This window comes from Mustelus asterias, chromosome 22 (genome assembly GCF_964213995.1).
Source record: "Mustelus asterias chromosome 22, sMusAst1.hap1.1, whole genome shotgun sequence".
NCBI classification, from domain to species: Eukaryota; Metazoa; Chordata; class Chondrichthyes; order Carcharhiniformes; family Triakidae; genus Mustelus; species Mustelus asterias.
This window is the reverse complement of record NC_135822.1, coordinates 19,496,594-19,757,487: the sequence shown is the minus strand read 5'-3', so window position 1 is coordinate 19,757,487 and position 260,894 is coordinate 19,496,594. Positions and strand designations below refer to the sequence as shown.

General features: G+C 43.3%; 2 protein-coding genes across 2 annotated transcripts; one reads left to right on the top strand and one right to left on the bottom strand.

The window, feature by feature from the left end:
- Positions 1–8,314: 8,314 nt before the first annotated feature.
- On the bottom strand, positions 8,315–12,865 carry LOC144509885 (uncharacterized). Its single transcript, XM_078238829.1, has 5 exons — positions 12,674–12,865; positions 10,789–10,857; positions 10,016–10,088; positions 9,641–9,741; positions 8,315–9,172 (listed from the first exon to the last, which is right to left on the bottom strand). Exons 1-5 carry the CDS (start codon positions 12,716–12,718, stop codon positions 9,098–9,100), a joined length of 363 nt encoding a protein of 120 aa, XP_078094955.1. The 5' UTR covers positions 12,719–12,865; the 3' UTR covers positions 8,315–9,097.
- A 31,755-nt stretch (positions 12,866–44,620) lies between these two features.
- Positions 44,621–254,168, top strand: LOC144509884 (alpha-N-acetylgalactosaminidase). The gene is made up of 14 exons (XM_078238828.1): positions 44,621–44,913; positions 54,550–54,659; positions 77,510–77,594; positions 81,541–81,614; positions 86,011–86,070; positions 94,822–94,929; positions 149,087–149,143; positions 153,818–153,948; positions 156,524–156,578; positions 160,203–160,295; positions 173,676–173,810; positions 174,393–174,494; positions 240,563–240,727; positions 251,944–254,168. Exons 2-14 carry the CDS (start codon positions 54,567–54,569, stop codon positions 252,064–252,066), a joined length of 1,281 nt encoding a protein of 426 aa, XP_078094954.1. The 5' UTR covers positions 44,621–44,913; positions 54,550–54,566; the 3' UTR covers positions 252,067–254,168.
- Positions 254,169–260,894: the final 6,726 nt, after the last annotated feature.

The following is a 260,894-nucleotide window of genomic DNA, read 5'->3' as shown; positions in this document are numbered from 1 at the left end:
TGGTGCTGGGATTCTGGTAGAGTTTAAAAGTGGTGGTATGAAATGTTTTCAGCGGAAACAGTTCAGTGAGTCTTCATATCAGATGGTAGTGCACCTTAGAAATTTCCAATACTTGGCTATGGTATGCAAGATTTTTCAGCCTGTGCAAGGACTCAAAATTTTTTCCTTACTGTGTCCACCGAACTATGAGAAAAACCCACATAGGTGCTGAATTTGGAATAACAATTAAGCAGTGCCCAAAGTTTATCCAGTTTGACTCACTGAACACCCAGAAGAGGAACAACCCCAGACTTCATCTCAACTGAGTGGCAACAGCAGTTGCTATTGGCCTCAATCAGTGCCCTGGGTCAGAGAAGGCTCCCACTTAATGATTGCTATCCATTGACTAGAACTGGACAATGGGACATTGGGTGAGGGCAGGATCAGTGGTGCTCTCTGTGACCAGGTAGACTGTCAACATTTCAGCTATTTCAAAGTTGCTCAGTACCATAAACAGTGACTATTTGAGTAGATGTGTGGGAGAATATCCAGAGAACATATCTAGGAGGGGGAGGGGAATGTTCATGGTGGTTTATCCCCACACTGTTAATGCTAAAGAAATCTAACGTTTAAACAAGCTGCAATCGTTTTTAAAATAAGCAGCACTGCAAATACATTGACATACATGTGTACTGTCAGTATGTATCTACAGGTAATGACTTCATGCATATGTACCTTAGCTACCAGGGCAAGTGCAACATGAATTAAACAGAGTAAATGTCCATTCATACTGCCCCATCAGACACTCACAAAGAGCAGATACAGCACACGTTCCTGCTGATGCTACAAATAATAAACTGAGTTGAGCTTACCTATACTCAGCCACTTTTTGTGAGCATAGTTTCATAGTTTCCCCTCTTGGGGCAGGGGTGGGGGTCGGTCACAGAGTGTACTTCCCTATTACTGGTGCAGGGAGTAGAATGTGAACTCCTTGAATTAGAGAGTGTGCCAATATTCATTGCCTCCCAGTACAACTTTCTTGGGATGATAAGGCCAGAGGAGAATGAGGGACACACAGGGAACCTGATTGGATTGCTTTGGGGATTGATTGACCCCCCCCCCCGTTGTGTTGATGTATTAAAGTTATTGCACAGGGTAGGAGCAGCTAACATTGTCCTTTACATTTACCATATGACTCCATATCAACTCTTATGGTTTTAATAAGAAAAACAAAAGATTGTCCATAAATGTACGATTGCGCTACCTGTTAGATTGGAGCCAACTGCACTTGTAAAAGGTATTTGACTTGAATATGAATGACACAGTAAGTACCTTGGTTAAAAAAATGAAATTAAAAAAGACCTTATACAAGCTGTTGTTCTCTAATTCATTTCTTTTTACAGAGCCATATGAACCATGCACTCCCCAGATTCAATCCTTGGTCTGTGTTGAGTGAGTTGACCTCTGTAGCACTACAATTTTTCTTAGTGCTTTTAGAGGTGGCACAGTGGTTAGCACTGCAGCCTCACAGCTCCAGGGATCTGGGTTCAATTCCTGGCTTGGGTCACTGTATGTATGACGTTTGCACATTCTCCCTGTGTCTGCGTGGGTTTCTTCCAGGTGCTCTGGTTTCCTCCCACAGTCCAAAGATATGCAGGTTAGGTTGATTAGCCATGTTAAATTGTCTCTTAGGGATGCGTATGTTAGAGGGATTAGCGAGGTAAATATGTGGGGTTATGGGGATAGGGCCTGGTTGGAATTATTGTTGGTGCAGACTTGATTGGCCAAATGGCCTCCTCCTGCACTGCAGGGATTTTATGATTAATTATGTAATCAGCCAGGGTTCTTGCCCCTGATTATTAACCAGTTAGGATAGAGATATTGGGTTGAGAATCTGATCTTGGATGTGATGCCCACTGAGGATGATTTGCCCACTAAAGTGATTTGCACTGATTTCTTATACTGGCCCAACGCAAATCTTCTGCTTCACACCACAGCCTGAATCACTGTCAATTCACCCTAGGATCAGACAAAGGAGCTTTGCTCTCTTTATGCTGAGATTTGTGCTTACAGATTATTGAGGTCAGGTTGCACACTTTGAAACTCTTCCTCAATGCAGCACTTGGACACCAGAGGGTGCTGGAGATACACCTCTCTAGTGATCAACCTCACGTTCAGTTGACATCAACCAGTTTGCTTTGACGATGATCCCAGGTAGCTCCAGAGTTTTGGTTGCATTTTACAAGACCGTAAATGGGATAATTCGCCAATTTCCCAAAAGAAAAATAGGAAAAGGGGAAGGGGCCAATGGCTCTGACATCCATCATTATGAAGTGCTGTGAAAGGTTAGTCATGGCACGAATCAATTCTGGCCTCCTGGACTACCCGGATCCACTACAGTTTGCCTACCGCCGCAACAGGTCCACAGCAGACGCTATTTCCCTGGCCCTGCACTCAACCCTGGAACACCTAGATAACAAGGACACCTATGTCAGACTCCTATTTATTGACTACAGCTCAGCTTTCAACACTATTATTCCCATGAAACTCATCTCCAAACTCTGTGGCCTGGGCCTCGGCACCTCCCTCTGCAACTGGATCCTGAACTTCCTAACTCACAGATCACAATCAGTAAGGATTCACTTCCTCCATGATCATCCTCAACACCGGTGCCCCACAAGGTTGTGTCCTCAGCCCCCTACCATATACACCTATGACTGTGTGGCCAAATTCCCCTCCAATTCGATTTTCAAGTTTGCTGATGACACCACCGTAGTGGGTTGGATCTCAAACAATACCGAGACAGAGTACAGGAATGAGATAGAGAATCTGGTGAACTGATGCGGCAACAATAATCTCTCCCTGAATGTCAACAAAATGAAGGAGATCGTCATCGACTTCAGGAAGTGTAAAGGAGAATATGCCGTCTACATCAACGGGGACGAAGTAGAAAGGGTCGAGAGCTTCATGTTTTTAGGTGTCCAGATCACCAACAATCTGTCCTGGTCCCCCCATGCCGATACTATAGTTAAGAAAGCCCACCAACGCCTCTACTTTCTCAGAAGACTAAGGAAATTTGGCATGTCAGCTACAACTCTCACCAACTTTTACAGATGCACCATAGAAAGCATTTTTTCTGGTTGTATCACAGCTTGGTATGGCTCCTGCTCTGCCCAAGACTGCAAGGAACTACAAAAGGTCATGAATGTAGCCCAATCTATCACGCAAACCAGCCTCCCATCCATTGACTGTCTACACTTCCCGCTGCCTCGGCAAAGCAGCCAGCATAATTAAGGACCCCATGCACCCCAGATATTCTCTTCCACCTTCTTCCTTCGGGAAAAAGATACAAAGGTCTGAGGTCACGTACCAACCGTCTCAAGAACAGCTTCTTCCCTGCTGCTGTCAGACTTTTGAATGGACTTACCTTGCATTAAGTTGATCTTTCTCTACACCCTAGCTATGACTGTAATACTAAAGAACAAAGAACAGTACAGCACAGGAAACAGGCCCTTCGGCCCTCCAAGCCTGTGCCGCTCCTTGGTCCAACTAGACCAATCATTTGTATCCCTCCATTCCCAGGCTGCTCATGTGACTATCCAGGTAAGTCTTAAACGATGTCAGCGTGCCTGCCTCCACCACCCTACTTGGCAGCGCATTCCAGGCCCCCACCACCCTCTGTGTAAAAAACGTCCCTCTGATATCTGAGTTATACTTCGCCCCTCTCACCTTGAGCCCGTGACCCCTCGTGATCGTCACCTCCAACCTGGGAAAAAGCTTCCCACTGTTCACCCTATCTATACCCTTCATAATCTTGTACACCTCTATTAGATCTCCCCTCATTCTCCGTCTTTCTAGGGAGAACAACCCCAGTTACCCAATCTCTCCTCATAGCTAAGACCCTCCATACCAGGCAACATCCTGGTAAACCTTCTCTGCACTCTAACGCCTCCACGTCCTTCTGGTAGTGCGGCGACCAGAACTGGACACAGTACTCCAAATGTGGCCTAACCAGCGTTCTATACAGCTGCATCATCAGACTCCAGCTTTTATACATCTGAGGATCGTGGGATTATATTCATTGGAGTTTAGGAGGTTGAGGGGAGATCTAATAGAAACTTACAAGATAATGAACGGCTTAGATAGGATGGACGGAGGGAAGTTGTTTCCATTAGCAGGGGAGACTAGGACGCGGGGGCACAGCCTTAGAATAAAAGGGAGTCGCTTTAGAACAGAGATGAGGAGAAATTTCTTCAGCCAGAGAGTGGTAGGTCTGTGGAATTCATTGCCACAGAGGGCTGTGGAGGCCGAGACGTTGAGCGTCTTCAAGACAGAAATTGATAAATTCTTGATTTCTCGAGGAATTAAGGGCTATGGGGAGAGAGCGGGTAAATGGAGTTGAAATCAACCATGATTGAATGGTGGAGTGGACTCGATGGGCCGAATGGCCTTACTTCCGCTCCTATGTCTTATGGTCTTATACTCTATACCCCGTCCTATAAAGGCAAGCATACCATATGCCTTCTTCAACACCTTCTCCGCCTGTGTTGCCACCTTCAATGATTTGTGGACTTGCACACCTAGGTCCCTCTGTGTTTCTATACTCCTGATGACTCTGCCATTTATTGTATAGCTCCTCCCTACATTATTTCTTCCAAAATGCATCACTTCGCATTTATCCGGATTAAACTCCATCTGCCACCTCTCCGCCCAATTTTCCAGCCTATTTATATCAGGCTGTATTGCCCGACAATGCTCTTCGCTATCCGCAAGTCCAGCCATCTTCGTGTCATCCGCAACTTGCTGATTACACCAGTTACACCTTCTTCCAAATCATTTATATATATCACAAATAGCAGAGGCCCCAGTACGGAGCCCTGCGGAACACCACTGGTCACAGACCTCCAGCCGGAAAAAGACCCTTCGACCACTACCCTCTGTCTCCTATGGCCAAGCCAGTTCTCCACCCATCTAGCCACTTCTCCTTGTATCCCATGAGCCTTCACCTTCTTAACCAACCCGCCATGTGGGACTTTGTCAAATGCCTTACTGAAATCCATATAGACGACATCCATTCTGCACTCTCGTTTCCTTTTCTATGAACGGTACGTTTTTGTCTGTGTAGCATGCAAGAAACAATACTTTTCATTGTATACTAATACATGTGACAATAAATAAATCAAAATAAAATCATGGTGCTTTCTGTCATTTTTATTAGTTCTGACAGCATTACTTTAATCCTAATTCCCTGACATTTCTCCATATTTCATAATACACTTATAGCTTGAGGACAATGTACCCCATCTCCTTTCTTACTTGATTAGTTGTGTAAAGATGGTGGAGAACTGCCATGTTACAGGCCACTGTCATCACCGTTCTAATGCCTGAGAACCTGGTGATAATGCCCTCAGTGTGATAGTCCATGATCTAGATAACAGGCAGGGAGGGGACAGATTCTGACCAACTTCGTTATTTTTCTCAATGATAGACCTAGGTTGGTGGAGAGAAATAAAAGGCTAAATAATATCAGAATCATATTATAGATGACAGACTTCAGTCAGTTGAATGACGAGGAAATCTGGGGATATTCACCTCAGAGCAAAGAAGGGGGATTTAATAGAGGTATTCAAAATTATCAGGATTTCAGGAGTGCAAGGGGTCTTGACGTTGGTGAGATTCAGCAATATCAGGAGAGGAGCTGAACCCCAGTGAGAGTCAGCACCTTCAGGAGAGGAGCTGAACCCCAGTGAGAGTCAGCACCTTCAGGAGGGGAGCTGAACCCCAGTGAGAGTCAGCACCTTCAGGAGAGGGGCTGAACCCCAATGAGAGTCAGCACCTTCAGGAGGGGAGCTGAACCCCAGTGAGAGTCAGCACCTTCAGGAGGGGAGCTGAACCCCAGTGAGAGTCAGCACCTTCAGGAGAGGGGCTGAACCCCAATGAGAGTCAGCACCTTCAGGAGGGGAGCTGAACCTCAGTGAGAGTCAGCACCTTCAGGAGAGGAGCTGAACCCCAGTGAGAGTCAGCACCTTCAGGAAAGTAGGGTGAAAATAAAATATTAATGTATTGACTTAAAATTACTGTCAATTCATGGTGGTTGTTTGGTGAATATTTAGATGTCATCATTTGTTCAGTTTCTGACAGACCTTTCCACGACATCAGAGTTTAACTGCGAGGATTTCCTATTCAGCCAGATCAAGCTTGTTTTCAAATTTGTGCCATCACGATTGCCTATTTTCACTTGCGTTAACACCACCCTACTTCACCCCTGTCTCAGCTCATCTGCTGCTGAAACCTTTATCCATGTCTTCATTTGCTCTAGGATTGACTATTTCAATGTACTCCCAGCTGAACTCCCATTCTCCCCTCTGTAAACCTGATATCATCCAAAACTCTGCTGTCTTTTAACTCGCACTAAGATTTGTTCACCTCTCATCCCTACTGCCTGCAACATCTTGTTTTTAAATTCTCATCCTTGTTTTCAAATTCTTCCATGGCCTTGCTTCGCCTATCTCTATAATCTTCTCCTGGCCCGTAACTCCCTGAGATATTTGAACTCCTCTAATTCTGGTCTCTTAAAAATGTCCAATTTTGTTTGCTTCACCGTGGGTGGTCAAACCTTCAAGTTACTCAGATTCCAAGCTCTGGCATTCCCTCACTGCACCTCTTTTCCTCAACAATGTTTTTCTTATTTAAGACATTCCTTAAACCTGCCTCTTGATCAAGCTTTTGGTCATCTCAAATATCTGCTTACGTGGCTCAGTCATATTTTATTTTATAATGCTTTGAGAAGCACCTTAGGACATTTTATGTTAAACGTACAATATTAATGCCAAGATGAAAGCACCTTTAGTCATGGAGAATCAGTGTTGTTAATTGGCAATCTCCTGTGTGATCGACCACAACCGAGGATAATTAGATGCAGTTGTAAATTTAGCACTTGATAGAAAAACACATTCTTATTTTTCCAAAGGGACCCACCCAAAAAGCAGGTTTACTCTTAGTGTTTAGGTTGCTTCTGATAGCAGATTCCCCTGAAGGCACTGACTCTCACTGGGGTTCAGCTCCCCTCCTCTTCTGAAGTTGCTGACTCTCACTGGGGTTCAGTTCTCCTCCTGAAGGTGCTGACTCTCACTGGGGTTCAACTCTTCTCCTCTCCTGATGCTGACTCTCACTGATGTTCATGTCCAGGGCACCAACAGCAGCAGCAAGTGTTTGATCTGTTGCTAATTTTTAACAGCAACTACCAAACTGTGCACATCTATGGCCCACATAGGAGGGCAAGTATCAAATTGAGCTGGGATCCAGGTCAGAAGACAAATGGAAAGTGGGGTGGGACAGGAATTTGAAAAGCAAAAACTGCAAATACTACAGGAGCTAAATAAAACTGTAGATTGGTAAAATGGGAGTTGTAGTTTACTCCAAATATAAGGCACTTCGTTTGGGAAAAACAGGAACCAGCAAACCAGATAATGCAGAACTCGGGAATGAATCATAGAATCTCAACATGCAGGCCAATGTGGCTGCACCAACTCTCCCTAGGGCATTTTGCCCAGATCCACCCACTGCCATGATGGGCTAACACCAGAGAGCTACAAAGAAAATAATGGGCCTACTGTCCAGTTTAGTCACCAAGACAGGGGAAATTTAATATCAGCCCCAAAGTAAATAACACCCATTCCAATCTTCCGAAAATTGGGTGAATCCATTGTCACTTTGCTAAACCTGGATGTGTAATTATCTCTCCATTTAACATATAGCGGTCAAATGATCCCATTCTTAATCAGAAGAGGATGTTTGCACCAGGGTCTTAGCTCTGAGGATTAATGACATTTTACTTATCCACTTCCCTTTCAAAAGTAACATGCAACATTATCGCACCTTAGAATGAGGTTCAATGTTTCCTGAACACACTAGTTCTTTACTTATTCTCAGTCTGCATTGTCAAATTATTGAAATCCTAATAGGTGCATTTCAGACTTTGTCCAGAGCTAGTGGTCTAACACCAAAATCTGAACTCACCCATCACCCCACCCTCAACCCTCCAAATTCTGAATTTTTGTGCATCCTTGTGCCTGTTTAAACCTAGTCACTAACCCTCAATATATTTTTCCCTTGTCCAAGCCATATGAACCCCCTTAAAAACCCAATTGGCTGAGCCAGTAAAACCACTAAAATTAGAGACAAGGCAAGCTTGCTGTAGTCTCTAGTCTGCAGATGGAAGACTGAATAAAGTAAGCACTGCACAATGAGATCATAGGGAAAGCAGCAAAGTACAGAGGCAATAACTTGTATAGTAAATGAAATTCCTTGCCCTACATACAAATTACTCAGACACTTAAAAAACCCAAAGATTTATTTATAGTACTTAACCAGAATATACAAAGTAGTGGTCAAGCATGAACTAATGAGGTATACAAATTTAACCTTGTTCAATATGGAAAAAATGATACTACTCAATCAAATTACTTTTTTAAAACCACATACAGGGTTTTTAAGCATAGGTTACAATGAGTTCAAAAAGAAATTTACAAATTGAACCTGTCAATTTTTGCTGGAAGTTGTTTTCTGCACCACAAACAATATCAAACGGTGACAAATTGTGGAGCTTGACGAATGTTAAATTTTTTTTGTTACATTTTTGTATTTTTGTACAGAATAGAAGACCAGGTTTATCTCCCCCCCACCCCACCCCGTTAACAAGACCTATATCTTTGGTCTTCATTGCATAAGAAGCTCTACCCTAAACACAATTTACAAAAAGAAAAAAGGGCAGTTATTTATTTTCTTTTCTTGAAATAAGAACATGGTCAGTCAACTGTAAAGCATGTGCTTCTAAAATGTACAAATCCAAGTTCTAAACCCATTTCAAAACAGACCACAAAACATTTATTACAGCATTCAAACCCATTACAAATGTGGTTGTACAAAGACCATATAATAAATAACTTCATAAAAAACAAATATTCCCCAGAGCAATGCCTTGGACAGGTGTTACAGGAACCAGTTGTACAGTACAATATAAAACCCACACTCTGCAAATGTACATTTAAAGAAAAGCACAATCTCTACAATGTGAACCTGACCACACCATCAAGATATAAAAATTCAAAAGGAATGCTTAAGCTTCTGCCTTTGCCTTGGGTTCTGTCGACTCTCCATTTTCTGACTTTGGCCTCTTCTTTTCAACGTCATCCTGAAAGATAGAAAATCAAAATCAGAGGGCAGAAAATGAAAGTTTGGAAAATCATTGAGGGCTAGTTTACTGCTCTGGGGCTGCAGGAGCAAGTTCTTGCCACCAAAAGGTAACAAAGAAAGGCTCCCCAAGTGGCAGACAGTGGTATGGCAGCATTTCAGTTTCTCTAGTCAACAGTCTCAACTTCAAGATTCAGCCTGTGGAGCTTGCAACTTCATTTTCCTTTTAATTTAAACTGTTTTTAAAATGCAATTAAAAGGGGGGTATTTTGTACCCAATCCTATATCTCACTTTATATGACTAAGAATAAGTTTGGAATGTCCATGGACAAAGCTTTAAGTCCATCTAAAGATATTTGGTACATCCCTGGATCGCACTGCCTTGGGAAATCACAGGCTGACTCTCCCATGATTGCATGCCACTGAAGAAATACATTAGCACATGTAAATGAGACTTATTGGCACATACCTGCTCCTCAGCTGGACGCTTCACTGCATGTCCACCTGCATCATCATCTTCCTCAGCACCCTCTTCCTCTTCACCATCTTCCTCTTCACCTTCACCCTCAGCTGAAGATAAAAGTTTCTATTTACCATAATCTTCAGACAAAACTCAATGTGACCTTCTGGTTCATCAGCATAGGATTAAAAGCAAAATAGCTCCATCGCTATCCAAGATATTTCCAGTATGTTGAAGAATTTCTCTTATTTGAGAGCAGATAGATTGATCAAAGTCTTATTTAGAAGCATTTCCCTTTGCAATACGAGTGAGGACTCTACATGGACAAATATTCTTAAGTCTTACTGCAACATTAGCAATTGTCTGGATATTCTTCCTACTTACCATCTTCTTCCTCCTCCTCCTCTTCTACTTCTTCTGCATTTTCATCCGTGTGCTCGGCCCCATTCTCCTCCTCCTGAAACAAACTAATCATTAGGGAGGGAAAAACACAGTAAACCTGAACTTTCAGGTGCGTGCTTGATTACAGGTTATGTGCAACTACATACATTTCCCACAATTCAAAATATTAATGTCAGCTGTCACTGGAACCCCCCTCCCCATTATGCTAATATTTACATAGACATGGTACCGCTGCATTTAGGGTTTATCACATTTCCCAGTTTGTGTTTACTTAAGGGGATTATAAATTTACTCATTTACAGTTTACTTTTAGGTGTTTGCCTAGAATGCATCGGAAGAATGAAAGGCCAGTTAGGACACGTGTATAAGTGTTAGTAACACAAGGCTAGGAATCTATCCATACACAACCCTGCTAAAGATTACTGTGGCTGTACTTTCAGAGCAGGCAGCAACTAGCGAACAAAGTCGATACAGAAATACCACAAAGCCAAATTGGTAAAAATGTTTGCTGGGTGTGGAATTCTTTGACACCCGAGGTGATAAACATTACCTGACGATCCACTCAAAATGCCTCGGTGGGGTGGGTGGGGGAGGTTTTGGTTCTTGAAATTCAAACTAATTTGTTAAACCCGGCTAGATCTTTTCTTGTAAAAACTAAACAGATACACATTTGAAAGGAGTTTCGATCCCGCTCGGCAATCAGCAAAGCTATTTAAAATCCTGTTGCCCTCCTCCACATAACGTTCACTACTTACTGTTCCATTTGGTGCATCTCCGCTGCCGTTTTCCTTCTTCTCAGTTTCTACAACCTTTTCTTTCAGGTCCTACAAGCACAAGATAAAAACAACCAGCTCAAAAAACAGGCCGTGCAAATCGCGAGCTATTTCAGTGACCACCAAAGCATTGAGAATCTTGTACAAATAAAAAGACTCATTTATTTCCCCCTCCCTCACTGAGGAGTGAAACAATACACTGAGGACGGGCAGCAGCGCACGTAGCAAAGCGGAGCCCGAGCTCTGGATCCCTCAGACTGGACACCGCGGCCAGACGGCGGTTCAAACTCAGCAACAAAATACACCGGGAACAGCCAAACTCCCAGATGGTTATAACCCCCCCCCCCGGCAAAGGTGGGATTAAAATAAGCAAGACCAACTTGCCGGATCAATGGCAATAAAAAGTCACCGACTACTGACGCTAACCAGACAATGTTTGTTTAAACTTTGCATCAATTTTACATGCCGGGCTGCTGTTTCCCCTCCCCCGCGTGGCAGCAAACACATTGTCCGCTTCCCCCAATGGATTAAACCGGTGTCTCTAGATGCACCATCTGCCTCCCCACCACCCGGCTCTGGTCTCCCCTCCCAACTGACTGGCCGCAACGGGGGGGGGGGGTGGGTGGAGTTGCAATGGTGCAATTGCACACAGATGGGGGGGTTGCAATGCTGCAGCTGCACGGCTCCCGCTGCTCCTTCCCCTTTCAGCCCATCCTCTCTCCACCCCCCCGTCCCAGGTGGAGGCGCGCCTGCGCACTGGTGCCGCCCCCGCGGAACAGAAGCCCCGCCCCCTCCGGCCGCGCGCTCCGCGCACGCGCGCCTCTCCCGCCGTTTTCGCCTCGAGCTGAAAAATCCGGCGGGAAGCGGGAGCGCGCGGCCGCGGCGGTAGTTTGACTTTTAAACGGAGCCGAGAGGCGGCGCCGGGTGAGTGTTTGCCCCCCCACCACCACACACGCAGCCGGCTCCCGGGGGAGGGCTAGAGCCGGGGATGGAGAGGTGGAGACGGGGGTCCGGACCCGGGGGAGAAATGAGGGCGAGCTGCCGGCTCCGACGGAGAGAGAGAGAGGACCTCCCCAGAGTGGGGAAAGCAGCCGGGGGTCTGGAGGGGGGATGAGCCGGGGTGCCGGAGATGAAGGTGCGGAACCGGCGGAGTCCGAGGAGCGGACCACTCCCCTGGGGGGGGGGGAGAGGGGAAGATGAGAAGCGGGGTCCAGAGAGTGTTGGGAGGAAGGGGGGTGGGGAGAAGATGGGGATGAGGAGAGTGAGAGCGCGCGGGTCCCCGGCGGGCGAACAGAGAGCGATGCTGAGGAGAGTGAGAGCGCGGGAAGCTGGCGGTCCATTTAATCCCACAGCAACTTCAAAAGAACCGCTTGCGGCACACGGAGCACCCCGCTCCCCCCCCCAGCGCAGACCCCCCAAACCCAGACATCAATCAGGTCCGGAGACCCGAGTCCCGGGGGGGGGGGGAAGAAAAGGGATTTGTTATTTTAATCCCCACGTTGAGGATCAATCCGAGCGGCTCCGGCAGCCCCTGGACTGCTCCACTCCCCCAGCCTCACATTCCGCCAGCAATAACTTTCCAACTTCAACAAAAAAAACTTAAACCTCAACAAGCCCGGGGTGGGGGAGGAGAAAGAGACACAAACTCCGCAACCTCTGCCCCCAAAACACCCCCATCCCCAAATCCGCCCCCACTCTAGGAAACACATTAACCCACATTTAGATACCATTACTTGTACCTGCGCTTCACACAGAGAAATTTGAGATAACAAAGGGAACACGAGGAAGATAAAACATCACCAAAAACCAAGAGGAAATTTATTGTCAAATTACATTCTTTTTTGTTGAATCAAATCAAACCGCTCACCTTGGATGTGACCTCTTTGGTGGTGTCCACTACGGTATCAGCCATTCTCAATAAGTTTAAGAGTATGTATAAATAAATTATATATTTTTTAAAATGGACCTGAAAGTAGGCAAAGGCTGATTTATCCCTGGTGGCTACAAATAATTTCCACTGTATCTCCCTTCAACTCTCACACGCTGTGAGGAGAAATGAGGCGCCGTGTGCCGCGCTCACACTCTTAATACCTCCGCTCCCAGCCACCTGACCCCGCCCTCCCCTCCTCCAATTGGTTAAAGCAGTTGCCCATCAACTACCAGGTACGGCCTCCCCCTCCGGCTGATTGGCCCTATGCAAATCTGCTGCGCCGTGATTGGCGCAACTGCTTATTATGCCGGCCACGCCCCCGTCACGCCGATTGGCTATATGCTAATCAGTATTTTCCTCTGTTCTTTTGTAGTTGGCCCCGCCTCCCTGGCGTTGTCAATCATCCGGACCAGGTAATTCCTATTGGGCCATCTGGATCTGCCCCGCCCTCTGTCAGTGACACCACCTCCTGGGGTGTCACCCATCCGGACCAGGTAATTCCTATTGGGCCATCTGGAATCCGCCCCGCCCCTGTCAGTGACCTCACCCCCTGGAGTGCCAATCATCCCGACCAGGTAATTCCTATTGGACTATCTGGAATCGCCCCGCCCCCTGTCATTTGACACCACCTCCTGGGATGTCAATCACCATTAGAGGGAAGCTGTCATTGGTCAATCTGCTTCACCCTGTGTACTGATTGGCTGCTGATGTAGCCGCTCCGCCTGTAGGTGGCTGTCATTGGTCAATATGCTTCATCCTGTGTACTGATTGGCTGCTGATGTAGCAGCGCCGCCTACAAATTGAATCCCCCCACGCGTCCTGACATGAGGCTGCCTCCTAGTGGAGCCTCACCTGTCACTTATTGACCATCTTCACCATCATTGGCAGTAATATATAAAGTCTCGCCTTCCTTTTCGTTCGCATTATCCCAGTTTGATGATTAATCTGATTGGTGCCTTTTTAAAGGTCATCTTCTCTAATTGCCACTGTCCAGAAGACTGTCGTGTCGGAGCTTTTTTTAAACAGTTTGATTGGCGTTTGCATTTTTTTCCCCCTTCGACCCACTAATAAGATCCATTTCGTGATGTACATATACCGTTATGGCAAACTGAGTCAATTGTTGTTGCATGTTTGCAAACGAGTAGCCAAAACACTAGTGACTTGACCTAACCATGTGTAAATATTATGTACATTATAATCGCGCGTTTGCATCATAAAAACAATCGTTTAGAATTGACTTTTGTCAAGAATATAAAAGAAATTTCAACAAGTGAATTATTAACATTTACAAAATATTTTGATTCTAAATGGCGAGGTATAAAAACACCATGATGCCGGAACTTGTATCCAACTTATAAATGCCAGACTATTTAACAGTCACTATTCGTGGTGATTTGCAACGATATTTACAGACGGATCATAATTGTTGCAGTTGGATTTTACAACTAGTTTAAAATTTAATGTGTAAAATTGTTGTGGCCTGGTTACTTGTTTCCTGCTTGGAGTGAATTTCGACGGTATATTATATTTACGCCACATTTAGTCAGGTGCAACTCTCACCTTTCCCACTCACCGCTGGAGATGAATTCACTTTAATGCAACAAACTGTAACACAATTGAGGGTGGCGGTTAGAACGGACAGTTTTTATTCTTAGCAAATCTTAACTTGAATCGCAGTCAAGTGGCCGTTTTAAAAATCCATGGCGACACTCTCTTCATTCTTTAAAAATTAAATTTGAATAAAAAAACCGTTTCTAACCGATGTGGAGTTCAGCAAGAACACGGTCATGGTTTGGGCAATCGGAGCACGCTGAGACAAGTAACTTTTTACACGACACACTACGCTGGATAGTTTGGTGTTTCAAAGGGTCAGTCTTACAATTGGTTTCACTTTTCTTCATCTTCGAATTCTTTTCAAAGGATGCGCTCGCATTAAGTTTATTCCCTTTTTCACATTTCCTGTGGTGCAGGATACATTTCGAAGTTTATGATCTTTCGGTAACTAATTAACCGACAGGAAGTCCTCGTTACCTGTTGCACCAACAGGTTTTACCTGGCAATGGCCACAGTCTGAGCACAGCGATTTGGATCACTTTTTTTCCCGCCTTTGGCAGTCTGCCCCCTATTTACTCGTGTGGAGAAGTTCCTTTTGTTTGATTATGAACATAGTTTCCAACAGTCACGCAATTCGAAACTGTTGCAACACTGTCTTGAGCACATTGGTAGTACTCGTTACTTGCCACTTTAGTATTGTATGTAAGAAAATGATAAACTCCAAAACACACAGCTTGTGCTTTAATATTAATAATTAAAATGTATTTACAGCAAAGTACTTGTTAACTTACTTTCCTTCACAAGCCAGACAACAATATCACTGGGTGAGTTTGGTAAATATTTTAAAATATAGTCATCGTGAAGTTTCTAGCTTAAAATGTTTCTCAATGCGCACGTTTTTCACCTGGACTCTTGTCACTTAATTTGATAGCGTTTAACAATCCCATATAATTTGATTCCAATCAGTTCATTGAAATCCATTCTCCCCTACTCTTAATTCATCCTTTCCCGAGATTTCAAACCTGCTAAATTCCTCTCCTTCATCCTTCCTTTCCACAATCTACTGATTTAAACGAAACAAGCCTAACGTCATCAACTACCACCTACCGATTAACGTGGACTCCTCTCGCTCTTTAGCCTGGGTGGTGTCTTGACCTTTCACCTCAGCCTTTTGATTAGACGTAATTTTTCCAAAAGCAGATCTGAGTCAAACCAGAGATTCGAATCAAAATAAGTAGAAATCAAACATGCTTTAGATCCAGTTTTGTTTGATATAACCAGTCTATTGAAGGGCTACCTAGCTGTTCTGCAGAACCACAGACACCAAGAAGATTCCAGTTTCACTCCCCGGTCTGTGTATCATTAACTGATTTCATATGAGGCAATAGTACAGAAAGCTTAAATTGGCCTCAGAGTAACTTGTGAAGAGAGAATGTGTGTGGGTAAGGACATGGTCAGGTTTGGCAATGATTTCAATTTGCCATCCACCCTCAAATAGCTTGTTGACTCACTTTTTAAGTTGGCATATGAAGAATGGTCACTTGGGTAAAATCCAGGAGTGTTGGCAGTTCCTTTTGGAGAGGAAAACATAAAATGTAGACTGATGAATTATTGTACTGAAAAATCCTATTGGATCCTATGTAGAACATATAAATTAAACATATTAAACTTTATCTTCCATCACAGAAGAGGAACTACTGAGCCAAAATGATTCAGTTAACTCTGCTCTCTCTCCTTAGAGATGCTGCCAGACTTGCCGAGTTTTTCCAGCATTCGCTGTTTTGTTCCACAAACCATATCTTGTGCACATTTATTTTACTATTTGTTAAATAAATAGTCCATATAACTTAACAGCAATGGTTAGAAAGAGCTATTTCCTACAGAGTGTGTAGTACATAACCCTGAATATGGTAAATAGCCATCATTGCTTATTTCTTTTTGTCCCACTAGAACTGCCCCAGTTATCGTTTGCTGTATATTCCCAGCCTATATCTCTCCATTTTTGAAGCAATGCTTTGACCTAATGCAATTCATGAATAATAACCAATTCTGCTACACACAGACCAAGTTTGGTGTTTCATCTTTATGCACCACAAGGGAAATAGTGTCACTCACTGACTTGCCTTTAAAACAGGAAAATGGTCCCTGTGTGAAAAAGTCTGCACGCTACCAGTCCAATTCCTAGTAAGCCATGGGCAGCACAAAACTGTTCCTTATTTAAAGGGCAACACAGTGGCACAAAGGGAAACATGATGGCAGAGTGGTTAGCACTGTTGCCCCACAGGGACTCTGGTTCGATTCCAGCCTTGAGTGATCCTGTGTGGAGATTGCATGGAGTTCCTCTGGGTGCTCCAGTTTCCTTCCACAGTACAAAGATGTGCAGGTTAGGTGGATTGGCCATGCTAAATTGCCCCTTAGCGTCCAAGATGTGTAGGTTAGGTAGATTAGCTGTGGTAAATGTGTGGGATTACGGGGCTAGGATGGGGGTAGGTAAAAGACAAAATTGAGAGGATAAGAACATAAGAAATAGGAGCAGGAGTAGGCCATCTGGCCCTTCGAGTCTGCCCCGCCATTCAACAGGATCATGGCTGATCTGAAGTGAATCTGCTCCCCATATCCCCTAATTCCCTTATCGATCAGAAAACTATCTACCCGTGATTTAAACATATTCAACGAGGAAGCCTCCACCACTTCAATGGGCAGAGAATTCCAGAGATTCACTACCCTCTGAGAGAAGAAGTTCCCCCTCAACTCTGTTCTGAACCGGCCCCCCCTTATTTTGAGGCTGTGCCCTCTAGTTCTGGTTTCCCTTCTAACTGGAAAGAATCTCTCCACCTCTACCCTATCCAGCCCCTTCATTATCTTATATGTCTCTATAAGATCACCCCTCATCCTTCTAAACTCCAACGAGTACAGACCCAATCTGTTTAATCTCTCCTCATAAGCTACACCCCTCATCTCCGGTATCAACCTGGTGAACCTTCTCTGCACTCCCTCCAAGGCCAATATATCCTTTCGCAAATAAGGGTACCAAAACTGCACACAGTACTCCAGTTGCGGCTTCACCAGTGCCTTGTACAGTTGCAGCAAGACCTCCCTGCTTTTATATTCTATCCCCCTCGCGATAAAGGCCAACATTCCATTCGCCTTCTTGATCACCTGCTGCACCTGCAGACTGAGTTTTTGCGATTCGTGCACAAGGACCCCCAGGTCCCTCTGCACAGTCGCACGATGTAAGGAATGGGATCTAGCACTAAGTAAATAACCCTTTCAAAGACCTGGCACAGATGTGATGGGCTGAATAGTCTTCTATACTGTCAGTTTCTATGGCTTGGAAGCACTTGATGCCGATATTAGCTGCCTGAAATGAGAAATGTTTCACCTCCTAACACTAACATCTCTTATCATTATAAGTATTAAACAGGTACATGAGCTTCGCCAAAGCCAGCAAGTCACACAGCAGAAGGTTACAGGTTTGATTATTCACCTGGTGACTTGTAAAAAGTTAGAACTCTACAGTTAACCTCAGCATCCTGGCTGGGGAGTAGGAAAGTCATCCTATCTTGAATGTCATCCAGTAACCCTTGTTGAACTGCGCATATCTGTATTTGAGGACTGATTTGAGTTTAACTTTGATGCCCTCTATGGTTAAATAGTCTGTCAATCAGAAGGCTATTGACAACAGTGGGATTGTAACTCAGTAGGAGTTAGTACGTTCAGAAGAGAAGGGGCAAAAAAATTAGTGCAATATTTGAAAAATATCCAATAATTCAAAAATATGAATGCTGTCATTGTTGAACCCCCGATTAGTAAGGAGCTATATGCAGCATGTGGTAAAGTGATCAGTTTACGGGTGGAGACTAGTTAAACCAAATTACAACATGGCCAAATCCAAATAGTCACTGCAGCAAGGTGGAAACAAGTATGTATTTTAATAGATTGTTGTTTTATATGGAGACTGCGCTAAACTGAATCTGGGGAAAATGTTTATTCTGATACATACTGTACAAAAACTACATGGCACAGTTCCATTTTCAGAATATGTGGACTTTGGTTGATTGCAGACTTAGTTGTGTGTGAATTAATATTGGGGTGACCTTCCATTGTTTTACCTTCCTCATGCTCACTATTATTATGCTGTTTTAAATCTGTAAAATCCTAGTTGTCTTCACTAGATGATAAACAGTCCATCATGGATATGGCACTTGTTTCCCTGTTTTGTCTTACATACTTACAGTGGTTGCAGTGCTAAGGATTGTACAAATATAGTCCAGCCAAGCTTCTCCAGAAGCCAAACCCATGAGAGCATGGACAAAGCACACACAGACCAAGAACAGGAGGATTAAAATGCAGTTCAAGTCCAGGCCACACACTTCAGTTCTGTGTTTCTTGGTTGGTTTTGGGTTTTTTCCTCCAGTAGGAAGGGTGTAAAATAACTGCTTTATTGCCCGATTTTGCATCCTGACTTAATAATAATTTATATGTACCTTTTTTTGTTTATTCTCTGTAGCGAACTGTAGTATAGATTCTCTAAATATGCAGAAAATTATATAATTTTCTCTTGCTAATATTATTCCCCGCTCAAGACATTGGCCTCTCTGTGGTTCCTACATAAATGGCCATATTTTGTGTATGAACTAAGATAGAAAATGTTGGAAAGCTGATTAATTGTGGCGGTTGTCACAACTAAACTTTGTTGGATAACTCTCTGGAGTTGTAATCGTGGGTGATTTTTCTTCAACTCCCAAGGCCAATTATAGTTGAGATCAACTAACTCAACTTAGACTGAAAATTAAACAGCCAGTACTGATATTCTTGTGGGGCATTTGCCAGTGCCATTGGCGAGGGTTTAAACTAACTTGACAGGGGTATGGGAATTAGGAAATATTAGCAAGGAAAAACAAGGTACACAGAGAATGGGAGTGGAAGATTGCACTAGAGTAAGAAATAGTATGGTACAGTATTAGGTGGGGTCAGAGTAAGAGGGAATGAAATTAGGAATACTGTGCATGTAAGTGAATGCGCGGAGTGTGTTAAGTAAGGTTGATGAGCTGCAGGGACAGGTGGTCAAATGGAAATATAACGGAGACTGACTCAGAAAAGGACAGTAGTGAGTACAAAATAATCTTAGATATGTGTTCAGGGAAGTTATGGAAAGAAAGAAAGGCAGTGGGTAGCGGTGCTGAGTAAGGAGAACATTACAGTGCTGGAGAGAGAGGATGTCAAGGGTAGAATCTATTTGGTTAGAGCTAAGAATCAATAGAGGTACCATTACATTGTTGGGTGCATTCAGTAGTCCACTGTCTAGAGGAAAAGATATAGAAGAAGACATAGAATCATAGAATTCCTACAGTGCAGAAGGAGGCCATTCGGCCCATCGATCCTGCACCAACAACAGCTCCACCCAGGCCCTATCCCTGTAACCCCAAGTATTTGCCCTGCTAATCCCCTTGACACTAAGGGGCAGTTTACCATAGCCAATCCACCTAACCCACACATTTGCAAGGAAATTACTGAAAGATGCAAGAACTGTAGAGTAGTTATAATGGGACACTTTAATTACTATAGCCTTGCTAGTAATCATGTAAAGGGCAGAGAGAGGAAAGAACTTTGTGGGATGTGTTCAGGAGAATTTTCTAGTCAGTATGTTTATGGTCCAATGAGGAAGGAGACACTGCTCAGCTGTTTCTGGGGAATTAGGTGGATTAAGTAGAGGAACATTTAGGGGACAGTGATGATAGTATTGAAAGGTTTAGGTTGACTATGAAAAATAACAAGGAGCAATCTAGAGTAAAAATGTGTAAATGGGAGACGGCCAACTTCAGTGAGATGAGAATAAACTTGGCCTAAGTAAACTGGAATCAAACATTGGGTTGCAAAATTGTAATGGAACAATATGCTGCCTTCAATGAGGGAATAGTTTGAGTATAGTCCTGGTACAATCTCACAAGAGGGAATGTAGGACAAACATATCCAGAACTCCCTGGATGATGACAGTGATAGATAGTGTGACAAATTTTGACGTGACAACAGTAAGGAAAATTTGTTACTTCTTTAAAATGTTTTTAAGAATGTTTGAAAAGTATTTTTAAGACTTTGCATCAATTGTAACGGGATCATAGAAGAATTTCATATAATTTTTTTGAATCCCTACAGTGCAGAAGAAACCATTCAGCCCATTGAGCCTGCAGCGGCTCTCCGATAGAGCATTCCACCAAGGCCCTATCCCCATAACACTATATATTTACCCCGTTAAGCCCCCTAATCTATACATCTTGGGACACTAAGAGGCAATTTACCATGGCTAATCCCCCTAATCTGCACATCTTTGGACACTAAGGGGCAATTTAGCATGGCCAATCCACCTAACCTGCACATTTTTGGACTGTGGGAGGAAACCGGAGCACCTGGAGGAAACTCATGCAGACATGGGGAGAACATGCAAATGCCACACAGTCATAGAATCCTACAGTGCAGTCACCCAAGGTTGGAATTTAACCCAGGTCCCTGGCGCTGTGAAGCAGCAGTGCTAACCACTGTGCTACTCTGCCACCCTGTAATTTTCTTGAAAAGTAAGAAATACTGCTCAATATGACTTGATGATCCTTGACCTGGAAGTAGTAGCATCAGGAAAGCGGTTAAAAATGTTGTGTGGCTGGAGAGCTGTAAAGACAAAGAAGAACTGCAAGCGGAGAGGCTCGAGGGTGGAGGTGATCAGCACACAGCTGCAGACACAATGAGGAGGCAGAAAGAGGAACAAATAACTTGTGTGAGGGGAAGTCAGCAGAGCTATAGCAAAAGGTCAGTTTTCTGTTTGGCTGTAAGAAGAAAAATAGAATTCCAGGAGCTCTTGGGGAAGCAATGTGCAAGGAAACTAAAAGGGACTAAATTCTAAAAAGTGGTACCAATACCTCAGGCATGCAAAAGAGCTGAGGATTTGTCTCAGAGACCAGATCATGAACTGAGGTGTTATTGGTTGGCCAATTGAAAAGGAACTCGGGAAAGCTACACCATCAGGACTGTCGTGACCCCAGGGGAAAGCATTTCATAGAAGTATGCCTTCCTGATGATAATTGTATCCATGAAACTTGGATGTGAAAGCTGCTGTCAGATAGAACTCCTGACCTACCCTGTGCGATTATAGAACAGTGTATTGTGGAACTGTGTAGCTACTTCGTGTCATATGTCTGCAGGAGTGATGCAGGTACTTGTGATTGTGTAAGATGTATCTTTGTTTTATTGACTATTTGAAGTATCATTTGCCTGTTCATTCATGTTTAATTTATTTTGGTTCTGATTCATATTAAAGTAAGAGTTACAAAAAGTGAAATCTTGTTCATAATTTCTTCATTTTCTTCAAGGTTTGTAGTGGAGTCAGTGTTAGAACCCATGTTCTTCTTGATATATATTAATGACCTAGACTGCGGTGTTCAGGGCATCATTTCAAAATTTCAGTTGATGTGAAGATTAGAAACATTGCCAACTCTGATGTGGATACTCTTGAACTTCAAAAGGACATAGACATGTTGGTGGATTGAGCAGAAGAAGTTCAATACAAAGAAATGTGAGGTAATTCATTTTGGCAGGAAGAATATGTGCAAGGTTACGGGGATTGGGACTTAGTAGAAAACAGTGCAGAAGTGACCGGACAAATGGCCTCCTTCTGCACTATAAAGGTGATTTGGGGAGGGAGGGGTCATTCAGTAAATTTGGTTATTTTAGCTTATGGTTTCCCCATGGTGAACACAACAAGAGTAAGATAAAGTAGAAAAAACATGCATATGTCAGGTGGATAATGCAACTGAGAACCAGGCTGAATATAGAAAATTCAGATGGGGAAGTGAAATAAGAAAAGCAAAGAGAGACTATGAGAAGAGACTGGCAACTAACATAAAATGGATTGTAAAAGTCTTCTATAGGCACATAAATAGTAAAGGATGACACACAGGAACACAAGAAATAGGAGCAGAAATATACCATGAGACCCACAGAGTCTGCTCTGTTATTCAATCTTCGGCTTCAACTCCGTGTTCCACCTCAATCCCCAAATCCCTTTAATTCCCTGAGACACCTGACTTAAATGTATTCAATGATGGAACATCCACAACCCTCTGGGGTATAGAATTCCAAAGATTCACAACCCTTTGAGAAAAGTAATTTCTCCTTATTCTGACACTGTGCCTGACCAGCGGAAACAATCTCTCTGTGTCTATGCTATCAAGCCTCTTCAGAATCTTGTATGTTTCAATGAGATCACCTCTTATTTAAACTGCAGAGAATAGAGAATCCCGACTGCAGAAGAAGGCCATTTGGTCCATCAAGTCTGCACCGACCACAATCCCACCCAGCCCCTATTCCCGTACATTCACCCTAGCTAGTCCTTCTGACACTAAGGGACAATTTAGCATGGCCAATCCACCTAACCTGCACATCTTTGGACTGTGGGAGGAAACCGGAGCACCCGGAGGAAACCTACGCAAACATGGGGAGAATGTGCAAACTCCACGCAGTGACCCGAGCTGGGAATCGAACCCAGGTCCCTGGCGCTGTGAGGCAGCAGTGCTAACACAGTCTCTTGTCATAGGAAAACCTTCTCATCCCAGGAACCAATTTAGCGACATTCACTGCTGTCTCCAATGCAAGTATATTCCCCCCTTAAATGTGGAGACCAAAACTGCGCTCAGTATTCCAGTTGTGGTCTCACCAAACCCTGTACAACAATCACAAGATCTCTTTACTCCTGTACTCCAATCCCCTTGCAAGAAAGGCCAACATGTCATTTGCCTTCCAAATTGCTTGCTGTACCTGCATGCTAACCTTCTGCATTCCTTGTACAAACATGGCCAAGTCTCTTTGAACATTAACACTTACAACTTCACACCTTTTAAGTAAAAGGAGGAGTGCGGCTGATTAGGGACCAGAAAGCAAATTTATGCATGGAAACGGGCATGGCTGAGAGACTGAATTAGCACTTTGCATTTGAGTTTATCAATGAGGAAGATGCTGTCCAACTCATAGTTAAAGAGGCAATATTTGAGACACTAGGTGAGCGAAAAATTGATAAATAGAACATATTGGATAGGTTGGCTGTCCTTAAATTTGAAGAGTCACCAGGCCGGGATAAAATGCATTCAAGGATACTGAGGGAGGTAAGGATGGAAATTTCAGAGGAATTGGCTATTTACTTACAATCCTCTTTAGTTACAGTGGTGATGCCAGAAGACTGGAGAATTGCAAATGTTGCACCATTGTTCTAAAATGGGTGCAAGGATAAGCTCAGCAACTATGGGCCAGTCAATTTAACATTGGTGGTGAGAAAGATTTCAGAAATGATAATTTGGGACAAAATTAACAGTCACTTGAACAAATGTGAATTAATCAAGGAATGCCAGCATAGATTTTTAAGGGCAAACCATACTTACTGTCTGATAAGGTAACAGAGGGTTGATGAGGGACATGTGGTATACATGAACTTCCAAAAGTTTTTTGATAAAGTGCCACACCACAGCTTTGACAAAGGCTTATCTGGACTCGAAACGTCAGCTCTTTTCTCCTTACAGATGCTGCCAGACCTGCTGAGATTTTCCAGCGTTTTCTCATTTGGTGCCACACCACAGACTTGCCAGCAAAGTTAAAGCCCATAGAGTAAAAGGACAGTGGCAGCATGATTACATAGTTGGTTGACAGACAGGACAGTAAGACGTCTCACAACACCAGGTTAAAGTCCAACAGGTTTATTTGGCACCAGCTTTCAGAGTCTCAGGCTCCTTCATCAGGTTCACTCACCTGATGAAGTAGCCTGAGACTCCGAAAGCTAGTGCCAAATAAATCTGTTGGACTTTAACCTGGTGTTGTGAGACTTCTTACTGTGCTTACCCTAGTCCAACGCTGGCATCTCCACATCATGACAGACAGAAACCAGAGAGTGGTGGTGAACTGTTGTTTTCCAGACTGGAGGAAGATATATAGTGAGGTCCCTAAGACCACAGTTTTTCTTGATCTATATTAATGATCTAGCCTTTGGTGTACAGGGCACAATTTGAAAATGCGTGGATGATGCAAAACTTGAAAGTATTGTGAACTGTGAGGAGGATAGTGATAAAATTCAAGAGCTCAGGCTGGTGGAATGGGAGGACAAGTGCAGATGAAACGTAATGCAAAGAAGTGTGAAGTAATTCATTGAAAGAATGAGGAGAGACAATATAAAATGAAGGTTACAATTTTAAAGGGGGTGCAGGAGCAGAGGGACCTGGGGGTCTATGTCCACAAATCATTGAAGGGTAGTAGGACAGGTTGAGAAAGCAGTAAATAAAGCATACAGACTTTTGTCTTTATAAATAGAGTACAAAGTAAGGAAGTCATGATAAACCTGTATAAACTCTTGTTCAACTCAAATGAAGTACTGTGTCCAACTCTGGGCACCACACTTTAAGAAGTATGTGAAGGCATTTATCACAAGGAGGATGAAGAATAAAAGTAGGGGAGCCTTGCTACAATTCTACAGGACATTGCTGAGGCTGTACCAGTATTGTGTACACTTTTGGTTTCTTTACTGAAGGAGGGATATACTTATGTTGGAAGCAGTTCAGAGAAAATTAATTAGGTTGATTCCCAAGGTGAAGCAGTTATCTTATGAGGAAAGGTTGAACAGGTTGGGCCTATACTCATTGGAGTTTAAAAGAATGAGAGAGGTGACCTTAGTGAAACATAATAGCTGAGGCTATTTCCACTGATGGGGGAAATGGGGGGGCACAGTTTAAAAATGACAGGTCCCCTATCTGAGACGGAGATGAGGAAGAATTTATTCTCTCAGGGGGTCTTTAGTCTTTGGAAATCTCTCCCACAGAAAGCAGTGGAGGTTTGGTTATTGAATGTATTCAAGGCCGAGCTAGATAGATGTTTGATTGGCAAGGGAATTAAGTGGAACAGAAAAGTGAAGTTAAGCTCACAATCAGATCAACATGATCTTATTGGATGGCAGAGCAGGCTCAAAAGATCTAATGGCTTACTTCTGCTCCTATTTCAAATGAGCTTATCAGAGAGGGTACAGAAAAAAATCATGAGAATGGTTCCAGGGATGAGGAATTTCAGCTAATTGGATAGATTGGAGATGCTGAGACTGTTCTTGAAGAAGAGAACATTAAGAGATTCGGTAGAGGTTTTCAAAATCATGAAGAGTCTGGATAGGGTAGCCAGGGAGGAACTGTTCCCATTGCCAGAAAGGGCAAGAATCAAAGGACACCAATTTAAGGTGATTGTTAAGATTTGAAATGCACAGTCTGAGAGTGGTGGAGGCAGTGTCAATTCGAATCTTGAAAATAGAATTGGATAATTATCTGAAGTGAAAAAAATGCAGGGCTACAGGGTAAAGCTGGGAAATGGGGATTAGCTGAATTGCTCTTCCAGAGAGCCAGCACAGACACAATGGGCTGAATAGCTTCCTTCTGTTTCGTAATCATTCTATGATTCTGTGCAGCAGTTACATGCTCCTTTTACCCACAGAGCAAATAGGGAACCTCATTATATTCCAGTGTTTAAACATTCACTAATTACGTGGCCACGTGTAGATCGTACAGAGCATCTTGTGGCCACCAAGGGTATGGCATGCTTTTCTGTCTTGGCTAAATTACTGGACTAATAATCCAAAAAGTGTGATTTCAAACCCACTAGGCTGTTTGAGAATTTGAATTAAGTTTTTAAACAATGTGGAAATAAAAAGGTGGTATCAACAGTGCCATTAGACTGTTAACAACCCTACTCAGTTCATCAACCTCCTTTATGAAGAAACCCTTAACCCTTACCTGGACTAAGAAGGACATACAAACAGGAGCAGGGGTAGGTTATATGAAAGAAAGACAGAAATACTTGCATTTACAGAGCACTTTTCACAACCACCAGATGTCTCAAAGCACTTTACAGCTATTGAAGTACTTTTGAAGTGTAGTCACTGTTGTAATGTAGCAAATGTGGGCTGAGCAGCCAATTTGGCACACAGCAAACTTCCACAAACAGCAATATGATAATTGAAACAAAAAATGCTGGAAGTACTCAGCCAGTCTGGCAGCATCTGCGGAGAATTGGAAGCAATATCCTTGACCTGAAATGTTAATTCTGTTTCTCTCTTCACAGATGCTGCCAGACCTGTTGAGTATTTCCAGAATTATCTGTTTTTATTTCAGATGTCCAGCTTCCACAGTACTTTGCTTTTGTTTTAGCAATGTGATAATGACCAGATAATATGTTCTTTCGTGATGTTGATTGAGAGATAAATATTATCTAGGACACCAAAGATAACTTCACTGCTTTTCTTTGAGGTAGTGTCATGGGATCTTTTGCAGCCCCCTGAGCAGGCAGATGGGGGTCTCAGTTTAACATCTCAACCAAAAGACAGCACCTCTGACGGTGACGAACTGGAGTATCAGCCTTGCCTTTGTGTTCAAGTCCTGGAGTGGGCCTTGTGACTGAGCCATGGCTGACACACCATCAAGCTTCATCCACCATTGAACATGATCATGGCTGCTTCAACTCTACTTTCCCACCCATCCCATATCCCTTAATTCCCTAAATAACTACTGCTATCTATTTATTATTTCAGGACAGCAAACCATCCAACTTTTCCTTTCATAGTTGGATGTCATTGAATATATTGTAAATTATGTTAGGAATGTATTGACCAAATAGCCATAATTTTCTGAATAAATCGTACTTCAATTACAACAATTTAATGGCTGTTGTATTTGTTAACCTATAAGACTGACAATTATGTACATGGTGAGGCAAAGGCTTCCAGGTTCAATCTGATTGCAGCTTATGATCTGATAGTTACACTTACATATTTGATAAAAGGTAATTTCATAACTAATGAGTACTGAGAATTTGTCACCATTTCTCTTTATGAATTTAATTAATAAAAAAAATCTTCCACTAAAGAAGATTTCTCACATTATTGATAAGATTCCATTGTTGTCAGTAATTTTACCACGGCACTCCCAGGTACTTCATGGGCTCCCTGTGCAGTGTCATAACATAGTTCTCCCTTATTAGCCCATCAAGCCTGCTCCACTATTCAATACGATCATGGCTGCTCATCCACTTCAATGCCTTTTTCCCCACACTATCCTCATATCCCTTTATGTCATTGGTATTTAGAAATCTCTCAATCTCTGCTTTAAACATACCCAACGACTCACAACAAAAATATTTATTCTCATCTCAGTCCTAAGTGACATTATTTTGAAATTGTGTCCTCTGGTTCTAGACTCCCCAACCAGGGGAAACATCTGACCTGCATCTACCCTGTCTAACCCTTTAAATATTTTGCAGGTTTCAATGAGATCACCTTTCATTCTTCGAAACTCTAGAGAATACAGCCCTGTTTCCCAAATCTCTGTTTATGGGACAGTCCTGTCTTCTTGGTGAGCCTTTGTTGCTCTTCTTCGATGGCAATAATATACTTCCTAAAGTAAGGGGACTAAAATTGCACACACTACTACAGTTTAACCAAAGCTCTATACAACTGAAGCAAAACGTTACTATGCGTACTCAAATTCTCTTGCAATAAAGGCTAACATACCTGCTGCCCCTGCATGCTATATTTCAGTGACTTATTGACAAGGACACCCAGGTCCGTTTTGTACATCTGCACTTTCCAATCTCTCACCATTTAAGAAGTACTTTGCACATTTCTTCCTCCCATCAAAGTGGATAACTTGAACATTTTCCTCATTATATTCTATCTGTCATGTTCTTGCCTACTCACCAAATGTGTCCAAATCCCCTTGAAGCTGCTTTGCATCTTCCTCACAACACACATTCCCACTTAGCTTTGTGTCATCCACAAACTTGGAAATATTACATTTGGTCCCCACATCCAAATCATTGACATATGTTATGTACAGCTGGAGCCCTGCTACTGATTCTTGTAGTACCTATTAGTCACAGCCTGCCAACATGAGACTGACCCATTTCAAAAAATCATAGAATCCCTACAGTGCAGAAGGAGGTTATTCAGCCCTTTGAGTCTGCAACGACTCTCTGACAGAGTATCTTGCCCAGATCCTCTCCCCCACCCTATCCCTTTACTTTGTCCATGTATTTACCCTGCTAATCCCCCTAAACTACACATCTTGAGACACTAAAGGGCAATTTAGCATGGCCAATCCACCTAATCTGCATATCTTTGGACTGTGGGAGGAACCCGGACCACCAAAAGGAAACCCACGCAGACACAGGGAGAACGTGCAAACTCCGTACAGTCACCCTCGGCTGGAATTGAACCCGGGTCTATGGTGCTGTGAGGCAGCAGTGCTAACCATTGTGCTAAACTGCCTCACATTCTCTCTCCTACTCTCAGTTTTCTGCCTGTAACCAACGCTTCTCAAATAGTGGAGCGACATTTGCTACCTTCCAATCTGCAGGAACCATTCCAGAATCTACAGAATTTTGGAAGATGATCACCAATGTATCACTATCTCAATAGCGCTACCTCTTTCAACACTCTAGGATGTAGAATATCAGGTTCTGGGGATTTACCAACATTCGGTTCTTTACTTTGTCCAATACAGCCTCCTTAATAATACTAATTTCCTTCAGTCCTAGTCCTTTCCATCTCTAATTCTGGTTGATTTCTTGTATCTTCCTCGGTGAAGACAGACATAAAGTAATTATTTAGCTTCTCTGCCTTTTCTCTATTCCCATTATAAATTCTCCAGACTCCGCCTGCAATGGACCCACATTTGTCTCAGCCAAGCATTTCCTTTTTACATACCTATAGAAGTTTTTACAGTCCATTTTTATGTTTTTTGCTAGATTACATTCATATTATATTCTCCCTTTCTTTATCAGATTCTTGGTCCTTCTTTGTTGTATTCTAAAATGCTCCCAATCCTCAAGTTTACTAATATTTCTGGCAACTTATATAGGCCTTTTCTTTTAATCTTATGAGTGGCCTCTCCCAGTATCTCTATTTTTGGGTTTATTTAATATGTTGTTGGTAAGTAAACAGTAAAAGACTTTATTGGTGTATGCTTCCACATTTATATGCAGGATAATTTTTGTCCTAACGTTTTGTAAAATCCATTCATGGAGTGTGAGCATTGCTGGTGAGACAACCATTTATTATCATCCCTATGTGAGGTGAGAGAATGTGCTGGTGAGCTATCTTCTTGAACTGCTGCGGTCCTTGTAGTGTAGGTACACCCACAATGCTGTTATGGAGGGAGTATCAGGATTTTGATCCAACAACAGTGAAGGAATGACAATATATTTCCGAGTCGGGATGGTTTGTTACTTGGACAGAACTTGCAGTAGCATTCCCATGTGACTGCTGCCCTTGTTCTTCTAAGTGGGAGAGGTTGCAGTTTGGAAGGGGCTGTCCAAGGAGCCTTGGTGAGTTGCTGTAGTGTACCATGTAGATGGTATACACAGCTGCCACTGTGTGTTGTTGATATAGGGACTGAATGTTCAAGATAGTAGATAGAGTGCCAATCAAGCGGGCTTCTTTGATCTGGATAGTAATGAACTTCTCGATGTTGTTGGAGCTGCACTTATCCAGATAAGTGGAGAATATTCCACCACACTCCTGACTTGTGCTTTGTAGATGTGTGGACACTTATGAGGAGTCAGGAGTTATTTACCATAACATTCCCAGCCACTGACCTACACTTGTAGCCACAATATTTATGTGGCTGGTTCAGTTACATCTTTAGTCAATGGTAACCCCCAGGATGTGGACTTCATAGTAATGTGAGAGGCTTGCTTTATTTATGGACTTATCTCATTGCTGCTATTCCAATTCACCAAAAGCAGGTTCCATACATATGCTGACAATACCCAGCTGTTCCTCACCACTACTTTATTCAACCCCTCTACTGTCTCTATTTATCACACTGCTTGTCCAACATCCGGTATCAGAGGCCCAGAAATTTCCTCCAATTAATTATTGTGAAGACCAAAACCATTATATTTCCTAGTCACCAAATGAATCCGACTGTAGAGAAGGTGGACGCCGTGGAGGGATTGACTACGGAGTCTCTGTGGGTGGAGGTTAGGAACAGGAAGGGGTCGGTAACTTTGCTGGGTGTTTTCTATAGGCCGCCCAATAGTAACAGAGATGTTGAGGAGCAGATGGGGAAACAGATCCTGGAGAGATGTAGGAATAACAGAGTTGTCGTGATGGGAGATTTTAATTTCCCAAACATAGATTGGAATATCCCTAGGGCTAGGGGTTTGGATGGAGAGAAGTTTGTTAGGTGTGTCCAGGAGAGTTTCCTGACACAGTATGTGGATAAGCCTACTAGAGGAGAGGCTGTACTTGATCTGGTGCTGGCTAATGAACCTGGACAGGTGGAGGATCTCTCGGTGGGTGAGCATCTTGGGGATAGCGATCATAATTCTATCTCCTTCACGATAGCATTGGAAAGAGATAGGATCAGGCAGGCTAGGAAAGTGTTTCTCTGGAGTAAAGGGAAATACAGTGTCATCAGGGAGGAAATTAGACGGGTAAATTGGAAGGAGGCATTCTTGGGGAAAAGTACCGAAGGAAAGTGGAGGATTTTCAAGGAATGTTTGTCTGGAGCTCTGCATGACAACGTTCCGATGAGACAGGGGGGTGTTGGTAGGGTACGGGAACCGTGGTGCACGAAGGTTGTGATGAACCTGGTGAATAAGAAAAGAGAGGCGTACAGAAGGTTCAGAGAGCTAGGAGGTGTTAAGGATTTAGAGGAGTATACGGGATGTAGGAAGGAGCTTAAGAAGGAAATTAGGAGAGCGAGAAGGGGTCATGAGAAGACCTTGGTGGGTAAGATTAAGGAGAATCCCAAGGCTTTCTACAAATATGTCAAGAGTAAAAGGATGAGATGTGAAGGCATAGGACCCTTAAAAGGTGAAGGGGGAAAAGTTTGTGCGGAACCGTTAGAAATGGCGGAGGTGCTTAATGAATACTTTACCTCGGTATTCACGGTGGAAAGGGATCTGGGTGGTTGTACTGCTGGTTTGTGGTGGACAGAAAGGATCGAGCATGTGGACATAAAGAAAGAGGATGTGTTGGAACTATTGAATGGCATCAAGGTTGGTAAGTCGCCGGGACCGGATGGGATGTACCCCAGGTTACTGTGGGAGGCGAGGGAGGAGATTGTGGAGCCTTTGGCGATGATCTTTGCATCGTCGATGGAGACGGGAGAGGTTCCGGAGGATTGGAGGATTGCAGATGTGGTCCCTATATTCAAGAAAGGGAACAGGGACAGCCCGGGAAATTACCGACCGGTGAGTCTAACCTCAGTGGTTGGTAAGTTGATGGAGAGGATCCTGAGAGACAGGATTTATGATCATCTAGAGAAGTTTAGTATGATCAAAAGTAGTCAGCACGGCTTTGTCAAGGGCAGGTCGTGCCTTACGAGCCTGGTTGAGTTCTTTGAAAATGTGACCAAACACATTGACGAAGAAAGAGCGGTGGATGTGGTCTATATGGACTTCAGCAAGGCGTTCGATAAGGTCCCCCATGCAAGACTTCTTGAGAAAGTGAGAGGGCATGGGATCCAAGGGGCTGTTGCCTTGTGGATCCAGAACTGGCTTGCCTGCAGAAGGCAGAGAGTGGCTGTGGAGGGGTCTTTCTCTGCGTGGAGGTCAGTGACCAGTGGAGTGCTCCAGGGATCTGTTCTGGGACCCTTGCTGTTTGTCATTTTCATAAATGACCTGGATGAGGAAGTGGAGGGATGGGTTGGTAAGTTTGCTGACGACACCAAGGTAGGTGGTGTTGTGGATAGTTTGGAGGGATGTCAGAAGTTGCAGCGAGACATAGATAGAATGCAAGACTGGGCGGAGAAGTGGCAGATGGACTTCAACCCGGATAAGTGTGTAGTGATCCATTTTGGCAGATCCAATGGGATGAAGCAGCAGTATAATATGAAGGGTACCATTCTTAGCAGTGTAGAGGATCAGAAGGACCTTGGGGTCCGGGTCCATAGGACTCTTAAATCGGCCTCGTAGGTGGAGGATGCGGTCAAGAAGGCGTACGGCGTACTAGCTTTCATTAATCGAGGGATTGAGTTTAGGAGTCGGGAGATAATGCTGCAGCTTTATAGGACCCTGGTTAGACCCCACTTGGAGTACTGCGCGCAGTTCTGGTCACCTCATTACAGGAAAGATGTTGAAGCCATTGAAAGGGTGCAGAGGAGATTTACAAGGATGTTGCCTGGATTGGGGGGCATGCCTTATGAGGATAGGTTGAGGGAGCTTGGTCTCTTCTCCCTGGAGAGACGAAGGATGAGAGGTGACCTGATAGAGGTTTACAAGATGTTGAGAGGTCTGGATAGGGTAGACTCTCAGAGGCTATTTCCAAGGGCTGAAATGGTTGCTACGAGAGGACACCGGTTTAAGGTGCTGGGGGGTAGGTACAGAGGAGATGTCAGGGGTAAGTTTTTCACTCAGAGGGTGGTGGGTGAGTGGAATCGGCTGACGTCGGTGGTGGTGGAGGCAAACTCGTTGGGGTCTTTTAAGAGACTTCTGGATGAGTACATGGGATTTAATGGGATTGAGGGCTATAGATAGGCCTAGAGGTAGGGATATGATCGGCGCAACTTGTGGGCCGAAGGGCCTGTTTGTGCTGTGGCTTTCTATGTTCTATGGAGGGACAGAACCAGACCATTCATGATTACCTCTGCCGCTGAAGGTGGGTCGGAGGTATAATAATGTTTTTGCCCATTTGTTAGTCTCTTCACCTGTAAACAATATATCTCAAAAACTAATAGATGGATTTGAACAAAACTTTACACAGACAGGAAATGGCTCAATGAAAAACTGATATTTGGTGAAGACAGAGATCCAGATCCAGAATCTGGAATTCTTTGAAGGGATCTGTTAACATTGGGATTTGAGCAAATTAACTTTTTTTTGTTCTATTTAGAATGTTGCTGGGTTGTTTTAGAATGTAGTGGGTTGTCTCAGCTGTTATGATGGAATTTGTTGCAGCTGTCAAAATGTGAGTAGAGTTTTCAGAACAGGTTGTTGGATGTAGATTGGCCTGAGGTCTCCTCAGTGAATTGGAAGCAATTAATAAAAAAAATTATGTTTTCAGCTTTTGAGTTACTGAGCATCATCTAGGCAGGGAAATACCTCAAGGAAGAGCTGCATAATCATAATAACATTGAGTTAACACAGTCTGCTGGAGATATGGGCTCCAATGAGTGTCCTCCTCATTTATCTTGGCATTGTTTTTGAACCCATGATGAGCTTCTGACCACATATCAGCAAAAGGGCCTACTTCCAGCTCCATAACATTGCTGAACCCTGACCTTGCATCAGCTCACTTGGTGGAATTCTCATCCATGTCCATTACCTCTAGACTTGACTAGTCCAAAGCCTCCTATCTCCCACCATTCATTTGCTTCAGCTCATCTAAATCTCTGCTTCTCATACCAAATCCCATTTAGCCTTCACCCCTAGGCTCACTGACCTTTAACGTAATAAAACATCCCAAGGTACCCGACAGGAGCATTATCAAACAAAATTTGATACCAAGCCACATTAAAACAGATGATCAAAAACTTGGTCAAATAGATTTTAAGCAACAATTTAAAAGAGGAACATAAGAAATAGGAGCAGGAGTAGGCCATCTAGCCCCTTGGGCCTGCCCCGCCATTCAACAAGATCATGGCTGATCTGAGGCAAATCAGTTCCACTTACCCGCCTGCTCCCCATATCCCTTAATTCCCTTATCGATCAGAAATCTATCTACCCGTGATTTAAACATATTCAACGAGGTAGCCTCCACCACTTCAATGGGCAGAGAATTCCAGAAATTCACTACCCTCTGAGAGAAGAAGTTCCCCCTCAACTGTGTTCTGAATCGGCCCCCACTTATTTTGAGGCTAGTTCTGGTTTCCCTTCTAAGTGGAAAGAATCTCTCTACCTCTACCCAATCCAGCCCCTTCATTATCTTATATGTCTCTATAAGATCACCCCTCAGCCTTCTAAACTCCAACGAGTACAGACACAATCTGTTCAATCTCTCCTCATAAGCTACACCCCTCATCTCCGGTATCAACCTGGTGAACTTTCTCTGCACTCCCTCCAAGGCCAATATATCCTTTCGCAAATAAGGGGACCAAAACTGCACACAGTACTCCAGTTGCGCCCTCACCAGTGCCTTGTATAGTTGCAGCAAGACCTCCCTGCTTTTATATTCCATCCCTCTCGCGATAAAGGCCAACATTCCATTCGCCTTCTTGATCACCTGCTGCACCTGCAGACTGAGTTTTTGCGATTCGTGCACAAGGACCCCCAGGTCCCTCTGCACAGTAGCATGATTTAATTTTTCTCCATTTAAATAATATTCCAATTTACTATTATTTCTTCCGAAGTGGATAACCTCACATTTGCCAACGTTATATTCCATCTGCCAGATCCTCGCCCACTCGCTCAGCCTACCCAAATCTCTCTGCAGACTTTCCGCATCCTCCACGCAATTCGCTTTCCCACTCATCTTCGTGTCATCAGCAAACTTTGATACCCTACACTCAGTCCCCTCCTCCAGATCATCTATGTAAATGGTAAACAGTTGAGGCCCCAGCACCGATCCCTGCGGCACGCCACTGGTCACCAACTGCCAACCAGAAAAGCACCCATTTATTCCAACTCTCTGCTTCCTGTTAGATAGCCAATCCCCAATCCACACCAACACCTTACCCCCAACTCCGTGTACCCCAATCTTCTGCAGTAACCTTTTGTGAGGCACCTTATCGAATGCCTTCTGGAAATCTAAAAACACCACATCCACCGGTTCCCCTCTGTCAACCGCACTAGTCACATCTTCATAAAAATCCAGTAAATTCGTCAAACACGACTTTCCCTTCATGAATCCATGCTGCGTCTGCTTGATCGAACCATTCTTATCCAGGTGCTCTGCTATTTCCTCTTTAATGATGGACTCCAGCATCTTCCCAACTACGGACGTTAAGCTAACCGGCCTGTAGTTACCCGCCTTTTGTCTACTTCCTTTTTTAAACAGCGGCGTAACAGTAGCTGTTTTCCAATCAGCCGGCACTACCCCAGAGTCCAGCGAATTTTGATAAATAACTACTAACGCATCTGCTATTACCTCAGCCATTTCTTTCAGTACCCTGGGATGCATTCCATCCGGGCCCAGGGACTTGTCTACCTTCAATCCCATTAGTCTACCAAGACTCAAGGAAACTTGAGTCTTAACTATCTCAATGCACCCTTCACCTGCCTCCCACCGTCTACCCTCTGTAAACTTCAGGTCATTCGAAACCTCTGCTGCACCAAAACATTAACTCACACCAGCCCATCACCCCAGTGCTTACTGACCTACATTGGTTCTTAGTCTGACAATATCACAATTTTAGAATTCCCATCCTTGTTTTCAATCCCTCCGTAAGTCTTATAACCTTCTCCAGCCCACAACTCTTCGTAACTTTGTAACCTGATCCAGCTCTACAATCTCCCAGGATATCTGCATTCTTCCAATTCTGGCTTTATGAGGATCCTACATTTTAATTGCTCCATCACTGGTAGCTATGCCTTCAGCTACCAATGTCCTAAGCTCTGGAATTCCCTAACTAAATTTCTGCATCGCTCTTTCCTTGTTCAACATGCTTTCTATCTCTTTGATTATGCCTTTGGGTCATCTGCCCCAATGTCTCCTTCTATGGTTTGGTATCAAATTTTGTTTGATAATGTTCCTGCAAGAGGTCTTAGGATATATTACTTTTTTAAAAGCATCATATAAATACAATTTTGTTTCTGTATAATTTAGCACCGGCCACATTTCTTCTGTAGATATCATTTGTTGTCATCCTTAAATGTAGATGTCTTAGTCAATACATTTTCTATCTAATCATTTGTAAAATTGTAACAACAGCAATCCTAAGACTGACCCCTGTGGGTCTTCAATGGCAACCAATTTCCACACTGTGACATGTCCCCACTTCCAAATTCAGCAGAAACTGGGAATCAAACCCAGCAAATTTTGTTGTGAATAGCCTCTGCTTCATGATGTGATGCACATCAAAGGCCACTTTGGAAAGTGCTTTAATGTAGAAGTAAAAAATAAATTATGGAATACTTCATTCAATACAGCCATAACATTATTTCATACCAAAAATTGTATTATTAATGCAGGTCTTGTAAACTGTTTAAACCTTTCACCTGTAAGAATTTTAATATCTTGCATCTTTCTATATATTACTCTTCACCTCAAGTATTCATTTCATAGACAGGGAGCACATCTAACCTGAGGCTGAGTGTTATCAGCCTTGATTTTAAATGCAAACACAAGAAAATATTCAATAAGTGAGTGACTTCACACAGAATTGCAAATCTCTATGTAACACATCAGCAATATACACCTGTGCTTATCAATTAAGAGTTGAAAAGCTTTCATAGTTTGACAAGAAGCCCCTTGCTGAGCCAGTGCTTGGAATCTAGACTCATGGAATTATCAACAGCTCACAGAAACCCATTTCAAGCATCTGCTTATACCAAGGTCCATTTCCCAGTCATGGATTTGGGGAGCAAATTTATATTGTGGGTTTATGTTAACTTGGTTACTAGTCCTCAAAGGCCTGATAGGTGAAGACATTACCCTGATATTGTCCTAACTTTGTAGTTCTTCTTTAAGTTCTCTGCCCGATCATTCGCCAAAAAAGACAAAGTGCTGTGATTTTATTACTACAGATGTCTGCCTCAGCTTGAATTGGGGTTTGAACCCTATGCTGTTGATGTTAATCTGATCCACACACACACGCCATCTAGCCAAGGGAGCTAACTGCCCCCCCAGTACTAACCTATATAGTTTCAAAGATCCTGATTTTGATCTGTGCTGAATGGCTGATGTCAGGCTAGTAGTTTGGGAATATGTGCAGATGTTGAGTCAGAGCAGAATTGGATTTGGTCAGATAATCTCTACAGCCAAAAAGCTGTAATCACTGTCCAGGCTGCACATGAAAGATGGTCTTTTGGGCAGGGTAATGGAGCAAGCTGACCCTTGGAACCATACACTAACAAGAGGTAGTCCTTCAAGAGAGGAAGAAATGAAAATTATAGGGAAAGAAACTTATGGTGAGTATTCTGCTTACTTTTGCTACTTAATTAAATTTTGTTGGAAGGAATTCCATTTTGAGTTATTACCCTCTTGATGAAATACACTAAAAATAATTTCCATTTTTATTAAAGTAGGTTCACCTAATTACCTTGACTAGTGTGAGACAGATGTCGGGTATTATCTAGAATAATTGTATTACTTTTTGCATTGGAAACCCAAGACAATTAAATCCTCTGACCAATTTAGGTTTAAATTGAATCTTGTTCCTTTTGTATCTCTTAATACTCTGGTTGCTGTAAACTATCTGGCATAGCTTTGTTGGCCTATATAGCCTAAATTTTAAAAGTAGCTACATTCAAACAAGTATCAATTTGTTTTTTTCCAACACCTCTTCTCTGATTAAAAAAGTGTGTGGAATTTTAAGCAGTGAGTGGAACTTCATGAATAACCAAAGCAATGGCAGGTGCAGATTATTGTTTGAAATGTAGGGCAGTGTTGTCTCAAGCAATGTTAAGGATGCCTGTACATCTGCAATAACCCTAATCATTTGTGTGTTTTATGTGTAGGTCGTTTAGAGTAAGATTTTAGTTTAGTGGCTGATTTTCTGATATTCTGTGACCAATACTTTTGTCCTATATCTCCCGTTTGTCAATGAAAATTTTGACTTCACCATTTACTGGGTGTACACAGTCCATTTCCTCTGTGACCTTGGTTCCAATCTAGTTCAGACAAATAGGATGAACAAAAATCTGCCAGCTGTCAAGAATCCTGAATGATGAATTTGGCCATTCACAATTTGGTTTACAGATCCAACTCCATGAGGGTGAAAACATGACTGTTTGGACAAAGAAATGTCTTACGTAGGCACAATAAGTCAGTGTTTTTTCTACCAAGATTTATGGTGAAGCTTACATAGTACACAGTACCCCAACTACTGGATCACAAGCTTAATGAATTCTTCCTCTTTTGCGACCTCATTGAAGTGATGTTTGCAGGGAGGTATTAAATCAGAGGCAATAAGGGTGATTGTGTGATTAATTGAAAAGGAAAAGTTGCAAATGCTGGAAATGCAGGTCAGTCAGCATCTGTAGAGAGAAAAGATAAGGCATTTTGAGTGCATACCCTTAATTAGAAAATTTGTGATACAATGCTGACTTTTTGAGCTGTCATCATCAGAATCAAATACATTGGCAATCACTGTATCGCGTAAATGAAGTTCAGTTTTCCTGATTTTAAAGATGACATGGATGGGAGTAAGGGGATGAAGATGAATTCTAATAAAAACTCTTCCCACTGTACAAGTATATCCTTCTATTCCTTTCTCCTGCATGTTTTCACCTAATTGCCCCTTGAATGCATATACATTACTGACTTCAAGCACACCCTGTGGTAGAAAAACCTTGAATTCCCTTTTGGATTTACAAATGACTATCTTATATTTATAACCCCTAGTTTTGGTCTCTCCTGCAAAATCCAAAACACAGTTTAAATTGCACAGAAGAGTCAATATTGAGGAAAATAGCAATACATTACAGAAGGACATTAGTAAAATTGCAGAATGGGCAAATAATAGGCAAATGAAGTTCAGCACAGTTAAACACAGTAAACTTTGGTAGGAAGATGAAGAATAAAATTATTTGGAAGCTGCAAGTCCAAGTTGGATAGAGGAATAAAGGGATCTTGAAGTATAAATACACCAATCAATGCAAGCTGAGCCACAGGTTAGCAAGGCCATAAAAAAAAACAATCAAGCACTAGGCTTTATACCTACAGGGACATACTGGAAAAGTCAGGAAGTTATGTGAAATCTGTATCAAAGCTTGGTTAGACTACATGTAATGTGCTGTGTGCAGTTCTGCTTGCCATATTATTAAACGATAGAGAAGTCACTGGAGAAAGTGTAGAGAAGATTTACAAGGATGATACCAGAAATGTTTGCGTATACGTATCTGGAAAAGATGAACAGGCTGGGTCTCTGTTCTCTTGAAAAAAGGCTAAGGGGTGACCTAATTGATCTTTAAAATCATGAAAGGCTTTGATAGAGTGGACCCAGAGAGAATGTTTGCACTTGTGGGAGAAACATAACCAGAGGCCAGCAATATAAGATAGTCATCAAGGAATCCAATAGGGAATTCAGAATAAATTTCTTTACCCACAGAGTGGTGAGATTGTGGAACTTGTGACCACAGGGAATGATCAAAGCAAACAGTATAGATGCATTTAAGGGAAGACTAGACTAGTAAATGAGGGAATAGAGTTCCGATGAGAAATTTAGAGGAGGAAAAATGGAAGGAAACCTGTGGAGCATGAATATCAGCTTGGACTAGTTGGGCTCGGTGGCCTATTTCTGTGCAATGTATCTGATGTTGCTGAATTTGCTCCATAGTGTAAATGGGGTGATTCAGTAGCAATGGAGTATATTTTGGAACTACTTTCATTGGAAATCAAGATAAATGAGATATCAGTTATTTTAATAAAAAGGGGAAGACTGGTTCATTGCCTCTTTATTTGGAAGAAATAATTGAATGGAAGTTAAAAGTCCTGTTTACTTGAGTTTTGCCATATCTTGTTCCATAATAGATTGCAGCTTCCTGCTTGTATTGCTGCTGAAATGCTCATTATGTATTACTGTAGAATAAATGCATCATTTAATAGTTGGCCTACACTTTAGGTCAAAACTGATCCTTTATCTGATTTGAGACAGAATAAACAGAGGAGGGCAGGAGTGTTCAGTGTGTATCTGAACTGTTTAACTTGCAGTTTGAGCATTGAACTCTAGGTGCAGCAGTCACTGTACAGAGGAAAAATATACCAGACAAACTTTCCTTAAAAAAACCTATTCCAGGCATTACTCTGTGTACTAACAGTCCATTACAGCTTTGTAACAATCATTTTTGACTTTTCACACAATTCTTTTTCCTCCCCCTCTCTTGAAGGTGATCATTCGTGCTTGGTTACAATTCCATGGACAGCAGGACAGGTGGGTATGTTAGAGGCCAGTCACCTGAGGTCCACTTGATGGAAAAGTCCATCCCTTTAGATGCCAGGATTTGCCAAGATTAACAGATATATGTTATGTTCAGCTAGGGATTTCTGAAAGATTGGGGAATGAGTACTGCAACTGGGAAGAAGTTTTTGAATATTTGGGGCCTTGAGCTGGGACTTAATATGGACTGCCTATGGTACCCTTACATGTGGTGTCTACGGCACAGTATATCATAGACAATATCACAGAGGGAGAGGAGCAGAAATGGAGAGTGAGGCAGCATTTAAGAAAGATGCAGCCATAATATATATCCCCAAGCACCTTAGAACATGCGGGTAATAAAGGTCCTTTATTGGCCTCAGTGTGGATATGCAATAGAAAGATGTGGTTTACTAAACAGGCAATAAGGGAGCTATGCCAGTTACTACACGGGAGAGTGTATCCAATGATCACCTGACTGCACAGCTGTCTGTGGCCAAGAAAGTCATAGGAGCAATCAACTTTTATGGCACTGGCTCATTCCGAGCAAGATCTGCAATCTGTCAGGGTTTCTGGGCATACATTCATTACTTTAGAATAGTTGTTTTTCTATCTTCACTATCTTCCCTGAGAGAATGCTATGAAATAGTGGAAGAATTCGCAGACTAATTAACAGTAGAATAGGTCACAACAAACACTCCTTCCATGGATGTATTCATCTCCTTTCCAGCAAATAATGTAATATATGGAAGAAGAGTTTTATCAGTTCCCACAACCCAAACGATAAGTGGTGGGCCACCAACACACACCTGGCAAATTTTCTGCTGGACGTCAACTGTGAATTCAGAGCCAAAACTCTGTCCGAAGTAGGCGACTCAGATGGGAATGCTACTACTAAGCCAAATGCTTGCTCCATTCATCAGCTGATTGGGAAGTTTGGCAACACAGTAAGAAGTCTCACAACACCAGGTTAAAGTCCAACAGGTTTATTTTGTAGCACAAGCTTCCGGAGTCTCGCTCCCTCTTCAGGTGAGTGAGGAGTGCACTTTACACCAACATCCCCCACGACGACGGCATTGCTGCAACTGCTTCAGTACTCAACGCCGACAACTGCCTATCTACAGATGCAATTTTACAACTCATCCGCTTTATCCTGGACCACAACGTCTTCACCTTCAACAACCAGTTCTTCATCCAGACACACGGAACAGCCATGGGGACCAAATTCGCACCTCAATATGCCAACATCTGCATGCACAGGTTTGAACAAGACCTCTTCACCATACAGGACCTTCAACCAACACTATACATTAGATACATCGATGACATTTTCTTCCTTTGGACTCATGGCAAACAATCACTGGAACAATTATATGACGACATCAACAAGTTCCATCCCACCATCAGACTCACCATGGACTACTCTCCAGAATCGGTTGCATTCTTGGACACACGCATCTCCATCAAGGATGGTCACCTCAGCACTTCACTGTACCGCAAGCCCACGGACAACCTCACGATGCTCCACTTCTCCAACTTCCACCCTAAACATGTTAAAGAAGCCATCCATATACACAGGAGCTGCTCAGATGAGGAGGATCGCAACAGACACCTACAGATGCTGAAAGACACCCTCATAAGAACAGGATATGGCACTCGATTCATCGATCAACAGTTCCGATACGCCACAGCGAAAAACCGCACCAACCTCCTCAGAAGACAAACACGGGACACGGCAGACAGAGTACCCTTCGTTGACCAGTACTTCCCTGGAGTGGAGAAGCTACGACATCTTCTCCGGCGCCTTCACCATGTCATCAATAAAGACGAACATCTCGCCAAGGCCATCCCCACACCCCCACTTCTTGCCTTCAAACAACCGCACAACCTCAAACAGACCATTGTCTGCAGCAAACTACCCAGTCTTCAGAACTGTGACCACGACACCCCACAACCCTGCCACAGCAACCTCTGCAAGACATGCCAGATCACCGACATGGTGCCATCATCTCATGAGAACACCATCCACCAGGTACACGGTATATACTCCTGCGACTCGGCCAACATTATCTACCTGATACGCTGAGGAAAGGATGTCCCGAGGCATCAGGGAGACCATGCAGATGCTACGACAGCGGATGAATGAACACCACTTGACAATCATCAGGCAGGAGTGTTCTCTTCCAGTCGGGGAACACTTCAGCAGTCACGGGCTTTCAGCCTCTGATCTTCGGGTAAGCGTTCTCCAAGGCGGCCTTCACGACACACAACAAAGCAGAATCGCTGAGCAGAAACGGATCGCCAAATTCCGCACACGAGGACGGCCTCAACTGTGATCTTGAGTTAATGTCACACTATCTGTAACCCCCACGACCTGCCTGGGCTTGCAAAATCTCACTAACTGTCCTGGCTGGAGACAATACACACCTCTTTAACCTGTGCTTGGCGCCCTCTCCACTCACATTGTCTGTACCTTTAAGACTGATTACCTGTAAAGACTCGCATTCCAACCATTATCTTGTAAATTGAGTTTGTGTCTGTATATATGCCCTGTTTGTGAATACAACTCCTCACTCACCTGAAGGAGCGAGAGTCCGAAAGCTTGTGCTACCAGATAAACCTGTTGGACTTTAACCTGGTGTTGTGAGACTTCTTACTGTGCTCATCCCAGTCCAACACCGGCATCTCCACATCAACACAGTAAAACAGCAGTGAAACAGAGCCATCTAGTTTTATTGGTTGAGGTCCAGGGGAAATAAGATCTCCAATCCTTGTAGTTTTGCAAACGTCTACTGTTAACCTCCTCAGCCTTTTCACTCCATACTTCCTGTATTTCCAGATTGTGTGTGACAACATAAAAGGATCCAACACATCAACATAAGAAATGCTGGAAGTTGCCACTGTGTGTTAATCCTTTAGAATTCAGTCTTTCCTGTGCACTTCAAAGAAGAAAATCATGCCAATTAATGACTTAAGTGACAAAGTTTATCCCCTGCTTGCCTGAATAAGGACTTCACCAAGTAGGGTGACTGTAATTACTGCACTCTGGCTAACAATTCTTCTTCCCTCCCCTCACCCACCTCCAATCGTCCTATCCCAGGTTTCTATCTGTCCCCTGGACCCCCTCTCACTTACCCACCTGTTGCTGGCTTCCTACTCCTTGACATCACTTGTCCCCCAACCACCCAGGTCTCCTATCTGTTTACCTCTGTCCAAATTTGCTATTGCTTAACCTTGGCCTTGTATCTTTTAACCAACCCCATCCCCTGTACACTCCCCACCACAGATTCCCTCCTCCTTATCATTTCCCAATCTCTGATTCTCCCCTCACCATCCCCCACATTTTAATGTGGTCTCACAGACAGGCTAATTGAATAAAATGGCAGCAAAAAGAAATTGGGATCAGGCAAGGTCACACTAACTCCATTTCCCCAAATGCTCTCATCCTTGTTCAGAATGGGAGTTAAAAATCAAGACTCTAATACCTCTTGCCATAAAATAAGTAATGCATCAGCTTTTTTTAAAGTAAAAGGTGTTGTTTTTAATTTCTTACAAGCTTGAATCACGAACTTTTGCACATTATCCAGTTTCCTCAAAGTATAATTATTTCATTTTTTTAAAAAACCAAACTGTGTGCCACCTCACTTGCTAATATTGAATCTCACCTGACACTTAATTTCCTATTCCGTCACCTTATAAATATTCTCTTACAGATTCCTTGGTAATTAGAATTATCCACCAACCCTACAAGTTCAGTATTTTCTGCAAAACTGGGCAGTATTTCCTCTTGCCTTGTATCCAAATGATGTTGGAATGCCCCCTCTCTTGTTACTCTGTGGATTCTCCGCCTGCTCTCCTGCAGGAAGATTGAAATGAAGTAATAATGAGCAACTTGGGGCTGTGACAGAAAGTGGCACGATCAGAGATCTAATGCTACGAATTTGTTAAAATACAGGAAGGGAGTTTAGCAATCCATGTTAATAGAATTTCCCTCTTAGCGACAGCACTTCAGCGACATAGATCTGACCTCCGAGACCTTCATGATCTGTATGTTATCACTCAGAGCATTGGAATAGCTCAGTCACCATGCAAGGTCCTTGTGGTTTTGAGGTATTTGCAACTGTAGTGTTAGAATATTCTATCTGACAACCTGAAAAACTACCCCGAATCGCCTCTTGCAATTTGAGGAGAAATCTGCACTGTGGAGATGTTGCCGCTAGTTGGCTCTGTTGCGCATATTTGCTTTATTGTGCACATTTGCTTAGAGTCAACAGTTACTCCCGATGGTCATAAATATTTCCTCTGCTCTATTGAATAAAATTTTCTGTCTGCTACTTTCCCTTCCTCAGAGTTATGTGTTGGTGTACAATTTCTCGCTTGGTGGATATCCTCCAGTAAATAACCCAAATTGTCATAATTCATATCTGAACATTGTCCCTTTCCTATCGGTTGTTCCGGGTAGCAGATACAAATAAGGTCGGGCCAGAGGTAGACTTTGACACTGCTCTGGTCCAGTATCACGCAAGTAACCTCTACAAAACTTCAAGCGTTGCTGCACCTGAAGAAGTCGAGGCCACAAGAGCCTGATGCTTTGAGTAGGTAAGCCATCAGTCAGGACAAATTGGTAGGCGGGGAGACTTCTACTCGGTTCCGTCTTCAATCTGTCGTCTTTAGACATTTTCTTCGACACCGACGCACAGCACCAACTTTCACAATGCAGTTCGGAGTGGCAATAATAAAACGACGGGAGGCTGAGCACCATTCCCCCACGTTGCAGCGGGAGGCATTCCAGGCGGTGTGGAATGGAAGGCGGTTGTCCAGCTGACTGCCCGATTTCCTTCACTGTCTCGGCAGATTTGATGTGGAGATGCCGGCGTTGGACTGGGGTAAACACGGTAAGAGTTTTAACAACACCAGGTTAAAGTCCAACAGGTTTATTTGGTAGCAAATACCATTAGCTTTCGAAGCGCTGCTCCTTCGTCAGATGGAGTGGAAATCTGCTCTCAAACAGGGCACAGAGACACCTGTGCCCTGACTCTCTGTGCCCTGTTTGAGAGCAGATTTTCACTCCATCTGACAAAGGAGCAGCGCTCCCGAAAGCTAATGGTATTTGCTACGAAATAAACCCGTTGGACTTTAACCTAGTGTTATTAAAACTCTTACTCGGCAGATTTGAGACAGGAGAATCCAAGCCTGGTTGTTCGCAAGTGATTTAATCGCAGCTCTTAATACATCTGAACCTTGAAGCTAATCATTCAATCTCCACCAGGGGATAGCAATCAGCAGCAGGAACCCTTGCTGATCATCTTGGTTCTGAGGCCAATTATAGCACCCATTCTATCTTACCAGGTTAACATCAGTTAATTTAACATCGAGCAGAGAGAATCTGATTCCTCGCTGGATGAACTAAATGAACCTAACTGGGGAGCCTTCTTCTTTAGATTCCACATTAGATCTCAGTCACTGAGTGGTAGATAATCTAAGATGAGGTGTTACAGTTTGCCTCAATTGAGTGGGGAAATTCCCAGAGTTCCTTTTAATCATTACCCAGTGACCGAAACTGAAAAGGACACCATCAGATTAAATCAAGTTGTGAAGTATATGGTTAAAACGCTTGTTCACATTTAATAGCCATGCTAATGGCTCGCTGTGTGAATTTGCAAAGAGGGCTGCCACCCCTCATTTATCTCAGAACCCAGTAAGGAGCAAGGGTACCATTCAAGTGAGTTGAATTTTTTGAGTGTTATGGCTGCACTTATCCACACAAGGGCGAGTGAGCCACCACATTGATTCGAGTCCTGTGGATGACGACAAGCATTTTGAGGGGAGGGGAGGGGCGAGTCAGAAGAGGAGTCACATAAAAACAAAAAAATGCTGAATAAACTCAGGTCTGGCATTTTGGGGGCAAGCAAAGAGATGGATTTGGGCTTGCCTGGTCCCTCTACACATCGGCTTTGTAGCCTTAAGAATGGAGTAAAAAAAAATTAAAATCAAACTCCAGATCAGGTGCAGTGCTGTTTCTTGTCAGCTTGGATCTTGTTTGTCTCTCCTGTGGTGACCATGAATTGATTCAACTTGAATTTGGTTTTTGGAGCAAGCAAGGAGGTGGATTCCGGTCTGCCCGCTCCACTCTGCACATTGGCTTTGTAACTTTAAGAATGGAGCATCTGTGAAGAGAAACAGAATTAATATTTTGAGTTCAAGTGACCCTTCTACAGAACTGTCCTACAGAAAGGTCATTTGGACTTAAAACATTAACTCTTTTTCTCTTTCCATAGATATTGTCAGACCTGCTGTGTTTATCTAGCATTTTCTGTTTTTATTTCAGATTTCCAGCACCCACAATACTTCTTTTTAGAGGAGTCACATGTTGCAAAGTATCCCGTTACTGCACTGCTTTTGTAGTCATGTAGATCTGGCCGTACCCATTGAATTTCTGGTTAAGCTGACCATCAAGATTTTGGTAGTGGGGCTCTTGGTGATAGTGATGTCACAGAAAGTCAGGCTTCCTTTTATTTGGGATACATGTTTCAGAGAATGCTATGACACAGTTGAGAAAATTGGTTTGCTTCCTCTTCTGCACAGATGGTCAACATTTCTGAATCCACCCAGATTTTTGCCCCTCAGGGTCCCACAAGGTCTCTTGTGCACATTTTAACCCCCATTGTGCTGCAGATTCCAAGGAAATGGACCAAACACTTGTTTATGTAGAGGCTTTGTTTGCTTCACCTAAATGTCTTTTTTTAAAAACTATTCTGAAGATTTCACCTCCTTGCTAATAAGTATATAGTTTTGTAAGGGACTGGATATGCTGATTTCCTTTCCAGGTGACCACTGACATATTTTTGACAAAGTGTTGGCAAGGTATGGACAGCATCACTGCCAAGTACTAGCCTTGTCCCTATATCTGTACATGTGAGAACTCTTGCTGATTTTTCTTCATAACCTGGGAGCACTATTAGGCATTTGTTATGGCCCACCTAATGCCCTAGCTGTCCTCCGCTAACTCAGGTCAGACCAGCGATTGAACATGGAACTCTCTTGGTCTGTGTGACTTACTTGGATGGAGAGTTGGTGCAAACTCCTAACATATGTATATGAAGTAGGCCATTCAGCCCGTTCCGCCATTCAATAGGATCATGGCTGATTTATGTTTTGAATTTTACATTCCCATCTCTCCCAATAACCTTTATTCCCTTGCCTGCCCATTTGTCTCCGCCTTAAAAATGTTCAATTACCCAACAGCATGTTGGCCTTCATTACAAGAGGATTTGAGTCCAGGAGCAAGGATGTCTTACTATAGCCACACACAGCCTTGGCAAGACCACACCTGGAGCACTGTGTGCAATCTCAGCCTCCCCATCCAAGAAACAATATACCTGCCATAGAGGGAGAGCAGCAAAGATTCACCAGACTGATTCCCAGGATGGCATGATCATGATATGAGGAGAGATTGGGTCGAATGGGCTTGCATTCACTGGAATTTAGAAGAGTGAGAGGGGATCTCATGGAAACATATGCAAATATGAGCGGGCTGGACGTATGGAAGCAGCGATGTTGCTTCCTCTGGCTGGCAGTCAGAACAATGGCCTACCCCATACCCTCAGGATATGGGGTAGGCCATTTAGAACTAAGATGAGGAGAAACTCATTCATTCAGATGGGGAATTCTCTACCACATAACGCTTTGGAGGGCAAGTTACTGAATATATTTAAGAAGGAAATAGATATATTTCTAGACTCTTAAAGGTGTCAAGTGGTGTGGGGAGAGGTGTGGGAGTATGGTGTTAAGTTGAAGAAGCAGCCATGATCCTGTTGAATGGTGGAGCAGGCTGAAATGGTCCAAATGGCCCACTCCATTTTCTATGTTTCTATGACCCTACCTCCACTGCATTCTGAGACATTTTTGCCTCCATTTTAGTTTACCGAAGTGCAGTTATTCACTCGTTGAAATATTTTGATATTTTGATCAAATGTAGTCAGCTGCTTCTTTTTATTTTAAAAAGGAAGCAAAATGATTTGAAATTGATGATCATAGTGTGGATGGAGCTTTTGTTGCCTCTTGGTGTTCCATGCTGAAAATCACTGAAATGCTTCTGGTGAGAGTAAATAAAAGTGAAGGTTGAATGAACAAACTTGTGATTAGTCATCTCCCCAATATTACTGCATACAATATCTATAATTTATGCTCTTGCTTACAATAAGCCAGAGTGCTTGTTTCAGTTTCATAGAATCATAGAATTCCTACAGTGCAGAAGGAGGCCATTCAGCCCATCGAGTCAGCATTGACTCTCCAACACAGCATCCCACCCAATCCTTATTCTCATAGCCCTACATATTTATGCTGCTATTCCCCCGACACTAAGGAACAATTTAGCATGGCCAATCCACCTAACCTGCACATTTTTGATTTGATTTATTATTGTTACATGTATTAGTATACAGTGAAAAATATTGTTTCTTGCGTGCTGCAGACAAAGCATACCATTCATAGAGAAGAAAAGGAGAAAGTGGAGAATGTAGTGTTAGTTATAGCTAGGCTGTAGAGAAAGATCAACTTAATGCGAGGTCAGACTTTTAAAAGTCTGATAGCAGTGAAGAAGCTGTTTTTGAGTCGATTGGTACGTGTCTTCAGACTTTTGTATCTTTTCCCTGACGGAAGAAGGTGGAAGAGAGTATGTCTGGGGCATGTGGAGTCCTTAATTATGCTGGCTGTTTTTCCAAGGCAGCGGGAAGTGTAGACGAAGTCAATGGGTGGGAGACTGGTTTGACTGATGGACTGGGCTTCATAAGTTCATAAGGAGCACAATTAGGCCATTCGGCCCATCGAGTCTGCTCCGCCATTCGATCATGGCTGATATGCTCCTCATCCCTATTTTCCTGCCTTCTTCCCATAACCCTTCAACCCATTACCAATTAAAAGTCTGTCTAACTCTTCCTTAAATTTACTCACTGTCCCAGCATCCACCGCACTTTAGGGTAGTGAATTCCAGATTCACAAACCTTTGGGAGAAGTAGTTTCTCCTCAACTCTGTTTTTTCAAATTTGCTACCCCTTATCCTAAGACTGTGACCTCTTGTCCTAGAATGCCCCACAAGAGGACGCATCTATTCCACATCACCTTTATCCATACCTTTTATCATGTATACCTCAATTTGATCTCCCCTCATTCTTCTAAATTCCAGAGAGTATAGGCCTAAACTGTTCAATCTCTTTTCATACAGCAAACCCCTCATGTCTGGAATCAATCTAGTGAACCTCCTCTGAACTGCCTCCAATGCCAATACATCTTTTCTCAAATAAAGGAACCAAAACTGTGCACGACCCTTTGTAGTTTCTTGCGGTGTTGGACAGAGTAGGAACCATACCAAGCTGTGACACAACCAGAAAATATTTTCTGTGGTGCATCTGTAAACGTTGGTGAGATCTGTACTGGACAAGTCAAATTCCCTTAGTCTCTGAGAAAGTACAGGCGTTGCTGGGCTTTCTTAACGATAGTGTTGGCATGGAGGGACCAGGACAGGTTGTTGGTGATCTGGACACCTAAAAACATGAAGCTCTCGACCATTTTTACGTCGTCCCATTGATGTAGACAGGAGCATGTCTTCCACTACACTTCCTGAAGTTGATGACGATCTCCTTCGTTTTGTTGACATTGAGGGAGAGATTATTGTCATTGCACCAGTTCACCAGATTCTCTATCTTTTTCCTGTACAGTGTCTCGTCATTGTTTAAGATCTGACCCACAATGCTGGTGTCATTTGCAAACTTGAAAATCAAGTTGGAGGGGAATTTGGCCACATAGTCATAGGTGGATAAGGAGTATAGTATCTTTGAACTGTGGGAGGAAACCAGAGTACCTGGAGGAAACCCATACCGACACGGGAAGAACATGCAAACTCCAGTCACCCAAGACTGGAATTGAGCCCAGGCTCCTGGCACTGTGAGGCAGCAGTGTTAACCACTGTGTCACCGTGCTGGCCAGTTTGTTTAATTTTATTGGCAAATAATCACAAGTACGTGCTTAAATTTATAGAATCATAGAATCCTACTGTGCAGAATTGGATGACAATATCTTATTTGAATAGGATCTTAAGACCATAAGACCATAAGACATAGGAGCGGAAGTAAGGCCATTCGGCCCATCGAGTCCACTCCACCATTCAATCATGGTTGATTTCAACTCCATTTACCCGCTCTCTCCCCATAGCCCTTAATTCCTCTTGCAGTATTAATGAGTATTTTGATAAGTTCCTTAAAGCTCTTGATACAATCATTCAGCTCTTCCTAGAACAGTTGCTACTGTTACTCTCATGGTTCAGGGGTAACTTCTTACTGCTTGTTCCAGAAGTCAAAAGTTTTTCTGTTGTTCAATGTGGCTTAATGCCACATTTGGGCATCTCAAGTCTGTGCGAAGGTGTTGCCTTTTCCACTGCAGTACTGCATTCCTTAAACTTTAAAGAAAAGTTTGTTTTATCGTTTTGTCAAGGACAATGTTTTTGTAAATTCTTGGTTTTGTTAATTGCATCATTGGCTGTTCTTTTGATTCGCTTGTTACCTGCAAATTGATAGAATTAGCAATTACTTCTCAACTTGCCTTAGTTCCTTTGTTCGAATGTATCAGATTACGAGTGCTACATTTTAGCATGTTCATTGAAGAGAGGCTGTGGAGTACACATTAGCTCCCTACACTGGGTACTTTTTGGGGTGGGCTAACAATTTTTATGGCCACCTAAACAAGTTGATTTGCAGTTCTAAAGCAGATTTACATACTTTGATTTAATATACGGGTTTGGGCTTACATAGAAACATAGAAAAACTACAGCACAATACAGGCCCTTCAGCCCACAAAGTTGTGCCAAACATGTCCCTACCTTAGCGATTACTAGGCTTACCTATAACCCTCTATGTTACTAAGTTCCATGTACTTATCTAAAAGTCTCTTAAAAGGCCCTATCGAATCCGCCTCCACCACCGTTGCTGGCAGCCCCATTCCATGCACCCACCACCCTCTGAGTGAAAAACTTACCCCGACATCTCCTCTGTACCTACTCCCCAGCACCTTAAACCTGTGTCCTCTTGTGGCAACCATTTCAGCCCTAGGGAAAAGCCTCTGACTGTCCACTCGATCAATACCTCTCAACATCTTGTACACCTCTATCAGGTCACCCCTCATCCTTCGTCTTTCCAAGGAGAAAAGGCCGAGCTCACTCAACCTATCCTCATAAAGCATGCTCCCCAACCCAGGCAGCATCCTTGTAAATCTCCTCTGCACCCTTTCTATGGCTTCCACATCCTTCCTGTAATGAGGCGACCAGAACTGAGCACAGTACTCCAAGTGGGGTCTGACCAGGGTCCTATATAGCTGCAACATTATCTCATGACTCCTAAACTCAATTCCTCGATTGATGAAGGCCAGTACACCATACGCCTTCTTAACCACAGCCTCAACCTGCACAGCTGCTTTGAGCGTCCTATGAACTCGGACCCCAAGATCCTTTTGATCTTCCATACTGCCAAGAGTCCTACCATTAATATTATATTCCGCCATCCTATTTGACCTGCCAAAATGAACCACCTAACACTTATCTGGGTTGAACTCCATCTGCCACTTCTCCGCCCAGTCTTGCATCCTATCAATGTCTCGCTGCAACTTCTGACATCCCTCCACACTATCCACAACACCTCCAACCTTTGTGTCATCAGAAAACTTACCAACCCATCCCTCCACTTCCTCATCCAGGTCATTTATAAAAATCACAAAGAGTAAGGGTCCCAGAACAGATCCCTGGGGCACTCCACTGGTGACCGACCTCCATGCAGAATATGACCCATCGATAACCACTCTTTGCCTTCTGTGGGCAAGCCAGCTCTGGATCCACAAAGCAATGTCCCCTTGGATCCCATGCCCCCTCACTTTCTCAATAAACCTTACATGGGGCACCTTATCAAATGCCTTGCTGAAGTCCATATATACTACATCTACTGCTCTTCCTTCATCAATGTGTTTAGTCACAGCCTCAAAAAATTCAATCAGGCTCGTAAGGCATGATCTGCCTTTGACAAAGCGATGCTGACTATTCTTAATCATATTATACCTCTCCAAATGTTCATAAATCCTGCCTCTCAGGATCTTCTCCATCAACTTACCAACCACTGAGGTTAGACTCACTGGTCTATAATTTCCAGGGCTATCTCTACTCCCTTTCTTGAATAAAGGAACAACATCCGCAATCCTCCAATCCTCCGGAACCTCTCCCGTCTCCATTGATGATGCAAAGATCATCGCCAGAGGCTCAGCAATCTCCTCCTTCGCCTCCCACAGTAGCCTGGGGTACATCTCATCCGGTCCCGGCGACTTATCTAACTTGATGCTTTTCAAAAGCTCCAACACATCCTCTTTCTTAATATCTACATGCTCAAGTTTTTCAGTCCGCTGCAAGTCTGCACTACAACCACCAAGATCCTTTTCCATAGTGAATACTGAAGTAAAGTATTCATTAAGTACCTCTGCTATTTCTTCCGGTTCCATACAAACTTTCCCACCGTCACACTTGATAGGTCCTATTCTTTCACGTCTTATCCTCTTGCTCTTCACATACTTGTAGAATGCCTTGGGGTTTTCCTTAATCCTGCCTGCCAAGGCCTTCTTATGACCCCTTCTGGCTCTCCTAATTTCCTTCTTAAGATCCTTCCTATTAGCCGTATACTCTTCTAGATCTCTAACGTTACCTAGCTCCCTGAAACGTTTGTAAGCTTTTCTTTTCTTCTTGACTAGATTCATTACAGCCTTTGTATACCACAGTTCTTGTAACCTACCATAACTTCCCTGTCTCATTGGAACGTTGCTATGCAGAACTCCAGACAAATATTCCCTGAAACTTTGCCACATTTCTTCCGTACATTTCCCTGAGAAAACCTCTTTCCAATTTAAGCCTCTAATTTCCTGACTGATAGCCTCATAATTCCGTTTACTCCAATTAAACACTTTTCTAACTTGTCTGATCCTATCTCTCTCCAATGCTATTGTAAAGGAGATAGAATTATGATCACTATCTCCAAAATGCTCTCCCACTGAGAGATCTGACACCTGACCAGGTTCATTTCCCAATACCAAATCAAGTACAGCCTCTCCTCTTGTAGGCTTAGCTACATACTGTGTCAAAAAACCCTCCTGAACACACCTAACAAACTCCGCCCCATCTACACCCCTTACTCTCGGGAGATTCCAATCAATATTTGGGAAATTAAAATCTCCCATCACGACAATTCTGTTATTATTACACCTTTCCAGGATCTGTTTCCCTATCTGCTCCTCAACATCCCTGTTACTATTGGGCGGCCTATAGAAAACACCCAGTAAAGTTATTGACCCCTTCCTGTTCCTAACCTCCACCCACAGAGACAACCCCTCCATGGTGTCCATCTTTTCTGCAGCCGTGACACTATCTCTGATCAACAGTGCCACTCCCTGACCTCTTTTGCCTCCCTCCCTGTCCCTTCTGAAACATCTGAAACCCGGCACTTGAAGTAACCAGTCCTGTCCCTGAGTCATCCAAGTGTCTGTAATGGCCACCACATCATATTTCCAAGTAGTGATCCACGCTCTAAGCTCATCCACTTTGTTCACAACACTCCTTGCGTTAAAATAGACACATCTCAAACCTTCGGTCTGAGTGCTCCCCTTCTCTATCACCTGCCTATCCTCCCTCTCACACTGTCGGCAAACTTTCTCTATTTGTGAGCTAACCTCCTCTCTCCCAGTCACTTCAATTTGATTCCCACCCCCCAACCATACTAGTTTAAACTCTTCCCCAGTAGGCTTAGCAAACCTTCCCGCCAGGATATTGGTCCCCCTGGGACTTGATAAATATATATATTAAACACAGATGAGTGTTATATAACTTGCACTGGACTGTAACTATGAAATACTTCAGCTAAGATCAAGATTACTTTATGGTCTTTGAATTTCACACCAGGTTTGCAATCTTGACCATGACATTGGGGACAAATGCAAAGTGAATGCCAGATGGTTCACCACAAGGAAATAAACATTAGAGGGGGAGGTGCTCCAGGAAATCAGTGAAGCTTTGGGTACAAGCCACCTGCCCACACTCTTAATTGAAGGGTTTAGGGTGGGTAGCAATTACACAGATGCCTAATATTATAGAATTTCACTGTTTGAAAAATATTCTTTATTTACCTCCTATTAAATGCTTATTCTGTTTGTATTTAGACTGTACTGCAGCAGCCATGCCTCGTTGTGTGGAGGTGCTTATAATTGGGGCTGGGAACCGGGGACAAACTTATGCATCTTTCTCAAAGGAATTTCCAGAGCGAATGAAGGTAGGTCTTGGGAATCTTTAAATGTCTGTCTGCTGTGGTTTCTTCTCTGTTTTAGTTTCCTCCCTCATTTAAGCAATATGGGACAAAATTTTAAGCAACTGTCTCATAAATCTTTGCTTGTCCTAGCAAACTGACCTGTCTGCACAGACAATGACTATAACCACGAGTTAAAATTTGTTATGGCCCAATTGCAGGGACATGACCAAAGGTACATCCAACTGGAAGGTCCAATGCCTGACCCAAATTGGGCCTCGGGTCTCATTTCACTAATTTAGATGAACTGTTGCCCAAAGACAGGTTGCCTGTTACCAGCCTTCCAATTTTTGGACACCTGTCTCACTAACAATGCACCACATGTTAGTCGGCTATGTAAATTCTACAGATGGAGGAGTGGTGTGAGGCCAATGGGAGGGCCCATTTTTGAATATTTATCCATTAACCTAAAAAGTTTCAATATTATGTCTCCCGAGTCTCTTTTCTAAACTAGGCAATACCAGGCTCTTCAACCTCCCTTCATACCTTGGATGGCTTAACTAGGTGGCAATTTGGCTGCTTAGTACTGCTTCCGATAGCCCAGGTGCACTGAGACCAGTTTTAATGCCACATTTGTTGCCTCAACCAAGATTAGCTAATTCAACACATCATATAGCGCATTTACCCACTAAGTCATCAAATGAATAAGCACCGTAAATTGATATAGTTATATACTAGTAAATTGAATCTGCAAACAACTCCAATGCATTTGATCCTTTAAAATATTGAAAAATATTGTCCTTTGCATCATCGAATACTTTGTAATGCATATATGTCATCTATAAAATTAATTGCTATAAATCTTTAATGATCAATTTACTGTATTTCTGCCTCGCTCTATTTCTTTTTTTATCATTAGATGGTCTGTGGGCTCTCAAACCTGTATAAAAACCTACAAATTTTAATCATACAGAAAAATATATGGAATTATATATTTAATATATTTGCAAGATTTAGAGGGTGAAATTGGTCTCAGAAGGTAGCCCAGAATGAATGGGAATGAATCACCAACTCCTTTCACAGTCCTGTTAACTTCAATGGAAAATAATTTTAGGCAAGGTGCATAACTGTCTGCTGATTCACTATCAACATCAACAACTTGTATTTGCGAAGCACAATTAACATAACAGTGCTTCAGGAGCATTATAAAGCAAAATTTGATGTGGAGAATTTGGACAGATGGCCAAAAGTTTGGTAGAAACCAGCGCTCGGGACCTGCGTTCAATCCCAGCCTCGGGTCACTGTCTGTGTGGAGTTTGCACGTTCTCCCTGTGTCTGTGTGGGTTTCCTCCGCGTGCTCCGGTTTCCTCCCACAGTCCAAAGATGTGCAGGTTAGGTTGATTGGCCGTACTAAATTAACCCTAGTGTCAGGGGGATTAGCAGGGTAAATATGAGGGGTTATGGGAATAGGGCCTGGATGCGATTGTGGTCGGTGCAGACTCGATGGGTCAAATGGACTCCTTCTGCACTGTAGGGATTCTGTGAAAAGAGGTAGATTTTAAGCAGTGTCAAAGAAAGAGAAGCAAAGAGGGAATTCCAGAGCTTAGGACTTTGACAGCGAATATATGGCCACTAAAAGTGCAACTTTTAGAATTGGGCTTGCTAAAGAGGCCAAAATTAGATGAGCATATGTTTTGAAGTGTTGTGGGGCTAAGGGAGATTTCAGAGAGAGGGTGGGGCAGGGCCATGGAGGAATTTGAAGACGAGAATCTTAAAATTGTTGTGTTGTTTAACCAGGAGCTAGTGTTGGACAACAAATATGGGTGATGGGACAACAGGACATGGTGCACATTAGCACATGGGCAGTAGAGTTTTGGATGATCTCAGGTTTACAAAGGGAAGAACGTAGCAGACTGGCCAGGATTGCATTGAAATGATGATATCTCAAGTGAAAAATGGCATATACCAGGGTTTCAGCAAGTCACTGATGCAGGGATTAAGTCTGGCAATGTAATGAAGGTAGAAGGTCTTAGTGATATGAATTCAGGGTCAGATATGATACTGAGGTTGTGAATAGTTTGGCGCACAGTGGAGGGTTTGAGAGAGTTTCCATGTGGAAACTAACACTATTATCAGATGATGTTGCTGAGGGGGGTGGGGGGGGGGTGGGCGGCAGGTAAATGAGATATTGGAAGTGCCATGGATAGATCCTTTGGAGTCACCAGAGAGAATAGTAGAGGAACAGGAAGAAAAGTCATTGCGGGTGATTCTCTGGCTCAGATCAAACAATGGACCCACCTAATTGTGGTGTGAAGTTTGCATTGTCCCCATCCTGCTCACTGCCTGACCAATTTCATCTCCCAAATTATTTTAATCCCCCTGTCATCACTATGCCTTCTGTGCTCAATGTTCTCAGATGGGACATGCTAAAATCTGGCCTAGCTTTGTGGATGTGATTAAGCTCTGTCCTAGACCATAAGACATAGGAGCAGAATTAGGCCACTTAGCCTATCGAGTCTGCTCCGCCATTCAATCATGGCTGATATTTTTCTCATCCCCATTCTCCTGACTTTTCTCCATAACCCCTGATCCCCTTATTAATCAAGAACCTATCTATCTCTGTCTTAAAGACACTCAATGACTTGGCCTCAACAACCTTCTGCAGCAAAGAGTTCCACAGATTTGCCACTTTCTGGCTGAAGAAATTCCTCCTTATCTCTGTTTTAAAGGATTGTCCCTCTAGCCTGAGGTTGTGCCTTCTGGTTCTAGTTTTTCCTACTAGTGGAAACATCCTCTCCACATCCACTCTATCCAGGCCTCGCAGTATCCTGTAAGTTTCAATAAGATTCCCCCCTCATCCTTCTAAACTCCAACAAGTACAGACCCAGAGTCCTCAACTGTTCCTCATATGACAAGCTCTTCATTCCAGGGATCATTCTTGTGAACCCCCTCTGGACCCTTTCCAAGGCCAGCACATTCTTCCTTAGATATGGGGTCCAAAACTGCTCACAATACTCCAAATGGGATCTGACCAGCCTCAGAAGTACATCCCTGCTCTTATATTCTAGCCCTCTCGACATGAATGCTAACATTGTATTTGCCTTCCTAACTGCTGACTGAACCTGCACGTTAACCTTAAGAGAATCTTGAACAAGGACTCCCAAGTCCCTTTATGCTTCTGATTTCCTAAGCATTTCCCCATTTAGAAAATAGTCTATGCCTCCATTCCTCCTTCCAAAGTGCATAACCTTTTCCATATTGTATTCCATCTGCCACTTCTTCGCTCACTTTCCTAGCCTGTCCAAGTCCTTCTGCAGCCCCCACCCCCCACTTCCTCAATGCTACCTGTCCCTTTACATATCTTTGTATCATCTGCAAACTTAGCAACAGTGCCTTCAGTTCCTCCTTCCAAAGCGTATGTTGTGAGAAGTTGTGGTTCCAGCACCGACCCTGGTCTTGGTTTGGTCAGTAGAAGATGCTTTTTCTGCCTTTTCCTATTTCTCCTTTCTCCCTTTATAAATTGCCATCTTCAAGTCCAGTTTCTTTGCTTAGTAACAGGCTGAGATTGATATTGTCCTAATCCAAGTGTGAATTCTCATAGAGGTGGGCATTCAATCTGAGTTACCCAGTTGGTCTATTGGCACAATGAATACATTTCCTGCTCCAGAAGGTCACAATAAACTGTTATTTTAAATAATGCATTAACAAAGGCAGTACTATGAAACATGTAAAACAAGCTTATGGACTGTATTACAGTCTGCTTGTGTTAAAGAATATAAAGTTCTGTCTGAGTCTTTCTGAAACTAATGTAACTTTTTTTCATTAAATAAAAGAAGCTAATCTGTAATTAAAATTTGGGAATTTACTGTTCAATTTTGCTCCATTCAGTCAAACAATGTTACAACAAAATGGCCTTGAAATTAGACAGTGAATGATAGAACATGACTGCTTAACACTTTAGAACACTTTTACTTAGCATTTTAAGATTCCGGAGCAAGACATTTTATATCAATGATAATAGTAATTCAAGCAAAATGTTGTAGTACCTCACACCACAATTTCAAGACCTATGCTTTTGCATAGGCGATCATTGTATTTACAGACAATTCATTGACAGCATGTTTAAAAAAAGGCACTTCGCTATGTGCTGTTTATTTAGTTGTTGCTTGGAGTATTGATAAGTGTTGGTTGCCTGTTAATTGTAATATACAACATCCTGTTCTGTTAAATATTCTATTGTCCAGGTAAACAAGTAACATGCAATGAGTGTAATTGTGATGAAACTTGAATTATTCAGAAACTCCTGAGTGTAACTAATGAAGTGTGAATAATTCAGAGATTACTGAGTTTAATTGTTTTGTGTGATGCAGGAATGTTTCAACCACAGACAATGGGGAGAATTTTAACCCCTTTTGCCTGGTATAAATCGGCATATAGACGGTTAAACTACCCAATCTTTCAAATTTTCAGACAATAGTGCACAAATGCCTACTTCTCATCTATACAAATGCCTGCTTCTCATCTGTACCAATAGTGTTAAAATCATGGGAGGAATTTTTCCCAAACATTTCTCAGTGTCATAACAGCAAATAAATGGGGTGAACCGCGCCAGTCTCTCAGGCGCACCTCCCCTGCCGCGAGCCCCTCTCACGATCCATCCCTGCATCCCCCCCCGTAGAGCCCCACGCCATCATTGCCCCCACCCAGACCCCACTCCCCTGACACACCAGTGGTGTCTGGTGGGCACTGCCCAGCCATGCCCCTGACCAGGTCATCAAATTTTCACAAATTATTTAAACATCTTTTTAACTTCTGAAAAACAGTCCTACAGTTTTTAATGGCTCTGATTTATAATTAGAAAATAAATATTTCTCATCCTTATTGTTTTTGTGGAAGAAATGAAGATGTGTTTAATCTCATTAGTATAACAACTAGTCGCCATCCAAGCACATATTGTTAGTGCAAAGCAGTGTCACTTTGCATCGATGCTACAGTTATCAGGGCTAATTCTCAATTGTGCATTCCTGCAGGAGAATCATCGGTCCACAGTGTCTTAATTTTCCATACTTTTAAATTAATGGATGTCCGAGCACTTTTGATTTCTTAACCAGTATCACCTATCAGTGCCAGGAATGTCCAATTGAGAAATCACTCGCAACAGGAACACTTAATTCGAGAATATGTCCTCTTGTGTAAATCCAGTTTAAATCCAAATCAGGGCTCAATGTGACATTGGAGTGAAGTGGAATTCTCTGGATGAAGTTGTTAACTCACCATTTACATTACGCAGAAAACTGCTCCTCACTGATGTAAAACTTATAAATACATGCCATGAGATACTCTGCAGTCTTTTATTGAATACACTTTTTGTCAGCACCAGAGCACTCTTGCTCATTTGAAAAAAACAATTAAAATCAATGAGCTGGGTCACTTCTGGCACTGGATTCTGTTGCCAGCCTTTTCCTGGCAGCTTCAGCACTGGGTATTACATCATATTTCCAACTAAAATCAGGTGGGAGTCAGAATGACATCATTGGACCTCTACATTTTATTGTTAGCAGGGTCCTTGCCTGCTTGTTGTAGTCAGCCAGTTAATTGAAGTTAAATTTGGTCCTGGGCATCAGTGAGTCTGTAGCCCCAGACCACTATTTTAAACCCCTTGCCGATCCTGTTTCCACTGGGCAGGTAGTTTTAAAATTGGGGTTACAATGTTGAACTCCCACTAAATACACCCAATTGAAGTACCAGAGTTTGATCTGGACTTGTGGAAGCATGAGGGGAAGAAACACATCAAGAATGGTGGGAAGCCCCTGTATAAAGCTGAACTTCCTCTATAATTTAAACTGAGTCAAACTGTAAGTTTTCTTGATTGCATTTCACTAAAAAAGGTCTTTGTCTTGCAGTATTTCCTGTTGTCTCTCTGCTAAAGTCTCCTCCTACTTCAGACATTATGGAAATCCCCTGCTGGTGATAATACTTTCTAAATGTTTCACATCCCTTTTGTCAAAATGATATTCTAAAAGTATCATTTACCAAAAATCGCACTAGTTCTTGAGAGTTTTCATCTTAAAAGACTTTCAATTACAGTATTAACTTTTTAAATAAAAATTAATCATAAGTATGAATTACCTATTGCTCATGAAAGCAAGGACACATAGTCAGCCTGTAACTAATTCCACCTGGTGTGCTGCTGGGAAGGGGAGTAATTTGTTTTGTAGGCTTTCTCTTCAATGTAACTCTAAACATAGTTTATTCCTCAATCTGCGCTGAGTTTATTGAATTCAGGTGGTGTAGCAGTTGGGCGTGCTACAATTTGCCTGGATTAAGTAGGGTAAAAAGCCAAAACAAAAACAGCCAGCCAGGCTTCCAGTTTCTGATTAGCATTTATCAACGCCTGCTGGGAAGTGAGTACATATCAGGTCATGTGAGTACAGGAGAGGACAGCTGTGGTTACCCTCTCCACAGTGCATTTGCCTGTCAACACCTACAGTCTGAGTTCACACATCATAACTAATTGGATGGGGTTCAGGATAATAAGTGGCTAGCTCCAATGGAACAATAACCCAATAGGATTCATATCTTCACATGAGGGGGGTGATTAATGAGAAAATTGGCAAAAAGAGGGATGGATTGGAGGTTGAGCATGGGAAAATGATGGGGAAAAGATAGGAGGCCTGGTGTCTGGAGCAGTGGAGATTAGTGGGGATATGTGTCGGAGAGGGCCATGGTCAAGAGCAGTTGTGATTGGAATGGCAATTGGGAGCAATGGTGATTAATGGTGAGGGGGATGTCAGGAATGACTGCAGTCAAGGTGGAGGGAATCTGGAGAAGTGGTCATCAGGGCTGATAACGATTGTGGGCAGTGAAGCGATGACAATTGGCAGGAAGGGTGGAGTCATAAGCGGCAATTGGCAGGAAAAGGGATCAGGAGAAATAGTGATAGTAGGAAGAGGGGTGTTGGGAGCAACAGCAACAGCAATAGGTTGGGAGCAGGAGCCGGAACAATGCTGATCAATATTGGGGGACATGTTTGAGTGCAGTGATAGCTTTCTTTAAACATGTGGTCAGGAAGAGCAATCTTCTCTTTCAGCCTCCATATTCAGGTAAGTAAATTTGAAAACTTTATCTTGTAACTTGTGAACAGGCATCAGCTGCCTCAAAACAAACATGGGGATTTCATACAGACATTAGACCCCTTACTTATATTTGTAAAAAGTTTAAAGTCTGTGTCAGAAGAATTTCCTGTGTTTTCCCCCCACCAGAATGGCTTGTGGTGCACTTTTAATTTGAAATGTGTGCATTATTCCCATCCACCATATTGGGGAGTTAGTAGGACATTTAACAGCCTAAGTATATAGACCACTGATGCTTGGGTGAGGTGGAAGTGCAAGTTTGAAAGCATCAAAGATTTTAGTACTGTGGTGCTTCTTGCACTGAACCAGCAATCTGTTGAGTTTAAATTCCAAAGAGAAATTATGAAACTGTATCTGATAAATTTAGGAGGTTGTGGACTCATACTGGGGGAAAAAATGACCATATAAAATGCTGAAAAAAACTTCCATAGAGTTGTAGAAAAAATTGCCAACACCTTCACATGGTCATCAGACCTTGCAAATATTACCCATATCCATAGAACAATTAACATAATATACAGGTTTTCCTCTACGCTGCTGTGATCCTGGGAAGTATGGAGGAACGGTCTTTCCGATAGGCAGTTCTTATGCACCTGGAAATTCGACAGGACAGAGCAGCATTGATGGAAGTTGAGGAGCTTCCTCTGCGTAGTTTGACATGTGTCCTTGAGGAAGGGGAGAAAATCGTGAAAATTGAAACTCCCAATTTAAATCTTTAAAAATAACGTGTAACATTTTTATTTTAAGTTTTATCTTGGGTAGCAGATTGTTTCTGCTAATTACTTCCTTCCATTAAAGTCTGTTTCTTTCCCCCCAAAAACTAGATCTCTTCTAAAAGCAGAGGAAGAGTAGGCTGCTACACCCTGTATGGTGATTGATAGTGAAACTATTAGAAACATACATCTTAACACGTTTTAGCAAGGTTAGTGCAGTCAAGCAAACAACTATTGTAGTAACTATACTCGCAGTTAATTGGTAAGCAAAGCAATATGGATGGTATGGAGACAGCAAGGAAGGGAATTCACTCCAGGAAAAGATTTTCATGTTGGCATTTCTGGCACATTGCCGGAGATATACATCAGGAAATTGTGTTCCCCGCCCAGGACTTGCGTTAAAATTAATAGACAGAAAATTACAGATTAGGGATGCACACTTTCCTGATATACCCAGTGTCACCGTGGAATGCTCCAGTGGAAAATTTCTCTTTCGCTGCATGGGAAATCGCAGCATGTTAGCTTCAATAAACAACATCTAAAAGAAGTTAAAGGTGCATTGAGTCACATAACTATCTCTCTCCAGTTGTCTGAATGGTTAAATTAGCTGAAAAGATTATTAAATTGCGATGTACTTCTCTTCATTTTCAATGTAATTTGTCACTTTCCCCATTCTTAGCCTTTTGCCCTGCCAGGCCTTTGCCAGCTTTAAAACTGACCTCCACAATGAACGCAAAGTTACTTTCTCTTTGATTTCTTTCCATCTTATCCCCCACTATGGCAGAGTAGCTTTCAGAAATAAAAAAACAGAAAATGCTTGGTAAACTCAGCAGGTCTGGTAGCATCTGTGGAGAGAGAGTAAAACACAGTTAACGTTTTGAATCCACATGATCCTTCTATAGAACAGCTCTCAAAAGTTTGGATGGTAGATTCCCAGCTCGTTTTGTTGTGTACAGAACTTCCTCCATTGTCTTACCTGAGCTGTCAAAAGGAAACTTTCTTGCTTCTGCTTCCGTTACATTATTGGTCAACCAAGAAGTATTGCTTACTCGGAGTAAATGATTTTGACTTGTGCGTTACACATGGGACTTAAGCCACATGTTTGCAGGTGTTGAACCATTTGAGTAAACTTGCATCGCAGACCCCGCCTACAAAATCTAATTTTTGTGAGATTATGATTCTAGAGAGAGGTGTACTCTGACTATCTTGCTCTAAATAATATACAGCAGTCTCATTTGAATGCATATATTCTTCTGATATAGGAACAAATGCACAATAACTTCCGGATTCACTGCTATAATGACCACAAAATCATGACATTAACAATGAAACAAACTATAGTGCATCTGTTTCAAAATGGTATTCTAAAAGAGGAAGAAATTTTCACTGTCCTTTGATAATTTATAATGCTGTATATGTAGTGAATTTCAAACTTCTGAAGACTAAACTTAAATGCTCAGCTTAGTGTCGCTAACTTAATCCCATTTTTTAACTGCAGCAGTTATATTTTTACTGTTACTTTTGAGTCTCAGTTCAGAATATTTTAATGCCTGCGTCTCATTATTATTCTTTCAGAGACTATAAATACCATTGGGAATTCTGACCAATGAGTAGGGTTTTTTTACATTGTGAAACCAAGATCGGTTGGAGACGTGAGAAGGGTCAGTGCTGTCTGATCAGTGACCATGTCATGGTCTCCAAAAGTGTGCTCATTCTTAGTTTAATTTTACAATATTGGTTTGAAATCTATCTAAACAGCACTGAGGTGAAAATGCATGGCACACTGATACTGTTTACCTACCTTCCAGATGCACAGGCATGCACAATGTTTAGCAATGCTGTAGACTTGGGCCCAGGACATGCAAGGGTTTATTAGATCAGGAAAGGCATACTGCTCTATGACATGGATCTCTGACACACCACTTGTTGAATGCCAAGTTGTGGATTCATATGCATGTTGCATGACAGAGTAATCACAACAGAAAACACAAAAAACAGCCATCGGTTCCAGAGAGGGAAATGGGAGGCTAAGCCACTCTGGTAATAGGGTAGCATTAGTTTGGGTCGAGAAGTGAGATCCATGCCAGTCTTTCAGCTTTTCCTTTGGTGTGCTATGAGGGACACATATATAATTGGAAAAATAAACTTACAAAGAACAAAATTGAATTTATTGTTTTTGTGTTCCATTTTTCTCTCCTTCTGTCTTAAAGGTAATGATCAGCCAGGGTAGGCTTTTCACAGGTACCAACTATTCTCTGGTACATCATTTAATTTGTCATTCTTCATGGGTGAAGCTGGAAGTGAATTGGCAGGCTATTCAGAATGGAAGGCATCAAGTTCCTATTCTCTCTTCTATTTACAAATGTAGACTGATTTTTTGGCTGATTTTTTTCCTTTTTCTACTTCAATAGTACTTAGAACTGAGGCTAATTGTATTGTAGTCCTTGATGTAGATCAGAACAAATAACTCAACAGGGAATGGGACATTCTTTATCTGAAAATCTCAATAACATACCAGACAAAATGTTTTCAATTGAGCTAAAACCAGATTTGTAATAAGAGACCCTCTTATTAAATATTGTAATATTTCAACATAATAGTTGTGGCGAAAATCAGTCTACCTGTGGCAGTAATTGGCTGATGGCTCTGTATGCTGAATTGTCAGTGTTTGTAATAATTGGAGGTGACTGATTCCAGTGATGCAGCCTTTTTAAACTTCAAATCATGTCTCTATGCCAATGGCCTGACAAAGTTTTGTAATTTTACAGTGAAACCTTGAGCAGACTCTGAGTTAAAAGCCTCGATTCAGTATTTGAGTGAATAAATCTCTGTGGTGTACAGTTAACAGTAATGCACTGTACCCAGAGCAAACACCTCATGATGTTACATCCTTTATTTACCAGGAAAGTGATCAAATAGCTTGGTAATAGTCCAAAGTAGTCGGTGTATTTCTGCATTAGTGAAACAGAAATGTCACAGCTTGTTGCTGTCTTCGGCAGCCAGCTAATCTGCTTTTGGGACTTTCAGATGTTTCTAAAAGGCATAGCTAATTTACTGCATAACAGAATCACATCAGGAAAAGAAACAAAAAGCAAGTATTTGGGCAAGACCGCTCCCCAGACGCAAGATAAACATGAGCTAACCTTTTATTTATGTCAGGCACACATTTTATTTATACAACATCTAACATGGTTTCTCTGAAACTGACTCTGCTTCCCACCCTGAAGTAGTCATAGTATTACTGTATGTGGTGCTAACTAATCTGTGTTTCACTTGATCACCAGATTGGTCACTTTTTTAAAAATTCTGAGTTCCCCCACTGGTATTGTGGGTTTTGAATTACTGAGGAATACAGAGCACACAACATTAGGTTTGAGCTGTTGTTTGTTCTGAGTTAACTGACATCAGCTGAGGCAGTGGTTGGAACAAACCAATTGCTTCAACACATTGGGAAAAGGAGGGAAGAAAAATATTAATATTTCAGCATTGTCTTGATCACCATCCATGGATGTTTGATGGAACATGCTGGTTGGACAGGATTGGATCGACTATGATATCCTCCACAGTGGAAAAACCTGTCAGACTGCACCTATGAAAAATTATCATTTGTATGAGCCACTGAAGTGTAAGAATAGTCAGCACCTTCAGGAACTTAAAACAAATTTTTAAAAAATACTTTTCCAATTCAATCAAATCCAGTCCAATTCAGAGTCTCAACAAGTTGAGACATTTCCGATCCAGGCTGACAAGACAGGGCATGCAATCCTCTACCCTGTCTTGGGCCTGATCTGCATGAGCCAAGCTGATTGGAGTAGGAGGAATTCCTCCTCCAAGGCTTGATCTCATTTGCATCTTAGCCAGAAGGCCGAGATACTGCTTTTAAAAATTGCTTCATATGAAACATATGAAGCTTAAATGCAACCCAATGACCTCAACCAAGTGCAGCAGGAACTTAAAACAAATACTTGAAACTTCAGTTGAGTCTTGGAGTGGAACTCTCAATCGCAGGCACAATGGGCAGACTAAAAATTGGCCGAAGACCATTTCTATCGGGGTGTCCACCAAAATCAAGCAGCAACAGTGTATTCCAGATGGGACGGGGGAGGGGAGATGAGTGGAGCAAATGCTTCTGCCTGCCACAACTATCTTGACTTTAGCTTGCGTCTGAGGGTGTTTCTGGGTCCCTGGAGAAAAAAAATAGCTGATACATCACTATAATGTGCAATGATGCCAGTCACTGCAGAGAGCAAGTCTAAAAATTTGCCTTGAAAGAAAAATTCACATAGACCAATTGCCAATTGAATAAGGGCCTATTGTCGCTTCTCGGCCTTTTGGCTAAGATCAAGTGTAGTATGGTCGGCAGCCCATGGTCGGCCGCACTTGGTTGAGGTCATTAAGTTACACTGAAGCTTCATATGTTTCATATGAAGCAATTTTTTAAAGCGGCATCTCGGCCTTTTGGCTAAGATGCAAATGAGCTCAAGTCTTGGAGGAGGAACCTCCCCCTTCTCCAATCAGCTTGGCTCATGTACATCAGGCCCAGGACAGGGTGGTTTGGTCGCTCGCCCTGTCTTGTCAGCCTGGATCTGAAATGTCTCAACTTGTTGAGACTCTGAATTGGATTTGATTTGATTGAATTGGAAAAGTATTTTAAAAAAGGGCCTATTGTCAAGAAAAGGGAAGATGTAGGAGGGCAAGAGTGTTTAAATTACAAAAGAAATAATAGTGCAGAACAAAATGGGTAGTAATGGAACAAGTAAAGAAACAAAAGATGGGTCTAAAGGAACTGATAACTGACAACAACAGCACTATTACCAACATTTGCTGTCCAACAAAATGCAAGCAATAGTTATTTAAATAGTTGAAATCAGTGTTGAGTCCCGGAAGGTGTAAAGTACCCACTTGAAGGATGGAGTGGTGTTCCTCAAGCTTCTGTTGCGGTTCATGAGAAGAATGAAAGAAACTAAGGACATATGTATGTACAAAGCATACAAAATCTGTAAGAACAGATGCTATGATGTGGAGATGCTGGCGTTGGACTGGGGTAAGTACAGTAAGAAGTCTCACAACATGGTTGGAATGCGAGTCTTTACAGGTAATCAAGTTTTAAAGGTACAGACAATGTGAGTGGAGAGAGGGTTAAGCACAGGTTAAAGAGATGTGTATTGTCTCCAACCAGGACAGTTAGTCAGATTTTGCAAGCCCAGGCAAGTCATGGGAGTAACAGATAGTGTGATGAACCATCCACCAGGTACACGGTACGTACTCTTGCAACTCGGCCAACGTTGTCTACCTGATACGCTGCAGGAAAGGATGTCCCGAGGCATGGTACATAGGGGAGACCATGCAGACGGCAACGGATGAATGAACACACCTCGACGATCACTAGGCAGGAGTGTTGTCTTCCTGTTGGGGAACACTTCAGCAGTCATGGGCATTCAGCCTCTGATCTTCAGGTAAGCGTTCTCCAAGGCAGCCTTCATGACACATGACAATGTGGAATCGCTGAGCAGAAACTGATAGCCAGGTTCCGCACACGAGGACGGCCTCAACCGGGATCTTGGGGTCATGTCACCCCCACGACTTGCCTGGGCTTGCAAAATCTCACTAACTGTCCTGGCTGAAGACAATACACATCTCTTTAACCTGTGTTTAACCCTCTCTCCACTCACATTGTCTGTACCTTTAAGACTTGATTACCTGTAAAGACTCGCATTCCAACCATTATCTTGTAAATTGCGTTTGTGTCTTTATATACCCTGTTTGTGAACACGACTCTCACTCACCTGATGAAGGAGCAGCGCTCTGAAAGCTTGTGGCTTGTGCTATCAAATAAACCTGTTGGACTTTAACCTGGTGTTGTGAGACTTCTTACAGAACAGATGCTGCCAGACCTGCTGCGATTTTCCAGCATTTTCTCTTTTGGTTTCAAATCCATGAGAGACATGTTCGGCCACAAGTACCACATATAAAGTGGTTATCCGGTGTCGTCGTAGGTTGTTTTCGGAGTTGATGCCTGTTGCTAAACTGCTGTAGTGACTGATCATCATCATAATAGTGCATGCCAGCCCAGAGGTAATGTCACTATTGTCCTGTCATCAGCTGGTGTCTTGCAGGTGCATAAGTCGATGTTTAGAACCTATATGTCACACTTGCAAGCATCCTGAAGCACAGCTTTCGGCATCCTGCTGGTTTTGTGGTTCCTGCTACCCCGCCATACAGAAAATGCTTGGGTATGTGACTGTCTTCCATCCTGTGAATATTCCTCATCCAGTGAAGGTGCCTCTGTTTGATGAGTGTCATCATAATTTGTCTTTGAGACAAATTCCACAATCATGATTTTGTCCTTTCATGAAAGGCCCAGAATGTACCACACTCACAGCGACGATGAAAGTTGTTCAGCTTCGTTTCTTGATAGCTGTAAATCGTCCATGTTTCACAGGCACACAACATGGCGCTGAGAACGCAGGCCTTTTATACTAGTATCCTGGCCCTGAGAATCAGCTTGATGTTATTCCATGCATGTTTCATGAGTCAGCCAAATATGCTTGTTTCCTTCTTTGTGTGTACCAGTTTCTGTATCAAGAGATGGATTGTCTGTCACTGTAGATCCAAGATAGCAGAATTTGCTACCACTTTCAGCAGGGTATTATTTTAGTGTGATCAAGAGGAGAGATGTGACACCCTGTTTGATAACCATGGTTTTTTTTTGGTGCTTAAGTCAGGGAGAACAAGTCACAAGGCATAATAGAGACAATCCATGAGTTTTTGTAGCTGGGTTTCAATGTGAGCAACTAGCATGGCATCATCAGTCTAGATGAGTTCTCTGACCATGATGTGCTGTATATGCTTTCAGTCAGGATAGATTGTAGAGCGTGCAGCCTGACCTGTTATGCAAGTGAACGCCTTCAATGGCTGCTGAGAAGGCAAAGATCAGAAGTATGGTGAAGAAAATACAAGTAGGGACTAGAGTATGACCTGTTTCATTCCATTCTTCACCCTAAAACTGTCAGAAGTGGTGCCTTCAAACTGCATATTTCTGTGCATGATGACATGAAAGGATCGGATGAGACCAAGGAGCTTGGCGTTGCCAATTTTCCCAAAGTCTTGTAGTGCCCTGTTCTGCTGACAGTGACGAATGCTTTGGTGAGTTCTATAAAAGTTAAGAAATATACTAGCTGGAATTCACCGACCTCACCCGTGGCTGGGATTCTCCAGTTCTGCTTGAGTGAATAGAATTTTGGCTGAGTGCCAAGTTCTCCGTTTTCACTGGCAGGGTACAGGGCAGATGGGACCAGAGAATTCTGACCATTCTGTTCCCTACACTTCTCTTGTAATTGGTGTCTGGAGAAGATCATGTCCACTGTATATCTGCCAGCACAGAAACTGTGCTTCTGGCTATACTCAGTCTGCATGTGGTCAAAGTATTTTAAGCATATCCTGAGCAAAGACCTTCACATCCAGTTTGGATTTGAGACATTAGCCTTAACACACAGTGTTGAATAATGTAGTAGCGAAAAGCTACATTAAAAAAATATTGCAAGCAGACATGTTTAGACCTAAGGCAAATGCATAACAGCATAATATATCTGTAATAACAGTGAGGAACTGATGAACAAAGTAGATACATGAAAAAGAGCTTTATTTTAGAAAAACAACTATATACATAGTACAGCTTTAAGAACGCTTGTAAACTCAACGACTCCCAGACTCCAACTGTCAATCAATTGCCTCTCTGCGATTGGTCCAATGGGTCATGTGACCTCAGAGAACTGCCTCCCCCCCCCCCCCCCCCAAAAGGGGAGTACCACCACAATATTTATAGTTTCACCTGGATGACAATCAAAACCAGATCCTGTAATTAATACGATTAGTCTGGTTTAGTTTTAGCGTTGGGTATATGTATGTAGTGGAGCCCCCAGCAGCGGGTGGTGCTGACGGGGGAGAGAAGCCAATGGGGAACTAGTTGGCTCCTGTGGCCCCTCTGTGCAGGGAGCAGTGTCTTTAGCAAGCTGAGGGGCAGAACCATTGCCATGAGCTAAAGGAGAAAGCAGCAAGGACGAGTCTAGCACTTGAGTTGCAGTGTGGTCCAAGCCAAGGCTATGAATAGGGCAGCTTGAGGCCTCTGGTAAGGTTGGGAGACAGGAAAAGGAGAGCAGGGCAGCGGCAAAGAGCTGGAGTAGCAGTTCAAGACTGGTGAGTCACTGCATTGAAGAGCTGGAGCATCGGCCATTAATATTCATTCTAAGTAGTTTATTCCTTTGAATTTAAGTTTTCTCTTGAGACTTTATGCAGCTTGGATGCTGGTGGAATAAAGGGAATTTATTTTATAAACTTCTGCGCAGTCCATGTGTTAAATCCCTAATTACATCTTGGTGTCAGAAGTGGGATTCCATAACACAGGCATTGAATCATGTAGATGAAATGGAAAGGTGCTTGGCTGAGATTGAGTGGATGGTGAAAGAACTGAGACTGGACTCTTATCAGTGAGGGAGGCTGAAGTAGCTGCAGCTCTAGCAGAGGTACAGGGATGAAGCTGAGCGCTGAGACCCCAAAGCAGCTTCCAGTGTGCCCTCCTTGAACATGATGTGGAGATGCCGGCGTTGGACTGGGGTAAGCACAATAAGAAGTCTCACAACACCAGGTTAAAGTCCAACAGGTTTATTTGGTAGCAAATACCATAAGCTTTCGGAGCGCTGCTCCTTCGTCAGACTGTTGACGAAGGAGCTGACGAAGGAGCAGCGCTCCGAAAGCTTATGGTATTTGCTACCAAATAAACCTGTTGGACTTTAACCTGGTGTTGTGAGACTTCTTATTGTGCTCCTTGAACATAGCAGAAGGAAGGAATATCCCATCGTGGATACTCTACCTGCCAACGGGTAGGGAGCTGGACAGATAGGGAATGCAAGGGGGCAAAATGGGTCCCCAGGAACGAGGTCTGTAGCATGGGGTGGGGAGGGGATCCAGAGGTGACTGAGCCTTAAATGGAGGTGGGTGCGATCAGAAGGGGGTCAGTCAGAATGAAGCTTGTGGTGAAGACGACCCGCCTGCCCCAGATCTAACTTAGATTATTTCCAGATTTCCCCCAGCCTAAAAGTTGTGGCTGAGTGGGAGGCAGCGCATAAGTAGCTATCAGTTGGGGCAAGGGCGAACTTCCCATCCAAAGCCTTACCCACCGCAGCATAGTTACTGTGAGGTTGGGAACCCTGAGAGAATCCCGTCCCTACAATTTCCCACTGCGCCCCACCCCCCGCCTAAAAACCTGCTGGTTGGGGCCGCGTAAAATTCAGGCCTTCGTCTGTGTTGTACCCCCAGCCAGCCTGGCGCAGGCAGGATCCCAGGCTTAGCTTTAAGTCCGGGTTCCATCACTGAATGCCTTCCTTGATCGTTCTTGCAGTCCCAGCAGTGACCATTGCTCTCGGTGACATTGCTTGGACTGCCGGCCATTTGCTTGGCAGCTCTCGGAGATGGAACTTCCTCCCTAATGGGGGTAGACAGCGTGCCTCAAACTAATTGATGGCACAGCAGGCGTTTGGTAGGCGCGCTCTTGATATTTACATTCGGGAGGGGGATGAATTTCAACCCCAAGTCTTTTTTAAAATTTTTGTGCCTGTACAATATTTCAGTATTTTGTTTTATGTTCCTTGATAAAGTAATTTCAGTTCATTTTTGCTTCCTATTTGTTTATTGTCTGCTCTCCTAGTCTCTTTGTATTCTGTAAGATACAAATAAAATTTGCAGATACTGGAAATCTGCAATGAAAACATCAAAAACGGAAATCCCCGCTGAAGGTCAGGAGGCATCTATGGAGAGAAACAGTAGTGTTTCAGGTTGAATGATCTTTCATCAGAACAGGCTCTTTGTATTCTCTCTTGTCCTGCTGTGCCCTTCTGGCGATGTACTTGTATTATTCCCATTCCTGGGGTGGCATGGTGGAAGTTTAACAACACCAGGTTAAAGTCCAACAGGTTTATTTGGTAGCAAAAGCCACACAAGCTTTCGGAGCTCTAAGCCCCTTCTTCAGGTGAGAAGGGGCTTAGAGCTCCGAAAGCTTGTGTGGCTTTTGCTACCAAATAAACCTGTTGGACTTTAACCTGGTGTTGTTAAACTTCTTACTGTGTTTACCCCAGTCCAACGCCGGCATCTCCACATCGTGGCATGGTGGCACAGTGGTTAGCACTGTTGCCTCACAGCGCCAGGGACCTGGTTCGATTCCCGGCTTGAGTCATTGTCTGTGTGGAGTTTGCACACTTGGCCCGTGTCTGCGTGAGTTTCTTCCGGGTGCTCCAGTTTCTTCCCACAGTCCAAAGATGTGCGGGTTAGGTAGGTTGGCCATGCTAAATTGCCCCTTAGTGTCAGGGGGACTAGCTAGGGTAAATGCATGGGGTTATGGGGGTAGGGCCTGGGTGGGGTTGTGGTCGGTGCAGACTCGATGGGCCGAATGGCCTCTTTCTGCACTATAGGATTCTATGATCCTCAGTTTTTCCTTATTTTATTCATCAACGGTGACTCATTAATGGTGACTCCCAAACCCTATCCACCGTCTCTAAGGCACAAGTCAGGAGTGTGATGGAATATTCTTGACTTGCCTGGATGAGTGCAGCTCCAACAACACCTAAGAAGCTTGGCACCATCCAGGTGCCCCATCTTCCACCTTAAATATTCACTCCTTCTACCACTGACAAACAGCAGCAGCAGTGTGTACCATCCACAAGATGGTACACACCATCAACTTCAACAACTTACCAAGGCTCCTTCAACAACACCTTCCAAACCTGTAACCTCTACTACCTCGATGGACAAGGACAGCAAATGCATGAGAACACCACTATCTATAAGTTCTCCTGCAAGCCACACACTAACCTCACTTAAAACTATATCACCATTCCTTCATTGTCACTGGGTCAAAATCCTGGAATTCCCTTTCTAATAGCACTGTGAGGGCTCCTATGCCAGATGAACTTCAGTGGTTCAAGAAAGCGGCTCATCATCACCTTCTCATGGGCGATTAAGGGTAGCACGGTAGCACAACGGTTAGCACTGCTGCCTCACAGCTCCAGGGACTGGGTTCAATTCCCGGCTTAGGTCACTGTCTGTGTGGAGTTTGCACGTTCTCCCTGTGTCTGCGTGGGTTTCCTCCGGGTGCTCAGGTTTCCTCCCAAGTCTAAAGATGTGCAGGTTAGGTGAATTGACCATGCTAAATTGCCCCTTAGTGTCCTGGGATGCGTAGGTTAGGGGGGATTGGTGGGGTAAATATGTAGGGTTGTGGGAATGGTGCCTGGGTGGGATTGTTATTGGTGTAGACTCGATGGGCCAAATGGCCTCCTTGTGCACTGTAGGGTTTCTATGGTAATAAGGGATTTGCAATAAATACTGCCCTCGCCAGTGCCACCTGAACCGCATGAAAAAATAAATTTTAATAAATGTATTTTTAGCATGGAAAAAAGCCAGGGCTCTGGATATTATTTTAAGTATTTTCATTAATGTTCTATATCATTGTTTGCCAATATTATTGTCCATTTTATTTTTCAATGTTCAATACTCAGTCCTTGCAAAAAACAGTTCTCTAATCTGTCACTCTGGTCTTTGTCATACATATGTCCTTTTCAATTATTTACCCTAAACCATGTTATTTTATGGTCACTATTTTCTAGACGTTCCTCTTCTTTTATTACTTATCTGCTCCGTTTCATTCCCCATTACTAGATTTAAAAGTGAGTTTTATCAATTTCTGTCTTGAAGACGCTCAACGTCTCGGCCTCCACAGCCCTCTGTGGCAATGAATTCCACAGACCCACCACTCTCTGGCTGAAGAAATTTCTCCTCATCTCTGTTCTAAAGTGACTCCCTTTTATTCTAAGGCTGTGCCCCCGCGTCCTAGTCTCCCCTGTTAATGGAAACAACTTCCCTACGTCCATCCTATCTAAGCCGTTCATTATCTTGTAAGTTTCTATCAGATCTCCCCTCAACCTCCTAAACTCCAATGAATATAATCCCACGATCCTCAGACGTTCATCGTATGTCAGGCCTACCATTCCTGGGATCATCCGTGTGAATCTCCGCTGGACCCGCTCCAGTGCCAGTATGTCCTTCCTGAGGTGTGGGGCCCAAAATTGCTCACAGTACTCCAAATGGGGCCTAACCAGTGCTTTATAAAGCCTCAGAAGTACATCCCTGCTTTTGTATTCCAAGCCTCTTGAGATAAATGACAACATTACATTTGCTTTCTTAATTACGGACTCAACCTGCAAGTTTACCTTTAGAGAATCCTGGACTAGGACTCCCAAGTCCCTTTGCACTTTAGCATTATGAATTTTGTCACCGTTTAGAAAATAGTCCATGCCTCTATTCTTTTTTCCAAAGTGTACGACCTCGCACTTGCCCACGTTGAATTTCATCAGCCACTTCTTGGACCACTCTCCTAAACTGTCTAAATCTTTCTGCAGCCTCCCCACCTCCTCAATACTACCTGCCCCTCCACCTATCTTTGTATCATCGGCAAACTTGGCCAGAATGCTCCCAGTCCCGTCATCTAGATCGTTAATATATAAAGAGAACAGCTGTGGCCCCAACACTGAACCCTGCGGGACACCACTTGTCACCGGTTGCCATTCTGAGAAAGAACCTTTTATCCCAACTCTCTGCCTTCTGTCTGACAGCCAATCGTCAATCCATGTTAGTACCTTGCCTCGAATACCATGGGCCCTTATTTTACTCAGCAGTCTCCCGTGAGGCACCTTGTCAAAGGCCTTTTGGAAGTCAAGATAGATAACATCCATTGGCTCTCCTTGGTCTAACCTATTTGTTATCTCTTCAAAGAACTCTAACAGGTTTGTCAGGCACGACCTCCCCTTACTAAATCCATGCTGACTTGTCTTAATCCGACCCTGCACTTCCAAGAATTTAGAAATCTCATCCTTAACGATGGATTCTAGAATTTTGCCAACAACTGAGGTTAGGCTAATTGGCCTATAATTTTCCATCTTTTTTCTTGTTCCCTTCTTGAACAGTGGGGTTACAACAGCGATTTTCCAATCCTCTGGGACTTTCCCTGACTCCAGTGACTTTTGAAAGATCATAACTAATGCCTCCACTATTTCTTCAGCTATCTCCTTTAGAACTCTAGGATGTAGCCCATCTGGGCCCGGAGATTTATCAATTTTCAGATCTTTTAGTTTCTCTAGCACTTTCTCTTTAGCTTCCATCTACCTTAGAAATGAGTCCTGTGCACTTTGTCCCCTTTATTAACCTCTTCTGGACAATGATATTCAGGGTAGTTGAAATCTCCCATGACTATCATTCTTTGTCTTTTACTTCCTAGTTTGTTTACATATTTTTTCTCCACCTGCTTTCCACTATTCGGTGGTGTGTACAATTCCTATATTAATGTGTGTTAGGAAAACTAAATTAAGGAATTTATATTTGTGTTGACAAACATTAGAAATAAGGTATAGTTTCAAGTGGGTTTAATTTAATGTTTCTGTGCTTGGGAAGGTTAAAACCTATAATTGGATTCAAGCTGGACAAAGGTGTGGAGGTTGGTTTCAGTTTCAACTGTGTTTCTATTGTGCTTAGAGAAGGTTATGGTGTGAAGAGTAAAAAGGCTGGCAAAAGTAACAGTAGCAATTGGGGGCCTTTTAAGATAGGTTTTTTTGAGTTTAGCTAGATATATTGCAGTTGAACACTGGGGAGTGAACATCTGCCCTGACATATGCCCTGTTTGTGAACACAACTCCCACTCACCTGATGAAGGGGCAGTGCTCCGAAAGCTTGTGCTACTAAATAAACTTTAACCTGGTGTTGTGAGACTTCTTACTGAGTGAACATCTGCCAGAAGAATTCTGGACAGAGGGCAGTGCAAAGAGGCAGGCTACCCAAAGAACCAGATAACCAGGGAATTGGGACAAAACGTCCGTCTTATTCAGACATTCTTTTAAGAGAACAGAGACCAAGGTATTATCCAGAAGAATTCAAGGAAGAGTAAACAAAATATTGAGTAAAGAGACAATTGCAGTAACCAGATTTAGAGGTAAATCAAAGTTTGACACCATTTTAACAGAGTCTGGGAATCAAGAGTTTAAAGCAATTGCAAACTATCTATACAACAGTCAAGACAAAGAAATTGTGGGTATAATTTTGTCTAGTATAAAGCATTTAGACAGTTACAAGGGCAAGATGGGTATAGAGGGATATGGGCCAAATGTGGGCAATTGGGATAATTTAGGGGTTTTAAAAAGAAAAGGGGCGGCATGGACAAGTTGGGCCGAAGGGCCTGTTTCCATACTGTAAACCTCTATGACTCTAAGAAATCCTATAGGGGTAGTATAAAACCTGGATACTGGACTTACTGTTAAAAGTGGAGCATAAGCTTTGTTTAAAAGAGTAATTTGGAAAACATGAACTGGATTTCAGAATGCAAACCACAAAGGGAAAGCACTATTTTGAAAGAAGATTTTGAAGCATGTTTTTGGGAGTGGAATTTGGAAACTCTCACGTGGCAATCATCTGGGGGAATTCTGAGGAGAAATTCACAGACACTAACTTGGGTTCAGAATGGTATGTGTGTATTTGACACGGCCAATTTGTGTGCTTAAAGGGATGTTTGTGTTACTGAAACCGTTATAGCTTAAGATATCATTTGTAATCTGTGGTGATCTTAAAATCTGTGTCAATTTGTTAAGCTAAGGGGTAAGTAAAGGAGTATTGTATCATCCAATTTTTTCATATTTAATATTTTTTTCTTAAATGTAATTAGTGGTCCTGTGACTCTGTTCCTCCATGTTTTACAAAAAAAGTACAAGTTACAATCTTCTGAGCCAGGGCTCCATTCTGGATCTTCCCATCCAGTTATAACATATTCTGAGATCGCAACATGTGATCTTTCTTTACCACATCAATTCTATTCTGTCTCCCTGATGATGGCTGTGTTACTGTTTTTTTTTAATTGTAATTATGTTATCTCTAACATTTGTTGCTCCAACATTTTTGTTATTATCTGAACTAATCTATTGTTATATTATCTATGTTCCAGGTTGTGGGAGTAGCAGATTGTCGCCTAATTGCCAGACAGAATTTGCAGATTAATTACTCGGTGCAAGATCGCAATGTCTTCAATCGTGAGTAGCTTTGGTTGGCTGCTTACATTACTATATGGCTGTTAATGTTGAATCAAAGTGGCTAATTGTATTAAACTTTAAGTATATAGAACAAAACTTGAGTTAATTTGAATTTAGAAATATACCAGTGCTGCTTTTTTTTATCTTATCAAAATAAATATACTGTTTACAGGTGTAAATGCTTGAAGTACTGTTCATCTGGAGCAGAAGATAAATGTTCTGAACGTAGAGCAAGGATCAGGCAGAGAATCAGCTGATTTCTCTGCCTTCTAGCTGCAGTACCACCAACCACATTACGACCGGTATAGAATCAAAGAATCCCTATGATCATAGAAGGAGGCCATTCAGCCCATCGAGTCTGCACCGACCACAATCCCACCCAGGCCCTATTCCCATAACCCCTCATATTTACTCTGCTAATCCTCCTGACACTAGGGTTAATTTAACATGGCCAATCCACCTAACCCACACATCTTTGGACTGTGGGGAGAAACCGGAGCATCCGGAGGAAACCCACGGGGAGAGCATGCAAACTCCACACAGACAGTGACCCAGAATTGAATCCGAGTCCCTGGTGCTGTGAGGCAGCAGTGCTAAGCACTGTGCCACCGTGCCGTGATAGTATTGAGACTGTAGCAACAAGAATAACAAGAATTGGGTGGCACGGTAGTACAGTGGTTAGCACTGCTGCTTCACATTCGATTCCCGGCTTGGGTCACTGTCTGGGTGGAATTTGCACATTCTCCTCGTGTCTGCGTGGGTTTCCTCCGGGTGCTCCGGTTTCCTCCCACAGTCCAAAGATGTGCGAATTAGGTTGATTGGCCATGCTAAAATTGCCCCTTAGTGTCCTGGGATGTGTAGATTAGAGGGATTAGTGGGTAAAATATGTAGGGATATGGGGGTAGGGCCTGGGTGGGATTGTGGTTGGTGCAGACTCGATGGGCCGAATGGCCTCTTTCTGTACTGTAGGGTTTCTATGATGATTTCTATGAAGAAGAGTGTATCCTGCTGAAAAGAAGGGGAAGAACCTAGTTTTGGCCAGCTCTGATCTTCATCCACACTCTTTTTACTAGCTCATCAGTGTGGATTCACTTACGGCAGGTTTTTATGAATTGTTTTGAAATCTTCAAGGAGCTTATGTCTGATTTAACGCTAGCATCCCACCAACCCAGCAGTAATATAGTCCCCAGACAGAACTCCTTGTATCTGAGTCAACAAGTTGTGGATCAACTTCACTTGATGTTATGAAGATGCATCATATAAAATGTTAATTTATAATGACAGCTGGACATATATAACTTTATGTCATCAGCTGAATATACATATGTATTGAACATTTTTGGAAAAGTCACTTCTTGCTAGGCAAAGAACACTGGCCATCGCAGTTATGTTATATTTGCCAAGGATATAAGCTGCTTTTATGGAGACACAGAGACGACGGAGGTCTGAGAGGTCATGTGTTCCAGCTGTTGGGTGTTTTTAAAAAAAATACTGGATTTGAATGGTCAAGAGAGAAACTGCCACAGGGGCAACAGCCTTGCCTCATCTCTTTCTTCTGAAACCCCTCTCATCAAAGTTGAGCTGTTTGTGATTCAAATCACCCACCAAAAGACCTAATTGCTGCAAACTAAGAGTCCATAAAGCAGAATTCTGAATCAACGCCAATGTTTCCATTGAGAAACGCCAACTACCAACAACTACTGTGGAAAGGTAACCTTCAGTTCCAAGCAACTCATAGACAATCCTTGAATAATTGTTTTCCTGACTTTACTTATTACTTGGCCAAGTTTTTTAGGTCTGATATTCTGCAGAGCTTTATTTGTTTTTTTGCATGCTTGAGGGGAATTGTGTGTGCTGTTTCTCCATTCATGGGTAGTTGAACGTATTTGTACATTTTAATTCTTTTGTTAATTTCTGCATCTTCACTTGAGCTATTAATTTAAAGAACCTGGCTGGCTTATTTCATGCACCGAGCTGCACACAGTTAAATATATATATTAAATAGGCAATATAATCTCCATTATAAATTCAAACTCTTTTAAAACCAACTCAGGAATGGACAAAGAGAAGAGTAGTTCACCCTTGCTGACCTGGTCTGAACAGTCCATACCTGGGTACGGCTGTGAATTACCCGCTAACCGAGAGCAGGAAGATAGCATGTACACTCACACCTAGTCTATGCTGAGTTAGACCTCAAGGAGAAAGAAACAGCCAAATTATTGCCCATGATGGCTATCCAGTTCCACTTACTGGAAAATACATTTGTGGCTGAAGACAGAATCAGGCTTGGCAGTAACGTGAACATGGTTAAAAAGCCTGTCAAAAGTCTTTTAGTCTTGAGTGCAAGGAGTTACTGGAAGGCATTTGGTGTGTGTGGAACTATATCAAAGAAGAAACAGCAGCTTCCAAAGAAGAAAAATAGAAGCAAAGAAAATTAGTAAAATAAGAGTAAAGGAAATACAAAACCTTAATTTTTTTCAAGGGTTGTGGGTTAGGCCCATCCCTAATTGCCCTTTAGAAGGTGATGTTGAGTAGCCGTCTTGAACCGCTGTAGTCCCTGTGGTTAGGCACAACCACATTGCTGTTCGGTAGGGAGTTCTGCAATTTTGACCTGGTGACAGTGAAGGAACGGCGATATACTTCCAAGTCATGGTTGTGTGCACTATGGAGGTGAACTTGCAGGTAGAGGTGTTACCACGCATCTGTTTCTCTTGTCCTTCTAGGTAGAACCATAGAACCATAGAAAATTACAGCTCAGAAACAGGCCTTTTGGCCCTTCTTGTCTGTGCCGAACCATTTTATGCCTAGTCCCACTGACCTGCACTTGGACCATATCCCTCCACACCCCTCTCATCCATGAACTCTAGGTGTTAGAGATTATGGGTGGAATTTTACCGCCCCGCCCACCACAGGAATCAGAGTGGGCGAGGGGCGGATAACGGAAAGGTCTGTTGACCTTAGGTGGGATTTTACGGTTTCTGGACAAGCGAGGCTGTAAAATCCCAACACACGTGTTTTGAAGGTGCCGGTGAATGAGGCTTATTGAGTTACTACAGTGCACCTTGCATGTGATACACACTACTGCCAGTGTGCGTCTGTGGTGGCTGGTGTACCAATCAAGTGGGCAGTTTTGTCCTGGATGGTGGTAGGTGTCTTGAATGTTGTTGGAGTTGCACTCATCCAGGCAAATGGAGAGTGTTCCATCACACTCTTGACTCATGTCCTGTAGATGGTGTACAGACTTTGGGGAATCAGGAGGTGAGTTACTCGCTGCAGAATTCCCGTCGTCTGACGTACTCTTGTAGCCACAGTGTTAACCAAGCTGGTCCAGTTCAGTTTCTGAACAATGGTAACTCCAAGGATGATGATGATGGGGATTCAGAGATGGTAATGATATTGACTATCGAGGCATAATGGTTGAATTCTCTCTTGTTGGAGATGGCCATTGTCTGACACTTGTCTGGCATGAATGTTACTTGCCACTTATCAGTCCAAACTTGAATGTTGTCCAGGACTTGCTGCATATGAACACGGACTGCTTCATTATCTGCGGATGCATGAATGGTACTGACCATTGTGCAATCATCAGCAAGCAGCCCCAATTCTGACCTTACAGAAGGAAGGTCATTGATGAAGCAACTGAAGGTGGTTGGGTCTGAAGAACTCCTGTAGTGATATTCTGAGACTGAGGTGATTGACCTGCAACACTCACAACCATCTTCATTGTGCTATGTATGACTCCAACTAGTTGTAATTCAAAATATAGAGAGTGAAATCGGACAAAGTTGATTTATAGTCGTTTGGTAGTTCAGAACTTCAATATTGCTGAAAAAAGAACTGTTGAAATGTTGATTTACTATTTCTTGAAGCCAAAGGACAGTTAATTAGACATGTTTTTCATCAATACTTTTTGATTAATAACTTTCGCCTGTTTTGTTTTTGGCAGATTGGAAAGATGCTGCAGAACGGGAGAAATTTGCCGATGCTGTTATCATAACAACTCCAGACAGACAGCATAAGGTACACAGACAAAGTCATTTCCATGTTTAATGTAAATTAGTCATGACGTAACCTGGTGTTGTGAGACTTCTTATAATGTAAATTAGCACAGACCACAGACAAAAACGAACAAATAACAGGAGACCTAAGCATCAGCTTAAAGCAGCTATGCAAAACCAATGTTAGGTACACAAATATTCCAATCTTAACCAACAATCTGAGGATGCATGAAATTGGATCAGGAAGAAGTGATGCTAAAATAATGCTGCAAGTTGAATTTATCTGAATAATTATGAGAATATAACGGCAACGTATGAATTTTTAAATATGTATTCTATGTATGAAAATAATGGAGAATCGGGAATGAATTGTTATTTGAACAAATTCCAATGAGAGAAAAATTCCAAGGAGAGGGCCCACCAACCGGGGTTAACTAAAACAGTTAAAGACAGGATCAAAATTTTTTTTAAAAGCATGTAATTGCACAAAGGCCGGTGGCAGGTCTGAAGATTGGAAAGAATTATAAAGGAGAGAATGTCAAAAGGGTTAATAAGAAGGGAAAAATTAGAGTACGAGAGAAAGCTAGCTAGTAATATAAATATGGATGGTAAGAGTTTCTATTAATGTTTAAATAAGAAAAGAGTTAGTGAGCAACGCTCCAGTAGAAAGTGCGTCTAGGGAATTGATGGAAAGTAGGGATGAAATAAACAGGTATTTTGCATCAATCTTCACTAGAAGACTCATTTTACAGGCAGAGATTTTAAGGCAGAGACGAGGAGAATTTTTTGTTGAGGGTCAGAGTCTTTGTAACTCTCTTCTTCAAAAGGCAATGGAAGCAAAGTTTGAATATTTTTATGGCAGAGGTAGATAGATTGTTGATTAAAGGTTATTGGGAATTGGCAAGAATGTGGGGTTGAAGTTCCAATCTGATCAGTCAAGATCTAATTGAATGGCGGAGAAGGATTGAGAAGCTGAGTGGCCTACTCTGTTTCTAATTTGTATGTTCGCATGTATACAACGTTCAAAACAGATCAGAACTACTTAGTGTGGTACAAACCCAAATGGATTAGAAAACCCCAGGGTGCAATCCCCAGCCTATGCTGAGTTAGCTGATCTGAGCCAGTGTTTAATGAGGATGATAATATTACCAATGCTTTTCTGGGTGAGGGATAGCAGAAATAACCAATGAATCTAGCCTCTATATGTGTTATTCAGTGACACCTACAGAGAAATATGTGTGCCTACACTTTGGGTGATGATCGAATAGATTGTTGACATTCATTATCTCAGTTTCATTAAAGACTGCATTTGTTGCCAACGCCATGCATGCACAGTTCCAGTTCTCCAACTGGTCAACCTTTCTGCTTCCAATTCAATCCCAGGTTCTCTTCCATTCCAAACCATTTCCCTCCCAGACACATTAGGAATTTTACTAATACCTCCTCTTGCTGAATTAGAGAGTATAATGTGCATCCTGCTTCCGAAGAGACGAGGACATCTCTGTTTTATTGCGGGGGGGGGGGGGGAAATGTATTGTATGTGGGTGCAGGTAGCAACTGACCGGGAATTCTGGATTTATGGGGGGAAAAGTTCCATCTGAAATCTGGTCTCAGCACTGGGACAGGGATCAGTTGATCAGGGAGCAACTATTTCCTGAAAGATGTGAATGACTCTCTGAGAAGAGCCTGTGTGTTTGGGTTGTTTCACTTCTTGCCTGGTGCTGATTTCCTAGCCTTTGTTTTTATTTTAAGTTTGGCCTTCAATTTATCCACTTATTTTATGCCCATAACATTTTGGAAGATTGGGTACAGCGAAGTGACATCATTAGATTTCTGTGCACGTGTGGACCAGTGCACAGTGCTCTTCCATATTGGTGGCCATCTTGCAAGGCCATGTTACTTTGGCAGGAGATGGTATTTGATGAGAAGAATTTGATATTTGTATTAAGGTTTGATATTACCAGTACTTTTAGATTTTTAAAATATTATTTCATGGGGCGTGGGCATCGCTGGCTAGGCAACCTTCATGTTGCCAAACCCTAATTGCCCTTAAGTGGTCCTAAGCTACCTTCTTGATTTGCTGCAGTCCATGTGGTGTAAGTACACCAACAATGCTATTTGGGAGGGAGTTCCAGAATTTTGACCCAGTGATAGTTAAGGAATGGTTATATAGCTCCAAGTCAGGATGGTGCGTGGCTTGGAGGGAAACTTGCAGGTGGTGGTGTTCCTATGCATCTGCTGCCTTTGTCCTTCTAGGTGGTATGGTACGGTAGCACAGTGGTTAGCACTGCTGCTTCACAGCTCCAGGGTCCCGGGTTCGATTCCCGGCTCGGGTCACTGTCTGTGTGGAGTTTGCACATTCTCCTCGTGTCTGCGTGGGTTTCCTCCGGGTGCTCCGGTTTCCTCCCACAGTCCAAAGATGTGCGGGTTAGGTTGATTGGCCAGGTTAAAATTGCCCTGAGATTCGTAGGTTAGCGGGATTAGTGGGTAAATATGTGGGGGTAGGGCCTGGGTGGGATGGTGGTCGGTGCAGACTCGATGGGCCGAATGGCCTCCTTCTGCACTGTAGGGTTTATATTATTCTATGATTCTATGGTAGAGGTTGCCGGCTTGGAAGGTGCTGTCGAAGGAGCCTTGGTGAGATGGTGCAGTGCATCATGTGGATGGTACACACTGCTGTCACTGTGCATCAGTGTTGGAGGGAGTGAAAGTTGAATGTGGTGGATGGGGTGCCAATCAAGTAAGCTGCTTTGTCCTGGATATTGTTGAGCTTCTGGAGTGTTATTGGAGCTGCACTTATCCAGGCAAGTGGAGAATATTCCATCACACTCCCAACTTGTGCCTTGTAGATGATGGACAGGTTTTGGGGGGGGGGGGGGTGGGCGTCAGGACATGAGATATTCTGCACATAATTCCAAGTTTCTGATTCACTGTTGTAACCACAGCATTTATATGGCTGATCTAAGAACAAAGAACAATACAGCACAGGAACAGGCCCTTCGGCCCTCCAGGCCTGCGCCGCTCATGTGCCCAACTAGACCATGTGTTTGTATCCCTCTATTCCCAGTCTGTTCAAAGAAAGAACAAAGTTCAGTTTCTGGTCAATGGTAACTCCCAGGATGTTGGTAGTGGGAGATTCAGTGATGGTAATGCTATTCAGTGTCAAGGGGAGATGCTGGATCCTCTGTTATTGGAGAGGGTCATTGCCTGACACTTGTGTCAGGCAATGACACAATGTTACTTCCACTGATCAGCCCAAACCTGGATGTTATTCAGGTCTTGCTTTGAATTGGCGCATACTGGTTCAGTATCTGAGGAGTCGCGAATGGTGCTGAACATTGTGTAATCATCAACGAACATCTCCACTTCTGACCTTATGATAGAAGGAAGGATATTGATGATCCAGATGAAGATTGTTGGGCTTCGGACACTACCCTGAGGAACCCCTGCAGTGATGTCCTGGAACTGAGATGATTGATCTATAATCATTACAACCATCCTCCTTTGTGCCTGGTATATGACTCCAACCAGCGGAGCATTTTACCCCCGATTCCCATTGACTCCAGTTTTACTAGGGCTCCTTGACACCACACTTGGTCAAGTGCTGTTTGGATGTCAAGGACAGTCACTCTCACCTCCCCTCTGGATATCAGCTCTTAGGCCCATGTGAATAATACACACAAATCAGGCTGTTCTACTGGTTCCTTTGCATCCAACACAAATTCCTGTAGTGAGTAGTCCATAGAATCCCTGGAATGGAGAAGGGGGCCATTCAGCCCATCCAGTCTACACCGACTCTCCAAATGAGCATTCTACGTTGGCCCACCCCCAGCCCTCTCCCCATAATCCCATGCATTGATCATGGCAAATCCACCTATCCTGCACATCGTTGGACTGTGGGAGGAAACCAGAGCACCCGGAGGAAACCCACACAGACAATCGCCCAAGGCCAGAATTGAACACAGGTCCATGGTGGGTAGAGATCTCCTGGTAGATATTCTCCTTCCAACCTTTAAATATTGAGGTCATTTGTATCATGGGTACTGGAACCCTGCCAGAGATCAGATAATTACATTCTGACCAGGACTCCTACCAAGCCTGTTTGGTTCAGTTACTCATAGTTTTAAACCACTTGAGCCATCCACACAATTAAATGTCTGTGCATTAACTGCAACTTGACTGGAATGTCTGTGCATATGTCAGGAATAGGTTGAATTCTGTGTTGATGACATGGTGAGATTTGATTTTGTTTTTAATTTCCTGGATGGAACTCATTTTCCCAAACATTTAATGACAAAACAGTTTATATTTAATACTTAATACAGTCTTATAAATTATAATTAATTATGTGCAACCTATTAATGCCATTAACAGCCAGTTTCTTAATTGCTGAAATATTGTTTCATTTAAATCTGCAGGACCCAGCAGTGGCATTTGCAAAGAAGGGCTACCACATCCTTCTGGAGAAACCCATGGCAGTAGGTCATCAACATATTATTACTGCAAGTGAGAGGTTATGGTGCAGCAAAATATGGTTGCACCAGATACAGAGAGCATATTTTGCTGTTTTATATGGCCAAACTCAAAACAAATCTTAATTTATATAAGTGGGGAATTTCAAAGTGATGTGGTTGTGTCAGTAATTGATGTTGTTGCAAGCATTAGCTGAATCTAAATACCTTCCTGCAGTTTTCACATGGTGAATCCCTAATCTCAGCCAAATGGAAGTCATCCACACGGAGAAAAGAGAAACATTTAAGTCGGCTGAAGCCATGACTGTAGCTCCCCATAGACAGCTGAAGGTCAGTTTTGGAGAAAACAGGGCAGGTTTTACCCATTACTTCATAACTGGGATATAATACATGTGATATAGAAATCCAACGTAGAAATAAGAATGAATAAAAGTTAGTAAATTAAAATGTTAAAATGTATTAATTCTTTTATTGGTGGAGTGGATTATATAGAAAAATTATTTTGGGGTTGATTTTGAAAATTGGATGAACATAATTCACTGATCCCACCTCATCTCCCAAATGACTCTCCTGACCTCAACCGCTTGCTCTGAAGTCTATCCTTACAGCAACATTCCAAAGAGATTATTCCAAAGAGACTTCAAGAATCACTTTAAATGTCCTCTTGTGCCCCATCCAGTAATTTAAACTGGAATTCTGCCTAGTGGATGAGTAGCGAGCAGGGTCAAGATTGACTTTCTCTATGATTTCAGCTGTAGGGGCAGGAAAATCACTGCCTGCATCATTTGCCATCAGGTCCACCCTACCGGCTGTCAGACCTAGGCACAGACATTACAGTCAGCAGTATCCTGGCAGCTGAGTACCTTGACCCAATTATTCATCTCACAATGACTATTAACCACACAGTTCCTTATTTTTGAAGTGCCGGAGGAGTCAGATTGTTGGGATGTGATACTAAATGAAATAGCACAGAACTGAATAGTGGAAATCCCCATAAAAGGAGGCATATTTATTTGTGGAGTCAAAGCCTGATGGATGAAGCCCACTCCAGACCACCTACATACCTGAGCACAGCCCGAGTCCTCACAGTTTTTATGTACACACTACTCCGTTTTCATAACTCAGATAGTTGTTCAATTTGGGCCCTCCAAAACACCACAAGCTATGACTGTGACACTTTATTCTGCACCCTCTCCTTTTCTTCTCCCTTATGTACTCTATGAACGGTATGTTTTGTTTGTACAGCGCGCAAGTAACAATAAATCAAATCTATAAAATATTCTGTTTCGGTCTAATGCAAAATGAACTATATTATTATACTTTGTTGCAATTAATTTGGCAGTTCAGTACAGAACGTTTGCTTCCAGTGAAATTTTCTTTGAAGATATTGTGCTGTATGGTTTTGTTTTTATTGCTAAATGAATTCTAACTTGATGAAACAAAACAGAACTCTGTTTCTATTGAATTGGATGAGTGGGTGGGTGGGGTACCTTGGTTGTCATGTGCTTCTTTCGCGTCAACACTTGGCTTCGACTTTCTCTCAACGATGAAACTCGAAGTGTTCAGCTCCTTCCCAGGTGCTTTTCCTCCACTTCACGCAGTTTTCGGCCAGGTGTTCTCAGGTGTCAATAGGATTGTTGCAATTTTTAAAGGAGGCTTTGAGCATGTCCTTGAAGTATTTCCTCTGCCCTTTTGGGGTTATTTGCCATGTTGAAGCTCTGAGTAGAGCGCTTGTTTTGGGAGTCTCATGTCAGGCATGGTCAATGCTTTGATGCTGGGGATGTTGCCCTGAGCAAGACATACCTATCCTGCCTTTGGATTTACTGGTGGTACTTCTCAAGGGTTTTGAGATGCTTGCTGTAGTCCAAGTCTCTGAGCCATCTGGGAGGGTAGGTTACTGCCCCGTTGATCATGAGCTTGGCGCTGGATCGGAGGACAAATGGGAATTGGGGGTGTGGTGAAGTCTGAGAAAGCAGTCGAGGATTGCAAAACCTGGATTCAAATACTCTGTTCCTCGTGCAACCGAAGGCTGCACTGACATACAGAAGGCAGTGTTGAAGCTTGTTGTTGATCTCTGACCTTGTTGACAGTAGGCTACCAAGGTATGGAAAGTGGTTCACATTGTCCAAGGCCTCCTCATGGATTTTGATAACTAGAGGGAAGTGCTGTGTAGTGGGGCAGGTTGGTAGAAGACTTTTGTTTAAACAATGATCAGTGTAAGGCCCTTGCACTCGTATGCCTCAGTGAAGGTGTTGATGATGGCTTAGAGCTTGGCCTCAATGCACAGTGATGAGCATTGATGCATACTGTAGTTCAAAGACAGAGGATGAGGTGACCTTGGATCTGGTCTGCGATCGGCAGAGATTGAACATATTCCCCCATTTGTCCTGTAGCTTAGCTCCATTCCAGCAGGGTGAGATGGGCCATTGCAGCATGAAAGCTCGAGTAGAGTATCGGTGCAAAGACACGGCCTTGCTTGACTCCAATCTGAATGTGAATTGGGTCTGTGGTGGATCTGTGGTCAGGATCACAGCTTGCATGCTGTCTTGGAACAGACAGAGGATGGTGACAAACTTTTAGGGGCAGCCAAAATGGAGGAGAATGTGCCATAATCCCTCACAGTTGACAGTGTCAAAGTCCTTTGTGAGGTCAAAGAAGCCATGTACAAGGGTTGGTGTTGTTCCTGCAATTCTCTTCTAGTTGCCATGTGGTGAAGATCATGTCCATTGTGCCCCTTAGAGGGTGGAATCCGCATTGAGACACTAGGAGGAATTCTTCAGCCACAGGGAGAAGGCAATTAAGGAGAACTCTTACAATGACCTTCCCTGTAGCCAACACCTGTAGGTTACTGGACTAGTCACCTTTCTTGAAGATGTTCACAATGATGGTGTCTTTAGATCTTCTGGCATGTTCTCCTTCCAGATAAGGAAATGTGGTCAATTATTCGAGGCTAGTTTCTCCGCCATGTTTTGGTGCTTCGGAAGGTATACCAGCTGCTCCTGATGCCTTATTGTTCTCCAGCTGTTGGGTGGCCTTTCCCACCTTGTGCTGGGCTGGGGTTGTGCTAGGATGGTGGCGAGTAGCATGCTGCAGGATGGAGTTGAGGACACTTGTGTTGAAGAAAGAGTCTCTGTTAAGGAGGTCTTCAAAGTGCTCCTTCCAGCGGGTGCTGACTGCCTCTCTGTTCTTGATGAACACCTCTCCATTCTTGGCCAATAGTGGGGTGGGGCCTTTGATGCTTGAGCCGCAGGTGGTCTTGACTGTGCTAAAGAAACCTTGCATGTCATGGTTGTTGGCTAACTGCTGGATCTCCTGCACTTTTTTCTCCACCTGTCAACTGTTCTTTAGGTCATGGGTTTTTTGCTTTTCGTAGAGCTGCTTTCTTGCCCTCCATTTGGGTTGCTGTTTCAAGTTTTAAAAAAAACTTGTGCTTTTGGCTTATTAGCTCCTGGATGTCCTGCCTAGAGGGCAGACCAGGCTCTTGTGAACACTTGGCGTCTCTAGGCCACCATGAATCATCAGGTTGGCAGTGAGATGCTAGCTGAATAGGGTTCTTTTATCAGAGACTTTTGAGTGCCTCAACATTGATTTTCCTGCGGTATTGTTTCTGTTGCCATCATTGCTTTAGGGCTATATTGATAATCACAGAGCGCATTAGACAATGGTCCAGCAATCGTTGGCTCTTGTAATGATACGAGTGATACTCTTGTCCTTGCAGTCTCTTGCTCGGACGATGACGTAACCGAGCAGGTGGCAGTGCTTGAAACAAGGGTGTTGCCATGAGACCTTGTACTTGTCTGTCTGATGGATGAAGCAAGGTGTTGGTTATGACAAGGCTGTGTTCTAAGGATTTTACTAGGAGCAGAGTGCTTTTGGTGTTGGATTTTCCCATCCCACTGTCTGCTGATTACATTTCTCCAGAGGTCTGTGTCTTTTCCAGCTCAGTTGTTCAAAGACGATCAGCTTTTTGCCCATTGGGATTTGGGCCAAGGATTGTTTGAGGCTGGAGCAAAATTCCTCTTTGGATGTCTGTAGCTTCCACTGTTGAGATGTATGTGCTGAGGATTGTAGTGCACTAGGGTGAGCTGAAGTGTCAAGAGGCATTCATTTATCCTGCAAGGGGAGACTCTGAGACGGCCAACTAGTTTGTTTTTAATGGCGAAGCCAATCCCGTGGAGGCAGTGGTGATCTTCTGGCTTACCGTTCCGGAAGAACGGGTCGGCATGGTGGCACACTGGTTAGCACTGCTGCCTCACAGCGCCAGGAACTTGGGTTCAATTCTGGCCTTGGGTCACTGTCTGTGCGGAGTTTGCACATTTTCCCCATGTCTGCGTAGGTTTTCTCTGGGTGCTTCGCTTTCCTCCCACAGTCCAAAGATGTGTAGGTTAGGTTGATTGGCCATGCTAAATTGTCCCTTCGTGTCAGGGGATTAGCAGGGTAAATATGTGGGGTTATGGGAATAGAGTCGGGTGGGATTGTGGTCAGTGCAGACTCGATGGGCCGAATGGCCTCCTTCTGCACTGTAGGGATTCTATGATTCTAAGAAGGTGTAGTCACCACCTTTATTTTTTGAGCTGGCCTTTCCCTGCTGCCAGATCTTGCTTAGGACGGTGATGTCAGTGTTCATGCCTGACCTCCTGGGAAATGATAGCAGTACACCATTCTGGGGTCTCGCTGTTGGGGTTGTCCATGAGGGTCCTGATATTCTGGATCCTGGACATAATGTTAAGGAATGGAAGATGCTTGTGTGTGTGCTCTATTAACATGGTGGCTGTTGAACACCAGCTACCACACATGCTTGACAGAGCAAAGACTTGGTCCAGTAGCAAGGGGGTCCAAGCTGACTGGAGACCAGGTTTGGCTGTATGGGCCTAGAACATTATTGGGCACACATTCCTGCTGTTCTCCTTTCTCCTTCCCTGGGATTTATAAAATGCATTGGAGGGCTCATCATGGTGGTATTGGCCTCTAACTGTCAATGACTGTGTTTCTCCTCTCATTGTGAATGGCTCCACTACTCCCCTCTTGTTGTGAATGTTCCATTGCTCCTCTCACTGCTGATGGCCCTGATGCTCCTCTCTCATTCTTCAACGAGGGGAGATCAAATTGAGGTATACAAGATGATAAAAGGTATGAATAAAGTAGACGTGGCGCGGATGCTTCCGCTGGTGGGGATTGTAGGACGAGAGGTCATAGTCTTAGGATAAGGGGTAGCAAATTTAAAACAGAGTTGAGGAGAAACCTTCTCCCAAAGAGTTGTGAATCTGTGGAATTCACTACCCCAAAGTGTGGTGGATGCTGGGACAGTGAGTAAATTTGAGGAGTTAGACAGATTTTTAATTGGTTATGGGGAGAAAGCAGGAAAATGGGGATGAGGAGCATATCGGCCATGATCGAATGGCGGAGCAGACTCGATGGGCTGAATGGCCTAATTCTGCATCTATATCTTATGAACTTCTCGGTGGTGGCTACCACCTCGGTCCTCTTCACACCCTCTTCTTGGTGGTGGTTACTACCTCTGAGTCCTCTTTTCACCCACATCACTACAGTAGTACTAAAGATTTATGCACCAGAACCAGCTTTTGTGCCGAGCAGATCCTGAAATGGGATTGAGCCGACCTTGGGGATTATCAGTTAGATGGCCAGACTAAGTCTAGTAAAAAGTCTCACAACACCAGGTTAAAGTCCAACAGGTTTATTTGGTAGCAAACGCCACTAGCTTTCGGAGCGCTGCCCCTTCGTCAGGTGAGTGGGAGATCTGTTCACAAACAGCAAACGGCATATAAAGACACAAACTCAATTTACAGAATAATGATTGGAATGCGAGTCTTTACAGCTAATCAAGTCTTAAAGGTACAGACAATGTGAGTGGAGAGAGCATTAAACACAGGTTAAAGAGATGTGTATTGTCTCCACACAGGACAGCCAGTGAGATTCTGCAAGTTGTGGGGGTTACTGATAGTGTGACATGAACCCAAGATCCCGGTTGAGGCCGTCCTCGTGTGCGGAACTGGGCTATCAGTTTCTGCTCAGCGACTCTGCACCGTCGTGTGTCGTGAAGGCCGCCTTGGAGAACGCTTACCCGAAGATCAGAGGCCGAATGCCTGTAACTGCTGAAGTGTTCCCCAACAGGAAGAGAACACTCTTGCCTGGTGATTGTCAGGCGGTGTTCATTCATCCGTTGTCATAGCGTCTGCATGGTTTCCCCAATGTACCATGCCTCAGGACATCCTTTCCTACAGCGTATCAGGTAGACAACGTTGGCCGAGTTGCAAGAGTATGTACCGTGTACCTGGTGGATCCTGTTCTCACGTGAGATGATGGCATCTGTGTCGATGATCCGGCACGTCTTGCAGAGGTTGCTGTGGCAGGGTTGTGTGGTGTCATGGTCACTGTTCTCCTGAAGGCTGGGTAGTTTGCTGCGGACAATGGTCTGTTTGAGGTTGTGCGGTTGTTTGAAGGCAAGAAGTGGGGTTGTGGGGATGGCCTTGGCGAGATGTTCGTCTTCATCAATGACATGTTGAAGGCTCCGGAGGAGATGCCGTAGCTTTTCCGCTCCGGGGAAGTACTGGACGACGAAGGGTACTCTGTCCATCGTGTCCCATGTTTGTCGTCTTAGGAGGTTGGTGCGGTTTTTCGCTGTGGCACGTCAGAACTGTCAATCAATGAGTCGAGCGCCATATCCTGTTCTTATGAGGGCATCTTTCAGCGTCTGAAGGTGTCTGTTGCGATCCTCCTCATCTGAGCAGATCCTGTGTATATGGAGGGCTTGTCCGTAAGGAATGGCTTCTTTAACGTGTTTAGGGTGGAAGCGGGAGAAGTGGAGCATTGTGAGGTTATCCGTGGGCTTGCGGTACAGTGAGGTGCTGAGGTGACCGTCCTTAATGGAGATGCGTGTGTCCAAGAATGCAACCGATTCCCGACAGTAGTCCATGGTGAGTGATGGTGGGATGGAACTTGTTGATGTCATCATATAGTTGTTTCAGTGATTGTCCACCATGAGTCCAAAGGAAGAAAATGTAATCGATGTATCTAGTGTATAGCATTGGTTGAAGGTCCTGTGCAGTGAAGAAGTCTTGTTCGAACCTGTGCATGAAGATGTTGGCATATTGAGGTGCGAATTTGGTTCCCATGGCTGTTCCGTGTGTCTGGATAAAGAACTGGCTGTTGAAGGTGAAGACATTGTGGTCTCGGCCAACGTCGTGGCAACTCTGCCAACGTTGTCTACCTGATACGCTGTAGGAAAGGATGTCCTGAGGCATGGTACATTGGGGAAACCATGCAGACGCTACGATGAATGAACACCGCCCGACAATCACCAGGCAAGAATGTTCTCTTCCTGTTGGGGAACACTTCAGCGGTCACGGGCATTCGGCCTCTGATCTTCGGGTAAGCGGCCTTCACGACACACGACAACGCAGAATCGCTGAGCAGAAACTGATAGCCAAGTTCTGCACACATGAGGACGGCCTCAACCGGGATCTTGGGTTCATGTCACACTATCTGTAACCCCCACGACTTGCCTGGACTTGCAAAATCTCACTAACTGTCCTGTTTGGAGACAATACACATCTCTTTAACCTGTGCTTAATGCTCTCTCCACTCACATTGTCTGTACCTTTAAGACTTGATTCGCTGTAAAGACTCGCATTCCAATCATTATTCTGTAAATTGAGTTTGTGTCTTTATGTGCCCTGTTTGCTGTTTGTGAACAGATCTCCCACTCACCTGACCGAAGGAGCATTGCTCCGAAAGCTAGTAGCGTTTGCTACCAAATAAACCTGTTGGACTTTAACCTGGTGTTGTGAGACTTCTTACTGTGTTTACCCCCGTCCAACGCCGCCATCTCCACATCAGACTAAGTCTGCTCAGGATGAAAAACTACCTGTTTTTAAATTTGAATTCTATTCAATTTTATCAACCAGCATGTAACAAGTAAACTTTGAACCTAGAATTGTCAATTATTATTGTTTCTATGTTAGATATAACAATTCCGTCTTAAATAGCACTTCGGATGCTTGAGTCTGAAAAGCACTGCAGACTAGAGTGAAAAATTGCCTCCAATGTCTTTCCCCTTAAATCATCAAAGTAGTCCTTAAATGAGACAGGTGGCATGACAACAACTATCCTTTCTGGCACCTTGTTCTGGTTATTATTCACTGTAAAAACTACTTCCTGAAGTCTGACCCGGTGACTTTTCAGACCCCTGAACCTATGCCCTCTTGTCCTGCTTCTCTGGTGGATTGACAAGTGTTATTTCAGGCTTGCGTTCTATATTGCACTATGCTATCCTTCTCTTTGCCATATGGTATATTCTTAAACACTATTCTTATTTTTTTGCTGTGAGATTACATGCAATTCTCAAAGTAATGCATTCAAACTTTGACAGCTGTTCACTTTGATCTAGAAAGTGCAAGTGCAGAAAAAGCAACAAATGTTCTCTTAGTAACCTTGCTACTGCCAACAGGAAACATAAAGCATTTAAAACAAGCCCAGACTATATTCAAAGATATGATCAGTTATAGAGTCAATGGTTCTTTGCTATTTTAAGATAACAGGATAGTATATATAGTAGCATGTCCGGCACTTAACCACATTAATCTCCAGTAAATTCACCTCTCATCATTTCTCAGTTTTTTCGTGCAACCCAACCATGCCCCACCGCCCCCTCCCTCCAACTGTTCTGAAGGTGTTAACTCTTATTGTAGTTAAATTTTTCAAATGATTTAAGTTAATCTTTTTTGCTTTGTTAACCAGGTGACTGTGGCTGATTGTAAAGAGATTGTTGCTGTGTGCAAGGAGAACAATGTGATACTTTCAGTTGGCCATGTCCTGCGATACTCCCCACCGATTTTAAAAGTACAGGTATGTTTACCTGAAAGCTGAGTTCTGATATGCTTTATGTGCAGGAATATCAAAGATCAGATCTTATCACAATTGACAACCAGAAAAAAGTCTTAACATTTGGGTGGCATGGTGGCACAGTGGTTAGCAATGTTGCCTCACAGCACCAGGGGCCCGGGTACAATTCCGGCCTTGGGTGACTGTGTGGAGTTTGCACGTTCTCATCGTGTCTGTGTGAGTTTCCTCCGGGTGCTCCGGTTCTAAAGATGTGTGGGTGAGGTTGATTGACCATGCTAAATTGCTACTTTGTGGCAGGGGGATTAGCAGGGTAAATATGTAGGGTTGCGGGAATAGGGCCTGGGCAGGATTGTTGTTGGTACAGGCTCCTCCTGTATTGTGGGGATTCTATGATTTGATTTTCCTCTTTCGCTTGTTGGTGCAAAATCAATTGTAAATGCATTCAATGTCCGTTCATGCATTAAAATGGAAAGTGGTGAACTTTGTTCATTGGGTTCAGAGGCTTTTAAGGTTGAATAGTTGTGTTTATTGGTAACACCTAACTATATACATATGTAAAAGATATAGCCCAGACAATGAGCTTACTTCATACATCTACACAGGTCTCTGCATATTTTTCGACTGACTCAGGTCTCTTGTCATCACCAGTGAGTGGTACGGTTCTTTAGTCCCACATTAACCCTGGCTATGCCAAACACCCTTGTACTATAGAAAGTCTAAATTTCTTCTACAAAAGCAAAATGCTGAAGATACTGAAAATCTGAAATTAAAAGCAGAAAGTGCTGGAAATATTGAGCAGATCTGGCGGCATCTGTGGAGGGAGAAACAGGGTTAACATTTAAGGCTTGTGAGCTTTCATCAGAATTAGGATAAAGTAAGAAATGTAATAGATTTAAATGAAAGGGGGAAGAGTGGGAGCAAGAAAAAAGGGGAAGTGATGGAATCAAACGCAGGTGAGATTATGGGCAGGATTCTCTGATCTCATCCATATCTGCCCCACTGCCAGCAAGAACAAAGAATTTGGTGCTCAGCTAAAACTCCATTCACTGCAGCAGCACTGGAGGATGAAGTCGGGGGTTTCAACGTAAATTACAAAAGGTTTCATGTTGTAAGGCCAAAGAGAATGGTAATGGGACAAGCAAAGAAACAAAAGGTGTGTCTAGAGGAGGTATGAATTATAGGAAATACGAAATGAAGGAAGCAAAGGAGAATCGAGATGGGGAGAAAAACAAAGCATCAAAGAAACGTAAAACAAAAGTGGGCAGAGATAAAGTGTTGAGTGCGGAAGCCGACAAAGTGCTCGGTCAAAAGTTCCTCAAGCTTTGGTCTTGGAACATGAAACCTTTTGTATTTCAGTCTCTCCTACCTTCCACCCTATCAAAGACTTTCCCATTGATCTTCCTCCCACGCTTCCCCCTTTTACTTACTGAAAACTTATTATGTTTCTATCTTCTTCCAGTTCTGATTAAATTTCACATACCTGCAACATTAGCTCAATTTCTCTCTCCACGGATGCTGCATGACCTGCTGAGTATTTCCAGCATTTTTGTTTTTAGTTCTATTTTTCCGACTGGATGCAGTGTAGCAAGAGAATTTAGATGGTGGAGAGGGGTGAGGGTCATAGTACCTTCCACCTTTCTCACTAGGGTATAAATTAAACCCAGATGGGATCAGAGTGCTCTCTGTCCACTGGTTATAAAGGTCATATTTGATAAGTTTTGGTGTCTAGTTGTTCAACAGCGACCTTAGTGAAATTATAGGATGAGATGTTAAACCTAGGCCCTGGGTGTTCTTTAAGGTGAGTGTAAAAGATCCAAGCTGTTATACAATGCAGAGCAGAGGAATTATCCTATGTGTCTTAGACAATACTTATCTCTCAACCAACATCACTAGAGCAAGATTATTGAGTTACAGTACAAGTGCTTTGCTCTGCATTCAATTAGTCATGTACCTGACTTAGGCGTACCAATTTTGACTTGGCTAAATTGGCGGTAGTGTCTATAACAATCTCAGAATGTGGTTGATATGAGTTCCATGTCGGCTGGCGGCTGGTTGATAGACTTGCCACTCTTTTTGCACAGAATACTGTGGTTACCACCATTTTATCAGCTCAGAATATTTGCCTGTTTTTGGTAGTAGGCCCTTTTTATGTGCAGATTATGTCCTATGATGGGCAAAGGACCCCTGATTGCCATTTTGGAACAGAACTGAACAGAACGTTTGCTGGGCATGATCTGACCAATTTTATATGCAGTTCAGCCAAAAAGGAATAAAATGTTAAGTTTAATATTACTTTCGTGGAGCAAATAGGAGCAGGAATGTTCTGCCAGGCCCCTTAAAGATAATGCGAACCACTGTTGCCTCAGGTTCCATATGCCACAATCTCTTTTTCCAACCTTTTCCACACCAGCACTCAATTTGTTGATGGCTGGATGGCCTCCAAGCCTATGGATGTTGCTTTAAGAGACACATTTGGAGTGGGCAGCATGCCAGTTCTATTTGAAGACAAAAAAAATACAGCAAGACTTGCATTCGTTTCGCATCATTCTTAATCTCAGAGCCTCCTAATGCTTTACTGCCACTGAAGTACTTTTTGAAATGTATTCAGAATTGTAATGTAGGAAACAAACTAGCCAATTTGCGCGCGCACATCTCCCACAAACAACAATGAAATAATAACTCAATAATCTTGTTCTAGTGATGTTGGTTGAGAGATAAGTATTGTCGAAGACACATAGGATAATTCCTCTGCTCTGCATCGTATAATACCTGGGATCTTTTACACTCACCTTAAAGAACACCCAAGGCCTAGGTTTAACAACTCGTCCAAAAGAGGGATTTAATGGAAATCAAGGCCTCGGATGGCTCTATTCTTTTCACTACTGGCACAAGCTGATGGTATCGACTGGCTGTCTGACCAACAATTTACTTCTGGGTGTACAAAAAGAGCAAGTGTTTCATTCTCCTGCTTAACATCTCTCACTTTGATAAGTATTTATAGTCAGTTATTTACTTCCTTATCTGGGAGAATATTATAACAACAACAATGACGGTGTGTATTGTATAGAGCCTTTAATGTACATAATGTCCCAAAGATTTTACACAGTAACAATGCAAGAAACAAGGAGAAAGTTTAGGAGGAATAATTTGGAACTTTTGTTTTAAATGCTTAAAAGAAATTAATTGAAAACATGAATTGGTTTTAAAAACAATTTTCTCAGCAGAGCTTGGGTGACTGAAAACTCCGCCACCAATAGGTTTTTATTTATTTGTTCTGGCGATCTGGGCAAGAAAGGGAGCATGTTTTTGTTAGTTGAGATAATGGTGATGGGCTTCTTCATATCTGCTGCAGTCCCCATTGTGATTGTTCATCTATGATGATACATAAAGAATTAAAAGATTTTGGCATGGTTTCCATCAAGGAACAGCAATATATTTTAAGTAAGTCGGGGAGGGGAACTTTGAGGTTATACTTTTCCTGGGTCATTGCTGTTCTTGTTCTTCTCAGTGGTGAAGATTGGAGGGCTAGGAGTGCTGTCAACGTAAGCTCGTTCTGTTGTGGAGTGTTTCCTGTCGATCATACATGGAGCATCATAATGCATTGTTAGTGGAGGAAGTGGATATTGAGTTTTGTAATGGGATAAAAGAAAAAGGGAATACAGGAGATCAGTGTCATCGGACTAAAGGGTGCAGAACAGGAAGGAAAATCGGGAAGAGATTGAGGAGGTTAGTTTGCCAAGAGCCATAAACACCGGGTCAAAGATTTTAAATTTAATGCTATAGAAGTCAATAAACCAGCATATACTGTGGTGATATGAGTGATAGGTGAGCAGAGTTTGATGCAAAACAGGAAACTGGCAGCTGTGTATTGGACATGTTGGAGATTATGCAGGATTAACAAAGGGAAGAGCCCCGAATCTGGATTTGAATGGAGTATGGATAAGGGTTTTTCCAGTAGTAGTCAGAGTAGAGGGGAGTGGTTTTTTGGGGGTGGAACTAAGAAGTTTGGTGCTGATAAGATTGTATGATGTGGAGTTGCCGGCGTTGGATTGGGGTAGGCACAGTAAGTAGTCTCACAACACGAGGTTAAAGTCTAACAGGTTTATTTGGTAGCACAAGCTTTCGGAGCGTTGCCCCTTCATCAGTGAGTGAAGAGTTCAGTTCACAAACAGGACATATAAAGACACAAACTCAATTACAAGATAATGGTTGGAATGCGAGTCTTAGCAGATAATCAAGTCTTTACAGATGCAGACAATGTGAGTGGAGAGAGGGTTAAGCACAGGTTAAAGAGGTGTGAATTGTCTCCAGTCAGGACAGTTAGTGAGATTTTGCAAACCCAGGCAAGTCGTGGGGGTTATAGATAGTGTGACATGAAACCAAGATCCCGACCTTTTGGCTAAGATCAAGTGTAGTATGGTCGGCAGCCCATGGTTGGCCGCACTTGGTTGAGGTCATTAGGTTACACTGAAGCTTCATATGTTTCATATGAAGCAATTTTTTAAAGCGGCATCTCGGCCTTTTGGCTAAGATGCAAATGAGTTCAAGTCTTGGAGGAGGAACCTCCCCCTTCTCCAATCAGCTTGGCTCATATAGATCAGGCCCAGGACAGGGTGGTTTGGTCGCTCGCCCTGCCTTGTCAGCCTGGATCTGAAATGTCTCAACTTGTTGAGACTCTGAATTGGATTTGATTTGGTTGAATTGGAAAAGTATAAAAAAAACATGAACCCAAGATCCCGGTTGAGGCCATCCTCATGTGTGCGGAACTTGGCTATCAGTTTTTGCTCAGCGATTCTGCATTGTTGTGTCGTGAAGGCCGTCTTGGAGAACACTTACCTGAAGATCAGAGGCTGAATGCCCTTGACTGCTGAAGTGTTCCCCGACAGGAAGGGAACACTCCTGCGTGGTGATTGTTGAGCAGTGTCCGTTCTTCCGTTGTCGTAGTGTCTGCATGGTCTTGTCAATGTACCATGCCTCAGGACATCCTTTCCCTCAAGCGTATCAGGTAGACAATGTTGGCAGAGTCACAAGAATATGTACCATGTACCTGGTGGATGGTGTTCTCACGTGAGATGATGGCATCCGTGTCGATGATCCGGCATGTCTTGCAGAGGTTGCTGTGGCAGGGTTGTGTGGTGTCATGATCACTGTTCTCCTGAAGGCTGGGTAGTTTGCTGCGTACAATGGTCTGTTTGAGGTTGCGCGGTTGTTTGAAGGTAAGTAGTGGAGATGTGGGGATGGCCTTGATGAGATGTTCGTCTTCATAAGATAAGGCTGTAGTGTTTGAAACTCAGTTTCAGGTCAAATTAATCTTTTATTATTCAAAAGCTCCATAACAGATTTAATATCCATCAGAATATTTGACAATTATACAATTAATTTCTATACATGGAGATTGGAAGTTGATTTTACACTATGTATTTCTGCTATGAAAATGTTGCTTTGTGCCACTTCTTTTTCTTAGCTTTCTTACGTGGCTCTGTTTATTTTTCCCCTCTTCCTCTAGTGTAATATGTCAGTACTGTACCCTGTGTAAACACATTGTTTAATCCATGCTGTTCTCCCTGTGTCATTTATTTTTCACTCTGACAGTTCCCCTGCATGTGACACTGTTCAAACCAATGCAGTAATAATCTACCATTCATTGCACAAAAGCTGTCCTTTGTAACATTGTTTTGACTATGGCACCCTTCTATTCATTAGATTTGTATTAATGCACAGATTAAACATTTATTCTCATTACCATGTCATTTTGAACAATTTATATTGTAGTTTCAGGAGGGGAAAAAACAGGATTTGACCAGCTTTGGTAAACATATTTCACAAAACTCTTCAGAATGGAGACCCTTGTAAGATAATTATTTTCTGCTAGATAAGAAACTATTACTAAACTGATTTCAAAGTTTTACCTGTAAAAGTGTGCTGAACAGAATGTAATTGATGTAATAGACTATGAGCAGCACTTTCCCTCCAGTATAAAGAAACAGATGCCATCAGGTGAAGAAGGAAGATGAAAGTAGTTACAGACTGCAACTTTTACAGAAGTGGGGAGCTAATTGGATGGCCAGTTAGCGGGTATGGGGACAGGAATGGAGGTGGGACTAAAGAAGTGCAGGCTAATTTAAACACACCACATCAGTCAGTACCGTTTGCTGGAGAAAATGAAAGCTCTCGCTGGTCAGTGGCACTGATGGCATAGAGATGTTTGGAGTGGATGCCACTTGCATCTCACTGCTACACCATTCCATTCATCCATAGCACAAGTCTAGGTCTCAGGCAGTTACCAAACAGAATGACGGTCTCACCCCTTTTGGGAGGCCAACATCATCTTCAGCTTCCTTGACCCAACGAGTGAGGGACCATCTATTCAGAAGGGCTTAATGACTCAGGCTGCCCCTGCACTAACGGCAGTGCAGCAATCTCTGGAGGAGGAGTACAACTACCTTGTGCATTTCAGCTGCAATCAGACTGGAGGAGGCCACAAGGGGAGCAACGTGTAGATATGTCTGAGAGCGGCGGCCACTCTGTCAGGCAGGTCACTTTGTGGATCACCAGGTTATGCCTCATCTGTAACTATGCGGTTATGCACATTTTGGACAAAATTAAATATGGACACCTGACTTCAGATGTGTGAGCCTCTATTCTTTCATGGCAAAATTTGAAAAATTGTTTGTGAGGTAAACAAAGGTCTTTGAATGGGGACAGTGATACTGTTATGACCAAGTGATGAGGAAGTTGGATGACTCCCCTCTTTGTCCTTCCCTCATTTGACCCCAACAGGTTATTTTGTTTGAAAAGCATATACTTGCAAATTCAGTGAGTGCTTCACTGTTTACGTGGTGTGATTTATAAAGAACGAATAGGACCGGTTTTCTTGAGTTTTAACGAAGAATGAAGTTATCTTTATTAAACTTAAACTGACCTAAGTAAAATAATCTCACACACACACACACACACACACACACACTCTCAAACGCACACCTATCTGCACAGACACAAATAAATGCAGATCACAGAGTGGGGAAAGGATAGGTTGGCCAAATTTGAATCCATTCAAAATAAGAGTACACATTCTGTAGTCTGGTGACTCAGCTGGCTTCAAGCTGAATTTGATAGTTTTAATGCTTCCGGTTTAAAGATGCAGATGACTGAGTTGTTTGTTCTTCAGGAAATGGTTGTGTGGGGTTGGATTCCTTTAAGAAATCTCGGTCTGCCTCCCTGGATGTTCACAGTTAGCAAACAGGGCTTAAAGCTGGGTTGGGAAATAAAGGAGGCAGGAGGGGCACTGCTTAGATCTTCCCCTCAGTTGCTTGTGCTCAGTCCTGCTGAGAAAAGATGTACTTAAAACATAGCGGGTTGGTTTATCATGTGACTTTCCTCTCCCAACCGCCACGAGGAATAAAATAAAAAATATTGGCTGGAACTTTTTGGTGTTCATGCCGGTGGAATCTTCCAGTCCTGTCAACGCGCACCCCTGCTGCAGGTTTCTCAGCAGTGAGGGGTGCATTCAACAGGAAACCTCATTGACAACGGCGGGACCAGGAGATCTCACCGCTGGCCAATGGCAGGCTGCCTCCAGGAGGTTGCTTGCTAAATTCCACCCATTGTTAATATATCCCAAAGGTTACTTGATTAGCTCACATCTGCAAGCTAACCAAGCCAGGCTCCGTTGCCCAGATGATTAGGCTCCAACAGTTGAAAACTTCAGCTGATTACTGTAGATACTTTGCAAATGAGACAGGAAATGTGACCCTGTCGCACTCCTCTGAAGCCATCACCTTTGATGGGTTTTCAGGCAGACTGACCACTCCAATGATTTGGAATGTATGGTAATGCAAACTGGGATTAGCCATCTTGGGCTGTGAGTTCAAGTCACTTTGATCTCTGTTTCTTAAAATGTCTGTTTCTAAAAGTTCTGTTCAGGTTTCCAATTGTAGATTAAAAATCATGATTTAGCATGAATATATCTTCATGATAGATCTTTGGACAGATCTGCAACATTCATCCATTCAAGACTGGACTCCCACTGGAAGTGTTCTCACAAGCAGCTCAACATGAGTCCCTGAGCATGTTATCCCCCTGGATTAGAAGGACTCAGCTGAAATGTGCCTAGATCAGATCACCCCTGACGCTGACAACATCATGATGAGACCATCAAGCCCATTTACCTCCCTGTGCAGTTTGGGAATCCATTTGTTCTGCATCGTCTTCCTCCAAAAAGCTGTTGTTCCAGTGTTTCACCCTCTTCAAGGTCCACTCCCCTCTGGAAGACTATGGTATAAAGAGCTCAGGAAGCCATCAAAATGTGTGAAACCCTTGCAGAAATGTATTTCAGGGTGTTACCCAAACAGTCCAAGCACTGGAATTGCATCTTAAGAAGGCCTGCGGCCTACTTGGTGGTGGTCCTTTTGAAAAGACAACTTCAGTTCTAGAAGCTCTGTGACTCTGTTTTAGGATCAAATAGAGGGTTGAGTAGCCATCTCTTCCTGGATTAACCCTTGTTCACTCGAAGCCATCCATATAGTATGGGGGATGAAATGAAGAACTATGGCACCCTGGATTGCCAGAGAATGAAAGAAACATAGCAGCTGCCAGGAAAGTAAGTGCACAAATCGGTTGTGGTCACAGACCAGCTGAACATTGAGAGGGCGGAAGTCTTTCTCATTGATGAACCTCACTGACCAATCACTCAGTGTCTTGATGGCTACATGGGTGCAATCAATGATGTCCTACACTTGGGGGAATCCAGCGATGGATAGAACATCCACTGACCTCTGACTCTGCAAGGCCCCATCTGTCTTTTGTGAAGTGAACACAAATTTCTGTAACTATTTACCTGGATAGGCACACACCACTGTGCCCTGCTCTCCGACTTGCCCAGGTAGCTTTGTCTTCAATAGTAGATTCCATTCTGAAAATATGATCTTGCCGCTCTAGCAGCACTACGGGCCGGGAGACTCTAGCAGAGGCCATGTAGCGGGCTTCCCACTGGGCGCCATGGCTTCCGCAAGTTTCCGGCCACCAGATATCTGCCGCTATCAGCTCCGTGCCAAAAAACAACACAGAGCTGTATAAAATATTAAAATAATCATTTCAATCTAATTAGCGGGCCCGGGACTGAAGTCTCCTGGCCCGCTAGAGTGCCCCCCCCCATCCCAGCTAGGAGTGCAGTGGGGTGTACAATAGCTTCACACTTGCGGAGTGCTGGCGGCTCGACCTGCTGGAGTGAAGGGGGTCCATGGAGAGCCCCCAGAGGATCGGTGGTAAGGGAGGGGTGGTCCCTGGGCATTGCCAGGTTGGCCCTCTGGCACTGCCCAGGGGCACCTTGGCACTGCCCACCAGGCACGGGCAGTGCCAAGGGGTGGGGCCCCTGATTGGGAGGGGTTGATCGGTGAGGGGACAAGCTGTAACTCTACACTTTGGGCTTGGTGACAGAGGGAAGGTGACAGAGGGAAGGAGGCCAGCAATCGGGGCTGGCCATCAGGATCGGAGGTTGGCCTGCCAGGGGGGTCAGGCTGCAGGGGGATGCGGTGGGGGGGGGGGGGGGGGGGGGGGGGGTTGAAGCTGGCTTGGACACTTCCAGTAGGCCAGTGATCGGGTAGTGGGAAGGGTCCCACAGCCAGCGACCGGAGCGTGGGGGGATCGGTGGGGCAGCGATGCGGGGTCGCAGGGCTGGCCAGTAATCAGGAGGCCGGCAGTGTGGGGCCACTGCACGTGTGCTGATCTTTGCTATGACAGATCGGCGCATGCGCAGTGGCCACCTCAGCGCTATGCTGCTGGTCTTTCCAGCAGGAATAGGCCCCACCCCCTGATTTTTATACAAATCATTCATCACATTCTCCTTACTGTCTTTATTGCTAACAGTCCACAATTGTTTCCAGCTTCCAATAGGTTCCCATACTCCCATTTCACTGAGTAAAAATTTCAAGCAAGCATCTCCAGGTGCTTTCCTTAGTTTTTGGAGAAAAATTCTTTAAATCTACTATGAGTCGTAAAACTTGTTTCTGTTATTCTTTTCCTCCCGGCCATGTAGGGACAAATATTCTGAAGTCCAGGTAGAAGTGATGAATAGATATTCTTAATCCCAATTTCCTTTCATTTTAGAAGTAAATGGGCAGTTTTCAGCACAACTGTTTATAACCCGATACCTACAACACCTTTCTGGGTGTTTGGGAGACTCAGAGTCCACCCACTAGCAGTAGTCTCAGTGAGTTTACTTTGTCTCCAAGTGTAAATACCTGCAGCAGCTTCTCAGTGAAGGAATCAACCCTTTTATATCTAACAATCAAACCACCCAGGCTTACTGTCAATCAGACTGCAGTAAAGGTTGCCATGACCCCCCTCATTCACCCTAAATTTGAAGCTACAGTCCCAAAATATCAGCATTTTATAGAGCTCACAATTGGGACATCTCTTTAACCTTAATTGGCCTCATGCCTGAATCAGGTGGGTTTCTGGGCACTGCCTTCTCCAATCCTGAGTAACAGTGACAGGAAACTGGCTGCTATTTTTAATGTCCATTCTCTTCAGTTTCTGTCTTTACCAGGATCTAAAACTCCTGCCCTTTATATCAATCAAATAAAAGCTGATGTCCCTATTGATCAAATTATATGATTTGATTGAGAGCCTGCTGTCCATTAGAATCTGCCATGATAGCCTAACTGGCAAAGAAATCATTACAATTCTACAACTGGAAGAACTTTACTGGAACTGCTTGTAGTAAATAGCTGATATGGAGATGAATATTATGTAATGGAGTATTGAATCTATTTCTCTGCTGCTAAGGTGAAGCTGTGCCTCTTTAAGGCTGCAATGTTTAATTGGTCTTAATTAAACTTGTTCCCCCTTGCAATTGTCATTTCTGCCCTGGGAAAAAGCTTGTTCACCTTATCGGTACATCTCATTTTATAAACTTCTATCCGGTCGCCCCTCAGCCTCCGTCTTTCCAGGGAGAACAATCCCAGTTTATTCAATCTCTCTGCATAGCTAATACCCTCTGTGGTGAACCATTGTTGGTTCCCACCAGGTAGTGCTGAGCCATGGTCTGGCCAGTACTATGAGTCTGTATATATGTTACTGTTGGGGTTAGGGTTGGGCTGTTCTACCTGTTAATATAGTCTTTTGGGCTGTTCTACCTGTTAATATAGTCCTATGGTACACCCCAGTTGGCTCCACCTCCTGGGAGAGGTATAAAGGTCACTGCTCTGCCTGGTGACCCTTTAGTCTGGGATCGTGTACTGTATATAGTAGCTCTGTTATTGTTGGCAATAAAAGCCTTTATTTCCCGAGTACATCACGCCTCTCGTGTGTTATGTCGCGCATCAATTTTATTGCCAACAAGTAAATTCTTTTTTTTAAAAAATAAAAACAACAAAGAAAACATGGAGCAAATGCTTAAACCCGAACGGCTTACGTTGGACCCACGTGCGGCGGGAGCACCGAACACTTTCGACCACTGGTTGAAGTGTTTCCAGGATTACCTCGACGCCTCCACAGCGGTCAACAACGACGCCGACAGACTCCGGGTGCTCCACGCGAGCGACGCTGTATACCTAGCGATCCGTGGGGCCACCGACTACAAAGGGGCCCTCGAGCTTCTCAAGAAGCGATACAACAAACCGCCGAATGAGATGCATGCTCGATACCTTCTAGCCACTCGACGGCGGCAGCCCGGCGAAACGACGGAACAGTACGCGTGCGAGCTTCAACAGCTAGCCAGAGCCTGCAACTGCAAGGCAGTGTTGGCAGACCAGTACATGAACGACCTAGCTCGAGATGCGTTCGTGACGGGAATCGGCTCGTCGTACATCCGCCTTCGGCTGTTGGAGCAAGGTAACCTCGATCTCACTAAATCCATAGAGTTAGCTGACGCTCTAGAAACGGCCTCCAAAAGTCTGGCGATGTACCCCGACGACCACGTGGAGACAGCGTGGCAGGGGCAGTCACAGACCCGACTTCATTCAGCGGGACCGAAAAACTGCGCGATTGCGTTCCCAGCCTCGGACCTGACGACGGCAGCAGCTCCAGGTGGCCCGTGGTGTTACTTCTGTGGGGGGGTGAAACACCCTCGGCAGCGATGTCCAGCTAAAGCGGTGTTGTGCTCCGCCTGCAGCAAGAAGGGGCACTATTCCAAGGTATGCCGGTCCAAACTTCCATCCAAGAACAGCAGTGCGGCGTGTGACTCCCTGGAGCCGGCCTCCTTGTCTTCTGCATCTTCAAGGTCTTCTGCCACGTGCGATTCCAGGACGTCGCCATTCCGAACGACGGAGTCACAAGACATGTGCGACCTGCAGGGGCCGCAGGTTTTGGCGCCATCGTCCACGTGCGACCTATGGGGGCAGCCATTTTGGTCGGCACCAACCGCGAATGACCAGCAGGGGTCGTCATCAACCATCTCAGCTGCCTGCAGTTGCGCCCACGAACCAACGGTGGCGTCGATCATCCTGGACCAGGCCAAGCCTCACAGACTCGACAAGTCCATGATGGACATACAGGTAAACAAACGCCCGATTTATTGTTTGTTTGACAGCGGGAGCACGGAAAGCTTCATTCACCCAGACACCGTGAAGCGGTGTGGTCTCCAGATTCGAACTGTCAAGCAGACAATTTCGATGGCGTCAAGGTCCCGGTCTGTCACCATGCTAGGGAGTTGCGTGGTCAATCTGACGGTGCAGGACACAGTCTACGAGAACTTCAAGCTCCTTGTGTTACCGCACCTTTGCACGCCAATACTCCTAGGACTAGGTTTTATGGTCCACTTGAAGAGTGTAACCCTGCAGTACGGTGGGCCACTCCCTCCGCTTTCAGTGGGAGACCCGCAGCCTCTAAATTGCCCAACGCGCTCCACATGTAGTCTGTCAACGCTTAGGATTACCACACCCTCCCTATTCCAGAATCTCATGCCAGGCTGCAAGCCCATCGCAACAAAGAGCAGGCGTTACAGCGCTGAGGATCGGATCTTCATTCGATCTGAAGTTCAGCGGCTCCTCAAGGAAGGGATCATCCAACCTAGCGCTAGTCCTTGGAGAGCGCAAGTCGTGGTGGTTAAGAATAGGAACAAAACCCGGATGGTCATAGACTATAGTCAGACCATTAACAGATACACGCAGCTGGATGCGTATCCCCTCCCGCGCATATCTGACATGGTCAATCAGATTGCGCAGTACCGGGTGTTCTCCACCATCGACTTAAAATCTGCTTACCACCAGCTCCCCATTCGCCCAGAGGACCGACAATACACGGCCTTTGAGGCAGATGGTCGCCTGTACCATTTTTTAAGGGTTCCTTTTGGTGTCACGAATGGGGTCTCGATCTTCCAGCGTGCTATGGACCGAATGGTGGACCAGAACGGGCTGCGGGCTACCTTCCCGTACCTGGATAACGTCACCATCTGCGGCCATGACCAGCAGGACCACGATGCCAACCTTCTTAGATTCTTACGCACTGCATCTCGCCTGAATCTGACCTACAACAGGGAGAAGTGTGTATTTCGCACGCGCCGCCTAGCTATCCTCAGATACGTGGTGGAAAACGGGGTTCTTGGCCCTGATCCAGACCGTATGCGTCCTCTCCTCGAACTTCCCCTGCCCACTAGCGTCAAAGCACTGAGAAGATGCTTAGGCTTCTTCTCATACTATGCTCAGTGGGTTCCCAATTACGCGGACAAAGCCCGTCCGCTCATCAAGTCTACCTCTTTTCCCCTAGCACCAGAGGCTCGCTTAGCCTTTGCAAGAATAAAAGCCGACATCGCGAAAGCCACGATGCACGCTATCGATGAGTCCATCTCCTTCCAGGTGGAGAGTGATGCATCTGATTTCGCCCTGGCTGCCACACTTAACCAGGCGGGCAGGCCCGTCGCCTTTTTTTCTCGCACCCTCCAAGGCCCCGAAATTCGACATTCGGCGGTGGAAAAGGAGGCCCAGGCCATTGTGGAGGCCGTCCGGCATTGGCGCCATTACTTGGCGGGAAAACGGTTCACTCTGCTCACGGACCAGCGGTCCGTGGCGTTCATGTTCAACAACACGTTACGGGGTAGGATCAAGAATGATAAAATCTTGAGGTGGAGAATCGAACTCTCCACCTACAATTATGATATCATGTATCGTCCAGGGAAGCTCAACGAGCCCTCAGATGCCCTGTCGCGTGGAACATGCGCTAGTATGCAGGAGAATCGATTGCAGGCTCTCCACAATGACCTCTGCCATCCGGGGGTCACTCGGCTCTTCCACTTCATAAAAGCCCGGAATCTACCCTACTCGGTGGAGGATGTCAGATCCATAACCAGAAGCTGCCGGGTATGCGCGGAATGCAAACCGCACTTCTACCGACCTGAAAGGGCACAACACGTTAAGGCCACTCGTCCATTCGAAAGATTGAGTGTGGACTTTAAGGGCCCCCTTCCCTCGACAGATCGGAACGCGTACTTCCTCAATGTGGTTCATGAGTACTCACGATTCCCCTTTGTCATTCCCTGTTCTGATATGACCCCTGCCACGGTTATCAAGGCATTTCGTGATCTTTTCACCCTGTTCGGTTACCCCTGTTATATCCACAGCGATAGGGGCTCGTCGTTCATGAGCGATGACTTGAGGCAATACCTGCTCTCATATGGGATTGCCTCTAGTCGAACCACGAGCTACAACCCAAGGGGTAATGGACAGGTCGAACGAGAGAATGCTACAGTCTGGAAGGCTGTCTTACTGGCGTTGAGGTCTAAAGGTCTTCCAGTCTCCCGTTGGCAAGAGGTACTCCCTGATGCGCTCCACTCCATACGCTCACTCCTGTGTACGGCAACCAACGCTACTCCTCATGAGAATGTTTTCATTCCCTAGGAAGTCTTCCTCTGGGACCTCATTACCGTCTTGGTTGACGTACTCAGGACCTGTCCTCCTGCGGCGACATGTTAGGACCCGCAAGTCCGACCCTTTGGTTGAACAGGTCCATCTCCTCCACGCCAACCCTCAGTATGCCTACGTGGCATATCCTGACGGGCGAGAGGACATGGTCTCGATTCGAGATCTGGTGCCAGCAGGGGGCTTGGAAACCCCTGTCGCTCCCACACCTACTGTTAGGGACCCCCCAACCATTATTTCCCCTCCTGACACGGCGCGGGCAGTATCGGGACCACCACTTAACCCTCTTACTCCCATGTACAGCTTGCCTGAGTCCAGGAGATGGTCGCCACTTCAAGGCGTGCCCGAGTTCAGCGGATTGTCACCACCTCGGGGTCTACCGGCCCGTGAGGCACTGGAGGAGTCGCTGGACACCGCCTTGGAGAGAACGTCACCGCGATTGCCTGAACCGGTGTCATCGCCGGTGTTGAGGAGGTCACAACGACGGTGCGGTCCCCCAGACCGTTTGAACTTATAGACAAATGAACAATTGTTCTGTGTTTTGGACCCCGCCGGCCTTTGTTTTCAAAGGAGGGGTGAATGTGGTGAACCATTGTTGGTTCCCACCAGGTAGTGCTGAGCCATGGTCTGGCCAGTACTATGAGTCTGTATATATGTTACTGTTGGGGTTAGGGTTGGGCTGTTCTACCTGTTAATATAGTTGTTATGGTACACCCCAGTTGGCTCCGCCTCCTGGGAGAGGTATAAAGGTCACTGCTCTGCCTGGTGACCCTTTAGTCTGGGATCGTATATTGTATATGGTAGCTCTGTTATTGTTGGCAATAAAAGCCTTTATTTCCCGAGTACATCACGCCTCTCGTGTGTTATATCGCGCATCACCCTCCATACCAGGCAACATCCTAGTAAACCTTTTCTGTACTCCCTCCAAAGTTTCCACATCCTCCTGGTCGTGTGTTGACCAGAATTGGACACAGTATTCCAAATGTGGCCTAACCAACGTTTTATGCAATTGTAACATAATTTGCCAACTTTTATACTCGATGCCCCGTCAGATGAAGGCAAGCATGTCGTATGCTTTCTTCACCACCTTTTCCATCTGTGCTGCCACTTGTAAGGATCTGTGGACCTGTACTCCCAGATCTCTCTGTGTGTCTATGCTCCTGATGGTTATAATATGATATAAAATAATTTATTTTATAGGTCCCACCTGAATTGGATCTACCAAAATGCATCATCTTGTATTTGTTCAGATGAAGTTCCATCTGCCATTTCTCCGCCCAATTTTCCAGCCTATCTATATCCTGCTGTATTCTCTGACTATCTTCATCACTATCCGCAACTCTGCCAATCTTGGTTTCATTAGAAATTGAACTGTATTGTACTTTATTCATTAAATTTGTAAAAGTACATATGTAAAGAACATTTTTGGAAACAAATTTAAGTGGGAGCAACAACATTTCGGGGGCTTCCATTGAAATGTGTTGTCTGCTCAGGACAGCACATGGCTCAGTTATATTACTTTCTGGTTGGATGGCCTGCCACCCTCACCTGTCGGTAATACATATGTGCAGAATAGCTACTTGAGCACAGATGCTATTGGAACTGCGCCTCAGTAAAAGTCAAAAGACAGTTTGAAATATGACATTAAGAATGCATAAATTAAAAATGTGTCTACATTGCACATATAATTAACTGATAGAACTCTGCACTTTTAGTTTGAGGGATTGAGATGATTTCACAATGTTTTACTGTTAAAACATACTACAAATTATACTTTATATACTTATTTGAACCCAAACCATTTGGTATAGCAATAAAAAATTTAAGTGTAAAGCTGCATGATATCAACAAGGCTTTTTCAAACCTAATTATCTGTTCAGCCCTTTTTGTCACAGCAAAAGTTCACAAACTGACCCTGGTTGTCACTTCATATTCTTCTGTTCTTGTAACATGTCAATTCCATGGTAATTTATGAAGGAATTTCCAAAGCCTTTGATGGAAGTGTGTGTGATATTTAAGGTTTCCTTTGATGTGCTGAGTTAAGGATAAGATGTGCGTCTGTCTGTACTCTCATATCTCTCACATCTCTCACATGGGATAAAATTATAGGGAAATGTAAACAGAATGACTTGGCGCTGCAGGAAACATTTTGGGACTACTTTTGTTTTTGTCCTGATTTTTTTTTTCCCTTTCTTTCAACCACTTTCAGTTCAAAGACGAGCTGTAGCTTGATAAGAGTTAATAATATTCTGGTCTCTGTGTACCACCAGCAAGATGGATGTGCACTATGGGATTACAATGAATGCATGTGAAAATGGCACTTCCATTGTCTTTGATTAGACATTTGAACTAGGTTCTGCTCCTCAGATTAAAATTTGAGTGCTGAGATTGTGGAGGGACCAGAATTTGGCTTAGCAAGCTTTCTGAACCTTGCAGCTGCAGAAATTTATATTTGTGTTACTTTGCTTTCCTACCTGAGATTAACCTCCAAAAAACCCCATGGTACCTACATCAGAAATCATTCTGGTGACGTAGGTGATGTTCCAGGGCCTACATGGGCCTCATCAGCAAGAATTTGAAGGGGCTGGTTGCTATCTGATTCTCGGCTTACAGTTGAGGGAGCAGTGTTCTGGAGAAAAGTAAGGTTCTATTGTCTTTGGGTCAATTTGTTTTCACATATACAGCAATTCCTTTCTTAATGTCAAGAGTTGCATTCTTAAAGTATGACTTTAAGTGAAACAAAGTTAAGCAAATCAGATTTTCCCATAGGAATTAATGTACAAATATAGTTGGGTGCTTTTGGGCATTTGGAAATGTTTAAATTTGGACACAAAGTATTATAAATAATTCCAGCAATAGATATACTGTAACAATCCAAAAATACAGCAAAAGTGCAATTATGGGATCAGAAATAAACACAAAACATTACCTATTGCCGCCAGAGGAAAAAATTTGAGAAGACACTGAGCTATCTGACAAAGGCATCATAACCTCTCCATAGCCACCCCACTAAAAAAACACTACAATTTTAAGATGCATTGCTTATGCTTAAAACTGTTGTTAATGTTAGATCCCAGCTTTCCAACTCTTATTGCTAAAAGCCTATGTTATAGTGCACGCCCAGCACCAGATATATGCTATTGTGTTGAGGTCAGCAGCTCACTGCATAGCAGTTAAATGACATTGCACTAGGAGCTATTGCCACCTCCTATATTTTACTTTCCATTCTGTAATAAAACCTTCCAGAAAGTTGAAATAATCAGCACCAATGCAGAGTAAATGACGTAGTAGAGAATGTCACAATGTTAAAAGGATATATATTCCACTGAATGTCAACAACGTTATAATGAAATAATGTTGATCGATTCAACGTTAAGTGAAGTAATTATTGTAATGTCCCAATTAGTTACAGTATGGGTACCCTTGTAGTATTGATACTGTGTTTTGAAGATGAATTTGTATCAAATATTGATTTTTAATCCATCGGTAGAAACTGGACTTAAATTGGACTTGGCCATGCTAAGTTGTCCCTCAGTGTATCTGAACAGGCGCCGGAGTGTGGCGACTAGGAGCTTTTCACAGTAACCTTTGATTCCCTTGCCTAACAAGAATTCATCTACCTCCACCTTAAAAATATTCGATGACCCCCACCTCCACAACTTTCTGAGACAGACAGCTCCAAGTCACACAACCTTCTAAGAGGAAATCTTTCTCCTCATCTCGATCCTAAAAGGTCAATAATCAAACTATTCCTATCGGTAGTTTTACATTATTGCAGCACAGTCATTGAAAAACTTTTGAGTGATCCTCCACTGACCCCAATTCACAGCATAAACATCTTCAAATTTGCAGTGGTAACTTGGAGGAATGAAAGTTGGGCTTCAAAATTTGCTAACTCTTAAGTACTAGTTTGAGGAAGATCACCTTGCAATTTTTACCCTTTTTTCCACATGGGGAAATATCACTTTTGCTCTTTGCTTTCCATTGGCAGAACAACTGGGGAGTCACAACTGTGAACAATTGTGGGACTGTGTTGTTTCTTATGTATCATTTTAAGTTTATTTATTAATGTCACATGTAGGCTTACATTAATATTGCAATGAAGTTATTGCGAAAATCTCCTGATCGCCACACTCCAGCGCCTGTTCGGGTACACTAAGGGAGAATTTAGCATGGCCAACACGTCTTTCGGGCTGTGGGAGGAAACCGGAACACCAAGAGTAAACCCACACAGACATGGAGAGAACATGCAGACTCCACACAGACAGTGACCCAAGCCTGGAATTGAACCTGGGTCCCTGGCACTGTGCCACCATGCCACCCTAAAGAGCTGATGTTAGATGAACTTAAAAGTATTGTCATGAGGTGCATGGTGGAAAAGTGTTCTGTTCTGCAACTCCTGTAACTGTCATTGCTTCCATCTCTCTCTGGGGGAAAAAAAGACTGGAGAAAGTTGTAGGAGTGTTGCAATTTGGAAACTAGAAATGAAAGCCAGTAACCTGAGGCAATAAAAATAAACTACCGACTGATTGTAATTGAAGGGTGTATCTCTTAATTTATTACACGTCAGCAAATGCTACAGTAACCTATGGCTGGTGCAGTCATCTTCAAACCAGTCTCTCTGCATTTCTGTTTGATGCTCCAGCTAAAGGAAGCAGTAAAAACATTTTTCATAAGTGATTTTCAAGTTCTGTTGCTTTCAGAGGCTAAACCATTTTATTTTGCTAGCAGCCTGGTCATTCTTGGAAACAAGTGCATTTACATTTTGAAATAAAATCCTGGGGTGAGATAGTAAATGTTCTTAAGCATTGTAAGCATTTTACTTATAGTAAATGTATACTATAAGAAGTAAAAAATACTTTTCTATAAATTAGATTTTTGTATGTTTGTACCTGTTACACAAAGATGTTTTTTGTGGTTTCGCTCTTCAACACAATAATAATGTTTCTCAGGGGTTCCTCCAGAACTCTTGGGAGGTCAAAGGGAACTCGGGGAATGGGTTAGCTCAGTTGGCTGGACAGCTGGTTCATGATGCAGAGTGACACCAACAGCACGGTTTCAATTCATGAGGGCCCTGCCTTCGCAGCCTTGCCCCTCGCTCGAGGTGTGGTGATTCTCAGGTTAAAAGCATTACCAGTCAGCCAGAGCAACCTATGGTCATCTGGGACTATGGCAGATTTTACCTAGGAGGTCAAAAGTGTTCCCAAACTTTTATTGGCCGGATTGAAGAGCTGGAAAAAAATTAGGAAACCCTGCCCCAGAAGATAAGCACATTTTGGGCACCAAAAGCCCTCCCTCCATTAGCAGCTGATATTTTTTCTGTTTGCATCCCTCGAAACAGTCTGTAGAGGATGGAGTCTTGTGTTACAGAGCATGAACCTCAACAAAAACCACTGCATCAAGAACAAATTTATTTTCAATGGATGTATTTAGGAAGGTTGATTGTCATTGCTTGATCAATTTAATTTTTGTTTTGGGGATGTGGCCTTTGCTGGCTGCCTCTGGTTGCACTGGTGGTGTGGAACGCTGCCTTGAAAAGCCACTGAAACAGTTGATATACTAGGCCACTTAAATGAGTAGTTAAATGTTAACATGGGATTACATAGGATACTTGGCACTGAAACGTGCCATTCAGTCCAGCCCAGTATTTATGTTCCACTTGAGTCTTGTTCCATCTTTTCTCCAAATCTACCATTGTAACCATCTATTCTCCTCTTCTTCAAATGCTTGTCTACTTTCCCCTTAAATACATCCATACTTTTCACCTCAACTACTCCCTGTGTTAATGAGTTCCTTATACTTACCAAGCTTTGGGAGAATGAGTTTCTTCTGAATTCCGATTGGATTTCTTGGGGTAAGATTTCAAGGCTGGCGAGCGACCAGCACTCGCCATCCTAAGAGTCCGTGCCAATCAGATTAGCCAACAGCTCTTCAACCCGGCCAGGCACAGCGCTTTAGTGACCAGAAGTGGTAGTGCAGCCCTCTGCTTGGAACCAAGTTCCAAGACCTTTGAAAAGATAAGTCTCGGGATTCCCGGGGGGGGGGGGGGGGGGGGGGGTGGGGTATGGAGCTTCAACACCATGAGGGGTTGGTCATCCCAACTCCAAGGAGGCCTTCAGAGTGAGGCCCCCACCCTCGCATCCTTTCTGCCCAAAATGGGGAAAAGGTTTAATGTTACTTTCCCACTCTACCTGCACCCACCAGCCTAAAAACTGAGGCTGAGTTGGTTAAGGCCCTTAAGTGGCCACTTAATGGCCTTAATAGGTGAATGGGCAGGTTTTCTGTCCAAGGCCCTGTATGCCCAAGCGTGAAATTGTGTCGGGTTTGGTTAGGCGGGTTCCAAGGGGGAATTCCGTCCATTCAATGTTATGCTGCCCTCCCCCACCTCAAACCCACCTTGGGGGGGAACATAAAATTCTGCCTTTCGTGACTATCTTATATTGATAGCCGCTAGTTATGCTCTTCTCTTCAAAAGAAAACATTCTCTCTTCATCCACTTTATCAAAACCTTTCATAATTTTGAAGACTTAAAAGACTTTGATAAGGTCATCCCTCAAGTCGTTTTTCAAGAGAAATGAGATGTAGTTTGTTAATCCTTTTTTAATATGTATACCCACAAATTTCTGGTGCTGTATCATCCGTGTTAATCTTCTTTGCACCCTTTCCAGTGCCTCTATATCCTTTTTATAATATGGTAACCAGAACTACACGTCATACTTTAAGTGTGGTCTAACCAAGATTCAAATATTCATTTACCATAATTTCTCTACCTTCCAATTCTGTCCCTCTAGAAAATAAAACCTAAGCTGTTTGCTTTTTTCATGGCCTTGTTAGCCTGTGGTTTAGTGATTGATATATTGGAACTTGGAGATCCCTTTGTTTCTCTACCCCATCTGGACTTGCATCTTCCAAGTAATAAGAGACCTTTCTATTCCTCCTACCACAATGTACTATGTCATATTTATTTGTGTTGAACTTTATTTGCCAACTGTTTTCCCATTCTACAAATGTTTTAATGTCCTCCTGTAACGTGCTGCTGTTCTCCTCAATATTGACAATCATCCCAATTTAGTGTCATCTCCAAATTAAGAAAATGTGTTTTTAATTTTGCAAGCGAGACCAAAACTATTAGTTAAAATTATAAGACAGTAACGTATAAATCCAATAGGGAGTTCGGGGCCTCTTTACCCAGAGAATGTGGAATATGGTGTCATCCACAAATTTAGAAATTATGTTTTTGAATTCAAAATCCAAATCTTTAATTTGAACAATAGTGGTCCCAGCACTGACCCTTGTGGAACACCGCTTCCTAAGTTCTGCCACTGAATAGCTACCTTTTATTTCCACAATCTGCTTTTGGTCTTGAAGCCAGCTAACAATCCATTCTGTCACTGGTCCCCTGACCCCACATTCTCTGACTTATTCATTAGTCTATTATGGGGTGCCTCATCAAAGATCTTTAGGAAATTCAGATAAATTACATCTGCATTACTATTATCTGCTCTCTCTGTTACTTCTTCAAAAAATTCAATGAAGTTGGTCAAGCAAGATTTTACCTTTTGAAATTCATTATTATATATCTCATTTCTAGATTTTTTTTTTCCATTCTCCCCTTTAGTGAGAATTGCATTATTTTTCCTACCACTGATAAGCTGACTGGTCTAAAATTCCCTGGACATGATCTGTCCCTCTTGTAAACTTAGGAATTACATTAACTATCTGTTAGTCCTCTGGTGCTACACCTTTTTCTAATTAATTAGCCTCTGCTATATTTTTCCGAGATTCTTTTAAAATATGTGAAGGCAATCCATCCAGATCAGGGCATTATCCTCTTTGAGTTTGTTTAATTTATTCAGTGCATCCCCTTTTTCATTTTAAATGCATTTATCTCATTACTCACCTCTTAACTCATTTCATTATTCAAAGACAAATCTACCTGTTCCATGTTCTTGGTAAATACAGAAATGAATAATGATTTAATATTTCTGTGGTATATATCTGTGGTATTAGCCTGCCTATACTTTAATGGTCCTATTCCCTTTTTTATTGATGTGCCTTTAAATATTTTATTACTTTGTTTTATGTTCTTTGATTTTATTTCATTGTCCCTCTTTGATTTCCTATTTTTTTTACATCTCTAATCTTTTTGTATTCTCTCTCATCCTGCACTCCTCTGCTGTCTTTGTACTTAATGTAAGCCTCTTTCCTAACCCTTAATTATTCCCTTTTGTCTTTATTCAACCATGGAGTTCCACTAGTGTTTCTTGTGTCCTTTTTAGCAGAATATACTTTCCTACATACTGTTGAATATAATTTTAAATGTTTCCTATTTGTTGTTCTACATCATTGTTTGTTAGTATAGTTGCCTGTTTTATATTCCCGAGCTCTATTCTTAGCCCTTCAAAATTAGATTTTCTCCAATCTGTCTCTATCATCACCTTAAAGCATATATTATGGTCACTATTGCCAAATGTTTCCCCATTTTGACTTCTCTATCATTTTCTATCATTCCCCATTACTAGATCTACGAGCAAATCTTACCTTGTTGAACATTTTACATATTGACTTTAAAAAGAGTCCTGTACACACTGTAGGAACTCCATTTCCTTCTCCACTTTAGTACCTCTTCAGTCCAATTCTTATCAGGGTTGTTGAAATCTACCATGATGATTTTTTTGAAACTCAAATCTCTAACTTGTCTGTATGTTTTTTCCTCCACCGCCTTTCCTCTACTAGGTGGTCTGTAGACTACATGTGTTAGTGTGATGGATGTTTTATTATCTTTTAATTCTAACCATATGGATTCTATTTTTGTCTTGTTGATACTGCATCATTTTCTCTACTGCCATTATCCTGAATAAACCGAGATATTCCACCTCCTTGTTTTCCCTCCCTATCTTTTATAAATATGTTATACCCTTCAATGTTTAATTCCCTGCTCTGATTTTTCTGTAGCCATTTCTTAGTGTTCTCTACTCAGTCTGGGTCCTCCCAACACAATGGCCTCTAACACCCTTGCTTTATTATGGTTTCTGTGATCTTTGCTTTACAGACATTTTAACACACTTTTAATAGGATTTCAGCTCACTTTGTTTAACCACCTTTTTAGATATTTTAACCAAGCCGTCTATATATAACTCTACTTATTCACTTGCCATCAATGTCCTCCTTATTTTATTCTTCCCCATGTTCTCCTGTCCTTTTCTGTTTGTTAGGTTGCTGACATTTCTTGTAGATCCCTCTCCTCTCCTTACTAGTTTAAAGCCTTTGCCACCCGAACAGGCGCCAGAGTGTGGTGACTAGGGGATTTTCTCAGCAACTTTATTGCAGTGTTAATGTAAGCTTACTTGTGACACTAATAAATAAACTTAAACCTCCCTCTTTTCCCTTTCTGCCAGCACGTGTACCAGCTCAGTTGGAGCCCATCCTAATGGTGCAGCTTCTTTCTGTCCCTATTGTCAGTGTCCCATGAAAAGAAACCCCTCTTTTCTACATCAACCTTTTTGCCACTTGTTAATTCTCCTGATCTGTTTGCGCCTATGCCAGTGGCTCACACAATAATCCAGATATTTTTACTCTTGAGATTTTGCTTTTTAATTTAGAGTCGAAGCTCTGAAATCTTTCACCAGAACTTCCTCCGTATTCCTAACAATGTAATCTGTTCCAAAATGGACCATGACAACTGGATTTACCCCACCCCTTCTAAGTTCATTTCCAGCTGTCATGAGATATCCTCTACCTTGGCACTGGGCAGACAGCACTGCCTCTGTGATTCTTGTGCTTGGCTTCAGAGGACATTATCTAACCCCTAATTATTAAGTTCCCTATGACTACCACATTATTTCTAGTCTTCGCTCCCATTCCCCCTACCCCTAAATAGCCTTCTGAACCAGGGTACCTGGTCTGCATTATGGGGTCATTTTGCAGTGTGTCTCCTTAACCTCACAGATAGTATGCCATACCTGTTGGACACGATCGGTGTCTGTGGGACCTCTTTCTCAGCCTTTTCTCAATTCCCGCTACTTGGCTCCCTATCAGTCACACCCTCCCTTTCTTGAACCTGTGTTTCCCTCCGGTTATGATTATATTCTGGATAAAACTGTACATGCAGAAACTCCTCCGCTACATTACGTATTAGACTCTCTGCAACTTTCACTTAAGCTCAATAATTCTGAGCAGAGAATTCTGAGATGGAGGTATCAGCTGATGTGCTTGCTTGCAACAGCCTCATCCATCACAGACGCCCACACTCTGCAATCCAGACACATTAGTGTGGGAGTGGAGTCACATATAGGCCAGACACTGTATGAGTGGCATTTTTTTTTAAAGGGCATTGGTCAACCAGTTGAATTTTACTGGTTCTAGCTTTATATTACTAGTTAAGTTGTGAATTCGACTTTCTGCTATAAATTGAAAATATAGCTGTCTTGGTGTAATGGACAAATTATCAGCAAGGCTTGATAATGCCAATGAGTATTCTTTTATGTCTCCCTTTTAAAGTGTTACAGCTCCAATAACAATTGCAGTTATCCTAATGGACCACTTTTATTTACAACCAGCTGTGCATTATGACTCATTCTGTGAACTGCATGAAGACATAACCTCTTCCAATGAAGTAATGTCAGCAACAATTCGGTAGATACACCTCCCCTCCCCCATTCAGTGTGGCCTAGCTCAGTCTATCACCGCTATGTGACCTCCTTCCAGAGGATATTCTGAGTGGCCCAGGGTAGCACTGTTTCCATGGCCACCCTCGGAAGCATTTGATAATCAGTTGAATGATCAATCGACAGAGGTGTACTTGTAGCTGAGTAAAGCTGGACAACTGGAAAGAATCTCTCCTTATGTTTCTCTCACAGCTATTTGATTCATTTCAGCACATCAGAGGTGGGGGAAGCTGAATTAAAATTTAAAATGCTCTTTTTCAGATCCCTGAATTCATGGTCAGATTCTCGATTTTTGAACTAGCCACTTCATCATATTTTAACATTTATTTCTCTTGCCTCCTGGAATGAGGAATCACAGCTGTATGGGACAGGGGGGAGGATGGACCAATTGGTTTTTTTGTATGTTTGAATGTTCGTAAAAAGTCTCTTTAATGTACAAAAGAATGACCAACAGGTTTAATTGAGGGAAATATACAAAATAATAGATGGTGAGGGAGTTTGGTGAGGTTAATGGAAAGCAAATTTAAAAAGGTCAGCTTTAAGAATACAGATTGAGAATAAGTAATGAGAGAGATTGGGGTTTAGACCTAATTCACCTTGAGTGAGTCGCTGGCTAGGGGTTGGAGTCATTATCAATGGAGTAGTAAATTATGGTTTGAGCTACATTTCTTCTGTTCTTTCCCTTTAGCACGTGAGCAAACCATTTCTTCCATTGCTTTACATTTTGCAGGCTGTGCTCTGGGTAGTTTCCATAACAAAATCCTTGATTGCATAGATTCCCCATTCTGTAGAAGAAGAAGTGGATGCCAGCTTAGTATTTAGAGACCATGGGTTAGATTTTCTGTTTGGGTTTGGGACTCAAAGGCAGGATAAAATGTAGGTCCTGACCTTGCATCGTGTTGGAAAATCACCCGACAAGATTTTGGTGAGCTGGCAAATTATTGGCAAGAGGGTGCACTTTCCATCCAAATATGGACTCCTGGAGAACCAATAGGAGGCCCTCTAGCGATGACATATTGGCAACGCCACCAGCAGAGGTGGGAGCTGCCAATACCTGTACAGGGAGGTACCTTCTGAAGACCAGATTTTAAAAATTGATTTAAAATGGTCCAATGTTCTTGGAGAGGAGGGGAGGGGAGCACGGGGTTTGCCGGCAGTGACTGTGGGTGGGGAGTCAGGGGAGAAGGGCCCAATGTTCAGGGGGAAAGGACGGGAGGGGTGTGCTGGCACTGACTGATGGAGAGAAGTATGACTCTGAGCGGCAGTTGTGGGGGGGGGGGGGGGGGTGGGGGGAAGAAGTGCTGACTCTGATCGGGTGGGGGCAGGGGGGAGAGAAGTGCCAACTCTGATTAGGGTGGGGGGAGCCCCTGAGCCTCTGTGGTGGGCTGGGGGGGATCATTCATGTTCTGATCGGGGTGCCCTTTATACATGGTGCCCCTATTTCCGTGCAAGCAGGTTTTCTGGCATGTTTAGACCCCACTTTCCTACATGATATTGTGAAACTCACCAAGCTATTTTTTGTTTTGAGTGTGTGGTAAGATCTGGAGAGAAAACCGACATGTTTCACTGGAACCAACACTCTGCCAAATTCTGGTGAGATCATTCTCATCATCTACAGATCAGCAGCGAATCAATGTAGGATGCACATGGCCTCAATTTGTACTCGCATTATACACAGCTGCGTTGACAGTACCAGTGTGTGGTGGGCATTTTACTTTCTGCAGCAAGATCAGAGCAAACTATTTGCTCAAAGACATTTTGATCATTTATACAGAGCATAGTAATGCAGAACAGCTGCAGATTGAGGACAAAGCCAAACAGGCATCTGACATTCAAACACAGCTTTTGCTTCTGGACTGGGAGGCTTGATATTTCACATAGGTTTATGGTACCAAGTACTGTGCATTGTTTTTAGTAGATTTCCCTTGATTTTTCAAATGGGTAATTTGGGATTTGCTCACTGTGAAACCTTTTTTCTAAATAACAAAAGGGATACTGTTTCTTCAATTCAAATCTTTTAATTTTAAAATTGCAATGAATATAATTGCTTCCAGCTGTTATATTACTTTCCCAGAACACTGAATATAGCAGCAAATACAGGAAGTGTTTGTTTGACTGAACTGATGAATAGTTTGAAGACTGAAAAGCCAAATTAGGCAATGTAAACTGGAAAGGAATGGGTGATATATGATATCTGCAGAAATGGACAAACTCTTCATTTACTACTATGGAGAAGAAAGACTTAGCTTTTTATTTTAAATGCTCTTAAAGCTAATTTCTCTCTCCTCAGCTGAACTGGTGTCAGCCAGCCTGTGGGTAGTAAGAAGGTTCTAATCTATGAAAGTCTATTCTCATGTCTGCTGAGAAAAGGGTTGCATTTATATAGCGCCTTTCAATACCTTGGGATTTCCCAAAACAAGTCAATGCAGTACTTATGAAGTGCAGTTACTGTTGTGATAAGGAAACACAAGTGAATTTGTGCATTGCAAGGTCCCACAAACACAACAGATTATTGCCAGATAATCTGTTTGTGATGTTGGCTCAATAATAAGTATTAGACAGGAAGAACTCCCTCACTCTTCAAGTAGTGTCATGGGTTCTTTGCCCCCTCTGTTGTGTGTAAGACAGGGCCAGGGTTTAATGTCCCACCCCAAAGAATGCACCTCCGACAGTGCAACATTGCCTTAGTCCTGTGTCCGCCTGGATTATTGGCTCAGGATTCTGGAATTGAATTTTATGATCCACTGTTTCAGAGGCAAGACCATTTCCACTGAATGAAAGCTAATACCACTTTGTGGATCCACCAGAAGATGTGTTGAATTGATGCAAAATAGGGTTCACTCTCAGCCAAGTACTCCTGATTAAACTTGGGTAACTGTCAAACAATGCTTGAACCAAATACTGTGAACTTGTTAAAATCTATTGCATTACAGACATCAAGGTTTGCTTGTGACAAATCCAAGGATTAGAAAATTAGTCTGGTGTATTTGAGTTTATAGATGAGGAAGGTTCCAGATTCAAGCTTTGTGTATGTTGAGCTACCTGATTTTAATTAGAATGGTGATTGGAGGATTACAGTAAGCCTCAATTCCCCGGGCCATGTGCCATTATTATCATAGCGAATAGCTGATATACACCACCTGCACCCAAAGGCTAAGGAGGTGTGATATTATAGGATGGTTAACACTAATAAGCAATATGAACCGAAGCCTTCAGGACAGAAGGAGGGAAGGAAAGGAAAGGGAAGAAATTCGGGAAACACCTTTTAGCAATGTCAGGAATATTTCTGCTGTTGATGGGGTGCAATGGAAAAGTGAACTCTTCCAGAAGCTATTCCAAAATTACAACCTCTTAATTACATTTAGTGTAAGACAGATTGGTTTTCCTTAAATATTGTCTGCATCTTGACATCAATGAATTGAGTGTGGACCACCCAGAAGCAGAGGTAGGCAGGCTTATCGATGTTTTTGGGTGTGTTATATTTTTCTTTGCTGCAACATGCTTTAATATGTCAGCTGTTTTTTTTTTTAAAATGGTGCTGATATTTTAAAATAGAAATGTGTAGACTTTGTTCCCCAACATGTTTACTACTTCTTTGTGCCTTTTATGCTGCCTTGTATCTTTACATTCCTCTCACCCACTCTCTTTCGCTATTCCCCCTCCCTCTCTTTCCTTAATCTCTCTCCTTTGCTCTGTCCTTCCACCCACTCCTCTCTTTCCCACTTCCTCCTTCCCTATTTTTTTCCTTTCCATTTTAACTCTAAATCCACTTGTCTTCACTTCATCCTCCCTCTCTCCTGCCTGCCCTGACTTGGTCCAATTATCTCCCTGCCACCATTTTCTAAATGAATTCAGAGGTATTCGCTCCAATCTGCAGACAGATGTCAAAGGGGTGCATAGCTGCTCTGAAAAGGGGACTTAAAAGTTCAACCTGGTGGCAAAAAATGGCTGATTTTTAGTCTTCAGTCAAAGGTAATTGATTTTCTCCGAGAATGGTGATTTTTGTTTAGCAAGAATTCCTTTATGCCTTAAAAGGACATGTTGGTTGGAATTCCTAAGGTAATCTTGAAGCTTTCCAGAGATGCTCCCTTGACACAGAAACAGCTGGATGGAACATTTGTTTGCTATTTCCCCCACTGGCTATGGGATTTGTATTTTTGTGTATGATAGTTAATGTTTTAGGGAACATTTGATTTTTAACTTGGGTGCCAACACTGTCAAATGTTGTGATATCTGAAGTTTTGCATAAAGGTTTGTGAGTCGCATGGAAAATGTGAAATTAGATTACTTTTGGTGTGTTTTAAGTTTCTCATGTATATTGTGAGTTAATTTGAAATAAAAAAAATCTATCAATCGCATAACTTGATGTGCACTGCAAATGTTGGCAACCATGGGTCTTGATAATTTTTTGCATTAATTTTGGGTTGGAAATTAAATTTTCTCAATTTTTCAGGTGCAGGGGTTGTGGTTTGAAATCTGTCTGCACCCATTCAGATTGAGATTTGATGCACCAGCTTCACCTCCATGATAGTAGCATCTGATCTAATGGGTCCCACACAACTATCATCTTCTTAATCCTCCTGCCTGCCTCTGTGCCACCGGGGAGCCCAGTAGTAGTATTCAGAAAACGAGCAAACCTGTTTTTCTTAAGGCAGGTTAGCCCTCTTAACAGGAAAGTCCACAGCAGAATAATGCTACAATTTAAATAATAGCAACATGAAGAGCAGTCAGAGACAAGGTTCCAGGGCGATGGAGGCATTATTGTTGGAGGTGGGTAAGAGGATAAATGTCGGAGGGGGCCAGGAGGCTCCTCCAGGACGAGCTTCAGAAAACTCAACTTCTGAGGACGGCAACAATGCAACAGGTAGTCCAATAACCTCAATTGGGTTGGTCAGTGAATCCATTTTCATGTGACACCTCTTAACCAACACACCAATAATCTCTTATGCAGCTCAATGCACCGCACCCCTTATCAGTCCCTGCCAGTTTGGACTCGCAACTGAAATCCAGATGTACCACTTCATCCTCAGGCAGCTTTCAGTTTTGCCAGCCTCATAGCCATCTCTCTCTGCCTCCTCAATGCTCCATCTATTCAGCTGTGGCAGGCACATTGCCCAAATAAAGTGAAACACAATCACTGCCATCTTGTCCTCTCTCTTGCACGACAAAGTAACACTCAATATATGGGAGAATAGAACCAGTGTAGAAAGGATGCCTGCATCTCCTGAGTCCTACAAAGGAAATGTTTGTCTGCATCATGGGGTTGCTGGCATTGCTGAGAACATTGCGGATGTACAAGATGTTCCTACTTTATGTCCCTTCTCAACTCCGAGCACACTATCATCCTGCTGTCTGGCATGATGAGCAAGCATGATGTGGAGATGCCGGCGTTGGACTGGGGTAAACACAGTAAGGAGTCTAATAACAACGCCAGGTTAAAGTCCAACAGGTTTATTTGGTAGCAAACGCCACAAGCTTTCAGAGCGCTGCTCCTTCGTCAGGTGAGTGGGAGATCTCCCACTCACTTGACGAAGGAGCAGCGCTCCGAAAGCTAGTGGCATTTGCTACCAAATAAACCTGTTGGATTTTTACCTGGTGTTAGACTCCTTACTATGATGAGCAAGCTGCAGATGGTACAACATTGGATCTCTTGCCTCCCACCCCAACCTCCTTCCTCACACCAGTTCTAAGTTCCTGCTTTCAGATATCTTAAAACTGCCACCTGCCCAGCCATAGCAGCCCAAAGAGGAAGCGGAAACAACAGTACAGTACCTCCAAGAACTATGGGCAGGATTTTATGGCCCCGTTCGTCCCGAGCCCAAGGGCCTTTTCATGGTCCGCCCCTTGCCCGCTCCAATTCCCATGGCGGGCGGGACAGTAAAATTCCAGCCTATATGTTTTTTTTCGGAAGGACTTTGAAGGACATTGGGGGTGGCACGGTAGCACAGTGGTTAGCACTGCTGCTTCACAGTGCCAGGGACCTGGGTTCGTCCTGGCTTGGGTCACTGTCTGTGTGGAGTTTGCACGGTCACCTGTGTCTGTGTTGGTTTCCTCCGGGTGCTCTGGTTTCCTCCCACGTTCTGAAAGACATGCTGGTTAGGTGCATTGACCCGAACAGGTGCCAGACTGTGGCGAACAGGGGAATTTCACAGTAACTTCATAGCAGTGTTAATGTAAGCCTGACTTGCGACTAATAAATAAATTTTACTTTAATTATTTAGAATTTCTTGGAAATAGACCTTAATTTCTTTTAAAGAATAACAGATCACTTTGGACTGTGAGCAGACTCTCATGACTTCAGCTAAAAGTCTTGGCCAGATAAGAACCAATTGTTTACTTGAGTTAATTGCTGGTGGAGGAAAGAAAGCTGTTTTCAGACTGTGAGCCCCTGCTGACTTTCTGGAAAACACCTGACCTGGAGATGAGTTCTGTTTGAACATGTCTTTTTGAACTGTGTTTTGGCAGTAAACTAAAAAGGAAAATGTCTCTTTCTGCCTTACCTGGAGTTCAGTTTTAATATCCACCTTCAGCCAGAAGGCGCCCATTGCAATATTACTCATCTGTATTTTAAACCTAGAGAAGCTACAACGAGAGAGAAATTTCAAGGACAGAGATTCACTGAAGCTTCTCTGGAAGGAACTTCTAGGCATCTACCATGACCAGTGAGCCGCCTTCACATGCAGGACCACCAGATTGACAGCGTCAAAACCCTTTGAAAACTATCCTCTTTCATAAAGTATTCCCACTGGGTAAAGTGTTTTTTCCCTATGCCAATCTCTGCAAAGAGCCTAATTGTTTTGTCGTTTGTGTGTGTTTTTAAAAAAGTATCGCTACATAATAAATCAATCATTCTGAGTTTTTTTGAAAGAAGCCTGGTTAAAGTCCCTTTTATTTTGGGTGTAACATTAGTGAAAGTAACCATTTGGCCATTTTGGTGAGCAAAGAAAACATTTAGTGATGGAGTGACCTCTGGAGTAGTGGGACTAGAGAAACTGCACTCCTTCCACCTAGGTCCTAACACGATAGAAGATCATAATGACTCTCAGACAAAATTCCTCCTCTTCTCTGTCTTCAATGTCAAATCTGGATGGTTAACACATATGTGTCAGGGTTAATGTGGGGGAAGGGGAACATGAAGTAAAAAGTACTTAAGAGAGACAAAACTTCTTCCTGGAGTAGAATGTGTTAAACCGTTAAGAAAAGCTTCTGTCTGCAGCTGCTGTGGTCTTACCACAAGCAAGCACTCTTAAAGGACAGCGCGACATTGTTACTTCGAGTGGTTAGTCCCATTCTGCGATGTGCCTTTTTTATCTGTACTGTTTAATTTCTCCCAAAACTTGTCACTTTTAAAATATTTCATCTGTCAAACCTTGCGGCACAAACTGAAAAGGTCCATAGCTGGCTGAGCATATCAAGTCTATTTCGAGTCAATATTACAACTTAACCATTTCAGTCCCTCGTAAATATTCAGTAATATATTTGTATGGATGAATATCTTTTGAAGCAAAGTTTATTGTATATTTTTGTAATTGGAGCCTTGAATAAGATAACTAAATATAATTGTTACCATATTTTAAACAGTCATTCAATGGAGTTAAGTAAAAGCAAAATACTGCGGATACTGGAAATCTAAAACAAAACAAATCTCAGGAAATACTCAGCAGGTCTGGCAGCATCTGTGGATAGAAAAACAGAAGTAAATGGCAGGGTTTCCCTTCACTGCCAGCTGAGGAGTCGGTGGAGAACATCCCCACCATTATTGCCTGACCCACAGCTATTTAATGCTCCAACAAGCATTAATTGGCTGGAGGTGGGACTTCCACACCTCACCCAGGAGGAAATCCCACCTCCGAGATCTGCTGGCCAATCACCTGCAGTGAACAGGACTGGGACCGCATACATTTTCTGGAGCCTAAGACCAGGGATTCCAAGACCAGGTAAGTGTGGGTGTCTCAGGACGGGGAGGTGAGGTGCCCAGGGAAATGGACAGAGGGAGTTGGGGGTGTTGTTAGACTAGGGGGAGAAGAGAGGACTTGCAGTAGCTGGAACATTGGGGGGAGGGAGCACCGATGTTAAAAGGGAACTAGTGGTGGAGGCACACCACCCCCCCCCCCCCCCCCCACTGCCTTCCCACGCAAGGCCTGAATGCAATTTATTTTCGTGCCCCCACCCCCCCACACTGAACCCGTCATGTCAGCCTGAACCTTCCATCCCTGAACCTCTCCCACCAGCCTGAACCCGCCATTCCTGAACCCCTCCCGCCAGTCTGAACCCGCCATCCCTGAGCACCTCCCACCAGCCTGAAAATTTGAGGCTGGGTGAAAACCATCCAGTCAATAATTGGCTACTTGAGGGCCTCTACTGAGGCAAGGATGGGTGGACCGGCCTAGGCCTCCCCAGCCAAGCATAACATTGCAGAGAGGTCAGGACGCTCAAGAACCCAATGGGAAGGCCATCTGAAAAATTTTCGGGTCACCAACTGTCTAAAACCCGCTGGGGGGATGTAAAATTCTGCCAAATGTTTCAAGACAAATATAGTTCTTCACAACTGTAGTTACATGTTGGTTAACTACTGGGTCCATGCAGTAATGCCTCAGATTGTAACACTTCTGATGCATTTTGAGAAAGCACTTGAAACCATTGAGCTGTTCTGGTCAGTATGGCTACATTTACTCAAGGTCATTAATTTTGGTGTGGGTCTATATCTGAACACTGGGTCCAATCTACCTGCAGAAAAATGAGTTAGAGTCCTTAGTGTCACTGGCCTGACTCCTTACTGAGTAGGCAGACTCCAGGCAGTGGATTTACACTGCATAGGTTTAGTGACAAACTATGTTAATTGAATGAAAATATCTTCAACTTTTTCCAGCCATAAGTTGAAATGCAATTTTATATATATATATATACACATCATAGAACAGTATATTTTAATAATACTGTCAAAAGCAAATTATAAGTCAGCCAGTCAAATACTCATCTACCTCTGTCCCTCTACAGATCCCCCGAACAATAAAAGCTTACAACATAGAAGGAGGCCATTTGACTCATTGCCTAAATTTTTTGGCAGGATCTCCCTTCCCACTATTGGAAGAGTCTGTGGGGAACATATCCCTGCTGACACCGAGTGCCCCACAGCCGTTTCACACTTAAATGAGGGACTTTCACCCCAAACTCAGGAGAAAGTTCTGCCTTGGAGAGCTGTCGGCCAATCTGATTGGCCAATACCTCTCTTGTCCCTGGAGTGACAAGAGCAACATGCCTGACCCCAAGTTCTGGAACTGGAGAACAAGGTCACTTTAAGGGGTCCCAGGGCGGGGAAGGTAAGAAAGACCTGGGGCTGGTGCAAAGTGGGTGATAGGACCATTGGGACAGGGGGAAATCCATAACTGGATCTTAAAAAGGAGGGGGGGGGTGGAGAGGTTGTGCCCACAGTCAGAAGGGGGCTTCCTTCCCACCAGGATCCAGGCCCATTATTTTTCAGGCTTCCCCCACACCAGAAAAAACCCTAAAAATTGAGGCTGGGCAGGAAATGACCTTCAATGCTTAAAGGCCTCAATTGGGGCTTCCCATCTGAGGTCTTTCTTGCGCCAGTGTAAAATAGTTGTGTGGTTGGCTGGGTGGTTAATAGTGAGGTTGAGCGTCTTGGGTTACAGGAAGATATAGACGAGATGGTCAAATAGGCAGATAAGTAGCAGATGGAATTTAACCCTGAAAAGTGTGAGGTGATGCACTTTGGAAGGAGTAATTTGACAAGGAAGTATACTATGAAAGGTCTGACAGTGGGAAGTTCCGAAGATCAAAGGGACCTTGGCATGTTTGTCCATAGATCTCTGAAGGCGGAAAGGCAGGTCAATAGGGTGGTGAAAAGGGCATATGGCACACTCGCCTTTATCAATCAGGCTATAGATTACAAAAGCAGAGAGGTCATGATGGAGTTGTATAGAACTTTGGTGAGGCCACAGCTGGAGTACTGTGTGCAGTTCTGGTTGCCACTTTACAGGAAGGACTTGTACGCACTGGAGGGGTGCAGAGGAGATTTACCAGGATGCTGCCTGCGATGGAACATTTAAGTTATTAAGAGAGGTTGGATAGGCTGCAGTTGTTTTTGTTGGAGCAGAGAAGACTGAGGGGCAACCTGATTGAGGTGTTCAAGATTGAGGGACACGGATAGGATGGATAGGGAGCAGTTGTTCTCTTTAGTTGAAGGGTCAGTTATGAGGAGAGACAATTTAAAAGTGAGAGGTGGGAGGTTTAGTGTGGGATTTGAAGAAAATCTTTTTTACTTGGAGGGTGATGACGGTCTGGAATGCACTGCTGGTAGGGTGGTGGAAGCAGGATGCCTCACATCCTTTAAAAGTACCTGGATGAGTACTTGGCACATCATAACATTCAAGGCTATGGGCCAAGTGCTGGCAAGTGGGATTAGGTGGGCAAGTCAGGGCATTTCGTGCGTCGGTGCAGACCTGATGGGCCAAAGGGCCTCTTCTGCACTGTAATATTCTGTGATACTGGTTGGAATGGGTGGGAAGCCAGAGTTTCTTCAAACTCAAGCTCCATCCTCTACCAACTAAAAACCCGCTAGCATGGGAATGTGAAATTCTGGCCACTGTGTCTACACCTGCTTTTTGTCAGTGTATATCCAAAACTAAACCCATTGCCCTGTTTTTTTTCCATAGTTTCAGTATTTTCCTCTGCCTGAAATATTTCTGAGTTTCTCTTTAAAAAATGCAGTGTTTTGTCCATTCCATGATCCAAGAAATTTCATTTAACTTATTTCTATTTAAATTTTTCAGTATCTTAAGTCATCTCTGCCCATTACTGTGGTTATCTGTACTTCACGCCTCACTCTTGGTAGAAAGAGAGGAATAGTGTCCCTGGCCTGTTGTTTTGATCGAATGTGATTGTCAGCCACTTGCCTGCTAACTTTCTCGACATCAAATTCTCAGCAGTTTCCTTGGTTATTTAATATCCTATGGGAAATAACTCCACACATTTGGAGAAGTCAATAAATGCTAATAAATGAAGGAAAACTTACTTTTATATAGTTTCACTCATTAACTTCAAGACATTCCAAAACATTTTGCAACCAATAAAGTATTTAGAAAGTGTGGTCGATGCTATAATGTAGGAAATGTAATAACTAATTTTGTGCATAGCAAGATCTCACAAATAGCAAAGTGATAAATGGCCAGATCACCTGTACCTGCTGAGGGATAAATACTGGTCTGAACACTCTTCTTTGAATAGTAATAACTTATTAGGTCGGAGATGAAGTCCAACTACTCTTGTTGCAACATTCTTGATTTGCTTTAATATTGTCCCATGTATTAGTGTACAGTGAAAAGTATTGTTTCTTGCGTGCTATACAAAGCATACCGTTCATAGAGAAGGAAAGGAGAGAGGGCAGAATGTAGTGTTACAGTCATAACTAGGATGTAGATAAAGATCAATTTAATGCGAGGTAGGTCCATTCACAGCGGGTAACAAGCTGTTCTTGAGTCGGTTGATTTGTGTCCTCAGACTTTTGTATCTTTTTCCTGACAAAAGAAGAGGGAAGAGAGTATGGGGTGCATGGGGTCCTTAATTATGCTGGCTGCTTTTCCGAGACAGGGGGAAGTGTAGACAATGTCAATGGGTAGGAGGCTGGTTTGTGTGATGGACTCGGTTTCATTCATGACCCTCAAGGGATAATACTGGAATTCTTTCAGATATTTGTAACTCTACTAACACATGTGGAGTCAGGTCTATCTTCACATTCATACCTGTCTTAGTTTGCTTAGTATGGACCATCCACAAGAACTAGAACTATGCTTCCCCTTTACATCAGCTGACCTGCCAACATTGCTCTTCAACTTGCAATTTTTTCAACTATTCCTTATTTTGGACTTGAAGTGTTTAGAACACTTGAACATAGGATATGTGAATCAGGAGCAGGAGTAGGCCATTTGGCCCTTCGAGCTTGTACCACCATTCGATAAGATCATGGTTGATCTGGTTATGGTCTCAGCTCCACTTTCCTTTCTGCCCCCATAAGCCTCGACTCTCTTGTTTAACAAAAAACGATCTAAGTCAACCTTGAATAAATTTAAAGACCTAGCCTCCTCTACCTTTTGGGGAAGAGAGTTCCACACTCTAAAGACCCTCTGAGTGGAAAAAAAAATACTCCTCATCTGTGTCTTAAAAGAGAGACCTCTTATTCTTAAACTATGTCCCTGAGTTCCAGCTTCCCCCACAAGAGGAAGCATCCTCCCAGTATACAGCCTATCCAGTCCCCTCAAGATCATATTTATCTCAATAAGGCGGCACGGTAGCACAGTGGTTAGCACTGCTGCTTCACAGCTCCAGGGACCTGCGTTCGATTCCTGGCTTGGGTCACTGTCTGTGTGGAGTTTGCACATTCTCCTCGTGTCTGCGTGGGTTTCCTCCGGGTGCTCCGGTTTCCTCCCACAGTCCAAAGATGTGCGGGTTAGGTTGATTGGCCATGCTAAAATTGCCCCTTAGTGTCCTGAGATGCGTAGGTCAGAGGGATTAGTGGGTAAAATATGTAGGGATATGGGGTAGGGCCTGGGTGGGATTGTGGTCGGTGCAGACTCGATGGGCCGAATGGTCTCTTTCTGTACTGTAGTGTTTCTATGATGATTCTATGATTTCTATGAAGAGATCTCCTCTCATTCTTCTAAACTCCAATATGTATCGGCCTAATTTTTCAACCTTTCTTCATAAGATAGGCCCTTCATTACACGAATGAGTCGAGTGAACCTCTTCTGAACTTCTTCTAAAGCATTAATATATTTTTTCAAATAAGGAGACCAAAAATCTCAGTACTCCAGATGTGCTCTCACCCAGGCCCTGTACAGCTGCAATAACATTTTATATTCCATTCTCCCTGCAATAAATGCCAACATACATTCTTATTCACTCATTGTACTTGCATGTACCATCTGATTCATGTACCAGGACACCCGGATCCCTTTGTATCACCGAGTTCTACAATCTCTCTCCATTTAAATGAAATACTGCTTTTCTACTCTTCCTGCCAAAATGGACAAGTTCACTTTTACCCACGTTATACTCCCATCTGCCAAATTTTTGCCCACTCACTTAACCTGTCTATATCTCTTTGCTATCATCAACAAATTTAGCTACCTTCATCCAAATTATAGATTGTAAATAGTTGAGGACCCAGCACTGGTCCCTGCAGCGTTCTACTAGTTACTGCTTGCCAATCGGAAAAAAGACCCTTTTATTCATACTCTCTGCTTCCCTTTTATACATGCTATTATGTTATTGCTTACACCATGTCCTCTTATCTTTTGTAGGACTTGATGATGAATTAACATACACATTTCTCTCTGAAGCAGAACCTCTAGGGGTAACTTTCAAAGTTTGGATTTTTGTAGAGAATGCTGATTGCTCATGTTGGAAACTTGTGAATGCACAGCCATGGTTCTCAGTCCATTCAAATGAAAGGTCAAAAACTCAGACTGCATATTGCAACTTCTTGATATGCAGGTATGGGTGGAAATTGTGAAGTGCCATGGAATCATAGAAAAATGGGGTTTATACTTTTTTGGAAAAAAACTTCAAACGTGGATCATGTATGAGGCATATTTAGTCATGACCAATAACAAATCTATCAATTGGTAACTGTAACAACACTTCAGTCTCTGTCTGTCTGTCTCCAATGTTATCACTTGAAACCCAGAGTTAGAATTTCTGCAGCGGTTCTCCCAATTGTCCTTCATAACTTGGTAGAAACTCCAGAGAAATTATGTATATGACCATTTACACTGTTTCTGTGGTTTTCCACCATTTTTTCACAAATGCTATGGCAAATGATCAGGACAGTGCTATGGAAACTCTATCTGTAAATGCTTTAGAAGCAGCTTAAACAAAAGGAATTATTTCTGAGATCCATTAGTAAAGGTTGGAATGATCATTACAGATCAGTGATTCTAGAGACCAGGAACCTTTTCTTTTCAAATTGAATAATTTCAAACATGATCCAATTGTGTGCGCATTTCCAGAATTACATTTTACTCAGCTTTCGTTGGCTGCTGTCAACCATGCATCCTTTCCAGCTATGAATGAGTGTTAACAAGATACAAATTTTCCAATAGCTGGAGCTCTGCTCCTGCTTCCTGTTTGGCTACATTATGTTATAATCCAAACACTGGAAATATTAGATAAACTCTAACAAGAGTAATATCCACTAAGCACACAGGAAGGGAAACCAGACTCAGTTAGCATAATTCAAATGGACTTGCTAAGCCTCTTTTAATCCTTCCCCCATTAATTACATTCCAAAACAGTTTGACCAACAAATGCAGTGTCTATACTAATTGTGATGTGGAGATGCCGGCGTTGGACTGGGGTAAACACAGTAAGAAGTTTAACAACACCAGGTTAAAGTCCAACAGGTTTATTTGGTAGCAAAAGCCACACAAGCTTTCGGAGCTCCAAGCCCCTTCTTCATATTTTCACCTGAAGAAGGGGCTTGGATCTCCAAAAGCTTGTGTGGCTTTTGCTACCAAATAAACCTGTTGGACTTTAACCTGGTGTTGTTAAACTTCCTACTATACTAATTGTACCACTCTTACTCAGCTATGGTCAATTAACTGATTGCATAGTGATCAAATATGGGACTTATTGGTTTAAGTGGTTTATTCGTATGTCGAGCAATTTCTTTACCAAGTCAACAGGAAGCTCATGTAGTAAGAGAATTAAATAATCTTGGATATGTGCATTGCACCACTGTACCAGCCCTGCAATGATGCAGTTTATGTCACCAATTTAAGAATTGGAATTGGTATGCATGTGTGGTGTAAAGCTGGACTACATTAAACAGGTTTTAATTTAGATGAAGGGTTTACAACCCAAGTCCATGCTGTCATAACAAGTCTGCTCAGTTATTTATCCAACAGCATCGTTTAATTCGGAAACAAAATGGTCAAATTATCAAGTCGATCCAGTGTTTCCCCCTTATCATTTTCATTCTTCCTTTTGATTCTGTCTCTGCATATTAAATGTTTGTTACTTTGTTATAATATGTTGGACATGAGCCCAAAATAATAAATATCACAGAGGCACAGAAAATTGAAGTGTATCTTTAGGCCTGTCACACCACCGGGTGCGATTTATCAGCCCACTTTGGCAACATTAGGATAACAAGAATAAAGCTCACAATGTGTCTTGAGCCTTGTCAATGTAAAGACTCCCCTATTTAGCAAATGCAATTCTTGGCAGCAGTGTATATGAGATTGTACAGCGGTTTACAGAATGGTGCCATTGCTGGTGAAAGATCTGCAGGTTTGTTATTTCTCTGACAAATCTGTTGTCCCTTCCTCACCAGAAAGTGTTGATTCTTTGCAGGGATGGAGTTCCAAAAGCAACAGGGGACTTTTTCAGTTCTTTGCTAGGATTGTTTCAAAATGTCTCAAATCAAAACTGGCTTCCCATCAGTGGATAATTGCAAATTTGTAACTCCTAGTTTGAATTCTTTGCATTAAATTCTGTATATATTTTATACTTTTTGCAACACAAATTTGTAACTCGGGCAAAATTCATGGCTTGTGGATATGGTAGTAGATCATGAGCAGGATTGTCTGGACTCCGCCACAGTGTGTTTTCTGGCAGCGGGATGTTCTGGCCCCACCAACATCTACAGCGTTTTGCATGATTTGCTTGTCCCACTGCTGGGGAACCTGCACGGGCGTGGCCTTCAGTGGGACCGGAAGATCCTTCCAGGGAGAAGGTCTAGAAAATCCCACCCTATTTTACTGGATAATAATCTAGCGTCATGGTTTAATAGTTTGAAAAACGGAGTCAAAATCCCACCACAGTCCTTTGAAAATTTGTATTCAGTTCAGGAAATAAAAAGTTGGTATCAGTAAAGTAACCGCAAAACTCTCAGATTTTTTAAAATCCCACCAGTCTCTTCAAGGTCCTTTAGGGAAAAAAATCTGCCATTGTTACCTGATCTGGCTTATTGTGACTGCAGTCCCATGCACATCAACATAGTTGAGTCTAAATTACCAAACGAGATACTCAGCTGTACCAAAACACTCCTGATTCAAGAAGAATAAATGGTTGGTTTTATTAGTGTTGTTCATATCCCAAGAATGAATTTGTACAAATCTATGGTGTGATATCATTGCATAGTTGTCAGTTATGTACTGTATTGGTTGCCCCTGCCGGAGTGCAGGAAGTCTATGGTTATCAGTTCATTTTACTTTGACCAGCTGGTAATTGCATCATTAGAGGTACATGTGCTTGCTTGACCATGGAGGTCAATCATTTTGAGTTCCTCCTTCATTTAAACCTATCAGCATATTAATTTATTCCTTTCATTCCTTTCTCCCTCATATGTTTATCAAGCTTGCCCTTACATTCATCTATGTTATTTAACCACTTCGTATGATAGCAAATTCCATACTATAATCACTCTGGTTAAAGAATTTAATTAAATTACTTCAACTTTTCTTCTCAGGATTAAACTGTCAGTTCACCATCATAGCAGACACTGCTTTTGTTAATGTATTTCTAAATAGTGGCCATGGCTCAAATATGTTGCAGTGATATTGAAAGTGTTTAATACAAGCCGAAATGTTTGTGGTTATGAGAGAATTTAACAGGCTAGATACTGAGATATTAGCTGGAATCTTCGTTCTGGAGTCAAAGTTTGGTGTGGACACGGTGGTAAAAGTGATTTCTGCTGGGGAATGCAGGATGGTTGACCATGGTGCGATCTTGTGCTGTTTAGTTCTTTACATATGCAAGGAGCTCACCGATTCTCGCCGTGGAGACAGGCAGGAAGTCGCCATCCCCTCATGGGGTTGAAGGTCCTGGTGCTATATTTAAAAATCATCGGACTGCTATTAATTCACTGCAGGCCCAGAACATCAGTCCAGCTGTTATTCAAGATTCTGCTGAGACCAGAGTGTCACAGAGAAGACAGCATGTGATCTATGGTTCAGTGAAGCCTCCTTGCAGACTCTCCTCCAGGCTGTCCAGATGAGATGGAGGTCCTCCAGTGTGACTTCAGAGGTCTCAGTGGTGGTTAGCACGCATGGGGCCCACAGGAGAACTGACCAGCAGTGCAGAAAAAGGTTGAATGATCTACTGCGCTCCGCCAGGGTAAGTGGCATTGTCTTTTTAAGGGCATCCGAATGGCCTACTGCTGCTCCTATGTTCCTGTCCTCTTATAAGGCAATGTAAATGTGCGAGTGAGCGGGGATGTCAGACAAGAGTTAGGATTGCAGGACTCAGCAGTCGATAGGACATGTGCACTGAATGTGTGTCAGCCACTTCATGCTCTCAATGTTCAATCCTTTTGCAGGACATTCTGCTTGTTAATCACTTACTGGGGAGGGCTCAGGATCTGGCATAGGCATACATGCTCCTAAACTGCTCATGCATCCATTGAAATGACATCCAATCCTTCTGTCTTTCTGCAGGGCAAGAGCCCATACAACGGGAGGGAGTGGGGCAAGACTAGGGGCGGCTTGCCTAACATCAGAACCTTCACCCACCCTTTTAGAGGTGGAGACGGTCAAGCTAGTTGGGGAGGAGCAGGACAATGCCTGTGCTGAAGGCAGGATAGGACTCCCCCAGAAGCCAGTGAGGATGCCCCCTGTCTGTAGCGGTTAGATGCGCACAGAGTAACACATTGCTTTAATTAAGGAACCTGCATAGACATTCACAAAATCTTTATTTTCTCCATTCCAGGCACCAGCAAGGGAGACCACCCACAGACCCATCTCCAACCCACCTCTTGAGGATAGTGCCTCAAAGGATGCACTGTTACTGTGTTCACTTGCATCCTCCACCAGCACAGACATTCACCTTGGTGGGTGCACATTCTTGAGCAGGCTTGATGTCACAATCTGTTGGCCACAACACTGATGAGCTGGCAGAGGAAGTGACAGTGGAGATCTCCGACACTCTGAACTGCTGGCGACCAGGCTCCTGCTGAGCCCCATGTAGATAACAAACCTCTGGACTTGGACATAAGAGACCTGATTGAGATGAGACAGGCAGGGAAATATCAGGCAGAGATGACAGATGTCATGCGTAGACCGGACTGAAGGCTGGAGGAATTTGTGCATGTTCTGTCTGCTGTTGTGGCTTCAGCATGCGACCACTTGACTGTCTCCATGGAAAGGGTGGAGGCACCTTGGAGATGCAGGTGCAGTAGAACACAGTCATGCTAGATGTCACTTGGACCTACACTCCACTGCTCTAGCAATTGCCTTTCTGCTCCAGGATTCAGGGATGTGCCACAAAATCAAGTTACAGAGTACTGATTAGAATGCAAATCTCTACAGCCAACCAGTTCTTAAAGATACAGATAATGTGAGTGGAGGAGGGAGCATTAAGCACAAGTTAAAGAGATGTGTATTGTCTCCAGACAGGACAGGAGGCAAGCTGTGGGGGTTACTGATAGTGTGACATAAAGCTGTAGAGATTTGCATTCTAATCAGTATTCTGTTACTTGATTTTGTCTCTCTGTGCCCTGTTTGATTGCAGATTTCCACTCCATCTGACGAAGGAGCAGTGCTCCGAAAGCTAATGGTATTTGCTACCAAATAAACCTGTTGGACTTTAACCTGGTATTGTTAAAACTGTTACTGTGTTTACCCCAGTCCAACGCCGGCATCTCCACATCAGAAGGGAGAATGCAGCCCTGCCTGGCACCAGATTTGATCTGAAAGCTTTCTCATTCTCACCCATTGATTGAAACTGCACTACTGATGTTTGTGTAGAGCAGTTGTGTCCAATTGCGGATTTCCTCCCCAAACTCCATTTTGGACAGCACATCCATCATGTAGGTGTGCGACCTTCTATCAAATGCCTTCTTCTGGTCCAGGCTGATGAGGCAGGTGTCCACTCTCCTGTCTTGCATAGCCTCATGTTACGCAAGGATATGATTGCCTATCAGAGATCTTCCTGCCAGGTACAGTGCAGGTCTGGTCAGGGTGGATCACCGATTCTGGAGCAGATCTGACCCGATTGGCAGTGACCTTGACTAGAATTTTATAGTCCACATTCAACAGTGAAATGGGTCGCCAATTTCTAATTGCTCCCGTTTCCCCCTTCCACTTGTGAATGAGGGTAATTTACCTTTCATCATGGATTCTGACATGCACCCGGCCAGAAACATACTCTCGTACACTTCCAGCAGGTCTGGATCGATCCAGTTTGGCAGAGCCAAATATGACTCAGTTGATAAGTCATCGCTTCTGGGAGTTTTACTCGTATCAAAAGACTTGGCCGTTTTTGTCAGCTCATCCAGAGTGAATGCTTTGTCCAGCCTCTCCCACTTCCTGTTGTCTAAGACCTTTGTGATAGATGACAAGGACTTGGAGGCTGTGCTTTCTATTGGTTTCCGATCATATAGTCTGGCATAGAAGGATTTGCTGATTCTTAGATTGTCAAACTGCAATGACTTTACTGAGTCATCTTCTTCCTTTTGCACCTTTTGGAAAAAGAAATGCGAGCATGTTTTATCCTGCTTCACGGAGTGGACTCTGGACCGGAAGATGACCTTGGAGGCCTCCAAGGCAAAGAGCGAAACTTGCTGGCTCTTCATCTCTTGGAGATGCTCCTTGACATCAATCCCCATCAACTGCAGCTGGAGAAGATTCTGCATTCTTTTCTGGAGTCAGGACATTTCTCCCTGCCTCTCTCTCGCCTTCTGAATACTTTTAAGGATGAGAAATCTCTTGATGTTCCCCTTGATTGCTTCCCACCGGAGCGATGGCAATTCAAAGAAGGGTTTAACAATTCTCCAATGTTTGTAATCCCTTTTGAGTTCCTTGAAGTTCTCTGTGATCAACAGTTTCACATTCATCTTTCATGTCCCCTGCTTATCCTCTGGTATTCCTGCAGGTGACAGTTGGCCACTAGGAGGCAATGGTCAGAGAAGAACATCGGCTTGACATCGGTGAACTGACCATGAATGCATGGGACACAAAGAGGAAGTCTATCCTGGAGTGGATGGACCAGTCTAGCCGCAACTATGTGTATCTACACTGTGCTCCGTCTGCAAGGTTGCTGAAGACATTGTGCAGCTTGGCATCTTTAACTGTTTCCATCAGGAATCTAGACGTGGCATCCAATTTGCTGTCAGCCCTGCCAGATCACCCAGCTGCATTGATGATGCAGTTGAAGTCACCGCCCAGAATGACCGGTCTAGAAGTGGTTAGCAGCAGTGGGAGCTGCTGAAGAGCTGCCAGTCGCTTAAGGGCTGGAGCGTACACAAGAAGCCTTTGCACTGCTTGGCCCACCAGCACCTGATCTCAATCAAGAGGCTGAGATTTGTGAGCTGTCCCCAGGAAGGTCAAAGCAACAGCTACTCACTTCAATGTCGTGGAAGAAGCCAACCTTACCAGGGTGTACCCCATTTATATAAAGTTGTAATTGTGAAGACTAATTGCTCACTAGTGCAGAACTTAATTTAGAGGGGGACTTTATTTCTGGTGAGCACAGATGACATCCTACTTCATGCTAAAAGGCTTCCTGATATTATCTGCTGGGAAGTTCAACCAGCCTTTAAAGGCCTGAGAACTTAATTGCAAAAATTCATCCTGCCGTTGGGAAATGATTTTTGGTCTCTCGCCAAATTAAGTTCCCCCGCTTGCCAAGCTTTCTGCTACTAGCAGGCCAGAAGATTCTGCCTGGGAAATAAGGAGCTGATCATTTAGGACAGAGGAGACATTTCTGCACTCAAAAGCATTGTAAATGTTTGGAATTCTCAACCCCAGAGGACTGTGGATCATTTAATACGTTTAAGGCTGAGATAGACAGATTTTTGGTTTCTCAGGGAATCAAGGGAGAAGGGGAGTGAGCGGGAAAGTGGAGTTGAAGCCCAAGATCAGCCATGACCCTACTGAGTGACACTGCAGGCTTGACAGGGTGTATGGTTTCCTGCTTCTATTTCTCATGTTCTTAATGGCAAAGAACCTCTGTCAGAATGTTTCCCCATGCAAAAGGTCACCATCAAAAATATTCTGCAGTGGCAGTTTTCATTCTTTTATTCATTTATTTAAACAGAAATATTCATTTACATGAAGCATTTACAATGTATCAAGACAAATTCAGTTGTCAGAAATGTAAACAAATAGAGCCCCACCAATTGGCTTGGTGAATAAATGCACCTTGTAACCCAACAACAGACTGCATTTTACTTCTCACCCGCCAGGAAGGAACATGCTGTAAAGAGGCCAACCCACACACATGACTTAGGGGGTGGGCTAAACTACAAGAGTGGTACTTCTGCCCCTTAATGGGAGGGAGTTACACCCTCGAGAGGTTCTGACCAATCTGATTGGCCAGTAGCTTCAGCAGACTGGGCAATGCCAGAACTGAGTAGTGGAAGCTGCCAGGACTGCAGGAAGGAGCACGAAGGACAGCGATAGCTGCTGCAGAAATCTGAGACTCAGGCCTTTAGGGAAGGATCTGAGATCTCAGGGAGAGGTTTGTGGGGATAGGAGAGAGACGAGACATCTTGGGGGGAGAGAGGAGGGGGGGGGGGGGGGGGCGGCTTCTCCCCATTCCACATGGGGGAGCCCCTTAAGCTACCCATCCTTCCTTCCTGCTGGTTTTCCATTTAGGCCAAAAAAACTGCCTGTTCACTCCCTTTCACCTATCTACATCAACTGTGATTTGTAATGCTCACAAAACTAATTGACCTTTAATTAGAACTATAGAAACCCTACAGTGCAGAAGGAAGCCATTCAGCCCATCGAGCCTGCACCGGCAACAATCCCACCCAGGCCCTATCCCTGTCACCCCACATATTTACCCCACTAATTCCTCTAACCACACATGGCCAATCCACCTAACCTGCACATCTTTGGACTGTGGGAGGAAACTGGAGCACCCGGAGGAAACTCACGCAGACACGGGGAGAATGTGCAAATGTCACACAGACAGTGACCCGAGCTGGGAATTGAACCCGGGTCCCTGGAGCTGTGAGGCAGCAGTGCTAACCACTGTGCCACCATCCTGCCACAGGGAGGTGATGGCCCAGTGGTATTATTGCTAGACTATTTAATTTAAAAATAGCAGGCTGCTGATTTTAGCGCCTGCCCACCCACAGTTTTATGAGGTTAGCTCAGGAGTGGTTGGGAATCTAGCTTCTCAACATACTTTACATGCTGCCCCTCCCCACCCCAATGAAAACATGGCCCAATATGCCATTAAGACCTGCAAAAAGTAAGTTTATTTCTTATCTATTGAGCTCAGTGTGAGTGAGGCCTAGATGATGGAGGGAAAAAATTAGACTGGGTTCCTGTTCTAGATCAATATTCAAGGATTCCTCACAATGTACCAGTGCAGATGCTTGCTGTGGATAAGATGAAACTCATCTGTAATGTCCTTTAGGGAAGGAAATCTGCCGTCCTTATCTGGTCTGGCATACATGTGACTCCAGAGCCATAGCAATGTGGTTGACTCTCAACTGCCTCCAAGGGCAACTAGGGATGGGCAATAAATGCTAGCCAGCCAGTGATGCTCAAGTCTCACAAATGAATAGAAAAAGGAATGATACAAATAGCCTGCTGACTTGCTTTTCAGGCTGGTGAGGTGTTGAAGGCCACCTGGCATTTGCGGAATTACATTTCAGTACCTGGAAGAGGGGAGGTGGTAGCATAGTGGTATTGTCACTGCAACAATAATTCAGAGACCCCAGGTAATGCTCTGGGGACCCTAGTTCAAATCCCACCATGACAGATGGGGAAATTTGAAACTGGAAAAGTCTGGGATTAAAAGTCTAATGATAACCACGAAACTATTGTCAATTGTTGTACAAGCCCAGCTGGTTCACTAGGGAAGGAAATCTGCTATAGTTACCTATATGTGACTCCAGACCCACAGCAATGTGGTCCACTCTTAAAATGTCCTCTGAAATGGTCTAACAAGTCACACAGTTCAAAGGTAAATAGGGATGGGCAATAAATGTTGGCCCAGCCAGCAACACCCAGAACCCATGAACAAAAAAAAAGAGCAAGGGAAAACAAACTGGACTGAAGCAGAGTTTGGTTGAGGGCAATCTTACACGAGTCAACTCCATCCATAATCAACACCAGCAATACAATGCACTATTGGAGGTTCCATCCTCTGGTAACTTTACCCAAGGTCCCATTTGATGGCACATAGAAACATTATCACATAACACTAAGAGGCATCTTTCTGCATGTGAAATGGCTGCTGCATTTACTGACACAATAAGAAAAATTGTAATTAGTTTTGTATAGAGAGATTTAGGATATTTTTTCAGGCACGATAGAGCACTTTACAAATGTCTTTCAAAAGGCAGCGTTTAAATAAGATAGGAGCTCCCAACAGTGAACTGTTCTCACACACCTCCTGGTGGTGGGCTCATGAGTAGCATCAGAAGATTTCTGAAAATGGGTTGTCTGCCAGTTCTGTTGGCAAATACTGCATGTTGGAGGGGAAAAGAGAGAGGATGTGGGCGAGGGGCTGAGAAATAAATGTATGGTCTTGTTGCTTGGCTAACCATCACATGTGGAACCCTACAGTATTCCACATTAGGCAACTGATGACTGCACTGACACATCGGGCTGGATTCTATACAGCCTGGTGGCGGGAACCATGGTGTTTGGGTCCATTTAATCATGAGATAGGCCACGCATCAGTCTTCCAGCAGCATTAAAACCTCCCCTTAAGTTGGAGGGAGAAAGGGACTGACATGAGATTCCCAGCTGTGAGTGGCAGGATGTCAATTAGGCTTATTAATGAATGAGCCTTTTGACACCCATCAATCCTCAGCTCACTGCAATTTAGTGGTGGCTCAGGAATTAAATGAGGGCCACACAGATCTTCCACCCTTTTGAAAAATCACCCAGCAAAACCGATCAGGTTTGCCAGTGGCCTCCCGGGGGAGTTTCTCATAGTCAGGCACTCCATGCCTAACCAAGGGACTTGACATTGGGCAGGGGTCGCTCAAAGCCACCCACTGCACTTGCCTCCGATCCCCAAACTTTGACTCAGGGTTCTTCCATGGTCCTGGGCCTCGGGTCACCACCAGCTCCTGGGATGAGCAACTGCCAGTCAATTTCCCAGTAGGTGAGACTTCAACCACAAGAGAGGCACAATAACAGCCTATCAGGCACTTGATTCAATTGAGCCACCCAATGGAACAGAACAGGTTCCCCGCCAGTTCTCTGACCAGTGGGCGGATCCCTTTTCGGCCTAACAAATCCCAGCGATACAGTGATGACTTCAGGTATGCCAACATGTCTGCTTTTATTTTAAATCCTGCTTTTTATGTTTAAAGTTAATCTACATTTTAACATTGAACACTATGCTAGTTCCCATCTGGTCCCCATTTCTCTGGAGATGTGGATGCTTGGTGGGATATGCTTCCCAAACCTCAGCAGCCCTCCAGCGGAAACTAGCATTGAGGTCCAGGATGAAGGTGAGCAGCAATTAGTGTGGGACAGAAAGCAGATGATTTTATGGAGTGGAGCTCAGAAAGACTGACCAGTATCAACTTGGTTTCCAGCCCCTTTCCAGCTCTTCAGCGCAGTATTGATGATGTTGGTATTAAACCTGGCTTGTTTGCATGTTCTAGTGGAAGATAAAATCTAATGACATTATTTAAAGAGGACCGGGAATTCACCTGACCAACATTCATCCCTACACCAACACAACTAAAACAAATAAGTGAATAATTTATCTAATTGCTGTTTATGAGAATTTGTGCACAGATTGGCAACTGTATTTGTCTACACTCTCCAACATAATTGTTTAATTGGCTATGAAACAGGCCTCCTCAGAAGAATGATGATATATAAATACAGGTTTCTTTCTTTCTGTCCGAGAAGTCTGGTTATTACAGATTTTAAAGGTAATTTTGCAATACTGTGTTTTATAATCCACTAATAGTCTCATCCGAGGAATTTACTCTGGTGGTATAAGCTTTTGGAATGAGGAGCAATGTGTTACTTTATGGACCAGGGACTTTGAAGTTCTTTGATTGTTTTTGAATTGAATAGGATTTTTCTGAATCCAAAGAGGTTGCACTAATTTCACTCTATTATGCAGTACTTGCTGGTATTTGTAGCAAATTTGGTTGTTGTAATTAGATGAGGATAAAACACTTACAAATGAAAAATTAGAAAAAGCTGCAGCAGTTACAAGGAACTGAGAACAAAAAGGAATCTAAAACACAGCATATATATTGTACAAAGATGCAGAGCTACACGTTTTTAATGTAAACTTTTACCCAAGTGTTTTGTATATGGATGCTTGATCATCTTGTGACCATACATAATTGTATTGTACAAGACATTTGCTGTGAAGTTATCAAACCAGCATTTTAAAAAAATGCTTATGATACACAAACTAGCTTTTATGTAGTTCTTTATCTAATCCTCAGGATGTCCTAAATTTTTTAAAAATAAAATGGATTCTTTTTGATGTGCAGTTACTGGTGACATATATACAGATATGATAGCCAATTATGTACAGCAAGATCCTACAATTGCAAATGAGATTAATAGCCAGATAATCTGTTTTTGTGATTGTGTTGATATCATGTTGAGTAGAATGTAGGTCAAGATGTTGGAAGAAATCCTTGCTGTTCACGAGATCTTTTGCATTCACCTGCAGGCAGATGGAGTTTGTTTTAACAATTCATCTGAAAGGCAGCATCTCTGACTAGATGGTACTCCCTCATTATAAATAGGCACTGCATTATCAACCCATCTTGAAGATACTGCACTCAATCATAACCTCACTGACATCAATTAACTTAACTGCTAATTTCATCTCCCTAAACTACTTCCTGCAATTCCGCAACACCCTCCCTCCTTTAAGATCCTCCTTAAAACCCACCTCTTTGATCCACCGCACCTCATCTCACTTTACTTAACTTTGTGTGCTTTATTGATTATGCCTCTGTGAACCTCCTCGGATGTTTTTCTGTGTTAAATGATTAACATAGATCAAGGATCATTCTTAGGATTTCTGTGGACCGTATGGCTAAGATGCCACGTTTTGTAGTACATTTACTCAGTGAACCATCGAAGAGTGTTAATTTTATTTAAAAGACAGGAGTAGTTTTATCAAACCTAAAATAGATGCGCTGTACACATTTTGTTCAAATCTATATATAAGTTTGAAGATTAGAAAAGATGCTATCAAGTTTTCAAACAGCTACTGTAATGTTTTTATTTGTCAAATATTAATAGCAGATTCTTGCTAGGGACAAACATGAGAAGGGAGAGGCACTGAGTAATAAAATAGCCAGCAAAGAACAGCTAATCTTAGTCAGGCTTGACTGTAAGTATTTGAGACAGCCAGTCAGTCTGTCATCAAAACCAGGCTGCCTGGAGACATCATAAGACATAGCTCTCTCCTCTCTGCCAGTTCTACAACTGTCTGTCTGTTGACATTCTTCCCATACATAATCCCATCATCTCAGGTTTAGTCGTCCAAGTGGTCCTTTCTATGCTGAGACCCATTCAATCACCTGAGGAAATTAGTCATCAGCCTCATAGAACACAGGCCAAACCAATCGCAACTGTCCAGTCACAAGCTGCTATTATTTGCAGCCACTCCTAATTAGTTACTGTTACCACACTAAGGCCCATGCTAGTGGTGCTGGCTCCCAATGCATAGGATAGAGTTCACTGCGCAATGTAAACCTGCCTAGATTCAATAAACCTAGTGGCCAGCAATAGCCCTATTTTTCCGTCCACTCATTTATGTCAAATTGTGCATTAATTCTAGACTAAACTAGCTCTGAGTTCTGTAGTACTGTCTCATTCTGTATTTTATATTGATCTTGTCTAGTAATGTTACAATTCAATCAAAAGGAGATAATTAACTGATATCATTATTAACAGCTCATGAATTTAAGAAAAACCCCTTTTGGAAATGGTTACTTAAATGTAATGTGTTATCCTTTTTTGGTTAAAAAGTTACAATATGTCTCCTCTTCTTGATCCATACTAATCATTTCTGTACATCACAACAGGACTTCAAAAGTACTTCATTAATTGTAAAGAGTTTGGGAAGTTCTAAGGTCATGAAAGATGCTATATATATAGATGCAGGTTTTTCTTTATACCTCCACATCATATCTTCTGGCAGTAGTAGGGCTGCACGGTGATTAGTACTGCTGCTTCACAGTGCCAGGGACCCAGGTTTGATTCCAGCCTTGGGTGACTGTGTGGAGTTTGTTCTCCCTGTGCCAGTGTGCGTTTTCTCTGGGTACTCCGGTTTCCTCCCACAGTCCAAAGATGCATAGATTAGGTGGATTGGCCATTCTAAATTGTCCCTTAGTGTCCAAAGATGTGTGGGTTAGGTGGCTTAACCATGGTAAATGCATGGGGTTAAGGCCTGAGTGGGATGCTCTTCCAGAGGGTTGGTGCAGACTCAACGTGCCGGAGGGCTTCCTTCTGCACTGTAAGGATTCTATGGTACATGTCTGATGAGTTGAAAGAAAAGAAAAACAAAAGAAGCCAATAAGTAAGGACCAAGTTCCAAAATAAAGGGCTATAGAAATTAATCGGGTTGGATTTTGTTATCCGTTGACGGGTGAAGTGCAGACACATTTTTTCCTAAATATCTTTAAGTCCAATTTTAATTTTAAATTGTGTTTCTATATTACAATAGTGACTATATTTCAAAAGTATTTCATTGGTTGTAAGAACGTCCAGTGGTTGTGAAAAGCACAAAATGAATACAAGTCTTTTAGTACAAACCTCTTGTAAAATAATTCAATAACTAAACTGCGGGGCGATCTCTTGGTATGTCACTGTTATTGCAAATTAACTTGCAGCTTTATATTCAGATTTTTAAAATTGCAAATGCTGTAAATCTGAAATAAGTGCAGGTCTGTCACAATCTAATAACAAAAAAGGACAAGTTAAACTTTCAGGTAGAGATCCTTCATCAAAATAACAAAATACACTTTTTCTTGGTGTTACTTTAGTATATGTACATCAGATTAATACATGGTTTCAAAGGATATCCACCTCACCTCCTGTGGAAAGTACCTTTAGATGTATGTGTTAAGTGGGGCTTTGGAGATATTTTGATAACGTGGATAATTTCGGGTGATGTTGCTTTGTATATTTGTGTATGCGTTATTTGCGATTATGATTTTATTTCCAAGTAAAAACTACTAACAAGGGTCTTAAATAACGGAAATGGATTTAATGAGAGGCAGATGGAGGGGAAAGTATTTTGTAATGGCGGACAGAAAACCCTGAAGATTGCCTTTGGTGCTTCAGTTCTCCGCGTGTTTACGCAGGCGATTTCCTGTGGAAGCCCAGTGCACATTTGAGTGACAAGATTATTTCTGTTTAATGTCTGAATTCTAGTCCCACCCTCTCTTGCTCAGTTTATTTTTTTTTAAATGGAATTTTCCATCGTGTTCACAAGCACAAGAGAATAAAGAAAACGCAGAGCAGCCGACTTACATATCAACATTGGTGTGGAGGGGTTTCCCGAGCTGCGCCGCACGGGCGGGCCGGCTCGCGCCCTCGCAGGCTGATTTGCATGCTGTTCTCTGATAGGGCGTTGGCGCGGGTGATGTCATCCGCTTGCGAGAAATTGATTGGAAGATGCAAATGAACTAAGTGATGTCATGGTCTATTTATGTAGGAGCTGCTATGCCGGGGGCTGATAGGAGAAGTGGTCCACATCCAACATCTGGAACCTGTGAGTACAGCTCAGCTCTTCACCAAAGGTTTTTATTTCCGCTTGCTGGGGTTTTATCCCCCCTCCCCTTCATCATTAAAGGACCTGTCAGGCTGGCTGAATTCAGCTGCTTGCTGCACCTACAAACTGGGCAGGAAAATATCAAGTTAACAGCCTCCAAATCAAAGATTTCACTCAAAAGTGAATAAGAGATTTTACTTTTATTAATAAACACTTTACAATTTTTTTCTCTGAAAGCGTGCAAAACAGCTTTTTAAACCACATTTCTGTCTTTCGCCCTAAATCTTTAACCTTTTGCTCCCTCCAACCCCTTTACGTTGTACTTTTCTCCATATGATATGAATTTTGTATCGACATTCATGTGTCTGCAGAACTGGACATGAAGATGATGCCAGAAGTTGCGCAGCATTTGTGAAACAGTTGTTGGGAGAGAGTGGATGTTGGCTGCTGGTCATCTTATGGAGGATTGAAAGTTGAAAAAGCTGACTGGTTGCAAACACGGTAAGGGTCATATCTTTTTCAGAACTAACATGTGTACAGTAACCTTTATGGACATAAACAACTTCAATTTTAATTACCTTTTTAGGGAAAATAGTGGAAATTGCCTCTTTAAATGCATCTTGGCAATTTTTCTGCAAATTTAGAACTTATGTTTAGAAGTTGCATAATGTTCCACTTATTGCAAAATCTTTTAAAAACTACTTATTGGGCATCTGCACCACTAATTATTCTTAAGGGCATATAAATTTGAAACTTTTGGTTCTTTCTCCCCAAAAATGTTCAGGAATGTAATTTTATTTTGGAAGATAGTTAAATAAATGACTAACTTGACCTAAAACATTTTGAATCTTGGTTTGGCTGACAATGAGAAACAAACAATTGCTGGTGCAAAATTACATGAAAGGATTTTAATAGCCTCTTAACCGATAGCATATCTCAACTAAGGGAAAACTGTAAGTTTAATCTCATATATACAATATAGAGAATTATGTTTCTATAGATGTCCAGTTTTTAGATGATGGAATAATTGGTTTCAATTTGGATCAGTTCTGATCAAGTTTTTGTATCCTGAATGCTGTACATATGTTATTCTAAAAAGATATTCCTGCAGTTTGCAACATGTTGTTTTTAATTAACCCCGATGCAAAATACTACGGTTGCTGGAAATTTGAAATTAGAACAGAAAATGCTCCGCAGCTCAGGCACTGTCTGTGGAGATAGAAACAGAGTTTGTTGGTCATTGACCCGAAATATTAACTGTTTCTTTCTTCACAGATGTTGCCATGACTTGCTTACTATTTCCAGCATTTTTCATTTTTATTTCTTTTAATAATAGTGAGCTTCCTAACCCACAAAACGATTTTCAAAGAAAATGTTACTGAAATTACACTTTGAGTGAATAAAGCATTATCCAAGAGCCTCTGGTTTCACTGCAATAAGAACTCTAACAGCACCAGGTTAAAGTCCAACAGTCCAAACCTGTTGCACTTTAACCTGGTGTTGTTAGACTTCTTCCTGTGTTTACCCCAGTCCAACGCCGGCATCTCCACATCTTCACTGCAATAGACAGAATATTGACATCTCTTGCACGTGTGACAGAGAAATGACCACATGGAGATAGCAGTGTCTTGATGTCTTAGTAGTCAAATGCCCCAGTTAATATGGTACAGACCAGGAAGGTACCCAGTATAATCCCTGGTTTGTGGTTTGCTTGATGATCTCATCTGGGATGGCACTGGAGTGCTGTCGTTGACTTCAGCCCCTTTACTTCAGAAGAAGAAAGATTATATCTGATTAATTTCCAGCAGCCCTTTCTTGGTATGAGTGTGTGGATATCTGATGAGGACTGTCAGGTTTGGATGTGATGTGTCTTCATGCTCAAACCTAGTGATACTCAATGTTTGGGGTGACATGAAGAATAGGTAATATACAGGAGGGTGGTTTGATGTCTATGGCATTGCACCCTAGCAAGTGTTGGCATCTTCAAGCAAGAAGATATACCTAACAGTTGTGAAAGAGAAATTGTTTCACTTTCCTTAAAACTGATACTTCAAGTGGATGAGAAATTCCACCATTTAAAAAAAATAATTTCCACTTTAATATCTAAGTACACGTGTTCTTTTTGAAATCAGATAGTTGAATGGTTCCTTCATATATAGGTTTATGCAAGGGTCTTTATTTCAGCTATTTCACCCATTTGTTTTGAAACAAATAAATTTTTTAAAAATCTGTTTGTGTGTGTGGTCATTCTTTGAATATTTTACAAAATCCTAGTCACAAATTAGTGCTCATTAATTAGAAATGTGATTAAAAATGATGGAATGAGTTCAGATTATTTGATTAGCACTTACATCCTGAACAACTGCAGGGAATTCAGTTCACCAACATGGAAACATCACTGGTTTTATAATAAAGTTACTTGTCAGAAACAGCTTTCACAATTATCTTAAAGCTCTTAAAGATGTTTATGTATAATGTATCTCCTTTTCAATTATCTTCTTTCCTCTTTCATGTTAATTTCAGTTTCTATTTGTTTCTAAATCTTTTACCTATGTTAGAACATTTCTATTTAAAATTCCAAAGCCTGTACATTAGTGTATTAAGTTTTTATTATATTACTTGCCACGATTTCAACAAGGTATTAACTTGCTTCAAGTGGATTATTATCTCCAATTAAGAACAGACAAAGTAACATCATCCATATTAATTAATTGTACACTAATATAGCAGACAGTAATTTTTAGGTTTAAATAGCTCTTTTTCTAATCCTTCAAGGTCTCATCATGCAAAGAAGACAATTCCACTTGCTTGAATTATGCCAAAAAAACAGCTGACATCAGTTTCCAGCCAGAACGCAATATTAAAAAAAGATTGAGAGAATACTTTTGATTTAAAAGTCTATCCTCCCATTACCCACAAGAATTATTTATGTAAAAAGAGTACTGAACATGTAGGATTGGTGGAAGTGGGGTGAGGATAGGGAGAGGGGAGGGGTTCATAGAATCCCTGCAGGAGGCCATTTGGTCCATGAGTCTGCACCAACTCTCCAACAGAGCATCCCATCCAGGCCCAATCCCCATAACCCCACACATTTAACCTACTAATCCTCCTAACCTATACATCTTTGGACTGTGGGAGGAAACCGGAGCACCCAGAGGAAACCCACACAGACAAGTCACCCAAGGCTGAAATTGAAATTGAACCAGGGTTCTTGGCAACTACAGTGCTGCTGTGCCGTCCTGGTTAATGTTGTATTGTGTAATGTTTGAATGGGATAGACTCTCCTCCTTTTTCAAATGTTCTTATGAGTCCTTTTAATTGTGTAATACAATGCTAGATATGGATCTATCTCTGGCAAGATCCACCCATGGGAAGGGATTCATATATTTTCCAGCCTGGATGTCATCTTGTGCTCAAATACAATCCAAGTGTTTAGCACTGGTGAAGGTGTAATAAAAATGTAGATAAAATTCTATTATTTCAATTCACTTATGAGAAGGCAGATTTCTCCCCATATCTGTTTACTTTAACTTCAGACGATAGCAGGTTCTCCAGCCACTGACAGCCCCTGATATCCCAAGTGGCCATCATCATCTGTAAACCTGGACAGAACTGTTGGTAGGTTATTGAAGCAAGTGGGAACTCGCAGCCGTGTGATTCAATGCCCATGTGATATCCGCACAAATTGTAGCAACCTTACTGTTACATTGGCTGAACTCAAGTCAATTCGGCTGGGAATATTTTGGCCTGTATAGTTCAAAGCCCACCAGGCTATGAGAAATGTTTCTGATTAATTTTCTGTTTGTATCTCCAATTTCTGTATAGTACTGTTTTGTCTGCACTTCCTCTTATTTTCCACTCCACATTCTTTCCATCCTGATCGTGCTAACTCATTTTCCTACTTTTGTGCACTCCTTTTTGTTTGCTGCTTTATTTTTTTTCATCTTTGAGATGTTTTCCTGCATTAAAGAAATGATAATTTGAGCTTTTTGCTTTTGTCCTTTTTATCTTCCTCCCCATTGTAGTAGACACATTGTTAGCTGCCACAGGAAGTCAGCGCAAATGCACAGTCCCCAACAGGGAAGCTTTAAATCAAGGCTGAGGTCATAGGGAATGGGGACTAAATTCATACTTCCCATACTTGTACTATATTTTCAAAATGACAAAAATCAAATCCAATAATCAAATTGGAAATGAGTTATTTTCACATAGGATTGCCCATGGCAAACATTTACTTTAGAAAAAGGACAATTCATAGAATAGAATCATACAGCATTGACAATATTACACACGTAATAATGACTCTTCGCTATAAGGAAACCTTTTGGTCTATCACATATGTGCTGGCTCTTTGAAAGAACAATCCCATTAGTCCCAATTGAGTTAACCTGGGTCCTACTGCTTATAAATTGAGTCCCTTGTTTTTCAAGAACCCAGAAAATTTTTAAACTTTTAAATGGTGAATTATAGTTTTTAAGTTGCTCTGACAATGCTAATGGCAGCTTTCTATTATGTTGTGAGATGTGATACCCTGAGCTGATTGGTGCCTACAAACCACTTGGTTGATCATAGCATATAATTAGCACAGGCCAATCCGAAAGCCACGAGGAATTCAACATCATTGGTTTTTTTATCAGTGAGATGAGAATGAATGCTTTTCCCTCCTTCTCCTAGGTTGGTTTTTATCATTTTGCTCACTCGTTTGTCCGAGGGAATTGGAGAAATGAGCAGGAAAGCACCTTCTCACTTTTGGCAAAATCTTGTCATGACATTGACATCATCAACAGTTTGATGTTCGGAAAGAGGTGAAAAACAATTACAAAACCCTACATGTAATGGAAGGTGATATCTTTGACACTTGTACTATTTGGTATAAGAAAAACTATCTGAAGGTCCCAGGTTCATTTTCAGATCTATGCTGAAGGCAGTCTTATTGCCCCACTGGGTTAGGAATTGTTTCTGATGCTGATCACTGTCAAATGACACCTGCTGGCAAATGCACATAGGTGAACTTTGTGTGAAAACAGAATTGAGCTGAGCTGTGACACTGCTTGATAGAGCAGCTTGCCAACAGTCACTGTACAAATTAACACATGAACATTGACCAATTCCGGTAAATGTTTTATTTCAGGTGGGGACGATGGAGCAGGCCAAGATAATAACTAAAGCATACAATTTATTGAGTGTGAAGGGAAACTATTCTGTTATTTTGTTCCCCATTGGTGAGAACAACAAACTCCTCATACTTGGTTTCATGAAAGTTGCAACAAAACCCATTAGAGTAGTGATGTTTACCTCGAAATGCAAAGTTACATTTGTGTTCTGGAAGATGTTTAATTTGTCTCTTAACTAGCTGCTGGCTAGGTTCATTTAATACCATCAAGTAAGAACCCTTTAAGTTTATTTATTGGTGTCACAAGTAGGGCGGCACGGTAGCACAGTGGTTAGCACTGCTGCTTCACAGCTCCAGGGACCTGGGTTCGATTCCCAGCTTGGGTCACTGTGTGGAGTTTGCACATTCTCCTCGTGTCTGCATGGGTTTCCTCCGGGTGCTCCGGTTTCCTCTCACAGTCCAAAGATGTGTGGGTTAGATTGATTGGCCATGCTAAAAATTGCCCTTAGTGTCCTTAGATGCGTAGGTTAGAGGGATTAGTGGGTAAATCTGTAAGGATATGGGGGTAGGGCCTGGGTAGGATTGTGGTCGGTGCAGACTCGATGGGCCGAATGGCCTCCTTCTGTACTGTAGGATTTCTATGAAGTATATCATAAAATCCCTACAGTGCAGAAGGAGGTAATTTGGCCCATCGAGCCTGCACTGACAACAATCCCACCCACCACCCAACCCCTATCCCCGTAACCCCACATATTTACCCTGCTAATCCCCCTAACCTACACATCTTGGGACACTAAGGGACAATTTAGCATGGCCAATCAACCTAACTCGCACATCTTTGGACTGTAGGCTTACATTAACACTGCAATAAAGTTACTGTGAAAATCCCCTTGTTGTCACACTCTGGTGCCTGTTTGGGTACACTGAGGGAGAATTTAGCATGGCAAATGCACCTAACCCACACATCTTTCAGACTGTGGGAGGAAACCGGAGCACCTGGAGGAAACCCATGCAGAGATGGGGAGAAAGTGCAGATTTGGCACAGACAGTGACCCGAGCCAGGAATCGAACCCGGGTCCCTGGCGCTGTGAGACAGGAATGCTAACCCCTGTGCCAATAACATATGTTATGATTTGATGGCAGCTGTTGTAACTTGTGTTTTTAAGGTGCTTTGTCATTTGAGGACTACTTAAAATAGTTGTTTATCAGTTGTGAATCCCAATCCACTTGGCTCTAGTGCTGAAGGATTTGCTGCCTCCTGTTTGTGAATCCTTTTCTACTGATATTTGAACTCCCCTGTCCTTGTTAGAAGGTCTAGCTAGTTGCCTTGTAGTTGAGCAGCAAGAGAAGAAGAAACTGAGGTGTAATTCTGCACTAAACCATTGTTAATTTGGCAGCCTTGTGTAACTGGCCTAAAGGAAAAGTGGTTATGGCAGCAATTGGGATAGGAGATTAAAGGGGAAGATTAGACTAGTAAAAGCAAACTACTTTTCCTTTATTTAGGTATTGCTTAATCTTTAGGGAGTGTACACATTCTAGACCTGCCTCTGAAATTAGGTACAATTTGCTATCAGTTCCCAGTGGCTCTTTACATATCAGCTATAAAGAGCCCCAATCTGTGCTATTTGCGCTGATCTCAGTCAAGGTAAATGCCCAACAGCAACTGGGTCATGGAGAGGAAAACAGGACAGTTGCTTAATTATCTGTGACAGTAGTTCCTGTTGCAATTCTTAATACATGTCAGTGTTCAGTCTAGAGTTGTCCATAGTTTGTCACAGATTGGCACAAGATTATTTATTCTTGGGATGTGAGGGTCACCAGAAAGTCTAGCATTTATTGCCTATCCATAGTTGCCATTAGCAGATGGTGGTGACCTTTCCTGAGCAATTAATTTTTATAAACAACAGATTAGTTTTCTAAGCCACTTCAAAGGTCACTTAATGGTCAACCACATTGATGTGGGACTGGGGTCATGTGTAGACCAGACTGGGTATAAGGGTGGCAGTTTTTCTCCAAGGGCATCAGTGAATAAATTGGGTTTTTAAACCAGTCCGACAGCTTCATTGTCACTTTACTGATACTGCCACATTGAGATTTTAATTTGTTTATTTAGATTATCAGTTCAGACATCTGGATCATTAGTCGTGACATAATCACCATGCTACTATATTCCCACCTAGGCCACAAGCATGGCTGGCATGAAAAACAAAATGTTGCATTGGTGCAGTTAGAAGCCAGTTGATCAGACATCTCATTTTCCTTTTAAGGTGCATCAAGATTTCATCATTTGGATCTCTCTCACACTTTACCAAAGACAACAAGGTTAGTTTTTTAAAAAAAATTATAACCAAGCTAACCCACAATTTCTAGACCAAAAGTCCCATAGAAAAATCATGAAAGTTTGCAGCATGGAAAGAAGCTATTTGGCTTATTATGTTTGTCAACTCTTTTGCCCTGTTTTCTCCCCATAATTCTGTATCTTCCTCTCTCTCAAATATTCCTGCTATTAATAAAAGTATTATGTTGTTAAATATATCTCCTAGCATGAAATGAAGTAATACAGACAAGAGGCTCTCAAGTTATTTCTTGGTATGTGCAGATGTGGCTGATTTCACAGGAATCATTAGGGCAATTAGGCCTGAGATTGAACTGTGGATTTATTGGCCATGAGCTCAGTTACTCACTGGATAATCTGAGTTGAGTTGAGAATCAGCATTTTTAAGATTTCTCGAAGACTGCTTTTAACATGCACTGTGTAGAATTTGTGCCTCAGTCAAGGTTCCTGGTCCTGATCATTATGGAGTGATCTTTGGAAAGTATATGTATGGGAATGATAGTTTAAAAGGGGATAGGGTTGGTTGTAATGATTCCTCCCTCACAGTTGATTGAACTGTAAATACATTGTTTAGCGTCACACATGCAGAAGGGCCACGTAGGTAAAGTATCAGAAAGCTACTAGTATACATGTTACTTTATCCAATCATAGTTCATAATTTTGAAGGGAGGAAAATAGAGTTGAATAGAACAACGATTTATATTAATAGATACAACCGAGTAGTTCTGTATACTTCACTGGTATTTTGAACTCAATATCCCCTCTTGATCCTTGTTAACAAGCTTCAGTCCTCTCTTCATCTGGAGCCAGGTTGTAAATGGGAACACAAAATGGAATGCACAAAGTGCAACTTAGCTGAAGTAATGAGGCCTGGCCAAAATCCAGAGAAGGCACCCCTCAATCCTCTAACTGTTTTTTCTATTTTCTTGCTGTGATTGCAATTCCACCACTTCGTGACACCAAACTTGATGGACCTTCTCATTTTAAAAAAAGTTTTACACAGTTCATGTTCGGAGCAATATCTGAATAGCCTTGATACATTATTTCTCAAAGAATAGAAAGTCAGATAAAGATTAGTAATCTGTTAAACAGTCCATTCCAGTTGTCCTATTTCATTTACCTAAAAACATAAGGCCCAGAGAGTTTATCATAGAATCCCTACAGTGAAAAGAAGGCCATTCAGACCATCGAGCCTGCACTGACCACAATCTCACCCAGGCCCTATCTCCGTAATCCCATGTATTTACCCTGTTAATCCCCCTGACACTAAGGGGCAATTTTAACATGGTCAATCCACCTAACCCGCATATCTTTGGAGTGTGGGAGAAAACCAGAGCATCAGGAGGAAACCCACGCAGACATAGAGAACATGCAAACTCCGCGCAGACAGTCACCCAAGGCTGGAATTGAACCAGATATATATAAATGATTTGGAAGAAGGTGTAACTGGTGTAATCAGCAAGTTTGCGGATGACACGAAGATGGCTGGACTTGCGGATAGCGAAGAACATTGTCGGGCAATACAGCAGGATATAGATAGGCTGGAAAATTGGGCGGAGAGGTGGCAGATGGAGTTTAATCCGGATAAATGCGAAGTGATGCATTTTGGAAGAAATAATGTAGGGAGGAGTTATACAATAAATGGCAGAGTCATCAGGAGTATAGAAACACAGAGGGACCTAGGTGTGCAAGTCCACAAATCCTTGAAGGTGGCAACACAGGTGGAGAAGGTGGTGAAGAAGGCATATGGTATGCTTGCCTTTATAGGACGGGGTATAGAGTATAAAAGCTGGAGTCTGATGATGCAGCTGTATAGAACGCTGGTTAGGCCACATTTGGAGTACTGCGTCCAGTTCTGGTTGCCGCACTACCAGAAGGACGTGGAGGCATTAGAGAGAGTGCAGAGAAGGTTTACCAGGATGTTGCCTGGTATGGAGGGTCTTAGCTATGAGGAGAGATTGGGTAAACTGGGGTTGTTCTCCCTGGAAAGACGGAGAATGAGGGGAGATCTAATAGAGGTGTACAAGATTATGAAGGGGATAGATAGGGTGAACGGTGGGAAGCTTTTTCCCAGATCAGAAGTGACGTTCACGAGGGGTCACGGGCTCAAGGTGAGAGGGGTGAAGTATAACTCAGATATTAGAGGGATGTTTTTTACACAGAGGGTGGTGGGGGCCTGGAATGCGCTGCCAAGTAGGGTGGTGGAGGCAGGCACGCTGACATCGTTTAAGACATACCTGGATAGTCACACGAGCAGCCTGGGAATGGAGGGATACAAACGATTGGTCTAGTTGGACCAAGGAGTGGCACAGGCTTGGAGGGCCGAAGGGCCTGTTTCCTGTGCTGTACTGTTCTTTGTTCAGAGTCCCTGGTGCTGTGAGGCAGCAGTGCTAACCATAAGAACATAAGAAATAGGAGCAGGAGTAGGCCATCTAGCCCCTCGAGCCTGCCCCGCCATTCAATAAGATCATGGCTGATCTGAAGTGAATCAGTTCCACTTACGCGCCTGCTCCCCATAACCCTTAATTCCCCTACCTATCAGAAATCCATCTATCCGTGACTTAAACATATTCAACGGAGGTAGCCTCCACCACTTCAGTGGGCAGAGAATTCCAGAGGTTCACCACCCTCTGAGAGAAGAAGTTCCTCCTCAACTCTGTCCTAAACTGACCCCCTTTTATTTTGAGGCTGTGCCCTCTAGTTCTGGTGCCTCAGTGCTGCCCCGCACATAACTGAGCTATGAAGACTAAGTCGTCCCTGGTTTAATTTCTCATATTTGCAAAGTCACTTGATCCCTGGTCTGGGGAAGATTTCCCTATCTATTTGCCCCTGCTTGAAGTGCATATCTGTGAACATAGAGTGAAATCATGATCAGGCTTAGCAGTGATGTAAGCACAGTTGAGAACAGCCTGCCAACAAACAGTGAAATTTCAACAATGAATAATAGCTACTTAGGCAAGCTACCAAATGCACAACCTGTGACTGTGGAATTGTACTCCAGCAATTGGTCAATATCTGAAAGAGAAGGGGAGAGAAGATCGCTGAGCAAAAAGAAAACATATTAAGTGAATGTACACATATTTATTCAGCAGTCACTTACAGAAAAGTGATAAAAGTTATAGTTAGGGCAATATAACTGTTGATGGCTTGATGTAGGCAAAAAGTACTAACCATAAACCATCGGTGCCAATATAATATCCTTTCTACTGTCTCTGTCAGTTTACTCACCAATGAAGTTGGATAGTGAATTTTTAGGCTAATGACTATTTTTAGGCATCCAGTTCCAGTTGTACCAGCTATCAAGGCAATTGACTTTTCTTTGCATGTATGCCATGACAGTGTATATTGATAGGCTATTTGCCAAAAAGGCATCACCGAAAATCCCAATGCTGTTCTCAGAGCAGCAATCCTGGCTTATTTCTTCCTTACCCATGCTTGGTGGCACTGAAGCAATTTGCTATTCGATCCAAGATCAACCACTTGAGCACAGCTATGTATTTTCTAGTTGATATGGCTTAACTAAATGTTGTCTAGTACTATGTTGTCAAGTCTTTGTATAGGTAAAGACAATGATAACTAAAAGGACTAACAATTTTCCTTTTTCTATCCAGCCTGAAGGTGCTGCTGACCGATGCTTGGATTGTGCTATGGAAAAGTGCTGTCCATACTCTGCCAAGAAACTTTATCTGGAAGGTGTCAAGAATGTGAGTAGATTTACAAACATTAGACTGAGCAGATACAGGATACTGAGCCACAACCCTGTTTAAATTCCCCTCATGCCTGTGGTGGAGGGGCTTGGGATATAAAGCAGAGCTTATAATCTTTCTGCAGACTACCCCATCTCCCCTTACCTTACTGATTCGGAGCCACCTCTTCCTCTTCAGCTGCCCTTTTACACAGGAAACACGGGGCTGGATTTTATTGCTCCCTGCTTTTTCCTGTTTTCAGCAGGGTGGGGGAGAAGGAGTCACATAAATTCGAGGGGTGCACAACTGCTCACTTCTGAGCTGTCTTGTCATTTTAAAAGAAATAGTTAAAGGTCAATTGGGCTTGTTACCAAGCCAATTAATCAAGATATTAGGCTGCACGTGGCTTAAAGAGGCTGGCATGTGCAGCAGGGGGAGGTTGAGGCCAAATTCAAAAAAGGCAGAGGGGGAGGCACACAATTTGGGGGGTGTCCTGTGAGCTCTCTCCCTCATACTTCATGACCTGCCCTCAAAAGTCTACCCATCCCTGCCCCCTTCAGCTCTCTGATCCCTTCCCACCCTAAAGGCCAAGGACTTAGCTGTCTCTGGCAGTGACCATTTATCTTCCCGCTGCTCCTTTCCTGCTGTTCTCTGCAGTGCCCACTACTGAGCTGTGGTGCTCCTGGAACTGCTAGAGTTGTCAATAGATCTGATTGGCCAGCAGCTCTTGTGGTGGGATTTCCTAACCACTGAGCGGTGGCGGTCTCAGTGAGTTAGTTTCGCTTGCTGGTAGTGTGTTATGTCTATGGGGCGGGCTTCTTCTAGGTGCATCAGAGGCTGACTGACTCCTGTAAAATCCAGCCCATGGTAGTTTATATTTAAATTAATGTTCCTTTATCTGTGATCAGCTAACAAAGTACAGATCAAGGATATAATGTGTGACATCTTGATCTGTATGACTCATTGTATCAAGAAGTGTCTCTACTTACCAGGAAATAACTTACCAGCATATATTAGAGGTACTTTGTGCAGGATTATGTGGTTGGGATTTTATTTCACCTAATGAAGTCACAATAAAGTTAGGGTACGGATCAGAAACCCAATGTATGTTATGAAGCCCGACTAAACCCCAACAGTTTTTCTGTGTTGGCATTAGTGTGGGGATAAGGTGTTTCTCTTTAGGTGTGATTCTATTGACACACTAGGAAGTTTTTTTTCAAAACAAACTTTATTTAACAATACAGTTTAACTATAATGAATTAATTAGCTTAACTTTCACCAATTGAAATACTTAAACATGACTTATACAGTTCTACACAACTGCTATCCTATCTCTATTAGTTCCAATTCAGCAACATTCCTCTTAGACTTAAACGCCTCTTCAAAATCAGTTAACACCACACAGGCTTATGTGCTTGTACTTGGGCTGCCAGTCCTCAAGCCTCCAGAACACCTCTGAGAGAAAGACAGAGGGAGAGACCCATTTCTCCTAGCAGGTGCTAAACAGCAGCCTCCAGAGAGAGAGGTGCCTCTTGCTTTTTTCAGAACCCAGCAGCTTTTCCCTGTAAGCCTAGCTTCTTCCCCCAACCACACAATCTGTCAATCAGCCTAATGAATGCCCCACTCTGAAGCCCCAGGGGAAAAATCAAATCAACAAAAATGCATTAACTCAGATTAAAACAAACACATCCCTAGCTAAAGTCAATCATTAGCCTGCATTCCCAGCATGTGAGCTGCTTGGTGCCCAGTCAAGTTGGTGTAAAACATAGCTGAATTTTAAACATACTTCTAACAAGAAACATGATATAAATGCATTTTTTAAAGAGACAGTGTCATCACAATACCTCTCATTGGCAAAAAAGTGGTGAGTGAGTTATGGTCAGATTCACCAGGGACAAATTATATATCCTTTTGTTTTTCCTTTTTCTCCCCTCTGAAGATGGTGATTACTGAATTGTGGTGAACACATTGGACACAAATTGATTGTGTACTTGACCCAATTGGCCATTCTTTACATATGATTCTAGACAGAGAGGACTAGATTTAGCCTTGGGTGACGAGCTTTGATGCGGGGAAGGCTGGGAAAAGTGGGGAGAGTGGGAGGGGGCGGGGGCAGGGGCAATGTGTTGGGATCTATTCCTGCCACTGGGGAACTTCAGTAAGAAGTCTCACAACACCAGGTTAAAGTCCAACAGGTTTATTTGGTAGCAAATAAACCTGTTGGACTTTAACCTGGTGTTGTGAGACTTCTTACTGTGCTTACCCCAGTCCAACGCCGGCATCTCCACATCATGACTGGGGAACTTTCCAGGGAAGTGCTGGGAATAGGATCAGCTTCCCACTCCACGAAGGTGGCCAGCCTGGCATTTTGCTGCTGCCTGAGTCCCTAACAACTTATGGAACTTACAACTCATTCCATTGGCGCCCCAATGACGGGACCGTGATAGGAAAGCCTCCTCACATTGCCTCAACAACGATTCCTCCAAGCGGATTTCCCCTCCACTCCGAAGAGCCTAACAGTTTCGACCGTCCTAATTTTACTTCTGCTTTGGCACCAACCCTTTTGAAGAGTCTATATCATAGAGAACTCGACAGCTGTTCCTAACAAGGCAGTACATACAGAGGCAGCCAATTAGGAGGCCATTCCAGGAAGATTGCAGCTTTGGACTTGCTGCCAGCAAATCCAGATTCAGAATCCCCATTTGGTCTCGGTGGTGGGATCCCGAAATCCATTGTAAAGTCCAGTCCTGACTACTGAGTTAGCAAGCTTTTCCATTCCAATCGAGCCTCACAGATGAGCCTGAGACTTCCCACAGCTGATCTGTGTGCATCCAAGCTTTCAACAGGAGTCATTGAATTGTAATCAGGAGGCGGCTCCCAGGCTGATGTTCCTCTCTCCAGTCTAGACCATAGGGTCTGAGGCTACTTCCCATCCTCCACCACCCTCCTGGCTCAAATAACTAACTCACCACAGATCAAGAATCAAACATTTAGACTATCCTAGTCTATACAGTGCAGTTATGTGTTGTGCCCACAAAGAAAATGAGAGAATTAATATCTACTGAATAGTTAATGTGCAATTGCCATAAATTGGAATGACTGCTGACCAAAACCCTTCCACAATCTTGATAAAGTGCCTTTTTATCAGCCTTCAGTTTCTTTAACTAGTGTAGCCTGCTATCTGAAACACTGCTACATGAGTAACTAACAGCAATGTGACAAAAGCACAGGAATAAATCTGTTACCATGGAGAAGGGCTTTGCCTTTGTCAGACTAATAGTATAAAGGTCATACAATTAAGGACTCCTTTGTTCAAAGTTTTTACAGGCTACCCAAATGTGGCCATCTGCTCGTTAAACTCGTGCGGGCCCCCTAATACTGCATGAATGACAAATGGACATTAAAAAAGGAACCTGAAAGGGAGAGCAAAAGGCCAGGGTTTGAACAGAGCAGCACAAAAGCCCTTGCCTTCTGCCAGGAGAGCAAGGGGATGCTCATCACGCAGCTGCTGAGCATGACCGATCTGTCTGTGCCAGTATAAGAGGACATCTGGTGAAGCTCAGGCGGTCGACAGCGAAGCCTATCTCTTTAGGACTGCATTGTAGCAGCCTGGCACTATCTCTACCAGGTGGAACACAGTATATAGATAAAGGGCAAACTTGATAGGAAAGAAAAGGCCAAAAGGAAACTGTATGATCCAATTAGCAGGGCTCCAAATATTGTTTAAACAGTTTTGTCCCCATGTGTCAGATAACATACTGTATTAAATCACTTTCAATAGAGGACCAGTGGCCCAGCCAGCTCTCTTTATTCAGTCTTTTCAATATTCACAACAAATAAAACACTACCTTATTTACGCTGGCAGTCAGCTTGGCAGCAGCAAGGGGCGAGTGAAGGGGAGCTGCATCTGTCTAAATCCAACCCCTTATAGTCAGTGCAAATGCATCAAATACTGCATTTCATACAAGGCTGAGCTAGCAAGATGAGCAACCTCGTTAGAATATTTCGACTCCTGTTTTGCTAGACAGGGCCTGGATTTTATTGCTTTGGTGAGGCTCCATCCATTGCACATGTTACAAATTGGATTGTTTGGGAACTTGAAGGGTCACTCAAAAGGAGCAAATAAGTATTTTTAAGAAAACATGTTTTTGTTATGTTGTGTACCTTTCATTACATTTTGGCTCTAGACTATTTGGCTTTCTGTGCATCTAGTTTTCTTCATTAGTTTTGATTTACGTATGCTGTGGCTTAACACTTTTACGAAGAGATGACATTATTGAATGCAATGACTTCTTAAGATGCTTTGGCCATTCCAGTCACCACCGAGGGGCCTGCACCTGAATTGGAGTCTTATATTCCCCACCTTTGCTTTGCAAGAATTTGCCTCAGAGTTGTGTCATCTGAGGCCCAATCTCCAAACAACATCTGGATCAGGGATACCTCGTCTGGCAGAAGAGCAAAGCTTTCTTGCACCACAAGCTATCGTATGAGGTGCATGTCATTTCAGGCAGTCTGCAGTGCACATATTTTGGGAAATAACAAATACTTGTTTTTCACTTTTCCTATGGGGAGGAGGCATTATCTAACAGGATTGCATAGCTTTCATCAGAAGGCAGGGTTCCTTGATGTACAAAGCATTGTAGATGACACCTATGTGGTCATCAGGGCGTTTCATATCATCTCCATGGCTTTTATGAGCAGAAGGCATTTACACCGGATTAATGCTTACATGGTGTGCGAACACTAGATCATCATTCATAGAATCATACAACGCAGAAGAGGCCCTTCGGCCCATTGAGTCTGCACCGGCACGCGAGAAACACCTGAACTCCCACTTAATCCCATTTACCAATACTTGGCCCATAGCCTTGAATGTTATGACGTGCCAGATGCTCAAAAAGAAATAGGGCCTGGGTGGAATTGTGGTCGGTACAGACTTGATGGACTGAATGGCCTCCTCCTGTACTGTAGGGATTCTATGATTCAATGGATTCTATGATCCAGGCACTTTTTAAAGAATGTGAGGCAAATTGCCTCCAACATCCTCCCAGGCAGCGCATTGCAGACCCTGTCACCACCCTCTGAGTAAAAAAAATTTTCCTCACATACCTATTGCCCCACACTTTGAATGTATGTCCCCTCTTGACTGACCCTTCGACTCAGGAACAATTGCTCCTTATCCACTCTGTCCATGCCCCTCATAATCTTGTACACCTCAATCAGGTCAGTCCTCCGTCTTCTCTGCTCTAACAAAAACAACCCAAGCCTATCCAACCTCTCTTCATAACTTAAATGTCCCATCCCAGGCAGGATCCTGGTGAATCTCCTCTGAACCCCCTCCAGTGCAATCTCATCCTTTCTATAATGTGGCGACCAGAACTGCACACAGCACTCTAGCTGTGGCCTCACCAATGTTTTATATACAATTCCAACATGACTTCCCTGCATTTGTAATCTATGCCTCGATTGATAAAGGCAAGTGTCCCATTTGCCTTTTTCATCACCCTACTAACATTCTGTTTGTCTTCAGAGATCTATGGACAAAGAGCCAAGGAATAAAAGAATGACCAGGGTGAGGTTAGGGCCGGTCAAGGACAGTAGTGGGAACTTGTGTATGGAGTCAGTAAAGATAGGCGAGGTGATGAATGAATACTTTTCTTCAGTGTTCACCAAGGAGAGGGGCCATGTTTTTGAGGAAGAGAAGGTGTTACAGGTTAATAGGCTGGAGGAAATAGATGTTCGGAGGGAAGATGTACTAGCAATTTTGAATAAACTGCAAGTTGATAAGTCCCCTGGGCCTGATGAAATATATCCTAGGATTCTTTGGGAGGCAAGGGATCAGGTAGCAGAGCCTTTGGCATTGATCTTTGCGTCTTCACTGTCCACGGGGGTGGTGCCAGAGGACTGGAGAGTGGCGAATGTGGTTCCTCTGTTTAAGAAAGGGAATAGAAATGACCCTGGTAATTATAGGCCGGTTAGTCTTACTTCGGTGGTTGGTAAATTGATGGAAAAGGTCCTTAGAGATGGGATTTACGACCATTTAGAAAGATGCGGATTAATCCGGGATAGTCAGCACGGATTCGTGAAGGGCAAGTCGTGCCTCACAAATTTGATAGAATTTTTTGAGGAGGTAACTAAGTGTGTTGATGAAGGTAGGGCAGTTGATGTCATATACATGGATTTTAGTAAGGCGTTTGATAAGGTCCTCCATGGTCGGCTTATGATGAAAGTGAGGAGGTGTGGGATAGAGGGAAAGTTGGCCGATTGGATAGGTAACTGGCTGTCTGATCGAAGACAGAGGGTGGTGGTGGATGGAAAATTTTCGGATTGGAGGCAGGTTGCTAGCGGAGTGCCGCAGGGATCAGTGCTTGGTCCTCTGCTCTTTGTGATTTTTATTAATGACTTAGAGGAGGGGGCTGAAGGGTGGATCAGTAAATTTGCTGATGACACCAAGATTGGTGGAGTAGTGGATGAGGTGGAGGGCTGTTGTAGGCTGCAAAGAGACATAGATAGGATGCAAAGCTGGGCTGAAAAATGGCAAATGGAGTTTAACCCTGATAAATGTGAGGTGATTCATTTTGGTAGGACTAATTTAAATGTGGATTACAGGGTCAAAGATAGGGTTCTGAAGACTGTGGAGGAACAGAGAGATCTTGGGGTCCATATCCACAGATCTCTAAAGGTTGCCACTTAAGTGGATAGAGCTGTGAAGAAGGCCTATAGTGTGTTAGCTTTTATTAACAGGGGGTTGGAGTTGAAGAGCCGTGGGGTTATGCTGCAACTGTACAGGACCTTGGTGAGACCACATTTGGAATATTGTGTGCAGTTCTGGTCACCTCACTATAAGAAGGATGTGGAAGCGCTGGAAAGAGTGCAGAGGAGATTTACCAGGATGCTGCCTGGTTTGGAGGGTAGGTCTTATGAGGAAAGGTTGAGGGAGCTAGGGCTGTTCTCTCTGGAGCGGAGGAGGCTGAGGGGAGACTTAATAGAGGTTTATAAAATGATGAAGGGGATAGATAGAGTGAACGTTGAAAGACTATTTCCTCGGGTGGATGGAGCTATTACAAGGGGGCATAACTATACGGTTCGTGGTGGGAGATATAGGAAGGATATCAGAGGTAGGTTCTTTACGCAGAGAGTGGTTGGGGTGTGGAATGGACTGCCTGCAGTGATAGTGGAGTCAGACACTTTAGGAACATTTAAGCGGTTATTGGATGGGCACATGGAGCACACCAGGATGATAGGGAGTGGGATAGCTTGATCTTGGTTTCAGATAAAGCTCGGCACAACACCGTGGGCCGAAGGGCCTGTTCTGTGCTGTACTGTTCTATGTCCCTTTGTTCCACAGAACTTCCTAGTGTCATGCCATTCATTGAATACCTCCTTGTCAAATTACTCCTTCCCAAGTGTATCACCTTACACTTATCATCTGCCACTTATCTGCCCATTTGACCATTCCATTTATATCTTCATGTAGCCCAAGACACTCAGCCTCGTTGTTAACCACTCGGCCAATCTTTGTATCATCCGCAAACTTACTAATCCTACCCCCCCACATAATCATCTATGTCGTTATAGAAATGACGAATAATAGGGGACCCAACACAGATCCTGTGGTACACCACTGGACACTAGCTTCCAGTCACTAAAGCAGCCTTCTGACATAACCCTCTATCTCCTACAACTGAGCCAATTTTGAATCCACTTAATCAAATTACCCAGTATCCCATGTGCATTTACCTTCTTTACAAGTCTCCCATGTGAAACCTTGTCATAGGCTTTGCTGAAATCCACATATCAACTGCACTACCCTCATCTACACACCTGGTCACCACCTCAAAATATTCAAACAAATTTGTTAGGCATGACCTCCCTCTGATGAAGCCATGACTACCCTCGATCAAGCTTTGCCTCTCCAAATGGAGATAGATGCTCTTCTTCAGATGTTTCTCCAATAGTTACCACTGATGTGAGACTCACTGGTCTGTAGTTTCCTGGTTTATCTCTACACCCTTCTTAAATAGCAGAGCTGTTTTCTAGTCGTCTAGCACCTCCCCAATGTAAGAAGTTTAACAACACCAGGTTAAAGTCCAACAGGTTTATTTGGTAGCAAAAGCCACAAGCTTTCGGAGCCTTAAGCTCCTTCTTCAGGTGAGTGGGAATTCTGTTCACAAACAGGGCATATAAAGACACAAACTCAATTTACAGAATAATGGTTGGAATGCGAATCCTTACAACTAATCATGTCTTAAAAGGTACAAACAATGTGATTAGAGAGAGCATTAAGACAGGTTGAAGAGATGTGTATTGTCTCCAGACAGAACAGCCAGTGAGATTCTGCAAGTCCAGGCAAGCTGTGGGGGTTACAGATAGTATGACATGAACCCAATATCCCGGTTGAGGCCAAACTCATGTGTGCGGAACTTGGCTATCAGTTTCTGCTCAGCGACTCTGCGCCGTCGTGTGTCGTGAAGGCCGCCTTGGAGAACGCTTACCCGAATATCAGAGGCCAAATGCCCGTGACCGCTGAAGTGCTCCCCAACAGGAAGAGAACAGTCTTGCCTGGTGATTGTCAAGCGGTGTTCATTCATCCGTTGTCGCAGCGTCTGCATGGTTTCCCCCAATGTACCATGCCTCGGGACATCCTTTCCTGCAGCGTATCAGGTAGACAACGTTGGCCGAGTTGCAAGAGTACGTACCGTGTACCTGGTGGATGGTGTTCTCACGTGAGATGATGGCATCTGTGTCGATGATCCGGCACGTCTTGCAGAGGTTGCTGTGGCAGGGTTGTGTGGTGTCATGGTCACTGTTCTCCTGAAGGCTGGGTAGTTTGCTGCGAACAATGGTCTGTTTGAGGTTGTGCGGTTGTTTGAAGGCAAGAAGTGGGGGTGTGGGGATGGCCTTGGCAAGATGTTCGTCTTCATCAATGACATGTTGAAGGCTCCGGAGGAGATGCTGTAGCTTTTCCGCTCCGGGGAAGTACTGGACGATGAAGGGTACTCTGTCCAACGTGTCCCGTGTTTTGTCTTCTGAGGAGGTCGGTGCGGTTTTTCGCTGTGGCATGTCGGAGCTGTCGATCGATGAGTCGAGCGCCATATCCTGTTCTTATGAGGGCATCTATCAGCGTCTGGAGGTGTCTGTTGCGATCCTCCTCATCGCCTTCAGTACCCTTCATCGCCCAGTACTTCCCCGGAGCGGAAAAGCTACGGCATCTCCTCCGGAGCCTTCAACATGTCATTGATGAAGACGAACATCTCACCAAGGCCATCCCCACACCCCCACTTCTTGCCTTCAAACAACCGCACAACCTCAAACAGACCATTGTCCGCAGCAAACTACCCAGCCTTCAGGAGAACAGTGACCACGACACCACACAACCCTGCCACAGCAACCTCTGCAAGACGTGCCGGATCATCGACACAGATGCCATCATCTCACGTGAGAACACCATCCACCAGGTACACGGTACGTACTCTTGCAACTCGGCCAACGTTGTCTACCTGATACGCTGCAGGAAACGATGTCCCGAGGCATGGTACATTGGGGAAACCATGCAGACACTGCGACAACGGATGAATGAACACCGCTTGACAATCACCAGGCAAGACTGTTCTCTTCCTGTTGGGGAGCACTTCAGCGGTCACGGGCATTTGGCCTCTGATATTCGGGTAAGCGTTCTCCAAGGCGGCCTTCACGACACACGACGGCGCAGAGTCGCTGAGCAGAAACTGATAGCCAAGTTCCCCACACATGAGTTTGGCCTCAACCGGGATATTGGGTTCATGTCATACTATCTGTAACCCCCACAGCTTGCCTGGACTTGCAGAATCTCACTGGCTGTTCTGTCTGGAGACAATACACATCTCTTCAACCTGTCTTAATGCTCTCTCTAATCACATTGTTTGTACCTTTTAAGACTTGATTAGTTGTAAGGATTCGCATTCCAACCATTATTCCGTAAATTGAGTTTGTGTCTTTATATGCCCTGTTTGTGAACAGAATTCCCACTCACCTGAAGAAGGAGCTTAAGGCTCCGAAAGCTTGTGGCTTTTGCTACCAAATAAACCTGTTGGACTTTAACCTGGTGTTGTTAAACTTCTTACTGTGTTTACCCCAGTCCAATGCCGGCATCTCCATATCGTGACCTCCCCAATGGCCAGAGAGGAATTGAAAATTTGGGTCCGAGCCCCTGCAATCTCCTCCCTTATCTCCCCAGCAGCCTAGGGCACAATTCATCTGGACCTGGAAATTTATACATTGAGGGTGCCACCATCTCCAATACCTTGCCCTTCCCTTTGTCAATTTGCATAAGATGCTTACAGTCTCTCTCCCTGAATTCCATACCTTCTTCCTCACTCTCTTGGGTGAAGACGGATTTGAATTATTCATTCATCATTCCACCAATATCCTCTGGCTCCACCCACGGATTGCCCTCTTAGTTCCTAATGGACCCTACTCTTTCCCTGGTTATCCTCTGCCCATTGATATACTTATGGAATATCTTGGGATTTTCCCTACTTTTACCAGCCAGAGCTTTCCCATATCACAGCTTTTCTTTCTTAAGCTCCACCTTGCACTTTCTATGCTTCATTAATGTCTCTGCTGATTCTCTCCCCTTGTACTTGTTAAAAGCCTTCCTTTTCCTTCTCATCGTATTCTGAATATCTCTGGTCATCCATGGTTTTCTGGGCTTGTTACTCCATCCTATCGCCCTGGATGGAACATGCCATGCTTGCACCCTGTCCATTTCCTTTTTGAATGCCACCCACTGCTCTTCTGTAGATTTCCCCAGTAGTTGCTGTTTCCCATCTACCTTGGGTCTTAGCTATGAGGAGAGATTGGGTAGACTGGGGTTGTTCTCCTTGGAAAGACGGAGAATGAGGGGAGATCTAATAGAGGTATACAAGATTATGAAGGGTATAGATAGGGTGAACAGTGGGAAGCTTTTTCCCAGGTCGGAGGTGACGATCACGAGGGGTCACGGGCTCAAGGTGAGAGGGGCGAAGTATAACTCAGACATCAGAGGGACGTTTTTTACACAGAGGGTGGTGGGGGCCTGGAATGTGCTGCCAAGTAGGGTGGTGGAGGCAGGCACGCTGACATCGTTTAAGACTTACCTGGATAGTCACATGAGCAGCCTGGGAATGGAGGGATACAAACGATTGGTCTAGTTGGACCAAGGAGCGGCACAGGCTTGGAGGGCCGAAGGGCCTGTTTCCTGTGCTGTACTGTTCTTTGTTCTTTGTTCTTTGGCCAGATCCCGCCTTATTTTACTAAACTCCGCTCTCCTCCAATCCAAAACTTTTTTTTTTGCAACTTGTCTATTTCCTTGTCCATAACGAGCTTAAATTGTACCACATTGTGATTGTTATCACTAAAATGTTCTCCCATCATCACCTCAACACCACCTGTCTGGCTTCATTCCCCATAATTCGGTCCAGCAGAGCTCCTCCCCTTGTTGGACCCTTTACATATTGATCTAAAAATCTACTCCATCCAATGTACATCATTGGGTGTACATATCAGGAAAAATTGACAAGCTGTGTCTCTTTTCTCTTGAAAAAAGAAGGCTGAGGAGTAACCTATTAGAGATATTTAAATTAGGAAAGGTTTTGATAGAGTGGACACGGAGAGAATACTTCCTCTTGTAAGGAAGAACATAATTAGATGTCATCAATCTAAGATAGTCACCAAAAAATCCCATGGGAATTTCAGAAGAAACCTCTTTACCTAAAGAGTGGTGAGAACTCGCCAGCACAAAGAGTGGATGAAGCAAATAGTACAGATACATTTAAGGGGAAGCTCAACAAGTATATGAGCGAGAAAGGAATAGGTGGTTATGATAGAAGATTTCAATGAGAAAAGATTGGAGGAGTTTGGTGTAGAGCATTAACACCAGCATGGACTTGTTGGGCCTGTTACAAACCAGAGAGGGTTAATTTAAACAGCCTTGATTTCTCCTCTTATCACCCATCTGTAAACAGAAAGGTGTTTGGATTTGCCTCCTCCTTTATCAGCAGTGGTGTGTTTCCCAACCTCTCAGTTCTGGTGCGATCCAATTTTTTATAAATAACCCACAGCAAACTCGAGAAAGGATGAACTCAGAGGGTTAGTTTATTTGCATGCACTCAAAACACGTGAGGGGATGTGTCACAACATACACTTTTACAGTAAAGAGGGATAGAGAAATAAATACTTACAGGGAAAAGCCCCCAGAGAAAATAGTTATTGTTTCACATGTGTCCAGAATCAAAGTCACAGAAACTGACAGGCTAAACGGATTCTGGATTATTCACCAAAATTCGAGTAGAAACAGTGTAGATGAAGCTGGGCATCGATACCTGAACAGAGCTCCTTTTCTGTGCTGCTTGGAAGATGAAAAAAGGCAGACTGAGATTTGAAGCTCCACAATACAATAATACTGGTTCCACCAACTATTGGGGTCATGTCACATGACTCTCACCTACATTTTGGCTTTGACAAAGGATGTGTAAAGGGTAGTTATGATCTCTTCAGAGATAGCAAGGTGTCAATTCCTGCAAAACTGTCGCTCTCATTGTTCAACGGTCACAGAAAGACATAGCTTCAAGATTTTAAAAATAATCTTCGTGTAAACTTCGTGTAAAGTTTTAGAAAGTAGCCGTGAGGAGATATCTATATAAGCGGATCATTGTGGTTTGACACCATAGCACCTGTTGGCTGACCTTCTGCTGTCACACCCGCCTTCAAGGAAAAATTATCCTTCAGCATCAACATTGGCACAGTGTGCGCAAAAAGGCAGTGGCTGTGCACAGTACTTGAAATGGCATATCCCAGAGCGAGAGGTTGCTGCACAAGAGCAGTGAAAAAATTAACCTTTCTTCTGATAATAGCACATATCTCACTCATTTACAGTCAGTTAAGAGGGAACTAGAGAACATCAGTGGCTCAGTTGACAGCATTTCTCCATTCAGCTGGACCTTGTACCTTTTTGTAATTCTCTGAAAGTGGACATCACTACATGGTTACATTTATTGTCGATATGTAGTTTCTCTGAACCGTTGCTACCACCATACTGGGTTGCTACAGTGCATCCTGTAAATCATGCATACCAGATTTATGTTGTGCAGTGGATAAAGAAAACTGCTCTGCCATGGATATTGTCAAGCTTCTTGAGTGTTGAAGTGACTCACATCTAATCAAATGGTGAGTTTTCCATCAAACTTTGAGGGATCAGGAGTTGAGCCGGTTTTTGCAGGGTACCAACCTCTGACCTCCTTTTGTAGTCGCAGTGTTCATGCATTTGAGCTTCTAGTGATCTCTAATTCATTGATAGTAGGGAAATGCAATAGCAGTGCTGTTGATAGGCAGGTGGAAATGTCTGTTAAGGGTTCTGCTTGTTTTTGTTTTCTTGAGCAGGGTAAAAAAGGTTGGCCTATCTCGGTGATCTGTGAAGGGTCCGTTGTTGACATTGAATCAGTTACGAAGGCACTTCGTGAAGGTCCATATGGGAGATGTGTTTATGAATGTGATAATGATGTTGTCACCCATCAGGTAATTACATTTATGAATTCTTATTAAGTGCTAACTTTATTTACATTTATAAATAAGTAGTACAAAAATATAAGCTGTAGCAAAATACCTAATGAATGCTCTTTCTGTGCATTCTATAGTGCATTAACACTTGGAATTGTAGAAATTTCAACAGTCTATTCCACCTGTACCAGTGCTGGTTCCAAGCTGGAGCAAACTATTCTAAGCCTACTTCTCTCTTTATCCTTTAATATTTTACTTCAAATATTTTATATAATTCCATTTTGAATAATTATGATTCATTCATCTTCAATATCTTCAGCTTCAATCATAGGAATGCAATTTCTCTGCAGTCCTGAGTTTAGGATGATTTATTGTACAGTATAATGTAGATGTCATCATGTAAAGTTGTATAATAAATTATTCCATCATGTTGATTATTGTATGTCAGTGTTTTGTAATATGAATGGGACAATAAGTACATATTATGAGGCACAGGTACTGCTGGAAGGAACAAAATCTAGTTACAGGCTGGAAACTACATTAATCCCTTATTGAAACTTGGAGATTTCTAAGTTCTCACTAAGTAAATCTTTTTGCCAGGTTGTCAATATGGAGTATGAGGAAGGAGTAACAGCAGCTTTTACCATGGTGGCCTTCACTGAAAAGCTGGCATCTCGGAAGATAACAATTTATGGAACGGAGGTAGGAGAGAAGCAAAAGGAGACTGGATGAGCTTTTCCGGGGATGTGTTATTTTGTATTCTGTGCTATAACATGATGAATTGCAGGATAGTATTAGGTGGATTTGACTCCTGGGTGGCAGACCAGAGGAGTATGTCAGCTAAATACCTGTCTAAGCAGTGGAAAGACAATCATGATTTGGAGTCAGCAGCCTCATTTCACTGTGGCACAAGAACTTCAGATCCCAAATGGGCATTTCCCACCATTATCTTTAATCTTCACCATTAAACAACCCAACCTCTGGTAAACCTATGGTATTCATGATGTGGAGAAACCTATGGTATCACAGCTGCATAGAAATATTGATTTGTAAACCTATGTCTGACCCAGTGCCTCTTATTGTATAAACTAAAGATAAGAGCTGTTCCTGCATGTTTTCACTGCGCTGAATTAGTGGGGTACAAATTGGATTTTACGAGCATAAAATTCATACAACAAAGGCCAATATTGGGGACCAACGACCTTTGCTTGAATCATACCCGCTAGATCTGACTTGATATTCAGTTAGGCCATTTTTCAAACATTGGTATCGGCCATGTAAAACAGATGTTCCCTCAGTTAATATGTAAATGACCCGATGCCTGTTCTAGCCCCCCACTGTGGTGTGAGTAGTGGCTGCCAACAAAAAGTAAGTTTAAAAAACATTCTTCTTTAGACATCCCTTTGAATCAGGGGGAGCTGAAATATTCCCTCAACACCAGTATCCTGATGTCCCTCCTGTAACATTGCCATTCCACGGTCCCCCATCCCAGGATTCACCTTCAGACAGCTGGCAATTAGGTTAATGGCATAAGATTCACCTTTTTCAAATGGGCGAGTTGCCTGTGGAGATACGGCAGGCACTGGTATTGTTAACCAGGCTCAAGATGCAATTCTGGTCCAATCTTGAGCTGATCTCAGGCCTCTCAGTTGGAGCATGTGCACATTGGGTGGTACCCATTTCAGTGGTTACGTTACTGGGCTAGTATTCCAGAGACCATGGGCGGAATTTTATGGCCTCGCTCTGGCAAGACTGGAAATTCCCACCTGAGGTCAACGGAGAATTTCCATTGTCGGACCCTCGCCCGGGTCGATTCCATGGCGGGCAAGGTGGTAGAGTTTCGGCCCATGAGTTTAAAATCTCAGCACATCAGTTGTGAAGTTTAAATTTGATTAAAATACATTTGGAATAAAAAGTTAGCATTAAGGGTAACCATTAAATGACCACATTGTCATAAAAGCACATCTAGCTCAATAATAATCTTTTAAGAAAGCAAGTCTGCTGTCTTTATCTGGTCTGGCCTATATCTAATTCCAAACCCACAGCAATGTAATTGGGTAATGACTGCCGTCTGAAATGGCCTAATGAGTCAGAAATGTCCACATCCCATGAATGAGTATTAAAGAATTCTTCTCTTGTTTAATACAGTAATGCTGCATTAAGTGTGCATTATTTTTCTACAGGTATTAACCCTTTTAAAACAAACAAGCTAACACTTGTGTAAAAAGAGCACACAGGAATGTAGTAAGAGCACCTTGAGTTTGATGGACAAAGTTCACTAATCAGAAATTCTACCTATAGTTCCTTCAACATTTTGCTTGCTTGGTTTTGAGACAAAACGTTGCACACATTGAATAAAAGACAAGATCATACAGGGGCTATGCTGAGATATATCTGTGTAATGTGGTGTCTGATTGCACTTAGTTGTTTTTAGAGGTTTTCTTTGTGCAGTTTTGAAGTTAGCAACAGGTGGTTTCTTTGTCTCACCTGTGTGGTGTCAGGTTGCACTAGGCGTTGTTTCATTGGTTATGTGAATGGAGTGCTTATTGGTGAGACATGGCTTAATGGTCTACGTGTCAGATGTTCATTTGAGCTGTCATTGTTCTGTTTTTTCACACTGGCTTTACTGTATACCTTTTGTCAGTTGCTGCTTTTAAGCATTTGGTTTTATTAAAATTTCATTCAGTGAATGTTTGACATGAAATTTCATGCAATTACAGCCTTTTTCACACATGGTGAAGCTGGTATGCTAACACCAACATATATATGCATGCACCTTTATACTCATTAAAAACTTTGCCTTGAATACAGTAGACATATTTTTGTTTATAATATCACTTAGTTTTTTTTTCCAATTTTCTTCTTCCTCTCTTGAAGGTGTTGAACCTGCTGCAATACGATTCTTCAAATACCAAGCACTTTTTTTAACCTTACCTACATTTTTTCCCATCTGTTAGATGGGAGAGCAAGTCACGCAAGTGTAGCACTATAGAGGCATCACAGCCAAGTCCAATATTTGTTAGAATGTAACCGGTGACAACTTTGTATTGGATGTAATGTGACCAATGGGAACAAGATGTAAGGGTCAGCTGACCTAGTAAACCATGGAACCAATTACAGAGTGATGTAATAGTCAGCTGACCAGCTGATTCACCATAAATAAGGAACTATGTAAAATTGTGGGGAGCTTGGAGTGGCCCAGGGTGAGGCCCCAAGTTTGGAGTAATGATGTTTCTTTATTAAACCCTTTCTTGGATTTATAAGTCGGAGTAAGTTTTGTTGTATTTTCATTAGCTGCATTTTGAAGAGTTCCTTCCGAAGAAACAATACTGTCTTCATTTAATGTCACATATGTTATAGCAGAAGTCATTAGGTGATCACCAGCAGTGGTTGCACAGTGTGTAGCTCTCTTTACAGTTCTTCAAATAATAAAGCCATCCATGCATGCATCCCAAAAGATTTGAGTGACATCCAGACTTGATTTGAGAAGTGGCAAGTAACATACGTGCCACAAAAGTGCGATGAAAAGACTAGTCCCAATAAGAGAGTGTAGCCAACTCCCCTTGATATTCAATGGCATTGCCTTTGCTGAGTCTCCCACTATCCAGTCACCACTGACTAGAATCTGAACTGGACCAGCCATTTAGTTTGCGTGGCTACAGGAACAGGTCAGAGGCTAGGTATTCTGCAGCAAGTGACTTGCCTCCTAATTTTCCAGAATTTCTCTACCTTCTGCAACACACAAATCATGGGTGTGATTGAACGCTCCAATATTCTGAATAATTGCAATTGTTACAACACTCTAGAAACTCATTGCCATCCAGGATGAAGCAGAGCTTTAGATTGGCACCTCACTCACATATCTAAATAACCCCTACCAATTGCTCGCTAACAGCTAGTCCTTCACTAGCTTGAAGGACAAGGGCAGTGGGTGCATGGGATCATCATCATCTCAAAGTTTTGCTTCAAGTTGCATGCCTTTCTGACTTGCACATATTTCATAATTCCTTAATTGTCACTGTCTCAAAAACATAGCAGTTCCTACCTCAGAGTATTGTGAGAGTGGGAGCTTCACCGTATGGACTGCAGCAGTTCAAGAATGATACCCACTGCTTAAGGGCAGCTAAGGATGAGTTGTGAATGGCTAACTTGCCAGCGATGCCAATAATGTAGGATTGAATGATTTATTTCAAGACATTTCTGTCCACAGAAAGTGCAACCTGGGAGGTCATGGTTGGCAAACAGAATTCTAAAGCTTTGTAGGTGGGTTGGAAAAAACAAGAAAGCCAGCATGAATAAGGTGGGAACCTATTTAGGACTTCTCTAATCAGCATCTCAGCTGCTGCTTCACCTACTGCAGAGCAAGCAAAAGCTTAAACACAAAAATTGAATCTGTAGAATACCTACAGTGCAGAAGGAGGCCATTTGGCCCATCAAGTCAGCACCAATTCTCCCAACAGAGCATCTTACCCAGGCCCTATCCCCATAACCCCATGTATTTACTCCACTAATCCCCCTAACCTATATATCTTTGGACACTAAGGGCCAAAATATCATGGCAAATCCTTCTAACCTACACATCTTTGGAGTGTGGGAGGAAACCGGAGCACCTAGAAGAACCCACGCAGACATGGGGAGAACATGTAAACTCCACACAGACGGTGAACCGAGAGTTGAATTGAACCTAGGTTCCTGGCGTTGTGACGCAGCAGTGCCAACCACTGTGCCACTGTGCTGTCCTGGGAAGGCCTATCACATGACTGTCACCCAGTAATTCAAACATAGCTATTACTAGTGTAATCCCCATTGTAACCTAATCAGTTAATGGTTCATATCTGGGAATCTTCTCTCTCAACCAGGGTTTGATTGTTCAAATGATTGGGTTGAAAGCACATTCCCGTTGTAGCTTGGTGAGTTCATGTGGCACAGTGGTTAGCACTGCTGCCTCACAGAGTTAGGGACCCAGATTCGATTCTGACCTTTGGTTACTTCCTGTGTGTAGTTTGCACATTCTCCCCATGTCTGCATGAGTTTCCTCCGGGTACTCCGGTTTTCTCCCATTGTCCAATGATATGCGGGTTAGGTGGATTGGCAATGCTAAATTTCCCCTTATTGTCAGGGTAAATATGTGGGATTGCGGGGATAGGGCCTGGGTGGGATTGTTGTTGGTGCAGGCTTGATGGGCCAAATGCCTTTATTCTCCACGATGGGGATTCTATGTCTGGGAAACAAACCCCTGTTGAATATGATGATTGTCTGGGGCTCACACATGTTCTCTTGAGGTCATTGTAGTTGGTGGGACTTTGCAGACATGGTGTCTCCATCTCAGTGGATTGGAAAGTGGAGGGTATGGTGAAATTGGGTAGCCGTCTTTGGATGCAAGATCAAGTCACACTTCGGGGTGGGGGGGGGGGATGGTTTCCCGCCTGCCAGTGGCAGGAGTTGTGGTGCTGGGGGAGGTGGGGGGCGGGGTTGTATTAAATTGGATGTGATGGGAAAAGGCAGTTTCCTGCTGGTGTGAAATTAGTTTGGAATTTCTGTTTTCACAGCTTTTATGACAGGTTAAAGGTGGCTTGGGTTTCCTGCTGATCTATGTCGGGAACCACTGTTGCGTTTATTTGCATCTCATGAATACTCATTAAACACCACCTTGCCGGAATTGCATTTCCCCCTCCAAATCAAATAGCCCGCCAAGAGATTATAAGAATGGTCCATTTCCCAACCATAGATATGCGGTGTGCTCCAGGTGAGCTTCGTTTCATCAATTACTTCAAGATAGATAGATGCTTCTTTTGTCTTCCTTTTAAGAGTATCGCCATAAGACTTCAGGTGCTTCTATCACAAGCTGCACTAAGCAGCGGAGGCTGGCTTATGGGGGAAGGGTGAGAAGGGTATGGGAGGGAACAGATGAATATATGAACATAGGAATTATGAACAGGAGTAGGCCACTTGGCCCCTCAAGTTGGCTCCACCATTCAATAAGATTGTGGCTGATCTGATTGTAATGTAACATCCCGCCTCTCCCCAATAACCTTTTACCCCCTTGCTAATCAATAACCTATCTATCTATGCCTTGAAATATTCAAAACCTTTGCTTCCACTGCTTTGTGAAGGTTCATGACCATCTGAAAGAAAAACGTTCTCTTAATCTTTGAGGGTGACTTTATGAGAAAAATTCTAAGTGTCTAGCTTGCGTGAAAACAGGAGAGTTTCAGATCCGTTTTTTGGGCGAGTCCAAATTGCAGATCTTATGCACTTAGAGAAGGAAAAAATGGACTGGACCATTTCTAACCATTAGAGGGAGGGGGCAACGTCTTAACTCAAAAGGAAGGCTGCTGTAGCAGCAGAGGGAGCCATTGTGCATGTTCAGACCTGTGACTGTACATGCGCAGTGGCAACCAGCAGAAAGCTGACAGGTCTGATAGAGAGACCTGTCAGCTCTCTGCTGCTGCAGCCAGTCTCAACGAACCCCCTCCACCACCAACTATCCCGGGGGCCCATGGCCGATCGGGAGTGCCCCCCACGCCTGGAAATATCGCGCCCCCCCCCCCCCCCCCCCACCAATCGCGATGCAGAGTGGCAGCGGGGCCTCCACTCCGTACCGGATTGGCCTGCCTCCTTTGGGCCCTGCCCCTGACCTGGCCCCTGCCCCCCCCAGCACTGTGTGGGTGCTAGGCTTGCACTACCTGGCTGTCACTGCCCAAGGGGCAACCCCCCCCTGCCCTCAACCTCCCAGGAGGGCCTCAATGGCCTCTGGTTCTACCGGAGAGGCCATCAGTGGGGACCATATGTGACCCTCACCAGGGAGAACCTCTCCCAATTGCATCCTGGGCTCATTAATTCTATTCAAATGAAGATTTAAATATATTTAAATAACATTTTCAGCCTCTTGCAGGAAATGGATATCTGTGCCAGTAAGATTGTGAGAGCCAAGAAATCGGCCACGAACCTGATTTCTCGGCTCACCTACGATTATACCGGCTTGCCCTTCCCATTGATGGGTGGAGCGAAGTGGTAAAATTGCTCCCTTTGTCTCAGTTGAGTGACCCCTTATTTTTAAATAGTGATCTCTAGTCTTAGATTCTCCCACAAGAGGAAACATCCTCTCCACAGCCTTGTCAAGACCTCTCAGGATATAAAAGGATTTAATCAAGTTGCCTCCTAAACTCCAGTGGAATCAAGCCTAGCCTATCCAACCTGGTGGGATGGGGATGCCATGTCTAGATGAAGACCAGGTGAAGGGCTTAGCACTTCCCTGCTGGCTTTAAAATGGAGGGAAACCTGTAAAGGACATGGTCACTGAATTTATTATTTCAATTTGTTCACATGTACACTGAGGGATTGATGATTCAGGCTGAAGGCAGCCCTACCTTCGTGATGGCTCTCATCCAGATAAGGAGATGGGACAGGGTCATGAGGAGAAAGGATCTGAACAGCAAGAGGCAGCAGGGCCTCTAAGGTCAATAGACTGGTGAACATGGACCACTGCACCAGCAAGCATTGACCCAACCATGTATGTACTGCAAACTGTGCTTTGGTCTAGAGATGAATAAAAGGCACGGCTCTTGTATACAGAGGCTGTCCCAGGATATGATTGCTCACGCCTGTGAGCTTCTCCAGTATGAGTTGTGGCCGCAAGGACTCCAGAGGAGTAATGCAGAGCTCCTGGCCTGCAATGAGTGAATGTCGGTCCGGGTGCTGTTAAGTATAGCGCCAGGACCTCCGACTCCATGAGGTAATCCAAGAGTTCAATCCTGATAAATGCGAAGTGATGCATTTTGGTAGAAATAATGTAGGGAGGAGCTATACGATAAATGGCAGAACCATAAAGGGTGTAGATACGCAGAGGGACCTGGGTGTGCAAGTCCACAGATCCTTGAAGGTGACATCACAGGTGGAGAAGGTGGTGAAGAAGGCATATGGCATGCTTGCCTTTATAGGACGGGGCATAGAGTATAAAAGTTGGGGTCTGATGTTGCAGATGTATAGAACGTTGGTTCGGCCGCATTTGGAATACTGCGTCCAGTTCTGGTCGCCACACTACCAGAAGGACGTGGAGGCTTTGGAGAGAGTACAGGGGAGGTTTACCAGGATGTTGCCTGGTATGGAGGGGCTTAGTTATGAGGAGAGATTGGGTAAACTGGGGTTGTTCTCCCTGGAAAGATGGAGGATGAGGGGAGACTTAATAGAGGTGTATAAAATTATGAAAGGCATAGATAGGGTGAACAGTGGGAAGCTTTTCCCCAGGTCGGTGGTGACGTTCACGAGGGGTCATAGGTTCAAGGTGAAGGGGGGGAGGATATCAGAATAACACAGATATCAGAAGGACATATTTTACACAGAGGGTGGTGGGGGCCTGGAATGCACTGCCAGGCAAGTGGTGGAGGCGGACACACTGGGAACGTTTAAAACTTACCTAGATAGCCATATGAACGGAGTGGGAATGGAGGGATACAAAAGAATGGTCTAGTTTGGACCAGGGAGCGGCACGGGCTTGGAGGGCCGAAGGGCCTGTTCCTGTGCTGCATTGTTCTTTGTTCTTTCTAAGGGGGTGGCGGGGCTGATGACTTCCTGTCCACCCTACCATGAAAATCACCAAGGTCCTCGCTGATCCATAATTATTGAGTTGAAAAATAGAAGATCGCATGTGCCCACCTATCCCACTGCCCAGTGAGAATCACTCCCAAATTTCCCAGCCATCACGCACTTGGTCTCCAGATTGGAAAATTCAGCTGTAAGTCTCTGTTTTAAAGCAAGGTTTTGGCTGGGACTTTCCAGCTCCGTCATGATGGGATCCGCCATGGGAGATTTGGCGGCCCAGCCTAACGTCCATTGACTTTCAGTGGGACCAGACTATCCTGGCGGCAGGTGGGGCCGGAGAATACACTACCTCCATATTCAACCAGTCAACAATTTAACCTCTGGTGAAGTAACAGCTCATAGACAAGTTTGGTTTTGTATTAAGTTATAAACACACATTTTCTAGTAGTTGCCTCAGCTAGTAACATGATTGCCTCTACCTCTGAGTCAGAAGGCTCTGGGTTGAAGTTGCACTCGAGGGCAACCTGGCAGACATTTCAGTACAGTAACAAGGATGCTGCGTTGTCAGAGGTGCTATTTTTCATGTTCATTGGATGAGTGAGAGAACCCATTGTATAATTCAAAGGAAAACAGGGTACTTCTTACGGTATATTGGCCAATGTTCATGTTCAATACTATGTGGAAAAGTGTGAGGTTATGCACTTTGGTAGGGAGAATAAAGACGTAAACTATTTTTGAAATAGGGAGTGAATTCAGAAATCGGAAGCGCACCGGGACTTTGGAGCCCTAGTTCAGGATTCTCTTAAGGTTATCTTGCAGGTTGAGTTGGTAGTTAGGAAGGCAAATGCAATGTTGGCATTCATTTCGAGAGGACTAGAATACTAAAGCAGGGGTGTACTGCTGAGGCTTTATAAGGCTCTGGTCAGACCACATGTGGAGTAATGTGAGCAATTTTGAGCCCCATATGTAAAGAAGGATGTGTTGGCCCTGGAGAGGGTCCAGAGGAGATTCACAAGAGTGATCCCAGGAATAAAAAGCCTGACGTATGAAAAACGTTTGAGGACTCTGGGTCTGCACTCAATGGAGTTTAAAAGGATGAGGGGGAAATCTTATTGAAACTTACAGAATACTGAAAGGCCTGGATAGAGTGGATGTGGGAAAGATGTTTCCATTGGTAGGCAAGACTAGGATCCGAGGACACAGCCTCAGCATAAAGGGACGACTCTTTAGAATCGAGATGAGGAGGAATTTCTTCAGCCAGAGGGTGGTGAATCTATGGAATTCGTTGCCACAGACGGCTGTGGAGGCCAGGTCATTGAGTATATTTAAGACAGAGATAGATAGGTTCTTGATTGGTAAGGGGATCAAAGGTTATAGGGAAAAGGCAGGAGAATGGGGTTGAGAAACTTATCAGCCATGATTGAATAGCGGAGCAAACCCGATGGGCCGAATGGCCTAATTCAGCTCCTATAGCTTATGGTCTTGTGGTCTCATCCGACATCAACAAAACTGATTAACCAGTGATTCATCTCATTGCCATTTGTTAGATCTTGCTGTGTGCAAACTGATCGATATCTATATCTAAAAAACAATGATGATTAGGCAGAAAGAAAGACTGGCTGACTGATTTGCATTTATAGTACTTTTTGAAATGTGCTCATCATTGCAGTGCAAGGACATGTGGCAGTCAATATGCACATGGCAATGTCCCACAAATAACTATGTGGCAATTTCCAGCTAATCTGTTTTACTGGTGTTGGTTGAGCAATAAATGTTGTCAGAACACCAGGAAAAACTTTCCAGTTCTTCTTTGAAATAATGGCATGAGATGTTTTACACCCACCAAACTTTAAGCACCACATATCGACCAGGCAATTCTACTACATTTGTTAGCATTCAAATCATCTGTTCATGTTGAGCCACACAGTTGCAATTACAAGATGTAAACCACATTAAAACTGCCAGGCAGCGCCTCATTTCAGATTCCTGGTTCCTGTCTCAGCTGGCTGGAATTTAAAACAAGTTCTCTGAAGGCATGCATAACATGAAAAAAGAAAGGCTTGCATTTACATAGCATCTTGAAAGATCTGGCGGAAGTGCCCCAATGTTTAAGTAACGCTCCAGGGAAGTACTTTCCATCATTTTAATGCCCTTTGTCTGACCCACAGAGTGAACATTTTGGTGGACGGTGTGGATATGAGAACTGTTGAACGGGGGGGGAGGAGGTTTCAGGTGAGTGGGGAACAGGAGTTCAGTGTTGGGGAAGTTGATGGAAAGGCAAGGTTTCTACAAAAAAAACCTTTCCACAGGCTTTTTTGCAGCAGCCCAATTGGGACTCAGAGAGCAGTCCATTAGGCCGCACCCAGCAATAGAAACATGAAGATTTAAATGGGCCTTGCAGTTGTCAAACTAATTTGAGCTCCATGGCAGACATTGCTGCTTCGGAGCACACAACCCTAAAGTCTCATTTGTGAACCTACTGGGAGTCGCAACCCACAGTTTGGGAAGCCCTGGTCCAGGGACTTGAATACTAAATCTAGGCTGACACTTCATTATAGTATTGAGTGATGTGCTGCATTGTCAGATATGTCATCTTGCAGAGTTCCTCCATGTCTTTGAATATCTGTCAAAGGTACTATGGAACTATTTAAAGGTGAGCAGGAGTCTTTTGCTGATGTGCTAGCCACACATGTCATCTTTCTCTCTCTCTCTCTCATACACACACACACACACAAACTCATGTTCCCTCCCTCTCTTTCTCTCTCATGTTCCCTCACACACACACGTGCGTGCACACATACACATTCATCCTACCTCTCTCACACACACAATCATCCACTCGTCTCTCACACACATACTTATGCTCCCTCTTTCTAACAGACATAGATTGATGTGCTCTGTCTCAGTCTCTCTCTCTCACATACACACACATTCACCCTAGCTCTCTCACGCAATCATCCATTCTTCTCTCACACACTCTCCTCTCGCCAAGGCCCAAACCCTGACCCCACTCTTCGCAGATCACTTTCTCCCACCCCTCACTGTACCCACTCTCCTTTCCTGAGACCCAAAAGCACCCACCCCTCAAAGGCCCTGTTCTTCTTTACTGAGACCTGAAATGCACCCCAATCCCACTCTCTCCACTCACCTGATGAAGGAGCAGCGCTCCGAAAGCTCGTGATTCCAAATAAACCTGCTGGATTTTAACGTGGTGTTGAGACTTCTTACTGTGCCCACCCCAGTCCAATGCCGGCATCTCCACATCACAAATTTAACTCTGTCATTAATCATTTTGAGAATCTGGATATTTAAAGAAGTGTTGTCTGGGGTGGATTGTGATTGTGCAACTGAAAGATTACAAAATACCCTTTTTTTTAAACCAATGATAACTGATTTGGTGTATCTTCTATGTCTGTTTCACAACTTTCTTTGTTCTTTGAACAAATTGCAAGAATCATGTGCAAAAAGCTGTATTCTTTCAATGTGCTTTCTGTACAATATTTAACATTTATTCAGTAAATGTGGTTTTGCATTAACTCTGTCTTACACTTTTAAACAAACCAATCAATGGCTGCTGCATGAGGAACTGGTTTGTGATTGCTGCCTTTGAAAGGAAACAACATTGTGATTGGTGCAGTGAACCAAATTGTAAATTACACTTAGTTGCTTAGCAACTGATATGGAGGCAATAAAGAGAGTTTGGAGAGCAAAGTGCAAGCTGGATGCGAGAGACAGCTTTGTAGTTAAAGACACATTTTCTGCACAGAATATATCAAATGCACTGAACTGCAGGTGGTTAACTCCTGACATGTTTTAGCATGTTTATTAATTCAGGAAGTTAATGTTGATATTGCTGGCAAGGCCAGCATTTATTGCCCATACATATTTGTCCTTGAAAAAGTGGTGGTGTTCCCTTGTGCCTGCTGCCTCTACCCTTTTGATGGTTGCGTATTTGAGAGGTGATATCACAGTAATTCTGACGAATTGCATCTTGTAGAAGGTATACTGTGTAGATACATTGTGCCAGTTGTGGATGGAGCTGTTTATGGTGGTGGGTTGGGTTCTAATCATGGAGGCTGGTTTGTCCTGGATGTTGTTGAACTTATCGTTATTACAGCTGTATTTATCTCGGGCAAATGTGACTGACCTGACTTGTGCTTTGTGGAAAGGCTTTGAGGAGTCAGGACATGAGTCACTTGCCACAGAATATCCAGCCTCTGACCTGCTGTTGTAGCCACAGTATTTATGTGGCTGGTCAATGGTAAACACCAGGATGTTGACGGTGGAGGATTTGCCACTGAATATTAAAGGGTTATATTAAGTTTAGACTTTTGGTTGGAGATGGTCATTGTTTGGCACAAATATTGCTTAGCACTTATCAGCCCAGGATTGAATGTTGTCCATCTCTTGCTGTAAGAGCAACCTGACTGCTGCATTAGCTGAGGAATTGTGAATGAACTGAAGACTGCAATCATCAGGGAACATCTCCACTTCTGACCTTATTTGGAGGAAAGGTTATTGATGAAAGTGGTTGGATCTAGGACACTACCATGAGGAACTCGGAAAATAACGTCCTGGGACTGAGACAATTGGCCTCCCCCATCTCCTTTGTAGAAAGTATGACTCTAGCCAGTACAGAAGTTACCCCTAATTCTTCTTCAATTTTAATAGCACCTCTGATGCAATGCTGCCTTGATGTCAAGGGCAGTCCCTCATTTCTGAAATTCAGCTCTTTTGTAAATGTTTGGCCTGAGGTTGTAATGTGGTATGGTAAGAGTCTCTTTATTGATTTCATATTCAAATTTAACCATCTACTGTGGTGGGAATTGAACCTGAAACCCCAGAGCGTTGATCTGTGTTTGTGGTTTACCAATTCAGTGACCTATACCACTAGGCCACAGGAGGAACCCAAACGAAGTTTGGATGCGACTGGACTGAGATGCCTTATTCAAAATGGTCCTGCAATGTGACAGCAAGGAGCTTGGAACTAAACGTAACAAGAGCCATGATTGCTTACAAACAGGCAAATCACTTTGGCCAGTACAAGGAACTTACCCACTATCTTGGCATTATCAGCAGCTGAATGATCCTTAACCCAAATTGAGTATTTATGTGCAGGTTATTAATTATTGGCTCCTTGCTAGCACTGTTAACGACACCTTCCATCCCTCTGTTGATGATAGAAAGTTGACCTTTGGGGTGGTAACTGGATTAGATTTGTTCTGCTTTTTGTGAACAGGACATACCGTGGCAATTTTCCAATCACTATGTAGATGCCAGTATTGCAGTTGTACGGCTTGGCTAGTAACATGGCTGATTCTTGAGTACCTATGGATGGCTTTCCTGCCCCACTGCCAATCGAGGCCCATAAGGGGCAATTAATGCCTACTTAAGGGCCTCTCCCCACCACCACTGATATTAATTCAGTGGCAGGTAGGCTGGCTGTGTGGGTCCCTGGGAAGGGGAGAGGAGGAGTTTCCTCATTCAAAGGCACAGATTGAGGGACCCAGCATTGGGAAGGTGGGACCCGCTGTGAGCCATCCCTCGGATGTTGCTGCCAACCCTCTACATCCCCCTCCCCTGCAATCTCCACCTCATGAAACCCCTCCCACCACCACTTAACCTCTGCCCTGGGTTGCTTTGTGATGATGGGCCTCTCGTGGGTGTTGTTCCTGCAACCACCACCACCTCTAGTAGTCAACTCCTTTGCCTAAGTTTTCCTAAGTAGCCAAGTCCTGAAGTGGGGCTTGTGCCAGAGGTAAGGGTGCTACCCACTGTGCTACAAACTTCCTTTTGATACCACCATCAAGATACCTTCCTACAATCACATTCTAGGTGTAGAAGTGAAGAATGGTAATTTTGGGAAATATGCTAGAAATCTGATGCCAGTGACTTCAGGAGAGAAAAAAACACATCATGAAAGTACTAATAGTTTCAAAAAGGAGACCTGTTCACCTAATATACCTATCCACAGTATCCTCTTGATGCATTTGTAACTGGAAGATCCCACTGGATTGAAAGTTCCGGCCTATGTATTTGTTAAGCCTCTGTAAATGGAACTCAGTTTCATTAAATAAACCTATATTCTTGGGACAAGATCAATTGGACTTTTATTCAGGCATAACGCATTTTTTGTAATCCTTGGAATCCGAAGACAGTGCCCCAGTAAAGTTGGAGATGATCCAGCATCTGTAAATCATACCTCAACTTAACTGGTGTCTTTCACAACAAAATGGGAAATTTGGGAGATCGTGCAAAAATGCTGGAAATGCACAGCGGTTTTATCTTCATTTGAAAGAAAAATAGCTTAATGTTTGTTTCAATCCTTCTCTTCCAAATCTACTTGAATTTTCTGCCCTAAGGCAGGTCCAACCCACAGCCCCATGACCTCTGCCATGCGTAGGGCAAAGAGGCAAGTCCCACCCCATCTGGAGTGAGGATTGAATCCCTTCCTGTTGGCACTAATCTGATCCACACCGGCTGTCTATCTAGCTGAGCCAGTCAAATGATGCCCTCCCCTCCCCACCCCCGTAAGTCTGGCTTGCTATAGCAAACTATGATTAGCGATTGTAAAGGCTCCAATTTCTTTTCATCACATGGCTGACCAGGAATCTCTCCCACCTGCCGTTGACATATGTTAGATGGATTTACAAGTTGTTATACAACCTACCACATGTTATGAATGCACCTCCCTTGGCCATCAGGTCCTGGAATGGGACTTGAACCCAGAACTTCCAACCCTGAGGCCACCCACTACCACAAGACCTTCCTCTCTCCCAGAAACTGCCACAAATTTCCAGCATTTTATGTTTTGATATTGAGAAATCATTGGCAGAACTTTTGAGGAGATCAATTTAGAAGGGGTTTTTAATACTGGGGAGAGAGGCAAAGAAGTGTAGAAAGATAATTTCAGAGTGCAGAGCTGTTGGAGGATTTGTCACCATTGGGGAACAGAGGAAGAGGTAAACAATAGAACAGAGGGTGGAGGAGGAAGAAACTGTAGGCAGGTAGGGTTGGAGAAGATTGCCACTTAAATGCATGAAAATGTTGGAAGACAGGGTCAAGGATTTTGAAATCATAACGTTGAAGAACAGGGCGTCAAGTGGAGGGGGCAAGTATAGGAGTGACTGGTGAGCGGAAGTAGAATATAACTTGGACTGCTCTGTTCTGAATAAGTTATAGCTTGTTTAGTGTATATATCCTTGTCTGTTCCCGGAACTAAGACATCTTGAAAACTCCCACTTATCCAAACCACAAGGATTCTCATTTTAAAAAAGGGTTATTGTTGTCATGGATTTTGAATGTGGGAGGGTAAATTTAAAGGCGGATCCAGTCCCTTAGTGCAGGATTGAAAGGAGGGATGACCAAGAAGTAGTTAATGTGATTATGTTACATTGAGACTGCGTTTTAAAAGTCTGCAGTTTGTAGGAGAAAGAAGGGATGTGAGTGCTGGGAGAAGTTCTGTAACTTTTAGGTCCTAACAATGAGTTAAACTAGGCAAAGGTCAGTAATTCTTGATTTCAACAGATCCAAGTTCCACAGAGGCAGAATAGCACATAGTTAGAATACAGTAGGGTCAAGAATGAAAAGATCATGTTACATCAGTGTTGGGAAGGACTTCTGGGCTTTGAAATTGCCTCCTGGTTACTGGCAATACCTGGCGTAGCACTAAAGTATAGAACTATGGTTCCAGCTTGATTACTGGATGGACATCTCACTGTAAGGGGTCTCACCACCACTGGGTTAGAGAGGGCCAAAAATAAGCTTAGGTTCTTGATTATTATAAGTTTCCTGTTGTGACCAGATTGGAAAATGAATATTGTGATGATACTGCTATCAAACAGTCTCCCAACACTCACTGTATAGGAAAGGTACAGAGATGGCTGTTATGTTGTATTTCCTTGTGGCTTTAGTAGTCAGGAATACTTCAGAGAATCAACAGTAGCAATAATGTCAAGTTCAGGCTGAAGCCAGTGCTGATCTCTTTAAATCTTGTGTAATGTAGCATCCAAATGTTCTTTGGAATGACTTAAACCTCTCAACATTTGTGGTATAACCAGAATTCTCGTCACACCGGGGCGTTACAGAATAGTTCAGATTTCAATTCTGATGAAACAATTCAAATCAGATGTAATATATGTGAAACCCTGTGGCTTACCCATGTCGAATATTTAACTTTGTTTATCCTAATTTCCTGCCCTCCTTTCCTGGAGGTACTGACTGACACTGGGGTTTGGCTGAATGAGCACTGGGGCGGGGCAGCCTCTGATACAGAAACAAAAGAGACTTTCTTCATGTGGGAGTGTCTGCAGGCAGCTTGGTACCTGGGGAAAATTAGTGCTCCAATGCCTGATCAATTTAAATCATTCTGCAGTGCTCTGGCTGTAAAATGAGGACATTATTGAACTCTGATGCAATCCCCTCATCTAACATCTGCGTGCATGCACTTTCCAGATGGCCAACAAAGTGATTTTTAAAAATCAGGGTTAATTTTCCCCAAGTGTTTGAGGATAAATTCACTGTAAATCTTTTAATTAAAATCCACTTTCAACGAAAGCCAGTAGCTAAAGAAATATCTTCTTTGACTGGACAGAATCTGCAAAATCTAATGATTAAGAGCACTCCAATGAGCTAATGGGTAAATACAGACTGAGTGTGATGTACATCACAAAGGTCAAAGGCTCGATCCCTGGTCTTTGTTGAGTGAGCTGCTTTGAGTTGTGACAGAGGTAGGGGTTACAATTGGCCTGAACAGTCTCAGAATAGGGAGAGGAACAGTATCAGCCAGTGCCCTTGTTCATGGATCACTATCTATTGAGCTACATTGAAGAGTATGAATGTGGCGTTGTTTGGCAAGGAAAAATCAAGCTGTAGACTAAAATGATATGTCTACACATCTCTGGATTGCAGCAACATGTTCTGGAAGTGTTTGAGAAGTAAAGTCATTAACTTCTCTCTAACAGCTGGTTAATGTTAAGTGATAAAAGAGAGCGAAATTAACCTTTGAACTGAAACTAACAAGCTGAGGGTTGTGTCTGTTGTGCAACAATACTGGAAGTTATATAAAATGTGTTCAGACAGCCATGCTCATTAATATTTGCACATAAAAGGAAAATGATAGAACTCTGGAAAAAAAACAAAAATGGCAAGTTTTCCAGCAAGTGACGGCAAAAAAAACTAATCCTAGTTCTGATAAAGATTGCTATTTATACTGTTCTTCACATCTCTTAGAAATATCCCAAAGCATTTCACAGTGAATTACATTATGCACAGTCAATGTCATTACACAGCCATTTTCCATACAGCAAAGTCAGATTCCAAATGGAGGACATAAGAGTCATAGAGCAATACAGCACGGAAACAGGCCCTTCGGCCCAACGAGTCCATGCGACCATGGTGCCCTCCCAGCTAGTCCCAATTGCCCGGGTTTGGCCCATATCCCTCTAATCCTTTCCCATCCATATAGCATATGACTTATAGCCAGAACTCCCTGCATCTTTGGAGCATCTTCTGTTTCTACAGTCATTACCCTGCAACTGTTGAAGAAAGCATCACAGATAAAATGGCTGAAATGTGAATCAATCAGAACAAGGCCGAAAACAAAAAATCAATGTTCAGTAACATGAAATCTTAGGGAGGCTTTTCATTCACATTTTATTTCAGATGTATATGTATGTACCTTTAATACGATGGCATTTTACATGTCGATTGGGAAAGTTCAGTTACTTCTCTGAAGTGACCTTCCCTTTTAAAGACATTGGATATGGATAATCCAGACTTAAGTTGGATGGTGAAGGAATATTGAATCTAAAGACTTTAATTGGCATCATCATAAGAGGTTAAACACCTTGTTAATAATATGCAAATAAAACCTTGACTGCTGCCTTTGTTTAAAGTATTTAATCTGAAAATCCAATTGTAGATTTGCTGCCGTACCATTTGAAAGTAATTCTCGCGTTATCTCCTGGCTACACTGTTTTACACTGTCTCTATAAGACTGTCCCATTGCAGTGTCCAGGGAATACATGAAACTTAAACAAATAACTGCTTTTATATTGATTTTCAACTTTAGCCTGGGTCTGTTGGAGCCAGCAGCAATTGAAGGTCCAACTGATGGATTTGTTAAGACTCAGCCAGGAGGATCTGTCTCTACTTTTGTCTTGTTACTTGCTGCCAGTCTAACTGTGGCCAATAAAAACCCTGCATCAGTGACAGCACATCCTTGCTGAATTTTAAGTTTGTCCCCCTGCTGACATCACTGCTTTACTTCATGTGGCCTCTGTATGCCTGTCTTGTGATGTTCTGATGCAGCAGACTGATACGTTGATGTACTTTCCTGTCCGTGCACAGCAACCAATTTACCATGTCAGTCTGTGCTTAATTGTGTGTCCCTTAGAACACTCTTTGCCCCAGCTCACGAGAAGACTGACAGAGTAGGAAATGATCAAGCCCAAGATGGGGTGCAGTGCTTTATCTTGTCAGCTTGGATCTTGTTTGTCTCTCTTGCGGCGATCTTGAATTGGATTCAGTCAGAATTTGAATTTGATTTTTGGAACAAGCAAGGAGACGGACTTGGGTTTGCCCAGTCCATTCTGAGCGTTGGCTTTGTAACTTTAAGAATGGAGTAAAAAAAATTAACAAAAAGTGTGTCCCACTTTCCAGAGATTGGCCTGTAGTATAAAAGATACTGGAATGCTTTTTGCTGGCTTTTACTGTTCATTTCTAATTAGTGCAGACAGCTACAAAGGACATTAACTTTATGGGTGGGATTTTACGGCCTCACTCGTCCCGAAACCGTAAAATCCCACTGGAGGTCAACAGACCTTTCCATGGCTTGCCCCTTGCCCACTCCGATTCCCGTGGTGAGTGGGATGGTAAGATTCTGGCCTATGTCTTGAATTACATTTGACCATTATTCTGCATTGACTTCCTGTTCAGCTTTATAAACCCGAGCAACTCTCCGATGTCTTGTCCAACTGGTCACATTTAACATGTATGGAAATTATGTGGCCCATTTGGCCTCAAATCACCTAACAATAGATCAGTGCTATGAGATATGTGCTTTGTGGAATATTAGAACGTATCTTGTTCCAGTCCTATTCAGACGCCATTCCCCTTGCCTCTTTTTTGAGTACATTGATGACGGAATGATGCCATTTCCTGCTCTCACTCTGAATTGGGAAATTTTGTTAATTTTGCTTCCAGTTGCCACCCTCCTCTCATCCTTACGTGTTTTATCTCTGACTCTTTCCTTCCCCGATTTCTCTGTCTCTGTTTCTGGTTAGCCAGGCCCACTATTGTGTCCATCCCATTTCTGTCACTTCTGCTCTCACCTTTCCCTTCCCTCTTGGAGACCATAGAGTTTCCCTTTTCCTCACCTTCCACCCCATCAACCTCCATATTCAACGGATCATCTTTCTCCATTTCAGCAATCACCAAACACATCTTACCCTTACCCTCCCCTTCCAGCGACAACCTGGTTCACTCCTCAGTCACCCTCAACAACCCATTACCTGCCCATGGCACCTTTCCATCCAAACACAGAGGATGTAAAATCTTCCCTTTTACCTCTTCCCACCTCACTATCCAAAGTCCTAAACATTCCTTTAGGTGAAACAACAATTTACGTGCACTTCTTTCAGTTCAGTATAATGTATTGGTTGCTTTTAAGCGGTTTGCTCTGCATTGGGAAGACCAAACACATATTTACTTTGCAGAACTCCTCTGTTTAGTCTGCAAACATGACCCCGAGCTTCCACTGGGCAGAAACAACTCGGACTACAATCTGCTAATGCAAAAACAGTGGAAGGAATGGGTTAACTTGTGTCGTGCACAGAAGAAGATTTGCTGCCCCATCTGTGATTGGCTAAAACAGCATTGAACTTCTCGCCTTTCTGATACATCAGGCTCAATGCCACACAGCACAGGATATTTGCTCGCTTGATCTTCTTGACCCAAAGAAATGTTCTAATCTACCGGCATTATTGTTTTAATTTGTTATTTTAATAGTCAATATTATTTTATTCTCATGGGTAATGCAAGATGCTATGAGCAACTGCATAAAATGGGTCGCAGGTACAACCCTCTCCCCTCGTGGTTCACGCATGAAGAAAGCTGCTTGGATAAGATAATGCAGAGCGCCCAGTGCCATTGAATCATTCTTCAGCATAAATCAGCATCATTTGGATTGGACAGGAGGGAAGGAAATTGGAAAGAAAAGAAAAATAAGAGAAATGATTCAGGCTTGAATCTAGAGCTGTTTATTAGGAGAGTGGTAGCACATCTAACCAATCCCACAGAAGAGGATTTGTGCTCCACCAATGGCTTGGTTGGTTAAACCATCCACATTAGCACTTTGTATATGAGGAAATAGGTAACTAAGAAAACTAAAGTCCTTCTCCAACCAGTTCCCACAGCACAATACCTCCCTGTCGATTAAGATCAACGGCGAGATGCTGGAAAACATGGACCATTATCTGCATCTAGGTAGCCTCCTCTTGAAGGCAGACGTAGATGACAACATTCCCCATCACCTCCAATGTGCCAGCTCAGCCTTCAGCAATTGAGAGAAAAAATACTTCAAGACCAGAATCTCAAATCTGAGACTGAGGTCATAGCCAATATGCTTCAGAGATCTGGTTGACCCACAGAAGGCACCTCAAACCACTGGAAAAATACTGTCAGTGGTGTCTTTGCAAGATCCTCCAAATCTGGTAGTAGTAAAGGTGGTCCAGCAGAAGCATCCTCTCCCAAGCCAACCTACCTAGCATCATGACTCTAATCACTTGAACCCAGTTTCACTAAGTGGGACATGTCATTCGAATGCCTGACACCATACTCCTGAAGCAACTATTTTAATTGGACAGCAGAAACACTTTAGGGATGTCTTCAAAGCATCCCTCAAGAGATCAAATATCCCATGGAGACTTTGGTTTGTGACCAATCAAAATGGATAAGGTTTATTCAGGATGGCACCAAACACATCAAGAGACGTCATGGGAGCATGCAGAAAGCCAAGGCATGAAAAAGAACGTACAAGCCTCCAAACATCTAATCTGCCCAACCCTTTTAGCACCACCTGTCCAACATGTGACAGAGTCTGCAGATCATTCATTGGACTTAACAGCCAAATCAGTCCCATTGAACTGGAGTGGAAGCAAGTTATCCACAATCCTGAGGGACTTCTTAAGAAAACTTTGATGAATGAAGCAATCTCAGCTGGGTTATTAATGGGATGGCCTTCCCTCACACAGAGGCACTTGGGGCCCTATAATTGTGGCAGCTCACCTGGGCTATGGAAGGGAAAGTAACAGCAAGAATTCCTAAAACCTTGACTGACCATACTGGAAATTATGCACATGTGTGGATGGTGAGGGTCTTGTTGCAATGCCTGATATTAAGCATTGAAGAACATTGGTTGCAAATGACGAGTGGCCCCCTGGAGGGAAGCATGTGCAGGCATTTGGAACAATTAAAACCGTACTTCAGAGAGTCAGCAGTTCCAGGGGAAAACTTGTAGCAGAGAGGGGGGGAAAAGACTTAAACCATATGGGTTGATACTTGTTAAGTGGCTGTACAAAAGCGCTACACTCCCCCGTGTCCTTACTTGCAATGGTATGATCTGTTGCTGTGGTTACTGGCTGAGGGAATTCAGTGCAATGTTTTTTATGTGCACTTTTGCGCACTGCTCAATTACATATTACTATATGTGGTTAGAATCATGCTGCGATATCGAAAGCCAGCCTGAGGCAAATTGTGCTTGCACACAAAACCCAGAGCACAGCACCACCAAATGGTAAACTGTAAAATTGCTCCTGTGCTTTTTTTGTTCACAGTAAACTTAGTGTCTTTTTGTTGAGGCAATTTTTTTTAACTTCAAAAATGAGTGGATCGATTCAGAAATTTGTGCTACCATACGTACTCTAAATCAAGTAAAATGTGTTCTGTAGCTTGTGTGTTCAAAATAGTAATTGAAAACCGATTAAAACGTACAGAATGGGAACGTAGACATAAATAAAACCTTGTAAAGTTGCTGCTGGGGCAAGACGGAGATGCCTGCCATGGTTGCACAGGTCCTATGCATTGATTAGAGCAAAACACTAGATGGGGTACTGACCTTTCTTTCTCTCTGTTGGTGTCATTTTCTCTTCGATGTTTTTTAAATAGGACAAGGTGTCATGTAAAATAATGTCATGTCTTGGTAGTTCTGCTGTCACCGCTATTTGATGCTAAGGATTGTTGGACTGAACCGATTGCAGCATTTTATTTTCTGACACCACTTACCCCTTAATTTTTCCTTCCTACCTCCCTTGAAGGCACTGACGCTTGCAAGGTACCATTCAAGCTCCAACCCTAGTCAGTATTGTGGGGCTATTTTGCCCATGGTGACAAGGGATGCAGGAAGCACAACTCATTTCTTAGAAGAGGTTCACAATAATGGCTCTTTCCATAACCCAGATACAATGAGGCTAATTATAATACCCCTCTCTTGCTGACTGTGATCCGCTAACTCAGCAAAGACTAAAGGTGGAGCATCAAATCTTGTCTGCAAGGCTTAGTTACTCAACAGATAAACTTGCTGAGCTAGTGGGATACCTCACGATACCTTTATTATCCTTTATTATCAATTGACTTTGTGGCTCATGCCTTTTTCCTAACTTTATGAAAATAAATACAGAAATAAAGGTCACAGCAAACAGTGGACAACTATGACATGCCCTTCATATCTTGTCGTGCTGTTGATAAAGGCGACTATTTGACTTATTCAGTCTGATTAGGCTAGGCTGAGATTAGTGAAATTGCACTGATGTAAATTAGATTTAACAGGACTAAGTCTATGTTGCCTTGGGAGCGAGGGATAAAGAAGTTTAATTAGAGTTCATGTCTGTCTCTAATGCCTGTCTATCTAGGAGTGGCGTCACACCTGTTTCTTGGTAAAATGTTAGGGTTAGATGTTTTGCTTTGGTTAAAACTGAAATGCAGCTGCACAGTGAGGCCATAGAATTTGAAACTGGCTTCTGAGAATTGTATTGTGCAAAAGCATTCCAGCTGTAGCTAACTACTATGTTCCCTGTCCAGACCAATCCATTAGGACAGGGATCTCTTCAGAAGCTTGTGGATCCTAAGGTCTCTTGCAGGATTACATTGATAAATTAGTGGGGTACTGAGGAACTGCTACACTATCAGACATGCTGTTTTTTGGATGGAACACTAATCCATTAGCCCTTTTCCTGTTAAATATCCAACTATACTACTCCGAAGAGCAGTTACTCCTTCAACCAATACACCAAAAGGAAAAGATAGGATAGATGTTGTTTAGTAAAATGGAAATGAAAAATAATCTTTGTTATCTTTTATCATTTGTACTTAAATTCTTGCTGAGAAAAGGAAGTCTCTAATTTCTAAAGCATCTTGGAATGACTTGTAATGATTCAAAGAACAAAGAAAATTACAACACAGGAACAGGCCCTTCGGCCCTCCAAGCCTGCACCGACCATGCTGCCCGACTGAACTAAAACTCCCTACCCTTCTGGGGACCATATCCCTCTATTCCCATCCTATTCATGTATTTGTCAGACACACCTTAACCTCCCCCGGCAGCGAGTTCAAGGCACCCACTATCCTCTGTGTAAAAAAAAAACTTGCCTAGTACACCTCCTTTAAACCTTGCCCCTCACACCTTAAATCTTTGCCCCCTAGTAATTGACTCTTCCACCCTGGGAAAAAGCTTCTGACCATCCACTCTGTCCATGCCTCTCATAATCTTGTAGACTTCCATCAGGTCAACCTCCGTCAATCCAGTGAGAACAAACCAAGTTTCTCCAATCTCTCCCCATAGCTAATGCCCTCCATACCAGGCAACATCCTGGTAAATCTTTTCTGTACCCTCTCCAAAGTCTCCACATCCCTTCTGGTAGAGTGGCGACCAGAATTGAACACTATATTCCAAGTGCACATCAAATAAAGTACCTTGAAGTTCATTGACTGTTGTTTTCTTACTGTGCTTACCCCAGTCCAACGCCGGCATCTCCACATCATGTTGTTAGCGAGGCAGACAGGTCATACAACAACAGGATCTCATAAACAACAATAAATGTTCTTAATTTTTCTTGGGTGAAATTGGTATAGGGAGGAATTTTAGCCAGGGCACCAAACTCTTCAAAATAGTGCCATGGAAAACTTTCACCTGAACTAAAGGAACGGGCAGATGAAGGCCATAATTTAACGTTTCAGCCAAAACATCTCTGATAATTCAGCGTTCTTTCAATGCTTCACAGACATATTAGCCTAGATTGTGTACATCAATCCATAACCTTCTCACTTGTGTTCACCTGAGTCTATTATTAAATTGCATGGATAGAAAAAGCTGCTTCCACTGGTTGGGGAGTGAAGAATTATCTATTTAAACATGGTCTGCAGCCTTCCTTGGGTGTTCTGTTTTTTTTATTAGCGTCACAAGTAGGCTTACGTTAACACTGCAATGAAGTTACTGTGAAAATCCCCTAGTCGCCACAGCTTTGTTAAGGTGATGGGATTGGAGATGCTAAATTGTTCCTCTTTCCTCACTACTGCCTAGTATCAGCTAGGCAGGGGAAGTTAAAATTGGGACCGGAGTGTCAGCAGACCATTCATTTTGGGAGGGCATCGCAACTGAGCCTAATTCTGTCCTCCATTGGTTACATGGACACACTTTTATTGGCAGGAGTCACAGTAAAAATAATTGGTAGCAAGAGCCCTAATTGACTTTCCACTCCATAGCCCAGGAGGCACTGAGGCTAATTCTAGCTGGGATCAGCGAACTCAGCACAGACCGGTGATGAAACATGTATTCGCCAGAAGCAGCCCTGAGAACAGATCGCTAACCACCAAGATCCAAACAGTCAAATGCAGCACTGATGCCAGCATAAAATATTACAGCACATTGAGAGAGAGCAGCCTGTGGGAAGGGTCCCCAGTACAGTTATGATGAATTTACAACACATCCGTTACACCCAGTCATTGTATCAATAATTCAAACACTTGCATCTTCAGAAATGCTCTTAGACTTTGTGGAATATTAAGTATCTTTTTAAATATAGAATGTAATGCCCCCCTGACTGCGTGGTGAAAATGTTTTGATGTAGTGAAAAGCTACTTTGATACTATACTAGTGCTTGTTCAAGTTTGATGATGGGAGATCATGGTCAGTGAGCCAACTCCTGTTTATAAAACTAAGTTTCTTATTCCAGCAACAAAATTGTACACCAAGAAACACAGAATTTAAGATTCTGCTAGCAGGATATGAGCACTGGATTTAGTCAAGCTAAATACTTGATGGCTTCTCATGGGCATTGGTCTCCCAAAGCCTGATCTAAACACATTTGCAGTATTACAGCAGCTGAAGAAACTGCTGCAAAACTTCTGCTGTAAAATTCAACAGATTGCTGGTGGTTCATTTCCAAAAAGTCATTGCATTTTAAAACTCATTTTGTTCATGTCGGAGTTGAGATGGCAGCTGACTGAGCATCGGTTCTGCTGCCTTAATTTGAACATAAATCAGCCAATGTCTGAGGTGAAACGTTTTGTCAGAGACCTCAGACTGTTGGGTCAGAGCTGAAGATTGCAGATAATTGGAGTTGGACTTGCTGCAGGAACTCTGCTTAACTTACAAACGTACTTGGCTTTCTTCCATCTCTGACCCAACCCTTCTCAGTTCCTGTATGAAAATGAAACGATACAGCTTCAACTCATCAAAGTTGAGCACTTTTTTTTAAGTGTATGTTCCTGATGCTGTAAATGTTTAGGTTCACTGCATCTTGTCTCAAGAAATAATTGCTTTTTACATCTGTCATGTGCCTTACTTTTCATTCCTTTATCCAATTTTCTCTCCTGAAAGTACTGGCTTATTGACAGTCACATTCCATGGGTACATAATGGCCACTCTTTGTGACCCCATTCAGTGAGTGTGAGAGGTTGTTTTAGCATAGGGAATATCACAGCCATGTTTAATTGGTCCTTGTTCAAATCGATATCTGTCGCTGGAGATTAATCAAGAGTAGGAACTCTGCCTCATCTGCTCCATAACAAAATGGATGAATTGTTGACACAGATAGAGATAAATATGTATGACCAGATATCCATTATCCAAGGTTGCAGGGTTGCCAAGGCTGGCACCTAAATATTGAAAGGCATTTCAAAAAGATAGGAAGCTTTGAAAAGGTGGTGGGATAGCTCTGTTAATTAAAGATGTCGTTAGTACACTACTGAGAGATGTCTTTGGCTTGAGCAGAAATTTAAAATAGTAAAGATAAGAGGTGGAGTAGTCTTTAAGCTCCCTAACAGTAAAAGGTAAAGTCGCTATAGTCCCAGATGACCAGAGGCTACTCTCTCCTTTGATGGGGAGTACTGACTGATGGTGATTGAACCTGAGGGTCCCCACACCTCCGGTGAGGGACAGGGTAGGGAAGACGGGGCCTTTATGAATAATCTCAGTCTGTAGGGAAATTGAACCTGTGCTGTTGACACTGCTCTGCATCACAAACCTGCCATCTAGCCAATTGAGTTAAACTGACTCTAACAGTAATTACATGGTGCAATGGGGAGTACATCCCCATCCTTTTTGTGCCCTTTTTGAATTGTCACTTTTTTGTGCAGACACACGGGACCTTTGTCTTCAGTTCCAAGTCCCGTTGGTCATGCGCTTTAGCCTGACCAACATAAAAAATCTAAACCATGCATTTCCTGCTCTTTCCCAGCCAGCGCATACGTGGGCAGCCCAAGATTCGTCGGGTCTTAGAGTTGCCAACCACAGAACTGAAGACAAGGGTTAGTTTGAGTTTATCTACATGAATTTTGAATGATTTGGAATCTTTTCTCATTGCACACTTGGGGGGTTTGCACAGCACACCAGTGTGCCAGGGCACTGATTGGGAACTACTGAGTTAGTGTACGGGTACAAAAAGACAAATGGAATGTTGGCATTTATTGCAAGGGGAATAGAATATAAAGGTCTCAGTGAGGCCACAGCTGGAGTAGTGTGTGCCGGTTTGACCTCCTTATTTGAAAAAATATATAATTGCATCAGAAACAGTTCAGAGAAGGTTTACTCGACTCATTCCTGGATGAAAGGTTTATCCTATGAAGAAAGGTTGGACAGGTTGGGCCCATACGCTTTGAAGTCTAGAAGAGTGAGAAGTGATTTTATTGAAATGTATAAGATCTTGAGGGGACTGGAGAGAGTGGATACTGGGAAGATGTTTCCACTTGTGGGAAAAACTATAACATAATTTAAGAATAAGAAAGAGATCTACCCTTTTAAGACAGAAATGAGGAGAAATATTTTCTCTAATGGGTCACTAGTATGTGGAATTCTCTTTCCCAGGAACAGTGGGGACTGGATCATTGAATTTATTCAAGGCAGAGTTAGATTTTTGAAAGACACAGACAAGGGTTATGGGAAGCAGATGGTAAAGTGGAGTTGAGACACAACCAGATCAGCCATGATCTCATTGAATGGTAGAGCAGGCTTGAAAGGCTGAATGGTCTACTCTTATTCCTAAGTCCTATGTTCTTATATATATTCCTGTCTATGGCTTAGGATTGCTGAGTCAAATTGCTGTAACCTCCAATTATCCCTACACGGACCATGGACTTTACCTGGCTGTTGCAGGCTGCGTGCTTTGGCATCACATCTAGTGGTGCATTTAACTAATTCATTAAAAAATCTGTCTTGATTTCTAAAGCTAGTTCTTCTTTTCTTTTTCCCAATGGCTTCCATGTCATGTATGATGAAATCCAAAATATGTGTTTACTCTGATTCCATTTTATTAAGTGTGTTCATAGGTAATGGCTGCAAAGTCAAACTCTATACAGAAATCTGGACACTAGTGGGCGACAGTCGCAATAATTGACAAGAATGTGAGGTACAGCAGTCCAGACATGGATGTAGTGGTGGGGTGTCACACATACATGTTCAGATTGTTAGTTAGATTTCTGAAGGTGTGATGTTGGTTTTTCTGGCTGAACAAGTTTCCATGACAACCCTGAAGTCAAGTACTCAGCACATGGAGCAACCTTGACCAGAGTTTTCATCCAACCACTCCACAGTGCAACATGGTAAGGTTCAAACTCTGCACCAACATATTGCTATGTAGTAACCTTACCTTGCATGTGTTTTAAGATTGGGCTGTCAGTTATCAAATTTACTAGCTCCACTCCACTTTAGAGAAGTGAATAGAAGTTAAATGCTTATATAATTACTATGGTGCTGTTGCTCCTATCATTCAAGTGTCAAAACCAATGTCCTTTTACTGTCACCAGATATAAGTGGAAGAGGCTTGCTGTTCCCACCTTCCACACAGAAATTGAGGATTACTGCCAATGTTTCTTGTCTCTAGTTGATATTTTGATTTGCAAATAAAAGTTCTAAACTACTTAACACCCATTATTTTGACCAGCCAATGCAAAGTGAAACATATAGCACCTGGGAATGGTTCATCATGGGAAGATGCCAGGAGAGAGTTTATCCAGTGTTGGATAGTTCACCAATGCCACCTGCCATGCAGAAAAGAGATTGCTGTCTGCTGCTCCCTAAAATAAAGAAAAAACACAATTCTGCAGTGCATTTCATCATTTCAAGACATTGACTGCAATTTAATGCTTTACAATGTTGTAATGTAGGAAATGTGATAGCCAATTTTCAAGTGGGAAGATCCAACAACTAGTAATGAGATAGTGACCAGAGGGATAAATATTGGCCAGGTTCTTTGTTAAAATCCTAACAGCAGTTGGTGAAAGAGGAGACCAGAAGTAAATCTTTACTCAGATTTATCCACAAAATGGAACATTACAAATATATAGCTCCTAATTCTACTACACACTACCTGTATCAATAGGTGTCTCTTTATATATGTTCAAGTAATCATCTAATGTTCAAGTAATCATCTAATGCTCAAGTAACCATCAAATGAATGCCCTCCACCTACAAATCCTGAACCTTAATTTATACATTTTACATCTTCCTGGAAGGGCATATGGGACCTTGGCTTAGCATTTCAACCAAAAATGGCACCTCTGACAGTGTAGCATGCACTCATTACTGAACTGGAACATTTTCACTCCAGTCTGTGGAGTAGAGCTTGAACCCACAACGTTGTGACTCAGGTGATGCTGTAGCACTGCTCCAGCAATGGGTGCCAACCATGGATTGAATCATGGGGAGAGGGGAAATTGAATGTTACTCCTGGTCACTCTCCAATATCTCCTGTTAAAAGGTTTACATCTGTGGACATCTGATAAGGACATCATTAGGCTCAGCTGTGATGTTTCAAAGGAGAATAGCTTAATAATACTTACATGTATGCATGTAATATGGTCATCTGGATGAGGTACATTGAACAGTACTCAAGCAAAAGTCAGTTCCTTAAGGAGAGGAAGGAATACAACAGAGTCGTACAGCGCAGAAAAGGTCCTTCGAACTTTAAAACAGTCCCCTTAAATGGAAAAATATATTATATATCCATAGCAATAATACTCTATCAACATTAATATGCATTGTCCAACTACCATGTTCACAGAGCAAAGGCTTTATGTCACTTCTGTGACCAGAGATATTCAGGATACAATGAGAAGGAAAAGAAAGCCTTTGAAAAAAAATACAAGGGGTGCAAATCAGTGGATGCATTAGTGAGGTATAGAAAGTGCTTAAGAAAACAATTAAGAATGTAAAGAGGGGGAATGTGAAAGCTTTGGCTGGTAAAAGTAGGGAAAATCCCAAGATATTCTATAAGTATATCAATGGGAAGAGGATAACCAGGGAAAGAGTAGGGCCCATTAAGGACCAAGAGGGCAATCTATGGGTGAAGCCAGAGGACATTGTGTTAAATGAATACTTCACATCTGCCTTCACCCGAGAGAATGAGGATGATGGTTTGGAATTCCGGGAGAGAGACTGTGAGGTTCTTGAATAAATTGACATAGGGAAGGACAAGGTAGTGGAGGTGTTGGCAGCCTTAAAAATAGATAAATCTCCAGGTCCAGATGAATTGTGCCCTAGACTTCTGTGAGAGGCAAGGGAGGAGATTGCAGGGGTGTCACCCAAATTTTCAATTCCTCTCTGGCCACAGGGGAGGTGCCAGACGACTGGAGAACAGCTAATGTGGTTCCACTATTTCAGAAGGGTTGTAGAGATAAACCGGGAAACTACAGATCAGTGAGTCTCACGTCAGTGGAAGGGAAACTATTAGAGAAACTTCTGAAGGAGAGCATCTATCTTCAGTTGGAGAGACAAAGCTTGGTCAGGGATAGTCAGCATAGCTTTGTCAGAGGGAGGTCATGCCTAACAAATTTGATTGAGTGTTTTGAGGAGGTGACCAGGTGTGTAGACAAGGGTAGTACAGTTAATGTAGTTTTTATGGAGTTCAGCAAAGCCTATGACAAGGTTTAACATGGGGGACTTGTAAAGAAGGTAAGTTCACATGGGATACAGGGTTGTTTGATAAAGTGGATTCAAAATTGGCTCAGTTGTAGGAGATAGAGGGTGATGACAGAAGGCTGCTTTAGTGACTGGAAGTCAGTGTCCAGTGGCATACCACAGGGATCTGTGAGCCCCCTATTCGTCATTTATATAAATTTACATTGATGTCTATGTGCGGGGTAGAATTAGTAAATTTGCGGATGACACAAAGATTAGCCAGGCAGTTAACAGTGAGGTGGAGTGTCTTGAGCTACAAGAAGATATAGACGGAATGGTCAAATAAGTGGTAGATGGAATTTAACCCTGAAAAATGTGAGGTGATACACTTTAGAAGAAGTAATAAGACAAGAAAGTACTCAACGAATGGTAGGACACTAGGAAGTTCTGTGGAACGAAGGGACCTTGGCGTGTTTGTCCACAGATCTCTGAAAGCGGAAGGGCATGTTAGCAGGATGGTGAAAAAGGCATATGGGACACTTGCCTTTATCAATTGAGGAAAAGATTACAAAAGCAGGGAAGTCATGTTGGAGTTGTATAGAACTTTTGTGAGGCCACAGCTAGAGTACTGTGTGCAGTTCTGGTCGCCACATTATCGGAAGGATGTGATTGCAGAGGAGATTAACCAGGATGCTGCCCGGGATGGAACATTTAAGTTATGAAGAGAGGTTGCATAAGCTTGAGTTGTTTTTGTTGAAGCAAAGAAGACTGAGGGGCGATCTGATGAGACATGGACAGAGTGGATAAGGAGCAGCTCCTTACCCACTCCTTATCCACAGGGGTGGCACAGTGGAACAGTGGTTAGCACTGCTGCCTCACAGCGCCAGGTATCGGGGTTTGATTCCCGGTCTGGGTCATTGTCTGTGTGCAGTTTGCACATTTTCCCTGTGTCTGCGTGGGTTTCCTCCGGGTGCTCCGGTTTCCTCCCACAATCCAAAGATGTGTGGGTTAGGCTGATTGACCATGCTAAATTGACCCTAGTTTTGGGGGATTAGCAGAGTAAATATCTGGCATTGCAGGGATAGGGTGGGATTGTGGTCAGTGCAGGCTTGATGGCCGAATGGCCTCCTTCTGTACTGTAGGGATTTTATGAGCTGTTCCCCTTAGTTGAAGAGTCAGTCATGAGGGGACATAGATTCAAAGTGAGGGGCTGGAGGTTATGGGGGGATGTGAGGAAAAGCTTTTTTACCCAGAGGGTAGTGATGGTCTGGAATGTGCTGCCTGAGAGGGGGGTAGAGGCGGGTTACCTAACATCCTTTAAAAGGTACCTGGATGAGCACTTGGCACATCATAACATTCAGGACTATGGGCCAAGTGCTGGCAGATGGGATTAGGTGGGAGGTCAGGTATTTCCGATGTGTCGGTGCTGACTTGATGGGCCGAAGGGCCTCTTCTGCGCTGTATGATTCTATGACATCAAGGCAAGTAATTGAGCTAAGATTGAGCAAGACACCACAGAGCTGTGGGACACGATGGGAGATACTTGAGAACGGGGTGCATCTGTTCCACTTGGATGACCTTGGAACATTGCATCACGTGGAAGTGTCATTCACTAGCTGAGATTTTGAGACAGAAAATCAATACATATTTACACGTGTGTAAAATATACACAGTGAGAGAGCATCCATGCCACTTTTGTGCTCTCAGTACTTCTTACACTACTGCTACATCTGAGTGCATCCCTGACATCTGCAGCAGAGGTGGACGCAACCTGTTGACTGCTGCACCCTGTTCTCCGAGATGACCTTGATGAACATCCTATGGAGGCCTGAGGCTTGGAGGGCCACAGCCTGATAAAGGCTACTCCAGGGCAGGTGCATCCTCCTTGGCCTGAATATCTGACATTGATAGGGTCATGGGCAGAGGGGATTTGAAGCGGCTGGATACCTTTAGGATGTCCTATGTAAAGTTTTTAAAGTTTATTTATTAGTGTCACAAGTAGGCTGACATTAACACTGCAATGAAGTTACTGTCGCCACATTCCAGCACCTGTTCGGGTACACTGAGGGAGAATTTAGCATAGCCAATCCACCTAACCAGCACCTCTTTCGGACTGTGGAAGGAAACCGTAGCACATGGAGAAATCCCATGCAGACATGGGGAGAACGTGCAGACTCCGCACAGACAGTGATCTAAGCCGGGAATCAAACCCGAATCCCTGGCACTGTGAGGCAGCAGTGCTAACCACTGTGCCACCGTGCCACCCCATGGGTGTGCGACTGACACTTCGCCCAGTGGGTGCCTGAGGGCCCCAACCTGATTCCTTGAGGACAAGGGGCAGCTGGAGGAAGGTCGAGGGGTGCTCTGTTTCCCTCACACACTGATGGATTCTTCTCATTCCTGCAGCAATGTTGTGCAGGTCTGAACACATATCTGGCAGAAACTGCTGGACAAGAGTATCCAGTGTGCGTCACCCTTCCAATGGTGACCTCGATGCGCTTGCATGCCGGAGCCACAACATCAGATAGAACACGGGAAAGCTCATCCTTTCTTTGTTCTAATCTGTGGAGCTGTTTCTGTGCTGTGCTCACCAGGCAGTGATCCGAGTCTGCTCTAGAACTTAGATCCCATCCAGGTGTGTCTTTCTGCGCTGGTGGAGGGTTCAGTGAATGTAGTGATGGATATTTCTTGCATCCTTCCTCAGGATCCTCATCCAAGGTGCTTTGGGGGCTGGCTGTCCCTGTTCCTTTTCTTGTTGGTAGCTGCAGTGGAGAGAAGTGATGATTAGTGATTGGCTACACAGTCACCTACATTGAAGAGCACTCGGTGTCTGTGGGTGGCAGATGACTACTGCATGGACCCTCACTGACTGTTTCTTGCCATTGGTGCAGAAACAGTCCCTATCCTCGCCAACCAGTTCTGCCACCTGCTCCTTGAAGCGGGTAAATGGCCTCAAGTCCAGCATCCACCCTCTGGCCTGGGAGTTTTTGTGGGCAATCTTGCCTGCATAAAGACAGATGGATGGTCTGTGAGCAGCATGGATGCAAAAGCAGATCAGACCTGCTGTGTGTACTGAGTGGTTCCCCAGTAAGAGCTGAAGACATGACTTGTGCAGCCTGTCACAGGCGATAATGATAAAGTGAGAGAGAATCAGTGGTGATGTCCCTTCTGCTAGTAGTGTATGAGATCACTATAACCTTTCAAATGCCTGATGGCCTCATGAGAATGTGAGTTTGAAGTGAGGAGAAGGTTGACTTGCGCTGCTATAGCGGATAAGATCATTCATGCTCTTCCTGCACTACACTTGGTCTTCTTTTGGTGTCCACAAGTCCTAACCTCCCTGGCTACCTTCTTCCAAGTTGGTGTCATGAGGTTGCTAGGCTTCCGGCCTCCATCCTACAGATTCCCATATCTTCCCTGAATCTCTGGATTACTAGTCCAGTGACAATACCACTGTGCCATTGCCTCCCCTTGAATCACACTGACTTTTCCACCTACCACTGCAGTTAATCTCCAGAATGGAAAGTACAACCCTATGCGTGGGGAAGGATAAAACAAATATCGTGAAATAAATAAACCAAATTAATAGCGCTCATGCTAGATCGTACAATTTGCTAATTTAGCCCATGTTAAATGGGGCAGTCAACTTGTTAGTTTGATTGGTTATCAGTGTTTGGCTGCTTAATCCAGCTTGCAATACAGCATTGTGGTTACTTTGTTCAATTACACAGCTCAGCATTAGCATTTGAAGAACTGCCAGTATCTGTGACTATGTACATGTTGCAACTTGCTTGGGGTCTTTAACAGAACTGACCGTTGAACCAGAAGACTGAGCAAACGGAAACCTCTAGTTCCTCTTTAGAAACTGAGAAATGGGCTAAAAACAATATTGCTTATTCCCTTCTTAAAAAGGGAGCTATTTTAAAATCAGTTGGAAAGTGATGCGAGGTTTCAGACAGGAAGATTGCAGTTTCTGCCTATTATACTGGGTACAGAGTTGTTGATTTTGGACTGATCCTCAGTTTCAGATGTTTAGTTATAAGCTGTTTAATTGAGGTACTGACTCACATACCAAAGCTATGAATGCAGTTAAGCATTGCAAACTGCACCCATTTCAGTTGCAGGAAATGGTCATTGACATTAATATGTCTTGATGTGGAGATGCCGGCGTTGGACTGGGGTAAGCACAGTAAGAAGTCTCACAACACCAGGTTAAAGTCCAACAGGTTTATTTGGTAGCACAAGCCACAAGCTTTAGCGCTCCGAAAGCTTGTAGCTTGTGCTATCAAATAAACCTGTTGGACTTTAACCTGGTGTTGTGAGACTTCTTACTGTGATTAATATGTCTTTCAGGGCCCATGCTGTATTCCTCACAGAAATCTCCTGAAAACTTTCCGAGTGAGTTCCCATTTTTGGTGCTGTCACCCTATACTTTCCTTTATCCAATTCTCATTTATTCTAATTTTCCAAACGATGCCTTATTAATTCAGTCTTGAACTCTGAACTCCAAGTCCTCTGGCCGTCCACCCATCATGGTACCTTGCCTTCCACTGGCTGTTGTACCTGTTCCCTTACCTCTGTCCTCATTTCTATATTTACTCACCCCTATTGTTAAGTTCCTTGTCTATGACTAATCACCTCTTCAGACTCCTTTGCTCCATGCTCTTCACCCTTATCTCCAATTCCAAGTTCAAGCATCTTATGTATTTCTGTGTTTGAGACAAACCATGTAGCTGCCTCTGTCACTTCCTCCCCTCTCCTTTCACTTTTCTGTTAACCTCCCCAGTTCGCCACTGGCTACATTTGGATAAAAGAGGATCCATGCAAGGGCAGTGCTATGGAGCTGGACAATTATGAGGTGATAGAAAATGAAAGTGTGATCAACCATTTTAAACACTGCAAAATAGTCATGTTTCCCTCCCTCTCCACGGTATTTCAGGCTATTCTGGTTTACTCCATGTGTTTACATTATTATTGTCCATTCCGCCCCACCCTCTTCAAGAATGGTAGGCGCTACTATTGCAGGTCAATTTTTTGATTTGGAGATTGTTCTGGTGCCTAGGTATCTTTTTATTCTGTCTTTCCATTCCTTGATACTGAACCACTCTTTGTCTATTTGGCAGTTGTGGTGTTAGGTAGTTGTTGTTCCATCCTGTTTATTGTGGGGTTGGCGAATGTTGTGTTCGTCTTTTTTCTTTTCCTTTGTCGTATGGGTTGACATGATGTCCTACGTGATGGAAAATGGCCATTCCTGTTAGGAGGATGTGTTTTTTTTAGTAAGTGTATCTTTGTGTTTAGCTGTGTGGTGTGCTGTCGGCAATGAACGGCTGCTCATTTGTTCCGCATCATCTGTGGTTCTGTCATGCTGGCTGGGTGTTGCAGTGTTTACTCTGTGTCGCAGTGTCGACCTCATCAACAGTGTTGGAATTGGAGTTTGAAGCTTTTCTGGTTGTTGGTTGCTTTCTTATCTATCCTCCACTGGAAGTGTTGTGGTAACCATCTGAGTGGTTGGCTGGTCTGACCAATGAGGGCTTTTCAGCGCCTGTAACAATAGCTAAAATCCCAGTCAAGATACTCTTTCTTGTCCAGCCTCTCAGGAAGTTACGGTTCTGAGGTGATTCAGGACTGCACAGGCGTCTCTGCATAAGAGAGAAAAAGGACTGGTTATGGATAATGTTCATCAGTTCGAAGATTTGTTTGCTGCCATACCTTGGTGACTACAGAATCATGCTTCTGACCAGAAGTTGGATTACTCCTGGCCCATAGAGTGGTGTGTCTGTTGTTCAAAGCCAGAGGTCTCTAAGCCACTTTGTCCAATAGGACGGTAACACTGGCTGCCGTGTCCAAGTTAAAGTTTAAGATTTAGCCATTAACCAAAATGTCTGCATTTTAATGTGAAAATCCAGGATCCTTGATCTCCTGAAGAAGCACGGCTGTGTGTGTTCATGGTGTGCAGTCTCGGCCTCATGAATCCCTTTTGGGTCTTCTGTGCGTTTAGATGTTTTGGCCTTGCACAGTTTGCTGAAGTGTCCAATTCTGTTACATTAGAAGCATTGTGCTAAAATTTCAAGACATTAATACAGTCTGTCCAGGAGCTGGTCAGTCGGTTAGTTATATTGCTTCCCTTAGCTTGGCATGTCCTTGTTTCTTTGCTGTTTAACGAACTGGACTGTGGGGTTTCCTGTGTACCACAGTTTACTTTCTCCTCTTCAAATGGTCCTGTGCTACACAAGGAGTTCAAACTGCCTAACAATCTGGATAGCTTTCTCAAGGGTTAGATCTTCCTTTGTTTGCAGTATGTCTGAGAATGCGTCATCTGCTACTCCTACAACTATTCTATCCCTGATGAGTTCAAATTTTAGGTCTCCACATGAACAGCCTTCGGCCATCCTGTACAGATCATTAATGAAGTGAGTTGACAGCTTCTCCTGGCTGCTGGTCATGTTTATAACTGTAGCCCTTTTGAGGATTTTGTTACTTAGGTTAAAATAAACATCAAATGATTTTAGTACTTCTTCAAACTTAACAGGTGATTTGTTATGCCCTTGTCTTGCAATAATGCCATCTGCTATTGAGCTTACCAAATAAAACAGTGTGTCAAATTGTTCAGCTTCTATCTTTTCATCCCAGTCTGAAGCAACCATGTATCTAAGGAATCCTTTTCTCCAAAGTCTCCAAATATTCACTTGATCTGGGCCTTGGATAAGTTCAATTTGATCAAGAAAGGTGGATTTCTGATCCATGGTTAGGAATTTATAAAGTGTAGATTCTGCTTCTCAGGCCAGAATACTTCTCTCAATTTTTCTTCAGTCTTGCTGGATTTTAGTTTTTCTCTGTATTTTGTTGCAAGGTTTTAAGTTTTTCCATTCACTTCTACCATGTTGTAGGGTATTGGATATCATTTGGTCGATCTTAATGAAGTCTTCATAGCCTTAACTAAGTTACCTCTATGTATTTATCCACTTCACGATCTATGTACATATATACAGTAAGATTCAAGCCAGGAACTATCTCCATACTTGTTTGTGCACATGGCTTTGTCCAACATTAGACCGATCCCTAGGTTGAGTCATGGGTTCTCTTACATCACTTTGAGGGTAGTACTGTACTCAGTCCAACGTTAACCCTATATTTGCTCGACTCTTATACTACATATGCCTTCCTGGTTCTCTATCCTTGACCTTTTGTGCATCTCCCCCTCCCTGTGTTCTCCCCAATTCATTTCCCAAGGTCAGGGTCATGTTTTGATCATGGCAGGCTCCTGATGAAATTTCTGCTCTCCAGAGAAAACTCCACCCCCCCCAATTCCCACTCCCACCACGGCAACAGAAAAGGTAGGTGCTTAGGGATCTTAAAGGGCTAAGTGTGCGGAAAATTACACCATGGCTCTCACCAAAGCCCATGTCCAAAACTGGGATCTTTAGCAGATTGGTGCTGAGCCGAACTTGGAATTAGAGGAGGCCCAAAACAAGACCTACTCCGACCATTTGGAGAAACTTCTTCCCTTTACTGCTATTTCCTGGGACTTACCACCAGTTTTCACACAGCAGCAATAACTGGGGTGGATGAGAGTTAAAGTAAAGCTTATTTATTAGTCACAAGTAGGCTTACATTAACACTGCAATTAAGTTACTGTGAAATTCCCCTAGAGAGGGGGAATCTGCTGGATACTCTGGTACATCCATGCCACTACTTGAATATATTGGGCTTGGAAACCATGGATGATGGTGATCCAGTAGCTAGAGTGCGAAGGAATGGCAGATGGATCAGTGAGGTACTGGCAGGCCTCATTGCCTTCATTTTACCACATTCCCTGCCACAATCCCACCAGATTCCCAAACAGAATCCTTTTCACAGTATGGGTTACATATAAAGAATAATATTTTAATACTGTGCCTGGTCCATACCCCAGGAGGAATCATAAGATTATGATGAGGGAGGATAAAATTAGAGAAAAAGCATAGGTAAATAGTGATCTAAAAATGTTTTTCATTGGATGAGTTAAGTTTACCAGTTACTTAGGACATTATCTTCTATTAGCTGCAGTTCCCCAGCCAAATTCATTTTGGATATGCATGTTATTGACAGTGTTAATGGAATAACACATTTTACATTTTTGCAGAGGGAAGTGTAGTTGGATCATCTAATCCCTGGGGAAGGCTGGTGTACGCCTCCTGCAGTGCTGATTATTGTCCTCCTTGTCTTGCAGATAAGCACTTAGTTTTGTTGGGAAATGCATTAGTTATTGATAGAACGATAAGAGCCTTTGTATTTTTCTCCAGGACCATAAATTCAGTTAAAAAGTCAGTCCCGCCAACATGTTCACAGAGATATCTTGCATTCAAAAACTGAAACACTACGTATTTCAATGGAAAAACATTTTTTCTGCTCTTCAAAGCAGTAAGTACACAGAGTAATCTGATCCGTTTCGAGAAAAATTACTAAAATAAATACAACATTCCTCTCTCAAATACCCTGAATCTTGCAAAATTGTTGCACGGGCACTATCTGCCTTGCAGTACCTTATCCAAATGAACATTTTAACGACTAAGCCTGGACAGCAGGCTATTTGATTGCATAGGGCAAGTCAAGTCTGATTTTGTCCTCACTTAACATCCGCAGACTTGCATTTTCTTGCACTGGTCACTGGATACCAGTGAGAAGCAAGAACCCTGTTACCCCTCCCATTCCCGCAGCATTCCTACAGCAATTAGCTAAATAGGCACAGACCGATGATAAAAAATACTATATATCTTTATATTTAGAAAAAAAATAGTTTCTGGAACTATCAAGTGGGATGTGATTCAGAAAGTGAGTCATTGTGTAATTTTGGCTTCAGGTATATGTCCATGTGACGTGGGACTGTTTTAAAAGATGTGTGGTGTGTAATTTGGATTGTAAAGAAGTCGAATTGTAGACATGGAGCTGTTCAGTGACTTGGCAGATGTTAATAAGTGATTAGTTCAGTGTGGAATGAACTATACAGAGGAGGAACATCCCAGGCTAAACATGGTCTGTGCTGTTAGCTGACCTCAATTGAGGCAGCATTTAGGTGCACAATAAGCCTCAGTGCCCTTGAATCAGCAATGGGCAGGGATGTTGCATCAAATGACACTTGCTGGAAATTTCACTTGCGGATGTTGTGTATGTGCAAATTGAGACTTTATCACGATGCCCTTCCTGATAGAATATTTTGCTGACAGTGTGTAACTCACAAAGAGTGATATCAGAAGCCTGCTATCAGCTTCAGGTAATAAAATGACAAAGAAAATTGCTTTAAATTAACTTTGATCCATTTTTAAATTAAATGTAGTTGAAAATCATGTTTAGATTATAGTTGATGTGAAACATTGATTGCTCAGTTAACAGGATATGTACAGCAACCTGGAAAAATCTAAATGCATACACAAAAAGAACATTCAGTTACTGTGCCAGATGTACCCCACACTGCTGGTGTCACCTTTAATGCAAACTGTTTGTAAATAGCAATTTCTGACTTGCAAAGTAGAAATTCCTGGCAATGCCATTTCTCCTTGCCTTCTGATGCTAGTTCAGAGCTGGCTCCAATTTTAGTAATTTAAAACAGACTTGTAAACAATCAGATTTGAATTCCCAGTCAGTTAGTGCCCTGAGGAAACCCACTACACATGCAGCAAGCTGATAATACAATGGTGTTTTGCACATGAACAGGACGAGGGGGAGGGGAGAAGAAGAGGATGGGGAAGAAGTGAGTATCAGTGCTGAGATACCACATTTTACAATTAGGATCTATTTAGCCTGAACTGAATGTGAGCTCTCAATTTAAACATGGTTAAAAGAAAGGTGTGTGGAGGACTCTGCGCCTCACTGCAGTAGATTGGTTCATTTCTCCCCTATGTGTTCCAGTAATCTGTATGAGAGTTCAGTGTTCCTTTGAGCTCTGGCATTGTCCAGAATTTTACATTTACTGGTGTCTGAGATCAGCCTTCTACTTGTGTCTAATAGTGTTTTGAAAAGTTTGAACGGAAGCAGCTAGGAACAGACATTTTAGTGTCAGATTTCCTGCTACATTGTTATTGGAGTAGAACTTCATGAGCTCAAAGGGGAGAAAGTTGTAGGTCTGTGGGATGATATAGTGACTTAGCTTTGAATGTTTAACACAATGACTCAGTAAACCTGACTGGACAGGAATGTAGTTTATTACAGAATGCAATGGAAAACCAGTCCTGGGCCTGTCTTATAAAAGGCTCAGGTAATGAGTTCCTTTGGTCAGGTGCCATGTAATGGATAGGCGAACGCCTCTTCTGCGAAGAGCGTCAAAGAGCTACTACAAGAGTCTCACCCTTAGTGGCAACCTCTGACTGGGTGTCTGCCGCGTCTGCCTCCACGTCAGAGCCAGAATCTTCATCATCCAGATGACTGACTCTTACATTTTTAGAGGGCGGAATTTCCTGTCCACAGGCTGGTGCGAAGGATGCCAATGGTGGCGAGTCCATAGAAACAATTGCCTCTGTGGAGGGTTTCCTGTGACGGAGGTGATCTACGTTCTTCTTTAAGGTCTTCTCCTTGGTTTTTACCTTGTAAAACACCAGTCTGGTTTTCTTGAGAATAACTTCTGGAAATAACAGAGAGCCTTCACCCAAGTTCCTCGTGTGGACCATATCTCCTGGTTTGAGGTCACTATCTGGTCTCTGACCATCTTGGCCACTTTTCTGGGCTTCTTGTTTTAGTTCGATATTGCCAGTAAAATTTGGGAATGTCAGGCTAAGCCTAGTCCGACGGTGTCGGCACAACAATAGCTCCGCTGGGGCTATTCCTGTTGTGTAATGTGGTATAGTCCTATAGTCAAAAAGGAAAAGTGCGAGCTTTAATTCTAGAGAGCCTGTGGTTTGTTTCTTCACTTTGAATGTCTGGACTGCCCATTCAGCCAGGCCATTTGAGGACAGGTGGTAGGGTGCCGTGCGGCTGTGCCTTACTCTGTTCATACTCATGAAGGTCTGAAACTCCCTGCTGGTAAACGCTGTCCTGTTGTCGGTCACGAAAACCTCGGGCATACCATACAACTAAAAGATTGACTGGGCTTCTGTATTGTAAGAGGTAATAGAGGCCATCTGGTGTATGTTAATCCATTTTGAATGGGTGTCAATGGAAATTAAGAATATAGAGCCCATAAATGGCCCTGTGAAGTCTGCATGTTCTTGCACCCGGGTCTCCCCGGCCTTTCTGAAGGGTGCAATGAGGCTGCTGGTGGGGCCTTCTGGTTTTCCTGGTAAATTTTTCACCGCCTGACTCAGTCTTTAATATCACTGTCAATGCCAGGCCACCAGACATAACTGCTTGAGAGCATTTTCATCTTAGAAATTCCTGGGTGGTGGCCATTATGTAATTCACAAAGTATTGATCGCTAGCCTGAACGTGGGACAACCACCCAGGCTTCCCACAAGATGTTATCTTCTGTAGTCAACTCCTGATATTTAGAGAGAGAAGGTTTCAAATCCTCCATCGGACACCCTTGTGATCCACCACTTAAGATGACGTGATGTAGTTTAGCCAATGTAGGGTCCTTTTGAGTCCATGCCTGGATTTGCTTGGTGGATAGAGGCAGGGTGACCATGAAATTCAGAGTCATGATGACTTCATCCGTCTCCAGAGGCGAAGGTAGGCGTTGGGTAGTGGCAGGTGGCTCAGGGTATCTACATTGGCTATATGTCTCCCTGGATGATGTTCTAAGGTATGTTTATAGGTACCTAATAACAGTGCCTGACATTGGATCCGGACTGCTGCGATGGGAGGAATCATCTTGTATTCTATGAAGTGGCCCACAGAAGTTTGTGGTCGGTTGCTATGGTGAAATGCTGACCATAGATGTACTGGTGGAACTTTTTCACTGCGAACACCATGGCCAAACCTTTTTCGATCTAGGCATACTTCCTTTTTACATCTGCCAGGATTTGTGATGTGTACGCAATTGGACATTCCATCCCAACGGTGTGATAATACCACTCCTATCCCATGGGGGTGGGGGGGGGGGGCATTGCAGGTTACAGTGATAGATCTCAAGGGGTCATCATAATTTGTTGACAGCGATTGTTGTTTGCGAAATACTCTCTCTTGTGGCCTTTGCCACGACCATTTTTGATTTCTTTTAACAGTACGTGGAGGGTGCCAGCAAAGTCACCAAGTTTGGTATGAATTTTCCACAGTAATGTGTGAGACCTAGGAAAGACTTCAACTCTGTTGTGTTCCTTGGAGTCGGAGCCCCTTTTATGGCCTTCACCTTCTCTTCGACAGGTGTAATCCATCCTTGTCAATTCTGTACCAGAGGTACATTACCACGTTGACCTGGAACACGTTTTTCCCTTTTCAATCAGACGCCAGCAACAGAAAAGAGCTATAAGATCTCCTCCAAAAGTTCCTTTGCAGTAGCACCTGAGATTAAAATGTCATCCAGATGGACTGCCACTTGGCACCCCTTGAAGGATGTTCTCCATCATCCTTTGAAAAATGGCAATAGCCAAAGACACCCCAAAGGACAAACAAGTGTACTCATAGTCCTTTGAGTATTTATGGTGGCATACTTCTTGGATGGCACCTTAAGCTCCAACTGGAGGTAGGCGTGGCTCATGTCTAATTGAGAAAATTAGTGGTTCCCAGCCAGCTTTGCATACAAGTCTTCCATGTGTGGCACAGGGGATCTGTCTAAGCGCAAGGCCCTGTTGACTGTCAACTCGGTCCATTTCTGTGGGGATTATAAGTTATCAGGTTTTAAAACTGGGACTACTGGTGTGACCCAATCAGCAAATTTTACTGGTTGTATAATGCCAAGTTCCTCTAGACTTTCCAGTTCAGCCTCTACTTTGGCAAAGGGACCAGCTGTGCCTTGGAGTGTTTAGGTCGGGCCTCTGCGTCCACGTAGATTTTGGCCCTAGACCTCTAATCTTCCTGAGGCTTTCATGGAACACTTCGGGATACTTCCCAATGACGTATAAATTGCCAGTACTCATTTTAAAGATCTGTTACCAATCCAGGCAGATTTTCTGTTGCTAGTCCCTTCCCCAAAGGCTGGGCCCTGATACTATTAGGAGCAGTTGGACTGTCTATTGCCCCTGCATAACTGGGGTTACAGTGGTCCCAACAATACTTAAGGGCTCCCCAGTGTGTATGGTCAATCTAGCCTTGGTGTTCCACAGGCTTTAAGGGAAGATGCCCAATTGGAGTCGCCTAAAGGTTTGCTCCCCAATAATAGATACAAAGGCTCCTGTGTCTACCTCCATGTCTAGGGAATGGCCATTTACCTGGAGTTTAATCTTGATTGGAGCCACTTTGGGTGTGGCGATTCAGTTTAGCTGTATCAATTTCTTGTCCTCAGGCTAATTTATTTGTAAAGCCCTGTCCTGAGATGGCTTCACCCTTCGGCTTGGGTGATACACATTTTGCCTGTTTCAGTAGCCTTGTCTAGGGCAGAGCCCACGACTACAAGTGCAGCATGGATATGCTCGCTCCTCACTGTACTGAGAGAGATTTCCCATCCAGTTCTGGGATCTTGCGGCCTCTGGTTCCAGTTATCCTTCCTTGGCAAATGAGCACTATCCACTGGGAACTTGGTGCAAGTTACCCAAGGCTGAGGATGATACCATCAATGGACTGCTGAAGCTCTTGGGCCCCTTTTTCGTACTTTCATAGGAAAGGGCTAATTCTATAGCTTTCTTAACGTCCAAGTTGGTTCAGTCAGTAGCTTCCTTTGGGTCACAATATTATTAATTCCCCATACCAAACAATCCCTTAACATTTCTGCAAGTGCTGACTGGTACTCAGTGTTCCACCAATCTCCACAGTCTCGTCAAGAATTCAGTGACTCGTCCCCTAGGGAGTTTTGTTCCGGTGTTAAACCTGTAGCGTTGCAATATAACAGATGATTTAGGGTTGTAGTGGTCCCACACTATATCTACCAATTCATCAAAAGATTTTGAATCCAAAGTGCTGGGTAGGTTAAACTTCTTATGATGCTGAAAATTGAGGCCCCAAAAGTGGTTAGGAGGATGACTTTTTGCCAGTTATCCTCTTCTATCCCGTTTGCCCATGAGAAATATCTCTTTCTTTCAGAATGCTGGGACCAATCCTCCACACCCGTACCATAAGTTTCCAGTTTCCCAAACAGTAGCATTTTCAATATCTCCCCATCACTGTCTTAGTGAGTTCTTGAAAGGCAAGGCTGTCCGAAACTTTTCTTGTCACCAATATAATTATTCAGGAAGCCCAACTGGAAAGAAACATAGTTTATGACAGAACGCAAAGTAAAGCCACTACCATGGTGTACACACTCTAGTCCCTGCCTGGGATTAGCATTTAGCAGAGCCAATCCTGGGCCTGTCTTATAAAAGGCTCAGGTAATGAGGCCCAGCTGGGCTCACCACTGCCTGTTAACAGGGAAATTCATACTCAACAAGCTCCATAGGGAGATCATCAGTGATTCCCCATGGACCATGTGGGGGTTATCACAGGGCTGAATTTTCAGGGGAGGTGGGAAGACCTGAAAACTTTGGAGTTAGCCAGTATGTCTGTTTCAGATGCTGTTCCTGACACCAGTTGGGAGGATGCAGGGAGGGCAGAGGACTGACATCCCACTCTCCTCCCTATTTAAGCCAATTAAAGTATTTAACAAGCTTGTTAAAAGCTTTTTTGGGGGGGGGGGGGTGATAGAATTTTGAAGGCATGGGGGGGGGGGTGTGTGTGTGTGTGTGTGAGTGATAGAATTAGGTCTCTTACAGGTCAGCTGAAGGGAGATAGATATAGAGTGGGCTACCCTAGGGAATCACCCTGGCCCTTTAACCAGGTGAGCAGGACAAAAGGTGCCTTTTACGCTGCTTAAATGGCAGGGAGAGTGGCAGTCAGTATTTGGGTATTGACCCTCTTAGTATCTTGGGGAAAGGCTGCCAATCTCAATATCATGGCAACGAAGGCTACAGCTGACACTGAGGGCTAACAGAATTTGGGCCCAGTGGCGATGAGAGGAAACACCCTCACCTTCCGCAGGAAGCAATCAGGAGGGCATGGGAAAGAAAAGAGGGGTGAAAGGAAACAAAGGTCAGACCCTCAACACAGGATCTATTGGTGAAGACAGAGCTATCTGGAGGTGACCAAGGCCCAACAGTGTAGGAGTCTGGCACTCTCTAGGCAGATGGCCCTTGTTGCTGAACACCTCACAGCATTGGTTGCTAATCCCTGTCAGTGACTGTCAATGTCACTATGATCTTGAACAACTGGCACCTTTTTAAAATTCACTTACAGGATCTGTGTGTTGCTGTGTAGGTCAGCATTTATTGCCTATCCCTAATTGCCCTTGAGAAGATGATGGTGAGTTGCATTCTTAAAGCATTGCAGTCCCTGAGGTGTAGGTACACCCATAATGCTGTTAAGGAGAAAGTTCCAGGATTTTAACCCAGCGACAGTGAAGGAACAGCAATATACTTCCAAGTCAGGATGGTGAATGACTTGGACCTACCACAGATCAGCGGTAGGCCTGAAGTATCATCTCGCATATGGCTGCACAGCATAGCATCTCATTGGTCACTGATGTCTTCATTACCATGGCTGGACAGCACATTGTATTTATGCTAGTGCTTCATCACATACCTGAGAAACATCTCAAAAGTGCTTCCCATACCGTGATTCAGATTTGATAAATGACCAGTTGCCCTCTTTTTGGTACAGTTGAATGAGGAAGGAATAAAAGCCAAGAAAAACACACTGTTCTATAGTGTCATAAGATCTTTACCATTACTGGCCAAGAAGTAATGCTATGCCTTTTTGATGTTGTTGACTATGGGGGACAGTATTTCAATTGGTGCAGTCACCTCCAAGTGTAAATTTCCTCACTTTTGCTTAGTGTGCGGTTGTTTTGTTGGGAACCAACAAAGGAGAGCTTCCTCCCAGTGATAGTTCAGGTTCTAGAAGCTGCTAGGTCATGGAATCACTTCCTTTTGATTAATAGATTAGCATATAATCAACGTTAAACTGCCATTAAATTCACAATTTGCTCTCACCTTCATAAATCAGAGAGAATCTACAGAAGGTTATCCACTTGGAAGTTTTTCTTGTGATTACTCACCTCCCTGAGGACATCAGTATGTCATATGGAGCCTATGATCGAGGGATTTGTATGTGGTGTGTAGAATGTATGAGCATAATGGCCCACATAATATTTTTCTCAATCCATTTTTCTTTTACCCTAATGTGTGGGATTGTGTTACAGAACTACTTAACAGGGGTGATACCACAGAGTACAAGAACATTTGTTGGAGCTTGTATAATATTCAGATTGGGTATCATCTTTCCTATTTCCTGCCACACCTGAGGGTTTTTCTGCTGCCTGTTGTGTTAATTGAGTAAGAGTTTTAACAACACCAGGTTAAAGTCCAACAGGTTTATTTGGTAGGATAAACCTGTTGGACTTTAACCTGGTGTTGTTAAAACTCTTACTGTGTTCACCCCAGTCCAACGCCGGCATCTCCACATCATGTTAATTGAAAACAGACATTACCTGTTTAACATAAAAACATAAGAACTAGAAGCAGGAGTAGGCCATTTGGCCCTTTGAGCCTGCTCCACCATTTATTTTGATCATGGCTGATCATTGAATTCAATATCCTGATTCTCCCTTCCTCCCATATCCCTTGATCCCTTTAACCCCAAGAGCTAAATCTAATTTCTTCTTGAAATCAGACAACGTTTTGGGCTCAACTACATTCTGTGGTAGTTGAATTCCACACATTCACCAACCTCTGGGCGAAGAAATTTCTCCTCACCTCCGTTCTAAAAGGTTTACCCCTTATCCTCAAACTATAACCCCTAGTTCTGGACACTCCCCCCCCCCCCCCCCCCCAATTGGGAATATTCTTTCTGAACCTACCCGGTTTAACCCTGTTAGAATTTTATAAGTTTCTATGAGATCCCCTCTCAATCTTCAAAACTCCAGTGAATATAGTCCTAACTGACTTAGCCTCTCCTCATGCGACAGATCTGCCATCCCAGGAATCAGTCTGGTAAACCTTCGCTATACTTCCTCTATAGCAAGAACATCCTTCCTAAGATAAGGACACCAAAACTGCACACAGTACTCCAGGTGTGGCATCACCAACGGCCTATACAATTGCAGCAAAACATCCCTATCCCTATACTCAAAATTTGCTTAGTTTAACAATGATGTGATGGAGAGATTATTTTTTCATGAGGACAAGCAAGGTGACAAGAGCATGTTACTGCTGAATAATGCACTCCCTCTCAATGTTCAAGCACGTGTTTGTTCTCAGTGGAAGTATGGTGTCGATTAACGATATCCAAGGGAACAATTTACCCATTAGAATCGGTACACTAGTTAAATGGTCTAAAATAATTGTATTTTTGCAATGGTGTTCTTCAATGCTGAAGGTACATTTTTTTGAATCCCCATGTTAAAAAGAGAATCTGATTTGAACAGATTTCACAAGCACTATTTTGTTTCTTAAATAAATTCTTGTACTGTCATGTTGGAGCAAACAGCTTGACCCTGCCAGTGAGCTGTGCTGGCTGCTAGGGGTGGGGCAACACAAGGATGATTAATGACAATTGGCTCAAAGCGATTCTTTGCAAACCTGATGGGGCTGCGCCAATGCTATCTCTAAGGCAACTGGAGGAGGGGAAAGGGGGAATGAGATTACATTTAGATTAAAACCCAGTCTATTGCCATGGTAACGCCCAGGAAGGAAAAAAATACTCCAAGAAACCTCTGGGCCTCAGAGCACTGATCAATCTGAAGGAAGGTGTCAAATTTCAAACCTGTAGTTTCAACATGCTGGGAGGAGGAAGTGAGAATTGAGATCCTAGGCTAACACTGAGAAATATTTTATCTAGCACAGTGGCGTGTTTCATGACTGCTGTCCCTCTTTACATCTGACCTGCGAAAATAGATTTAGAAAATTATTGTGGGGCTGTTGTGAACATTCTTTCTTTCGTTCAAGGCAGTGTGTGACTGAGCGACACAGACCAGAAAGCCACAAGTTAAATTTCCTGTCTGGGTTGCTCTTAGGTTGGGGGAGTTCTGACAATAGTGGACTTGCAGCCCTCCCACCACCTCAGGAACTCACAAATGTGAGGGAGGTGGAGTTTCAGCAGCATAGCAGATTCAAATTTTTGTGGTTTGAAAGAAGTGCTGGAAGCACTCAGCAGGTCAGAGAGAAGCAATGTTAACAGTCAGATTGATGACCTTTTGTCAGAACCAGGGTCTTGCAATCTGTTGTGGGCTCCTCCTGTCCTACTTTTAGTCACCTCTTCTAACTTTCTCAGTACAGTAGCATTTATTTCTGCTTGGTGAAGTATAATATAGATATGCATTGCATCTGTTACTGTTGCATCCTTGGGGACTAATTAAATGAGTCCATGCTATGTTAGTGCCATTTACCATTGTAATATGTTGTTAGTAGTTAAATATGAGCTCTGTATCCTCGCCATGGACTCCATCCCCTTCCCTGCCTGGCCACTGTCTGAAATTGAAAATCCCCACATTCCTTTGTCACCTCAGGACTCGATTACTCCAGTGCCCTCGTGCTGGTTTTCCCGTCTCCCACCCTTCATACCTGCAGCTCATACAAAACAGTGCTACCTGTATCTAAACATAAGAAATAAGAGCAGAATTAGACCAAAAGACTTCTGAACCTACTCCTCATTCAATAAAAGTTGGCAGATTATGTTACAGTTATATAAAAGGTTGGTTCAGCCACATTCTGGTCACCACACTACCAGAAAGATGTGGAGGCTTTGGAGAGAGTGCAGAAAGAGTTTACCAGGATTTTGCCTGGTATGGAGGGTATCAAGCTATGAGAAGAGATTGAATAAACTAGCATTGTTTTCCCTGGAAAGACGGAGTCTGAGGGGCGATCTGATAGAGGTTTATAAAATTATGAGAGGTATAGATAGGGTGAACAGTTGGAAGCTTTTTTCCAGAGCAGAAATAACAATTACAAGGGGGCACAAGTTCAAGATAAGAGGGGAAAGATTCAGTGGAGATGTGCGGGGAAAGTTGTTTGCACAACTGGAATGCACTGCCAAGTGAGGTGGTTGAGGCAGTTACATTAGCCACATTTAAGATTTATCTTGATAGGCATATGAACAGACGGGGAATAGAGGGATATAAACGGTTGGTTTAGGTAGGTAAACGTGATCGGTGTAGGCTTGGAGGGCCGAAGGGCCTGTTCCCATTCTATCCCTAGGTCTCTTGATTTCCTTGAATATTCTCGATGACTGAACATCCATGGGCGGCACGATGGCACAGTGGTTAGCACTGCTGCCTCACAGCTCCAAGGACCTGGGTTCCATTCCCGACTTGGGTCACTGTCTGTGTGGAGTTTGCACATTCTCCCCGTGTCTGCCTGAGTTTCCTCCAGATGCTCCGGTTTCCTCCCATAGTCCAAAGATGTGCAGGTTAGATTAATTGGCCATGCAAAATTGTCCCTTAGTGTCCTGGGATGCGTAGGTTAGAGGGATTAGTGGGGTAAGTGGGGTAAGGCCTAAGTGGGATTGTTGTCGGTGCAGACTCGATGGGCTGAATGGCCTCCTTCTGCACCGTAGGGTTTCTATGATTTCTATGATTCATAGCTCTTTGGGTGGAAAATTTCAAAGATTTGCAACGCTCTGAATGAAGAAATTTCTTCTCATCTCAATACTAAATGACCGAACCCCAATCTTGATTCTGTGAGACCTAGTTTTAGATTCCAGCCAGGAGAAAAACCCTGGTATGTATCCAATCATTCACAAAGCCCTGTTTGCACGTCACACCTCTTCTTCCTGACTTACAATGGATTCCAACTCACCAACACATCAAATTTAAATTCTCATGTTGATGTTTCAATTCCTCTTTGTCACTTACCCCAACCCTACACCCCCATCAAACTGTCCATTCCTCTGATTTATGGCTCGTGTATCTCCTCCCTTTGCCCAGCTATTCGCTGTGATGCCTTTAGCCACCTCCATTCCCTGGAATCTCTCCCTCGAGCACTCAACCACAATAATTTGCTTTTCTATAGTGCATTTAATGTAGAAAAATATCTAAGGCCCTTCATTGAGGTTTAATGCCAAACCATTTGTCTCCTTATTGAAGGCCATCCTTAAAATCCCAGCTTTTGTACACTCCATCAAATGATTCCTTATAGTTTGGTGTCTATTTTTCTTACACTTCTATGGAGTGCCTTGGGACATTTTTCTACTCTAAAGGTATATATAAATACAGGTTGTTTGTATTGAATGCTAAGGGTAAAAATTAAAAGATCATTTTGTTTGTGGATAATTCCAAGTCTTATTATGCCTCTCTCTCCACCAGCCTCACCACACCCTTGAGGCATTCTGTTCCTCATGAGGTCTCTAAAGGAGCAAAACAGTTTAAAAAATTAAACTTTAGTGGCTTCCCTTATTAGTTAACTGCAGCAGACAGGTTACACTGTGAGTAGGAAGGTAAATTACCTCAGTGAATCTTGTTAGTGTTAATAAGGCTGGCAACTACTTTTAGGTGTGGACTTTCCAAAAGGATTGGAAGTTACGTTTCAGGTTTGTTGAGTTACTGTAATTTACAAAACATTAAACCCAACTGTGTGCACTCTGTAAGGCCCTTAGTGGAGAGACGTAACTGAGATGAATATAGTTTCATGCTTTATTTTATTCTTACATTTATCTTTTGTTTTGTGCCCCCTCCTCTCCCCATTTGAGTGGAGAACAGCTCTACACTGCTGGGCACCCTCTAGTGCTGTCCTAAGTGGGTCATCTTTCTTTGCGTCACAGACTGGAGGCACTGAGGCCAATGTTGGTACCCAAGTGCCACCTCAGACTAGAGTGGGCCTTTGACGGGAGCATAAAAACGGGTGTTTTGTTATCAGCATCCTTCAATGGTGGGGGTTGAGACAGACTTGCGGTTTAACTTGTTGAAAAGTCTGCTGACACTATTGAAGCATACACGTAAATAATGTCACTTGAACGAGAAACTGGAGAGTAGCTGGTACCTGTGGAACCATAATTTAAGTACCTGATAAGGTCTTTGAAGCTACAGAGATATGGGGCAAGAGTGGGCTAAGTGGGACAACTGGAACACTTTGAAAAAACTGCCACAAAGAGTGGTGGAGGCTGGATAATTAGAAGCATTCAAAATGGAGGTGGATAAATATTTGATAGATCGAGGAATAGAGGGCCATGGGGACATGGCACAGAAACGAGCTGAGGCCAGCATAGATCAGCCATGATCGTATTGAATGGCGGGGCAGGCATGAAGGGCCTGGTGGCCTATTCCAGCTTCTGTTTCTTGCTCTTGTGTGGAGTACTGTGCTATGATTCTAAAATTCCAGTGCAGGTTAATCAAGTACAAAGGCACTTGTCTAACAGTTATTTTATACATGGAGATATAATAAAGTGATATATTGGAGGATTGTTGATAAAACTGGTATAACATCTTATCCAAAAGACAGCTCCTCTGATAGCGCAGCACTCCCTCACAAATACACTGAAGCATCAGCCTAAATTATGTGCTCAATTTCTGAGCAGGATAGAGCCAAAAACAAGCGAAACATTTATTAGGATGCATAGTATCCAGTTTTAGATGTTTTGCTTTAGGAAGAACAATAAGGCCAATGAAAGTATACAAAGAGATTTATAAAGATAATATATGGGAAACGTTAGTTATTAACTTTTTTGATAATATAAACAGGGAAAAAATATTTCAAGTGTTCAGTGATTGATTAACTTGGGAGCATAAATTCAGAATTAAAAGATAGATCGGCTTGACCACATAACAGTTTGTTTGGATACTGAATGACTTAGCAGAAACAATAGTGGAAGCAGAACCTATAACAGGTTTTAAAAGGGAAATGAATAATTGAGTTTCTGATTGTCATCCTATCCCCCCTCATGGCCTTACATGTCCATGAGACCCAGCTCCTGCTCCCTTGACCTAATTCCCATTAAATTGAGGCTCATTCTACTTCCTTTCCTGGTTCCCATATCAGCTGACAATCTAAATATTTCCATTCCTCATATACTGTTCCCTTTCAAAGCAGCGACTGTCATCAACTCCCCCCCAATTCAAGAAAGATTCTAGATTGCAAAGTCCTCGTAAAATATCGACCCATCTCAAACCTCCCTTCCCTCTCCAAAGTCCTTGAGAGCATTGCTGCCTCCTCAATCTGTGATCACCTTTCCTACAATGACATCTTTAAATTTCTCCAGTCAGATTCTCACCTCTGCCACAGCACATAATCCTCATCAGAGTCACAAATTTTATCCTCTGTGACAATGACAATGGTGCATTATTCCAATTTGACCATTCTATAGCCTTTGACACAGTGGATCACATATCTTGCATTGTGAAGCTCAGTGGGGCTAGCTTTGCTTTATTCCACTTTTGCCTATTTATCTTTAGCCAGTGTATCTCCAACTACTCTTCCTGTTATGTCTGAAGTCTCCCAAGGATTTGCCTCTCTCTCCTTAATCCACATGCTTTGGCAAGATCATCAGAAAGTGTGGAATCAGTTTCAGCTTGTTTGTTAACAACTTCTTCCTGTACCTTTGCAGCACCTCCCTCAACCCCCTCACTGCCTAGGCATTGTCAGACCGCTTGCCCAACATCCAGTTTTGAATATACTGCAACATCCTTCAGCTAAACATTGGGAAGACTGTGGCCATTGTCTGCATCCCATGCTACATAATTCATGCGCTTTCCACAGATTCTGGTCCTCTTGCTAATGTCTACCACAGGTTGAACCATATTATCCAAAACCAATTTGACCTCGAGCTGACTTTCTGACCCTAATCCTCTCCATCATAAAGGACTGCCCAATTCCATCTCTAACATTCCTCCACCTTTGCCTCAACTTGTCCAATACTGAAATTCTCATCCATGCCTTTGTTCTATTTTCTATATTTCTATAGCTCTTGGGGCTAAAGGGGTCAAGGGAAGGCAGGATCAGGATATTGAATTTGATGATCAGCCATGATCAAAATGAATGGCAGAACAGGCTCAAAGGGCCAAATGACTTATTAGTCTCTATGCTTCTAGTTTCTATGTTTCAACGTTTCTGTTTCTAAGTTAATCTCTGACTATTCCAATTTGATCTTGGCTGGCATCCCATCCTTAATCTTCCAAAAAGTTTAGCTCATCCAAAACTCTGCTGGCCAATTTTTATCTTTTGTCAAGTTCTATTTACCTATCATTTCTATCTGTGTTGATCTACATTGGCTCCTGGTTTCCCAATTTCCATCTTTAAGGTGAAGTATTGAACTGCCTTGTCTGCCCTCTCAGCTGGATGTAAAAGATCCCATGGCATTATTTTGAGAATAAGCTGGGAAGTTACTCCAGTTTCCTGGCCATTTTATCCCTCAATCAATACCACTAGAACAGATTATCACACTGCTGTTCTGAGAGCTTGTTGTGCCCAAATTGACCACTGCATTTCCCATGTTATAACAATGACTAAACTTCAAAAGTACCTAATTGGCTGTAAAGCACTTTGGGACTTCCTGAGGTCATGAACGACGCAAGTCTTTCTTTGTTTCCTAAGCTCTCAAATTAAAATGTTCATCCTCATGTTTACATTCATCCCTTCATGGCCATTCTCCTCCCTGTATCTGGGACTTCCTCCAACCAAAGGTCCCCTTCTCAAAATCATATCCAACCTTCAACTCTTTTGCCTGCCTCTGTGGCTCACAATTGGCAGCAGTGCTTTCAGTCATCAGATCCCTGCACTTTACTGGCTCGCTAAGTTCTTCTGTCCCTCCAGCACACCCTAGGATCCTCCTTAAAACCATGGTTTTGATCATCCTTTTCAATATCACCATCTCCAGCTGAGATTGCACCTCTATGAAGGTCCTTGGGATTTTGTTTTTACATTGAAGGTGTGATGAAAATGCAAGGTGATATTGTTGAAAAAATATATTTATTAGAGGGTATGCAGAAAGGGGGGTAGCACTTTCAGAGTGCTGACATGGGCCTAGCTGACTGAATGACCTTTTCTATGTTGTTAACTTCTCATGATCTTCCGAAAGGAGGTTTATAGTGTATAGTGTCACTGAGATCCACGTAGGTGGAGTGAGCTGACAGTGGTGCTTTTTATCCAGTGCCCCTCACACAAGAACCAGGGTTTAGTTGTTGATGACAAGTAATACTGGTAATTGGTTGGCACTGGACTTGGAAATCTGGAACATCAATGTGGCTGACACGGCACAAGAGGTGTACCATGCCTTCCAGCCGAATGTGGATCCGTATCACATAGCCGATGAGGAAACTCCAAGCCTTGCAATGAAAATTGCTGCTGGGCATTACTCAAAAGCTTGGAACACATACACATAGATTCAGGGTTTGTTACCTACCTTGGTTGGTAAGTGTTCCTGGAAGAGTTGGGAAAAGCAGCCTGATAAATTGCTCAGTTAAAAGAAATGCAACCCCTCCATCTTACCACTTGGTGGAGCAGCACACTGGTGCTTTTGTAAGTTGCCTTTGGTGGTGTTTTGAAGCTGCGAGCTTCATATAAAACCTCATTGAAAGTGCGTCCAGTATTCACATTTCCATTACTGCCATCAGGAGAGAAAGGTAGAAAATGAATTTTAACAGAACAGCCTCTTAAAGCCAAAGTTAAAGATCATTAGGATTGAATTTAGTGTCTTATTTCCTCAATTGGATATTTTTGTGTCATGCTACGTTGATGTCACTGAGAATGAGGGAGATTTCTCAGAGCAGTTACCAATTTCTCAGCATGGTGAAAGCAAATGAAACTCAGTAGATAATCTGGTGTCCTTTAGCGTTTGTATTACTTCAGTCACATATGGAACTTTAAAATGTGGCCCCAGTAACTACTTTAAGCTCTTGGGCATCTCCTAGTGGGCCAGGCTAGAGCAGCTTTAGCAGAAAGCTGGGAGGTCATGTGTCATCTCATGGAGAGAATGCTGTTTTCAATTGATTACCTCTGACCCCCCCCCCCCGCCAGCATTTACTGAAAAATATTGATCCAAGTGTTCTAGATTAGATCTCATTATCTCTCTTTATAAATGAGAATATGGTGTGACCTATGAGCTTAGAGAATTAACAGGAACTCTTGGGGCCAATTCTTAGCACCTCCGGAGCATTTTTACCCCCATTTTATTATAAAACTGCTACTGGTAAAAGCTGCTCTGTAACTGTGGCAGCCTCCCACTGCTAAATCTAGGAGGCACGAGGGGATAAGTAGATGGAAAGTGACTGCATGGAACAGTGTATTCTTAATTGTCATGTATAATAAAGCCCACACTCTGATGTTTCTGTGAGTTTATCTGTGAATAGATGAAGCATTAGCAACTGTAAGACCTGGATTAAGGAGGGGGGAAAAGTCAGATAATGTTCCTACTCCTGATTGTTATCAATGGCATATGTGGAAATTGTCAGGAGCTAGACCATCCTCAGATTTGATGCACTCCACAGCTGAACAGCCCGCCAGCACTCGGTGTTGAGTCTCTCCAGTTCTGACTTGTGGCTATTTGGGCAACATACTGAAGGACAAACCATTGGAGCTGAGCATAATATTTTGCTTTAATATCTCCTGTTCCATTCTGCCAGAAGATAAATGTTCTCTCTCCACAGATGCTGTCAGACCTGCTGAGATTTTTCCAGCATTTTCTATTTTTATTTCAGATTTCCAATGTCTGCAATATTTTGCATTTATTGTAAATTTTCTTTCCTTGGGACCACCATCCTCCCAAACCTACCATGTGCAAAAAGGGGACCTGGTAGATGGTGACCTCCACCCCTTTCCAATCTTGGTCTCATGTACCTATCTTTGGAGGGTCTAGTATCTGTTATGTCCTACACAACTGCGGCAGCTGCCATCATCAGGGCTCTTACGCCTCAAATTTTTCCCTTTTCGAATGCTGCAATGGCAGCACTGCCTAGTCTTACAGGCTTCCCCCTAGTGCTGGTAATCCTACTGGGAGCATAATATAAATGAATAATGCACCTCGACCGAGAAAATGTGCCTGAATTAGAAGATTGAGGGGAGATTTGATAGAGGTGTATAAGATTTTGATGGGTATAGATAGAGTGAATGCAAGTAGGCTTTTTCCGCTGAGGCTCGGGGAGAAAAAAACCAGAGGGCATGGGTTAAGGGTGAAAGGAGAAAAGTTTAAAGGGAATATTAGGGGGGGCTTCTTCACGCAGAGAGTGGTGGGAGTGTGGAATGAGCTGCCGGATAAAGTGGTAAATGCGGGGTCACTTTTAACATTTAAGAAAAACTTGGACGGGTTCATGGATGAGAGGGGTGTGGAGGGATATGGTCCAAGTGCAGGTCAGTGGGACTAGGCATAAAATGGTTCGGCACAGACAAGAGGGGCCAAAAGGCCTGTTTCTGAGCTGTAATTTTCTATGGTTCTATGGTTCTAATTACTATGGACTGCCAGGCTTAATTCACACCCTGATGGAGGAGGGTTATGGGAGGGTTGGGGATGAGCTACACCCCACCCTGAAGGGGGAGGGGGGGGTGGTGGTTGGGGGCATGCTACACCCCACCCTGATGGGGGAGGGATGGGGGTGTACTACGCTCCACCCTGATGGGGGAAGGTTGGGGGTAGGCTAAACACCACCCTGATGGGGAAGGGTTGGATGAGGGTTATGAGAGGGTTGGGAGTGGGCTACACCCCACCTTGATAAGGGAGGGTTAAGGGTGTGCTACACCCTAACCTGATGGGGGAGGGTTGGGGGTGCGCTAAACCCCACCCTGATGGGGAGGGTGGGGTTGGATGAGGGTTACGGGAGGGTTGGGGGTGGGCTAAACCCCACCCTGATGGGGGAGGGTTGGGTGAGGGTTACTGGAGGGTTGGGGGTGGGCTACACCCACCCTGATGGGGGAGGGTTGCGGGTGGGTTACACCGCAGCCTGATGGGTGAAAGTTACAGGAGGGTTGGGGGTGGGTCAGGGGGCAGGTGGAAGTCCAACTCTGAGGTGTTAAGGGTTATAGAAGGTTTGGTAGTAAGGCGTTTGGTTCTAAGAAGGTTGGAGTCAGAGGTGGAAGATCGCAACCAAGAGGAGAATCCAAGCCTGGAATGGGGGGCATGGAGCAAGTTGGTGAGAGAAATAAATTAGGATTGTGTGAGTCACATTTTGAAACTGTCTGACAGCTCGTCAGGAACCAACTCCTTCCTCTTGCCAGAAACTCAGTTGTTGTGATGAATGTTTCTGTTATTAAAACAACAAAGGAAGAGTGTTCTTGGCTCGACTGACAGATCATGCTGAAGACTGTATAGGGTGTGTTTCCTGACAGCACGATTGTTTCCCAAAATTTCATTTCTAAATACAAAATACTATAAATAGAGCAAACAGCTGAGTTGTCTCAATATAGTGTTTGTCCATTACGGCCTCTGAAATAGTTCTGATATTGTGCTCCTAGTACAATTGATTACTTGAACGCCTACAATCAGTGAGCTTTTTTTTAACTGATTTTTGGCTGCAGTGTTAACACTTACAATACCAAATGATTTTCATTATGTTTTCCCTCTCCTGTGGTGAAGGCACTGATTCTTGCTGGGATTCTGTTCCACATTTGCTGATCGTCTTGGCCTGCCAAGTCAATGTTGGCAGGCCACTTAATTCTGGGAGACTTTGTGACCTGAGGTTGTGAAAGGCAATAGGTAAATGTGAACCTTCCTCCCATGTTTCAGTCAAGCCTAATAAAAACCTCATCTGAAATCCCCTTAAGCATTTCTGCACAGGGGTCACAGGGTCACAGTTCATCAAGGTTCAGACTGTAGTTACACAATATGGTGAAGCCGCATCATTAGGATGTTGGTTTCCAGATCCCAGTTGGTGGTCAGGATGGCAAATGTAGGGGACCAGTAAATATCCTAATGGTTCATGGAGCAAACTTTGGTTTTATTTATGTCCGTGTTCTTGCCTTCTTACACATGTCTGGGTGAATATTTGCATGTGTGTCTGCATCTCATGAACATTTGTGTGGATGAATGAGAGCCGTCCTGCTGTTTACTTGAGAGGACAATTTCACTCTTTCTGTAGCAGGTATGCAGTTCTATCACTGCGATGGGACTGTATGTTCACTACCTGTCCTCGCCCACTAGATGCCCATGTTGGTTTCACATATCTGCATGTTGCTGTCATGGTATTATTTCTTCGCTTCTTATGATTGTGTATAACTGATCCATATTAAATACTACAGAATTCATAAAACCAGCAAAAGATCAAGTTATTTTACTGATTTGTGTTACATTTTTCTGTGACCCTTTTCTGTGGAACTACATTCTACCAACTATGTGTCGCATTCTCTCACTTGCATTCACTGTATGTGTCGCTCTCCATTTTAGAGCCAGCCTGAATCAACGCATAAACTGAAGCTGTCACTGTTTTAGCATTGCTCCCCTGGGACCCAATCACAATGTGCTGAAGCAGCCAACAGCTCAAAGGGAAATATCTGCCTCGGTATCATCTTCCCCATTAGAAATTAATGGAAATGTGTCCCAAGAGGGAATGAGGAGGCACTTGTTATTGTGATGTGGAGCCAGGCTTGGAGCAGATGGTGCTTCGGGGAGTTTATCTGTGCTTAAGCTGAGCTGGAAGCTGACTAAAAGCAAATCAGCTATTTGAACAATAAGAAACGAAGAAAATAAAAAAAAATCCAGCATCAGCATAGAAGGAGAGATGTAGTGGAGTTGCCGTGATCAGAAAAATGCAACTAACAGCCATCCATTGCTTTCTAAGTTGATATATATATTTGAGCCTAAGCAGCTTGATCCAAATGAATACATAAAACATGGACCTTGTGACTTTATTTTTTGGGGAGAATTTTGGGAAGTGCAAGGTAATAAGGGATGTTTGGTAGGGAAGAGAACACCTACCATATTGGGCAACAGGTGCTAGAACCAGGAACCATCAGGGCAGGTACAGCATAGGTTAAATGCAGAGAACAGCTCCCTCTACACTGTCCCCAGCAAACATTGTAAGAAGTCTCACAACACCAGGTTAAAGTCCAACAGGTTTATTTGGTAGCAAATACCATAAGCTTTCGGAGCAATGCTCCTTCGTCAGATGGAGTGGTCACTGTTCTCAAACAGGGCACAGACACAGAAATCAAATTACAGAATACTGATTAGAATGCAAATCTCTACAGCCAGCCAGGTCTTAAATGCACAGACAATGTGGGTGGAGGGAGCATTCAACACAGGTTAAAGAGATGTGTATTGTCTCCAGACAGTACAGCTTGTGAAATTGTGCAAGTCCAGGAGTCAAGCTGTGGGGGTTACTGATAATGTGACATAAATCCAACATCCCGGTTTAGACCGTCCTCATGTGTGCGAAACTTGGCTATCAGTTTCTGCTCAGTGACTCTGCGCTGTCGTGTGTCGTGAAGGCCGCCTTGGAGAACGCTTACCTGAAGATCCAAGGCTGAATGCCCGTGACTGCTGAAGTGCTCCCCCACAGGAAGAGAACAGTCTTGCCTGGTGATTGTCGAGCGGTGTTCATTCATCCGTTGTCGTAGCGTCTGCATGGTTTCCCCAATGTACCATGCCTCGGGACATCCTTTCTTGCAGCGTATCAGGTAGACAACGTTGGCCGAATTGCAAGAGTAGGTACCATGTACCTGGTAGATGGTGTTCTCACGTGAGATGATGGCATCCGTGTTGATGATCCGGCACGTCTTGCAGAGGTTGCTGTGGCAGGGTTGTGTGGTGTCGTGGTCACTGTTCTCCTGAAGGCTGGGTAGTTTGCTGCAGACAATGGTCTGTTTGAGGTTGCGTGGTTGTTTGAAGGCAAGAAGTGGGGGTGTGGGGATGGCCTTGGCGAGATGTTCGTCTTCATCAATGACATGTTGAAGGCTCCGGAGGAGATGCCGTAGCTTCTCCGCTCCGGGGAAGTACTGGATGACAAAGGGTACTCTGTCCACCGTGTCCCGTGTTTGTCTTCTGAGGAGGTCGGTGCGGTTTTTCGCTGTGGCACGTCGGAACTGTTGATCGATGAGTCGAGCGCCATATCCTGTTCTTATGAGGGCATCTTTCAGCGTCTGGAGGTGTCTGTTGCGATCCTCCTCATCCGAGCAGATCCCGTGTATTCGGAGGGCTTGTCCGTAGGGGATGGCTTCTTTTACGTGTTTAGGGTGGAAGCTGGAGAAGTGGAGCATCATGAGGTTATCCGTGGGCTTGCGGTACAGTGAGGTGCTGAGGTCTGCCACAGCAACCTCTGCAAGACGTGCCGGATCATCAACACGGATGCCATCATCTCACGTGAGAACACCATCTACCAGGTACATGGTACCTACTCTTGCAACTCGGCCAACGTTGTCTACCTGATACGCTGCAAGAAAGGATGTCCCGAGGCATGGTACATTGGGGAAACCATGCAGACGCTACGACAACGGATGAATGAACACCGCTCGACAATCACCAGGCAAGACTGTTCTCTTCCTGTGGGGGAGCACTTCAGCAGTCACGGGCATTCAGCCTTGGATCTTCAGGTAAGCGTTCTCCAAGGCGGCCTTCACGACACACGACAGCGCAGAGTCACTGAGCAGAAACTGATAGCCAAGTTTCGCACACATGAGGACGGTCTAAACCGGGATGTTGGATTTATGTCACATTATCAGTAACCCCCACAGCTTGACTCCTGGACTTGCACAATTTCACAAGCTGTACTGTCTGGAGACAATACACATCTCTTTAACCTGTGTTGAATGCTCCCTCCACCCACATTGTCTGTGCATTTAAGACCTGGCTGGCTGTAGAGATTTGCATTCTAATCAGTATTCTGTAATTTGATTTCTGTGTCTGTGCCCTGTTTGAGAACAGAGACCACTCCATCTGACGAAGGAGCATTGCTCCGAAAGCTTATGGTATTTGCTACCAAATAAACCTGTTGGACTTTAACCTGGTGTTGTGAGACTTCTTACTGTGCTTACCCCAGTCCAACGCCGGCATCTCCACATCATGCCCAGCAAACATTCCCAGGGCAGGTACAGCATGGGGTTAGATACAGAGTAAAGCTCCCTCTACACTTCCCCATTAAACACTCTCAGGACAGGTACAGCACGGAGTTAGATACAGATTAAAGCTCCCTCTACACTGTCCCCATCAAACATTTCCAGGACAGGTACAGCATGAGCTTAGATACAGAGTAAAGCTCCCTCTTCACTGTTCCCATCAAACATTCTCAGGACAGGTACAGCACGGGGTTAGATACAAAGTGAAGTTCCCTATAAACTGTTCCCTATAAACTGTCCCCATCAAACACTCCCAGGACAGGTACAGCACGGAGTTAGATACAGAGTAAACCTCCCTCTACACTTCCTCATCAGACACTCCCAGGACAGGTGCAGCATGGGGTTAGATACAGAGTGAAGTTCCCTCTACACTGTCCCGAGGCAGGTGCAGCACGGGGTTTGATCAAGTAAAGCCAGCTCTTTGCACTCTGCCATCAAGTCCCCTTGAAAAGTAGAATTGACTTCATCAGAGTTTAAAAAAATAATTAATTCATTTTCTGACTTCACACTGTAAGGCAGCAGTACTAACTCGGTAACTGAGGAGCCTTGCCTGCCTAAATTAGAAATTAAAATGCACACTTCACACAGCTTTCTGTCTATTTCAAAGAGGATTTGGAAAATCGTGCCCATGCCTGATTTCTGATGTGCTCTGTCTTCACCTTGTGCCTTCAGATGATGTCTCTGATGGACAGCAGTTCTTATTATCTTCATTCTTTCTAATCTTTCCTTGAGAGACTATTGTTTAGTCAGTCATTCCATTTTTAACTGTGGTGTCCCACTGCTGTTGAAAGTATGAGCTAATGAGTGACAGGCCGCCCTGATCACTTTCACTCATGTAAGTGTCATTGTGTTAACAGTAACAAACACATGCCCAAGTGTATGAATATCCCCCTGACACTCAGCAAGGATGAAGGGTAGCAAGTTAATCCAGGTAATTACAGGCCAGTGAGCCTAACGTCAGTGGTAGGGAAATTATTGGATAGGATTCTTTGAGACAAGATTTGCTCCCACTTGGAAATAACTGGACGTATTAGCGAGAGGCCACATAGTTTTGTGAAGGGGAGGTCATGCCTCACTAACTTGATCGAGCTTTTCGAGGAAGTAGCAAATGTGATTGATGAGGGTAGGGCAGTGGATATTGTCGACATGGACTTCAGTAAGGCCTTTGACAAGTTCCCTCATGGCAGACTGGTGCAGAAGATGAAATCGCATGGATCAGATGTGAGCTGGCAAGGTGGATACAGAACTGGCTCGGTCACAGAAGACAAGAGGGTGCGTTTCTGAATGGAGGGCTGTGACTAGTGTCATTCCTCAGGGATCAGTGCTGGGACCTTTGCTGTTTGTAATATATAAATGATTTGGAGGAAAATGTAACTGGTTTGATTAGTAAGTTTGTGGGCGACACAAAGGTTGGTGGATTTGTGGAAAGCGATGAGGACCATCAGAGGATACAGCAGGATATAGATCGGTTGGAGACCTGGGCGGAGAGTTGGCAGATGGAGTTTAATGCGGACAAATGTGAGGTAATGCATCTTGGAAGATCTAATAAAGATAGGAAATGTACAGTAAATGGCAGAACCCTTAAGAATATTGATAGGCAGAGGAATCTGGATGTATAGGTACACAGGTCATTGAAAGTGGCAACGCAGGTGGAGAAGGTAGTCAAGATGGCATACGGCATGCTTGCCTTCATTGGCCGGGGCATTGAGTTTAAAAATTGGCAAGTCATGTTGCAGCTTTATAGAACTTTAGTTAGGCCGCACTTGGAATATAGTGTTCAATTCTGGTCGCCACGCTACCAGAAGGATGTGGAGGCTTTGGAGAGGGTACAGAAAAGATTTACCAGGATGTTGCCTGGTATGGAGGGCATTAGCTATGAGGAGAGGTTGGAAAAACTTGGTTTGTTCTCACTGGAACAACGGAGGCTGAGGGGCGACCTGATAAAAGATTATGAGGGGCATGGACAGAGTGGATAGTCAGAAGCTTTTTCCCAGGGTGGAAGAGTCAATTACTAGGAGGCATAGGTTTAAGGTGTGAGGGGCAAGATTTAAAGGAGACGTGCGAGGCAAGTTTTTTACACAGAGGGTTGTGGGTGCCTGGAACTCGCTGTCAGGGGAGATAGTGGAAGCAGATACAATAGTGACTTTTAAGGGGCGTCTTGACAAATACATGAATAGGATGGGAATAGAGGGATACGGTCCCCGGATGGCTAGGGGGTTTTAGTTCAGTCAGGCAGCATGGTTGGTGCAGGCTTGGAGGGCCAAAGGGCCTGTTCCTGTGCTGTAATTTTCTTTGTTCTTTGATTTTTATTAGGATTTTAAAGATATATATCATTGGACTGTTCTTGCAATTCAGAAGGTTGATCCAGTGGCTTACATATCAGGGAATTCCCACACTGGAAGCCTTCTAGGTTCTGAATTGTACAATGTTCAGCATCATTCACGACTCCTCAGATACTGAAGCAGTCTGTGCCAGTATGCAACAAGACCTGGACAAGATTCAGGCTTGGTCTGATAAGTGGCAAGTAACTTTTGCGCCCCACAAGTTCCAGACAATGACCATCTCCAACAAAAGAGAATCCAACCATCGCCCCTTAACATTCAATAGCATTACCATCACTGAATTCCCCATTATCAAGATCCTGGAGGTTACCATTCCAGCAACTGAACTAGACCAGCCATGCAAATACTGTGGCTATAAGAGCAGGTCAGAGGCTGGGAATTTTGTGGGGTGTAACTCTCCTCCTGAGTCCCCAAAGCCTATATACCATTTACAAGGCCCAAGTCAGGAGTGTGATTGATATTCTTCACGTGCCTGGATGAGTGCAGTTTCAACAACACTCAAGAAGCTTGACACCATGCAGGACAAAACAGCCTGCTTGATTGGTACCCCATCCTCCACCTTAAACATCAACTTCCTCCGCCGCTGACGCACAGTGGCAGCTGAGTACCATCTATAAGATGCACTATGTCAATCACATCACTGGTTAGCATAATGCCTTAATTGCAGCAAGTACTGAGTGTCAGTAAATTTTATTTGTCGATGTTACATAATTCAACATGCTTGCAATTGCAGCGTAGTTGTCTGTCTTATTAATGTCATCTTCTTTCAGTGGGTTCAATAGGGTGACACGGTGGCACAATGGTTAGTATTGCTGCCTTACAGAGCCAGGAACCTGGGTTCGATTTCAACATTGGCTGTGTGGAGTTTTCACCAAGTGCTCCAGTTTCCTCTCACAGTCCAAAGATATTAGGTGGATTGTCCAGGCTAAATTGCCTCTTAGTGTCCCAAGATGTGTAGGTTAAGTGGATTAGCCATGGTAAAATGTGCGGGGCTACGGGGATAGGGAAGGTGTTGGGCCTGGGTAAGATGCTCTTTCGAAGAGTTGGTGCAAACCAAATGGCCTCCTTCTTTACTGTAGGGATTTTATGGTTCTATGGTTTTTAGGCTAAATATAGCTGATCATTTATTGCCAATTATTTGTTTTTCCTCCCATCCTCATATGGTGTGCTCTATATTTTTCTTTATTTGAGGAATGCCGTGGAAATATAAACTGTTGTTAGTATTACTGTTCAGTCCATCTATTCTGCCATAGCCAGAAGATTGTGGCAAGCAGCTAGGAATCTCTAACAGGTATGGTGCACTGTAAAGGGAATAACATTAAGAAATGCAACCCCCAGTGTGAAGTGTTACCTGTCAGGAAGGTGTGTCAGGAACTTGCATGCTTACTTTTCATACTTTTTGTCCATTAAAATGACAAATTTGTTTTAAAATATGATAGAAACCATTTTTTTTTCTGTTTGTTCTGTGGCATGTTTTGGGAGTATTAATTATTGAAGCTATTACTGAACATTTATCATCAATGAAATTAGGCTCAAATTTGAGACATGTTCCTGGCTTATCCCTCACCCTTATACCCACAACTACAGGGTGGGCTGAGCAAAAAGCATCACTGTTGTAAAGGCAGAAGGCAAAACTTCAATCCACATAGCCATGATGGCTCAAAGAGTTTATCAAATAAGTTGCTACACCATACAAATCATAAAGGTAGCTGGTTTGATCCCTATGCATCAGTGGAGTTAGCTGATTTGAGCCAGTGAGGACATTCAGCTGTGTCCACACCCATACAATTGAATACTGACACCCACTACCAGCCTAACACACAACGTCATGGATAAGGTGTTAGAGGAAGGCTAATGCTGATGGATTCTTAACTCCAACATGGTGTGTGTGCCTTGAGGAGGGGAAGAAAACTGCAATACAACTCATTTCACATTGAGTCACCTGCACTACAGTAGAACTTCAGGTAGTTATACTTGCAGCAAGAATAAAATGACAACAATGATGAAGGTACATTTTAACACCTGCCTAATACAAGCACCACATTATAGCCCTGATTTTCTCCCCTTCTCTCCTGTTTCATGTGGTGGCACAGCGCTGCGACTACTGATTACACTCTAGTAAGTTGCGCATGTGGCCAGTCTTCACGTGAGGCTAGGCAATGAATGTTGGAAGGCTACTCAACTGGGAAACTGTCACAGCTGACCCATGGTCTGTCTTCAGTTGATACTTACATGTGTACTTTCCATTAAGGGTCGCTATATAGCAATAAGAAGTAGGAATCCAGGCAGTCCACAAGCCAGGCTGAGGTTAATGAGAGTATTGCTAGGCTTAAGATCAGCTAACTCGACACAGAGCATGGATCAAAGCTGGGATTGTCCTGATCTCTATGGCTCAACACCATCCCTGGAGCTGCTAGGCATAGATTCTCATGGACTATTCTTCAGATATATTCTTTACAGATTGCAAAAACTGGCCCATCATCACCTTTTTGTTTGCTGTTATAGGGGGAACTGTCGAGTGAAGGCCAGGATCCAGTGACAATTTTTGATTTCCTTACAAAGACAAAGACGGAATATCCCTTGGACTTTTCTTCAGTAAAGAAAACACTTCTGGGAGGACATGGAGGAGCTGACTACTTCCTAATTGACAACTTCATACAGGCTATTGCTGTATGTATCTAACAAACAGTGAAGTTTCTTTATCGTTTCTTTCTTTTATTTAATTCTGCATTACTGCTTTGTGTCAAGTTTAATATTTTTTATGTGATTTTTATATTCTAAAATAGAATTGTAGCATGGATACAGCATGGAAGGTGGCCTTTCAACCTGATATGTCTATTCTGGCCCTCTAAACGAGCAATTCACCTGGTGCCACTCCCCTGCCTTTCCCTGCAAATATTTCCGTTTCAGATAACAATCTAATTCCCTTTTGGAAGCGCCATTTGACCCTGCCTCCAACACACTCTCTGGCAGTGCATTCCAGATCCTAACCATTCGCTGCATGACAATGTTTTCCCTCGCGTTGCCATTGCTTTTTTTGCAATTACCTTACATCTGTGCCCAGCTGTATTGAGTGTTAGTTATGTTCAGTGCATGAACTATTGATTCTCAAGTAAGAACATTGTGAGTACAAGCCCCACTCCATAAGCCCACAATCTAGGTTGACAGCCCAGTATGGTACTGAGAAGTGCTGTGTTGTTGGAGATGCTGTCCCTCAGTTGAACTGTTATAATGAACCCTGTTTTGGTGGTTGATGTTAAAGGTCCCTTGAAACCACATGAAGAGGATCAAGGAGTTTTCCAGGCCAACACTACCAAAAGCAGGTCATTTGAACTCAAAACAAAAAATGTTGGCTAAACTCAGCAGGTCTGGCAGTGTCTATGGAGAGAAACAGAGTTAATGTTTCGGGTCTAAATGAACCTTGGAACTGTTTGGGACTTTGCTGTGCGTAGAACATCTCCTGCATTCACTTACGTAACAACTTTGCCTATCTTCAAATAACTCATTCAAACAACTCATACGTTTCTCCTTGATGAGCTGCTATGTGTTTGCAAGTCATTCTTTCCCCTCTCTCAGTGACTACATCCCTGAAGGTGCTGACTAGCTGGGTTATGATTCTCTGGGTGCCCCCCAGTAGCTCACTCAAGTGGGAATTCTTTACACGAGACTAGACCGAGAGTGTTGATGGGCATCACAGTTGAGGCATCACAGCCAAAGCTGATCTGCCGTCCTGCAGAATCCACACATGCGCTCCCGGCATATTCACTGTACTGATCAGGAGAAGGAGCCTCGTGTGAAATCTAAATTCAAATAATTTGAGGAAAATTTGAAACATCACCTACAAAAACAATTCTCTGCACTTTCCTCATGAATCATAGAACTTTCAAAGAATCCTCTAAATAAGCTGATCCCAGAGAAAGCCACTTTAGGACAGTAACTTGGCCCATTTAATCTTTTTGATTTGGGCTGTCATAACTGAGCACAGTTATAACCTCATATTCTGATTTATATTTCTTCCCGAGTTTAATCTTTTTCTGCAATTTTTCCACTGATTTCCTTTCCAATTCTCAGGATACATACCCTGAATTTGATAGCGAATCATACAGACCCAGCTATCGGATCTGACACCGAGTGGCAGCAGAGCCACATCAACTGCTGACTACAGCCCTGGGTTCAAGGAGAAAATAAACCAGTGTTTAGGTTTTGGAAGCAAAAAGTGGCTGATACCCACTGGCATGGACTGAACTGGTCAGATTAGTTGGCTGGACAGCTGGTTAGTGACGCCAACAACGTGGGTTCAATTCCCGTGCTGGCTGAGGTTATTCATGAAGGCTCCACCTTCTCAACCTTGCCCCTTGTCTGAGGTGTGGTGACCCTCAGGTTAAATCGCCACCAGTCACAGCCTATGGTCTTCTGGGACAATGGCGACTTTACTTTTTTACTGAACTGAGATCTCAGTAGCTTCTACATTGGTCTTTTTTGCTCCATTTAAACTGGCGAGTGTCCACACATTTGCACCATCACTAAGGCCAATTTCTATTTCCAAAACACTACCTAACTTCTCCCCTGTCTCAGTTTATCTACTGTTGAAATTTTCACTCATGCCTTTGTTAACTCCAGACTTGACTATTCCAGTTTACTTCTAGCTGGTCTCTCAAATTCTACCCTCCGTTATCTTGAAGTCATCCAAAACTCTGCTGCCTGCGTCTTAGCCCGCACCAAGCCCTGCTCACCTATCACCCCTGGGGCTCATTGACCTTTACTGGCTCCTGGTCAAGCAATGTCAGTCTTGTTTTCAAATCCATTTTTGACCTTGCTCCGCCCTATCTCTGTAACCTCCTCCAGCCCCAAAACTCTCTGAGATAAAATTTAATAAAGTGTCACACATCAGACTTGGGAGGAAAATTACAGATCATGGAATCAAAGGGACAGCAGCAAACTTGACACACAATTGGCTGAATGACAGGGAATAGAAAGCAGTAGTTCATGGTTGCTTTTTGATTGGAGGAAGGTTTATAGTGGAGTCCTCTCTTGATGTTAGGACCCCTGCTTTTCCTACATCCCGTAAATGAATAAAAAGACTAGATGTACAGGGCACAGTTTCAAAATTTGCGGATGATGCAAAACTTGGGAAGTTTTGTGAGCTGTGAGGAGATCAGTGGTGGAATGGATGGACAATAATAGATGAAATTTAATGCAGAGAAGTATCAAGTGTCAGGATGATGAGGAAATTACCCACAAAATATTGAACCTTAAATCAGACCTCGGGGATGTGGGGGATGTCAGTTCAGCCACTGGCTGAATTGCTGGTGGGTGATACCGAGAGAGACAATGGAATCACACCCAAAGATACATCAAAAGCACAAATGTCATCCAGAAACTAATCACCATCTCCAATGGAGACAATGGGAGGGAATTGAAGATGAGTATCTTCTCAGCAGGAACGATATCCTATGAGCTGGGTCCCATTTGGCTTTATGGGTTTTGCCTGCCAGGAATACACACAGACTGGGATAAAAACCGGCTGCAAGCTTGGTCAGGGTCGACTGTTGCTGGGTGTGTCAGCGTGTGACATAAGAGAAAAGACACAGCAGACCCCTGAAAAGGTTTGCAGGTACTCTCTCTCTGATTGTTGAAGCAAGCCAAGTCAGCCAAGAAAGGCAGCTTCTCAACCAATCTGCAGAACATTGGAATTGCGAAACCAACTATTCACCTGCTGAATGAAGTCAGTGCTCCTTGAATCAAGAATCGCAATGTCCCCAACATCCCATCATCTACTCCTCTCTAACAAGCCAAGGACTGCTTTGTGTACTTTACTTCCTTCAATTCTCATTTAATCTTTTAATCTGTATGAGTGTATATGTGTGTGTTTTATAATTTCCTTGCCTTTAGTGGTTGATAAACTCATTCTCTCTTTAACTCAAGAAAGCCTGGTTAAATTGACCTCCTTTTAAATAATGGGACTGGGAAAAGGTTTCTGCAAAGGGTGAGATTTTTTTAAAGAATTAATTTTGTTGATACCAGCCACCAAGGGGGTTGAATAAAGAGAGAGAGCTAGTTCATTCCTCCTCAGCAGGTCATAACATTTTGGGGATATCCCAGCTGCAAGTTAACAAATTGAGGGATCTTGTCCAGGATACAGCTCCCGTGGAGGATAACAAATTTGGGGAACCTTGCCTAGGGACTGGTCGTAACAGAAGTAATTCATTTTGGGAGGAAGATGAAGAGACACAAAATAATGGGTACAATCTAAAGGGAATGCAAGAGCAGAGGGCCCCAGGAGTTTGTGCATAGATTATTAAAGGTGGCAGGACAGGTTGAGAGAGTATACAGTATCTTAGGCTTTATAATTAGGGGCACAGAGTTCAAAAGCACAAAGTTAGGTTAAAGTTATATGAAACACTTTTTGGCCTCAAATGTAGTATTATGTCTAGTTCTGAGCATCACACTTTAGGAAAGATGTGAAAGGATCAGAGAGTGTAGAAAAGATTCATGAGAATGTTTCCGGGTGGCACGGTGACACAGTGGTTAGCGCTGATGCCTCACAGTGCCAGGGTCCCGGGTTCAGTTCCAGTCTAGGGTGACTGTTTGGAGTTTGCACGTTCTCCCCGTGTCTACGTGGGTTTCCTCCGGGTGCTCTGGTTTCCTCCCACAATCCAAAGATGTGCTGGTTAGGTTGATTGACCATGCTAAATTGCCCCTTAGTGTCCCAAGATGTGTAAATTAGGGGATTAGCAGGGTAATTACAATGGATTATGGGGACTGAGTTAGATGCTCCATCAGAGAGTCGGTGCAGAATCGATGGGCCGAATGTCGTCCTTCTGCACTGTAGGGATTCAATGATTCCTGTGAGGAACCTCGGTTACGTAGATATGAAAGAGTTGGGACTGTTTTCCTTGGAGGAGAAGGTTGAGAGGAAACTTGATGGAGGTATTCAAGGCATGGTGGCTCAGTGGTTAGCACTGCTGCCTTACAACTCCAAGAACTTGGGCGACTGTTTGGAGTTTGCATATTCTACCCATGTCTGCGTGGGTTTCCTCTGAGTGCTCCAGTTTCCTCCCACAGTCCAAAGGTGTGCAGGTTAGATTGATTGGCCATGCTAAATTGCCCCTTAGAATCAGGGGGATTAGCAGGGTAAATATGTGGGAATGCAGGGGTGGGGCCTGGGTGGTATCGTTGTCAGTGAGGGCTCGATGGGCTGAATGGCTTCCTTCTGCTATAGTGACTCTATAAGGGGTCAGATGGGGAGAAATTGTTGCTTTTGGTGGAAGGATTGATAAGCAAAGGGTGCAGATCTAAGGCAATTGGTAAAAGAGACAATGACAACACGGGGATTAGCAGTGTAATTACAGGCAGCAAGTAGTTAGGATCTGGAATGTGCTGTCTGAGTGTGTGCTGGAAACAATTTAATCGAGGCAGACGGAATTGAATTATTATATGAAAAAGAAGAATATGCAGTGGGGGAGAAGGTGAAGGAGTGCCATTGGATAATTTACTTCTTCAGAGAATCTGCATTGACATTACAGTCCGAATAGCCTCCTCCTGTGCTGTAACTATTATGTGATTATATGATCTACACTCCTCTAATTCTGGCCCCTTAAACATCTCTGATTTTAATCATTTCACTGTCAGTGGTTCCTTCAGTTGCCTAGGCCTCAACATCTGGAATACCCTCCCTACATTTTTCCAGCTCTCTATTTCACTGCTCCATTAAGGCACTCATCAGTCGCTGCTACATGTAGCTCCATTTTATATAGAAAACATTTTGAGGAAGCAAAATGTCAGCGATTGAGACCTTGCTCAGTTGTGGTACTGTGCTGCCACCCAGTGCTTCATATTGTTCATTGCGAGTGCTGATTCCTTCCAGTCTTGGGAGAATATGACTTGCTGCCCATTCAGCTTTAGTTTGACTTTGGAACTCAAGAGCTTTCTTATCTGGACTGAACAGCTGGCCCGTGAATTTCCCCTGACCTTGAAGGAACATATACAATCCATGCACCCCACCCAGTGACGACGGACACATAACCTAACCTCAGCGCAATAGAAATTAAATTCTTCCATCCCATTATTGGAGTTTTGATAGAGGCATTCAAAATCATGAGGGGCCTGGACAGGGTAGATAAGGAGAAACTGTCCCCAAAGGATTGAAATGAGAGGGCACAGATTTAAATTAATTGGTAAAAGAAGCAAAAGCTACACAAGGAAAAAGATTTTTCATGCTGTAAGTGATTTGGGTCTGCAGTACACTGCCCGAGAGTGTGGTGGAGGCAGATTCAATTAGACTGTTATCTGAAAAGGTCGAATGTATAGGGATATAAGGGATAAAGTGGGGGAATGGCACCAAGTGAGCTGCTCTATCGGAGAGCCAGTGCAGTCACAATGGGCCAAATGGCCTGCACCTGCACAGAAACATTTCTGTGATTCACGAACATCACCAGGGAAAATGGATTGATCTTTTTGCAGCATACTGCCAGTGAGCAGACATGTCAGATAATGGAATTAGGAGTCACATGATCCTCTAGTTTGCCTATCGCCGCAACAGGTCCACAGCAGACGCCATCTCCCTGGCCCTGCATTCAACCCTGGAACACCTATTAACAAAGACTCCTATTCATAGACTACAGCTCAGCCTTTAACACCATTATTCCTATGAGACTCATCTCCAAACTTAGTGGCCTGGGCCTCAACTCCTCCCACTGCAACTGGATCCTAGACTTCCTAACCCACAGACCGCAGTCAGTAAGGATAGGCAACAACACCTCCTCCACGATCATCCTCAACACTGGTGCTCCACAAGGCTGTGTCCTCAGCCCCTTATCATACTCCTTAAACACCTATGACTGTGTGGCCAAATTCCCCTCCAACTCAATTTTCAAGTTTGCTGATGACACCTCCGTAGTGCGTCGGATCTCAAACAATGACGAGACACAGTACAGGAAAAAGATAGAGAATCTGGTGAACTGGTGCGATTATGATAATCTCTCCCTCAATGTCAACGAAATGAAGGAGATTGTCATCGACTTCAGGAAGTGTAGTGGAGGGCATGCCCCTGTCTATATCAATGGGAACGAAGTAGAAATGGTCGAGAGCTTCAAGTTTTTAGGTGTCCAGATCACCAACGACCTGTCCTAGACCCTGCAAGCAGGCACCATAGTTAAAAAGCCCACCAAAGCCTCTACTTTCTCAGGAGACTAAGGAAATTTAGCATGTCTGCTACAACTCTCACCAACTTCTACAGATGCATCGTAGAAAGCATTCTTTCTGGTTGTATCACAGGTTGTATCATACTCTGTCCAAGACCGCAAGAAACTTCAAAGGGTCATGAATGAAGCCCAGTTCAACACTCGAACCAGCCTCCCATTCCCTGATACTGTTTACACTTCCCGCTGCCTGGTAAAAGCAGCCAGCATAATCAAGGACCCCGCGCACCCCGAACATACTCTCTTCCATCTTCAGTCGGGAAAAAGATACAAAAGTCTGAGATCACGTACCAACCGACTCCAAAACAATTTCTTCCCTGCTGCCATCAGACTTTTGAATGGCCTACCTCGCATTCAGTTGATCTTTCTCCACACCCTAGCCATGACTATAACACTACATTTTGCATTCTCTCCTTCCCTATGTACAGTATGCTTTGTCTGTATAGCACGCAAGAAACAGTACTCTTCACTGTATACTAATACATGTGACAATAATAAATCAAATCAAATCAAGTGAAGCACAGGTAACAATCTTGCACTTATAGGAAACAATCATATTTAATCAATATCATTAATTCACTGCCTTAAGATGCACTGTAACCTGTAAATAACCTGTAAATCCAGTACATAATCCCACTGTTACACAATTCAGAAATATATTTTTAATTTATTCTTTGGATGTGGGAATTGCTGGCAATTTATTGCCCATTATTAGTTGCCCTTGAGAAGGTGACGTTGAGGTTTCTTATGTAGTCTGCGGTGTCAGTGCTTCCACAGGGCTGTGAAGTAGGGAGTTCCAGGATTGTGATCCAGCAATGATGAGGGAATGATGTCCAAGTGAGGATGGTATATAACTTGGAGGGCATTGCCTCTCCCTATACATGACCCAATCCTGAAAGAATAGAATCTATAATTGTACTCGGGGTGTTTTTCAGCTCAAGTGGACACGGTGCAAAATGTTCACATGGCTACCATCAAACTATTGAAATTCAAGCACCAGCACAGGGGAAATAAACACATGCTCCTACAAGGCAGCTTCACAGTAATAGTGTGTTAGTCTGGAAAGTGCAGAAAGATCCCGCTGGAGACAGCATCCACTAAAATCAAGGACCCAACCTACTCATTGAGCCCAATATAACCTGTGGCATGCAGCAAAAGCCAAATGGTACAAGTCATAGAAATCATAGAAACCCTACAGTACAGAAAGAGGCCATTCGGCCCATCGAGTCTGCACCGACCACAATCCCACCCAGGCCCTACCCCCATATCCCTACATATTTACCCACTAATCCCTCTAACCTACGCATCTCAGGACACTAAGGGCAATTTTTAGCATAGCCAATCAACCTAACCCGCACATCTTTGGACTGTGGGAGGAAACCGGAGCACCCGGAGGAAACCCACGCAGACACGAGGAGAATGTGCAAACTCCACACAGACAGTGACCCAAGCCGGGAATCGAACCCAGGTCCCTGGAGCTGTGAAGCAGCAGTGCTAACCACTGTGCTACCGTGCCGCCCCAACCACTGTGCTACCGTGCCGCCCCTACAATTACAAGTGGCACTTGTAAATCATCAAATTTCTGCTGGGTGTCCTAGTCCTGTCATCAACACAGAAATAACGACCCCCACCCCCCCCCCCCCAAGGGAGGAGCTTAACTTTAATTATCTCAAGAATAGCCAAGACCAGTATGGAGTGGCTCAGTGGTTAGCACTGCTGCCTCACAGCGCCAGGGACCCAGGTTCGATTCCCGGCTTGGGTCACTGTCTATGTGGAGTCGGCCCGTTCTCCCTATGTCTGCATGGATTTCCTCCGGGTGCTCCGGTTTCTTCCCACAGTTCTAAAAATGTGCAGGTTAAGTGAATTGGCCATGCTAAATTCTCCCTTAGTGTACCCGAACAGGCGCTGGAATGTGGGACTGGGGGATTTTGACAGTAACTTCATTACAGTGTTAATGTAAGCCTACTTGTGACTAATAAATAAACAAAGAACAGTACAGCACAGGAACAGGCCCTTTGGCCCTCCAAGCCCGCGCCGCTCCCTGGTCCAAACCAGACCATTCTTTTGTATCCCTCCATTCCCACTCCGTTCATGTGGCTATCTAGATAATTCTTAAACGTTCCCAGTGTGTCCACCTCCACCACCTTGCCCGGCAGCGCATTCCAGGCCCCCACCACCCTCTTTGTAAAATACGTCCTTCTGATATCCGTGTTAAACCTCCCCCCCCCTCACCTTGAACCTATGACCCCTCGTGAACGTCACCACCGACCTGGGAAAAAGCTTCCGACCGTTCACTGTATCTATGCCTTTCATAATTTCATACACCTCTATTAGGTCACCCCTCATCCTCCGTCTTTCCAGTGAGAACAACCCCAGTTTACCCAATCTCTCCTCATAACTAAGCCCTTCCATACCAGACAACATCCTGGTAAACCTCCTCTGCACTCTCTAAAGCCTCCACGTCCTTCTGGTAGTGTGGCGACCAGAACTGGGCGCAGTATTCCAAATGCGGCCGAACCAACGTTCTATACAACTGCAACATCAGACCCCAACTTTTATACTCTATGCCCCGTCCTATAAAGGCAAGCATGCCACATGCCTTATTCATTACCTTCTCCACCTGTGACGTCACCTTCAAGGATCTGTGGACTTGCACACCCAGGTCCCTCTGCGTATCTACACCCTTTTATGGTTCTGCCATTTATCGTAAAGCTCCCCCCTACGTTAGTTCTACCAAAATGCATCACTTCGCATTTATCTGGATTGAACTCCATCTGCCATTTCTTTGCCTAAATTTCCAGCCTATCTATATCCTTCTGTAGCCTCTGACAATGTTCCTCACTATCTGCAAGTCCAGCCATTTTCGTGTCGTCCGCAAACTTACTGATCACCCCAGTTACACCTTCTTCCAGATCGTTTATATAAATCACAAACAGCAGAGGTCCCAATACAGAGCCCTGCGGAACACCAATAGTCACAGGCATCCAGCCGGAAAAAGACCCTTCCACTACCACCCTCTGTCTTCTGTGACCAAGCCAGCTCTCCACCCATCTAGCCACCTCCCCCTTTATCCCATGAGATCCAACCTTTTGCACCAACCTACCATGAGGGACTTTGTCAAACGCTTTACTAAAGTCCATATAGACGACATCCACGGCCCTTACCTCGTCAACCATTCTAGTCACTTCTTCCAGAAACTCCACCAGGTTAGTGAGGCATGACCTCCCTCTCACAAAACCATGCTGACTATCGTTAATGAGTTTCTAAATGCGCATACATCCTATCTCTAAGAATCCTCTCCAACAACTTCCCTACCACGGACGTCAAGCTCACCGGCCTATAATTTCCCGGGTTATCCTTCCTACCCTTCTTAAATAACGGGACCACATTAGCTATCCTCCAATCCTCTGAGACCTCACCTGTGTCCAGTGACGAGACAAAGATTTGCGTCAGAGGCCCAGCGATTTCATCTCTCGTCTCCCTGAGCAGCCTTGGATAGATTCCATCAGGCCCTGGGGATTTGTCAGTCTTTATATTCCCTAAAAAACCTAACACTTCCTCCCTTGTAATGGAGATTTTCTCTAACGGGGCAACACTCCCCTCCAAGACACTCCCAGTCAACACATCCCTCTCCTTTGTGAATACCGACGCAAAGTATTCATTTAGGCTCTCCCCTACTTCTTTGGGCTCTAAGCATAATTCCCCACTTTTGTCCCTGAGAGGTCCGATTTTTTCCCTGACAACCCTTTTGTTCCTAATGTATGAATAAAATGCCTTGGGATTCTCCTTAAACCTGTCTGCCAAGGACATTTCGTGACCCCTTTTTGCCCTTCTAATTCCTCGTTTGAGTTCTTTAACCTTTAACTACCTGTTTAACTTTAAACTTTAACTACCTGTGAAAAACAGGCATGTGAAATGCTTCCTTCTTAAAATTGATTTTTTTTGGCCAAGTTTTTGGCTTTTCTGTTCAAGGCACTGCAGTGGCCCCTGGCTCCATGTGTACTGACATCCATTTGATTCTTCATTCAAGTGACCGTTTGTCATGCGTGAACCCAGACGGTGTATGTTGGTGGAATATTTGACTAAAAGTTGCATGCTGATGTTATTTCCAAGCTCACGCAATTACCAGTAGGGATCACCGGATAATGTTCTAATGATGTCTCATCCGTGCACTCAGTAGATTCACCGGCTGTGATGTCCTTACCTCTGAATTAGTGCTTAACAAAAACCGAAAACCTAAAATTCTAACCGATTGCATCTAACTATGTAACGAAACAATGTTCAGTACAGTTTAGCAGATCACCATAGAGAGAGGGCATTACTGCAAACCTGATCCACCCCTTGCTCAGTTTCTGAATGGTAATCAGAATGAGGAACCTTCTGATTTTAACCTTCTTTAGCTCAAGGCACTAATGCCAGTTATAAGATCTGTAACTGTGCAGCTTAATTATTGCAGCCCATTGCAAGGTCTTTGCTCCTCCGCTCTAAGGCAACCATCTCCGTGCGTCTTCTAGCTGTGTTAGTGAAACAATGAGCCTCAAGAGCCACGTGGCTTTGGATGTTTATAACAGAAGAACAGCTTCTTGTTTATTGCACAGTGCTTTGTGGCAGTTTACTGATTGCAGCTTTACTCTTGTGGAATCTTCCACTGTGTGATTTCTCTTTTCTTTCTCCTTTGTCTCACAGGAGAACAATCCATCACTGATCAGGACAGGTCCTGAAGAGACCCTGGTCAGCCATCTGCTGGTGTTTGATGCTGAACGTTCGAGGAGAGAAAGCCGTATTGTTTACTGTTCCTGTACAGAATAATCAATAACTGTGATCACCTCAGTAAGCAGAAGATATTCCGGAGCAGTTTTATTTTTAAGCACCCTATTGCAGTGTTCTATGTTCCAGGCTTGCCTGCCACTCAATTCCTGAAAACCAGGTTGGGGTTTGCTACTCTCTGCACCTCAAGCTCTGATAGCAAATACTATCATTTTAAAAAATTACCGTCCTTTGGATTGAAATGACAGAACTGTGGGATCAAACCAATTATATTGAAATCCAAACAGAAATTTGTGGGCAGCACTTTAGAAATTCCTGGTATTTGTACCTGTCGAGTGAGAATCCCTCCTCCAGCACAAACTCTGAGAATCGATCCAAGAATCAATACAGGCTGGGCTGTGGAAATTTAACTTCAGGCACAGAATGGGTGCAAGTGAACCGGATATCTGCCATAACCTCCTTATTAATCCCAACCATTAAAAACACCACCCATTGTAACTCGCATCTATTATAAATTACATCCATTGTAACTCACATCCATTCTAAATCCCTTCCAATTATATCCCTGCCCAGCACTGTCATTATAAACCCCTCCCATTATAAACTGCATCCATTATAAGCCCAATTATACAACTGCACTCATTTTAAATCCTTCCCATTGTAATCAACATCCATTATAAACCACACCTGTTATAAACCAATACACCCTGCCCATTCCATTCTTAGCCCTTTCCATTATAAGCCCAACCATTACATATCCAGACCATCATATACTCCTCCCTTTATAAATCCTGCCTATTGTAGACCCCTCCCATTTTAAATCCTGCCCATTATATGCAACACCCATTATAAACCCTTCCCATTATAAACCCCACTCGTTAAACACAGTCTATCATTAATCCTGTCTATTATATATTACAGCAATTAAAAATCTCTCGTTATAAACCTATGCACTTTACATCCCATCTGCTTTACAATGCGTCTGTTATGAACTGCGCACATTATTCACTCTAACCATTATACAAAGTGCTTGTTATACACCACACTTGTTAAATACCCTGCCTGACGTGCACCCACCTTTTAAACACCACAGCAAATATACACTCTGTCTATTCTATACTCTTGTTATGCACTGTGCCTATTATACATCTTGTCCGTTTTACAGCCCATCTGTTATGCACCTCATCCATCAAATACCCGGCCAGTTATCCCTTTCCACTGAAGCTAATTTTCCAAAGGTGTTGGGAGTGAGTCAGGAAGTTGCAGCCTCCCCTCTTGATTCAGAAAATCATAGATTCATGTCTTACTCCAGAGATTTGAGCACATAATCCAGTCTAATACTTCTGTGCAGTACTGAGGCTGTGCTGCAATGTTGGAAGTTTCACATGAAATGCTATATTTTTGACCTTCTTATCTGGATGTGAAAGTTTCACTGGCACTCTTCAAAAAACAGAAGAGGCCTCCAGCATTTATCCATCAACCAATATTACTAAAACGGATTGTCTGATCATTTGGTTCTGTGTTTGTGGCATTTAGCGGGGACTGCACTTCAGAAGTACTTCATTGGTTTTGAAGTGCTCAGGATGTCCTAAGGCTGTGAAAGCTAGTATGATGCAAGTTCTTTCAGTCTTTTAAAAATAAACAGGGCACAATTGGATCTGAACTTGGAAAAAAGTGAAAACTCAGCCGACAAACCTCATAAACAAAAATGCAAACAGATTGTTAGAAAGAGATGACAAGTCCATCAGGATTCGAAAACAAAAAGATGAGTAAATGTTTTGGTGAAGACCTGTCTTTGGAACAATTTGTATCAAATCAGTAAGAGTACATCTTCCCTTTGGTGAAACTGATCATGACATTGCAAGGATATTTAAGGAGTAAGAATATTTCAATTACAATTCCAGCACTTGGGGGAGGCCAGATAGTTAGCACCAGATTTAACTGCTCATTATACAGCATAACCTTTCTCTGAACCCAGGAAGTGATTGATGACTTTTTACAAGAACTCAATGTCTATCACATCTCCTCACTGAGATCTTGATAAATCTGTTGATTTCCCATCAGACATTTATACAAGATCAAACAATGAGCAGGTAAATTACAATGTTTAATTTCTAATAAATTATTTAAATTTTTAATAGAAGTGCTAAGTATTGTGTAATTGTCGGTTTGTTGTATATTTTATATGTCTGATTTACCTCAGAGCAGACATGACACTTGTTTTAAGTCTACAACAAGTTTATTTACAGTACTTTAAAATATCTCTGCAATTACAAGATGTCTCCACACATGTTTACAGCTCTTGCTTCTTTCTGGAAGCTTCTGTCTACCTTAGCTCTCAGAGGCTACACCCTGATTTAATTAATGCAGCAAAGTGAACATAGATCAGGGGCATCGTGGTATTATTGCTAGACTATTAATCCAGAAACTCAACTAATGTTCTGGGAACCTGGGTTTGAATTTGAATTCAGTAAAAAATATCTGGAATTAAGAGTCTACTGATGTCCATGAAACCATTGTCAATTGTTGGAAAAACCCATCTGGTTCACTAATGTCCTTTAGGGAAGGAAATCTGCCGCCCTTACCTGGTCTGGCCTACATGTGAACACAGTGAGAGTTTTAACAACACCAGGTTAAAGTCCAACAGGTTTATTTGGTAGCAAACACCATTTCCACTCCACTGGCGAAGGAGCAGCGCTCCAAACGCTAATGGTGTTTGCTACCAAATAAACCTGTTGGACTTCAACCTGGTGTTGTTAAAACTCTTACTGTGTTCACCCCAGTCCAACGCCGGCATCTCCACATCATGACTACATGTGAACTCCAGAGCCACAGCAATGTGGTTGACTCCCAACTGCCCTCTGAAATAGCCTAGCAAGCCACCCCGTTGTATCAATTGCTACAAAGTCAATAAAAAGGAATAAAACCAGATGGACCACCTGGCATCGACCTAGGCACCAGAAAAAACAACGGCAAAACAGACAGCCCTTTCGACCCTGCAAAGTCCTCCTTACGAACATCTGGGGGCTAGTGCCAAAATTGGGAGAGCTCTCTCACAGACTAGTCAAGCAACAGCCTGACATAGTCATTCTCACGGAATCATACCTTACAGATAACACCCCAAATACCATCATTACCATCCCTGGATATGTCTGGTCCCACTGGCAAGACAGGCCCAGCAGAGGTAGTGGCATAGTGGTATACAGTCGGGAGGGAGTTGCTCTGGGAGTCCTCAACATTGACTCTGGTCCCATGAAGACTCCGGTCCCCCTTGTGGTCTCATGGCTTCAGGTTAAACACAGGCAAGGAAACCTTTTACTGATTACCACGTACCGTCCTCCTTCAGCTGGTGAATCAGAACTACTCCATGTTGAAAAACACCTGGAGGAAGCACTGAGGGTGGCAAGGCACAAAATGTACACTGGGTGTGAGTTTTCAATGCCCACCACCAAGAGTGGCTCGGCTGCAGCACTACTGATTGAGCTGGTTGGGTCCTGAAGGATACAACTGCTAGACTGGGTCTGTGGCAGATGGTGAGGGAACCAACAAGAGGGAAAAACACACTTGAGCTCGTCCTTACTAATCTGCCGGCTGCAGATGCATGTGTCCACCACGTGTGTCCAGGCTACTGGGGACGGTTTAAACTGGAATGGTTGGGGGGTGGGAATCAAAATGTGGTGATGGGGAGAGAGGAGGTTAGAGTAAAAATAAGAGGGAGGATAGGCAGGTGAAGGGGAAGGGGAGCTCTCAGACCGAAGGGTTGAGGTGTGTTTATTTTAACACAAGGTATATAGTGAACAAAATGGATGAGCTTAGAGCGTGGATCGCTGCTTGGAAGTGTGATGTGGTGGCCATTACAGAGACTTGGTTATCTCCGGGTCAGGACTGGGTACTTCAAGTGCCGGGTTTCAGATATTTCAGGAGGGACAGGGAAGGAGGCAAAAGAGGTGGAGGAGTGGCACTGTTGATCAGGGATAGTGTCACAGCTGTAGAAAAGATGGATGCCACGGAAGGATTGTCTACAGAATCTCTGTGGGTGGAGGTTAGGAACAGGAAGGGGTCAGTAACTTTACTGGGTGTTTTCTATAGGCCGCCCAATAGTAGCAGAGATGTGGAGGAGCAGATTGGGATGCAGATTCTGGAGAGATGCGATAATAACAGAGTGGTCGTGATGGGAGATTTCAATTTCCCAAAAATTTCGATTGGAGTATCCCTAGGGTAAGGGGTTTAGATGGAGAGGAGTTTGTTAGGTGTGTTCAGGAGAGCTTCCTGTCACAGTATGTGGATAAGCCTACAAGAGGAGAGGCTGTGCTTGATTTGATATTAGGGAATGAACCTGGGCAGGTGTCAGATCTATCAGTGGGAGCATTTTGGGGATAGTGATCATAATTCTATCTCCTTTACACTAGCATTGGAGAGAGATAGGATCAGCCGAGCTAGGAAAGTGTTTATCTGGAGTAAGGGCAACTATGATGCTATTAGGCAGAAAATTAGAGGCATAAATTGGAAGGAGGTTTTCTCAGGGAAATGTACGGAAGAAATGTGGCAAATTTTCAAGGAAAATTTGTCTGGAGCTCTGCATGGCGATGTTCCGGTGCGACAGGGGAGTTATGGTAGGTTACAGGAACCGTGGTGCACAAAAGCTGTAACGGATTTAGTCAGGAAGAAAAGAAAAGCCTACAAAAGGTTCAGGGAGCTAGGTAATGTTAGAAATCTAGAAGAGTATACGACTAGTAGGAAGGAACTAAAGAGGGAAATTAGAAGAGCCAGGAGGGCTCATGAGAAGGCCTTGGCAGACAGGATAAAGGAAAACCCCAAGGCATTCTACAAGTATGTGAAGAGCAAGAGGATAAGATGTGAAGGAGTAGGACCTATCAAATGTGACGGTGGGACAGTCTGTATTGAACCGGTTGAAATAGCAGAGGTACTCAATGAATACTTTGCTTCAGTATTCACAGTGGAAAAGGATCTTGGTAGTCGCAGTGCAGACTTACAGTGAACTGATGGTGCAATCAAGCAGCACCTGCTCAGTGACGCCCAGTTTGGATTTCACCAGGAACATTCAGCTCCTGACCTCTTTGGTTCAGACATGAACAAAAGAGCTGAATTCCAAAGGTGAGGCAGGAGTGACAGCCCTTGACATCAAGGCCATATTAGAACAAGTGTGGCATCAAGGAGCCCTAGCAAAACTGGAATCAATGGGTATCAGGGGGAAAACTCACTGCTGGTTGGAGTCATACTTGGCACATAGGAAGATGGTTATGGTTGTGGAGGGTCAGTCATCTCAGCTCCAGGGACACCCCTGCAGGAGTCCCTCAGGGTAATGTCCCAGGCAGTTGTGTCTGAGGCCCAACTCAGCTGCTTCATCAATGACCTTCCCTCCGTCATAAGGTCAGATGTTTGCCGATGATTGCATGATGTTCAGCACTATTCGTGACTCTTCAGATACTGAAGCAGTCCATGTTCAAATGCAACAAGATCTAGACAGTATACAGGCTTGGACTGACAAGTGGCAAGTAACATTTGCACCACATAAATGCCAGGCAATGGCCATCACCAATAAGAGAGAATCTAACCACCGCCCCTTGACATTCAATGGTGCTACCATCGCTGAACCCCCCCCCCTGCAAACTGTCAACATTCTTGGGGTTACCATTGGCCAGAACTTCAACGGTAGCACAGTGGTTAGCACTGCTGCTTCACAGCTCCAGGGACCTGGGTTCGATTCCCGGCTTGGGTCACTGTCTGTGTGGAGTTTGCACATTCTCCTCGTGTCTGCGTGGGTTTCCTCCGGGTGCTCCGGTTTCCTCCCACAGTCCAAAGATGTGCGGGTTAGGTTGATTGGCCATGCTAAAATTGCCCCTTAGTGTCCTGGGATGCGTAGATTAGAGGGATTAGTGGGTAAAATATGTAGGGATATGGGGGTAGGGCGTGGGTGGGATTGTGGTCGGTGCAGACTCGATGGGCCAAATGGCCTCTTTCTGCACTGTAGGGTTTCTATGATTCTATGACTCACTACATAAATACAGTGGCTACAAGAGCAGGTCAGAGGCTAGGAATACTGTGGCGAGTAACTCACCTCCTGACTCCCCAGAGCCTGTCCATCATCTACAAGGCACAAGTCAGGAGTGTGATGGAAGACTCTCCACTTGCCTGGATGGGTGCAGCTCCAACAACACTCAAGAAGCTTGACACCATCAAGAACAACTTGATTGGCACCACATCCACAAACATCCATTCCCTCCACCACCAACACTCAGTACACACTGCTGCTACTATCTACAAGATGCACTGCAGCAGTTCACCAAAGATCCTTAGACAGCATCTTCTAAACCCATGAACACTTCCATCAAGAAGGACAAGGGCAGCAGATACATGGGAACACTACCACCTGCAAGATCCCCTCACCATCCTGACTTGGAAATATATTGCCGTTCCTGCGCAGTCACTGCATCAAAATCCTGGAATTCTCTCCCTAACGGCATTGTGGGTCAACCCACAGTATGTGGACTGCAGCCTTTCAAGAAGGCAGCTCACCATCATCTTCTCAAGGGCAATTAGGGATGGGCAATAAATACTGGCCAGCCAGCGATGCCCATGTCCCACGAATAAATAAAAAAACACTACATGAAGATTTGCAACCACAGTGTGACGAGCGATGGAGTTCAAACGAGTGAAATTAGTATAGAGAACTGCGGTTTGGAAGAGCTCCTTCGCACAAGCTCAGATTGATTTTCTGGAAGAGCTGGAGGCAGAAACCATAAGAGTCAGCCAGGAGCCTGTTAGATTGTGTGGCAGGGGTCAGGGATATAACTCTGGACATGTGAGCACACCTATTTAGTGAACTTGTGCTCCAGTACAGTAGAGCAACTTATTGTGAATGCCGGAGACAATGGTTGTACGTGGTGTCACACTGTGAGTTTTCAGGTTAATTGCTGGTGAGTAAGGCAATCAGACTGATCTCTGTTGTTTAAATTAACATGACGGCACTTCCAACCAACTCAGGAACCAACTGGATTTGGTCTGGCTATGTGATTCACATTCAGAAATCAATGGAAAATAAAATTGGATCAAATGTAAAACGGGTGGTGAGAAATTAAGACAGCTCAATTCTGGCTCTACAGCTTCCCACCAGGTACATTAAGTTAAAATGATCTCCACAAATCTAAAAGTCAACAACAGTACAGAAGATGCATCTGCAGTGAGTCAGTTGTCCCTCGCCAGAAGCTCGGAAACTGGCCTCTGCACTATGGTGAGTCATTGGGCAAAAGCTCAGGGAAAGGACAAAGAAAACTGCCAAATTTAAATGCCAATAAATCTTTCTTTATTGCTATAAGAAGTGAATTTATTTTTAAATGACAAAAGTCGAATTACTTTGAATATGAAAGATTAGAATTTCCAATGTTTTTTTAAATTGCAAATTAAAACAATAACATCTGGAATTTTCATGATTAAAAGTGTCCTTTGTTTGTCAATCTGCAAGGGATTGCTGTGACTGAATGGAACTGGTGGGGAGGAGAGAACTAGAAGGCGTTCCCCTGGGGTTTCGGTACCACTCCAGCCAGAACACCTGCCCCTGAGTCACACAATAACCGCAGTAAAGTGAAAATTGTAGTCATGGCACGCAGCACTTGCCTATTTTAAAACTGCTTTAAATTTAAAATGCGTGATTAGAATGCACTCTACGTGGGGATTATCTGTCTTCATTGTCGGGATATGAACATCATTGGCAAACCATGATGGTGTGTGACTTGGGGGAATTATTCCCATGCACCATGTGCTTCTGTCCTTTGAAGGTGGTGGAAGTCACTTGTTTGGGAGGTACTATTGAAGGAACTTCAGCGAGTTACTGCAGAGTAGTGCACCCTGGACATACTCTCTTCCGACTTCTTCCGTCAGGAAAAAAATACAAGTCTGCGAACACGTACCAACTGACTCAACAGCTACTTCCTTGCTGCTTTCATACTTTTGAATGATCTTATCATATATTAAGCTGATCTTTCTCTACACCCTATCTGTAACTGCAACACTATATTCTGCACCATCTCCTTTCCTTCTTCCCTACATACTCTATGAACGGTATGTTTTGTCCCTATAGCATACAAGAAACAATACTTTTCGCTGTATCCCAATATATGTGACGATGATAAATCAAATCAAATCATAGAACCCTAACTCTGTTCACTATCTACATGTATGGATCAAATGCTGCCATGTGAAATCTTTAGCACACTGGACAAATATTCTTATCAAGCTGAAACATAAGCTTCAAACCAATCAGTGGTTTAATTTAAATGAACTAGATTAACAAGAAACACACGGTCTACTCTCAAAAGATTCAGCTTTAGAGCCTTAGGATATTTCATTATGTTAAAAGTGCTACATAAGTGCAGGTTGATGTTGTTTGGAGTCACTAAAGAAATATCTAAACCTCCGATTAACTTGACAACAATGGCAATGCATTTATATAGTGCCTTTAATGTAGAAAAATATCCCAAGGCACTTCACAGAGGCGTAGTCAGACAAAACAACTGTGGCAGGAAACATTAAAACCACTCAGCATTACAACAGACAGCTGAATTACTTACTGAACATCCTTTCACTCTTCTTCTCAGAACCTGTATCTATAAGACACAAGATATCAATCAGAAAGTTCCAGCCAATCAATAATCTTCCTCTTTTCCCATTGGCCTCAGGAACACCTGTCAAAGTCACTGCCCAGACTGAGAAACACTCATTGAATTCAGGAGACAATACACCTCTCATGTTTTAATTACACAAGAACAACTTATCATAAAAATTGAATAAAAGCAATAGCTATTAATGACCTCTGGTGCCGGTCCATGACTGTGACCATTCCAGTTAATTAA

Excerpts from the sequence above, each read along its gene's own strand:
- LOC144509884 (XM_078238828.1), top strand. The coding sequence starts at position 54,567 with ATGCCTCGTTGTGTGGAGGTGCTTATAATTGGGGCTGGGAACCGGGGA. Across the intron at positions 54,660-77,509 it reads AATTTCCAGAGCGAATGAAG|GTTGTGGGAGTAGCAGATTG; the intron begins GTAGGTCTTGGG and ends TCTATGTTCCAG. Across the intron at positions 240,728-251,943 it reads ACTTCATACAGGCTATTGCT|GAGAACAATCCATCACTGAT; the intron begins GTATGTATCTAA and ends TTTGTCTCACAG.
- LOC144509885 (XM_078238829.1), bottom strand. The coding sequence starts at position 12,718 with ATGGCTGATACCGTAGTGGACACCACCAAAGAGGTCACATCCAAG. Across the intron at positions 10,089-10,788 it reads GAGATGCACCAAATGGAACA|GAGGAGGAGAATGGGGCCGA; the intron begins GTAAGTAGTGAA and ends AGTTTGTTTCAG. Across the intron at positions 9,173-9,640 it reads AGCGTCCAGCTGAGGAGCAG|GATGACGTTGAAAAGAAGAG; the intron begins GTATGTGCCAAT and ends TCTATCTTTCAG.